General features: G+C 48.7%; 4 protein-coding genes and 1 pseudogene across 28 annotated transcripts in view; 1 reads left to right on the top strand and 4 right to left on the bottom strand.

The window, feature by feature from the left end:
- Window positions 1–92,161: 92,161 nt before the first annotated feature.
- Window positions 92,162–92,599, top strand: LOC144257334 (guided entry of tail-anchored proteins factor 1 pseudogene; annotated as a pseudogene).
- Window positions 92,600–107,121: 14,522 nt separating this feature from the next.
- Obscn (obscurin, cytoskeletal calmodulin and titin-interacting RhoGEF) lies at window positions 107,122–237,962 on the bottom strand. Of its 23 annotated transcripts, none has more exons than XM_077802198.1 (112): window positions 237,806–237,962; window positions 233,843–234,845; window positions 232,939–233,208; window positions 232,382–232,642; window positions 231,771–232,079; window positions 231,150–231,416; window positions 230,514–230,795; window positions 229,890–230,165; window positions 228,487–228,762; window positions 227,029–227,304; window positions 218,826–219,101; window positions 217,325–217,600; window positions 212,363–212,638; window positions 211,027–211,302; window positions 207,856–208,131; window positions 206,339–206,614; window positions 205,016–205,291; window positions 200,929–201,204; window positions 199,594–199,869; window positions 195,645–195,920; window positions 191,343–191,618; window positions 189,464–189,739; window positions 185,216–185,491; window positions 183,759–184,043; window positions 183,374–183,640; window positions 182,954–183,223; window positions 181,932–182,198; window positions 181,422–181,688; window positions 181,129–181,241; window positions 180,883–181,036; window positions 180,537–180,698; window positions 180,344–180,448; window positions 179,441–179,707; window positions 178,891–179,160; window positions 178,088–178,354; window positions 177,735–178,001; window positions 177,383–177,649; window positions 176,136–176,408; window positions 175,259–175,525; window positions 174,822–175,088; window positions 173,275–173,547; window positions 172,564–172,830; window positions 171,753–172,019; window positions 171,393–171,656; window positions 170,835–171,098; window positions 168,735–168,998; window positions 165,597–165,860; window positions 164,882–165,145; window positions 163,096–163,362; window positions 162,209–162,475; window positions 161,810–162,082; window positions 160,991–161,263; window positions 160,298–160,494; window positions 160,038–160,113; window positions 156,488–156,760; window positions 155,272–155,538; window positions 154,425–154,697; window positions 153,313–153,588; window positions 152,485–152,772; window positions 152,070–152,351; window positions 151,336–151,709; window positions 150,071–150,941; window positions 148,993–149,271; window positions 147,021–147,099; window positions 146,653–146,771; window positions 146,188–146,385; window positions 145,527–145,559; window positions 145,204–145,302; window positions 144,774–144,992; window positions 144,302–144,362; window positions 144,004–144,143; window positions 143,355–143,477; window positions 143,047–143,186; window positions 142,300–142,500; window positions 142,070–142,149; window positions 141,511–141,684; window positions 140,499–140,655; window positions 139,996–140,112; window positions 139,741–139,905; window positions 139,447–139,605; window positions 139,082–139,259; window positions 138,507–138,620; window positions 133,691–133,858; window positions 133,326–133,428; window positions 132,900–133,029; window positions 132,014–132,125; window positions 120,880–121,074; window positions 119,630–119,729; window positions 119,173–119,303; window positions 118,608–118,720; window positions 118,198–118,366; window positions 117,920–118,001; window positions 117,635–117,835; window positions 117,025–117,085; window positions 116,629–116,706; window positions 116,172–116,344; window positions 115,942–115,968; window positions 115,034–115,186; window positions 114,893–114,938; window positions 114,448–114,525; window positions 112,284–114,174; window positions 111,521–111,595; window positions 111,192–111,302; window positions 110,944–111,111; window positions 109,921–110,046; window positions 109,592–109,762; window positions 108,987–109,071; window positions 108,549–108,788; window positions 108,123–108,346; window positions 107,846–107,921; window positions 107,480–107,629; window positions 107,122–107,391 (listed from the first exon to the last, which is right to left on the bottom strand). In XM_077802198.1, the coding sequence occupies exons 2-112, from the start codon at window positions 234,822–234,824 to the stop codon at window positions 107,214–107,216; spliced, it is 25,656 nt and encodes an 8,551-aa protein (XP_077658324.1). In that variant the 5' UTR covers window positions 234,825–234,845; window positions 237,806–237,962; the 3' UTR covers window positions 107,122–107,213. The 23 variants fall into 23 exon arrangements, with proteins under 23 accessions (XP_077658324.1, XP_077658329.1, XP_077658330.1 ...); XM_077802203.1 differs by having other exon boundaries at window positions 109,921–110,043; XM_077802204.1 differs by having other exon boundaries at window positions 119,630–119,726.
- Window positions 237,963–260,628: 22,666 nt separating this feature from the next.
- Iba57 (iron-sulfur cluster assembly factor IBA57) lies at window positions 260,629–274,139 on the bottom strand. The gene is made up of 3 exons (XM_026379938.1): window positions 273,771–274,139; window positions 261,910–262,250; window positions 260,629–261,758 (listed from the first exon to the last, which is right to left on the bottom strand). The coding sequence occupies exons 1-3, from the start codon at window positions 274,109–274,111 to the stop codon at window positions 261,367–261,369; spliced, it is 1,074 nt and encodes a 357-aa protein (XP_026235723.1). The 5' UTR covers window positions 274,112–274,139; the 3' UTR covers window positions 260,629–261,366.
- Window positions 274,140–280,799: 6,660 nt separating this feature from the next.
- Gjc2 (gap junction protein gamma 2) lies at window positions 280,800–282,107 on the bottom strand. Its single transcript, XM_026379957.2, has one exon. The coding sequence runs from the start codon at window positions 282,105–282,107 to the stop codon at window positions 280,800–280,802; it is 1,308 nt and encodes a 435-aa protein (XP_026235742.1).
- A 6,081-nt stretch (window positions 282,108–288,188) lies between these two features.
- Window positions 288,189–288,358, bottom strand: part of Guk1 (guanylate kinase 1) — a 9,760-nt gene continuing 9,590 nt past the window's right edge. For all 3 annotated transcript variants that reach the window (XM_026379935.2, XM_026379936.1, XM_026379937.1), the window contains one exon: window positions 288,189–288,358. This exon is cut by the window's right edge and continues 177 nt beyond it. The gene's annotated coding sequence lies outside the window, so the exon portion shown is untranslated.

Below are 288,358 nucleotides of genomic sequence, written 5' to 3'. Positions count from 1 at the left end.
TATTTTCAAGATTTCTAATTGATTCTTTTTCAGAATCTGTATTGAATTGTTTTTTCATGCCCTGCATTGTTTTCCTTAATCTATTCAGTTTTTCTTTGCTTCATCTTTGAAATAATTCACTATTTTAACATTTTTTTTGAATTTTATTCTGGCATTTTTTATATTGCATTATCTTTGGAAATAGTTTCTAGGGTAATTAACTATAAAACAGTCATGCTACTTTGCTTTTTATCTTTCTTATATTTATATATTGAAATTTGTACATCTTCAGGGATATATATCTTTTCCACATTTATTTGAGTGTCTGCTTAGGAAACTGTTTTCCCTGGATGATGTGTCTTATGCTATTGATTAAATGTGTGATGTTGAATTATTTTCCAAATGGTGTCTCTATTGTAGTTTCCTATGTCTTATCTGTGACTCCTGAATGGTGATAGCTTGCACTGTTAAGTAACAACTTTCTTTGTCAGTGTTGTGAGAGTGGAGTCATGTTAGTGAAATAGTGATATAGGCAGTAGAGTATCTGAAATGCATTTTCTGTGGTGGTTCCTCCATACTTGTCAATAATATGGTGTCTGCAAATATATGGGAGATACTTAGGCAGAGAACCTGCATAAATGAAGATCTCAAACTCGCATAATTCTGTAAGAGTTTCTTCATTTATTTCTAGTCTTGCTTTAGTGTGTCCAGACCACTGAATTTTAGCCATCTCTTTCCATTACTAAATGTGTGTGTTAGGTTAAAGCTTTTTATCGCTGTTCTTATTTTTAATTTTTTTTCAGCACCAGGTTTTATTTTGTTTTCTTAGATATGTATGACACTAGAGTGTATTTTTTACATACATGGGCTACATCTGATTCTATTTAGGATCAGAGAGAACTTTTGGCCTTTGTTTTTTTTGGTATTGGCTTATTTCACTAAGTATAATAGTCTCAAGTTCCATCCATTTACCAGCAAGTGCCATAAATTTCATTCTTCTTTATGGATAAGAAATACTCCATTGTGTATATGTACCCCATTTTCTCTAACCTTTCATCTGTTGAAGCTCACCTAGGTTGTTTCCTTAGCTTAACTATTGTGAATTGGGCTGCTGTAGACATTGAGTTGGCTGTGTCACTGTAGTATATTGATTTAAAGTCACTTGGAGATATATATATATATATATATATATATATATATATATATATATATATATATATATGCCCAACTCTCCATCATGTCAACTTAGGAACTGATTTTCTCAACAAGACTTCTAAATTGCAACAAATAAAATCAAGATTCAACTGGGGTGATAACTGGTTGAATGGTTTTTCCATTCCACATTCTCAGAGGAATCTCCATACTGTTTTCCAGAGTACTTGCACCAATTTGCAGTCTCACTAGCAAAGTATGAGTGTCACTTTTTTCTCACATTCTCTCCAGCATTTCTTGTTACTTGTATTCTTGATAATTCCTATTTTGACTGGACCAAGAATGGAATATCAATGTAATGTTAATTTGAATTTTCTAATTTCTAGGGAAATTTAGCATTTTTGTGGTTTTTTCTCCTTTTTATTGATTTTATAATTTTTTAAGTGCACGATAACAGTGGAATGCACTACAATCCTTGTTACACATATAAAGCACAATTTTACCTCTGAATATAAAGTATGTTTATATCAATTTATGCCATTTTACATGTACTTTTTTGCACTACAATTCGTTTTTTATTTTTATTTGTTTCAGTTAGTTACACATGACAGTACAATGACCTTGACATATCATACATTTGAACATGAGATACAATATCTCATTTTTCTGAGTATACAGGTTGTAGATTCACATTGATCATGCATTCACATATATACACCAATAATAACAATGTCTATTCCATTCTACTGTCCTTCCTATCTTTCCAACCTCTCCTCTCCCCTCCCATCACTTCTCTCTTCTTAATCTAAGGTAGCACTATTCCTTTTTTTTCTTACATCTTCATACATGTTGTTTGTATAACAATGAGGCTCTCCTTCCACCATCCGTGCAATTCCCTTTCTCCCTCCCTTTCCCTCCCACCCCTCTTCCCTGTGTATAGGTAATCTTCTTCCCATGCTTTTTCTCTCTTCCCCATTTTGAGTCACCCCCCTTATATCAGAGAAGACATTTGGCATTTGTTTTTGGGGGACTGGCTAAATTCACTTAGCATAATCTGCTCTAATGCCATCCTTTTCCCTGCAAATGCCATGATCTTATTATTTTTTAGTGCTGAGTAATATTCCATTGTGTATATATGCCACATGTTTTTATCCATTCATCCATTGAAGGGCATCTAGGTTGGCTCTACAGTCTAGTTATTGTGAATTGTGCTACTATAATCATTGATGTGGCTGAGTCCCTGTAGTATGCTGTTTTTAGGTCTTTTGGGTATAGTCCTAGAATAGGAATAGCTGGGTCAAATGGTGGTTACATGCCCAGTTTTCCAAGAATCTCCATACTGCTTTCCAAATTGGCTGCACCAATTTACAATCTCACCAGCAGTGCAATTCTGATCAAAATCCCAATGACATTCCTCACAGAAACAGAAAAAGCAATTATGAAATTCATCTGGAAATATAAGAGACCCAGAATAGCAAAAGAAATTCTAAGCAGGAAGAGTGAAACAGATGGTATCACTATACCAGATCTTAAACTATACTACAGAGCAATAGTAACAAAAACAGCATGGTACTGGCACCAAAACAGGCTGGTGGACCAATGGTACAGGATAGAGGACACAGAGACTAACCCACAAAAGTACAACTACCTTATATTAGACAAAGGTACTAAAAGCATGCACTGGAGAAAATGTAGCATCCTCAACAAATGGTGTTGGGAAAACTGGAAATCCATATGCAACAAAATGAAATTGAATCCCTATCTCTCACCATGCACAAAAGTTAACTCAATATGGATCAAGGGTCTAGGAATTAAACAAGAGACTCTGCATCTAATGGAAGAAAAAGTAGGCCCTAATCTTCCTCAGGTGGAGCTAGGCCCCAACTTCCTTAATAAGATGCCTATAGCACAAGAGTTAAACCCAAGAATTAACAAATGGGATGAATTCAAACTAAAAATTTTTATCTCAGCAAGAGAAATAATATGTGAGGTGAATAGGGAGCCTACATCCTGGGAACAAATTTTTACCCCTCACACATCAGATACAGCTCTAATCTCTAGGGTATACAAAGAACTCAAAAAGCTAAACACACACAAACACACACACACATAATCCAATCAACAAATGGGCCAAGGACCGGAACAGACACTTCTCAGAAGAGGATATACAATCATTCAACAAATATATGAAAAAATGCTCACCATCTCTAGCAATCATAGAAAGGCAAATTAAAACTACCCTAAGATACTATCTCACTTCAGTAAGAATGGCAGCCATGATGAAGACAAACAACAACAAATGCTGGTGAGGATGCCGGAAAAGGGTACCTTCATACACTGCTGGTTGGATATTGAGCATTTAAAAAATATATTTGCTCACCAATTGTATTTCTTCTTCTGTGAATAACCAGTTTCAGATCCTTTGCGCATTTATTGACATCCTATGACCACTAGAAGAGAATATTAACTATATTGGGTTGTGTGTGTGTGTGTGTGTGTGTGTGTGTGTGTGTGTGAAGTTTTTTGATTTTTTTTTCATGGGGGCAAGTAGTGGGGATTCAACTCAGGGGCATTCAACCACTGAGCCACATCCCCAGCCCTATGTTTTATTTTATTTTATTTTTATTATTTTTGTTGTAGATGGACACAATTTACTTATTTACTTGTTTATTATTTATTTATTTATTTTTATGTAATGCTGAAAATCAAACACAGGGTCTTACACCTGCAAGGCTAGTTCTCTAACACTGAGCCCCATACCCAGCTCTGTTTTGCATTTTATTTAGACATAGAGTTGCTCAGTGCCTCACCATTGCTGAAGCTGGATTTGAACTCTTGATCCTCCTCTTTCATCCTCCTGTGCTGGTTTGTTTTGAATTCGTTATATATCCAGAAGACTAATGTTCTGAGGTGCAGGTGGTAAAGATTTTCTCCCATTTTGTAGGTTCTCTGTTCATGTTCTTGATAATTTTCTTTCCTGTGAGAAAGCTTTTTACTTTGTTTCCTTCCCATTTATTGATTCTTGATTTTATTTGTTGCAATTTAGAAGTCTTGATGAGGAAGTCAGTTCCTAAGCCAAGATGATGGAAGGTTGGGCCTATATTTTCTTCTAGTGGGTACAGGATGTCTGGTTTAATGCATAGTTCCTTGATGTACTTTGAGTTGAGTTTTGTGCAGGGATAGGGGTAGGGGTTCAATTTGATTCTGCCACATGCATATTTCCAGTTTTTTCAGTACCATTTGTTTAAGAGGCTGTCTTTTCTTTTAATGTATGTTGTTGGTGCGTTTGTCTAGATTAACAAGACAGTATGTATGTGATTTTTGTCTTTGTGATGTCTTTTCTGTTCCATTGGACATTTTGCCTGTTTTGGTGCCAATCCCATGCCATTTTTGTAGCACTATAGTATAATTTGAGATCAGATCTTGTGATGTCTGCTGTCTCCTTCACTTTTTTTCACTAAGGATTATTTTGAATATTCTGGGCTTTTTGTTTTTCCAAGTGAATTTTATGATTGCCTTTTCTATTTCTTTGTGAAATATCATTGACATTTTAATAGGGGTTGCATTAAAACTATAGCATTTTGGTAGTATGTCAATTTTGGTAACATTAATTCTGCCAATCCGTGAACATTTGAAATGTTCCATCTTCTACGGTCTTCTTCAATTTCTTTCTTTAGCGTTTGGTAATTTTCATAATAGAGGTCTTTCACTTCTTAGATTGTTTCCTGATTATTTTATTTTTTAAATTGTTTTGAATCCATTGTGATTCATCAGCTGATGCATAATTTGTGTACAGGATCATAATTGATTTATGAGTGTTAATTCTATATCCTGCTACTATGCTGAGTGTGGTTATGAGTTTTAAAAATTTTGTGGTGTAGTTTTGTCTTCTACATATAAAATATTGTTGTCAGCAAATAGGGATATTTTGAGCTCTTCTTTTCATATTCATATAAGTTTAATCTCTTTTTCCATACTGCTCTGGTTAGAAATTCAATATTCATATGTTGAATAGAAGTGGTGAAAGAGGGCACCCTTGTCTTTTTCTAGTTTTTAGAAAAAATGTTTCATTTTTTTCCATTTGGAATCATGTTAGTCTTGGGTTTTTTGGTATAGAGCTTTTAAAATGTTCAGTTACATTCATATTATCCCTATATTTTATACCATTTTGAACATGAATGGATGCTGTATTCTGTCAAATGCTCATTCTTCAACTATTGAGATAATTATGTTATATTTTTTAAGTCTATTAATGAATCCTGTGTTGATTTCCATAGGTTGAACCATCCAAATTTTTACAAAATGCCATATTAGTAAATGTTGTATTCTGCTACCTTTCCTATTCTCTACTATCCCCCCTCCCCTCCTCTCCCATCTTCTCTCTCTACCCCATCTACTGTAATTCATTTCTCTCCTTCTTTTTTTCCCATTCCCCTCACAACCTCTTATATGTAATTTTGTATAACAATGAGGGTCTGCTTCCATTTCCATGCAATTTCCCCTTTCTCTCCCTTTCCCTCCCACCTCATGTCTCTGTTTAATGTTAATCTTTTCCTCCTGCTCTTCTTCACTGCTCTGTTCTTAGTTGCTCTCATTATATCAAAGAAGACATTTTGGAATTTGTTTCTTAGGGATTCGCTAGCTTCACTTAGCATAATCTGCTCTAGTGCGATCCATTTCCCTGCAAATTCCATGATTTTGTAATTTTTTGTGCTGCATAATACTCCATAGTGTATAAATGCCACATTTTTTTATCCATTCATCTATTGAAGGGCATCTTGGTTGGTTCCACAGTCTAGCTATTGTGAATTGTGCTGCTATGAACATCGATGTGGCAGTATCCCTGTAGTACGCTCTTTTAAGTTCTTCAGGGAATAGTCCAAGAAGGGCAATAGCTGGGTCAAATGGTGGTTCCATTCCCAGCTTTCCCAGGAATCTCCATACTGCTTTCCAAATTGGCCACACCAATTTGCAGTCCCACCAGCAATGTACAAGAGTACCCTTTTCCCCACATCCTCGCCAGCACTTGTTGTTGTTTGACTTCATAATGGCTGCCAATCTTACTGGAGTGAGATGGTATCTTAGGGTGGTTTTGATTTGCATTTCTCTGACTGCTAGAGATGGTGAGCATTTTTTCATGTACTTGTTGATTGATTGTATGTCCTCCTCTGAGAAGTGTCTGTTCAGGTCTTTGGCCCATTTGTTGATTGGGTTATTTGTTTTCGTATTGTTTAATTTTTTGAGTTCTTTGTATACTCTGGATATTAGGGCTCTATCTGAAGTGTGAGGAGTAAAAATTTGTTCCCAGGATGTAGGCTCCCTATTTACCTCTCTTATTGTTTCTCTTGCTGAGAAAAATCTTTTCAGTTTAAGTAAGTCCCATTTGTTGATTCTTGTTATTAACTCTTGTGCTATGGGTGTCCTATTAAGGAATTTGGAACCCGACCCCACAATATGTAGATCGGAGCCAACTTTTTCTTCTATCAGATGCAGAGTCTCTGATTTGGTATCTAGCTCCTTGATCCATTTTGAGCTCACTTTTGTGCATGGTGAGAGGAGGGGATTCAGTTTCATTTTGTTGCAAATGGATTTCCAGTTTTCCCAGCACCATTTGTTGAAGATGCTATCCTTCCTCCGTTGCATGCTTTTAGCCACTTTATCAAATATAAGATAGTTGTAACTTTGTGAATTAGTCTCTGGGTCCTCTATTCTGTACCATTGATCCACCCGCCTGTTTTGGTACCAGTACCATGCTGTTTTTGTTACTATTGCTCTGTAATATAGTTTGAAATCTGGTATCGCTATACCGCCTGATTCACACTTCCTGATTAGAGTTGCTTTTGCTATTCTGGGTCTTTTATTTTTCCATATGAATTTCATGATTGCTTTATCTATTTATACAAGAAATGCCGTTGGGATTTTGATTGGCATTGCATTAAACCTATAGAGAACTTTGGGTAATATCACCATTTTGATGTTAGTTAGTTAGTTAGATGTTAGTTCTGCCTATCCATGAACAGGGTATATTTTTACATCTTCTAAGATCTTCCTTTATTTCTCTCTTTAGGGTTCTGTAGTTTTCATTGTATAAATCTTTCACCTCTTTTGTTAGGTTGATTCCCAAGTATTTTATTTTATTTTTTGGTGATATTGTGAATGGGTGTTTTTCCTCATTTCCGTTTCAGATGTTTTGTCACTGATATACAGAAATGCCTTTGATTTATGCATGTTGATTTTATATCCTGCCACTTTGCTGAATTCATTTATTAGTTCTAGTAGTTTCTTTGTAGACCCTTTTGGGTCTTCTAGGTATAGAATCATGTTGTCTGCAAATATTGATAATTTAAGTTCTCCTTTTCCTATTTTTATGCCTATAATTTCTTTCGTCTGTCTAATTGCTCTGGCCAGTATTTCGAGAACTATATTGAATAGAAGTGGTGATAGAGGGCATCCCTGTCTTGTTCCAGATTTTAGAGGGAATGCCTTCAATTTTTCTCCATTCAGAATGATGCTAGCCTGAGGCTTAGCATAGATAGCTTTTACAATGTTGAGGTAGGTTCCTGTTGTCCCTAGTTTTTCTAATGTTTTGAACATAAAGGGATGCTGTACTTTGTCGAATGCTTTTTCTGCGTCTATCGAGATGATCATATGGTTCTTATCTTTAAGTCTACTGATTTGGTGAATAACATTGATTGATTTCCGTATTTTGAACCATCCTTGCATCCCAGGGATAAATCCTACTTGATCATGGTGCACAATTTTTTTGATGTGTTTTTGTATCTGATTTGCCAGAATTTTATTGAGGATTTTTGCATCTAGGTTCATTAGATATATTGGTCTGTAGTTTTCTTTCTTTGAGGTGTCTTTGTCTGGTTTCAGAATCAGGGTGATGTTGGCCTTATAGAATGAATTTGGAAGAGCTCCCTCTTTTTTTATTTCCTGAAATAACTTGAAAAGTATTGGTATTAATTCCTTTTTAAAGGAATTAATATACCCATCTGGTCCTAGGCTTTTCTTGGTTGGTAGTCTTTTGATTGCTTCTTCTATTTCATCCATTGATATTGGTCTGTTCAAATTGTGTATATCCTCCTGACTCAGTCTGGGCAAATCATATAACTTAAGAAATTTATCGATGTCTTCACTATCTTCTATTTTATTGGAATATAGGTGGTGCCAGTGATTGAACCCATAACATCATGAAATTGAGGCACATTCTCTGTGAGTGGACTACATTTAAAGCTGTTGTCTTCCAGTTTTAGTACTTTTTTACATCAGTATAGGACATGTGGGCATATAGATTGCATGCTGAAGAAGTGTGAAGTCTATAAACATCTTCCACTTATGAGGATTATTGAGAAAATTGACATCATATTGTATAACACAGTACTAAATGGACCACCCTGCTCTCCTGGGACCAGATAAACTCTTCTTTATGGAATTTAAAAGTCTCAATAAATCATAGTTTGGACTGGGGTTGTGGCTCAGTAGTATAGTGCTCACTTAGCACATGATAAACACTGGATTTGATCCTCAGCACCACATAAAAATAAATAAAATAAATTGTGTCCAACCACAAGTACAAAATATTTTTTAAAAAAAGTCATAGTTTATAAAATTGTCATCAAATGGTCTTTTACATCTACCTTGCCATGTGAAATAAGACTAGAATGTGAGTAGCATGCATGAATTTAAATACTCCTCTTCTTTTGAGTGGTGAATGTAAACTCAGTTTATATAGTTTTAACAGTACAAGTCTTTTGTACTCCTCCTCCTCCATATCATCATCATCATCACCACCATCATTGTCAGCATCATCATCATTATTTATTTCACTGTTGGGATTGAAGCCAGAGCTCCTTCATTCTACGCAATACATTACCACTTAGCTCTTTCCTCTGCCCTACCAGTAGATTCTCTCAGAGTAAATGTCTTATTCGTTTGTTGTTGTTGTATTGTTTTATAGTTTTAATGAAGTGGGAAAGAATTTCTTCTATATGTTCCTGATCTGTTTACTGCTTTTCTCTAATTTCTGTAGATGTTTTTTTTCCATACATTTGTTGACCATCTGTATTTTTTTGTGAAGTGCCTGTTGAATTTCTTTGCTCATTTATTAAATGGGTGGAGGTGGGTGATGGTGTTATTATTAGTTTTAAGCTTTTTTGTTATTATTATTATTATTATTATTATTATTATTATTATTATTATCTATCCTGGAAGTTAATGCATTTTCTGAGGTTCAGGTGACAAAGGTATTTTTTTCCTATTGTGTTGGCTCACTTTTCATGTTCTGGGTTTTTGTCTTTGCCGTGAAGAAGCTTCTTAGTTTGAAGGAGCACCATTTATTGAAAATTGATTTTACTTTGTGTTGAGGGGCCTGCCCTTTCAGCATCTATTCTTGGGAGCTTGAGGGCATACAGAAACCCCTCCAAAGACAGTTGCAGATAATTGCTTCTGCTATATTATGCAGCAAAACTAGCTTTCATACTGGCTATGTTCCAATTTACATATAGCAGTCATGATAGGCCAGAGGGGATACACAACTTATAATATTATGGGAGTCTTGCCACCAAGAGTCTAGCAACTGCCTTGTACCAACTGGGGAGTAATTTCTTGTCAAAGGAGCAGGTAAATGGTGCTTGCCAGTGTTCTGACAACACTCTGTTCCAAAACATAGTGTTGTATGTTAGGACATCCCTGCTGCACAATGAGAAAGATGAGCATTCCTCCATGTAGATCCAAGGTCAGGCCCACCAACAACTTCTTTTGCTTTAGAGATTTTATTAGTAAGTCAGTTCCTGAGCTGATATGTTGGAGTTTTGGGCCTACGAATTCTTCTGTCCGGTGCAGGGATTCTGGTCTAATACCTAAGTAATTGATCCACTTTGAGTTGAGTTTTTGTGCATGGTGGGAGGATTAGGGTTCAATTTAATTCTACTACATATGGATTTCAAATTTTCTCAGCACCATTTGTAGAAGAGGCTATCTTTGCACAGTATATGATATTTGTGCCTTTGTCTAGTATGAGGTAATTGTATTTATGTGGGTTTGTCTCTGTCTTCTGTTTCATTGGTGGTCTTACCTGTTTTGTTGCCAATACCATACTAGTTTTGTCTTTATAGCTCTGTAGTGTAATTTGAAGTCTGATATTGTGATACCTCCTGCTTCATTTTTCTTGCTAGGTATTGTTTTGGGTATTCTGGGTCTCTTGTTTATCTAAGTAAATTTCATTATTGCTTTTTCTGTTTCTGTGGGCTCTGGAAGGGAGAGCATTTCTTTGGGCTCTGGAAGGGAGTTGCATTGAAATTTTACAGCACTTTTGGTAGTATGCTAATTTTGACAATATTAATTCTGCCTATCCAAGAACATGGGAAGTCTTTCCATTCCTAGGACCTTCCTCAATTTATTTCTTGAGTGTTCTGTAATTTTCATTGTAGAGGTCTTTTACCTTTTTTGTTAGATTGTTTCCCAAGTGTTTTTTTTAATGCTATTTTGAATAGGATAATTTTCCTAATTTCTCGTTTAGCTCATCTTTTATTGGAGTATAGAAACAAAGTTGATTTATGAATGTTACTTTTGTATCCTGAAATTTGATGAATTCATTTGTGTTCTAGAAGCTTTCTAGTGAGTATTTTTTTGAGGGGATCTTCTTAATGTAGAATCACGTTTTCTTCAAACAGTGCTCGTTTTAGCCCTTCCTTTCCTATTCATATCCCTTTAATTACATTCCTTTGCCAAATTGCTCTGGCAAGAGATTAAAGGACCTGATTTGTTCAGCTCTCTATTTATCATTCAGTCATGAATTTGTTCTTCTGGTGTTTTATTCACTTATTATCTGATAGATTGCAGAGTATTATCTCTACATTTTGTATTTGCTAAGAGTTGCATTGTGTACTAATAGAAGTAGTGAAAGTGGGCATCCCTGTCTCATTGCAGTTTTTAGAAGAAATTCTGTAGTTGTTCTCCCTTCATAATTATGTTGTCCTTGGTTGTGTCATGTATAGCTTTTACAATGTTGAGGTATGATTCCTTCATTCCTATTTTTTCTAGTGTTTAAAGCATGAATAGATGGGGTTTTATGTAAAAAATAGATGCTGCATCTATTTTGATAATCAAGTGTTCTCATCTCTGTATCTATTGGTGTGATGAATTACATTTATTGATTTCCATTTGTTGAATCAGTTTTGCATTCCTGGGAAGAAACGCACTTGGTCATGTGCACTATTTTTTAAAATCTATTTTTGTATGAGATTTAGCAGTATTTTATTGAGGATTTTTGCATCTATGTTCATCAAGGATATTAGTCTGAATTTTTCTTTTCTTGATGTATCTTTGTCTGGACTTAGTATCAGTGTGAGATAGACTTCATTTAATGAATTTGAAGAATTCCCTCTTTTTCAATTTCATGAAATAATTTGAGGAGGATTGGTATTGGTTCTTCTTTAAAGGTTTGGTAGAAATTGGCTGAGCATCCATCTGGTCCTAGGCTTTTCTTTGTTGGTAGAGTCTTGATGACTTTTTTATTCTCATTATTTGAAATTGATCTCTTTAAATTTTCTATATACTTCTGGTTAAATTTGGGTAGCTCATGTCTCCTGGAATTTACTGATGTCTTTTAGATTTTCTAGCTTATTGGAGTATAGATTTTGAAAAAATAGCTTCTATTTATGTTCTGTTTCAGTAGTATCTGTGCTGATATTTCCATTTTCACCATAGGTTTTGGTACTTTTCATTTTTCTCTGATAGCTTGGTTAATATTTATATATTTTGTTCATTTAAAAATTTTTGATTCATTTCTTTTTCAGTTTTTACATCTTGATTTTATCAATTTCATCTTTGATTTTTATTTTTTCCTTTATTTTGCTGATTTTAGTGTTTTTCTCTAGGTCCTTAAGATATAATGTTAGATTATTTTACTCAGTAACTTTCTATTCTTTTAATGTATGGGCTCAATGCTATAAACATTTCTCTTAGAACTACCTTCATAGTGTCCCAAAGGTTTTTATATATTGTATCACTATTCTCATTTACATTTAATTTTTTTATTTAAACTCTGATTTTTTCATCTATCTGTTCATTATTCAATAGTGAATTTAGTCTCCTAGTGTCAGTATTTTTAAAAAATTTTCATCTTGTTGATTTCTAGTTTTATTCCAGTATGGTCTGACAGAGTTCAAGGTATTAGCTCTATTTTTGGTATTTGTGAAATGTTGCTTTATGTACTAAAATATGATCTATTTTGGACAATGTTCCCTGTGCAGCTAAGAAGAAAATGTATTCAGTCATTGACGAGTAAAATATTCTGTGCATTTCTGTTAAGCCTAAATTATTTATTGTAATTTTAATTTCATATTTAACTTTTGTTGGTATGATCTTTCTAATGATGAGAGACACATCTTAAAGTTCCCAATATTATTGTGTTGTGATATGTTTGATTCTCTATATTGAGAAGGAGCTCTTTGATTACTTAGATGCTTCATAGTTTGGAGCATGTATGTTTACCACTATTATTTCTTTCTGTTGTATTACTCTACTAAGCAGTATGAAAATGAAATTTTTTATCTGTTCTGATGAACTTTTGCTCAAAGTCCATTATATCAGATATGAAAATAGATAACCTTGTTTTTAAGATCCATGTGAATGATATGTTTTTCCCATCCTTTCACAGTTGGTCTGTGTATATATTTGTCTAAGAGGTGAGTCTCTCGGAGACAGGCTATTGTTGGGTTCTTTTTTTTCCAAATCAATCTGCCAGTGTATGTGTGTTGATGAGTTGAGTCCATTAACATTCAGTGTTATTATTGAGACATGATTTATGTTTCCTGTTATTTTGGTTCATTTCTAGTTATCAAGTTGAAAGAGATTCTACTTTGATTAACTATTCTTTTAGTTTCTGTATGTTTGCATATTTTATTTTTTCTTAATAAAATATTTATTGAGTGTGTTTTATAATGCCAGCTTTCTAGTTGTGATTTTTTTAACTTTTGTTTATTATGGATGTTATTATCTCATATTAAAATCTGATATAATTTAGTATTCTATGCAGAATCCGTTTTCATTCAGAGCTTAGTATATATTATTTCAAGACCTCCTTGCTTTTAGGGTCTTTGAAAAAATCAGCTGAGATCTGGATCGGTTTGCCTCTGAATATGACCAATCATTTTTCACTATCAGGTTTTAAAATTCTATTATAAGAAAAATTCTATACTTATTCTGTATGTTAGGCATTTTCATTTTATTGTGGCTAGGAGTGTTGTAATTCTATATATTTGGAGTTGTGTATACCTCCTGTGTTTAATTTTTCATTTCATTTTTAAGATTTTGGAAATTTTCAGTTATTTCATTGAAAAGATTGTTCATTTTTTGTTTTGAAATTCAATACCTTCATCTATCACAGTGAATCTTAAATTTGGCCTTTTCTTATTATTTATATATATATATATATATATATATATATATATATATATATATATATATATATTAAATTCTGTTCATGGTCTGGTAACATCTTTTCTCCATGATGAACTTTATTTTCAAGATTATGCACTACTTCTTTATTACCTAAATATTTGTCCTTTAAGTCATCTAGTGTATTGTTGATGCTTTGCATTGCATTTTTAATTTGGTTTATTGATTTCTGAATTTTGAAAATTTCTGATTGATTTTTCTTTAGAACTTCTATTTCCTTATTGATATTTTACTTCTTGTGTCTTCTCTGTTATTTTACTTTTTACATTATCTTTTATCTCATAGATCAGTTGAAGTATAAACTTTCAAAATTCCTTCTCTGATATTTTCTTCACTGTGGTTTTTGTGGAATCTGCTTTTGAGTCATTCTGGTTTGTTTGGGATGCTTTGTTCCCTTGCTTGTTCATATTGTTTGTGTGTCTATTCATGTATCAAAATGGATCTCTAACAACAGAACTTCTATTCTGTGCATTTCTAGTGATCCTGTAGATATCTTGTGGCTCACAGATTAGAGGGTGGGGAGCCATGTAATTGCAACCAACTGTGCATAAAAAAATATAGAACTAAATTGCATACTTAATTTTTATTGTCACACAAAGGTAGTTGGCACAATAAACAGAAATGAATCAACTTATATCAATAACCACAGTAAGTAATCATGAGTTATATCTTTCATAACATAAAAGAATAGGTGTTTTCTATAGCTTCAATTGTATTAGTTGTTGCTTTAGCATTAGTGGTGGTGTGTGGAGTTTTATAAACCAAGAGTTCTGGGAGAAATTAAAAATAGAGTTCATTATGAAGACATAAGCAATGGTGATAGAAAAGGATTAGCAGTTTCAAGATGTGAGTAGGGCAGAAGCAAAGTGATATACGATGTATTGTTTATGAGGAAGAAGGAAAAACAAGTAAAAGAAATAAAGAGTAAAGTGAGAATAATGGAATTTGACTGTTTGTAAGAGAAAAGAAATAGAAACAAAAGAAATAAAAGGTTTGAAACAGAACACAAACTCAATCCAAAATAGGCTAATTGAAAACTTTAACCCTTAACAACAGAGTAAGGAAAAATAACTATGTTTCAGAATAGTACAAATGAGAAAGCATAAACAAATATGTACAAGTGTATGAATGTCCTTCATGTATCCATCAGTACACATACAAAAACTAAAAAGAAAAAAAAAAACAGGATTGTTACTGAGAGTATGTGCTTGCTGTCTCTTCCAAAGTGTCTTTCCATCTCTCAGTTTCCATTCTCCATGGGATGGTATGGGGAGCTGTGAAAAGTGCTGTCAGCTCCACCCCCAGGGTATAGGTCATGCTAGGTTCTACAATATGTTCTCAGGGGAGGCAGTGAGGTCCTTTCTTTGCCCTAGGTGTTTCACTTCATGGGGAGTTACTGGGCATAAATAAATCAGTGCACACCTAGGACTCTACTTTACACTTCTCCCCAGGGCTACATTCATGGGACAGGGATGCCAGTCTTTTACCAGTTCTGTTTTTTTCAGGGTACTGTTCTTTCTTACCTCCTTAGGTCTGCCCTCAAGCACCAAGGTCCATCACTCCTGCTCATTGAGATTTTGAAGCAACTGCCACTGGTCTTGGTCACAGCTGTGTCAAGGGAGGAGAGGAGGACAGGCTCTCTTTGGCCTATCTGACTAGTGTTACCCCCAGGAGAAATACTGTCCATGCCAGAAATTCTCCTGATTTGCTAGGCTCAGTTTATGTCTTGTGGATGGTGTCTGTCAGATTTATATATCGGACTGAGCCCCAACACATGGATCTAAATTCCCAGTCTGAGTTGGTGCCATTGCAGTGCAGATGTTTAAATATGTCTCAAGCTTCAACTCTCTGTATATTCCAGGTAGACTGGTGGTGACTTTCATGCCACAGTTTAATGAGTAGAATAGCTTGACCCTGTGGTCCCACATTCTGCATTCCAAGACTGTCTGCTGCACTTTTCATATATATAATTAGTTTTAGGTAGACACAGTATCTTTATTTTATTTTACATGGATTGAAACCAGTGCCTCATGCATGCTAGGCAAACACTCTACCACTGAGCCACAACCCTAGCCCCTTGTCTGCATCACTTTTCAGTCTTTTTTTGTCCTAATGTACTGATTTCCCCCAATCACATCAGATCCTAAGCTCCAGCTCTGTTTCTCATCTTTGTCTGATATATCCCAAATTCCCCAGTTTTCAAGGTCTCTGTCCAATATTGAGTATCAGTGGCATGCTTTTATCTCCCACCTCACAGAGAAGCAGTTTTAGAAAATCTACTTCCTGCTAATTCACCATCATGTCTCCCCTTGTTTGTCACTTATATACTTATGCTACTTTATTTGACAATGATAAGGTTTTCTTTCATTTTGCAACTTTTAATAAGGATTATGATTATGGGACCAATGATTTACTTTTAAGTATCAAACTTTTATAATTCCTGTTGTTTCTTCCTTGCATTTGATAAGTACAAAGTGGGAAACATAGGAGTTGTTAATGCATTCATTACTTACCTGTCATAAATACAATTAATATTAATTCTAAAACTTTCTCTGAGTATGGGTCTGGAGGAACATTTTATAACAAAACGTCAGAGTCATAAAATTTTATATTTTATATTTCTGTTTTTGATTAATTATATATTTTACTGTTTTATTTAGTAGTGAAAGAAAGTCCTAAAGATGACTCACTAAGAAGGTATGAATTTATAGATTTTAAATAAAAAATGTCTATTAACTAAGTGGAGAGTGAAGGTAGAAGGATTTGTTGAGTATTCTAGTGTGGGACAGACACAACATTCAGTTAACACTTGTTTCCTAAAGTTATCTTATAAGCACTTTGAAAGTATCTGTGCTATTATAATCTGTTAATTATTAATAAAGAGCTGTCATTCATAGAGGTTGACTATTTGTCCCATATTTGTGTAATTAATAAGTTTCAGGCCTGTGTTTAGACTGTAGTCTTACCTGGCTGACAACTCCAGTGTGTTGTTCCACTGTACAGGTTGATACCAAGTGGGACCTATACAGGAAAAATCTATTTTACAATTTATTTCAATGTGTCTGACAAATGTATTCTAAATAACATATATATTCACATTTTAACTTTCATATTGTGTATCATCGATTTAGAAAGTCAAAGGCAGTTGTGTGTTAATTCTGATTTATATTTTACCTGATAAGCCAGGTTGTAGTCCAAGATTTTGTCCTGATATTGACAGTTCCACTAGTAATCAAGATTTTTTCTTAATATATCAAAAGCTTTTACGGAAAATCTCAATGAGCTATGGCCTCATGGTTTCTAATAAACAAGAAGATCAGGCAAGTGCTGTAGAGAAATTATTTTTCTCAAAGTTATGAATAACATTATTTAGACAATGCTGTATTACTTATATTAATCCTTAGAGGACATTCTAATTTCTCTACTTCCTGATTTTCCAGTTAGTTTCTCTTCAATTACTACCCCTAACAATTTTATGAAGACTTTTACTTTTATACTTTTTTTCCTTTTTTATGACTATAACCTTTTATTTAATTTCTATTTGTATTTTCTGTTTTGTTCTCTTTGTGTTTCTGTTTTGTCAATTGAATTTTTTTTCTTTTGACAGATCAAAAGTTTAGAAGTTTCAGAATTTTAAGGAATTTTAGAAACCTTCTAGTCTTTCAGCATGTGTTCTACATGCCAGCCAAATGATAGTTTTGAGGATGTACCTGAAACTTAAATATATTAAAGGGAGTTTTCTGGGTACAATGACAACAATGAGATTTAAACTCCAGTTTCTTAATTCTGAGCTCAGTACATTTTATGGTTATCATTTTTAAGGTGATTTTTTAAATAATAGATTGAAGATTGACTATAGGAACCCAACTAAAGAGGACAAGACTAGAATTTTTAAGTGAACACAGTGGTAGAGGATAAAAATTTAACTAGTGAAGGAAAGGGCTATAAAAGTATTCACCCAGAGTAACAACACTGTATTGGGTAGGAATAAGCATTTTAAAAAAGAGACCAAAATCTTAGGGTTTATGATTAATTTGATGAGCACAAAACAGGAATGAAGGACACAGAATATTAAAAGCTCTCTATAAAGACATATTAATACCAAATTTAGAGGAAGTCTTAATAGCTTGTATTTTGCCTGTTTTCATCTCTGCAATGCAAGAATGGATTAGAGACTAGTGAAACAGACTGTGGAAATTGTTAGAATACATGAATCTGTGGCACAAAACAGGTTTTCATTCACCTTCACTTTCTTTCCAAATTACTGATGTCCTTAAAATGTACATGTAGTGCTGGGCAAAGGAGTGATTGGCAGGGAAAGTTATTACAAAGTTTCAGTTGAGTAGTTGGAAAGGTATTCAGACAGGCCAATAATTGAGACTCCATTTAGTTTAACCTTGTGTCAGGAATCTGAATATTCAAGGATGTAGATTTCAAGTTTAGAGACTGCCACTGAATTTTGCAGATGAGTGACTGGGAAATGGATTCCCAGAGGAAGGAGGGTATTTACATAATAGCTAGGGAAACAGAGGTACAAATACCAAGACTCTGCTTTTCTGGCAGTCTTTCCCCCTGGGTGTCTGAGTGCTTGCTAGTTTATGAGGACCTGAATAAAGTGAGACCTATACAGGAAAAATCAATTTTATAATTTATTTCAATGTTTCTGACAAAGGTATTCTAAATAACATATATATTCACTTTTTAACTTTAAATAATTTTTAAAGTTCCAGAGAACTCTGTGCATTATTTATGGGTAGAGGGAATAAATAGTGTATTATTATTGGTGATTTCCATGCTGAAGGACAACATTGCTTAGTATTTGACTCCTGGATATTCACGAGAGAGAACTGTGCCTCTTGTTATCTTGTCTTGTGTTTCCAGAGGTGTGTTTCAGTTCAAGTGAAAAAAAAATGTCAGCCATTAATTGGGTTTTAAATTCAGCCTTCAAGACAGGCAATTTGCAAGAACAAATTATTATCTGTTTCTGCTCATGTACTGGCTATTGCTCTGAATTGGAACTAAGAGTGCCTTAATATCTATATTGAATATTTTATAGATTCACAGCAGTAGAGTTGAAAGAGGTGAACACAAGCTATTTTTTTAATTGGAGGTCATATTTTAATTAATCAATCAAGAAACACCATTTAATAAGTTATACCTTAAATTAAACAGAGTTTATTTTAAAAAGAAAACTATTCACCATTTTTGTTATACATTTTTGCTTTAAAGATCTATCAAAAAATCACACTCAGATGATTCCTTGTTTGCAATGGTTCGGGACAGCTGTGAAGCTCCTATTAAGGTAAAGTGATTTTTTGTAAAAAACCTCATGTTTTTGCTCTGAATTTTGTGTTTAAAGATGTTAATGCTGAAAATTTAGCTATATTTTTTCTTATATTTTATATGAATATTTGCTAAGAATCCATTTTAAAGAATTATGTTGATTTTTTTAAAAAATGCTTTTTGTATCACTGTTCTCTCAAGTACTTGGGGATCGTGGGGGCTGGAAGTAACAATGGGCTGTGAAATACATAGTGAAAGAAAAATTGCATTAGAAACAGCTTTCTAACTGTAGAGGAAATATAATATTTATTCAAGGATTTTTTTTATCAGTTTTCATTACTGTGGTTTTTAAATCATTCTTACATGACTTACAATACTCATGCCTAAATTAATTTTTATAAAATTGTGAAATTTCGCTGGTGCCTTTAGTTTGGAATATATAATATACATTGCACATAACTTTTCTTTTTTTACTTGGACCCTTGATATTTTGGTATCATAGCATTTGAGGAGACCTATATTCTCTATTTCTTTCCGTGGCTCCATATTTATACTAAAGTAATATTGGGAATTATGGCAACCCAGAAATCTAGAATCTGTATCTTAATACTTGATTAAAATGGCTTGCATATCCATACTTTGAGTCTTTCCACTAAAAGTGACAGTAATTTTTTTAAAAAAAACTCTAAGTAAATAGCAGAAAGATTAGAAGAACAGAAGGAAGTACTAGGTCCTGAGTTAGAACAAATTATATTCTATGCTTTTATAATTATATTCTAGTATATAACTTCTATTTTGAAGTATAACTGAAAAGAACCAATAAAAATTCTAAAGAAATTTGAGGTAATGAAATTTTCTAAAAATTTACTCTTCATCTAATCAAAGAATAAATGGTGTGTGCAAAGTAATAACCAGTTCTGGAAGCAGAAACACTCAATAATTGTATGGTAATACTTTAGTTTCAGAATTGTTGTTTTTCCATTATAGTTTCTTAAAATATATAGATTCTATGTCAAATTTTGAAATTTCAAATTTTAGATGTTTCTGTAGTTACTTACTTTAATGTTTATTGTAAAACACTACTATTTTTATGAACTATTCCAGCTTAGGAAATATATTTGCAAATATCCTGAAGAAGCTAAAATAAGGTTAAATGTAAACGATATCTTTTGTTTTTGAAATTACTTTAATTTTATTTCAGTTATGAAGAGCTAATGGATAAAATTTATTATTCATCTATTTTTATGTTGAACATTTCCACCTCTAGTTTGCCATGTGAGAGAAATATATGATACTTGTTTCCTGAGTCTGGCTTATATTATTTAAAATTATTCTTCCCTGTCTTATTCATTTTCCTAAAATTAACTTAGTTTTGTTGTTCTCTATGCATAGAAATCTTCCTTGTTTATATATACCACATTTTCTTTATCCATTCTTTTATTAACTAGCATCTAGCCTGATTCTATAACTTGCCTATTATTAATAGTGTCATGGCAAGATGGGCATATGTATATCTCTAAAATAAGCTGACTTTAATATTTTCTGGTAAGTACTGAGTAGTATATTTGAATAATAAAGTAGTTCTATGTTCAGTTTTTGAGTAGCCTTCATATGAATTTCCATAGTGATTCAGTAATTTATGTTCCTGCCATTCACATGTAAGAGATTTTTCTCCTCATCTTCCCAGTATTATTTGCCTTCTTGATGATTCCTTTGTTGATGGTGGAAAATGGGAGCTTGATGTTGTTCTGATTTGCATATTCCCAATTGATAAAGATGTTATGGGTTTTTTTTCTTTCCCCTGAAGTGTTGGCCATTTGTATCTCTTATTTTGAGAACTAGCTGTGCATTTGCTCATTTATTGAAAAGGTTTTTGTTTTTCTGGTAGTAAGATATTTGCATTAATATTTTTAGGATATTAATCCTCTGTCAGAAGAATAGCTGGCAAAGCTTTTCTCCATCTCTGGAGGCTACCACTTCTTACTGTTTTGTGTTTCACTTACTATGCAGGAATTTTTCAGTTTGATGCACCCTCTCTTATCCATTGTTGCTCTTATTTTCTGAGCTGTAGGGGGCTCTATTCAGGAAGTTATTGCCTATATACTGAAGTGTTTTCCATATATTTTCTTCTAGTATTTGTAAACCTTCTAGTCTGGTACATATGTCTTTAGTCCTTTCTGAATAAACTCTTGTACAGTGTTAGAAAATAGGCATATAGGTTTCTTCTTTTACATATAGATATCTAGTTTTTCCAACACTATTTCTAAAATGTTGTTTGTCTTTTCTCCAAAATATGTTTTTGGTGTCTTTGCCTAGTATCACATGACTGTACCCCTGGGTTTGCTCTCTGACTTCTTTTCTATCCATTGGTCTATGGGTCTTTCTTTACACCAGGACCATGGTTTTTATTACTATGGCTCTGTTTTATATTTGAAATTGGGCATTGTGGTTTATCCATTGTTTCTCTTATGATCAGTATCACTTTGTCTAAGTATTTTTTTGTTTGTTTGTTTTTCTTCCATACAAATTTAGAAGTAGTTATTTTCCCCCCATTTCTGCAAACAATATCATTTGAATTTGAATGGGAATACATGGAATCTATAATTCATTTATGATACTATGCCCATTTTCACAATATTAATTCTGCTTCTCTATGAACATAGCAGATCTTTTTACTTCCTATTGTTTTCTTATTTTTTTCTTCAATGTGTAATTTTTCTTGAAGAGGTCATTCACTTTTTTGTTTAGGGTTATTCCTAGCTATTTTTAAAGTTATTTGAATGAGCTATTACTCTTGCTTTATTCTCTCTAGGTTTGCTATGGTATATAGACAAACAGTTTATTTTATATGTTTATTTTGTATCCTGTTACTCTGATGAATTCATTCATCAAAGTAGAATTTTCATAATATATTATTTATGTTCTTCTAAGAATAGGACTAAATCATTTGCATATAGAAATAATTTAACATTTTAACTTTCCTATTTTAATCCCTTTTATTTCTTTCTCTTTTTCTAAAATTTTAAGTACTGTGATTAGTGAGATTGGCAGCAATGAACATCCTTGTGTATTTCCTGATTTTAGAGAAAATATTCTTCTTCATTTTACTATTGGCTTTGGATTTGGTATACTTGGTCTTTATTTTAATAAAATTCTCCTATTTCTAATCTCTCAGGGCTTTGTCATGAGGGTCATTGAATTTGTCAAAGGCTTTTCCTGCCACTTCTTAAAAGATCATGTAATTTTGCTCTTGATTCTATATGTAATGTATTAGTTTTATTGATTTGCATGTATTGAATCATCCTGGATCAAAATCAGCTTTTATGGATTTTTTTTTGTATGTGACTAGAGTCTCAAACCAGGAGCATGGTACGAAGGAACCACATCCCCAGCACCTTTTATTATTCACTTTGATAACAGGTCTCACTAAATTTCCCAGGCTGGCTTTGAAATTACAGTGTTCCTCAAACAACCTGATGCTTTCCTGAGAGTATAGACCTACACCACTATGCCTGATATGTATGTTATTTTGTAATGTGTTGTTGAATGTGGTTTGCAAAGATTTTATGAGAATGTTTATACTATGTTCCTCAAGGATATTGATATCTAGTTTTTTCTTTTTCTTTTTTTTATTATTGGTCTTTCAAAACATTACATAGTTCTTAATATATCATATTTCACAGTTTGATTCAAGTGGGTTATGAACTCCCAATTTTACCCCGTGTACAGATTGCTGTATCACATCAGTTACCCTTCCATTGATTTACATATTGCCATTCTAGTGTCTGATGTATAAGTGAAGATTGGACAGAACAAGAAAAAACTAGATCTCGAATGTGCAAAATCATAAGAGATCTAGTTTTTTTCTTGTTCTGTCCAATCTTCACTTTTCCAGTCAGGGTAATACTTTTCAGAATTGCTTTGAAAGCATCTTTCCTTTCCTCTTAAATGTAATGGGGGATTAATATCAGTTCTTCTTTAAATATCTGATAAAATTTAGCCATGTATTCACCTCTGAATCTCTGGTCCATAAGGCTTTTTATTATTGCTTCAACCTAATTGCTTGTTATTGAGCTATGGTTTTCTCTATCTATTTGATTCAACATTTTATGACATATTTCATTAATATCACTTAGATTTATTTAACTTTCAATTTTATTCTTTAAAATAGTCTAAATGTTTCCCATTCATTGAAATATAAGTTTTCTAATAGTCTCTAGAGATCTTCTGGATTTCAGTGGTATCTGTTTTAATATTTCACTTTTTGTTTCTAGCTTTCTTCATCTGTATCTCCTTTTTTCTTTTAGTTCCCTTGGCCAAGGGTTTATCAAGTTTATTTACCATTTTAAAAACAAACTATTTGTTTCATTATTACTATGTTTTTTTAAAAAATTATCTATTTTATAATTTTGGCTCTGACTTTAATGAATTCTTTTCTTGTATTGGTTTTAGAATTCATTTACTGAGGTTTTTCTTAGACCTTGGGATGCATTATGAGGTTTTTAAATTGAAATATCTTAGATTTTCAAATGGAGGTAGCCCTTAGTATAAACTGTCCTCATACAACTGCTTTTGGTGGATTAGTGGAGAGATATCGGAAGGGTTAGAAAATGTACTGGGCAGTAAGATTTGTCTAAATATGTTATATGCATTTTTGTATAAGTTATAATGAACCCCATTATCTCATATATATATATATATATATATATGATCCACAACCCTAGCCCTCGTGTTGATAGTTCTCTATTGTCCTTCTATCCTGGTTTTATAGAGTTAGTAGACAAATGAATATAATATTTGGCTGATTTGCAGAGTATATATAACACTGTGATATAAAATATTTCTATTTTTAATGTGTACTTCTCTAGTTTTTAATCTAATTTATTTCAAATATGGAAAATTAGGTGTCTCCTTAGAATACTGATTAGGCAATCTTCATATAATTCATTAGTTGTTTAATTTTACCAAACGACTATCTCTCAGATTCTTCCTCAGAATAGTGTTGGTCATTCATTTGGTGATGCACATCAAAGAGAAAAAGATGGTATAAATGGACACACAGAAGGTAAGAACCACTCATTATAAAATCATTGGATATAATGCATGTTTACAACATGAGCACTAGTATGATTTAATAGTGGAAGAAATGAAAATAATAAATAGTATGGGAGTTGAAATAGTGTATCTTATCAAGTTGCAACCACAGGGTAAGTTGGAGTGGTCCTAGAGGAGCTGAGTTATTAAGTCCAGACCTGCTGAAATTAGACAAAAGTTGGGACATAAGAGAGGGGAGAGAAGAATTCGGAAATGAATAATGAGAAAAGACTATAGACAACAACAACCAAAAAAAAAAAAAAAGAAAGAAAGAAAAAGAAAAAATAAGCAGATGCACATTGATGATGGCCTGATGAAACATTCCTTGGAGAGATTATGACTTCTAATACATCTACAAATTAGACTACAAAATAGGGAGAATTTTAAATAGGTGAAATAAATGGCCAGGCACATGGTGCATGCCTATATTCCCAGTGGCTCTGGAGGCTGAAGACGGAGAAATAATTTTAATTTTAAAGCCAGCTCAGTAACTGAATGAGGCCCTCAGATATTCAGCAAAACCCTTTCTCTAAATAAAATATAAAAAGGGATGTGGATGTTGCTCAGTAGTTAGACACCCATGGGTTCAATCCCCAGTACCAATAACAAAATAACAAAGCAAAAAGAAACATCAAATAGGCATGTTAAGTTAGAGGAATTGGTAGAAGATTAAGCATGCATAAGAACTCTCAAATTTTATTGAATCATATGTTGGGGACCATGTACAAAATGTATGTTCTGACTCAGCAGGTCTTTGGTTCTACATCCTGAATACATTCAAAGATGCTTCCAGTGCTCCTTGATTCTCAGACTACATTCTGATTTGCAAGAGCAGTTCAATGAATTGCCCTTTAGAAAATCTAAATTAAGAGCCATTGTGTCTTAATTCATGGCATAAGTATATTAAATTAGAGAATAAATCTTGCTTTGTTTTTGATTATGTCTGTTGGCAAAGGGGAAGAACAAATGGATGAAACATAGAAATTGTATTTTTTTAAAATATTTTTTGTAGTTGTACACAATAACTTTATTTATTTATTTATTTATTTTTATGTGGTGCTGAGGATCGAACCCAGAGCCTTGCACATGCAAGGCAAGCACTCTACCGCTGAGCCATAACCCAAGCCCCCAAATTGTATTCTTTTTTTAATTTTATTTTTTTATTGGTTGTTCACAACATTACAAAGCTATTGACATATCATATTTCATACATTAGATTGAAGTGGGTTATGAACTCCCAATTTTACCCCAAATGCAGATTGCAGAATCACGTCAGTTACACATCCACAATTTTACATAATGCCCAATTAGTAATTGTATTCTGCTACCTTTCCTATCCCCTACTATCCCCTCTCCCCTCCCCTCCCATCTTCTCTGTCTACCCCATTTTCTGTAATTCATTTCTCTCCTTGTTTATTTTCCCATTCCCCTCACAACCTCTTATATGTAATTTTGTATAGCAATGAGGGTCTCCCTTCATTTCCATGCAATTTCCCTTTTCTCTCCCTTTCCCTCCCATCTCATGTCTCTGTTAATGTAAATTGTATTCTTTTAAAGATTTTTTGAGTTGTAAATTGACACAATACCTTTATATTATTTATTTTATATACTGCTGAGTATTCAACCCAGTACTTCACATGTGTTAGACAAGCGCCCTAAGACTGAGCCAAAACCCAGCTCCTGGAAATTGTATTTTTAAGATACAGTTACTGCATTGGGAAGAAAGTAGTGGGAATAATCTAAACAACAACAACAAAAAAAGAATCAAGACTACAGGTCTAGAGATAGCTTTTGAAAATCAAAGGGATGGGGTAGTGAGGAGAGAATAAAATTAGCTAGGTAATTTTGAAGGTAATAATAAGGAGACTGAGGTAATGCATTTCAGCTGGTTTCACTATATTTGCCTTCAAACAGAAGTGAGAATTACTAGTCCAGAGATGGTTTTAAGCAGGGGAAACTGTTAGAATTGGGGCAACCAGCCACTTTAATTCCTTTGCTCCATAACTACCAAGTATAGGGATGTATTGATATCAGTATTTGAGATCAGAAACATAGCATTTAAGAAACATGGGGCATTTAAAAAGACAATTAGTTTTTTCTTTAATGAAACCATGGCTTTGGGCATGCTAGGAATGCACTCAATTACTCTGCCAAGTCCTTTTCTCTAAATAGCTAGTATTCTGATATGACAGATATTTTATGAAAATCTTTGAAAGTCTAAGAAGTTATATCAAACAAGGCTCATTTTGTAAACAGCAGACTCTTTAGGTTAATTTGTTGAATACCAAAGCTGTTATTTTTTTGTATATATGCTAATGAATTTGAAATATAAAATGTTTTTCATGTCTGATAATTCTTTTGCATTTCAGTTCACTTTTCCCCTTTGGATTACCATATATTAATATTTTATGCTTATTAAAAATTATTTATTAGATACAGTTCCTATGTCTTCTCAAATGAATGAATCAAGAAACTTTGAGTGGGTCAGACCAGAGGATATATTAAAAGAAGATACACCACTGTCCTCCATGGGTATGGAAAAATGATTATTTTAATAAGTGTATACCAAAGCTGATCATTTCTCAGAACTTTCCTCAATGCAAATGAATTATACTTTCCACTTGACGGTTATCACAACTTTGGACTTACTATATTGTAGGACAAATGGAGGAACAGGATACATACCTGTAATAAAGTTAATGAAATGATTGTGATAGGCTACATTAAACATACCTGCTGTTAAATTATTTTCTTTATTTTATATTTTATACCCCAAAGTTTCTCCTTTGCTCCTCTGATTAGATATCCCCATTCCCTCAATCAATCCGCACCTTTACTTGGCATGTGTGCATTCCCTATTATATTTGTGGTAATTGGAAATGTAATCTCACTTCTGAAAACTTAACTCTATGCTTAATTAAACTAATATTGGATGTTTTTCTTCAATATATTTGAATCATGCTGCTGTACTCAACAAAAACCAGCAAACACAGAAGTCCAAATGTTAAAATACTATTTATCAAAGCTAACCCTTGGAACTTGACTCCCTGTCAATTCAGCAGGAAAGTGTGGGTGATTTTGTCATATTCATGTTTTGTGAATTGTGTATCCCTTTTGCTTTTCAGTATTTCAGAATTTCACACATCCTGTTGTGCAGGTAATTATAAACTTCTATGTTTATCTTGAATTATTAACTGTGTATACTATAAAACGTACAACACGTATTTAATATCTACTTTCCAAACCCATACAGCCTATCTTAGACAGGAGGTATTTTCTTCAAAAGAATACAGTGGGGACAACAGAAGAAAGGATATGCAAATCAGGTAAATATATATATATATATATACATATACATACATACACACATACATACACATTCCAGTGTCTATATTGGCATACAAGTTTAAAATAATATCTTTAAAGTCACAACAAAATGATTTCTAAAAAAATCTTTATCTCAGACATTTTTAAAATTAAATTTCCCGTAATTCTTATACCTGTTAGGTGAATTATGAGGCTCTATTTTCCTCCAAAATTTTATAAAAACTTATTGCATAGCTGCCAATAATTTCCAAATCTTGGGAGATGAACATAAAAATATGTGTCTGAACCCAGAGATTAAGTATAATGTGTGAAACAAGACCCAATCAAAATTTAATTTCAATTCTAATATAATACCCACTTTATTGAATACTTACATTGAACCCTTGTTGTACTTTATGCAGCTGTGGATTCTATGTCCTTCATCAGCTGTGATTATCTCTGTATTAAACCATACAAAGTATTGTGTATTCTTTATATTATTCATTTTCTATAAAACTAATAGAGTATTTTTAGGAAATTACTCTTTTATGATTTTTATTGACCCAGAGTTGTAAATTCAAAACTACTTACACAAACCACTTTATATATTCCCTCTTCATGCTTTTCTTTCTTTTTTTGTTTGCTTTTGTTTTTAGTTTACTTTTCAATGGTGGGGACTGAACACAGATACTTTGGCATGCTAAGCAGTGGCTCTGCCACGAAGCTTTTTCTCTTATTCATTGGAAGGTTGGGTAAATCCAAGATTCAGGAAACTGACCCCCAAGCACTAAAATGAGTCCCTTAACATACAAAAATGAGAAATTCAAATATTACATGCTAAACCCAAAGAACTTATACAGTTGGTGTGTTTTATTCTACATGCCATTTGAAACCTTTTGTAACAGTACAGAGCCTCTTATTCCAGGGACCCAGCTTTGTCCTTTATTACTTAATGGAACTTCATTCTACACTGGTCCCAGAAAAATGATATATCCTCTATTTTTCATGGAACATTTTTTTCCATTCTGGCCTGCTTCCCTCTATTTGGCACTCCTGCCACCTTCTTATTCATTTCTGCTCATGCATATGCTCTCCACACTCATCCTATCTTCAGCATTTGGAGCCATCTAGCTACCATGCAAATGTGACTATGAACCTCTCTAGAAGATAAAAGGCCAGCTTTTAAAATTACCCAGAAATCTTTCATGCATTCAGCCTAACACTTTATCCTTTCCCTTAATTTTACTGTCATCTTGATGGCTCCTCACCAATCCCTATATTTTCAGACAAATACTGACCCATTTAATGCTTCACTCTGTGTCTAGCTACAGCCTTTTAAGCTTTCCCCATTTTCTGCCTCTTACTGGTAACCTCATTCCTTTAGTCTCTGCTGAATCCTAGCTCTAGGAAAGCCATTATTCCTGGCACCTTTTTACTCTATTCTCATAGGGAACATAATAATTCTCAGTTCAAATAAACTGTTGATGCTAAGGTGATATAAAAGAGGTCTTCTCAAGTTCAGGAGCCAAAGGGCTAGACAGGGGAAGGAGTAATTTACAAGTCAGCTGGCATGTATCCAGTTGAACAGTGGCTGAAATGCTGAGACACCTCAAGGGGGGTAAAAAGCAGTTTATGACAAGGAGATTGATAATCATGCAGGACTGAACAGACTAAGTCTTACAGAAGAACACATTTGTTTAGAGTAGTGTAGAAAAATATTGCATATGCAAGATGTTCATTGATAACAGTAGAGTCTAAGTCACTGTGGAAATGACTATTGATGAATAGTTGTTTTTAAAAGTTACTGTTATGGGGAAGAGAATACCAAATTGTGTGTATCCCCACATTTCTATAGTGTTTTTAAAATTTAATTCTGGCAAATTTTCATTCATCTTGAGTGGATATACCTTTGAGATATTCTGGTTTCTTAAACCTGGTGATACATAGTGTCTCCTCAGGTAGACTATTGAAGTTTTATACCACTAAAAACATTCCCTGAAAAAAATTCTCTGCTGGGTACAGTGGATCACCTCTAAACACAGCTATTGGGAGACTGAGACAAGAGAATGGCAGTCTCAGGCCAAAACAAACACTTTAGAGAGACCCAGTTTCCAAAAACAAACAAATATACAACTCTGGCAGAGCTCTTGCCAATGTTGCAATTTTCTAGGTTTAAATCACTGAGTACACACAAGTATATCCCACCAATAAACAGTTAAAGAGCCTAAAATTCAAGCTTATTATTACTTTTTATTTTTGGCAGACTATCATTCTCTCTAAATGTTCTAAGTTGTTTTACGTAAATCTACATACATTTTTCAGCTGAACCACTTTGGTTCTCATCATCTGAAGAAGAGGAGGAAGGTCTTGATGACACCAAAAATAAGCAGCCACAGGTGTGTTCACTCAGATATATTTTTTAAAACTTCTGATTTCTTACTGTATTCCTTGTTTTAAGAAAGCCAATATGGGCAAATTTGATTACCTTTCATAACAGTGGTTTGAAATCTAAAGATGATAATTTAATATTGAAACCTAATAGAATTTAACTGGTTATGAATCTGAAAATAGCATTAAAATTCAGGATAACATATAGATAAATATTATCCTTGTGATTCAGGCAGATTTTTTTTCTGAATATTATTTGGGTTTCTGTTTTTTTAACCCCTTAAAATGATGAAGAAGTTAAAATTAGTGGTTTTGCTAATAATCATTTTAATTAATGAACATATATAGTGATGATGGTCATTGAGTACATTTATGGTAAAAAATGGTCCTTCCCATTGGCTCAGTTTTAGTTACATATAAACATGGAAAATCACACCCATCTCAGGTGCCTGTGGGTATCACAGGCAGAGTGAGTGAAAAGACACACATACATGCAGATCCTAATCAGACAGTAATTTCAGACCAGTTTTTCTCATACACTCAAATGTGCGTAGCTCACACACCCAGCCCATGGATGACTGGTGAAATCCTTGAATTCATTTACTATTCTAAAAGCCAAAATTCTGGGTTTCATTTGGTCTGAGGCTCTCTACGGTGCCTCTCCAGGTTTTCTTTTTTCCATAGCTGCTCTTATTTTTTTATCCAGAATGCACACAGGAGCCAATATGACTCAAGCTCTGAAAAATAGTCAGGAAGTGCTGTACATTTTTGTGCTGTCATTTTTCTTCATTGGTGTACTTTTTAGTTCTCTCTCAGAGGAACATGTTGTTTACTCTACCAAGATCCTGTATGTTGCTTTCTAACAGTACAATAGAAACATTTCTTCACCCTACTTTGTCATTTTATTAAACTGGATTTTCTCTCAGTGAAACACTTACTATAAGCTCTTTAGATCCTGTGAGACTGTGATGACCAAAATGAGGCAAGTCCAATAAAGTCTTATTCCTGCTCAACATCACATAATTCCAAATCTCTTATCACACTGAGTCTCATAAGTCTGTTATTTAAAAACATGTAATGCAACATAATATTAATTATATTTCTCAAGAATGTTTAATTAAGTATTTAATGCATTCTCATCTTGTGGGGTTGTAATATATGGTTGTTTACACTCTTAGAATACATGCATTTATGTTATTAAATTTTCAGGGAATACCTTTTCTATGATATCCATCCTGCTTTTACCAAATCATGAGCCATTGGAAGACAAGAGTTCAGCTTCATCTGAAGTACAAATTCTAGTTTGCCCTGTGGAAAATATGACTGTACTTATCTACATTTTAGTTAGCTGCTTTCAAGACCAAAATTTGGGTGATGTCCAAAAGAGTGATAGTGAAGTTTTCATGTAGCTCATTGGGGTCCTTTATTTTGCAGGTATTTTCTGATGGTGGTCCACAGATGTGCATTTCTCACTCATCTGTAGAGAAACATTATATAGCAAAAGAGAAAGCAGATGGACATGTCAATGGTAAGAACTACATACTCTACACAGTTCTTTGGACAAAATATTGATTTCTAACATGAGTGCTGATTTATTCTAATACTTGGAAAAATGAACCTAGTAAACAGGTAATAATGAAAAAGTGAGAAAGATAATGAGTTGTCTCTCTTAAGACCAAAGTTCAGCAGCAGGTTATAGTGGGAGTGTCCCTCTTAGTTTCTATACAAGACAGGCATAGATCATAGGGGAGTTGGAAATTGTGAAGTAGAGAGGATAAGGGTGGATACACATTGGGAAAGGCAGAGAGAGTGAGTGCAGTGAGTAAATGAAGTGAAATGTTCATAAATCCATGTGTCTGGTCATAAATTTATATAAAACAATATTGTAATTAAAACAAATAAAAAATAAAAATACATATATCATAGACATTCTTGCCACTACCTGGGATGAAGCTCAGATGGCAGACACAGAACTATGGGAAGTGGAAAAATGTGCAAATTGTTATGGACTGATACCTAAATTCATAGGTTTTTAAAATATTCTTTGGACAATTTGGAAAGGAGAAGGGAGAATAGACACTGAGAAAAGCAGAGAGAATACAGTGAGTAAATGAAGGAGAAAGGACTTCTTCTCATCGTTCAAGTTTGGGAACATCATTGGGTGGAAAACTGGCTCTATTATTGTAAGGCATTTGAAGGCAGGGAAATGAGAAGCAGACTAAGTGCAGACCCAGACTCTCAGACTCTAATAGATCATCTGTGGGGATCCCTATTCAAAATGTATACTCTGACTTACCTGGCCTGCACATCTATGTTTTCTTCCATGTAAGGTGATTCCAATGATCACTATCTGCCGGCCCCCATGTAAAGAGGTCAGGAGAGGATTTCCTTTTAGCAAAACTAAATGCAGAGCCACTGGAACATCAAATGTAATAAAGTTATTGCATACATCTAGTTTTTATTCTCATCTTGTCTCTTGGCAAGTGATAAGAACTCAAAGTATAGAATTTATATTTCTTAGGTCTAATCCTTAAATTGGGAATTAAGAAAGAGTCGTGGACGTGGGTTGTAGCTCAGTGGTAGAGTGCTTGCCTTGCATGTCTAAGGCACTGGGTTTATCCTCAGCAACACATATAAATAAATAAATAAATAAATAAATAAATAAATAAATAAATAAATAAATAAATAAAATGAAGACATTGTGTCCATCTACAACTAAAAAAAGAAAAGAAAAGAAAAAGAAAGAGTGGGGATAATTCATAGACAAAATGGAAAATATAAAGAATCAAGACCAGAGATCAAGATGTTGCTTTTGAAAAGTTCCTGGGAAGGAGAAAATTGGAAGAAACAAAATAAGTTAGCTGGGTAATCTTGGAGGGAATGAAGGGGAAACTGAGAGCATGCAATTCAGGGGCTATCAGTATATCTATCTTTCACAATATGTGAGCGACTGAAACTTGTCCATCATTTGAATCATGAGGGGCTTGTAAGTTGGGGAAATATTCCAGCCATGACCATCTTTTCTCCATACCTATCAGACATACTGCTTGCTGTGGTTTAAATTGAGTCATTCTGAGAAGCAAAATTACATTTCAGAATCATTCGTGATTTTTAATGACAGCTCTACTCTTTCTCTTCTTTCCTCCCTTCCTTCCTTCCTTCCTTCCTTCCTTCCTTCCTTCCTTCCTTCCTTCTTTTCTTTCTACTCCCTTACCTCCCTCTCTGTCTTTTGTCCTTACATAATTACTTTCTATATTTCTTTCCTATTTGCCTGAAAATAAAATTTTGTTCATGGGCATTCTAGAAATTTCTTCATTACTGAGCTATATCCTCATCCTTCAAAAGCTAATTATAATTTTTTTGATAGGCCTGGCCTTTTGTGAATACACTTAAAACACTGGCAAGTCACACCAAACCAAACTCATTTACAAACAGAACTCTTTATACAGTTTACTCTTTAAATACCCAAAATCTTTGTCATATATGCGTGTGTTTGTGTGTGTAATAATATATTATTGTTATCAGATAAAGCTGTGCTCTTCCATTTCAACTTTCCCTTTAAATTTTTATGTCTCAAAAGTTTAAACCAACTAACCCTTATTTCTTAGATGTAGAAACTATCTGTTCTCACACAAGGGGATCATGAAAATCTAATCTGTTTAAACCAGAGAATACAGGAATAGAGGATGCACAAGAGGAACCAGCATCCCACCTGAATATAAGAAACAAATAATAGAAGTCATAGCTTTCAGTGTCAAAATATGTATATCAATTGACTCCTTCAGATATCTTTGTTGAGAAATGAACCTAACATTTCCCTGGGATCTGAACACAGCTTTGGCTTTACTAAACAAAAATGAAAGGACAAATGCAGTAAATATATACATACTTAAAATTATAAAGATTAAATCTTTTCAATAGTATTTCAGTAAGATAGGGTCTATGGCTTGTTTTTGTTTTGACTTCACCTTTGCCATTGAATCTCTTAGGGACCTTCTTTGCTTCTCCACTAGAGGATTGTTGGATTCTCCATCAATCTGTATCTTTGCATTGGTATATGTTTCCTTGTCTGTTTTATTTATGGTCATTGGACAAATAATCTCAGGTTTGTGGAATGAATAGCATGTTTCACAAAACCTATTCACAAAATTCCTTTAGTCACATGATTGTTGTCAGCCAAACCAGCCAGCACAGAAACCCAGGAGATAGCATAATTTTTAGCACAGCTAAAAATGGACCTCAGATGTATGTGGAGGCATCTGTAATGTATGAGTTGTTTTGTCCTCTTCAGCTTTGCTTGATTATATACCCCTTTTGTTTTTCAGCCTCTAGGGATTCATCTGATTTCAGAAAGGTAATTAAATTTCTATATTTATTCTAAATTATTAACTTTGTAGTCAATGAAAAATACACTCTTTATGTACTATCTTCTTTCTAAGCGCACCGATCCCATCACAATAAAAGAGGCGCTTCCACGGAAAGGATTAGGCAAGGTGAAAGAAAAAACAGTCAAATTGGGTAAGTTTTACATTATAACACTCCAGGGAACACAATGTTAAAACACTTGAAATGCTACCAGTGTTCTCACATGTAAGGTGGTTTTCCCAAAGAGGTGGGAGGATTTTCCTCACAATGTCATCAGTAGTCACAGAAAATGATCTCTCCTCTGTTTCTGGGAATATCCCTTCAATTCTGAATTGTTTCCCCTACATATCATACTATTACATTCTCCCTATTTCCAGCCTTTGGAGTGAACTAGCTACCATGCAAATGTCACCATAAGCATCTCTTTAGAATGTGAAAGGTCAACCTTCTGAAATTTCTTAGAAATATTTCCTGACATGAGCCAAGCCTCATTCTGTATCTTTATACCTTTCCTCTGCCTCAACTGTCCTCTGGCATTAGGCCTCACCTATCCCTTTATTCTCAGACAAATCCTGACCTATTTCATACTTTTCTCTGTGTGGCCCTACAGAATTTCATGCTCTCACCATCTCCTGCTCTCTGGCTACTCACCTCTCACCTGTCTTTTTGAGGGGGTGAGTAGCCAGAAAAAACACCATCCCTGGGGGCACATTTTCTCTGCCTTCTTAGGTCATTTTCTCTGACACTTCAACTGGTCACATTAGCTTCCAGACACATAGGTTCCCCTTTGCACTTCTCACTGGAGTCACATGGGTATAGTCTAGCCTGCACCAGTTTTTTCTACCTTCCATGAGGCACAACCTAGGTCCCTTGATAGGCACTTCCAGGATCCTCATGTGCGTGTGGTGTGTGTGTGTGTGTGTGTGTGTATGTATGTATGTGTGTGTGTGTGTATGTATGTGTGTGTGTGTGTGTGTTGTTTAGAGGAACTGAATCAAAGAAATACTGTTGCACTTTTTTCGAGGATGGCTATGGCTTCAGCACTCCCATCACTCATTGAGAGAAGGGCATGCTTTTTAAGCACCAGTGCATAGTGCACCTTTTGGTCAGATCAGTTTAAGCAATATTTTTGATCTCAGGTTTCTCCTTAGCAGGGCACATCATGGTACAACTTAGAATGCAACTTCCTCTTCTCTCTCCCCCTTTGTCTGAGGCAGATCTGCATGCAGGTTGTAGGCTTTTTTTGTTTATGGTACACATTTTACTGAATCTCTGGACTTTTTCAGTGTTCAGAAATTTTAGGGATTTGAATAAAATCCCTCTTTCACTCACTTTGCTGAGAAGCTCTTCACCAACTCTTTGGTTTCTCCATGCAATAGTGCAGCTTAGAATGCAGCTTACTCTATACTAACATTTTCCCAGAATCAGCCCTTCTTTCCATGTGTATTTCCAAGCTTGTTTCTGAGCAAATTTCATTGATCTTGAGTAGACAAATATTGGCAATATGGTTTGCACTGAACCTTGTATCCTGTCATGTCTCTATAAGATGTGTGTTGAGGATTTGGATCAAGAAAAAATACTCCCTGAGAACTCAATGTTTGTTGGGTGCATCTTTATTCACAACTACTTGGAAGTCCAAGCCTTGAAGGATGGCTGTATTCAGTCCACTCAGAGGACTCCAGTTGCCAATTAAAGTGGCCATGGGATAGAACTAAATGGTAGAGTATTTGACAAGAATGCATAAGTTTGTGGGTCCACTCCCAAGGTGTATACACAAAGAAAGAAAAAAGAAAAACTGGAAAGTTGAAACCAATAATTATTTACCAAATATTAAACTTAATTGGAAATCACATTTGGGAATATTAAGTTGTTTTGGTGTTACAATTATCCTTTTCTATTTGGATTGATGTTCACGCTTTCTAATGCAGTTCTAAGGAATGTGAGTAAATGTATTCATTTATCAGCAGAGACCCATTTTGACATGACTTCAGAAGAAGAGCACAAAAGTTTTGATGACGCTCAATGTACCCAGTCTCAGGTATGTCAACATATAAAGCATTTCTTCCCCTTTCTTCTTGTTTTTCTTTCTTGAGGAAAGTAAAGGAGGCCAAATGAAAATACCTTTTAAATAGTCTTTTGGAATCCAGGAATTATATATTACTAATTACATCTAAAACCACTCTGAACTGGTTAGAATCTGAAAATAGCATTAGTAGTCCTGTCAACTTATAGCTAAATTTACTATGTAATGGAGGAAAAACAATTCTAAATGTTGCTTGTGCTTCCACTTGCATAAACATTTTGAAAAATAAAAAGTTGAGACTAAATTTGAGACTGACGAATAACCACCTGGGTTATGAATGGTAATAGTCACTGACTGCATTCATGTGAAAGGGTGATGTTGTCAAAGGCTCAAAATCTAGTGAAAATCAGTAGTTATTTGCTACAAGTTGAAATATATGTATATGAATATATATATTATATATATATATTAACTTTATATCCTGGTTAATGTTTCTTTGCTATTTTTTGTTTATTTTTTATTGATTTTTAAAAAAATAAATGACAGCAGAATGCATTATAATTCTTATTACACATATATAGCACAATTTTTTATATCTCTTGTGTATAAAGTATGTTGACGAAATTTCTGTCTTCTTACATGTATTAAACAATTTTTCTGTGGTGACCTTTTCATTTAGTTTCTCATCCTTGCAGAAAATTCAGTCAATATGTTGAATAATTTTATTAAAATGTCTTAGTATATTAAAGAAATGTATTTGTGTGCATTAATGGGGAATGATGAAATTTAGAGATGCTATCTCATCTTTTTTCTCACATTGCCAACATTCCTGGTGTGAGATTTAGCACACATCTAGATTTATTTAATTTGGCTGGCATATGTAGGTCCTTGGGTTTACAGCTTTCCCTTTGGGGTGTATCCTGGGCAGGGGCCATATCTCAGTGTTAAATCCCCAACTGAACACCTAAGTCTCATATTTTAAAACAAAAACTTTGTTAGTTCATTGTTTAAAAAGGAGGGTAAGGGAGAGAAAAGGGAAATTGCATGGAAAAGGAGGGAGACCCTCATTGTTACACAAAATTACATATAAGAGGTTGTAAGGGGAATGGGATAACAAACATGGAGGGAAATGAATTACAGTAGATGGGGTAGAGAGAGAAGATGGGAGGGGAGGGGAGGGGAGGGGAGGGGAGGGGGGATAGTAGAGGATAGGAAAGGCAGCAGAATACAACAGTCACTAATATGGCAGTATGTAAAAATGTGGATGTGTAACCGAGGTAATTCTGCAATCTGTATTTGGGGTAAAAATGGGAGTTCATAACCCACTTGATTCTAATGTATGAATTATGATATGCCAAGAGCTTTGTAATGTTGTGAACAACCAATAATAAAATTATATATATAAAATAAAATAAAGGTTCATCAAATATATATCATCAAAAAAAAAAACATTGGAAAGGGGCTGGAGTTGTAACTCAGTGGCAGAGCGCTTACCTAGCACATGTGAGGCACTGGGTTCGATCTTCGGCACCACATAATGAATAAATAAATGAAATAAAGATAAAAAAGTGTAATCCTATTTAATATGAAACATACTCCTCAAAATTCTTTAAAATAAGACTCGAAAGCCTTCTCACATTTGATGGTGAATTCAAAGTCAGATGAGTTACAATGAATATCATTCCTGCCGTCCTTTGGGGTGTATACACCTTTGTTAGCATGTTGTCAAGGAATGCCTTTTCTATGACATCCACCCTGCTTTTACCAAATCAGGAGCCATTGGAAGATAAGTGTTCAGCTTCATCTGGAGCACAATGCTAAGACACGCTATGGAAAGTATGACTGCTCAGTCTGTAGTTATCTACATGTTAGTTAGCTGCTTCCAAGACCAAAACTTGGGTGATGTCTAAAAGAGTGATAGTGAAGTCTTCATGCAGCTCATTGGGGTCCTTTATTTTGCAGGTATTTTCTGAGGATTCTCCACAGATGTGTGTTTCTCACTCATCTGGAGAGAAACATCATAAAGCAAAAGAGAAAGAAGATGGACATGTCCATGGTAAGAACAACATATTCTACACAGTTCTTTCTTTGGATAGAATATTGATTTATAACATGAGTGCTGATATATTCTAATACAGGGAATAAAGAAAAAGCAAGAATGATAAAGAGTTGTCTCTCTCAAGACCAAAGTCCAGCAGCAGGTTATAGTGGGAGTGACCCTCTTAGTTTCTGTACAAGACAAGTATAGACCACAGGGGAGTTGGAAAACTTGAATTTTTATGTTGGAAAGAATAATGTTCTTCACATTCTACCTGCTTTCTGTTCATTTCTCAGTGTATTTTTATTTTCCTCAGGGAATCTTTTCTAAAGATCAGATTTATGTATTAGATCACAAACCTCTTTTCTAATATCTGTCTAAAATTATAATAATCTTTTTTGTGTCTGTCTTTTCCATTAGATTTTAAGCTAAAGAACAATAGGGGTCTAATCTCATCTGCTATATCTTCAGAGTTCAGCATATTGTGTCACGTGTTTTATGCGCTCATTGTTTTAGTGTATAAATAATGCATGTGAAATATACAGCATTCATATATTTAAATTAGTCACATATTTTATTTCTATCTTCTTTTTTCTGACAGATTCTGTTAGCCTATCAAAAACCCAGAAAGCAGTTCTATCACTTCAAAGAATAATAAAAAGCAAAAAAAGTCACTGCACACAGTGTTCACTACATTTTGAAAAAAATGCACAACTGGAAAATGAGATTCATGAGCTAAAAAAGAGGGTATCAGAGTTTAAGCAAGAAAATATAGAATTGAAACAACAACTCCACAATTTGAGGTATTATATTCTAGGTTGAAAGAAGGAGTGGAATCTTTTCCTTTAATCCAGTAAAATAAGAAGGACAATTTTTTTTTAACTACTGCCTCATCTGTTAGCACTTTGCAAAGGAGAAAACATGAATAAATTATAAAATACTTACAAATATGATAGCATATTATTAAATGTGATTACTTCTAAAAACTAAGTTCATATTTTTCCCCATCACAATTTTAATGTCTCTATGGAACCCCATCTGCTAGTAATCTATTTATTTAACAAGCATAATTTGGGATTGTTATTTGTTTATATTTTTAACTTTTTATTACAATTAATATTTCAAGAAATATCATAAAAAATCATTTCCTACTCAGATACCATGGCATGTGCCTATAATTCCAGCAGCTTGGGAGACAAAGATAGGAGGATCAAAAGTTCAAAATAATCCTCATTAACATAGCAGCAATGTCCTAAGCAAATTAGTGAGACCCTGTCTCTAACAAAAGAAAAAAAAATGAAAAAGACCTTGGGATGTAGCTAAGGGATTTAGCTTCTGGGGGTTCAATGCCTGGTACCAAAGTTGGGGATGAGAAGAAAAGAAAAAAAAATAACTTTCTATATTTCTGTTTACTTTTGAAAAAAATTTCAATATAGAGTTATTTGGTTAAAGTTGGGAAACTTTAAAAAGATGACAGGATTTTTAAATTTCTCTCAAGAAAGTTTGTATTCCACCAGTGAGGCATTTTTCACTGCCCTGAAACATGTTATACATTTATAGTTTTTAGGCTGATTTTGGGGATCAAACTCAGGGTTTTGTGTTACTAGTGTGATGTGCTAGTGCTGAGCTAGATACTAGGCTACACTTCTGACATTAACATTCATTAAAAAATGAAATGAAAACAGATTATTTTTTATTCAAATTCATTCTCATTCATAAATTTGTTCATATTTCTATATTGAAAGGACATATACTTTTTATGTTTTTTAGGTATACATGACAGTAGATTTTATGTTGACATAAATTTATTTTTGTTATGTCTTATATTCCATTGTGTGTGTGCACACACATATTTTTTTTATCCCTTCATCTGTTGAAGAACATTACTCTTCATTAATGGATTAAATATTAGGTCCCATCTTGTTAAAAAAAAATGGATTTTGAGTTTTTTGTAAAATACATAATGATCAAAAAGGTAAGTTGAGAGTGTTACCATAAAAGAAACATAAAAAATATAATAACAGGTATTAGATTATTTATCCCAGTTCGGGGTTATAGTAATATAAAAGATACATATTTTTTATATCTTTATTTTATTTATATGTGGTGCTAAGGATCGAACCCAGCACCTTACTCATGCTAGGCAAACACTCTACCACTGTGCTACAGCCCCAGCCCCAAAAGACACATATTGAAAAAAGAATGTCTGAATATGCTGTTACACTGTAAGCCAATTATAGGTATGCCTCACATATTTTATGAAGATAAATGATATTACTACTGAATTCATAAGTTTGTATATAAACAATGGCTTTAAAACTTATTTGACATGAAATTATCTTTTTAACTGGGGAGGACCTATGATTGTGCAAAAAAATTACCTTAAACTTGTCAATTTACCAAATCATTTCTAATTTACTTTTCTGTGGTATCTAAAAGATTTGCTAGTAACAGAAACTTATTAAATAACAAAACAATCTTTTATTATTGACTTTCAATTATGTATATTTTACACAAGATTAAAGGAGAAATTTAAAATGTTAAACTAGAAAAGCTTCAGAGAACATAAAATTTTTATTAAGATACTAAATCAGCATACAAAGAGCCAGAACATAAAAAGACATTTTTGGTTTTTGGCAAAAATCAATTAAAAGGCATCCATATTAACTTCAGATATACCTTAAAAGAAGATGAGGTGAAGAGAAAAAATGATGATATGTTACATGAAAAAAATAAGAACCCATTAAAAGAAAAAGAAACAGAATTTAACAAAGAGGATCAAGTGAGAAAGCAAGCTGAAATCTCTGTTTGTACAATAGATACAGAATTGGAGACTGCAAGAAATCATTTTAATCAGGTAAATGAACGTTCAGTAAAGTTTCAAATTTTTACTGTATTTCATTTGAATTATTTATAAAATCCCTTTAACTTATTGTATGTGGCCATGTTTCACTTAATGATGGCAATGTGGTCTGAGGAATGTGCTGTTTGGCAATTTCACCAACATGCAGTCATCATGTGTGTGTACTTCCACACACTTCAGACATCTCCCACAATGCCAGGAAACACAGACTTATAGGACCTCCATTTATATGCAGTCTGCTGTTTCCCAAAGCATGGGTATGTGGGGTGTGAAGTACAATTTTGATTTAAAACACAATGTTCATTATTTGGCAATAAAAAAATTTTAAAAAGATCTGACGAACCAGAAAAAAAAAATACCACAATGTTATCTGACTCTAAAATTAAATGATGATATTTATGACAAAACTAGTTACAGCAAAACTTTGCATCTGGTAGTTGTTCAGCATTTGTTTTCTGAATGAAGAAGTTTAGTTTAATCACTGACATAAATACAAATTTAGGTGTTTTATGTTAAAATACAAACTAAATATCTATGCACCTATTTAAATCATTTTTTAAAAAGTGTTTCACAATTACATTTCTGTCTGCATTTAAGAAATTTTTTTTAATTTTTAAATTTTTTTAAAGATAGAGAGAATTTTAATATTTATTTTTTAGTTTTCGGTGGACACAACATCTTTGTTTGTATGTGGTGCTGAGGATCAAACCTGGGCTGCACGCATGCCAGGCGAGCGCGCTACCATTTGAGCCACATCCCCACCCCAAGAAATGTTTTCACTCACCCAAATTTATCTGTCATTTGTGCAAGTGAAATGTAAGACATTTACTCATAAAGAATAAATCTACCTTTTGGAATTATTTTTTAATCTTGAAGGTCCCACTCTTAAATTAATCTTTTAGACTTCTGTCACCTGCTTATATACAGCCAAAACCTTGCTGAAATAAATTTGTAGATTTTAGCAGAACAAAATGAAACCTACAGACAATTTCCATGAGACCATAATGCCAGAATTTACAATATGAAATTTCAGTAACACATTTTTGCAAACAAAAAGAGATAGACATGTGCAGAAAGGAAATGTTTCCTGAATTATTTTCTTCTGTTTTCAAATGATGAGAGAGAGAGAGAGAGAGAGCAATTTGCCTATGTTTTTAGCCTTGTGCTCCTTTTCAGAATTGTGATACATTGTTCATTGATATAGATCATGTGTTTAATGCTGTTCCTACATTTATAATTTATCAATAGATGCAATTCTCATTCACAGCTACAAAATGTTAGAAAACAGAATATGCTAGGAATATTTTTAGGAAAAGACCTTGGAGAACTTTTGTTATGTCTCAGTAGATGTAGAGCTAAGGCTCTTACTATGGTCTGGTTGAATACATGAGGTGTCACATTGCAAACTTATTCTTCTTAAAGTTAAGTGTTCTTTTATTTGCCACTGAAGCCATCCCAACAGATAGGTACATAATAAAATATTTGGAATTTTTAACTGTTTAAGGGGTAGATCATCCGATCCTAAAAGTGGATCAACAAAGAAGTAGTGAATTCTAATTTTTATTTATTGTTTTTAGGTATACATTACAATAGAGTTCTTTTGGTGTGTTACACATACATAGCATATAACTTGTTCTATGTAGAGTTTTTCTGGTCATGTATTCATATGTGAACATAGGAATGTAATGTCAGATTCATTCTACTATATTCCCCTCCCCTCTCAGCCCTCATTCACTTTTGTCTAACCAACAAACTTCTATTCTTTTATCCTCCACCCTTATGTGTGTTACCAACTACATGTTAAGGAGAATATTCAGACTTTGGATTTGGAGGACTGGATTATTTCACTTGGCATGACAGTGTCCAGTTCCATTCATTTGCCAGCAAATGCCATAATTTCATTCTTCATGGCTGAATCCATTGTGTATATATAACACATTGTCTTTATCCTTCCATGTGTTGAAAGGCACCTAGGTTGGTTCCACAGCTTAACTTTTGTGAAGAGCTGCTATAAATATTTATGTGGCTGTGTCACTATAGTATCATTGGAGTATACACTGAGGAGCAGAATAACTGGGTCAAAAGGTCATTCCATTCCAGGTTTTGTGAGAAATCTATATACTGCTTTCCTGAAAAATTGCTTGGTGCAATGTATGAGTCAATCTTTTCCCCACATTCTCACCAACATTTATTGTTACTTGCATTCTTTATATCTCAGTGTAGTTTTAATTTTCATTTTTCTAATCGCTAAAGATGTTGAACATTTTTTTCATATACTTGTTAACTGTACATATTTTTCTTTGAAGTGCTTGCTCAGTTTTTTGTTCATTTATTGATTGGGTTATTTTTTGTTTGTGAGTTATTTTTCGAGTTGTTTATATATTCTGGAGATTAATGCTCTATCTGACATGTCAGTGACAAAGATTTTTCTCCCATTCTATATACTGTCTACTCACATTCTTGATGGTTTCCTTTGCTGTAAAGATACCACCCCATTTATTGATTCTTTATTTTACTTCTTGTGCTTTAAGTGTCTTTTTAAGGAATTCAGTTCCTACACTGACAAGATGGAGTGCTGGGCCTGTATAGTCTTGTAATAGGTCTAGGGTCTTTTATCTATTATCTAGGTCCTTGATCCACTTTGTTTTTGAGAAATAGGGGTTAAATTTCTCCTACGACATATGGGTTTTCAGTTTTCCCAGCACAATTGGTTGAGGAACCTATCCTTTCCCCAATGCATGTTTTATAGTGTGTTTGTCTAGTATTAGATAACTACATGTGTGGGGTTTTCTCTGTTGCTTCTTTTCTGCAAAGTTATTTTTTTTACATTGGCAAACTAACTAATCACTTAATCTATTCTTTCATTCTGGTATAATGCAGATTTTTTCAATCTTTATTTCTTTTTCTTTTTTTTTATAACCAGGAATTGAACCAGGGTGCTCAACCACTGAGATGCATCCCAGGCATTTATTTATTTATTTATTTATTTATTTATGAATGAGTCAGGGTCTCACTGAATTGCTGAAGACTGGCTTTGAACCTGTGATCCTCCTGCCTCAGTATCCTGAGACACTGGTATTACAAGCATGAGCCCCTGAACCTGGCAGTTCTTACATTCTTTAAGTTATAATTTTCTTTTACTCTCATAGATCCATCTTCTTAAATTAACTTTTGAACTCTTGGGAATTTATATTTTTATAAGCTCAGAAGTTTACATCTAATTTTTCTTCTGTGGGTATCTATTTATTGAAACCCTTTCACCATATAAATAAACAGGTTTTTCTTTAATTTCAGTGAAAATTATGAAACATCATTTTATTGAGTGCTAGCTAAATGTATCCTTGGTTTTATTTAGGTTTCTCCTAGTGATGGGACAGAGAACAAGCTATTGCATAAATATCACAAGAAGAAGGATGAGGTCTCTATGAAGAGACTGGGAATGGACACAGTAAAATATCAGAACCAGGAAAAGAAGTGCTTTGAGAATACTGAAATTTTAAGAGAAAAGAATACCAGCCTTCTTCCATGGACACAAAAATTGAATGAGGAAACACTTATGGAAATATTTCAGGACAATGAACAGTTGGGTATTTGGAAAGTTGAGAATACATCGAAAAATTTCACACCTGAGAGTGAAAAACAAAGCACAGAAAGACCAGAAACAGATAGTTCACAGGAAAAAAAGAATATTGATGTATCTAACCTAAATGGTAGTAGTGAGATTCCTTCCCAACAGGTTCCAAAGTCTGAAGTAAAAACAAGTGACCTAGAAAAAGAGCTGCATCAGACAAGAGTAATGCCTTTGGCTACAGATCAAGTAAACAGACACTTGAAACAAAGACAGTGCCAACTGAAGGAGATGGAACACAGGTATCAAAATGAAGAAAGGAAAAGGAATGAACATCTCAGAAAGCAGGAAGCTTCTAAAGAGAAGGTATCTAAACTACAAAGAGAAACTACATTGCATGAAGACCAGTTTCATGACTATCAGAACAAAGGTGAAAATAAAATAGATGGAATTATTAATGTCCAAACCCAATTTTATGATGTTATAAAAAAACTTCAAGCTCGGAATGACAAATATCGTTTCATGCTGGAAAACAAATACTTGGAATTAATCAATGAAACTAATCATTTAAAAGAACAACTGGATCAATATGGAAAGGAGAAAGCAGAAGAAGTAAGTATCAAGCAAGATATCTTTATAAAGAGTCTTCAAAGGAATACTCAAAGTGATATCTGCTTATGGCTAAATGTTGAATCTTGATGAATATAAAAATGTAGATATTATGAATGTGTTTCTGTATCAACACAGAACTACAACCTGTTGTCCAGCCAAAATAACTTAGACCTCATTTGCAGCACAACCAATCTGTGTTTGAAGTGCTGAATATTCCAATTTCCCTGCTCTGATTCTTACACACTGTGTACATATTTTAAAATAACTATAGGTACTCATGTGTCAACTAAACACAAAAGACTTAGTTAAAATGCATTTTAATATTTAAAAAGGAGGAAAGTTTTAAAACTTGGGCCTGACCCTTCAATTTAAGAAATTGTTTCTTATAAAGATTTAAGAGGTTGAGTTAAGATTTTTTGTAGGTTTATATGCTGACATTAGTAATATGGTCTCAATAATGCTGAAACAATATCTAATTTTGGTGCTATTAATTCAACCCAAAGTTTGCACATGCTAAACACATGTTCTACCAATGAGCTACATCCCATTACTGAATAACAATTTTAATGTCTTCTTGTTGCTATACTTGAAGATCACAATGAAACACATAATGGAAATGCTCATACATAGTTTTAAATAAATTAGTTCCTTTTACAGTTCATTCCAGATCTTACAGTTGAACTGAAATGTAGATGCTGTATTTTGTAATAGACTTTCTTCAGTATATTTTTGTATATTTCTAGTTGGTAAATTTATTTTTAGTCATTTAAGTTTATCATAAATCTGAAAATAACTGTCCTGATATTTTTTTTGTTTTCATTCATGTTTTGTCCACCTCTTTAAAAGCATCTATTTGTCATTATCATAAATTGGGACTAATGTGATGAATTGCAGCAAAAACACAGTTGATTTCATCTGTAATTTGATGCATATATTCATGATAACTTGCTAATAGTTTTCTTCATTTCATCGCCTAATTCCTATTACATAATGACAAAGATAATTGTAGCCATCTAAAATTCATTAATTTGGCACTGAACCCCCATGTCCAGACTAATGAGGGTGACAGGTTTATGTAAAGCAGGAGTGGTGTGAAGACCAGTGAGAAATCTAGGAGATGTGGACAGGCAGTGAGGTGGAGACCAGGTTACCTAGCATCTCCTTTATTCTTTGTGAAAGTATATTGGAATTATTTTAGCAAAGCTTTAAAGATGTGAGGATGTGGCGTATTAACTTGAGTCTCTAATAAGAGAGGGATAATAACCTCTGTAGAATTCACCACTACCAATGAGACCTGTGTAACCATTTTTGATTGAGATTTCAGTAGTTTGTTAAAGATTGCAACTTTATCAAGGGCAGTATGTAGAGATACAGGGCTCACCCTGTTGTGTAAGGAATGTGATAGTGACTAAGCAGGAGTACACAATCTTCTATTTTCTTAAGGGAATTCAGAAATAAACAGCAGCTTACTGTTGTATGTAGTGATATTTTTTTCAGAGTAAACATCATTAGATAATAATAATAATAGTAATAATAATAACAATAACAATAATAATAATAATTTTTTTTAAAGAGAGAGCGAGAGAGAAAGAGAGAAAGAGAGAGAGAGAGAATTTTTAGTATTTATTTTTTAGTTTTCGGCGGACACAACATCTTTGTTTGTATGTGGTGCTGAGGATCGAACCTGGGCCGCACGCATGCCAGGCAAGCGTGCTACCACTTGAGCCACATCCCCAGCCCAATAATAAATTTTTAAAGTGAGCTGAGTAACAAAATCATTAACAGAAATATCAGGTAGTTGCGAGACATCTTGAAAAACAGCCAGCTGGTACCCTGAAACTACAATGTGTATCAGAGGCTTCTCTAGAAGATTTAGCACATTTTCACATAAATTTAAAATATAAAGACAGGATTTAATGAAGAAACTAAGACAAATGACAAGTCAAGTATGTAGAAAATTGAACATGTCATCTGTAAATCAACACCTGCTTAAGTAATAAAAGTTATTCTGGGATACTAATTTCAATGAACAGCTTTCTTTATATTTTCATTATAATTGATTTTATTATATTTGGGGATCTTTATACTGCACTTATTTCTTACACTTAAAATTTTCTTTTAGAATTTTTCTCTTACAAAATCAGCATCTTTCATTAAAATATCTAGTCTGAGGAAAGCTGAGACTTTTTTCTATAACCCAGCAGCTTTTCATGCTGTCTCTACTTCCATGGTACAACAAGGAAAACTAAATAGAGGTACTATTTAATAGAATGTTTCAGGAAAATTTGTTATTTTTACTTCATTTTTGTGCATCTATTCAAAATCTGCAAGTAATTACTAAATTGACTTTCAAAATGTGTACAAATTTTTTATGCTTTTCTCAAAATACAGATATGTTTAGGTTTTAGTTTAATTATTGAAAAACTTAGGCTATTTCTTTATTTTCTCATTTATTTAGATACATTATGAAGCATATAAATATTTGTATTATGTCTGGACTGTTATCCAAACTAGACAATGAAAAATGTTAGCTAAGTTTTTTTTCAGTACATCTCTTAAAAGGCATTTTTATGATATATGTAATGCACCTGACATCGAATTCACCCATATAACATGTAAAATACAGTGTCTCTTAGTACATTAACAGAGTTATGTAACCATTTACACAGTCAATTTTAGAACATTTTCATGTTCTTGAAAAGAAACCTGGAACCTCTTAGCTGTCAGTTTTCTAATCCCTACACGTCCAAAGTCCTAGAACACTACCAATATATTATTTTAGTAATTTACAAATGTAAACCATAGTACTTTTTATTTATTTATTTATTTTTTAACTTTAGGCAAGACTCTATTTTATTTTTATGTGATTTTAAAATTTGTTTTAATTAATTAAGCATGACAATACAATGACCTTGACATATCATACATTTGAATCACATGGGATAAAATATCTCATTTTTCTGAGTATACAGGTTGCAGAATCACATTGGTCATGCATTCACATATATACACATGGTAATAATAATGTCCGTTTTATTCTACTATCCTTCCTATCTCCCCAGCCTCCCCCTCCCTTCCCATCACTTCTCTCTACCTCATCTAAGGTAACACTATTATTTTTTTTCTCACATCTTCATACATGTATTTTGTATAACAATGAAGGTCTCCTTCCACCATCCATGCAATTCCCTTTCTCCCTCCTTTTTCCTCCCACCCCTCTTCCCTGTGTAGAGGTAATCTTCTTCCCATGCTCTTCCTCTCTTCCCCATTTTGAGTCACCCCCTTTATATCAGAGAAGACACTCAGCATTTGTTTTTCTTGGGATTGGTTAACTCCACTTAGCATAATCTGCTCTAATGCCATTCATTCCCTGCAAATGCCATGGTCTCATTATTTTTAGTGCTGAGTAATATTCCATTGAGTATATATGCCACGTTTTTATTCATTCATCCATTGAAGGGCATCTAGGTTGGCTCCACAGTCTAGCTATTGTGAATTGTGCTGCGATAAACATTGATGTGGCTATGTCCCTGTAGTACACTGTTTCTTTATTGTTCTTTTTAGATATATATGACAGTAGACTGTATTTGAATATTTACATCATAGATTATAACTTCACATTTTTATATTTGTACATAATGTGGAGTTACACTGGTCATGTATTCACATGTGAATATAGGAAAGTTGTTTCAGATTTATTCTACTGTCTTTTCTGTTTCCATTTTCACTCCCATTCCTTTTGTCTTAATTCAATGAACTTCTATTCTTTTTTCCCACATTCCTTACTGTGTGTTAGCATTCACTTATGAAAGAGAACTTCCAGCCTTTGGATTTGGAGGATTGGCTTATTTCACTTAGGATGATAATCTCCAGTTCCATCCATTTACTGGCAAATGCCGTAATTTCATTCTTTCTCACAACTTATTAATATTCCATCCTGTGTACATGACACATTTTTTAAATCTGTTCATCTATTGAAGGTTTCATAGCTTGAATATTGTGATTTGAGTCACTTTAGACATTGTTGTGGCTGTGTCACTGTAGTATTATGATTTTAAGTATTTTGTGTGTAAATCAAGGAGTGGGATAAATGGGTCAAATGGCGGTTACATTCCAAGATTTCTGAGGACTCTCCATACTGCTTTCCAGAGTGATTGCACCAATTTGCAGTCCCATCAGCAATGTGTAAGTGAACATTTTCCCCACACTGCCACCAACATCTATCATTATTTTATTCTTTTCAGTTGCCATTCTGACCCGAGTGAGATGGAATCTCAGTGTGGCATTTGCATTTCTCTAGTTGAATTTTTTTCATATATTTTCTGACCATTTGCATATGTTCTTCTGGGAAGTGCCTTTTCGGTTCCTTTGCCCATTTATTGATTGGATTATTGGTTGGTGTTCTTTTGGTGTTAAAAAATTTGAATTATTTGTACATCCTGGTGATTAATGTTCTATCTGAGGTGCACATGGCAAAGATTTTTTCACATTTTGAAGGTTCTGTGTTCATAATTCGTGATGGTTTCCTTTGCTGTGAAAAAGTTTTTTAGTTTGATACCAACCCATTTATTGATCTTTTAAAAAAAAAAAAAACAACAGTTGTACATAGACCACAATATCTTCATTTATATGTGATGGTGAGGATCAAACACAATGCCTCACACATGGAAGGCAAGCACTCTACCACTGAGCTACAGCCCCAGCCCCATATTGATGATTTAAAAAATATTTTTATTTGTAGATGGACACATTATCTTTATTTATTCATCTGTGGTGCTGAGGATCAAACCAAGAGCTGCACACATGCTAAGCAAGCACTCTACCTCTGAACTACCAGCCACCATTTGCTGATTCTTGATATTAACTTTTGCTTTTTGGAAATCTTGTTTGGAAGTTGGCTTATAGTTCTAACTCTAAAATTACTCTGTAATGGATATTTCATACAAGTGAATTTATACAACAGTAGGTCTTTTGTTTTTTACCAGTTTCATTGACTTAGAATACTTTTTTCAGGGATCCTCTGTGTTGTAGCAAGCATCACTATTTTATTTCTTTCTGTTGTCTAGTAGAATTTTGTTTTATGACCATGTCACTTAGCTAGTTATCAGTTGCTAAACCATAAAATGCTTCCACCTCTTGACAACTCCAGTACTACACGACTAGGGGCATCTATTTACAAGTTAATATTTGGACATGCTTTTACCCTGCCTCTTTGTGGTCTTCATGAATTGTGCCAATTTTACCATATCTCTGTCTTATTCATTCTGTACTTTCTGACTTGTCTGTTTTTATTCACTTGATCATGTGTATTCAGAGATCACATAAAATGAATTTTTATTTTTCATGCACTTTCTCTGACTTTTCTGTCACCAACAGTGTTTGCATGGTGATTATCTTGTTGAGATATAAGTTCTCCCAAGGTGAGAGTAATATCTGATATCCACACCTATTCTAGAATGAATGGAAAATATTAATGCCTAATAGTTGTTTTAACAAAATTACTATTTGATATCAATCAATATTTTTTGTTAGTAGATTGGCCTGTTAAGACTTTTATTCTAACTATATTTCAGTGACAAAATATAAAATTAAATTCACTTCATCCAATAGTAAATTCAGTATGGGAAAAATCATCTTCTATATAGATTTCCTCAACATTTATTATGTAGCAAGAATTGGGATTTATAGATGTGTAATCCTTACCAACTGAAAAGTTAATATACCTTATTATGGAAACTTAATCTACTCTTCATAATGCTGGTATAGACTGTTTTGTTGCAATTGAGTTTATGTAAAATTTGTTGTTTGAGTTTGTGTCAAATATTTTCAGTATTTTATTTTCATATTGTGTTTTTTCATACTTCTTTTATTCATGCAGATGGATGATCTCACTACAAAGATGAAAAATGCATCTTCAAAGCATTTACATTTGAGAACAAACTATGAATGTTTTATGCAGAACTTGTTTTTTATAAAAAGTATACAAGATACATTTGAAAAAATAGAAAGGAATCAAAAGAAGTTGGAAGAAAATGTAGTAAACTTTCCAAGGCACACACAGAGCACTCGAGTAGAACGAGGCCAAGGAGTACGGTGGGAATGTGACATTGAACATCGAGCAAGATGGGATTTAAAGGAGAAGCAAAAACAAGTATTTCTGATTTTACAGGCTATCTTACTTATCTGCAATTTGCTTTAATTCATTTAATTGTAAACTGGATTTTGGATATATGTATCATAGGTGTATTCTATATCTCTTGAGGAAAGATGTTGTGTAGATTTCTAAGAGAAGGAAGACATTTGATGCCCCTTCAAATACCACAATTTACATCATCCTTTCAGCTAATTTGATCTGAGTAATAATTTTCATCAGATAACTGTTGGATATTTGATAATAGTGGGCATAAGTAAGACTATGAGGAGAAAACAATATGATGCAGAAATATACTTTTGAATTGTTAAGTTAAAATTTTTAACTTTCATATTTTGAATTGATTCTATTATTCTTTAAATTATCGGATGATCTGAGTGCTAATGTGAGAATGATTCATTACTTTGAGCATAGATCAATGGTAGATATCCTAGCTAGTGCAACGCCCTGGGTTCCATTTGCAGTAGAAAGGAGGAGGAGGAGGGCAGGGAATGAGGGGGGAAAGGGGGAGAGGAAGAACTCAATTATTATTGGTTCAGATTTAATGTAATTGATACTGATGACAGAAGTTTACAGTCTAATATTTTTTTCTTCACTTTTAAAATTGCTGTCTGAATTTTTGACTCAGAAGTAAATAAAATAACTACATAATACTTATTTGGGTTCTAATTATTTTTAAAATATATTCTTTTTATGTTCTTTAGACACAAGAAGCAGCTCCGGAAATTACAGAGCAGTTCAGAATGACTAATTTTATTTCAATAAGAAGTCAGATGGAACTCAGAATTAGCCATCTGGAATCTGAACTGAAAATTCTAAGAAATGCAACTGAGAGAATATAGGCACTTCCATATACAACAATCCAGATTCCACAAGTATGTCAAAACCTAGACTGAAAGAGAGCAACTTAGTCTCCTTAATTTGTGTCTACTGCATAACTTTGAGACAGGTTGATGAGATCGGTAGCATGCAAAAGCGAACTAGATCCTATAATTTGTGGAAGTAATGTTAGGAAATGAATGTACTCTTGAAATATTAGTCTAGGAAGTTTATCTTTCACTCACCTTTGCATTTTACATCTGAAGGTAAACTATTAATAGCTTTCTTCCCTTGGTGTTCTCCTATATGTAATCTGGTCTATTAGACTTTTAGTTAAGTATTTTTGAAGTTTTGTGATTCACATAGTTATATTGTGACAAAACTGCTTCTACATGGAAACATGAACAAGTTTCACAATTTTTGAAAGGTTATAACTGAAACCTTATGTATCCAGTGTTGCTATAACTACACTCTGGGCACATTCTGACACCTGACAGATTAACTGATTTTTATTTTAATTTTTAAATATTATCCTTACATGGTATCTAGAGACAAAATGTTCTGTATAGTTTTTCCTCTCTACATTGTCATACTTGTGATGATGGGAAGTATAATCTGCAAAGTAGTTAAAAATATTCTGATGATAAGTGTTGGGGCCTGTGAATGACAGAATGAATGGGCAGTCTCCTGAAGCCCTGGTAACAAATTCATGGGCCAACTTTCTAGGCAGCAGCTTTAATCTATCTTGATCACCCACTCACCTATCTTGTTCTGAACCAGTGGCTGTTGCTCTGAATTGTCTCATTGTCAAATGCTTAATTTATCTAGGTAATAGGTAGAATATACATATGATGGTAATAAATGCTTGACAATATCTTCAAGGAACATTCTTTAAGTCCTTGAACTGGTTCACTAAATATGAATCTTTCTAGCTTTACTAAAATTTTCTAGTTGCATGTGTTTAAGGAAACCATGGTGATTTAATATACTTCAACATAGTAAAATGGCTTTAGTAGTCAAATAAACTAAGGTATACATCATCTGCTATATTTATCTTTAAAATATCCATATTTCTAATGGCATCCTCAAGAATCTTCCAAGGAGAGTCTTTCAAGAAGGCAGCATTGTTACCTGCAAAGTCATACATCGCTGATTTCTGTCTCTCTTCCACCAACATTGCTTTAATTGGAAGTTTGAAGCCCCCTAGAAATATGTACACTTCTTTAGAGAAATTACAAACCCATAATTGCATACACTGTCTCTGTTCTGATTCTTTTAGTGTTGTGCCCACATATGGAGAATTTCTACCTACTCTCTTTTTAAAATATTTTTTTTTAGTTATATATTTTCTTTATTTTATGTGGTGCTGAGGATTGAACCCAGTGCCTCACATGTGTAGGGAAGTACTCTACCACTGAGCAACGATCCCTCTACTTACTCTTATGGAAAATTTAAATTATTCTTTTATTTGATGAAAATTTTGAAAGTGCATTTAGACATAAATAATATTGAGGTTAATTTTGAAATAATTAAACAAGCATGAAATATAATGTGCTCTAATTCAGTGACCAGTACTTCCACTTTATCTCCCCTTCTTCCTCCCTGTGTTCTCTTTCTTCTGCTCTACTGATCTTATACTTATTTGTAGTTTTTAAGTTTCTTTTTGAATTATGCATTATGAATATACATGAAGGTGAAATTCACTGTGATATTTTCATATGGATTCACAAAAAAAATTTGATCAGATTCATTTCACTTTTCCACACTGAGTGCTGTCCCCAACTCCCTGGCTTGGGTTGGGTTAGGGTTAGGGTTAGGTTAGGGTTAGAGTTGCATTGTATAACAGGAGCCCTTCAGTACAACCCGGTGATTTCCTTCATACTAAGACTTCATTTGAGCGAGTCAAATATTAGTCCAAAAATGATGAGCTATATTTTTAAGAGCTAATAAGAAAAACAATTTCCAGCTATTTTGAACCCATTTGAAGATGTTTCTATAATATTTGACAATTTTTTTTATCAGGGGTATTATTACAATAATGAAATATCTGCTTGAAAATGAACAAATAAAAGATACCATCTTGCTTTCATTGCACCTTGGTTTAGAGCTTCCATAGTTTTATTTATTTATTTTTTTGGTTGTTTGTTTCTTTGCACCAGGGATTGTACTCAGGGACACTTGACCACTGAGCCACATCCCCAAACCTATTCATGTTTTATTTAGAGACAGGGTCTCAGTGAGTTGCTTAGGCCTCACGGTTGCTGAAACTAGCTTTGAACTCAAGACTGTCCTGTCTCAGCCTCTTAAGCCACTGTGATTACAGGCATGTGCCATCACACCCTGCTTCAATGGTGTTTTGATGAACTTCTTAACACATAGTAAAGCCATGCATATCTATGTTAAATATGGCCTCAACCTTATTCTTTTATTTGGCATTTTGACCTAAAAAGTCACAGGAGAACAAATTTAAGCTTTATAAAACAATGCTGAAGTTAAATAGTTATGACAGAAAGAAATAATTTTAACATATAAATTACAATTTAATTTAATAGCTGATATATGTTTTTTTTTCAGTTTCTTAACTTACATGAATATCTTTCTGAAAAAAATGAGAGAATCGGGTTTGAAGTGCTTCAGAGTCATGAAATTGGATGACTATTTACAAAAAGAGAATGAAAGTTAGTTGTTATGCAGGATGCAAGTATAAGTTGTTCTTATTAGTTCTCACCAGAAAAAAATGAGATAATTTACCATTTACAAAACAATGATAAATTGTGTATGAATGTAGACACAATGCAAAGGGGATTTGGGAGGCAACTCTTTTTCCAATGTATTTCTGGGAGAAAGTGATGTTTCTTTTTTACTTATGCATAAGCTAGTTTATTTAAAACTTAATGTAATAGTTCTACATTTCCTTGTGGAACATTAGTTTGCCATATCATGCTAGCCTGAATAGAAGAGTGTTTTTTAAACTCTTTCATCACTTTTCAAAGATATGTCTCCATAATCCCTGCAGAATGCCTTCAAAGGTGAAGGGAGAAGGAGAGGAAAAAAGTACTAGAGAGGAAGAGTGATCAAATTATTTTATGTGCATCTGTGAATATGTCATAATCAATTTCTCTATTATATATAGTCAAATGCACCAGTAAAAAATTTTGTTTAAAATAATTTTCTTTAAAAATAGAACATAAAGACAGGAATGGGAATTCTGTCAGTCAAAATCATTTGTTTTCACATCAGATGTGTAAAGGCATTAGACACCACCTTATTGTTATCACTACAACATACTTACTATGTTCAGTAATATATTTTAGACCCTATTTGGGGAATTAGTAAGAGAAGAGTTTTATACAAAGAACACTCTACATGGTGATATTTATATAAGAGTTGAAGTATTTACCATATAACTCATGAAGTGCACATCTATAATGAGCCAAATGTTTAAAAACTGCTGGTCATAACTTCTGAAATCAATTATAATTAAAGAGCTATGTATTTTTTCCAATTCTGAATATCAACAAATTAAAGACCTTAAGTGTGAAACTGCTTTTTTTCTCACTTCTGCCTCTCTATGAAACTGTCAGCCTGTACACTGACATTCTTTTGTGGGAAAAAATGGCATCACCCATTTTCTGTGGTTTATGGCCAAAATCCCAGACTGACTTAGTAACAGTCACACATTAAAAATACCCTGTCATGACTCTGTCATTAGTTTACATTTGCCTCAATAAAAGTATGAAATTTCTTAGCCAAAAATTAAAATATCCAAACAACTGGATTTTTGTCAGGTTACTCAGGCTATGTCATCTCACTTGCTTTATTGGCACTTTGCTCTAGATTCTAGTGACACTGGACCACTGTGATTCCACAAGTGTTCTTTCTCATCTCGGTGTCTGCATGCACCTCTTCCCTTTCTCTCACAATTTCTCCTTTTACTTCAGGTGTTAACCCATGTACCACTTCCATTGAAAGACCTCAAACACTGACACAAATTTGGGACAGAAGTCCCTTCTAAGTGTTCCAGTAGCAACCTGTTTTATCCTTGTCCTAATGCCAATGACTCTGTATGGAAATTGCCTGATTGTCTGCTTTTGAAGCTATTGTATATGACTGTTGAGAGGTGTCCATTATCATCTCCATGTTGTCATCCCAGTTCTTGCCAGAATACCCTAGCATATGGTTGTCAAATTTATGCATAAGGGGTGGAAAACCCAAAGCTCTGATACTCGGTCATAAAGACAACTATGTATGAAAATATGGGTGTACTGCATTCCATAGTGATTTTGTATTGTGGACATATCTTTTTTTCTTCTTATAAACAATGAAAAGTTCTAAACTTCTTCACTGATTTATACTTATAAAATGTTTGAGAAAAAATATAATTCTTTTTCTCTTTCTGCAGGATTTGAATCCTGACCATGGGAGCTTCTGCCTTAAGAATTACTAATAAGACAAGACAAGATTTACTTTTGGAAACATCATAAAGATATACAGAGATTTTAAGAAAAAAAAATGAAAGCTAATATGTGTTTTTCAGACTGTTAATATAATATTTACATTATTTATGAAATGTATGATGTAAATACTTTATTGAAATGGATGTGTGTAACATATATAATGAAATTATCAAAATATGAAAATTGTTTATATCTGCTAGAAAATTTGAAGTGCAAGTGCAAACCAGTTTTTATTAGATGTGTTTTCAGACTATCTAAATGTTAGCATTTAAGCTCAATTCAGCAACCAAGTCAACACTAATTTGGTAGATCTAAATATCACATTAATGATGGATTATTTATATTATATCACTGAATATAGCTCCAGAGAATTAGGCAACATTATTTTTACATGCTGGTTACTATATTCAATAATGGATTAATGTATTGCAATTATTATACTGCCATCTTTAAATTTATATTTCAGGCACTGACTTATTAATTTTTCTAATAAGAATATTTGCTTAGTGTTTTATCTTTATTTTTTTCCTTTTCTTTTTGTTTATACAATCTTGGGAAATAATAGTAAATTTACAGGTTCTAATATAAAGTACTTTTTTCTTCTGAAGCATTTTAAATTGAATTGCTTACATATGCTATCATTTATGATATTTTTAGTATTTTGTACAAGTCAGAACATGCTAGATAACTACAATTCAACATTCATTTATTATGAGTATATTTTTCAAATATTAACAGGTAACAGCATAGTTGTTAATTGTATCAGTTTCATTATGAAGGTTATATTGTTATCTAGCATGTTCTGAGTTGTAGGAAATACTAAACCTATCATGAAAGATGGCATATGTTAACAATTCATTTTAAAATGCTTCAGTGGAAAAAAGTACTTTGCATTAGAATCTGCAACTTCACTAATATTTTCCAAAATTGTATAAAGGAAAAAAGCAAAAAAAAAAAAAAAACACACACACACACACATTAAGCAAATGCTGTTTCTCAAATCAACACTTATACATTCTATCATAATGCCTTGGACTACTTAATCCTCAGATTATTTTCATGTTTTTCTAGTAGCCTAATATTGTTCTTTATAAAAAAATATTTCCTTCAGAGACATGAAATGAACTTAATTGTTTTATTTTATAGATGCCTTCTGAATTAAATATTCCTTAGTCTTTTCTTAACCTTCATGACCTTGAATTTTTCAGAGGGAAAGCTTGTAGAATGTGCTTAAAATGGATTGGAGCTAGATTACATGTTTTTGGCAAGAGTACCACAGAAATCAATTCTATGATTTTCACTTTGAATCACATCTTGTGACCTATAATATCCTCATTACTGCTGATGTTAATATTGGTCATTAATGTGGTATTTGCAGGATTTTACTTTGTAATCATTATTTGTGTGAAGATAGTTTGAGACTATACATATTAATATAAATATAAATGTGTATCATTCACCACTAAATTTGTTCATTTATTATACCTATACAGATTCATGGTTTATTTTATTGTGTTTGCTGTTACTTGTTAATATTTTAAAAAATTTATTTTTCTTTCAGAAATGTTCTATTTTGATAATCTCAGATTTATAGAAGATTTAAGACAGCAGTGAAAGGAATTCATAAGAAACATTCCCTAAATGTTATTCTTCATTTCTAGATAAGTCTACTTACATAACAGTTTTTATCTCTGAAACATTTGCAAGATGCACACAATGTCTTTTTATTTGTAAATTTAAAAAATCTCACATTATCTTAAAATGAGAAATTATCTCTGTAACTATGGTGCAATGATCAAAATAAGTAAACTATATTGTGAATATCTACTCTACAAATCTTATTCAAAATTTGACAGTTATTTTAACAATTGTCTTTGAACCAAAATAAATCCAATTTTGGGAAATTTTAATATCAATTATTCACTGTGTCCAGTGGTTTTGTTTCTTCTGTTTTTTTTTTTTTTTTAATCTGGGATGGTTCCTTTAGCATTTCTGGGCTATTCATGATATCTTTGATTTTGATTTTTGAATGGTGTATTTCAAGTAGTAGTTCTATAGATTTTTCTTCAGTTTATAATTAGATTTTAATTTTCATAACCAGTGGATAAATGCTCAAATATTTGACTCTCAAGTTAACCTGAATGCTGCTGGTAGATTGCACATAGGGATCCCTGTTCCATCAGTATGTCAATATATTTGGTGATATTAAAATTAATACCAATGGAATTTGCAAATATTTCTTTAGAGGAGCACATCATGAAGACTTTAGGCTTTGTGGACCAGAAGTTCTCTGTGGTCATAGCCTAAAATCTGCAAATATAATAATTGAATGCCTGATGGCATTCCAATAAAACTATATTTTCAGCGTAAGGGGGTGAGGCTCAGTGGTAGAGTACATGTATAGCACATATGAAGCCTGAGGACAAATCTCAGTGTGGCAAAAGGAAACAACAACAGAAACACTTTATTTGCCAAAACAAGCTACATTCTGGATTTAGTCTTGATTTGTTGATCCAATGTTCCTCTAATGCTGTGAAACCTGAGTGGTGACCTGCATGTGTGTTTTTTCTTTTGTATGCTCAACACACTTCATATGCACCACATCATTCTTCTACAGACTTTCTGTACAATTCAGTTTATGAAATAAGAATATTTTCTGAATTTGCCCTCAGGTTTTGTTATTGAGTTCACCATTTCAATATTAATAAGCACTTTGCATATCTGCCCTTGAAACTTATTCTGTTATCTTTTTAAAAATATTAATTGTTGATAGACCTTTATTTTATTTATTTATTTATTTGTGGTGCTGAGTATCAAAAACAATGCCTCATCCATGCTAGAAAAATTCTCTTACACTGAAAAACAACCCCAGCCCTGTGTTATCATTAAGAATGAGAAAATTAATACTCAGTTTATAAATCAGGAAGAAATTTTCATGGTGACTGTAGATTAAATTTTTATGAATTTATTTTTTAGCATTTTTGGTGTTACATATGTAATTTTTAAAATGTTCAAAGTTTTACAGATGATCCTTATGTAAAGATTGAAAAATACAGTTAAAGAAGAACAAAGATTATTCTCCATTATTCCACTTAGATACAATGTCTTTCAAAAGGAGGGTCTGCAAACACTAAATTAAAATCAGTTTTTATTTTTTTTATTTTATTGATTGATTGATTGATGATATTCCAATCTAATCCAGAAAATGCTCTACCCTAAGCCATATCCCAAGTCTTCCATTCATTTGTGAATCTCACTCTTGTGTTTTTCTCTTCCTGCGTAACTCCAAGAATTACTTTTTCCAAAGTTACCATTGAATTTTACTTTTAACACATCTACACTTAATTTCATGCACTTAATTTTACAATTACTCATTCATCAATGGAACATTTCCACTTCTAATAACAAGAACTCCCAAGTGGATGAAGGGAGTTTAGACTCCACCAAAACAGCTATACAAATGATTTCTCTTTCCCACAACCACACATAAATGTATATAAACAGCCTCAATACCCAGCCAAATAGTTGTAGTAAAACTAACAAGAACTGGAGATAGAGGGCAAAACTAAGAATAGCCTCACTAAATGGTAAAGGAAAACTTTTGCCTTTCTCACAGATCAGCTTTTCCCCCAAGTTGACACACCAGTATGATCAGGAGAAACTGCCCAATTCTCAGTTTTCTCCTTTTGGTGTCAGAGAAAGGAGAACATAGCTCCAATATTCTGGATTTTTAGGGAACTGTTTTCTGTCTACTGTGACACAGAACTGGTGGCATATTTTGATAATTAGTCACATTGAGAAAGAGGAAAAACCATTGAACATCAAAGAACCTACAGTGCAGAAACCAGGTGGAAAAAAAGTTTATGTACTTTTGATAGAATTCCACAGCTTTCTTCCTAGAAAGCTAAGTGTCTGGAGAGAGTGTATCCACAGCAAGGGTGACAAAGCCCTGAAATACTTACCTGGGCTTGCTGGTGAAGATCTTCCCCTGTGTGCAGCCACCAGGAGAGAGAAGTTTGAAACTAAAATTCTCAACCAAAGGCAAACTAGTTCAAGGAGCACCTCAAGAAAAGCCATAACACAGAGCCATGCTATCCTGTAAAATCTGTGGGGCCTAGAAAATGAGGTTTCTTAGGGTTTCTGTTAAGAAACAAGAATGTCAAAAACTACAGTTTTAAAAGTATTAAGAAATACTAAACAATAAAAAATAAATGACAGTAAATTAAATATTAGGAAAAAACCTATCAAATATATAATTGAAAATACAAATGATCATTAAATTTGTGGTTCTCAATCTCCCTGACCCCCAGTACTGGGGATGGAACCCAGGGGTACTCCACCACTGAGCTGTACACACCATCCTTTTTAAATGACCACTTTTAATTTTGAGACACTAAGTGCCCAGGCTGGCTTCCAATTTAGGATGCTCTGCTTCCTTCCACCTCTACCATGCTGGGATTAAGGGCATGAGGCACTGTGCCAAGCTTCTCAACCTTAAATAAAGGGAAAAAATAAGGCAAGCGAAACTTTAATACTAGTATTGAGAAAGAATAATAACCACAGTCCAGTAAAGAGAATTTAACAAACAAAAAGTTCTGGAGATTGATGTGTACATTTTTCCAAATGATTTTACTTGGGAGGCTGGATCAGAGCACAAATTCAGGGCCAGTTGCAACAATTTAGCAAGGCCCTAAGCAACAATGAGACTCTGTGTCAGATTAGTATATGGAAAAGTTTGGAATGGAGCTTGGTGAAAGACTACCACTGAGTTCAATCTCCTATACCAATGAATAAATTAATCAAAATCACAAAAGAATATGTCAGGTAATTAACAGCAATTCACTTGAGAATCAAGAAGGAGGACTATTTTTAAAATAAATTTCAAACAAATAAAAATAACTCAGTAAGTAACAAATATGAATGGATAAATTATATCAGAAAGCAGACTATAAACTACCATTAGGTGGGCATGCAGACAGTATAGGTTAATAACTGAGTTCTAGGTAAATTTAAGGATCAGATCATTAGATTCTAAGGTGCTTCAATATGTTCTGGACTGCAGAATTTTATCATGGAAGTCTTGGTGTTTTATTTTATTAATATCAAAAAATATGAATATAAACTCAATGGCATAAAAGTTGTACAAATGAATGGAAGTGGAAAAATCTAATTAGAACATCTGTAAAGAGAATCTATAAAACAAGAAAAATACATTCTAGATATAGTAATCCATAAGTTAAAGAGATTATTCTCATGTCTAATCAACACTTTAATGAGGAGTACAGATAAAGGTGCATCTTGGTGAGTACTTCTAATTAAAACAGCACTGAAAGTGAAAAAGAAATGAGCACCACTTCTGCAAATCAGGAGATAGCGCCATTTTTAGATGGCAAAACACTTAATTTTTTCAATTAAAATCTTGAACCTGAGGCATGCCAGCTAATGCTGTTTATATACTTAAATAGAAAATAGAAACATTTAAGCAAAGAAAGGAGATAAATGACATATACACAAGAAAGATTAAAAGTTCTTTATTATTAATCTTATAATTTTTCACTTAGAAAACCTGATATATTGTAAAAAATATCCTCAATATCTTAAAATCACAATGAGATATGAATAAGAGATAAATTTGGAAAATAATAATTTTATTTATGTTAGGAATTGGGACGCAATAAATTTCTGTTGCTATTGTCTGAAATCTGTAATAAATGAATGGGAGTGGACTCATTCCAAATCTGTTTATTACTAGAATAGTGGCAGGGTGATTGCCTACTATGAGTGTGCATGAAAGTTCCTGAGGTTGATGCCTAGCAGCTATAAAATAAAACAAAAGAGTCAAAAAGGTGCCTTTATTTACACATATGAACATGCTGTGGATTGGTCTACAGGCATTAATTTGATGGTCTTCATGCAATATCCAATTTTCTGCTAATGTAGCAAATCACTTTAAAGGTACTTTATGTACCTCTCTTGCTCCTTTGTAAGCATATCTCAACTTGTGTCACACAATATTTTTCAAGTGACTATGTAAAATTTTCAAAAATTCAGATTTCTAAATGACATTACTTAAAAATTTTCTCCACTTTTATTTGTTTTTGAATTCAATTAATCCATATGACCAATTTGTATATTTGAGTATCCTGTAATAAGCTAATTTGTGTTTACAAAGAAATATTGTCTTTGAAATATTTATTCTTCATGGAGCTTTTATGTGCACATATGAACAAAATTTTAAAATTAGCTTTTATAATATATTACTAAGAAATATTCAAGGGCTGGGGATGTGGCTCAAGCAGTAGTCTGCTCGCCTGGCATGCATGCGGCCCGGGTTCGATCCTCAGCACCACATACAAATAAAGATGTTGTGTCCACCAAAAATTAAAAAATAAATATTAAAATTCTCTCTCTCTCTCTCTCTCTCTCTCTCTCTCTTTAAAATTAAAAATATTTCTCTCTCTCCCTCTCTCTCTCACTCTCTCTTTAAAAAAAGAAATATTCAAGGGGTCTTTTAGTTAATTTATATATTTTTGAATTTATTATTAACTATCTTGGTCTAATGGGGTTTCTGGGCCACATGCATGTAATGTTTAAAAAAAAATAGTGACTGGCTATAATGGTGCAGGCCTGAAATCCTAGTAATGGGAAAATAAATGAGGAGGATCACAAAATCAAAGCCAGCCTCAACAACTCATTAAGAATACCAGAAACTTAGACCCTGTTTCAAAATAAGAATAAATAAATAGGCTGCGGGGTACAGCTCAGAAGTAATGCAATCTTGGGTTCAGTCCCTGGTAGCACCCAGAAAAAAATGCTATATATACACTGCACTATCATCCTGTTATAATTGAAACTTACAATCAAACAAGAACAAAATGAGAACTGTCCCCATTATGACATTTTGCTATGCATTTGAAAGAAAGCCTTGTTGTCAATCTTTAGCAGTGAAAACACATATGACTCATCAATATTTTATATATATATAAAGTAAATTATATATATATATAAAATATTGATGAGCCATAGTTTGTGTGTGTATATATTTTCAATGCTAAATATATATATTATATATATATATATATATATATATATATATATATATATTATATATATATATAATTCATTGCAAATAATGTAGAGGTAAGTATGGCCAAAACAATGCTGAAGAGACTATAAAAATGGGTACATTATCTTTAATGGATACTAAAATAATGTATATTTTATGAGCTAGTTAATATAGGGGTGTCTTAAGCAAGCAGGACATCACTCAATAAAAGAGAGAAAAAAAACCAAAAAGGAATATTTCTGAGTATTACCTGAGTATTAAAACATAAAAGAATAAATGTGACATGGTATTATTTTATTTATATATTTATCTACTTATTTATTTCTTACATACATGACAATAGTGGAATTCATTACATTCATATTTATCCATTCACAGAACAATTTTTCATAACTCTGTATATAAAGTATGTTCATGCCAAATTATGCCATTATACATGAGCTCTTTTTTTGCATTACAACTTTTAATACATCTTTATAACACAAATTGTCATATCTCTGTTTATATATAGATAGGTTGACACCAAATTCACATCTTCATACATGTATTTTGTATAATGATGTCTGTCTCCTTCCACCATCCGTGTTATTCCCCTTCTTGGCAGCTGGAATAAGAACCTTAATACTAATATTTGAGAATACAGAGGTTTCTTAGACCTGGAAAGGAAAAGAAGGCAAGGTGAGGCTTCCTTCTGACAGCCCAGTGAAGTGAAAGCAAAGCAGCATGGGGCAAGGGGAGCTCAGCTTCCCCTCTACAGTCAAGTCTTTTTTTTTTTTTTTATTGTTGGTAGTTCAAAACATTACATAGTTCTTAATACATCATATTTCACAGTTTGATTCAAGTGGGTTATGAACTCCCAATTTTACCCTGTATACAGATTGCTGTATCACATCAGTTACCCTTCCATTGATTGACAAATTGCCTTTCTAGTGTCTGATGCATTCTGCTGTCTGTCCTATTCTCACAGTTAAGTCTTTAAAAGACAAAACAGCAAGGAAAGTAAAGGCTTGGCTTCCTCTTCATAGCAAAGCTAAGGGCAAGGACAGGAACAATGAGACAAATTTAGCTTCCCAATGACAGCCATCTCAAGGCAGTGCATGGCAAAATGCAGAAAGGCCAGGCTTGTTTCCCCCTCAGTAGCCAAGCCATAGCAATGCAAGAGAAGAAAGGTAAGGTGAGGAAGAAAAGCAAACAAGGGTTGGCTTTCCTGATACAGAAGGCAAGGTCAGGCCAGGCAAAGCCTGGCTTCCCTCATGACCAAGCCATGAAAGTTTGGGCCAGACCAGGGAAGATTTGGCTTTTCTTAGATAGCTCAATCACAGCAAGGGATATCAAAGGAAAAAGAAATAATAATGCAAGGAAAGACTGGTTTTCCCCTTCATAGCTAAACCATAGTCGGTCAATGAAGCGAGCCACCAATTCAAGTTAGGGCAAGCTTTGGCTTCCCCTGATGCACAAGCCATGACAAGGCTGGAAGGACAAGTCAAGGTCATGCTAGGCAAGGCCAAGCAAGTCTTAACTTCTCAGCAGCCATGCCACGAAGAGGCAAGGCAAGGCCAGATAAGGCAAGACCAGGCAAGAGTTAGTTTTCCTCCAATAATCAAATCTTGGCAAGAAAGTCAAGGGAAGACCAGACAATACAAGTATCAATTAGAAAAAAAACACAAAAAACATCAGACTGTGTCTCACAACTGATTCCTCAGCTGGGTCTGTCAGTGAGATCACCTAATATGGCTCATCAATATGGTCTCAGCTACCTTCAGCATGTGGTATTTGGGTAGCCAGACTTTTTTATGATGGCTTGGGGTATCTCAGGATATAAGGCAGAGGTGTGTCTATTGTGTCATTTGATTTATTCTTGGAAGTCACAAAGCTTCTTTAACACTGATGCAATTGGTCATGGTCCTGCCCATATTCAATACAGAAAACACACTACCTAATTCTTAGTGGGCAGGTAAGAAGTGGTCAAACAGACTGCTCACTCTGCCTAAAGTTGTTAAAACATCAAAAAGCCCTGTGACTCCAATCTTCATTACATTTTGATGTCTGAAACTATCACTATAATGTGTAAGTCCCTATGTATTCTAAAAGAACCAAGTTATGCATAATCCACTAATGGTCTTAAAGTATCTTGGAATAAGATGCAAAATTTGAACTTTATGTGTCTGCCAGAATACTTAGTTGCAGGACTTAAACATTTATTGAAGGGCATTAGGTAGCTTACAGATTTTTTAAAGGGGTCTGAGAATCTGGGTTGGAAACTATATGGTTGGGAGAAACCATAAAGTTATACTGCATATTGCTTAGGGAAGTTCCTGATGCCACTGATACTGAGCAGACATTGCCTCTCACCCAGCACAATGTTCCAGAACCTCTGGCTATTGCCATCTCTGAAATCTCATGTTCCATGCCTTTATTCTAGCCAAGGTGGATCTGTGCAGAACCTACTTCTAAATGTTATTTGCGTCCCAAGAGGTGTCTTGTGCATATGTACTCAAATGGCTGATGTTAGCCCTTTTTCTTTGTGTGAGATGCAGCCATGGGAAGAGAAACTGTGTCCCATGGTCCCAGGTGTGGAACACGTATGAAAACCTAAATACAGTATATGACATATAATTATGTGATATGTAATGGTTATAAGACTGTAAGCACATTAAAATAAATATAATGTTGATTAACAGCAACATGATAATATATAAGCTCTCAATGATAAGTTCAAACCTATTTTAATGCACCTGTATCAATTTCATTGAAATAGTCATAGAATTGAGTTCCTGGGAATTTAATGGGTTAAGTCTGAAAATCTACTCCAGGTCTGGAAGGGATGCATAAGGTTTTACTAGACAGAACAGAGCGGTAGGGCATTCATTTAAAAGTCATTACAGAGAAGTAGAAGGCCAAGAGAGGTCAAGAGCAAGTATTCCAACATATAGTAAAGGACTTTGCACTGAAATTATGCAGAATATGTGTATAGTGATGTTCAAGATAGGAGGTTAGTATAGTTTTTTTCATTCACTAATGTACTTTTCACCCTTTACAAATCATATTTTCCATTTAACTATTTGAAGGTAGTGTGTGCCATGACCAATATACATGCATTACTGATTTTGTTACAAGAAACAATTCCAGGTACTCAAGAGACACTAGCATAAAGGTTCAGATAAACAGGCCTTAGTTCTAAGTAAGACTTTATAGATTTTTAGTTTCAGTTTTTGTTGCAGGACCTGACCTTGGAACTACATGGAGGAATGCTTATCTTGCTCATTGTTCAGCAGGGAAATTCTAACATAGAATATTATGTTTGGGGACAAATTTCTGTCAGAACACTGTCAAGTGCAACTTCCTTGTTCCTTTGACAAGGAGTTATTGCCCTGTTGGTGCAATGTCAGCCTACATGTCAGTTTCTAGACTCTCGATGTCTGGACATCCATAAGATGGTCTGTTGTGAATCACCTCTGGCATATCATGACTGTTATATGTAAATTGGCAAATACTCACTCTTAAAGCTATTTTTGCTGTGAAATAAAGCATATTTTGTTCTCTGAAACATTCTCTGGAGGGGTTTCTCCATGCCCTCAAGCTCCCACAGTAGATATCGGAAGGGCAGGCCCTTCAACATTCTGGTGCTCAAACATTGGATAATCAGGTGATTTTGCTTGAGGGATCCCTGGCCATAAGGAATCGCAAAGCTCAAAACATAAGCGGTCAGGGCAATGGGTAATTTACCTGGTTAACATAAACATGCTCATCTACTAATTACACAACAGCTTTTAAATGCCCAGGGTATAAAAGTAAACTATTAGGAATTAGAAACTTTTTGGCAAGAATTTTTAGCTACAAATCCATGGTTTCCTTTGGAAGGAATATTCAATACCGATGTCTGGCGACCAACTGGCTCTGAAAAATGCTCCTCAGCAGCAGTAGCAAACACATAAACAAGCCTCAAACTACTTTTATGTTATTTTGCTAGCTGTTAGTGGCTCACTCCGGGTGGAGAAGAGATTGCAGCAGTGGCCCACTGTTGTTTGGGAGAGACAGCTATTGAAAGAGAAGATCAGAAAGAAAATGGGGAAAGCTAACAAGAACAAAAGATAGTGAGCAAGAGGAGGGTAACACACATGTAGAAGAAAAGGGGGTATCTGATATGAGATGTTGAGATTTAAGTAGAAATGGAGAAAGAACAGGAGAAAGAATGTAGAAAGAGTAAGGAGTCTCCTCTTTTTTTCTTTTTCACAGATGTTGCAACAGTGCCATATAGAGGAGTTGACTCTTTCTGCATATATTAAATCAAGCTGTACCATGTCAGAGATGACGATGTTAGGCTTAACATAAGGCATGAAAACCAGTCAATATTATATATTCCAGGCTTTGGTGCCTTTCTTCAAGGTACCAGACCTCATGATTATACATTATATGGATGGCATTATTTTAGCCCACCCCTCTGCACAAGACCTAGACTCCATCTTCCAACAAGTCCAATTAACACTTAAAGAAATTGAATTAAATAGAGCTCCAGGAAATGTTCAAAAATTAGCCCATTTTCACTTTTTGTGAATCATTTATTAACTCTTGCAGAGATTTTAGTACAGGCTCTCAACATTTACATAAAATCTCTTTAAATGATTTACAAAAGGTTTTAGGAAACAGAAATTGGCTTACATTTCAACAGGTTCTTTGAAGGGCTCTACCTCCTCTGTTCCAATGTTTGGAGAATGATCTATATTCTTTGTCTTTAAGAAGATTAACTCCTGAAGCTTACAAAGCCTTATAAGAGGTTAATAATCAGCTTGCTGATTTGCATCTTAGCTAATGGGATCCTGACAAGGACATTATTACTATAGTTTATACACCTCACCTATTCCCACTGGTCTTCTTTTCCAGGAATAAAGTAGCCATTTAGAATCAGTGCATCTTTATGCTGCTTTTTCTTTCAAAATTACCCCCAAATTAGTATGTTTTGTCTAATGGTATTACAACTACACACTAGGACTCTTCAATTATTTGGTCTAAAACCTGATAAATTTGTCTTGCCATTAATTAAACAGGAAGTAAACCTCCATTTGAAAAATAATATCCTGTTTCAACATTCAGTTATGACTTTTTCATTGGTTAATCATTTACTCCTTGCAAACCTATTCAAGATTTATTTGATAAAATAGTTTATTTTTTAAAGATAATTTGTGATAAACAAATTCCTGGAGCTGACCTTATCAGTACTGATGCCAGTTATTCTGGTAGCCTATTAATTCTTATTTATAATCTTACCAGGGATGAATACAAAACCTGAACTTACAAGGAGCTACCTGCCTCACCCCAATTATTAGAGTTACAGGCAACCACTTGGGTCATTGAAGCTAAGTCACTATATATACATCTTTACTGATGGTGTTTATTGTGCCTAACTTATAGCCAGGTTTCCTTGTTTCTTTATTAAAGGGAAAGCAAAATCAGCTTTGGATATACTCCTTCTTTCTCCTCAAAGAGTGCTCCAAAAATATACTAACTCACTGTTCATCACTCATATCAGAGCTCTTATGTTGAACCCAGAATGCAAAGCAAAGCCCACTGACGCTAATTCTAAACCAAATTAAAACAAGCTTATATTGAGTTCACAAGAGAGCTGATCAGTGAATTGCCTCACCCAAGAGTAGGGCCAGAGGACAGTGCCTGGGCTAAGCGCAGGGAAGTTTTTATAACATAAAAAGTTACAAAGATAGATGTCTAGGCAGCTTACAGCTGACAGGGTCCTGGGAAGCATAATGCAAAGGCAGATAGCAGGTTAATAATCCACATGTCTTAACATCTCAAGGTAGGGAGTAAACTCAGATGCCACCATCAGAATTAATGAGGAGCAGCTGAGATTTTTAGGAAGGGTTGTTATCTGGTGAGGGAGAGCCAGGCATAAGTTAGTTCAAAGCTTGGGCAGGAGTTCCAAGCAAGTTTAAAACACCAAAGTGTGATCAGGCCAAATAGAAATATTAGTATTTTACATTAAAACAGAAATGAACTTTTCATGACCTTGTGACAGATGGCTCCCAGTCTTAAGATGGAATTAGGCTGGATTCATCACATACTGTTTTACCTGGATTTATCTCAAAGTTTAATAATTTAACAGATCAAGCCATGTGAAGTGAATATGGCACTGATTGGGAATCTGCAAGAGTTACATGCTTAATTCCATCATTCAGTCCACTCCCTTAAACAGTTTTTTTCTACACTCAGTATCCTACAAACTAAACAGATAGTGAAAACTTGTAAAAGTTATGCTTCTTTTTTGGGGGGGTGGGGTGTCTTACAACCTCAAGGAGTCATTTCATGGGGTTTAAAGGCATTGTCTTTATGGAAGATTGCTGTCATACACATACCCTTGCTTGGTAAATTAAACTATTTATATGTCACAATTGACACATCTTCTGGACTACTTACAGCTACTCCCATGGTTGGGGAAAAAACTAATCATGTCATTCAACATATGCTCAAAAGCATTGTGACAAAATGTTTTTCACATAATGTAACAGCACACAATGGTTCAGCTTATACTTTCAAAATGTTTGCTGTATTCTGTGAGCAATAGAACATTAAATATTTTCCAAGAATTCCTTTTAACCCCCAAGCACAAGCCATTTTTGAGACAGCCCATCAAAATTTTATGGCTCAAAACACAAAAATTAGAGATAGAATCCCTTGCTAACTGATGCAATTCCTCATATGTTAACCAATATGGCTTTATTTAACTAATGTTTTTTGAAATTTGATGATGTTAACCATAACCCAATACAGAAATATTAGGAGCCATTAACAAGTCCCTCAAGTTACCATAAGTAGTCTGGAAATATCCTCAAAAACAACAATGGCAACCACGAGCCCCTTTATTAACCCTAGTGAAAGCTTTTGCTTGTGTTTTTCCAGAATATGTAGACCAATGTTGATCCCAGCAAGACTTGTGCAACACTTGATGGCTGATTCCCCAGATTCAGAAACTGACTCTCAAGATGAGAAAGCATCATCAATGACAATAAACCACAATATCCAAAAACCTGTGGTGATGTCAAAGTGTTGGTCAAACAATCTGAACAGATGGGATAAACTCACATCAAAATGTCTCCCAGCCTTCTATATTCTTAATTTATTCTTTAACTACTTTAATCATCAATAGTACACAGACTATTTCTTTGTGGATCTTCATGGCTAACTCTTGGATGTTTTTCTCGTGATTTTTTACCAGCCTTTCTGAGTTGGCTAGGCTCTTTTCAAGATGATATATTTTGTCTTCATTATCTGACGTTCTGGCTTCTACTTGTTCTACTCTGTTAGTGATACTCTCAATTGAGTTTTTAATTTGGTTTATCATTTCCTTCATTTCTAGAATTATTGTTTGAATTTTTTCTATAATCTCTATCTCCTGATAAAGATGCTTAACTTCTTCTTTTATCTGTTTATGTAATTCATTTTCAATGTGTTCTTTCACTGTTTGAATTTGCTGTCTCATATCCTCTTTAAGGTTCCATTCCATCTGTCTAAGGTGTTCCTTGAGTTCTTTATATGACCATTTTTCTGATGACTCTAGGTCCTCCTGAATATTTAGGCTGTCCTGCATTGTTTGTACTCCTTTTCTTCCTTGCTTTTTGATGCTGCTCATGTTATTTCTTGTTCTGTTTGACTGCTGAGTTACTGTTTACTCCTATAAATTTATTTGATGCTTGGGAGGAAAGGTATTAGAAGGGAAGGGAAGAAGTCACTAAAGAGAATGAGAGTAAGCAGGTAGAATTCAAGGAAGGGGGAATAAGAAAATTGAAAAGAAATGAAAAGACAAAAGAAGAAAAAAAATAGGAAATAAAAAAAGAAAAAAAATTTTTTTAAATAATAATAATAAAACATTAAAATTAAAATTAGAAGAAAAAATTTTAAAAAAATTTAAAAATTAAAAAACAACAAGAAAGAAAAATGAAATTGAAAAAAATACCCAAATCAAAAAAAAAAAAAAAAACTAATAAATGCAGTCTTAGAGTTTGATTAACTTCTCTTCCAGTAGGTGGAGCTGTGCCCACCAGGCCAAGCTTCTCCTGTCAATACTTGGGAAACAAACACTGTGCAGCAGTTCCTCCTCCCAGACTGGGCCAGTCTCCAATCCTGAGTGCCTAGGGCCTCCTCTTGTGTCTAGTCACTTCCCCACTTCTCCTCTAGCCAGGCCCCTCTCACCAGTGATGCTCACCACAATACTGGTTACATGCCAGGTCTGCTGCTCCCGGGAGCCCTGTTTTCATGAACGACTGGGCACACTGTCCCTGTTTGCCATTCCCTCAGACCCTAAGTTTGTAGAGCTTGGGGCTGAGAATCCTCAGCAAATTTTACTTGCCCTCTGGTAGCCATGCCCCCGGTAGCTGGTGCAAGAGACCACAGTTGTCAGCACTGGTGGGAGCGGTAGCTGGGAGTTCCGTGCCGCGGATCCCATGCCACTTCTGATTCCCTCCGTCTGGCTATCGCACTCACTGGAGAGCTGGGAGGGGCCCTTAAGGATTCCCCGTTGTGTGGAGAGGGAAGGCTAGGGAATTACACACCTGTCGCCGCTGGTTTCAATGAGGTTATCTCCTCCGCCGCAGTCTGGTGACGTCAGTTCTCTGCCATGGTGGTATCTCTTGCAAATGGCGACAGTTCGTTTCCGTTTGCTGGGTGACCAATGCAACGGGTGGGTCCTTACTGTCTCTCCCAAGCCCCGTTTCAAACCTGTGGCCACTACCTATGAAGACTCGGTTGGCATTTACCTCCGTAGGATCAGAAGGGCTGACCAGTTGTTTCAGCCGGATGGATTAGTGCTGAGTCACAGCTGTTTGTCTGCGGGCTCAGTGTGTGTTCTGAGAGGCCCAGACTGTTCGCCCCAGATCCACGTCAGCTCAGCATTGCCTAGTGATCCTGAGCAAACAGAATTTAGACTGATTACGACTCCTATGCCCACACAGATGAAGAGGTCAGAGACTTGATCTCTCCGCGCCTGCAGGAATGTTGGATATCTTCCCAAGAGAACTGCAAGTTTGAGGTCAATCTCAGCAAACTAGCAAGGCACTAATCAATTTAGGGAGACCCCATCTCAAAAAAAAAAAAAAAGGTGGGGGATTTGCTCAATGGTAAAGTGCCCTGGGGTTTAATCCTCAGTAAAGAAAAATTAATTAATTAATTAATTAATTAATTAAATTTCTCAGAGGATAGCACAGACATGAGAATACCTCTTAATGACTTGGTAATAACAGATTTCAAATACAAGTTTTAAGTGTCTTACTTGTGTACACATACACACAAACACACACACACACACAAATAGTTCCCAAATCCTCAGAAAACAAAGAAATATTAGCTTATCTATCTTACCTAATAAGATTAATAACATTTATTCTCCATTATTTCTTTTTTTATAGTTGTAGATGGACAGAATGCCTTTATTTTATTTTTTTATTATTTTGTGGTTCTGAGGATCAAACCCACTGCCTCATGCATGCTAGGCAAGCACTTTGCTGCTGAGCTACAGCCCCAGTCCTATTCTCCATTATTTCTACTTCCACAATTTGTACTATCAGAATGGGAGCCCTAAGGAATTATCAAATGTAATTTTTCTAGTCTCTGTGAACCTTTGAAGCCACAAGCCATTTAAATATAATCGTGACATTTGAAGAACCATCAATAGCCATCTCTTCCCTATGGAGATTGACCTTATTATCTAAAATGTTCATGGCAATGTCAATTTATTTTTTTAACATTAATTTGAGTACTAAATACAACAAATTAAAAAAGAGGTGATACATGAAAAAGCTAGCACTGAAATTTACAGAGTCATCCAGAGAGCCACAGAAAGCTGAGCGTAGAAACACATTCACTGCAGGCAAGTGTACTGCCCCTGCCCACAGAGCACCCGCACATGTGACTCTTTAGCAAGAATGCTCAGTGTCAGAGGGGGCACCCCCTTGGGTTCCAGGGGATGCAATACCAATGGAAAACAAAGAATAAAACTGGGGCTGGGGATGTGGCTCAAGCGGTAGTGCGCTCGCCTGGCATGCGTGCGGCCCGGGTTCGATCCTCAGCACCACATACAAAAAAAAAAACAACGATGTTGTGTCCGCCAATAACTAAAATAAATAAATATCTCTCTCTCTTTAAAAAAAAAAAACAAAGAATAAAACTGTTAACAACATCAATATTATGCAATTAAAACTAAGGAAACAGGAAAGGCAGAAAGCCGTCTGCTCCTCTCATGGCAAAGTTTTCAGAAGCCACATTTCCTCCAGATAAGAATGACATCCAGTGACCTACTTTTTAATTGTACTTCAGTGACTGTGTGTGGAATTATCTGGTAATTCATTTCTATAAGCAAATTAATTAGTCTAGTTATTTTTAAATCTCTTAGCAAAATAACAATGTTTTCTTGCAGAACTTAATGATTAGGTTTTATGTAAATGTTCCATTTTAATTAATTTGTGGAGGTGGTTACACAAAGCTAAGTTAAAACTGTGTCTGAAATGCAGGTCAGTATTTGCATGTTCATCTGTTTCAGGGACTCACATACACTGTGGTCTTAAATGAGTGAAATGAAATCAGTAAGCCATTTGGCACAGAGCGATGAATGATGGAAGAGTAACTTTGCAATGCCTTTCCCTTCAGGTTAAACTTTCCCATGATGACAAAACTTAACCTGAATACATGGCAGCAAAGTGACTTTCTTGAAAATCACATTAATTTGTCCTCCTGCCCACAATGTGCTTTTTTTTTTTTTGAGTGGGGGATGGTACTAGGGATTGAATTTAGGGATACTCAACCATTGGGCCATATCCCCAGCCCTATTTTGTATTTTATTTAGAGACAGTATCTCACTGAGTTGCTAAGTGCTTCACTGTTGCTAAGGCTGGCTTTGAATTCATGATCCTCCTGACTCAGCCTCCTGAGCCCCTAGGATTACAGGAGTGCACCACCAGGCCCAGCCACAACTAATTAAAAAAACTTAATGAGGAATGGAGAGAGTGAAAGACATGAGGAATATTTTAAAAATTCCCGAAGAAAAGAAAAGGCCTGTGATCCAGATTTTTAAACCATTTTTTTTAAATTGTCAGATTAAAATGCCTTGAGGTCTGCTGGAAGCATTTGGCTACCATATCATAGGGTTAATGCAGAGCAGAGCAATCAACATGACTACCCTGAACCCACAAAAATCAGAAATAGAACAAATCACAAAATACAAGCATTTGAACATTTAAAACAACCTGAATGACAAACCATTTTCAACTAAGCAAAAGCCCTCTAGGGAGAGGAGCTGGAAGTCTCCCAGAAAAATGCCCCAAAATCCAGATTTATTCTTGTACCTGATTCTGTGCCTGCCAGTGCAGTGCCAGAGTTCTCTGGTCCACTCTACTCTGCAGAGTAGCAACTGCAAGGATCTACACTATGCGGGACAGAGCCAGTTCAACCTCTATTACTTTTTCTTACATAGTTCCTATGAAACACATTTGTAATGAAATGGCATAAGTTGCAAGTTCCTATTATGTGCACTCACCTCATCTCACCTGTCAATATTCTAGCGCTAATCTGAGGTTTCACTAGAACTTGCACTTACTCAAAGAATATACAAAACAGCAGCCTACATTTAGATTCACAAAAGTCAAAACATGCTTCTTATACTTTAGATGCAACAAGAGGAAAAACAATTTTAGTGGTGGGAAATGGAGATACTTTTAAAGCTGCATTTTCAGAAACAGACCACTGATTACATTTGTCAATATTTATTAACAATAACAACACAACTTGTAAGTTTTCAATGTAAGTTTAAAATATCTGCTGTACTTACAAGTACCCCCCACCACTACTGTGCTGCAGGTCTGCAATTTCAAAAGAGTGAGCATCCTGAGCAACGTTCCAGGAACAGGGTTCACGTCCACATTATCTGAGGTTCCTCCATCCCATATCCAATATCTCACTCGATGCAGAGGTCTCTTGGTGCACATCCTCCCCGCCTTTTCTCTCCTCTCTGATGTGGGGCGAAGGTGGAACTTGCAGACACATCCACTCATCTGCCATTTTGCACTCCTTGCCCCACACACCTGCAGAGCCCCACGTCCAGGCTGCTCTGGTGGTAATACAGGGAAGTGCAGGCAAGGACAGTAAATCTTAAACCTGGCTGGCTACTAGCAATGCTAGGGAGGGAGAGGTACACACCCACTTTTCTGGCTAGTTTATCCTATGTTTCCCACTCTCAAGAGAATAACATTTCCATATATTTCAGTCTAAAGAGGCCAAGTATGATGAGTGATGCTTGCTCATTAACTGGAAATAACTGACATTTATAGAATACTTCATCCAACAATAGCACAACTGACATTCTTCTCAAGCTCACATAGAACTCCAACCAAGATGGATCGCATGCTAGGATATAAAACACAACTGAACAAATTAAAAGAATAATGATCACACAAAACACATCCTTGGACAACAACAGAGTAAAGTAGAAAACTATATCAGAATAATACACCAAAATTCCCAAAATATTGAAGATCAAACCATAGACTTCAAAATAACACATAAGCCAAAGTCTCAAGAGAAATTAGAAAGCATTTTGAAAATTAAAACTTTTGGTCAAAATTTGAGGGATGTAGAGAAAACAGTACTTAGAAGTAAGAGTTTAGCACTGGAAAAAATATAACACTAATAATTTAAGCATCCACCTTAAGAAAATAGAGAAAGAGCCTAAATAAAGCAGAAAAAAAGAAACAAAAATTAAAACAAGAATCAGTGAAAATTTTAAAGGGAAAGCAATATCAAAAGGTCAACAAAATTAAAAGTTCATTTTTTGAAAAGACCAATAAAATTGATAAAACCCAAGCCAAGGTAACTGAAAGAGAAGGGAAAACAGCAAAGAGAAAGAAAAAAAAAAAGGTAGAGGAGAAGGAAAGATGAGAGGAAACAGACAAAAATATTTTAAAACTACTAATGTCAGAAATAAAAGAAGTTCATCACCACTGATGTCATGGACATTTAAAAGTTATCAAAAATATTATGAAAATTATGTATGCTTATGAATTTTAAAATGCACTGATTCCTTGAAAGACACAAAATACCAAAACACAGTGTCTTCATATATTCATGAAGCTATGTGACAGAAAAACACAAACCGGGTGGATTGATGTTATTTTGAATTGACCAGAAACTTATTTCTTATCTTACTGGAGGATGAGTGGGTTCAAAATCAATGCAAGCCATCAGCAGTTTCAGTGTCTGATGAGGATCCACTTCCTGCAATATGGATGAATGTGTTCTCACATGGCAGAAGGGGTGAGGATCCCTGTGGCTTCTCTTATCAATGCACTAATCCCACTCATGAGGTTCCACCCTCAGAAATTAACTGCCTTTCAAAGTCCCTACCTCCTAATATCATCACATAAGAGACAATGTTTCAACTAATATATCTTAAAGGGATACTAACTCAGTCTACAGCATTCACAAAAGCAGAAATAGATAATGTTAAGTAGGTTTGGTTTATATCTAAAAAAAGGGTGAATAATCAACAGCCTTCCAATGAAAAAAACACCAGGTGCAGATAACTTCACTGTTAAATTATACCAAAAATTTGAGGAAGGAATGATGACAATGACTTATAATCTCTTCCAGAAAATGGAAGAACATAGAACATTTCCCAAATTATTCCATGGGGCTAAATACCAAAACAAGATAAAGGCAAAATTAGAAAAAAAATACATGCTGACCAATATCTTTCAGGAACATAAGATTTTTTTTTAAATCCTCAAAAAAAGTATTGGCAAACAGATTCTAGCAATACATAATAACAATTCTACACCAAAAAATAACAATTTTTTTAACAAAATAAAAAATAATAATAATAATAACAATTCTACACCAAAAAAAGTGATATTTACTCCAGGTGTGCAAGACTAGGTTAACATTCAAAATATAGTTAAAGTAATTAACTCATCAATCAGACTAAAGAAGAAAAATCATTTGATCACATAAAAAGGTCCAGAAAATGCATCTGACAGACTTCAATGCTCATTCATGACTAAACTTTCAGGAAACTAGGAATACAATGGAAATTCCTCAATTCGATTTAAAAATCTATCAAAAAAAAAATAAGAAACCCAACAGCAATGTAATACATAATGTGAACAACTGAATGATTGCTCCTAAGATCAGGAGGATGGCATGAATACCTCATTTTACTGTTCCTGGATTCTTAGCTAATGCAGTAAAACAACAAAAATAAAAAAATAAAATGTATACAAATTTGGAATAAAGAAATTAAATGCTTTTATTCACAGATGACTTGATTTTTATGTAGAAAATCTCAAAGATTCAACCAGAAAAACTTCTACAATTAAGACATGGTGGGCTGGGGATGTTGGTCAAGCAGTAGCGTGCTCGCCTGGCATGTGTGCGGCCCGGGTTCGATCCTCGGCACCACAAACCAACAAAGATGTTGTGTTCACTGAAAACTAAAATATAAATATTAAAAATTCTCTCTCTCTCCTCTCTCACTCTCTCTTTAAAAAAAAAAAGAAATGGTTATACAATGTTCCATGATATAAAGTTACTATACAAAGTCAACTACTTTCCTATATATCTTCAAAGAATGATGGGAATTTGAAATTAAAAACACAATACTATTTGCATTAGTATCAAGAAAATTAATACTTTGATATAGTCTGGTAAAATATGGTCAGAGTCTATATGAGGAAAATTTAAAAATTCAATTGAAAAAAATCAAAGAAGATTTAAACAAATGAAAAGATGTTTCATGCTCATAGATGAGAAAAACCAATGTTGTCAAGAGGCCATTTCTCTTCAAAATGATCTATTACATTCAATACAATTCAGTGAAGACACCAAAAAATTTATTTTGTGGAAGTTAACAAACTTATTCTAAAGTTCTTATAGAAAGGCTTAAGACCCATATAGTCAACAATATTGGAGAAGAAGAAAAAACTTACATGACTTGCAAATTGATCCATGGAACAAGACAGAGAATCCAGAAATGAAAGCACATAAACACAGTTAACTGTTCTTTTACAAAAAAGCAAAAGCAATTCAATACAGGAAAGATAATTTCTCCACACCAAGTAAAATCTTTGTATATTTATATGTTGAAAATGGAGGAAGAGGAAAAGGAGAGACAAAAAAGCAGCAGCAACGAAAAAAAAAAAAAAGAAAAAGAAAAAATTAATCTAGATATGATCTGTGCTATTCAGTTTTTCATTGCTGATACTAAAGTACCTGACACAAATTGGAAGAGGAAAGATTAATTTTGGCTCACAGTTTCAGAGGTTGAAGTCCTTGGCTGGATTGTTCCATTTCTGGGGCCTGAGGTGATGCAGAATATTATGGTGGGCCCGGCAGAGAAGCTGAATGTGTAATCAGCAGTGGATTGTAAGTACCTGAGACAAAGAAAGCTCAGTACACCCCACCTTTTTTTTTTTTTTGAATATTTTCTTTTTTTTATTTTTTATTTTTTATTTTATTTTTTTTTAATTTTATTTTTTTTATTGTTGGTCGTTCAAAACATTACAAAGTTCTTAATACATCATATTTCACAGTTTGATTCAAGTGGGTTATGAACTCCCAATTTTACCCCGTATACAGATTGCTGCATCACATCAGTTACCCTTCCATTGATTGACAAATTGCCTTTCTAGTGTCTGATGCATTCTGCTGTCTGTCCTATTCTCTACTATCCCCCCTCCCCTCCCCTCCCCTCCCCTTTTCTCTCTCTACCCCTTCTACTGTAAATCATTTCTTCGATTTGTATTATCTTGTCTTACCCCTCCTTTCCTCTTATATGTCATTTTGTATAACCCTGAGGATCGCCTTCCATTTCCATTCGATTTCCCTTCTCACTCCCTTTCCCTCCCACCTCTCATCCCTGTTTAATGTAAATCTTCTTCTCAAGCTCTTCGTCCCTACCCTGTCCTTGTTTACTCCCCTTATATCAAAGGGGTTATTTGGTATTTGTTTTTTAAAGATTGACTAGGTTCACTTAGCATAATCTGCTCTAATGCCATCCATTTCCCTCCAAATTCTATGATTTTGTCATTTTTTAATGCAGAGTAATACTCCATTGTGTATAAATGCCACATTTTTTTTATCCATTCATCTATTGAAGGGCATCTAGGCTGATTCCACAATCTTTGCTTAATTGTTTTTCCTTTTTGGTTTTTATTTCCTATTTCCTATTTTGTTTTCCTTCAGGTGTTGGATATCTAACCTGGTGCCAAAAGTCAAGTGCTTTTACCACTGAGCTACATCCCCAGCCCTGTTTTTCCTTGAAGATAAATTCCATCTCTTGTCTTTTCCTGCTTCCTTCCAAATTCCTTTTTGCTTGTTGCTCATTGGAGGCTTTCTGAGAGTATATGGGGCCTCCAGATGCTGAGTCAGTGGGTCCTTGCGTCAAATTGAATATTTTCTATACAGGGAGAGTTAGTGGATTGGGATTGTTGGCTGGGCTGTGGTTTTGGGGCCGAAAATCCACTCCGCGGGAGCCGCCATTTGCTTTCTGCATGCTGTCTTGATGGCTCTGTCTAAATGGTCCAGCTGCCACATCTAGAGACTGGAACTGGGCTGCGTGCAGAGCCCTGTCCTCCGAAGGCAGGACCACGGCCTCGAGTGCCGCGGTCGCCTGTTCCCCGCTGCACCTTTGGGCAGAGCCTGCTCTGGGGTCGCTCGGCATCCCCCTGCGAGGGGACCCGTGCTCCGGAGGAAGGGGCCGGAGAGCCGCGGACAAGCGAGGCGCCCGTGACCGCGGCCCAGAGGTGGAGGCAACGGCAGCAGGGTTTCAGTTCTAGAAAACTGGACTGGAAACAGGAAGCAGCAGTTTGTATAATCCCAAGATCTTGCTTATGCCAGGAAACTATAAGGGTAACATGAATATCATTGAGGAGGTCTAACATGGCGGCAGGCACGGAGAGATCAAGTCTCTGACCTCTTCAACTGCACGGGCATAGGGAGCTGTAAATTATCTAAAGCTTGTTTGCTCAGGATCACTAGGCAATGCTGAGCTGACGTGGAACTAGGGCGTACAGTCTGGGCCCCTCAGAAAACACACACTGAGCACGAATCAGCTGCATTCAAGCTCTGGTTCGCCTGCTTCTCATGACTCAGCACTAACAATCCCGCTGAAATAACTAGTCGGCCCACCTGAACTCACAGAGGTAAAAGCCAACTGAGCACGGTAGCTAGACCCAGGGAATCAGGAGTGACGTGGGACCAGCGGTGCAGAAATCCCGGCTATCGCTTCCACCAGTGCTGACAACAGAGGTCCCTTGTACCAGCTACCAGGGGAGTTGCTACCTGAGGGCAAACAAATTCACTGGGGGTCCTCAGCCCCAAGCCATACAAACTTAGGGTCTGAGGGAGGCAAACAGAAAGGGTGTGCCCAGGCATCCATGAAAACAGGGCTCCCAGGAGCAGCAGACCCAGCATGTAGCCAGTATTTTGATGAGCGTCACACGTGAGCGGGGCCTGGATTGAGGAACCACAAGAGAAGGCCATAGGCACTCAGGATTGGAGACCTGCACAGTCTGGGAAGAAGAGCTGAGGCACAGTGATTGGTTCCCACCTATCAAGAAGAGAAGCCTGGCCCAGTGGGCATAGCTCCACCTACTGGAAGAGAAGTTAATCGAGCTCTATGACTGCATTTATTATTATTATTATTTTTTAATGATTATTATTAGTATTATTTTATTTTATTTTCACTTTTTGTTGTTGATGTAGTTGTTGTTCTTTAACTTTCTTATTAATGGTTTCAATTTTTTTAATTCTTTTTATTCTATTATTATTACTATTATTTTTTAAACTTTAATTTCCATTTTTTATTATCATTATAATTTTTGGGGGTTTTAGATTTTTATTTTTTCGTTTTTTCTTTCTTTCTTTTCACTTTTTTCTTTTGTCTTTTCATTTCTTTTCAATTTTCTTACTTCCCCTTTCTTGAATTCTACCTGCCTACACTCATTCTCTTTAGTGACTTCTTCCCTTCCCTTCTAATACCTTTCCTCCCAAGCATCAAATAAATTTATAGGAGTAAACAGTAACTCAGCAGTCAAACAGAACAAGAAATAACATGAGCAGCATCAAAAAGCAAGGAAGAAAAGGAGTACAAACAATGCAGGACAGCCTAAATATTCAGGAGGACCTAGAGTCATCAGAAAAATGGTCATATAAAGAACTCAAGGAACACCTTAGACAGATGGAAAGGAACCTTAAAGATCACATTGAAAATGAATTACACAAACAGATAAAAGAAGAAGTTAAGCATCTTTATCAGGAGATAGAGATTATAAAAAAATCAAACAATAATTCTAGAAATGAAGGAAACGATAAACCAAATTAAAAACTCAATCGAGAGTATCACCAACAGAGTGGAGCAAGTAGAAGCCAGAACATCAGATAATGAAGACAAAATATATCATCTTGAAAAGAGTCTAGCGAACTCAGATAGGCTGGTAAAAAATCACGAGAAAAACATCCAAGAGATTTGGGATAACATAAAAAAAACAAACTTACGAGTCATCGGGATAGAAGAAGGCACAGAGATTCATACCAAGGGAATGAGTAACCTGCTGAATGAAATAATTACAGAAAACTTTCCAGAAATAAAAAAGGAAACAGATATACAAATTGTAGATGCATACAGGACACTGAGCACACAAAATCACAGTACACCAATGCCAAGACACATTGTTATGAAGATATCCAATATACAGAACAAAGAGAAAATATTAAAAGCTACAAGAGAAAAGAGGCAGATTACATTTAGGGGTAAACCAATAAGGTTAACAACGGATTTTTCATCACAGACGCTGAAAGCGAGAAGATCCTGGAACAACGTATTTCAAACACTGAAAGACAATGGATGCCAACCAAGAATTCTGTATCCAGCAAAATTAAGCTTCAGGTACAACAACGAAATAAAAATCTTTCATGATAAACAAAAGCTAAAAGAATTTGTAGCCACAAAACCAGCATTGCAAAGTGTCTTGAGCAAAACATTACATGAGGAAGAAATGAAAAACAATAACCAAAACCATCAGTGGGAAGTGCCTCTATAAAGTCAGAGGGCTGGGGGGAAAGCTAATCTTGGAGAAACAAACTAAAAGAAGATAAATAATCAAACATGGCTGGAAGCACAAACCATACATCAATAGTAACTATAAATGTTAATGGCTTAAACTCTCCAATAAAGCGACAGAGGCTGGTAACATGGAAAAAAAACCCAAATCTAACAATATGTTGCCTCCAGGAGACACATCTGATTGGAAAAGACATACACAGGCTGAAGGTGAAAGGTTGGGAAAAAATATACCACGCACACGGTCCTCATAAGCAGGCAGGAGTGGCCATCCTCATATCGAATAAAATCGACTTCAAGACTAAATTAATCAAAAGGGATAAGGAAGGTCATTATATACTGTTAAAATGAACCATTCACCAACAAGACATAACAATTATCAATATTTATGCACCAAATAATGGTGCTGCGACGTTCATAAAAGAAATTCTCCTCAAGTTCAACAATCAAATAGACCACAACACAATAATTATGGGTGACTTCAACACACCTCTCTCACCATTGGACAGATCTTCCAAACAAAAGTTGAATAAAGAAACTATAGAACTCAATATCACAATCAACAACCTAGACTTAACTGACATATATAGAATATATCATCCAACATCAAGTGGCTATACTTTTTTCTCAACAGCACATGGATCCTTCTCAAAAATAGACCATATATTATGCCATAGGGCAACCCTCAGTAAATATACAGGGGTGGAGATAATACCATGCATTTTATCTGATCATAATGGAATGAAAATGGAAATCAATGATAAAAGAAGGAAGGAATAATCCTACATCACATGGAAAATGAACAATATGTTACTGAATGATCAATGGGTTACAGAAGACATAAAGGAGGAAATCAAAAAATTCTTAGAGATAAATGAAAATACAGACACAACATATCGGAATCTATGGGACACAATGAAAGCAGTTTTAAGAAGGAAATTCATCGCCTGGAGGTCATACCTCAAAAAAAGGAAAAACCAACAAATAAATGAGCTCACACTTCATCTCAAAGACCTAGAAAAGGAAGAGCAAAACAACAGCAAATGTAGCAGAAGGCAGGAAATAATTAAAATCAGAGCCAAAATCAACGAAATTGAAACAAAAGAAACTATTGAAAAAATTAACAAAACTAAAAGTTGGTTCTTTGAAAAACTAAATAAGATCGACAGACCCCTAGCCATGCTAACGAAGAGAATAAGAGAGAGAACTGAAATTACTAACATACGGGATGAAAAAGGCAATATTACAACAGACGCTACAGAAATACAGAAGACAATTAGAAATTATTTTGAAAACCTATATTCCAATAAAATAGAAGATAGTGAAGACATCAATAAATTCCTTAAGTCATATGATTTGCCCAGACTGAGTCAGGAGGATAGCCACAACTTAAATAGACCAATATCAATAGATGAAATAGAAGAAGCAATCAAAAGACTTCCAACCAAGAAAAGCCCAGGACCAGATGGGTATACAGCGGAGTTTTACAGAACCATTAAAGAAGAATTAATACCAATACTTTTCAAGTTATTTCAGGAAATAGAAAAAGAGAGAGCTCTGCCAAATTCATTCTATGAGGCCAACATCACATTGATTCCGAAACCAGACAAAGACACCTCAAAGAAAGAAAACTACAGACCAATATCTCTGATGAACCTAGGTGCAAAAATCCTCAATAAAATTCTGGCGAATCGGATACAAAGGCACATCAAAAAAATTGTACACCATGATCAAGTAGGATTCATCCCTGGGATGCAAGGATGGTTCAATATACGGAAATCAATAAATGTTATTCACCACATCAATAGACTTAAAGATAAGAACCATATGATCATCTCAATAGACGCAGAAAAAGCATTCGACAAAGTACAGCATCCCTTTATGTTCAAAATACTAGAAAAACTAGGGATAACAGGAACTTACCTCGACATTGTAAAAGCTATTTATGCCAAGCCGTAGGCTAGCATCATTCTCAATGGAGAAAAATTGAACGCATTCCCTCTAAAATCTGGAACAAGACAGGGATGCCCTCTATCACCACTTCTATTCAATATAGTTCTCGAAACACTGGCCAGAGCAATTAGATAAAAGAAATTAAAGTCATAAAAATAGGAAAAGAGGAACTTAAATTATCAATATTTGCAGACAACATGATTCTATACCTAGAAGACCCAAAAGGGTCTACAAAAAAACTACTAGAACTAATAAATGAATTCAGCAAAGTGGCAGGATATAAAATCAACACGCATAAATCAAAGGCATTTCTGTATATCAGCGACAAAACTTCTGAAATGGAAATGAGGAAAAACACTCCATTCACAATATCCTCAAAAAAAATTAAAATACTTGGGAATCAACCTAACAAAAGAGGTGAAAGATTTATACAATGAAAACTACAGAACCCTAAAGAGAGAAGTAGAAGAAGATCTTAGAAGATGGAAAAATATACCCTGTTCATGGATAGGCAGAACTAACATCATCAAAATGGCGATATTACCAAAAGTTCTCTATAGGTTTAATGCAATGCCAATCAAAATCCCAATGGCATTTCTTGTATAAATAGATAAAGCAATCATGAAATTCATATGGAAAAATAAAAGACCCAGAATAGCAAAAGCAATTCTAAGCAGGAAGCGTGAATCCGGTGGTATAGCGATACCAGATTTCAAACTATATTACAGAGCAATAGTAACAAAGACAGCATGGTACTGGTACCAAAACAAGTGGGTGGACCAATGGTACAGAATAGAGGACACAGAGACTAATCCACAAAGCTACAATTATCTTATATTTGATAAAGGAGCTAAAAGCATGCAATGGAGGAAGGATAGCATCTTCAACAAATGGTGCTGGGAAAACTGGAAATCCATTTGCAACAAAATGAAACTGAATCCCCTCCTCTCACCATGCACAAAAGTGAGCTCAAAATGGATCAAGGAGCTAGATACCAAATCAGAGACTCTGCATCTGATAGAAGAAAAAGTTGGCTCCGATCTACATATTGTGGGGTCGGGTTCCAAATTCCTTAATAGGACACCCATAGCACAAGAGTTAATAACAAGAATCAACAAATGGGACTTACTCAAACTGAAAAGATTTTTCTCAGCAAGAGAAACAATAAGAGAGGTAAATAGGGAGCCTACATCCTGGGAACAAATTTTTACTCCTCACACTTCAGATAGAGCCCTAATATCCAGAGTATACAAAGAACTCAAAAAATTAAACAATAAGAAAACAAATAACCCAATCAACAAATGGGCCAAAGACCTGAACAGACACTTCTCAGAGGAGGACATACAATCAATCAACAAGTACATGAAAAAATGCTCACCATCTCTAGCAGTCAGAGAAATGCAAATCAAAACCACCCTAAGATACCATCTCACTCCAGTAAGATTGGCAGCCATTATGAAGTCAAACAACAAGTGCTGGCCAGGATGTGGGGAAAAGTGTACACTTGTACATTGCTGGTGGGACTGCAAACTGGTGCGGCCAATTTGGAAAGCAGTATGGAGATTCCTGGGAAAGCTGGGAATGGAACCACCATTTGACCCAGCTATTGCCCTTCTCGGACTATTCCCTGAAGACCTTAAAAGAGCTTACTACAGGGATACTGCCACATCGATGTTCATAGCAGCACCATTCACAGTTGCTAGACTGTGGAACCCACCCAGAAGCCCTTCAATAGATGAATGGATAAAAAAAAAATGTGGCATTTATACACCATGGAATATTACGCAGCACTAAAAAATGACAAAATCATGGAATTTGCAGGGAAATGGATGGCCCTAGAGCAGATTATGCTTAGCGAAGCTAGCCAATCCCTAAAAAACAAATACCAAATGTCTTCTTTGATATAATGAGAACAACTAGGAACAGAGCAGGGAGGAAGAGCAGGAAGAAAAGATCAACATTAAACAGATACACTAGGTGGGAGGGAAAGGGAGAGAAAAGGGAAATTGCATGGTGATGGAGGGAGACCCTCATTGTTATACAAAATTACACATAAGAGGTTGTGAGGGGAATGGGAAAATAAACAAGGAGAGAAATAAAATACAGTAGATGGGGTAGAGAGAGAAGATGGGAGGGGAGGGGAGGGGGGATAGTAGAGGATAGGAAAGGTAGCAGAATACAACAGTTACTAATAGGGCATTATGTAAAAATGTGGATGTGTAACAGATGTGATTCTGCAATCTGTATTTGGGGTAAAAATGGGAGTTCATAACCAACTTGAATCTAATGTATGAAACATGATATGTCAAGAGCTTTGTAATGTTTTGAACAACCAATAAAAAAAAAAGAATATTATGGTGGAAGCATTTAGTGGAAAAAAGAAGCTTTTCAGTTCAGGGCAGCCAGGGAGCAGAGAAAGAGAGGCAAAGAAACAGGCAATGGAGAAGATAATCTCCAGGTTAGTTCACAAGTGACCTACTAGCTCCAACTAGTTCCTGCCTCCCAGAAGTCTATTCAGCTATCAATAAATTAATCCTTTGATGAGGTTAGAGAACTTAGGATCCAATCATTTCCTAAAATCCCCATCTGTGCAACTTGATGCACTGGGGACCATGCTTTCAGCACATGAGCCCTTTGAGATCCAAAATCATAACACTAGATCCAAACCATAACACTAAAATAATCCTTACTCCTTTCAATAAATATTTATTCAACCTGCATCTTAGATATAATTTTTATTAACATTATTAACATTATTTTAAATTGGGAACTCATAATTATAAATATTTATGGGGTAACATGATTTTTTATGTATGTATACAATATGGAATTATTAAGAGGTCAAGCTTATTAACATATCTATCTAGTCATTCAATGATCTGATATTTTTCTGGTAAAACATGTTAAACTTACTTTTAGTTATTTTGAAATATATAATAAGGTTCTCATTAAATTTTTCTGCATATGTTATCCAGTTTTCTCAAAACCACTTGTTAAAAGGCTGTCTTTTCTCCAATGTATGTTTCTGATATCTTGTCAAGCATCAGATGACTGTACATGTAGGGATTTATCTCTGAGTCTTCTATGGTATTCCACTGAGGACATGTCTGTTTTGATGCCAGTGTCTTGTAACAATCATTTCACTCTCTACTTCTATGAGTTAAACTTCAAAACCCAAATTTTAATATAAGACATTTATAAAATAACATCACAAAGTGTCTAGGTGAACTTGATTTTGACAGTGGATATTAAAATTCAATAGCAAAATATAATTCATGAAAAAAATACTAGTAAATTATAAGTTTGATAAAATGAAAACCTCTAAGAACCTGGAAGGCTGAAGTGGTAGGAATATATGAGTCCAGTAGTTTAAGACAAGCCTGGGCAATATAGTGAGATACCATCACAAATAATGCATGAACCAGTCAATCAATCAATCAATAACTAATACTCTGGAAAAAAATGTTGAAAGAATAAAGAAACAAATCATAGCCTGGGAAAATATATTTACACAACAAATATCTTCTTAAAACCTGCATCCAAAGTATAAAAGTAACTCCAAAAATACAATAATAAGGAAAAAACACAATTAGTAAATAGATTTTTAAAAACCTGAAAGCCCATTTTACCAAAGGAAATTTACACATGGAACAAAAGCTTATTGAAAACTACATAATACCATGTGTCATTACAGATTTTCAACATGACACTACTATGCCACAATTGAAATGGCTATTTTTTTAAAAAATGACAATATCAAATACAAGTGAGAATATGAAGTAAAAGGAACTTTCATGGGTGTTGGTCAGAATGAAAAGTGGTACATTCACTTTGGAAGACCACTCTGAAGTTTCTTGCAAAGACATAGTTTTACTTTACAATCCAGCAATTTCATGCCTAAGTATTTGTCTTAATGAGTCAAAAATTTATGTTCAACAAAAGCCTGCACATGAATATTTATGGAAGATTTGTTGATAATCACAAAATGGGAAGCAACCCAGATGTCTTTGTCCTGGTTAATAGGTGAACACACAGTACTTCATGCATACAACAGAATATTACTCAGCAATAAAAATAAATGAGGTATGAATCCATAAAAAGACATGGAAGTATTATAAATGTTTACTAGTAAATGAAAGATGGTAGTCTTAAAATGCTATATACTAGAAAGTTTAAGCTATACAACATTTTGGAAAAGGTAAATTTATACAGAGAGTTAGAAAACTCAATAGTTACCAGGAAGTTAGGAGGAAAGAGGGGAAGGATAAATAGGTGAATCGCAGGGGATTTTAGGGTGGGGAATGCATTCTATCATTATGCTTTCTATCAGAAGCCGCAAAACTGTGTAACTCAGAGTGAAACAATATAAGTTATGGAATACAGCTAATAATGTAGTGCCAATTTGGGGTCATTAATTGCAGCAAATGTGTCCCACTAATGCAAGATGAAAATCACAGGGGAAAGTATGTGATGTAATAGAGAGGTAGGTATGGTGTGGATACATGTTATTGCATGTATTATCTGTCCAATTAGTTTGTATTGATAAAATTTCCACCTTAAGAGCAGAAAATAAAAACAAACAAGAAATTAATGAAGTCAGAGAAAAAAAACTATCAGCACAGAAATCAATTAAGTAAAACACTTCTAAAATCAATAAAAACAAAAGCTGTCTCTAGAACAAATAAAATAACCTTGATAAATCTTTAGAAGAATGACAAGTAAATTTAATAATAGACACAAATTACCAATATTAGGAATGTGAGACATTATATCACTAAATATTCTATGGATATTAAATGAAAAGTCAACTTGTCCTGTTGGCACATTCTTGTAATCCCCATGGCTCAGGAGATTGAGACAGAAGAATTGCAAGTTTGAGGCCAGCCTCAACAACTTAATAAAACCCTAAGCAACTTAGTGAGACCCTGTTTCAAAATAAAAAAAAAAATGAAAAGAGATAGGGTTGTGGGTTCACTGGTTAAGCACTTCTGGGTTCAATACCAAGTGTAAAGGAACACCTGTGGAGGGATACCTGTAAGGAGTTGCACAAAGAACAGACACAGACACACAAGTACAAGAAACAGGAGGAGTGGAGAGGAGCAAAATGAAGTGATGATGGAGAAGTACAGAAGTGAAATGACCACTCTTCCCTGCCTGGGAGTTTATAACTCAAAGAATATATACTTCCTGTTACTATGACTATATTCTAATTAGTATTTCTTTAACCCAAGTGCTAGCTAACTGAGGTAAGATCCCCTTAATACAAACACAGAGTAATTTCTCTCCAAGGACATTGTTAAGGAGACCAGATAGTGACTGCTTAGTTGTCTAATTACCTCACAGGGAGGAGGCTGGGTATGCCAATTGTGGGAATCAGGGCACCAGTTAACACCCCTGGGAATTTGCTCACCAGGGGAAATGCTTCCATGTCTATTTCCATGGACAGAATATCTACAAACAAGCACTCAACCATATTCTCCTCAAAAAAAGAATCAGAAAATATTATGAATTACTTTATGCCAATAAATTTGACAACTATTATAAAATGAATAAATTCTTACAGTTCAAAATAAACCAAAATTTACTCAAGAAGAAATAGATTTGGTCAATTGTCTTGTATCTATAAAAGAAATAGAAATTTTAGTTAAAAACCTTTGTACCAATACAAATCCAATCTCAAGTGGCAACAATATTGAATTCCAATTACAAAAGGAAGAAGTAATAAAATTTTACACAAAACTATAAAGAAAGATGAAGTGCTTTTCAACTCACTTAATGGGTCCAGTATTATTTTCATGAAAAAAAAAACCAGGAATGAGCACTGCAAGAGAATATTATTACAAACTAAGATCACTAATTCCCTAATGATTCCCCCCAACACTCCCACCCCAACCCCCCACACAATGATCTTGGATGCAAAAATTCTAACCAAAACGTGGCAAAGAAAATTCAACAATATAGGAAATAGGTTAATATATCATACCAAAGTTTTTCATAGAGATGCAAAGTTGATTTAAGATTCCAAAATTGATCAATGCAATTCCATATCAATGATATAAAATGACATATATATGTAATATGCATATACATATACACATATATATTCGTAAAATCAATAAGTGTAGAAAAGTATTTCCTAATAACCCAATATCAACTTCTGTTTAAAATTTTAGCAAACTAGGAATAGAAAGTAAGTGCCTCAATCTGACACAGGGAATCTATTAAAAACTTATCGGAAACACAATACTTAATGACAATAGACTGAATACTTAACCAAATCCTCAGAAACAAAAGGGGTTTTGTACATATAATTTCTTTCTGTTTGCTACTAAAGAATCTGTTGATGTACTCAGTTAAGGGGGGGAAAACACTAAAAATCATACTAATGAAAAATTAAAAAATAAATTAACTTTATTTGCAGAAAACATGAACATTTATAGTAAAAATCACTGAATCTTTTAAAAATGTCTGGAAGTAATAGTAAAATTGCAGGATTCAAGATCAACATACAAATAAAAATCAATTGTATACATGGTAGAAGTGAATGCTCATAAATAGAGATTTTTAAAAAAAGATACCATTTTGTTGTGGGTCTATAGCTCGGAAAACACTCTCAACAGAATTTTTTCCAAATTGGAGAGTCTTTATTTAGCTACCTGGCGATTGCTCCCTGATGGACCCAAACTGCTTCTGCCAGGAACAGTACGGGGTGCAAGTTCTATGGGGTTTATAAGGGGAAAAACAACATCCTCGAAAATGTAGATGCAAGCAAGCAAGGAGGACACAGAAGCTAAAGTTAACAATCAGCCACCCAATGCATATAACCACATCCTTGTTCCAAACACATGCAGTACAAAAATAAACAACTTTTACAAAAAATAAGTTATATAACTAGGGATACATTTTGGAACTTCCAAATGGAGTCACTTAGGCAAGGTTTTGTTTTGTTTTGTTTTTAAGTTGTCAATGGACTTTATTTATATGGGGTGCTGAGAATTGAACCCAGTGTCTTACAAATGCTAGGTAAGCGCTGTACCACTTAGCCACAACTCCAGCCAAAGGCTAAATTCTTTTAAGTATAGTCAGGATAACTTAACGTTATTTATCCTATTATCTAATCTTGTCTTATCTATTAATATCCTCCATTTTATAGGGTGCTTATTGGGCTGATCCATAATCTAAGTTGGGCTATAACAATTAAAGAAAGCATCAAAAATGTAATGTGTGTAGGAATAAATTTTACAAACCTCATTCAAGGAAGCAGGGCTAGTGGGACTCACTGCGCAGTTGCGGGTGCGCCTACTGATGAGGTCCCCTTGGAGCTTCTGATAGAGGTGCCTGGGCTGCAGGGAGTATCTGGGAAGAATGGAAGAACTTGACCAAGTCCCGCAGCTGGATGTGGCTGCTGGTCCTCTGCTTCCTGTTTGGATGCAATGTCCTTCTGATCCTCCTTCTGACCTTGTCCTCCTTCATGTCCAGAGTGCTGCAGAATGATGCAGAGCCAGAGCCGCAGATGAGGGCAGAGATCCAGGATATGAAGCAAGAGTTCTCCATGGTCAACAAGATGGATGAGTTTGCCAGATATGCCAGGCTGGAATGGAAGATCAACAAGATGGTGGACCAGCTCAAGACTTATGTGAAAGCACGGACTGCTCAACTAGCCAAGATAAAATGATTTTTAAGTGTTGCTTTCTGTACATTGCAAGCTACCTTGATGATGTCACTCATTTGGAAGTAGTATTCTGCCCCTGTAACTGTTGTGCTGAGGAAATGGATAACACCACTAGACCTCCTGGTAGCCTTCCCTGCTAGAACAGCAGGTGGTGTTGGAATTATTAGTTGGATTTTAGTCTGTAACAAGTTGTGGTGACCCCTTGTACTTTACCCTTTCAGTCGAAAAGAAAGATGAATACCACTGTGGGATTTTGTTGTTGTTGTTAAACTGGGGGTTGAACTCAATGGTTCTTTACCACCTAACCCCAGCCACATTCCTTTTTATTTTTAATTTTGAGACAGGTTCTTGGTAAGTTGCCCAGCCTGACCTCAAGCTTACCATCTTCATACCTCTTCCTCTTGAGTTTTTGAGTTACACTTGTGCCCCACCGCACCTATCCCAGCTATTATGACTTCTAAAATGATTCTCTTATTAGGTTAAAAGTCTGATTGCTGCTTAAAAAGACAAAACAAAAAACCCAAAATACATAGTGTAGTTTTGTATTGAATATGTTCTTGGGCTTTATGTGAGATTCTTGTAAGAATCCCAGTATTCTACAGTATTCTACAGTAACACCAGATTTGAAACAGGATGGGGGCCTACATGCCTTACTCCTGATTTGCTCTATTGGCACATTGTGATCCTGTTGCCAACTGGAAAGTCAAAATTTTCTAAAAACTTGAATGCTTTTAAAAATATTTATATATTTTTTAGTTGTAGATGGTGCTGAGGATAGAACCCAGTGCCTCACTCATGCTAGGCAAGTGCTCTACCATTGAGATTCAACTGCAGCCCAAACTTAAGTACTTTTATATCTATTTTTAGAAAGTTTTATTACAACTACTAGAACTTGAACATTTGGTTTATTGTCTCATGTAGTAAAATTGAAAGAATAACACTAATTGACATTGTGTGTTCTTTGTGTCTAAAGTCATTAGTTGGATGAACATTTCTATAGTGTATATCATCTACTTATTTGCTACTGTTAGTTTTATAAATGTACTGATGAGACCATAATGCATTGTTTTGTGATTGAATTGTTTTGTATTGAAAGCATTTCAAATTAAGTATGTTTTATAAACATTTAATATTTCTGCTGAATAGATTGGAATGAATTTGAAAAACAAAATAGGGAATCTGATTAAGTTAATTTGAATTGATACTCATTTGACTTCTAACATGTAATCACATGACTCAACATTTTACTCTTCATTGTGTCAGAACACGTGTCTATGTTTTCATTCATATTTTCACTTTTACAATCTTATGAATACTTATATTTCCTGATATACATATTCAGTCTTTACCCCTAATCCTAACACAAACAAGGATTATATTAACCCTTATCTTACCTCTATATCTAAACCAAATTTTACTTAAATCCATATACCAAAATATGATTTTTTTTAAACCAGAATTGAACTCACTCGCACTTGAGGACAGAGCCACATCTCCAGACCTATTTTGTATTTTATTTAGAGACAGGATTCTTTAGCACCTTGCTGCTGCTGAGGCTGTCTTGAAACTCATAATCCTCCCATTTCAGCCTTCAGAGTGGCTGGAATTACAGGTGTTCACCACTGTGACTGAAAAGAATATGAATTTTAAAGTGTATTCTGACTTCTATTTTCAATTATCAATGTTAAATTTGCATTTGTATTATGCTACATCCTTTATGGGATATGTATCCTTGCATTCCCATCATTACAAAATGTGTAATTACATGGCTCACTTTTTAATTCTTCCTTGTATTACTACATGTATGTTTTGTACATAATTTCATAGGTGTATTGTTAGAAATATTCATATTTCGTATTTTCAAATATTCATATTTCCACAAACACTTGCTAATTATAACCCTAACTCAAACCAAAATTTTATGTAAACACTTAACTTATCTCAATTACTAAACCAAATTTTATTAAAAGCATGTAAACTATGATAAAATTTTATGTGTATTTTAACTTATATGTTCAATTATCAATATTAAATTTGCATATATACTGGTATATATTGTTTATAGGATATATTCTTCATCCCCATGTTTACCAAATTTGTAATCACATGACTTACATTTTACTCATGCCTGTGTCACAACATGTATGTTTATATATGTTATGAAACATAATTTCATAGTATATTCTTATGAATATTGATATTTCCCAATTCAAATATTCATTCTTTCACTAAAACCTTAGCACAATCCAAATTTTATATTGATCCTTATATTACTTCTATAAGAAAGGAAAATTTTACTTCAACCTTTATACACCAATAAGAATTTTAGAGTGTACTTTGACTTCTATTTTCAATTTTCAATAATAAATTTACATACATATCACTATATCATTTATAGGGTATCTATTTCTAACTCCATATTTACAAAATGTCTCATCACATTATTTACAAAACACTCTCCCTTGTGTCAGGACATGTATCTTTTATGGTTTTTTTTACATATTTTTACATGTCAGTCATGTGAATACAGATATTTTCCAGCATATGTGTCCATTCTATACCCTAATCCTAACTCAAACCAAAATTTATATTGCCTTTACATTATCTCTATATCTAAGTCAGATTTGACTTGAATCAAAATACACCAATATAAATTTTAAATTGTATTTTGACTTCCATTTTTAATTATCAAATTTAAATCTGCATATATATTAATATATATCATTTATAGTATATATCCTCCAATCAACCTAGATACAGGAAGTGTAGTTATATGACTGATATTTTACACTTCTCTGTGTCACAACATGTATATTTATATATGTTTTGTACATATTTTCATGTACATTCTTAGGACTATTTTTATTTCCACATATGCATGCTAATTTTTTTAATCCTAACATTAACTCAAAACCAAAATTTCATACTAAACCTAATCTTACCTCTACATATTAACCAATTTTTATATAAATCCATGTACACCTATATCAATATTAAAGGGTATTTTTACTTCTAACTCAATTTTCAATATCTAATATACATATTTTATAACAATAAGTCCTTTATAATATATATCATTTCATTTCCCATATTTATAAAATATGTAAACACATGACTCATATTTTATTATTCCCTTTGACAGAACATGTATGTATCTGTTTTCATACAGAATTTCACATGTACTTTCTAATGAATATTCATATATCCTCATATATATGTTAATTCTTTAACCCTAACTTAAACAAACATTTTACATAAAAACTTACCTTGCCTCAGTACTTAAACCAAATTTTATTTAAAATCTTGTATACCAATATGAAATTTTATGTGTATTTCACATATGTAATCATAATATGTATCAATATTAAATTTGCATTTATATTACTACCCATATTTTATGAGATAGATTCTTGCATTGCCATATTTACAGAACTTTTAATCACTTGACTAACATTTGACTCTTCCTGTGTCACAACCTGCATGCTTATATATGTTATCATACATATCACAACACATACATTTTTATGAATATTGATATTTCCTGATACACATTATCATTTCTTAACCTTAACCCTAACCCAAAACAAATTTAAATATTAAGCCCTACCTTACCTCAATACCTAAACCATGTTTTATTTAAAAATATGTAAATCAATATGAATATTTATGAGTCTCTTGATTTACATAAACATTACAATGTACCATTTATGGGGTATATGCTTGTGTCCCCATATGTAAATAATATTTAATCATCTGACTCAAATTATACTTTTTCCTGTCTTAAAACATGTATGTTTATACACACTTTAATGCATATTTCCACACATATATATGCTTAAAATATTGAGATTTCCCAATTATTGTTCTTTAACCCTAAGCCAATTCCAAAGAAAATTAAATATTGAGCTTACCTTTATATCTAAGGAGAATTTTACATGAATTCATGTACCCCAATTATAAATTTAAAGTTTATGTTTGAATTTTATTTCAATTTTTAATGTAAGATATATATATATACACACACACACACACACACACACACACATCCCCATATGTACAAAATATATGATCACATGACTCAAAATGTACTCTCCTTTGTGTTAGAAGAGATGTAATATTTTCACATATATTATTTTGAATATTTATATTTCCCAAGGTACATGTTCATTCTTTAATGCAAGCAGAATCCTAAGTAGAATGAAATATTAATCCTTACCTTACCTTTATAACTAAACCAAATTTCTCTTAAATCCATGTACAATGATATAAATTTTAAAGCTTATTTTAGTTTGTATTTTCAATTATCAATGTTAAATTTGCCTATACATTACATTAAACCATTTATAGAATATATGTTTGTTAGAGTCTGTAAACAAGTCAGGATGGCACCTGGCATTTTGCCAGAGGGAGTGGTTAATGTTAAGGTCTGTAAACAAGTCTGGATGGCACCTGGCAAAATGCCAGAGGGAGTGGTTTGTGAAGTAACGCCATTGAGCCATTAAGTGTGGAGATTCCTTATTGGTTGACTGCTGTATCTAGTTTATGCTAATTATGATAAGCTGTGTGGGACATATAAGTACCCCTCCTGTCCTACAATAAACGGCTCCCTCTCCTGCTGTATCAATGTATGCAAGTTGTTCGTCACCCCCCCCCGGGTTATTTTGCAGATGGTGGCCAGTTATGGGGAGCCCCCAGACACTCGGGGGTAAGTGACGAAAAAAAGCTGCCCGTCCATAGATAGGCTCGTCCTTAGGCAGATAGGGCGAGAGGAAAAATGGCCATTTTGAGAAAATGGAGAAGATTGATACAGTATGTTTGTGTCTTGTTTTGTCTCAGTGTATTGTATTGTCTTTGTGATGAAAATATGGAAGGGGTGTTAAGTAAATTGATAAGGGAAAGAGGCACCCCAGTGGAACCAAGAGCAGTTAGGGCATGTGTTGATAAGAGCCCAGGAACTCTAATCAGAAAGAAAAAGAAAGTTCAGAAGAAGAAGGATTATCAGGAAAAAAGTTGCAGCAAAAGGATATTACTGAATACTTTTCGATACCGGAGGGTGCATCAGTCGGCACGGCGGCGGCTGCCAGGTGTGCAAGCCGGTCATGGCACAAGGACTTTCCAAGTGCTGGCAGCGGGAGGACGCCACTGCAAGAGCCCAAATCCAAACCTGTGCCCGGAAGCAGTTTGAGTCCGGGACACTCCCCAGGGCCATCCAGGGCTGCCACTACAGCCGGCAGAAGATGCCCCATCCCTAAAGTTTGATCATTTCCAAGGCCAGTAACTACAATGGTTCTCCCACACCTGGAAGCTAATGAGGAACGAGCGCCATTAAGGCCTATTTCAAATGTAAAAAAACCTTGAGATAATGTACTAAATTGTTCAGAAGGTTGTTTTCTTAGTGCCTGCTGGAATGCTACAGGATTTTCTTTAGCCAGCATTTCGGAGTTCCTGCCTTCATCCCAGAGCTGGTGAAAACGAAGGTGAAAGAATTTCCAGTGTTTCTGAGAACCTGATGAGACTTCGGCTGAGAACCAGACGAGACTTCGGATCAAGCTAGCTGCCTGCAGAACTTACCTGGACTGTGAGTTAATCTATTGAGACACTGCTTTACCTGGACTGAGACAACAAACTGTAATCTACAACAAATTGTAACTCTGTATCTTTGCTAACGGTGTCATTGCTGGTATAATTTTTCCAAGGGCTTCTTGCATGGAGCCATCAATTGGCTTGGTATTGTAGCATTTTGTATCCTCCCTTTCTGTTTGTAGCAGGTTATTTATGGTGTTTCTGTAAAAACCACTATGGTCGTTATTTAAATTAAACAAAAGGAGGAAATATTAGAGTCTGTAAACAAGTCAAAATAACACCTGGCATTTTGCCAGGGGAATGTTAGAGTTCTTAAACAAGTCTGGATGGTGCCTGGCAAAAATGCCAGAGGGAGTGGTTTAAGAAGTAACAAAAGCAAGCCATTAAGTGTGGAAATTCCTTATTGGTTGACTGCTGTATCTAGTTTATGTTAATTAGATAAGCTGTGTGGAAAGTATAAATACCACTCCTGTCCTACAATAAATGGCTTCCACTCCTGCTGTATCAACATACACAAGTAATTCGTCACCCCCCCCCCAGGGTTATTTTGCTGCAGCCAGACTGCGGCAGGAAATTAAAAATAAAATAATGTATAATGAACATAGACATATTTTAGAGACACTTCAGAGTAGTAGGCTTTTAAGTAATAGACTTTCACTATTTTAAGTGTGTTTTATTGGGACTTTAGAAGTAAGAAAGTTTATCAGTAATCATAGGTATGCTTTAAAGTTAAAGGTTAATGAAATAATTATGGGTATGCTTTAAAGTTAGAAGTGAATAATAGGTCTGGAGATATGCAGTCTAGTTGCATAACCTAGCACCTAGTGATCGAGGTAAAAACATAAAAGCCTAATCATGATTGGCTAAGGTTACAGAAAAATACTTTAAACAATGTACTCAATATCTTAGGTAATCAATATATGTCAGAAAAGATTGTAACTCTTGAAAAGGCTTTGAGGCTATCCATTAATGACCCGAAAAAACACCTGTAAAAAAGGTATAAAAATAAAGGCCCCTCCGGGGGCAGCAGATCTTTCTGGAGGCTGCTAGTAGCTTGCAACCCGTTGTCCTATCTCTTCTTCTTTCGCTGACGCCACTCCTCCTTCAGGACTTCCGGATTTCTGCTAGGCTGTATCCTGGCAGGCGTGTGTTAGGAGTGGGAGTGCCTCCGGATTCCTTGCCAGGGAGTTCACTGTGGCTGTACGTACAGTGGCTCCTGACTTTCTGATGTTGGGTTAGCACTCTGCTGCCTGGCTGGATTTGCTCATCTGCTCCTAGAGTCTCTGCGTAGTCTTCAGGTTCTTCTGTCTAGCATCATATCATCTGCAAACAGGGATAGTGTGACTCTTCCTTTCCTCTTTGCATGTCTTTCATTTATCTCTCTTGCCTGATTGCTCTGAGTGCAACCTCTAGTAATGTACTCGTGTAAAAGTGGTGCGAGTGGACACCCTTGTCTTGCTCCTGATCTTGGGGGAAGTTCTTCAGTTCTTCTCTCTTTGTGTGATGTTGGATGTGGGGCTGTCTCTTGCCTGTTGTTCAGGGACTTTGTCATGGAGGGGAGTTAGATTCCTGGGTCTCTTGAGATGACCACATAAACCTCACCTTGGTTCCATTTATGTGCTTTATTAAATGTGTTGGTTTGCAGATGTTCAACCGTCCTTGTGTACTTAAAATGAAACCAAATTGATCATGTTGTTTGACCTTTTTAATGTGCCATTAAATTTGATTTGCAAGTATTTGCTAAGGATTGTTGCCTCTGTGTTCATTGAGTTTATTGGTCTGTAGTTTTCTTTTCCTTCTTTTGTGTGTGTGTGTGTGTGTGTGTGTGTGTGTGTGTGTGTGTAGCAGAGTACAGTGAGGCTTGGTAGGGTGAGCTTGGAAGGCTTCTTTCCTCCCTTTCTATTTATGGAAAGATCTGAGAAGCAACTGTTCGTACTTCTTTGGACATTTGGTAAAATCGGCGGTGGAGCCATCTATCCTGGCTCCTGTGGGAGACGTCATTGCTGACTCAATCTCACGCCTTGTTCTTGGTCCTCTAAGTTCCTGTGCCCTCTTGATTCAGTTTTGATAGGTCCTGGGTGTCCAGAAATTTGTCCCTTTCTTTTAGGTTTTCCAATTTATTAGCATGTACTTTTTCAAAATGTTCTTTAATGATCCTTTGAACTTCTGTGGTATCAGTTATCTCTGTTTTCATGTCTAATGTTGTTTATTTGGGTCCTCTCTCTTTTTTGGTTAATGCAATTAAGTATTTGTCAATTTTGTTTATTTTTAAAAGGACGGCGGCTCTTTATTTCATTGCTCCTTTATGTGGTTTTCTTGGTCTCTATTTCACTGATTTCTGCTCTGATCTTTGATATTTCCTTCTTTCTCCTAACCTTAGGTTGGGCTGAATGGGTCCCGTCATTCTGCTCCTGAGTTGCACTCTTGGGTTGTTCATCGGAAGTCCTTGTGCTTTGTGATGTGGCTCCTCTGCTCGGAACTTGCTCTTGAGACCGACAGTGCTACACTCCACGATCCTGAGTGTGTGGTGCTTCTATCTTCACTTGCTTCCAGCAAACTCTAATTTCTTTTCTGATTTCTGCCCTATTTGTTGTTCAAGAGTATGTTGTTTCCATGTTCCTGTATGATCTAACAATTTTTCTTGTTAGTTTCTAATTTTATTATATTGCAGTCTGAGAAAATAATGATTTTTTTTTTATTTTTCTGGATTTACTGAGGCCTGTTTTATGGCCCAAGATGTAGGCTGGCCTTGAGAAAGCACCACAGTCTGATGAGCCTGAATGTCTACAGCTGTTAGAGTGTTCTAGAGTGTCTGTGAGGTCCATGTGGGGAGCGGTGTGCCGCGGAAAGCATTGATATTATTCCAAAGGCAGCTTGAAGACAAAGAATCCTTACAACCACTGAGCAAAGAACCCTCCAGGACTTACAAGGTACTCCTCTGCTCAGGCCTCTTAGCAAGAGTCTAGCACAAACACAGGCAGCCTGTGATGGAGCTTTCTCCACAGGGTCACCAAGATGAGAAAGGTGCGGAGTTCCCGCTCTCGGCAAACCGGGCTCTGGAGACTCTGGTCATGACCACAGCTTCTGTTGGGGTTCTTGTGAAGGGGGCAAAAGCTTGTCCTAGCCAGGAACACCATAAGGCCCCCCATGAAAGGGACTAAACACTCTCAAGTTCTGAGAGTACCCTGGTTTGAACATTCGTCGCGGGAAAACATGTGCAGCAGAGAGGTGGGTGTTGAGAACATAGGGTCCGCGCCATCCTGAGAGGGTGAGTTCATCCCCTCTCCTGTTTGCCCTGCCTCCTTCTGCCATGTGGTGATGCAGCAAGCGAGCCTGGCCGATGCTGGAGCTCGATTGGAGCCTTCTCCTCCCTCCACGTCACCCACTCCCAGGTGTGCTCTTAGCAACACAAAACAGACCAGATAGGGAGACCGTTAGGAGGCGAATGGTCAGGGGCTCACTTCTTCTTCTGGCAGACAATATCACCTTCTGAGAAAATCTTTAACAGAGCTGAATTCTCTCTCCCAAATGGCTGCTTGGAAGTAAGCCAACCAGGAAAGATCACAAAATACTAGCCTTGCTCCATTTGGACTGTTGGCTTGAGATAGCCGGTTTCCCTGGGAGAAAAGGATATAAAAGAAGTATGTGCTATATAGCTAAGTTGTGATTCATTAAAAACATTTTGACAAAATCATGTGAGGTTGGAGCTGAGGGCAGAGGTGAGGGTGGGGCTGGTGGCTCACCATGTGGGTGAACTGAGCACGCTTTACTCCTCCATCCTCCTGCCAGGTTTGCACACTGTTTCATCTTCTCCACTGAGACCAGTGTACCATGTGGCCACCATGCCATTCTTGACTGCGAGGGCAGGCACAAGCCTGCCGCCAGCACCCTCTGTCTGCCCGCCCATGCCCTACCTCCTACCCCACAGCCTGCCCGTCTGCCGCCTACCCTGGTCCACACCCCAGGGCTTCTCACCACGACTCTGTTAGCAACACTGCGTGGGACGCCCTGTGGGATCCCCATATGTACCCTCTGCCAGCGAACATGATCCAGCCCACCACCATTGGCCCAGCTCCTCCTGCTTGGCCCTGTTCAAAGCCCCTTCCCATGAGTCACACCGTCCACTGCCTGCTGTTCACAGGTCCCTGAATGTCCCCTCAGTGGTAGCGTGGCTGTTCAGTGTCTCCCTCCAGCACTTCAGGCTGAGCTCCTTCTTCCTCCCTAAATACTGCTCACTTCCTCCCAGGAGCCACGTCCTTGGGGACTTGTTTTGTAACATTAGTGTTGAGGACGTTCTGTTGGCTGCTGTCCAGCTCTTCCTTGGCACTGTCCAGGCTTCGAGGCCACCTCTGCACCTCCATGGCACCTGCCTCTCCCCAAGAACCCCCGGCCACGAACCTTGGTACCTTGTCCCTTCACTGTCCTGTTGTGCAGAGACCTGTGGCCAGCACTATGCCACTCAGCCATCTGTGTTGACCTGAGCCCACACAAGGGCAGCCGAGCTTCTGCAAGGACCATCACTTTCCTGCACATGGGTGTTCGTCTTGAGCAGACTCTCCCAGCACCACAGATATCATTTGTGTGGCTCCAAAAATCCATCAGCTGTGATTCTGCAGTCTGCAGGTTGATGGGCTCTGGGGCACCTTGTTGGGCAGCTTCATTGCCTCAACACAGGTGCTGGCTGTCACTGGGCGGGAGAGGCCCTGCACCTGCAGCCCGTTGGCCAGGATGCTGCTCTGCAGCCAGTGGCTGGGCGAGGACAGGGCAGCCCTTGCTTTTCAGATGCCCTGCTCTGGCTTCTGCTATCATCCTTGGTTCTGCTCCTGAGAACCCCCTGTCCCTGGGAACTCCATGGTAACGGTGAGCACATGAAAACTGCTGAAAACCGCTTGGTTTCTAAATTAGAGAGTGTGTGTGAGTGTGAGTGTCTGTCTGTCTTCCATACCATCCACTATCTGTCAGTCTAGATATCAATCCATCCATCCATGTCTATATCCACCTGCTCTGTCTTCCACAGCCACCGACCCATGTGAAGCCCTCAGTCTCTGGCTGAATCTAGGCCTGCACCTGTCTCTGATCTCGGTCTCCAGTATCTGCATCTGTTCACTTTATCACTCCTGTCATCCTGCCATCTCTCTGTATGCATCTCTGTTTCCCTCTACAGTACTCCCCTCTCATCCACAGGTTCACTCTCTGTGGTTTCAGTTACCTGTGGTCAACTGTGGGTTAAAAATAGTAGGTGAAAAATTCCTAAGTTTTTAACTGCACACCAGCCTATGTAGTGTGATGAGCTCCCATGGCATGCCCCTGTGCCCTCCTAGGAGATGAAGCATCCTATGGAACATCTGTGCATCTAGGTATTGTCTTCATCCAGCTGCCATCTGCCTATCATCGGTCATCCACCCATCTAGGTCTTGTCCCCATCCAGCTGCCAACTGCCTATCATCTGTAATCTGCTTATCATCTGTCATCCACCCATTTAGGTATCATCCCCATCCAGCTGTCATCTGCTTATCATCTGTATCCACCCATCTAGGTATCGTCTTCATTCACCCATCTATTATCTGTCTAACTCTGCCATCTTTTTGTCTGTCAATCTACCTACCTACCTGTCATCCAACTATTACCACTCTCAGCCCAGTTGCCCCATGTTATGGTTTAGATGTGGTATCCCCCAGAAGCTCAAGTGTCAGACAATGCAAGAAGTATTGGAAGAGAAATGTTTGGGTTATAGCCTTAGCCTAATCCGTGAAATGATCTCTAATGGGATTAACTGACATGGTAGGGTGTGGCTGGAAGAGGTGGGAATTGGGGTGTGGCTTTGGGGAATCTATTTGTATCTGGCAAGTGGAGACCTCTCTCTGCTTTCTGATCATTGTGAGGTGAGCTGCTTCTCTCTGCCACACTCCTCCCCCATGATGTCCTGCCTCACCTGCAGCTCAGAGGAATGGAGCTGGCCTTCCAAGGACTGTGAGCCCAGCCCTCAAATAAACTCTTCCTCCCCTATGGATGTGTTGGTCAGGTCTTTAAGTCACAGCAGTGAAAAAGCTGACGGAGGTTCCAGCATCTATATGTGCATGGGACGTGAGGTATCTGTGTTGATGTCACACTGACAGAACACAGGGTCTCAGGAGAAGCTGAGGGTCTGTGTTCTCAGTGCTCTTTGTATCTAAGGTCCATGTGGTAAAAATGTTCTGCATGGTGACATTTCAAACCTTGAGTTGTCTTTGATGCTCTATGCTTTGTGCTAATCTCATTACTAGTTCAGTGCAGAAAACTGCATATGCCTAGAATCTGAGGTTCTCCTGACACTGACCCAAGAACTCCTAGAGCTGGGAGAGAACTTGGCTGCCAGACTCCTGCTTCCTCCGTGAGATACTCTTTAAAGTGGATTTTTAGTTTGTTTTTCCATTCGACACAGGTATCATTTAGATTGTTCTTTAGAACTTCCAAACGGCTAGCCCTGCTTGCTGGTCATTCTTTCACTGATAGTCACTGACATCATTCCACAGTGGCCAGAACATGTGGCCTGCACTGCCTCAGCGAGGGAGGATTGTGACCCCTCTGGGGTTCTGCATGTAGCACAAACCTCTTCTGGTCTCACAGTCTTACCTATCTGTCTATCACACAAATATTTCCAATAATTTTTTGCAATACTTGTACAAATCCATTTATTTTTTTATCTACCTGAACAATGTGGTAAAATTCCCTAATATGGTTGTGGATGCTTCAATTTCACCTTTTATTTTCACCCTCTTTCCTAGACACTAAGTAGGGAGGCATTGCTATTGGGCACCTGCTCCTGCCTGATGGGGGGACACAGGCAGAATGCAGGTGCTGACAGCACTTCCCAGGCCACTGTCTGCACGCACGGGTGTGAGGTCACAGGGTGCAGATACATTGCACACCCAGACATGAGTCTTGTCCCCAGGACATCTGGTCACCTCATACTTCCCTCTCAGAGCCAGCCAAATCTGATACCTGGACCATGTGTCACTGGGGGGATGCTGTGGGAGGGCTTCTGGCCACATGCTATTTGCTCTGGGTCAACCTAAGCCACGAGTGCTGTGTAGGGTAGGTGCTGATTTCAGTGGCTAATCCCTATCGCCATTTTCGTGCATGGGTCCCAGGCTGTGTTGTATTTGTCCTTACTGGAGAGTTCCATGGGAGGGACATGCAGACCTGACCTGCCTCTGAGACTCCAACCTCGTGTATTTCATACAGTGACTTGGTGGACACACAGGCATTCCCACTGCCCGCATTCTCCCTGCCCGGGGCTGCTCTAGTTCCGGCAGGTTCTTTCTTTCCTTCTAATCTGCTTTGTGCTTTTGACTCAGAATAGAATTTCTGAATGTAATTTACAATACCCAAATGTGCACTCAGGGATGGCTAAGATGAAAACTAATGATAATAACAACAGCGGCCAGGACAGCAGATTGTGTTTTTACCAAAATCAAAACTACCACCACAAGTACCTGGTTCACTTTCCCTTAGAGCTTCCCCTGTGCATCGTCTGGCCTTGGTGATTCAATAGAGGTCATCTCAAAGTCTTCTTTAGTCAACACTGTTTACTGTGACCTGATGTGGCCAGGGACCCCAAGCCTAGGCGAGTCCATGGGGTCACATCCAGTATGATCTGATGTGGCCAGGGACCCCGAGCATAGGCAAGTCCCTGATTTGGTGCAGGGACTCCAAGGTCACTCATGAAGGATGATGAGAAACCTCTTTTCCTTACATATTTCCCAGCCTTGGGTACAGTGATGGAAGACAGACTCACTGTCCATGCATTGACGCTGGCAGAAATGCAAAGCAGGAGGGAAGTAGGACAGGAGTGGGGACCCATCAGCTTGGTTTTTGAGATGTTCAGGTTTTAGGTCAAGTGTCCTGGCTTCAGTAAGATTGGATGGGTCGCAGTATTCCAGCACAGTAACCTGGAGATAGGGAGGTGGAGGCAGGTTGGACTCATGGCACTGGGCAGTCACTGGGTCCCTGGGATTGTCTGAGACCAAGAGGCTGTCCATGCCTTCCAGCCCAGTGCCCCCAGGAACACAGCTGCGGGTTATCCTTGGTTGCAGTGAAGATTGCCCTTCTCCACCCCAGCAACCACAGCATGCTCAGGAAGCAGGCGTGGAAAGAACCAAGGGACTAGGGCTCATCTGGGTCATCCCAAAGAGCAATTGAGGAGGCAGGTATGTGTTTGCTTGGCTACTGTCAGAGGGCGGGCAGTTGCGATGGTGCCTCCCCACACCCCACCCAGGGGTGGCCACACAGCCGATCAGCAGTGGCTGTTTTGGGCTGGTGTGCTTCAGCTGTGCTGAGACAGAAGTGGGAGGTGGCCTGGTTCTCAGAGGGACCTCGAGGCTGGCATGAGAGAGGGGGTTACATGGGAGAGAAGGACCCCAGGCCAGTTCTGGGATGTCTCCACCGTGCTCCTGCTGGAGCAGGGTGTTGGACATGCCAGAGAGTCGAGTATATTGGAGGCTTGGTTCTAGGTGCTGCTCTTGGGAAGCGATGGAGACTTTGGGCTGGTGGGAGGGCATTAGGTCATTGGAGTGTGCCCTCCGGGGGGATAGTAGGACCTCTGCTCCTTCCTCTTCTTCTTTGCTTCCTGGCTGATGACCTCAATGGTTTTTCTCTACTGTGATGTGCTGCTTCACCACTGGCCAATCCATCATGGCCTGGATTCTCTAACACGTGAGCCAAATACATTTTATCTCTGTATAAAGTTAATTATCTCAGGTATTTTGTTGTAGTAACTGTCCATCTTTTGGAATGTCAATCTACTTTTCACTATGGCTGAGAGCCAGCAATCGTCACAAGAGGGGTGAAAACCCCACAGACTGCTGTGGCGAGCAACTCCCCTCTGCCTCTCTGCGGTTTTGTTCAAGAACTGCCATTGATGCACTGTCCAATGGGCGGAGCTGCATGCATGGGGGAAGGCGATTGGCCAGGGTGTGGGGTCCTGTGATGAAGCAGAACTAAGGCGTCCTAATATAAACGCACACAAGTGAGGGCTGTGCACACAACCTCAACAGGGTTGAGAGTGCCCGGCTTCCCAGGGAACTGTTCCCAAGCCCGCCTTCCATGGGGGTGCCCAGCCACCCCGGGGGGCGGGGGGGGGGGGGCGGAATACCCTGAGCCGCGGAATACCCTGAGTGAGGCAGAAGACACTTCAGTCGGATTCGCACTTTTATTGGTATGTCTGTGTGTCTGTGCGTTGCGTGGCCCAGCGAGCGACTCCACACACGCGCTTCTGCAGGGCTGGCACTCAGCGCACCTGGGCCAGGTTGTGCCTCTTGTACAGCAGCGCACGCCGCTTCTCGCGCTCGCGCACGAAGGCGCGCAGCCGTGTGGTGGGGAAGGTCACTGGCGCTGGCTGGGAGGCGGCGGGTCCCTCCTCGGTCAACCAGGGACACTGCAGGCAGCTGGAGGCGCATGGCCGGCCCCTGGGGAGGAGGGAGGGTCCATGAGCGGGCCAGAGAGCAGCCTGAGAGCAGGACGGGGCATAGCGTGGCGAGGCAGGGCGCTCTGTACCAGGGTTGGGCGCACAGTGCACTGCGCAAGAAGGCCACAGCGCCACCTGACAGCCCCGCGTAGCAGCGGCTCAGCCGGATGAGTCCTTTGCGCAGGCCCTTCTGCAGGTCGCGTGTCCCCTCGCTGCTCACGGGGTATTCTGCGCTCAGCCTGAGAACAGGAAGCACAGGGAGCTCTCCATTACCCTTGATGATTTGGTGCAGGGACTCCAAGGTCACCCGTTAAGGATGATGGGGTGCAGGGACTCTGAGGTCATATTTGGATGGCTCCGTGGAGATTCATGGGGGCTCTGAGGGCACTCTCAGACAGATGGAGCCCTGCCCTACCCATCTAGCACCTCTCTCCCCAGACACATGAAGGGCTCACATGATGAAGGCTGTCACACCAATGGCCCAGATGTCTGTCTGAGGAACAGCCCCGTGGCCTTCCAGGAGCTCCGGAGCTGCAGAGGGGCATGGGTGGGTGGGCACAGAGGGAGGGGCACAGGTGAGAGTTCAGAAGGTGGGCCCAGGTGTGAGGCTGGAGGGTTGCAGTGGAGTTGAAGGGAGGGGAGAGTAGAGCCGGTAGGGAGAGGGCTTCCTCCTGCCCCCCCCCAACAGGTCAGGCGCCCATGCCTGCCCTCTCACAGTGGCCACACACGCACCCATGGTCTCCAGGTAGTCCTTAAAGTTGTCAGAGGGCAGCACCTTCTCCTGTGTGTGGCTCTGGGCATTGCCCAGGTCCACAATCTTGAGCAGGTTGTACTCGGTGACCATCATGTTTTCAGACCTTAGGTCCAGGTGCAGGATATGCTGGGCGTGCAGGTACTGGGTGGCACTTAGCATCTGCCAGAGGTAGTCCTTCACCTCGGATTCTGAGTAGGAGGTCCTGGGGGCAGAGGTGGCTCAGGACAGGCCCCGAGGGGGCATGTGCACAGGGAAGGAGCAGTGGACTGGGAAAGGCACCCTGTTCTGACACAGCTCGGGGTCAGGCATGTGGAGGAGGGTGGCAGGCCCGCCCGGCGTTCCCTCCCAGAACCCTGCATCATCTGCCTGTCCAGCCATCCCTCCACCCAGCCCTCTGCCCCCACCTCTCCGCCAGGCATGGCAGCAGCTCGGGCCCTGAGCACAGCTCCAGGATGAGCACCAGGTGCCGGGGACTGAGGTAGGCAGCATGCAGCTGGGCCAGGTGTGGGTGGCGCAGCCTCTTGAGCGCCTCATATTCCCGAAGCACGGCTGCCCTGTCCTCAGGCCTGTAGGGAACGATCTTGGCGGCCAGGGCCCGCCCGCTGGCCTTCTCCCTGCACTGCCGGACCACGCTGAAGCGGCCCCTGGGAGAGAGACACAGCAGGACCTGAGTGGCCCCCATGCACTCAGAGCAGCAGAGACCAAGCTCAGCAGGGGCAGCAGCCAGACACAGGGAAGAGGCTCTGAGCTGAGCATGGGAATGTGGGGGTGGGAGCACAAAGAGCCAGCAGGGCAGCTTGAGTAACCATCCCACTACCCACTGTCCCCAGAGGCCCCTGCACCTCCGGATCTGCATCTGGAAGGAGAAGTTCCTGGTGCTGGGGAGAGGCGGGGCTGGCCGCCCCTGGCCACTCTCCTCCTCAGAGGCTGTTAGGGAGGGGCAGGTGACAGGTTCAGGAGGATCCCAACGCAGGCTCTCCCCTCCTCGTCCCTCACTCCTCCTCAGATACCAGACAGTGGCCCTGCCTGAGTGCCCGCTCTGGCCTCTGCTCCCTCAGGTCATTTTGCAGGGGAGAAGGGAACTTGGATTCAGGACACAACAAAGCCCTCATCATAAGTGTGTTTGGGGATACGCATCCTGAGCAGCAGGGCGCTTTCCAGGATGGACCAGGGACCACCTTTCCCAGGCCCACAACAGACACTATTGATCCATCAAACCACTCTTCCACCCAACCCAGACCCAGCACCCAGGAAGTCACTGCCAATTCTTGGGGTGGCACCAGTGGGTGTGGGTGAGTGAAGGGAGCTGAAGGGTGAGGGCCCCAGAATGTGCAGGCTTTGAATGCTGGCTGAGTGCAGGAGTGGCCACCACAGGGTCCACAGGCAGGAGGGTGCCTGTTCTGATCTGCCAGCCACCCCATCCACTGGCTGCCCAGGAGTGGCTCACCCAGGTGGCGGGGCCCTCCCAGGAGGACCTGCTCCGAGGGGCTGCTGTAGGGGCCCATTCCTGCCTTGCTGATGCATGCTGTCCGGAAGGTATACAAGCCGCCCCTGGACAGCTTGTTGGTGAGGTAGCAGCAGTCGAAGATGTCAGAGGCCAGGGTGGTCCAGGTACCACCTGGTCACAGATGGAGTAAGAGGCAGTTGGGGAGGAAGGAGGAAAGACCTTCCCCAGGACACAGAGCAGGCTGTGGGCAAGGGCCCTCCATGCTGACCCTGGGGGCATGTTGAGCCTCAGGGGCCCCAGAGAAAGAGGGCAAAGGGCCCACACAGTACCTTCTATGCAGCACTGTACGATGTATGTCACAGGGCCATAGGACTCCACGGGCTTCCAGACCAGCAGCACCCTGTCTGTGTAAACCTCCCCGATGTCCGGGCGTGGGGAAGATGAGGGGCGCTCTGCTAGAGGCCACCCATGGTCTGGGTCAGCATCTGACCCCCAGGGCTGATTTCTAGCTGGCCCTGCCTCACCCTCCCTTACTTTCGGCAAACATTAGGCTCCTAAGCCCACCCTTTCCCAGTGCCATTTGTTTGGGGTGGGTGAGGTCCTAGAAAGCAATGGGAGGAGGGGCATGCCTCCTTCCCTAGTGGGCAGTCAGATGTCTGCCCAGCCCTCCCCACCAGGATCCCTCCTGGCCAGCCTTTCGCCAGGGTATGTTCAGGCCTCGGTGGAGTGGCCCAGGCTCTGGTCGGGGGGCCTTGCCCTGGTTTCTAAGCTTGGCTGAACGCCCCAGTACAGGGCCTGAGGTCAGTCTGCAAGTTCCAGACTGGGCCAGCAGCCATCTCAGCTGCCCACACACCCCAGGCACTGCATACTCAGATCCTGACTCTACTCTGATGAAGACACAAACAAGATGGGGCTCCTCCCTCCTGCACCACTGGAGGGCAGGGTGGCACCCTCCACAGGGAGCTCCGCCTCCTGGCCAGCAGAGGCCTTGGGCCAGCTCCTGGCAGCAGGGTGCACAGCAGGCTGGAACACTGCCACACCGCTCTCCTCCTTCTTGGGCACGCTGCTCCCCCACCCCTGCCTTCCATCTGTCTCCTGTCAGTCTCCTGCCTCCTGCCAACCCCTGAAGACCCTGGACAGTCCAGAAGGCACCCACAGCAGCCATATGCAATGCCCGGCCCATCAGGACTGGACTGCTCGGTAACTCGGACGCACCTGTGGTCACCTCCTGAACCCCAAATCCCACAGCCCCACAGCTGAGGGAGTGGCCCAGTCCAGCTCACGAAACGAGGCTCAGCACCCCCAGCCCAGCCTCCCTGGCCTGGCAGGGACCTCTAGCAGAGCGCACCCACCTGCCTTCTGGAGTACGCCCGTGGTGGTTGCTGTGCCCAGAGGGTTGCTCACACTGCAGGTATACATGCCCAGGTCCTCAGCAGTCACCACCAGGATGGTCAGCAGCTGGAAGTTCTTCAGGGTGGAGGAGATGAGGAGGTGGCCGTTGCTCTCCAGGAGGGCCCCATCTGTGACAGCACAGAGCTGGTCTGAGTTTCCCCTAGACAGTGAGGGCCCCTGCTGCCCTGCTTGTATCCCAACCCCTTACCTTTACTCCAAGTGGCCTGGGCAGCTGGCTGGGCTAACACCTGGCAAGCCAGTGTCACTGACTGACCCAGGACCACGGTCTCATCTGAGAGCTCCCTCAGGAAGGTTGGTGCTGAGGAGGAGGCAGGAAGAGCCTTCAGAGGGAAGTCCAGGCCAGAAAGTGTGGGCAGGACGCAGCACTGCCTCCTCCTGGAAGCCCTCCAAGATTGCTCAGCCCCCATGCCCAGCCTGCCTCTGGGCTTAAGCCCCATAGGTGGGTGGGGGCTTGCCCCTCTGGTGTAGGCACCATGGCGGTTGGGAAAGGACCCTGAGACAGTGGGGCCTGCTCACCTTGGTCCCTGCCCTTCAGACCTGACAGCTGTAAGGAAGCCAGGCCTGCCTTCTTCCTGGGGGGCTCCTCCAGGCCTGCAGGAGGAGGGGGAAGGGTCTCAGTAGGGAGGTCTGTCCTCGGGCAGCACCAGCTTCCTCACACTGCCTGTTCTCCTGGCAGGCCCAGGTCTCAGGGACTGGGGTGGTGAAGACAAGCTGGACCTGCTTCCCACCTCCCTCAGCAGTGGGCTGTTGGGGGCTCTAAGGCCTGCAGTGCAGGAGGGGGTTGCTTGGGGCCGGGGTCAGGCTGGGGTCAGGAGGGTGGGGGTCACAGAGGCTGCTCTGGAGTTGGGACTTCCAGGCAGCTCAGGGGTCAGGGAAGCTGGGGTCAGCTGTGCCTAGGGTCGAGTTGTTCTGGGATCAAGAGAGACCTGGAGTCAGGAGGATCTGGGGCCACCGGACTGGGCTCAGAAGGTCTGAGGTCACTGAGGGTGGGGCCATAAGACTCCTGGGTCAGAGGGTCTACAGTGGGGGAGGCCTGGGATCCTGGCTGCCCTCTCCCCAGGTGCCCTCCCTGCAGCTGTCTCCAGGATGGCCTCACATGCCCAGTAAGGCAGGTTCAGGTCAGCAGAGGTGCCCCCAGGACTCAGGTAGAGCCGTGGGTGCAGTTGGGAGGTAGGGGCAACAGCACCAGAGGGGGGGTCCAGCAGGACCCTGAGCACGAAAGGGTGAGTGATCCTAAGGGGCAGGGATGTGCCAGGGGATAGGACGAGGAGGAAGTCACCTTCCGGCCTGCCCTTCAGGATCCGGGAGATGTGAGCCATGGAAGCCTTCACCCTCTGGCGCAGCCCAAGTTCCAGGGGTTCCTCCAGCGGCAGACACTTCCCAGGGAACTGGAATAGGCCACGGGAGGGGGACCACTTGCGCTTTCTGCTGGCCGCAGCCTCCCCCAGCAGTGCCTCCAGGTCCTCCGGCTCCTCTGTGATCTCCAGGCCAGCTCGAAGGCCCAGCGCCCCTGGCCAGGGCCACGCAGCCTCAGGGAACTCTGCCAGCTCCTCCCCAGCCTCAGCCTCAGGAGAGGGCGGCTCTGGCTGCTCCCAGGGCTTGGGGACCCTCCTGAAGATCATGAACTCGAATGGGAGATACTTGATGTCATACAGGTCAGAGAGGTTGAGGTAGGCGGGATCCACCTCTGAAATGTCTAAGGACACAGTGTCGGCAGCCTCTGTATCCCCTGACAGGTCCCGGATCTGCACCAGGGACACCTGCCCATCTTGCTCCCACGAGGTCAGCTCTGGGGAAGCCCTCAGGGTAGCCCCTCTGGTCTCAGGCACTGGCCCCAGGTCGGCCTGGGGTTGAGGGCTTCCCACTGCAGCCTCGTCCTGTTCCTCGGAGGACTGGGATACTGCCCAGGCCATCCTGGCCCACAAGGGACCCTGTCCTAGCATGCCCCCTGCATCCCCACCAAAGGCAAAGGTACCGTAGCCCGCCACCCCTGCATAGCCCCCACGGTACCCCAGGGAGAACTTCCTGGTGGTGGCCTGCTCCTGAGGCCTTGGTAAGGGGGGTGTTGGGTCAGGCCTCTGCTCAGCCTCCTGAGACAGGCTGCCAGTGTCCAGGGAAGGGCTGGACTCCATGCCTGTGGGGCAGGTTGGTTCCAGGGAGCTGGAGGAGCTGGTCCAAGGTCCCCCAGGTGGAGAGATGCTGCCAGGCTCCTTCTCAGAGCCTGGCAGGGGGCTTGTTTGGGCTGGGCAGGGGGGTTCCAGAAGTATCTCCTTGACAGACCCTGGAGGCAAACAGCCATGAGTTTGTGGTGACAGTGGGCCACAGCCCTTTTGGGGGGCAGAACCCTGCTCAGGGTGACAAGAAGGAGCCTCCTGCCCCAGCCTGGACGACCCCGCTTGCTGAGCAGGCCCTGAGTCTCCAGCAGGTAATGGAGACAGACTGGGCCCTTTCGGGGGCTTCTGGTCTCTCCCACCAGCCTCCCCTGTGGAGGCTGTGGGAGGGCACTGTCCTTCACTGCAGGCCTCACTCAAGGGGCTGATGGCACTTGGAGGCTCTTGGTCCAGGGAGTGGCTACGGCCAGGGGCCTCATTGACACTGGCGCTGGGCAGGCGCAGGGCCGTCTCAAAGGAGGGTGTCTTGGTTATCAGCGTGGTCTGCTCCTCCCTGGCGGCCTCCTCCTCCAGCACGCGATGCTCCATCAGAGGCTCACGCAGACCAGGCAGGGCCCTGGCGAAGTACCCGCCCTTGAGCAGGTGCCGCCTCCGGGCCGCGTGTCGGCGGCCTCCAGGGACTAGGGCGCCTCGCTCAGGGCCCTCGCCTGCCTGCTGGTAGAACAGGCTGCTGATGACACTGTGCCGGGGGACGCAGCCGGGGGCTGCCAGGGGCCCTGCGCCTTGCTGTGAGGCCTCCGCCTCCTCTGGCAGGCTGGCTGAGGGCCGCAGGAAGCCCCGTGGGTGCAGCAGCGGGGAATGGGTCACCGGCGAGGATGGCAGCGACTTGGCCCTGGCAAATGGGGCGAGCTCATTGTCTGAGGAGGAGGAGCTGGAGGAGCAGCTGGCTTCTGCGCGCAGGTGCCTGGCCACTCCCAGGGAGGGGCTATCGGGTGGGCCCCGCAGCAGCTCTGGGATGGAGCGCATCACCAGGATGGACTTGTAGCTCATCAGGGAGCGCTGGGGGCGGCACAGAGCAGTCGCTGGGTGGGGCCGCGGCACCCAGCAGGCCTTCTCCCTCCACGTTCCCAGTGGGCCAAAGTGGTGGGGACCCAGAGCAGTGGGAACCTCTGCACCAGGGCTCTTGGCTTCTGCCTGGCCACTGGGTATCCCTCTGCGGCTGGCACACTCATGGCTGAGATCCGATGAGGTGTCAGGCCTGGGAGTGTGCTAGGCGGGCTTGGGCTTGTGTTTCTGACCCTGCCCTCACCCCCTTTTCAGGGGACAGCTCACCTGCCAGCGGCTCCTGGCCAGGAGGAACTTGAGCTGCTTGGTGTTTATGAAGTGGGCCTCCTCCGCAGGCATGGATTTCTGGGGTGTGAGGGAGCAGCCACATTGAGGAGAGACCCCAGCGCCCTGATGGGGGCCCCTCCTGGGATGGAGGCCCAGCTGGGCAGGGGCAGGTGGACTTGCCCTCAGACCTGGGGTCTCATGGGCTCATCCTCTTACTTTGCCCAGACAGGGCAAGGCAAAGGCCAGAGGTCGTCGGGGAGGCCCTAACCCCCTGTGAGGGTCTCAGGATCCCAAGCCTGTCTGAAGGGACAAGTGTCCTCTGAACTGGGGCACAGGGGCCTGGATGCCACCACCATATGTGCTGATGCAGGCAGGCCCTCGTCCCCCTTGGGTTGGATGTCCCTCCCTGCAGGCCTGGGGTTTGAGCCAGGCTGGGCCTACTCACCAGGAACCAGGGGTGGGTGAGGCACTGGGAGGCACTGGGCCGGGCCCTGGAGGGAGAGCAGAGCCCAGGTCAGCCAGGCAGTCAGCTGGCCCTGGGCAGGGCTGGCCGCACCCTGGGCAGGCAAGAGAGGCATGCACTCACCCTGGGGCCCTCTGCAGCGTGGCCTTGAGGAAGTCCTTGGCATCCTCACTGAGGTGGGCAGCCATGGGGCTGCTCCAGGACACCCGCCCCTCCAGCACATTCAGCAGGGTGGCACGGTCACTCTCTCCCGCAAACGGGGAGGAGCAGGTCAGGCTGAAAACAGGCAGAGCCTGCCCTCAAACAAAGCCCCTGGGGACGAACTCTGGCACCACTCCCACCCAGCAGTATCTGAGGTTCCCCAGATACTGCCTCAGCTTGGAACACCAATCCAGGCAAAGCCAAAGAGGGTGTCTGGGCTCAGACCAGGGTTGGGGTCCCCACTCAGGCTGGGACAGGGATCAAGGAAACGTCAGCCTGCATGGGGGCCCTGCTTTAACCTGAGGCTCTCATGGCCAGAGGTGGGTACAGGGCTGAACTTACAAAGGAGACCCAGGCTAGCTTGAAGCAGGGATGTATGCCAAGGCTGGGTGCTGGTTCAACCTGGGGTGGGTACTTGGCCTCAGCCTGAGCTAGGGATCCAGGCTCAGCTGGGACAGGAGTCCAGGGAGCCTAGATAGGCACCAGTCTATGTTTGAAGTGGGGACAGGTCTTAGTCTGCAGACGTCAAGGATCAGTCTGTATCACTAGCATCTTCAGGGCAGTAGTGACCACTACGAGTGGACTCTGGACAAAAATCCCACAGACCCTACAGGGTCAGCTCAGCTCTGCCTAGTGATGACAGGGTGTTTGTGAGGAGCAGTGGGCAGGAGCCTCTTATCAGGGTTGGCTGACCGCCTGTTCCCAAGATAGCTGCCCCTGGGCTCTTGGGTCTCTGGTCTGGGGGTGTGGCCAGCAGCACACGTGGCCCTCAGGATACTGCAGAAGGGTTGGCTTTCAAGAAGCAGCTGCCAAGAACAGGCTGTGCTCACCTGAGGTAAGAGATGACCCCCATGGCCCTGCAGAAAGAAAACCACCCACTATGAGTCACCCCAGGCCTGGCCACAGGCAAGGGGTATGTGGGAGGAGGCATGGGGGATCCCAGGGGTGCAGTAGGAGGCAGAGGTTCAGAGAGGACCCTTTGGCTGGCTGCTGGGCTGCCAGATGACTCCCCAGCATGGTCCCAGGAGGGTCACAGTCCTGACTCAGCCTGACCACTCACCAGATGTCAGAAGCCTCGCTTACGGGGGTCTGCTCAATGATCTCGGGGGACACGAACTCTGGAGAGCCGTACTTGCTGTACTGTGGCTCTGAAGGGGTGATTTTTTGGGCAAAGCCAAAGTCGCAGATTTTAATGTCTTCACGAGCAGGATGCACCATCAGGATATTGGGGGGCTGTCAGAAAGTATTGGGGAGTCTATGGGGGTTGGGCCACCTGGGGTTTCCAGGCCTCAGGGAGTCATTCAGGGTCCATGAGGCCAACGTGGGGCATAGGGAGCACCAGTCAGACTGTCAGAGCAGAGCCCACGGATGAGCTGCCAATTAGCAGTGCATCCAGTCCCTGCAGGACAGCAAGCCCTGTCAAGGAAACTGGACACGGTAGGCCTGCCCCTTCCTATCCTGCAGGCCCAGGGCTCCCCTCTCCCACCCAGGTTCTGGAGGAGCCCGAGGGACAGTACCTTTATGTCCAGGTGGAGGACCCCGTGGCTGTGCAGATAGTGCAGTCCCTCCACCAGCTGCTGGAGGTAGACCTTGACCTGTGGCAAATGCTGTGCTCAGGGAGGGGCCCCGGCCCTCCACCTTGACTCATCCTGCTTGAGTGCCCCAGTCTAGCACCTGGGACAAGCCCACAGGGTAGGTGGCACCCTGAGCCCTAAGTGCCAAAGCCAGAGAAATCCCCAGGAACAAGCAAGGTGTGCAGGAAGCCAGGCAGTGCAGCTGGCCACAGAGCCTGGGTAGCCATGGGGCCTGGGATCCAGAGAGGCGGGGCCTGGGCCACATTTGGGGCAGCTGTGTCTGGGTGGGGCTGGGACCCGCATGCAGCTCAGGCCAGTGGCAGGCAGGTGCAGGGTCACCTCGGCTTCTGTCACCACGCTCTTCTTGAAGAGGCGATCCAGCAGCTCCTCTGATGAGCACCTGGGGCCTGGTCAAGGAAAGCAGCTGAGGCTGGAACCCACCTGGGGACTGAGGCCACAGGGCAGTGGTAGGGTGGGGGCACCTGGCCTGTCTGCACAAATCCCTCCTCAGAGGAGAGACAAGAACACAGGAGCAGATCCAGCCACAAGGCCCTCCACACTGAGACCCCAGTCAGGGACCTATGGGCAGTGGGCAAAGACCTGGAGTAACCTGTGTAGGACACACCTCTCCTTACATCTGAGAGGTCACCCATGGGAGGAGAACCCTGGCCATCTCCACCAAGGACATCTGGACCCTCAGGAGCAGCTCAGCCACTGACCCTGCCTGGTGACCTCCATGGACAACCCTCAGAGAGAAAGAACCCCCTGACCAACACCATCACGAGCGGCAGGAACAGGGCTGCTTGTCACACAGCATTGGCCACAGGAAGGTGGGCTGAGGCCATCACAACCTGCCAGGCCCAGGGAGCATATGCTCCTCCAATCCCCAGCCTGGTGGCCACTGCACCCCTCTCCTCAAACCCCAAGGGGCCGGGAGAAGAAAGGATACAGTTCCAAAATGAGGATGAGGGTCTTCCGGGTCTCAAACTGGTCCAGCAGCCCAGTGACCAGCGGGTGGCTGAGCGTGGCCAGGATATCTCGCTCCTGGTACGCCTGGGCCCGAGTTCTGCTCCGCAGGGGGATGAACTTGGCAGCACAGAATACCTTATTTCCTTTGTGCTGTACCCTTTTCACAAAGCCAAACACGCCTCTGGGGAGGAGGGAGGGGGATCAGGATGGTGGCGCTGTGCCACGGGTCCTGGGCATCCCCGGGGCCAGAAGGGCTGGAGTGTACCTGCCAATCTCCTCCTTGACCTCGTAGAAGGAGTGCAGCTTCCTCCGATGGCTCTGCTCTTCTGAATCTGGCTCACTGTCTCCTGTGGTCAGCACAGAAGGTAGTTAGGACTGCAAAGGCACTGCCCTGGCCCTCGTCCCCATTACTGTGGAGCTGGCAGGCTGTTCCCTGGGCCTGGGCCTGTGGCCCATGGGAACCTTGAGCTGGGGTCCCTGTGGAGACTGGGGATGCCATGTGGAGACCGAGCGGCCCTGGGCCTGGGAGGCTCTGCGGCTTACCCCCATGGACCAGCAGCTCCGCCTTGCAGAGCACCTGGCCAGCAGCATTGTGTGCGAGACAGGTGTAGACGCCTGCATCTTGCTGGGCCACATCCTTCAGTAGCAGGCAGTGAGTGGTGCCATCCTTCTGCTGGCTCAGCCGGGCACTGTCCTCCAGTTGGACACCATCCTGAAACACCAGCAGGCCAGGACGCCATCAGCCCATCCCAGCATCAGGCCCACCTGCCCTTCCCTGGCACCTGCTGTGTGTCGGCCCCAGGTCCAGCCCCATGCCCAGCCATGATGGGCTTGGGGATTGCAGGAGGGGCCGCACAGCTAGGATCGTGTGGTGCGGTTTTCGTACACACATGCACACACAGGTGCCTCCGGCCTCTGAGGGCCCCACCCTGCCTCCCTGGGCCAGCTCTTACCTTGTACCATGTCACAGTGGGCTGTGGGTGCCCCTCAATGACAGCCTCAAACTGTGCCGTACCACCCGCCTGGACCTGCACATCCTCAATGGTCACCTGCATGGTTGGGGGCCCTGGGAAGAGGTGGAAAGGGGGACATGAGGAGGGATTCCCAGGCTGCACAGCCCATAAATGTGGTCAGTGAGGCTCTGAGTACACCCCAGGGCAACAGGCAACAGGGCCCCCTGGTAACTGGGAAGTTCTTCCTTCCATCCAACCACTGTCTCCCTGCTTTGCCCTCAGCTGGCCCAGCAGTCACGAGAACAGTCAAGCCAAGGCAGGCAGAACATGCTAGGGGGTGGTGGCTCTCTCCAGGACTGGGTCCAGCAGACACCGGATCTGTAGTGCCTGCCTCTCCTGAAGGAGAGCTCCAGCCCCCACCCATTGTGGCACAAGAGAAGGGGTGGGGAACCTGGGCTGAAGCAGGCGGGGACCTAGCGGGCCCCTCCACCCTCCAAGCAACTGCCCCCAGCCCAGGCACTGCAGGGCCACCCTCACAGCACGCCCTGACCCCTGACCCCCATACTTGAACTTGTAGCACTGGTGTCGATGGGCTGGTACACATAGGTCCTTTGTGTGGTCTCTGTGATTACATGGCTGTGGACATCCAAGAGCACCTGCCCGGCACCTGCCCCTGGCCAGGCAGCACCCTCCACCCTGGAATCACAGAGCTAGGTGAGCTTCTGCTGGCTAGAGGTGACAAGATGGGGTCCTAGGCTTTCCCCACATGTGGGGGGATGAGGTGTGCAGATGGAAGACCCTGGTCCTTGCTGTGGGGGCTTCCTGCACCTCCTTCCCTAAGGTTGGCCTTCTTCCCTGCCTACTGGCTTGGCCTGGGGCAGTCAAGGAGTGCACAGGAGGCCACAGGACCACCCCATTACCTCTGCGTACCACATGGCCAGAGGGGATGGACCTGCCCACCCATGAGCTGTCCTTGGCAGGACTGCCCCCATCTCATGACTCAGTTAACTGGGGGAGGTTACCGGATGGGGACGGTCCGTCCCTGGGCCCCAGAACCAGTCACCGTCTCCTGCTCCAGGACTTCCCGGATGAGAGGCTGTGGCACCTCTGGGGTCTCAGCTGCTGGTAGATGAGGAGCCTCGTGAGACACAGCTGGGCTGGGGCTCAAGGGACCCTCCTCGGCCCTGCACTGCCCAACTGTCCCCCACATCACCAGGCCAGGGGGTGTGTATGCTTAGCAAGACCACTGCTTGCAGGGACCTGGGGGCCATGGGTGAGACTGTCCCCAAAGCCCAGGTTCAGCCCATGGCTCAGCATGTGCATGCTGGCTGGGGTCCATTCTGCAGGCACCTGCCCCAAGAGGGACACCCACTTCAGTGTCCCTGCCCAGCAGCTAGGCTACCATCCAGGGAACATCCTGACAGCATAGGTCGGTGACCCAGGAAAGTGGCTATATCCCATGCCATGGGTGCCATAGGCTCTGGCAGCTTCCTACGGGCAGGAGAGACTGCAGGTGACGTCACCCAGCACTACAAGTTGTATTGTGGCCATAGCACACAGACAAGGCCCACTCTATCAGTGGCCAGGGACAAAACAGAGGATAGCCTAGCAGACTGGCTAGAAAAGTAGGGATTAGGGTGACCAGGTGGTCACTTAGAGCAGGCGGTGGTGCCCTTGGGGAGGTTCTCCAGGGCCCTGAGGCTGGCTGCAGGTGAACTGAGGCATCTCAGCCTGGAGCCAGCACTGGGGTGGGCAGGGAGGGGCAATGTGCTGGGCCTCCTAGGACAGGGCTGGATGGAGGCTGAACTTAGGGGAACCCCTCCATCTTCAGGCAGGACACAGGGAATGAGTGGAGGGAAAGGGAGCCCAGGATGGGAAGGGGCTCGGCTTGCTCCCCCAAAGCAGCAGCAGGGAAAGTGAACACCAGTGCCGAGGCAGGCCAAGCAACACCAGGGGTTTGCTCCATCTCCGCGTTCCTGGACACCAGAACTCTGCGGCCACTCTGATCCAGCAGCCTCCCACACAGATGCCATCCCTAGCCTTTGCCTTTCCATCCCTTGTGGGCACCAATCTGTCACAGCTGGTGGTGGTGGCAGACAAGACGAAGCTGCCTTACTCTTGGTCCTGAGAGGGACACTGGGCCAGACCTGCACCTAACTGCCACCATGCTGAGAACCCTGGGGTGGCCATGTGCAAATTCAGAGCCCAAGGACATTCCTTGACAGGGTCAGCACAGGATGTGTCCTTGCAGCCAGTTCCCTGCAGGGCTTACCAGGTGTGCCCGAGGCTTCTGGGGCCTGGGGGCCAGCCTCCTGAAATGCCAGTGGTTCCCTGGGGCCAGGGGTGGGGCTGGCAAAGTCCCCTGCAGAAGGGCCTGGAGCCTCAGGGCCCAGCAGTCTCTGCAGCACAGATGGGACTTCCTGGTCGGCTCCAAGGGAGGGCTGGGCGGAGCCGTCCTGGGTAACACCTATGAAGAGGTGGGTCAGCAGCAGATGGTAAGGCCCAGGGTCTGGTGTGGCCTGACCCCAGGTAGGGGCCTCCAGAGACCAGTCCCTGTCAGAGACAGTCCAGTGGGCTGACCCCCAGCTGGCCCCTCCCACCTGCTTCACTCACCCACCCGCTCAGGAGGCTGTGAGGAATGGAGGCTTGGCACAGAGAGAGAAGCCCCAGAACCCACACTGGGGACAGCTACTTCCTCCCCTGGAGCTCAGGCCTGTCCTCACCCAGGTGCCCCATGGAGAACTCCTCCTCCTCCTGGGCCAGGGGACCGGGAACCCACCCTTCACCCTTCATGTGCCCCAAATCCCAGCACACACTTCATCCCAAGGCTGGCTGTCCTACAAGGCTGACTCTGAACCCCAGCTCTAAACCTGGGGGCAGCCTGATACCATGTCAAGGTCCAAGGGATCATGGGGCTGGTGTCCAGGTGGCCAGAGCCATTGGCCCCCCCTCCTGGGGACAGACCCACTGCCCTACCCTTACCCAACTCCATCTGCATAGTAACCGTCCACCCTCCACTTACAGCTAGTCCAGGCCATGCTATCCTTCCCTGGCCCCTTCCCCCTATCCCTGAAGGACTCCCCAGGCACCTGCCTGACATGGCCCCTGCCCTTCCCACCTGCCAACCATCTGCAGCCTGAGGATGCTGACCACTCTCATCCCCAGAAGGTCCCTTCCCAGAGCCTTCCCCAGCCCTCCTGAGCCCCTGCCCAGGAGGGGCACCCAAAATGGAGAGGCAGCTCCAGGATGCCCTCTATGGGGTCAGGGAACCCACCCTCCTCTTCCCCATCCAAGAGGTCAGTGGATCCCTGGGAAGCCTCACGGTTGGAGCTCAGCACAGAGTGGTTCCCACCCCTCTGACAGATGCTAGGTTGTCCTGGGTCACCTCAGCTGGGGACAAAGGGGTAAACCTCTAGATGCCAAGAACTTGGGACCACCATATCACACCCCCACATCACATCTGTCCTGACACTAGCCTCAGCTGCCAGGTAGAGGAAAGCCTGCACTGCTCCTGGTGGGCCAGAGGGACAATTATGGGTGATTCTGGTCATATCATGTGTCCACAGGACCAGCCCCACAGCCACTGCCTGGGAACAAGACAGGCCCATGTGCTGCCACAGCCCGACTGGGCACACAGGAGCCAATACAGGGCACCCATGTGGCTCCCAGCTTGACCTTGGAGTGAAGGAACAAGGGCACTTGGTCTAGGCCCAACCAGGGCTATGGGTGGAGGGGATCCCGGGGTACTGAGTGCGAGAGCGAGAGGAGCAGAGAGGAGGCGCAGACTGGTTTATTGCTCTATCAGCCAGAATACAGGTGCACTTCCCAACACAGACCCTGTGTCCACCCTGCAGAGCCGCTGGTGGCCACTAGGCCCTGGGTGTGGCTTTGGGGGTCTGGGTCCCATCCCTAGCCTGGGGACAGGCAAGGCTGTGCCCAGTGGGAGCAGGACACAGGCCCAAGTCCACATCTGTGTCCAGAGCCTAGAGGCTCCTGCAGGCCAAAAGGGACAACCCAGAGCTTGGTCTCTGAGCTGCCCCTGGCCAGGGCTCTCTTGAAGGACTTCAGTGCATCCAGCATTGTAGGCACTGTGGTCCTCTTTGTTGAGGACCAAAGTCCAGTGAGGTAGGAAGGGCCCAGGACAGAGGGCATGGCAGGCTGAACCCCGAGCTCAGAAGAGCAGCGCATTGAGCACAGGTGACTGAGGTGAGCTAGGGTTCCTGAGCAGGTGCTGCTGCCCAGCAGGGTGCAGGCCCCATGCTGCAAGGACGGCACAGTAAGAGTGCCCTGGCCTCCCTGTCTTGCCAGGGTATTTGGCCTCAGCCCTGGGAGGGGCCAGGGGCCTCATCTCCATCTGGGCGAATATGCAGAGTGACAGTCTCTCCCACAGTCCCCAAGCTGACCATCTGGGTGGAAACCTCCGTCTTGAAGCTGCTCTGCCTGCCGTCTGTAGAGTGCTGGACCCGGGTGCAGGAGGAGGTCCAAGGAGCACTGCCCACAGGCCCAGCTCGGGCCCCTCGCACGTGGAAGGACAGGTCCTCAGGGCTGTGGACCTGGGATCCCGACCTGAAGAAGCCAGATGGACCCACATGTCTGGGTGGGCGCCCCACGTTGAGCAGGATGGGCTGCCCCACGGTGGGCTCACTAATCTCTCTCTGGAGCACGGAGACCTCACAGGGCATGTCGTCGGAGGTACTGCTTGCTGGGCCATGGCAGCCAAAGGTCTCCCCTGCCTGGGGCACGTAATCTTCCAGGTCAGCCAGGGTCAGCACACGACCATTGTGTGTGAGGATCTTGGGGTCACGGCTGCAAAGGCCATCCGTGTCCTGGGGCTCCTCCACCACGAAAGGGCTCTCCCCATCACCCTCTCCTCCTGCCCACTCCGTGCTGCTGTCCCTGAGGGCAGCCCCAGTCTCCTCTGGCTCAGGGCTGACTGCTCCAGAAGCAGCCCAGTCCACACTGCCCCCAGCATCCACATGGAAGACGAGGGGCTCCCCAATGCGGACCACAGCTGGACCCTGGGCATGGGGCTCCTGGTCCAGCTGCTTGTTGTTGGAGTTGTTGGCGTTGGGGTCCCCACCTGGCGTCCCACCAGGCAGTGTGAAGAGCAGTGCCCCCATGCCTCTGGGCACCTCCCTGGCGGGAGACACAGCCTGAGGACCCGACTTCTTCACTCGGACTTCAACAGTCTCCTCAACCTCCACCCACTTGGGCTGGGGCCCTGTGCCCCCTGGCAGGGCTCCGGAGGGGGCCTCAGCCTCCGTCACGTACAGTGTGGGCACAGTGGGCTTCCAGCCTGGCTCTGTCTCAGGCCTGTGAGGTTGCCTGGACCCCGGCAGGAACAGCAGGTCAGGGGCCAACAGAACTGGCCTCTGTGGGCTGGTGGAGCGGCGGGAAGGCGAGCGGGAGGGGGACTTGCTGGGGGACCGTCGTGGGCCACGGGGACTCTTCACCACGGTGGTGATGGTCTCCTCTCTGGTAGGGGAGAGGGCCCAAGAAGAGATGGGCACAGAGATCTGCAGCCTCACCCAGCTCCAAGCCATCAGCACATGCCAGAGACCAAGTTAAGGTACAAACAGGTGAGGAGGGTGAGTGTGCAAACTCCTACACATGCTCTTCAGCCCCACCTGCAGAGCCCCTGGCAGGAAGCCAAGGAAACCAAGCACAGTGTTTCACATGGCTAAGCTCAAGTTCTGCTCTGCTTAAGACACGTGGAGGCACCTAGAAGGCCCATGCTACATCACCCAAGCTGAAGCCTCTGGACACCAGGACTGCACTGTCTCCCCGTCCCCCTCTTCAGCAGGCTTTCTGCTCTGTACCTCAGGCAGGGTGCCCAGCCTGCTACCAGGAAGTGCCCACATGCCATGAAGTCCTTGGCAAGTGACAGGCTGCTGGCCTGTGGCCTGTGCTCCTTGCCTCTGGATCTAAGGCCAGTGAGGCCCCATCAGGCCAAGGGGAAGACTGGATGAACTCTGAGCTCCACATGGCCATGTCCCCTGCCTGGCTGGCATCTCCCAAGGTGGGAGGGGCAGAGCTCAAGGCCAACATCTCAGGAGTGCATGCTGGGAGGGCCAGCGACTCTGCAGCCCTGGCCTGTCTCAGCAAGGGCCCTCAGTGGTTCTGATCCCCTTTACAGGCATGGACAGGGGGAAAGGCTCAAAAATGCCCAGATCCAAGGGTCAGCAATGCACTGGTTAGCCCAGGTCCTCCTCTGCTGCCAGTGATCCTGGCTCTAGCAGGAGCTGAGGTAAAGTGGGCCATGAGCAGGGAGCAGGCTCCAGCTGAGGGAAGCAAGTCCACGGGGCTCAGCTGAGGATCTACCCATGGTCAGGACTTGGTGCTTTGACCACGGCACTGCCTATCTCTCTCTCTCTCTCAGCACTTATTTTTATTTCTTGCTCTAACTTCGGGGCTCCAGGAAGAGTTGCTCCCAGGGACGGGCCCAGAGACACATGGGCACCCTCAAGGTGCACAGCAGTGATGAACCCTAATTCCCTATCCCTTGTCCAGGAGGAAGGGAATCTCCTACTCCACTGACTGGTGGGGAGGTTGAGGCTCCTGGTGGCCTATTGAGGGCCAAAGCTGAGGGGGCACAGCCTTCTCTGCAGGACGAAGGTGGGTACTTCCCAGAATGTTTCTGATCCCCAGTCCCCTTCAGGTCGCCTCTGAAGCTTCCCAAATGGGATCTGGCTCCATCTCTACAATGCTCCCCCTGTGGAGGGAAGGGAGCAATAACCTGTCTGAGGCCCTAGAACACCTGCTTGTACCCAGGATGGCACTCTACCACCCAACTGTTCCCATCTGTTGGGTGGCACAGTAGGAAAAGCCTACTTCTGGGGAGAAGGGAGGTCAGGGAAGAGCTAACCCAGGGCCTCATCAATTCTGATGACAGAATTCTTCTGTAGCACAGTTACCTTCAGGCCCTTCTGGCGGCTGCTCAGCCCCTGGGGAATGGAGGTTTCTATCCTGGAGCACCAGCCTGTAACCTATAAAATCCTCAGCCAGTCCTGCCTACAGCTCCCCACACCTCCACCTGCATACCTCCTCTGCAAGTCTCCAGGACTGTCCAGGTCATAAGCAAGCCTATGTTCTGTGAGTTCACCCAGCTCTGATCCCCCAAGTCAGCTCACCAACATGCCCAGATTTTCTACAGCATGAAGGTACTGAAGGACAAAGAGCCCACGGGCATGGCTCTGGGGAAATGGGCTCTCAGCTGACTTCTGGGAGCCACCCTAAGCCTCCTCACTTCCCTGAACCTTGGTTAGGCTTGGGTTTGGAGACTGCTAAAATTCCTTCATTTAAAAAAAAATTTTTTTAGTTGTAAATGGATCTTTTTATTTTATTTATATATTTATGTGCAGTGCTGTAGATCAAACCCAGAGCCTCACACATGCCAGGCAACTGCGCTACCACTGAGCCATAATTCTAGCCCCTAAAATTCATTTCTAAAGCTGCACTAGACACTTCAAGTACTCAACAGACACATGTGGCTAGTGGCTGCCACACTGGGCAGTGTAGAGAGAATACTCTCACCACTGCAGCAAGTTCTGTTGGATGATACCGTCCCAGACCTGGGGTACCAAGGGATAAGAGTCTGTCTCTAGTCTTCTGAGGGAAGTGGCTCAGTCCCAGCCCCACCCTAGTGGTGCCACTCTGGTGAGCCATTGTGTTGTGTGCAGAGCAAGAGAGCCGTGACGTGTGGAGGGACCTGAGGCCACGGCTGTGGTGAGAAATCTGCAAGGCACTGGTGGCCAGAAGTGAGCCAGGCTGTTAGTGCAGTCACTGCAAGTGGCCAGGACACACAGCAAGGTCCGGGAAGGTTAGTGGCATGCAGGGCACTGCAGTCCGAGGACATGTTAGGAACACGCCTGCACTTACATGATGACGGTTTTCTTGGGGACTTTAGTCGCCTGCTCAGTGACTACAAAGAAAACAGTCAGAATAGCAAGGGTTACAGAGAAGCCAGTGCCTGGGGCTGACTCCCTGATGGCACTGCAGTGCAGCCACCTGCTGGGCTTAGGAGCACTGGCCATGTGTCCCTGGGCAGCCTGTCTCAGCTAGGAGGTACAGTTTCCTCAGCTACAGACGGGTGAGAGCATCTGCCCCGAGGGGCTGGGGTGTGACAGCAGGCACCCCAAGGATAGCCCACTCTCCCTCCTGAGCGCCACAGGAGCTGTGGGGAGGAGAACGAGCTGGCATCTGTTGCCTACTCAAAAGGGCCCAGGCTTTTCCTCATGCTGACATAAGCCTGTGAATTCCTCAAACATGTAGCCCAACATAGCCCTGAGGCCTAGGGAAAGGGAAGAGTAGCCTGTGGCCATGCAGTGGGCCACCAGCCACAATGGGGCCAGGATGGTTGATGCCTTTGCCACAAAAAGAGTTCAAGTCCAAAAGGTGTCTCCAGGGGAGAGGGACACAAGAGTCCTGAATGTGGACATCTGAACTCCATGCATGTGGTGAGTGTCTCCAGGGGAGGGGGCACCAGAGTGCTGCACGTGGCACATCTGAGCCCCATGCATGTGGTGGGTGCCTGAGGTCTGAGTGTGAAGGGCAGCTGTCCCAACTGCGTGGCCTTTCCTGGTTGTCCCAGCTGTTGCCCTTACCAAAGCCAGGCCATGGGGCCTATGTTTCCATCTTGCTGCTGGGGACTGGAGTTCCAGAGAGGATGAAACTCATCTGGAACCAGGCAGCACCTACTCCCAACCACCTTGAGGCCTCTTCCCTTGACCTCTGGGTAGGCCTGGGCTTGACTACTGCAGGCCATCTCCAGGCTCAGCAGCCCGCTCACTGCTCAATGGGAAGGTGGAGGAGGTGGCCAGCAAAGCCAAGTGGCCTGTACTGGGCCATGGTCCCACATCTCCTGGACCAAGGGACTTTCTGCTTCACTGCACTGCAACACTGAGACAGGCTTTCCCTAGGCAACTTATGGCATTTCAAGCTTGTCTCAGATGATGAGCACAAGAATTAGACACTGTCTGTGTGTGTGTGCATTGGAGGTCACACTGGCTACATTTGTGTGCCTGCACATGGATGTACCTTGCATACAAATGTGCACACAGGTGTACTTGTCTGCACTCATATGCATGCTCAGACACGCTGCACACACATTCACACACACAAGTGTGTATACATGTATGTGCACATCAGCACATGTACATGTGTTTGCTCAGGCATGTGTGTTTATATGTGTGCATTGCTTTCACAGGCTATGCTCAGGCATGTGTGTGTTTATAAGTGTGCATTGCTTGCATAGGCTGTGTTCAGGAGTGTGTGTGTGCATTTATATGTGTGCACTGTTTGCACAGGCTGTGCTCAGGCTTGTGTGTGTTTATATGTGTGCATTTCTTGCACAGGCTGTGCTCAGGCAAGTGTGTTTATATGTGTGCATTGTTTGCACAGGCTGTGCTCAGACAGTGTGTGCTTATATATGTGCATTGATTGCACAGGCTGTGCTCAGGCAGTGTGTGTGTGTGCTTATATGTGTGCACTGCTTGCACAGGCTGTGCTCAGGCAGTGTGTGTGTATTTATATGTGTACATTGCTTGCATAAGCTGTGCTCAGGAGTGTGTGTTTATATGTGTGCATTATTTACACAGGCTGTGTTCAGGCATGTGTATGTTTATATGTGTGCATTGCTTGCACAAGCTGTGCTCACATGTGTGTATGCATTTATAAGTGTGCATTGCTTGCACAAGCTGTGCTCAGGTGTGTGTGTGTGTGTGCATTTATATGTGTGCATTGTTTGCATAGGTTGTGCTCAGGTGTGTGTGTGTTTATATGTGTGCATTGCTTGCACAGGCTGTGCTCAGGGAAGTGTGTTTATATGTGTGCATTGCTTGCACAGGCTGTGCTCAGGCTTGTGTGTGTTTATATGTGTGCATTGCTTGCACAGGCTATGCTCAGGCAAGTGTGTTTATATGTGTGCATTGCTTGCACAGGCTGTGCTCAGGCAGTGTGTGTGTGTTTATATGTGTGCATTATTTGCACCGGCTGGGCTCAGGCATGTGTGTGTTTATATGTGTGCGTTGCTTGCACAAGCTGTGCTCACATGTGCGTATGCATTTATAAGTGTGCATTGCTTGCACAGGCTTGCTGAGGCATGTGTGCATTTATATGTGTGCATTGCTTGCACAGGCTGTGTTCAGGTGTGTGTGTGCATTTATATGTGTGCACTGTTTGCACAGGCTGTGCTCAGGCTTGTGTGTGTTTATATGTGTGCATTGCTTGCACAGGCTATGCTCAGGCAATTGTGTTTATATGTGTGCATTGCTTGCACAGGCTGTGCTCAGGCAGTGTGTGTGTTTATATATGTGCATTGTTTGCACAGGCATGTGTGCTTATATGTGTGCATTGCTTGCACAGGCTGTGCTCACGTGTGTGTGTGTGTGTTTATATGTGTACACTGCTTGCATAAGCTGTGCTCAGGAGTGTGTGTTTATATGTGTGCATTATTTGCACAGGCTGTGCTCATGCATGTGTGTGTTTATATGTGTGTATTGTTTGCACAGGCTGTGCTCAGGCATGTGTGCATTTACATGTGTGCATTGCTTGCACAGGCTGTGCTCAGGCAGTGTGTGTGTGTTTATATGTGTGCATTGTTTGCAAAGGTGTGTGTGCTTATATGTGTGCATTGCTTGCACAGGCTGTGCTCAGGCAAGTGTGTGCTTATATGTGAGCATTGTTTGCACAGACTGTGCTCAGGCATGTGTGTTTATATGTGTGCACTGCTTGCACAGGCTGTGCTCAGGTGTGTGTGTGTTTATATGTGTGTATTGTTTGCACAGGCTGTGCTCAGGCATGTGTGTTTATATGTGTGCACTGCTTGCACAGGCTGTGCTCAGGCATGTGTGTTTATATGTGTGCACTGCTTACACAGGCTGTGCTCAGGCGTGTGTGTGTTTATATGTGTTCATTGTTTGCGCAGGCGTGTGTGCTTATATGTGTGCATTGCTTGCACAGGCTGTGCTCAGGCGTGTGTGTGTTTATATGTGTGCTTTGCTTGCACAGGCTGTGCTGAGGCATGTGTACTTATATGTATGCATTGCTTGCACAGGCTGTGCTGAGGCATGTGTGCGTTTATATGTGTAAATTGTTTGCACAGGCTTTTCTACAGGGAAGTGGCTGATGGCTGGAATAGGAATCCAGTCAAGAAGCTGTATGTATTTAGACTAAGTTGGGCACAAAGAGGGACAACCTGTGTGTCATCTGCAGGCAAGCTCCTGTGCACAGAAGGACAGGAAAGCCCAGGGCCTCCACCTGGGTCCTCCCTGGCAGGGACCCGGCTTACTGCTCCATCTTGCTGCTCCAGGACACCTTGGGTTGCTAAGCTGGCACTTTATTCATGGTCCCCAACTGCCCCAGACCAGCTGTAGGCCCCAATGAGTCTGCCGTTACAGGAGGGCTGCAGCCGTGCAAAGCAGCATCCTGGCCTGGTGCAGACACTCAAGCCAGGTCAGTGCCACCGACAGGAGACAGCCAGGGCCCCTCTGGCTGAGGAGCCACCGGTTAAGACAAAGCAGCAGGACAGGATTAGGAAGCAGGAGGCACAGGGCTCTGATTGCATGGCCTTCGAGAACCAGCGCTCAGTGATGTGCCTGGCCCCAGTGGGCTCTGGAGGCCTGCTCTTCATGCTGACACCCGCCTTCTTCCAGAAAGGGACCCACCGTGACCAACAAGAGAACAGCTGCAGAGGACACTCCTGCCCCAGTGAGAAGGGCACGTCCCCAACCATGAGACACGCAATGCAGAGGAAGTGGACGAGCCGGTGGCGGCAAAAGCATATATGCATGGTGATGCTGTCCCCGGGTTGTGGGACAGTATTATGTCACGGGTCCCCAGGAACACAGGTCCAATATGGCAGGTGAGGGTCACAAGCCCTCACACAGGGACTTGCCCTTGGAGAAAGAGTCCATGAGGGCCACGGGGGCTTCAAAGTTCCTAGGGTTGGGATCTAGGGCATTGGCTGGCCCGGTCCTCTGAAGTTCCAGAGGGACGGAGACCCTGTGTGTTGGTCCCTGGGATGGACAGACTGCAGTGGGAACACTCCACAGGAGCCTGTGCTCAGGAATTGGACGACACATTTTCCAACCACCCTCTTGTGGAAGCTGTGGCTCCACCAACATGGGTCCAGCCTCTGCTCGATGGCTCTAGGGACAAGGACTCCCCACCTGCCAAGGCAGCCCTTCCAGGGGGGCAACTCCACCTGGGAGCCAAGACATATAACAGTGGCCCTCCTCCCATCCTGGTGGCCTGGGCACTGGCTCACCCAGATGGGGCCTTGTAGGAGTGACTTGTTGTGACCCTGGGAGTGACCTAGGCCAGGGCAGGGACACTAAACCACAAATGCTCTGGCCTCTCCAAGGCCAATTCAGCCTGGTGGGAAAGGGCCAGACCAATATCTGACTCTCCACTCATCAGTTTAGCCCTCAGTGGAAACGCCCTTCCCCAGACGTTCTACTGTCCTGCCTCTGCCCTCAGTGTAGACGCCCCTTCCCCAGACTTCCTACTGTCCTGCCTCTGCCCTCAGTGGAGATGCGCCTTCCCTAGACGTCCTACTGTCCTGCCTCTGCCCTCAGTGGAGATGCCCCTTCCCCAGACGTCCTACTGTCCTGCCTCTGCCCTCAGTGGAGAAGCCCTTCCCCAGACGTCCTACTGTCCTGCCTCTGCCCTCAGTGTAGATGCCCCTTCCCCAGACATCCCACTGTCCTGCCTCTGCCCTCAGTGTAGACGCCCCTTCCCCAGACGTCCTACTGTCCTGCCTCTGCCCTCAGTGTAGACGCCCCTTCCCCAGATGTCCTACTGTCCTGCCTCTGCCCTCAGTGTAGACGCCCTTCCCCAGACGTCCTACGGTCCTGCCCTCTGCCCTCAGTGTAGACGCCCTTCCCCAGACGTCCTACGGTCCTGCCCTCTGCCCTCAGTGTAGATTGTCTTCCCCAGATGTCCTACTGTCCTGCCTCTGCCCTCGGGTGGGGGGAAACCCCCTTCTCTAGAAGTGCAGCCCATCCCAGCTGCTGCCTGCAGGAGGCCTGTGTGACCACTGCCAGGCAGGCTGCCCTGGGTCAGAGGTGACTCCTTGGGTTGTCCTGCAGGCCAGGGGCAGGGCTCACACTTCGCCACCACAGAGCAGCCTCTCCAGCGCTCATTCTGGGTTCCTGGCCACCTCCACCTGCCCCACAGGTGCTGAGACCACGTGGCCTGCAGCCTCTGGGCTCCTCCCCACAGCCTCCTCTTCTAGCCAGGTCATCTGCCCAAGATGCCTGCCCAGCCACCCCCGCAGGAAGTGCACCCGCTCTGAGACATGGTGGGTCTGCTGCCCCCCAGTCCTGGCTGGCTGTGTAGCTGTGACACAAGGCTCAAGCCTGAGGACCCACCTAGGAAGCATGGGCAACAGGCTCGGTGGCACCTACCTTCTATGGCAGCCACAGTCTGCTCCCTGTGGCGCTGCTCCCGGGCCGGCAGCACAGCGCTCTGCATGTATAGCTCCCCACCATCACGAGTTGAGCCAAGCCGGTTCACCAGCTGCAGGATGGACAGAAACCACTCAGGACCCCTATCCTCAAGGGACCTAGCTGTCTCTCGTCCACTCTGGTGGTCTTTAGTTTGAGGTCCCCACTAAGACTGTGTCCCCCAAAGGGGACAGGGCTCCCAGCCAGGGCCTTGCCCAGGCATCATGCACTGTGCAGATGGCTGCTGGCTGTGTGTGGCTCTGAGCCCCTGAAGTGCAGAGCTGGCTGGGTCTCCCTGCCTCCTGGAACTTGCATGTGGGGCCCACATGCAGGAGGCTGGCCTCTAGACAAGAGCCAGAGACTGGAGCCTGGGGCTCTCGGGGGCCCTGCAGCGGGCACACACCTGCTCAGTGTCACTGTGTGCCAGGACAGGCCCTGAAGACCAGAGGCTCAGACTGGGCCTTGCCTTCAGGAGCCCCAGCCTTGGGCCTCTGGACAGTGAACAGGGACAGGGCAGCTCTTCCCTCTGTAGGGTCCCACCTATGTGACACCAGGCAAAGGTGGAAACTAACACTACTTTTTACATAAATGGATGAAAGTTGGGGTCAGCACTGGGTTCCCTAGAAAGGCAAAAACCAAAGGGCTTCTTTGAGAGGGTGGGAACAATGGCAGGTGGCAGGGCTCAGCCTCGTGTGGAAGAGGAGCAAGGCCAGACATGGTGTGGTGGGTTGGGGATGATGGGTGACAGTGGCCTGGTGTCTCCGGGCCTGTGCCAAGGGCCCAGGCCCTTCCCTTGTCAAGCCCCAGTGGACAGCTGGCCATGAGGCTCTTTGCCCACCCATCTTACCTCGCATTCATAGTGTCCCAGGTCATCCTTGCCAGCTGCTCTGACCACAAGCACCAGCAGGCCGCTGCGGGGCTCACTCAGCATCTGGTACTTGTTGCCCACAGTCAGCAGGGCCCCATCTTTGTACCACCTAGAACCCATCCCAAGAGTCCATAAGGCAGGGTGTGACATTCCCTGTGCTGCAGAGCCGCTGCCCTGGCCCAGATGCTACAGTCCTTGGTGAACCCACCCTCTGGATGCCCACATCCAGCTTGGCCATGCTATCTTGTGGCAGAGGCCCCATGCCCAGTGGGTCTCAGCCCCACAATGCCCACTCTTCAGTGATCAGACAGTCACTGTGCCCAGCCCCGAACAGCTACACAACCCTTGTGTTGCAGACAGGAGCCTGAAGCCCCTTCCCTGGTGCCCCACCATGTGCTGGCCCACCTGATCTGAGGGTGTGGGGCGCCTTCGATGGTGCAGGTGAGCTGGGCATCCTCTCCCTCCACAAAGGGCGAGGCCCGGACCTTGTTCACAAACCGTGGCGGGACTGCAGGGTGGAGAGAGACAAAGAGCCACTCTGATGGAGCTGGGGGTGTCCGAGCCCCCACATTCTTCCTGAGCCCTAAGTGAGCCCATGACCACATAGGGCTTCCACCCTCACATGCCTGCCTGCCTGCCCTTCCCTCCCACCCACACCCAGTCCCTCATTACAGCGAGCAGAGGGATGGAGGGACCTTCCACCCATCCACCAGAGCCACATGTTGGGCTTGGTCAGGGTGTCTCCCTGCCCCACGGGCCTCCAGGCTCACCTTGCACCAGGATCTTTCCCAGGGTGCTGGCACTGCCAGCGGCGCTGGTCGCAAAGCACATGTACTGGCCAGAGTCGATCCCAGTCAGGTTGTCCAGGATGAGGGTGCAGGAACCATCTGGGTCTTCGATGAGGATGTGGTGAGGGTCCACTTCCACTGGCTTCCCATCTAGAAAGGAGGAGTGAGGGCTGTTGTCGGGCAGGGACCTTGTAAGCCTGCCCCGGTGGATGAGAGGCTGGGGCTGGCCTGCACCTCTCTGGGTCTGTCTCTATTTCTCTCTCTTTCTCTCTCTACCCTCTCTCCACAGAGGGTGTGGCCCAGACCTCTGTCTCTGTGTCTCTATGTCCACCTTGGACATTAGCTAGAGGCAGGGCCAGGTGAAGAGACCTGAACCTGACAGAAGACATCCACATGGACAGCTAAGTCCATGGTTGCCCCAACGCCCCAGTGTGACTCCCTGCGGACCTCCCATGTGCTGATCATGCCCAGCTCCCTGGCTATGGGCCCATCCTCACTCAATCCCACCAAGCCTACAGCTACATAATCCACTGCCTAACACCCCTTCCCTCCCACCCACACCTGGTCCCTCATCACAGCATGCAGAGGGATGGAGGGCCCTTCTACCCATCCAATCTGCAGGGGGCTTCGAGAAGGAACTCAGATTTCCATGGCTCTGCTGGACACAGGCACCAGGCCACCCAGTTGTGCACAGGGACCTCTGGGTGCCATGGTGATAATGTCTGCATCTGAACTCTGGCCTGAAACTGCATGTGACTCTAAGTTCACACATGGTGGACCTTTAGCACCAGCCTTCTGCTCAGGGGGTGCCAGGCATCCTGCTGGTCTTCCTGAGGCCACTAGTGCAATGTGCCCTTGTTGACCCAGGGGCTGCTGCAAGTGGCATGGCCATTTGGTTTGACAGTTAACCAGCTAAGCTGGGACAGCTCCACGCAAAGACCTGGCAGTAAAGCGTGGATGCCACACCCCAACTTCCCAGCCTTTTCGTGGCTGGCAGAGGAAGTGCCAGGCCTTGCTATAGCACAGAGGCAGCCAAGGTAATGAGAAGATGAATCACAACTTGATGTCCTTGTATCGCCAGCAGAAATGGCCAAAGGGAGCTGGCCACTAGAGTGATCACCACCAGCTCTATCCACTTGCTGCCCCCGTGGCCCCAGGTGGTAGGCACATACATAGGTCGTGCAAGCCCAGCAGCTCCGGATGGGGTGGCTCCGAATGGGGTGCCCTGGGAGCGCTCCCCTCCTGAGAAATAGGGCCCAGCAGAAGTGAATTCAGTCACTGAGGACACTGACTGGAAGGGATGGGTGCTGGTCTCCAGAGGTCAGCAAGCTGCTATAAAAGCAAGCCTGGTCCTGAGCCCCTCTCTTCCTGTCACTGCAACTGCTCCTTCCCCCTGGCAAGACTCCCAAGAAGTCATGAGGCCACCAAGGGGAACCCCACCAGATGGCACCATGCCCTTTGGACTTTCAATCTGAAAACAATCTCTTCACTTTATAAGTAACCCAGACTCAGGTGTCTTGTTGGCACATCAGGAAATGGACCAAGACACGTCGCACGTTCCTGAGACAGACCGTTTCGCAGCTAGAGCCCTTGATGAGTGAAGCGTCCCCTGGGTCTGGGACTTATCCCCTGCCAGACATGGCTGTCAGATACCACTTTTGAAAATCAGCTCTCAGCATGCAGTGGGGCTTTGGAGGAAACCAGATGCCCAACCCAGTGAGGCCTTGTGATCTTCCACTCAGGGATAGGCCAATTGGACTCCCCGAGGAACAAGAGATAAGGGCTGCCCAGCCGCATCCATCAAAAGGAAGAGAGCTTCCTGAATGAGTGGATGTCCCCCAAGGGCAGGGTGGGCTCTGCTCTCCACTCCACTCCCTGATGCAAGGCAGCTGACTCCATGAGAATCTGGATCCAAGGGTCTCCACTCATGGGCTTGGGTTCACATGGTCTAGCTAAACTGAAGCCCACTGACACGGCAGCTCACTAGCCTCATCACCCAGGAAAGGGAAGCTGGACTCATTCATTGTTTTGGGGGCTGGCCAGAGCTCTGGGCACTCCTGGGCCCTCTCTGCCTGGCTGCCCTTCCTCGCTAGCTTCCTGGGGTCCCTCCCATCTCTCTGGCTTGCCGCCCCTTCACTTATGTTCCCCACCTCTCTGACTCTGTGAATCCCAGATCCCAAGCCTTGAAGCCTGAACCTCATCTCTTCACGCTCATTCCACAAACTGACCACAGTCTGTCTCTCTCTCTCTCTCTCTCTCTCTCTCTCTCTCTCTCTCTCTCTCTCTCTCTCTTTCTCTCTGGCACCAGGGATTGAACCCAAGGGCCTGAATCACACCCCCAGCCCTTTCTACATTTTATTTAGAGACAGGGTCTTACTAAGTTGCTTAGGGCCTTGCTAGGTTTCTGAGGCTGCTTTGAACTTGCATCCTCCTGTCTCAGTCTCCTAAGCTGCTGGGATTGTTTTGAGGGCTGTGCACTAGACCTGACCCATAGTTTCAGACACACTGTATGCCAAGGACCTGCCTGCCATCTCTCACCTCCAGCCAGACATCTCTCCTAAGCTCTAGATTTATTCTCAAGCTATCCCCTCCATAACCACCTGGAGCCCAGTGGGCACCTGGATTCTTCAAAACCTCACAAATCTGGGTTTCTTTCCTCCCTGCCCAGCTCAGAATGTACCAGCCTGCCTCCCTGTGGGTCTGCCCCACCTCTGTGAATAGGACCAGTGGCCTCTGCTGTCCACAACCCCTGTGCTGCTCCCTGGATGCCATCTCTCTTCCACACACCCCATGCAACCCATCAGCAAATCTGGCTGGCTCTGCCTTCAAAATGCATCCAGGATGCAACCATAGCCACCACCAACATGATGCCATGTCCCTAAGCAGGCCCTTGGCACTACAGCCAAGGTGACAGATGACAGATCTGAACCATGCCCCCTGCTGCTCACAAGACCATGGGGTTTCCATGTAGTCAACGCTCCATGCTGCCCAAAGGAATCATGTTGATCCCTGGCACCAGCAAGGTGCCTCGGGACCCGAGAACAGTCTGCCAGGGAAGAGCCTCGGATTTTCTGGAACCTTGGGCCACAACAGATGGGCTAGCCTAGGGGTTTGTGGCTCAGGGCCAGACTGGACACTCTATTTTATAATGGCATTCATGCAGGAGGCTCTGGCCCATGCTAGCCTCTACACCAACTAGGAGATTCCTGGTGGGTGACCCGGGCCACGCTGGCATCTATGCCAATGAGGAGATTCTTAGTAGGTGACCTGGGCCACACCAGCATCTATGCCAACAATGAGATTCCTGGGGGGATTCTCAGGCCATTCTGTGTCTATGCCATTGAGGAGATTCCTAGTAGGTGACCCAGGCCATGCTGTGTCTACACCAATGAACAGATTCCTGGAGGATGCTCCAGGCCACGAAGGCTTCTATGCCAATGATGAGATTCCTGGTGTGTGACCCGGGCCATGCTGCTGTCTACACCCATGACAAGATTCCTGGTGGGTGACCAGGGCAATGCTGGCATCTCTACCAATAATGAGATTCCTGATGGATGCTCTAAGCCAAGCCAGCATCTACGCCAACAAGATTCCTAGTAGGTGACCCAGGCCATGCTGGCATCTACGCCAATGACAAAATTCCTGTGGGTAGCCTGGGCCATGCTGGTGTCTATACCTTTGACGAGACTCCCAGTGGATGACTAGGGCCACGCTGGTGTCTATGGCAATAACGAGATTCCTGGGCCACACTGGCATCTACACCAATGAGGAGATTCCTGATGGATGACCCAGGCCACACTGGTGTCTACACTAACAATGAGCTTCCTAGTGGAGCTCCATGCTGTCTTCTTTGCTAACGTGAGATTCATAGTGGGCTTCAGGCCATTAATCTTGACTTCAGGAGGACTAGAGCCTGAGGTCAGCCACATGAGCGGTCAGCCATGCAAGTCTGACAGAGTTCTAGTGACAAATGCTGATGTCAAGTCTCATTAAGCCTCCTGGTTGGCATAGGCCTGTTTGTGTTCTCAGGTGTCACTGGGAGGAGAAGGTGCTCTTCCTCACTGCACTGGGAGCGGGAGGCTGGCAGCTCATAAGTGGTGACACTGGACCGTCCCGAAGTGCTCTTCTTTTTTCTCAGGGGCTGCAGTCTTGTCTTTATGCTGAAATAAACCCTAACCCTGAGCATAATAGCTCTGAACTCCAAGACCTTCTGGTGAATCACTGAACCTGAAGGCAACCTTGGGGACCAGTGAACTGGACGTCAGAAGTGAGAGTGGTCTCGGGACCCCAAACCTATGGTGGTGCAGGAAGTGAGGATGGTCTCGGGACCCCAAGCCTGTGGCAGTGTCAAGTGAGACGGGCCTGGGAGACACCTGACCTCCCTTGACCTTGGCAGCTCCCATCCCTGAGCCACATAAGGCCTGTGCTCCGTGACCCTGAAGGTGCAGTGTGATCAGCACCCTTCCTGGCCCATTAAGCTCACAGGCCTCTCCTGCACCCAGGTGCCTGCCTGTGGCCCCCTCTGTGGTCCTGGTGCTCTCCCGGCTGCCCTCAGGCATGTCTGTCTCGGCCCTGTGCTGACTCTTCACCCTGCTCATTCCCCAGGGTGGCCATGGCACCACCTGACTTACCTGTTCACTGTCCATCCTCAGGATGTTTGCCCTTGAACAGGCCTGGACTGTCTCTTGTTCCCCATGCCCAGCCCACTGACCAGACCCCATGCTGTCCTCAGCCCCCGTGCAGCCCACCTCTGGTGGGGGTTCCTGTGAAGGGTCAGTCTGTAGGCCCTGGCAGGTACCTTTGTACCAGCTGACAGTAGGCTTGGGTGTGCCGGTCACGCGGCAAGCCAGCTTTACAGTTTCCCCCAGCTCAGCCGTGCAGTCAGCCAGTTCCTCTTCAAATTCCGGAGGACCTGAGGACACATGTGGGGGTCTGAGGACTCTGAGGGTGGGATGTCAGGCCTATGTCCCCTGGGTGCACCCTGGAAAATTGCCCCCAACAACAGCAGTGGCCCCACATCCAAGGGCCTGGTTATGACTAAGCTGGGTGTGGCTGCAAGAGGCAGGGACAGACCAGGGTGCAAGACCATCACACCCAAACATGACCTGGTCAGATACCCCAAGTCTGGAGCTATGCCGTGTCCCCACTACATCCCTTTGTGTCCCCCATTTGGGTCAGAGTCAGCTCAATACCTGCTCTGGGGCTTCCTGGGAGGCCAAAGCCACCGGTCCCTCAGCTAGATCTGACCAAGGGGAGAACCAAGCCACCAGTGCAGAAAGCAACCCATGCCCACGTGCCCGGCCTGGGTGCAGCCCGCTGGGCATCTAAGTGATATTCAGGTCCCCACCCCAGCACAGCACCAGGGACACTCACGCCACATAGGCAGGGCCAGGCGCTGCTGGATGCCGCTGATCTCCTTCACCCAGGAGTGCTTAATGATGACTGTGCGTGCCTGCAGCAGGTACTTGCGCACAGAGTCCTCCCGCTCATGCCACACCTCGAAGGCACGGTCGTCCCCTTCCACCTGGTCATTCAGGTCGATGCTGCTTAGCTGTTGAGGGGTGCAACATTAGTGGGAGGACAGAGCTAAGCATCCCCAGACAGACAGGGTCCAGTAGGGCTATGCCCAGGTCACCCCAGAACAATGGCAAGTTCTGCTCCAGTGGCCACCCTGGAGCCCAGGAACAGGGAAACCTCCACTGGCCTGCATGACACCCCCAGCCCCTGGCACCACAGACCTTCATCATATTCCGGAACACATAGCTGAAGGTGTCGGTGCGCGAGTCTCTTCTGGGCTTGCAGATCACCAGGTGGTTCCGAAACAGGAAGACATGGCGATTGTGGCCCTTCCAAGGCATGCGGGCCCCTGGTGCGCCCTCCCACACAATGAAGTGGCCCTGGGGTGTGAGTAGATGTGGTTGGACTGTGGTTGCCTGACCCCACCCCTGGGCACAGACCCCAGGGTCATCTATGAGCCCAGCACCCACAAAAGCCACACCCCACCACATGGCAGCAGACGCAAGTCCCCCCACCTGGCGGATGGGCTCCCCCAGGGCCTCCAGGGTGCCGGGGTAATTCTCCATGAGGGACACGTGCAGCTTGTTCTCAGCACGCTGGGGCAGCGCTGACACGACTGCGTAGGCCTGTTCCAGAAGGGCGCAGTTCTGCCGGTTCCGGGCCTTGTTGCGGATCAGCTCCTGAGGCGGACCAAGGGTCAGGACCCAGACTGCTTCAGCCCCAAGGCCTGGCCTGGACATTCAGGGCTGGGGCAGGACAGGGCTTCCCACCTTGAGCAGAGCCTGGTACTTCTGCACCCGCTCCACCGGCTGCTCCAGGTAGTGCTGCAGTGGGGGTAGGGGTGGCTGTGAGGGGTCCCCAGCGGACAGCATCTCCTCAGCGCATTTCTGTAGGCACCACAGGGCGGATTTCGGGCAAGAAAGCACAGCCCCAGTTAGGGCATCCTGACAGTAGAGGACATCCCAGGGGCACTCTCACACCTGGCCCTGAACCTGGACAATGGCTGTGTTACCATCTAGCCCAAGGCATGCACAGAACTTGGGCAGTGAAGTGGCCAGCCCAGGAGCACAGAGCTACAAGGCTCAAGGGGCCCTGGGGACTGTGGGGGAAGAGATCAGGGAATATGAACTAAGGCCATGAGCACAGACAAGGGCTAAGCCTCAGGGGACTTTCAGGTCAGTGAGTTTTCTGGTGGGAGTCAAGGCCAGCACTAGGCCTGGGAGCAGCCAGGGAGGGGCCCTGTGGCCAACGCCATGGAGCCAGGCACGGGCACCTTGTAGAACTCCTGGACGGGAGTGCTGACAACCACGGACTCTGCCTGCACACGGCCCACCAGGAACTCCAGGTACTTCTCAAAGGCTTCCTGGTTCTTGATGAAGCACATGGCCACATCGTCATCTGTGTCACAGCGCTGCAGGTCCTGCAAGAAGCTGCCACAGAGAGGGACAGGGTCAGGGACAGGGTCAGGCACAGCTCACAGCCCAGTCCTGGGCCCTCTCCTTGAGAGGCTATGGTTCTTGCCCAGGAGTGGGTTCTGGGCATGTGAGATTGAGTATACTAAGATGGGTGTGCAGACACGTGGGCATGTACAGAAGTGCATGGGTATGTACACTTGCCCACGAGTGTGCAGATGTGTAGTATGTGAGCATGTATATGTGGGTACATGCATGTACATGTGCATGTGTGTGGGTACATGTGTGCATGAATGTGACTGTGCATGTATACACAAGTGTGCATGTGACCATGCATGTGTGGCATGTGTGTATAATATGTGTGCATGTGTTTGCCTGAATGTGTCTGTGGATGTGCACATGGCACACACAAGCACTCAAATGCTTGTGTGAGTGTGCAAGAGTGCACGTGCATGGAGATCAGCATGCATGTAAGTGCACATATCTATGTGTATCCAGCATGTATGCACATTTTTGTACAGGATTCACATACGTATGTGTGCACACATGTACACTATGTGCACACGCATATCAAGCACATGTGCATGCACATTTGAAGCTGGGTGCGGGAGCATATGTGGTGTGCACATGGGACTTCCCGTGTGCCCATGTACATTCATGTGCATGCACATGGGCCTGTGTGAGTGCTCATGGGTGGCAGGTATTCTGCAGCCTTCAACCCATATGGCGAGCGTCTATCACTGGGGCATCACACAAGTGGGATGTGCCCATGGGTAAATCGAGTTCCTACCCTAGCTGCTGAGTGTCACCCTCCACGAGGCCTGACCCACAGCTGTGCGTGCACCTTACATGCATGTGTGTGGCCTTGCCTACCTGCTGTGGAAGCGACTGATGTCCTGCACATTGCGAAAAATGACTGCCTTCTGGCTGGCCACGGCTGCTGGTGCTCGGGGAGCACGGTCAAGTTGCTGTATGTAGTGGCTTTGGAGGAACTGAAGCTCACCCACGAAGGTCTGCTCTGAGTTCAGCAGCTCCTGGATGACAGAGCTGGCGGAAGAGTGGCATCAGGGGGTGCCCAGCAGCTGCCCTGCTCCCACTGTCCCTAGTCTCCACATGGGGACTAGGTACACATGGAGAGCTTGCTCCCTTGCACTGCAGTTAAACGGGATTCCTGTGAGTAGGAGCCTGTCACCCAGCTTCAGAAAGTAGGTAGGTGGTGGAGCAAGGGCACCACCTCTTCCCCAGGAAGCCCTCACGCATGAGGCTCTGGGAGGGCACAGCTGCAGAAACCAGGGGCAGGACCGTGACCTAAGGAGGCTCACACAGCTTCAGCAAGCACAGGTCCCCCATGAAGAAGCAGGGCGTTCGCCAGCTGGCCCTTGAGGCCCAGCAGCCAGCTGTGGCTCCAACCTCAACCCTCCCCAACGCATACCTCAGCCTGGTCTTGTACTCATCCTCGGACACGGCCTCGGGGAATTCGGGGGCCTCACTGGGCCCCCACTCAGGAGACAGCTGTTGAGAAACAGGAGTTTGTCCCAGGGCACCAGTTTGTTCCACCTCCTCTGTGGCCACCGGGCTCCTGTCCCTTACTTCCAGGGTTCTCTGGCGAAGGGCCAGGATCCCAGGGCCTTGGCACCCTCCCCCAGCTCCGGACTACCATACCTTGAGCCTCTTGTCCAGGTAGGCTGGTGACACCCAGCCTTGCCTGGAGGGGCTGGACTTGGTGGGCTTGGTACGCACAAGCCAGCTCAGCGGGTGGGCTGAGTCCAAGACCTCCACATACTGGCCTTCCCGCAGTGTGATGGCATCCTGCTCGGCCCCCAGGGGTAGGTAGTCGGCCGTGGCCACGTAGATATCAAAGATCTGATAAAGAGAAATGGGCCTAAGTCCTGGGGCCAGAGGGGTGAGGCCTGCCAAGGCCCCCCATGGCCTCCCACCTCTGAGGAGGGAGAGGTTCTCCAAACCCCCTAAAACCCCCAAGAGCACAGAGGGGAGGGTGCTGAGTCCAGGGGCCGAGGAGGTACCCAGTCCAGGGCCACAGGGCAGGAGCACCCAGGGTCACTCTGCACAGATGGCAGTGAGAGGGCTGGCTCCTGCCCACGTGGATGGGCACCTAGACTGTGGTTGCTCACAGCGCCTTGCTGCCCACTGCCCCCTGCAACCCAAGAGGTGGTGGGCTCTGGAGGCAAAGGTGCACCCTCCACAGATGGCAGTGAGAGTGACATCAGAGGTAGTGCTCTGCAGGAACCCACGTGCAGAGACCCTGCCCTCTTCTCCAACCTCTGGTGTCCCTTGGTGTCTCTGGGGGTGATGCCCCTCCCTTGGTAGCACCAGGCCCTTGCAGCCCCCCATCGTCTCTTCAGCAGGTCAGGCCCCAAGCCCTGTTCCCAAGGGTCCCAGCCCACCCACCTCTCCTCGGGAGTCCCCATCCTCTGACTCCGAGGATGACTCCTGGACGCTGGAGGAGGGCCGCGACCGGCCATGCCGGGGGGAGGCGGACGGAGTCTTGGACTCCTCATCACTGTCACCTCCAGGCACCTGCAGCTTGGCTGGGCGAACACAAGGGTTGTGATGTCCCTGGAAGGCTGTCCCCCTACTGCCTACCACCCAGCCAGTCTCCAGGGCTCCCAGGCACAGAGTCCTAGCTAGGCCCCATGCGAGGACACAGGGTCCCAGCCTCCCCTGGGGACCCTGGATGCCCATCCTGGCCCCCTCACCCTGTGTGATCTTGGCCGACACCATCTCAGTGATCTGGGAGGTGAGTTTCTGTAGGAATTCCTCTGTGCCCACCTCAGCGAGGGACAGGTGGCCGTGGGCCTCCTCATCCACCAGGGCCTCCCCTGGGGGAACAAACACAACACTGTGGGGTCATGCTTCCCCCAAAAGTTCACTACAATTCTCCTAGGGGCTGATGGTGAGCAGGAGACCAGTCCCTGGCAGGGAGACCATGAGGTGGTGCCAGCAGGAAGAGACCAGTGAGGTCAGCAGGATGCAGAGCCTGTGACCAGGGATGAGAATGAAGGGAGCAGGTCTGGACAGAAGAGGCAGCAAGTGGCCAGAGAACAGCAAGCACAGCTAAGGGGCAGCAGGTGGCAGGCAGGGCTGCAGGCAGATGGTGAGGGAGCTGAGGACAGGGCTGGGCAGGGTCCAGCCTGGCATCAGGCTTGAGGCGGGGTTGCGGCTGTGGGGGCCGAGGTGACTTTGTGGCTCTTCTTAACATAGCCCACTAGGCATGGGCCCCATGACCACAGAGGTCAGAAACAGCTCTGACTCCAACCAGAGCTGGGAGCTGGCCATGAGAGGGCAGGGACCTGCCCAGAGCCCAGGTCCAAAGGGCGGCCTCCCCTGCACCCAATCCGGGCATACCTTTCCTCTGCCCAGCAAGGCCGGTGAGACCAGCAGACTCTGACATCTGTGCTGAGATGGCTTGGGTGGTCCTGAGGGGAGGAGGGGTGTCCTGCAAGCCCAGCTTGGACCCCACCACTCTGTTCCCCATAGAGGGGGACCTAGGGGCCAGGACACCACAATCAGGGGCTCCACACTAGAAGGGGCCCATAAAAACTTCATTTTATAGTGTGGAGAACCTGCACAGGGAAGGGGGTGGCCACCCACAGGGCTACACCACCCTAGCCCACTGGGTAAGTCAGTCAGGGCGCCCACTCACCCCTGTAGGAAGGTAGAAATGAGAGCCTCCTTCATCTTCTCCTGCTCCTCCTCCTTGGGCACTGTCCAGAGAGCCAGGGGAGCTGTCAGGACCGGTCCTGTACTCCGACACCTTGAGTCCTGGGCTGGGACCCCTACCCAGGACATCTAGACCACCCTGGGGGCCCTGCCTGCACTATTCCTAAGAAGCCCTGGCAAGGGTCTCCCTGTCCACTCTCAGCGCTTGGTCACCCATGGGGTTGGGGGACAGGCCTGCCCTCCAAGCACCATCTCTCAGAGGGGCTGAACAGAGGGCTCTGGGCAGGGCCTGCAGGCCATCTGTGCACCATGCAGGCAGGGCTGAGGTTCCAGGCCAAACTGGCCTGCACCACTGGGCCCAGACTGCTCTTGGGCTCTGCAGGAGAAGGATCACAGGTGGGTGAAGGCCATACATCCCAAGCTGGTCCCTCACCACACCCAGGCTCCCTACTCACGGCCTGAGACATGCAGGCTGGCAGAGCAGAGGGCCTGGCCAGCGGCGTTGGTGGCAATGCACGTGTAGGTGCCCTGGTGTTGCCGGCCCACATCTAGCAGGACCAGGCTGTGCTGCTGGGCAGAGCTGGCCATAGTGTAGCCTGGGGTGTTGGGGCCAATCCACAGCACGCCTCTCTCGGCCTCCTCCTTGAGCCAGTGTATGGTGGGGGCCGGGCATCCTGTGGGCAGGAGAGGGCTCAGTGGGTACACAGCCCCACTGGCTATGGGCCTCCAGAAGACGGTGCTTGGCCAGAGTGATATGAGGGGTGGAGCAGGAGGCCATGCAGGGTGGCATGGGTGGCCTGTGGGAGGGTGGCATGGGCGACCCATGGGAGGGTGGCATAGGGGTCCTGGGGGGGTGCTCTTTCTCCAGGGAGTGAGGATACCCACCTTCCACCTTCACCGAGAATGTGATGCTGGAGCCCCTCTTCACTTTCTTAGGGGTGAACCTCTCCAGGATGCGGGGTGGCACCAATTGCTCACACACATCTGGGAGAGCAAGGACAGCCATGGGGACACCCGGCACCCCTCCTTCAGCTCCCACGTCCTGATGTCCTTGTTCTGGGAACCCCAGGTAGTTCTCTGTGGCCTGTGCCTGTGGCCCCAGAGAGCCCTCTTCCTGCACCTCCACCACTACCAGGCCCAAGGCTGGTTCACTCTGGCCTCAGGCCCACAATCCACCCAGCCTCTGTCTGCCCACAGGGCCATCTCACCTGATGCTGACTTCTCTTCTGGTTCATCAGGACCTGAAAAGTGCAGAGGGAGTCAGATGTGCAGCAATCACAGATTCCCTTGCTTCCCTACACGTGGGAAGGTCCTGGTCCTACTGCCCAGTGGGGGGACCTGGGCATGGCCCCACCCATGGTCAAAGGTCCATTACCCTGCCTGAAACCTTGGCCCGGAGGCCAAAGAACTCACACTCCAGTGTACATCCGTGTGACATCCCCACCCTCCCTGTGCCCACTGGGAGTCTGGGGCCCCGCCTGGAACCACATGGGCACTGGGAGATGGCAGCTGGGGCTGCACCCTGAGAGGCAGGAGGAGGACCCAGCAACAATCTCTCTGCAGGACCAGTATGGGTCAAACTGGGAGTCAGCTCTCAGTGCTCAGAACGTTTGGGAAAATAAGGACACAGGAGTTTTCTTGTCAGAGCTGCCACTGGGGCTTTGTGCGGGTCTGCTGGGCCCAGTGTTCATCCGCTTCCCCCAAGAGCCTGCTCATCACTCAGGGCGTCCAAGCCCCACTGGGCACCCGCTCCTGTGGGGCAATTCTGCCATCTGTGCCACTGTGCATAGGGGCAATGGGCTGGGCCCCGGCCTGATGGGGCCTGGCATGCAGTACATGTGGCACTGCTCACTCCTTCAGGGCACACACCTCGGACCAGCAGCCGGGCAGATGAGTAGGCAGCACCAACAGCATTGCTGATATAGGCCGCATACTGGCCAGCGTCCTCCCGGGTGACAGAGATGATCTCCAGGGTGTGCAGTGTCTTCTTGTCAGCCATGCGAATGTGGGCAGATGTAGACAGGGGCTGGCCATCTTTGAACCAGTACAATCTGGGGACTGGGTAGCCTACCCCATGGAGGAGAGTGGTCAGCACAGGACCATTCTCAATGGGCACTATACTCTTTCGATGGGAGACAGATAAAGGCCCAGAAAAGAGGTTGCTCAGAGGCCAGCAAGCCTCTGGTGTGGGGGTGGGGTGGCAGCCTCCTGTTGCCCAGCAGCAGGCACACATGACCTCCTGACCTCCACTGGTCAGGCCCTTCCCACGTGTGACCAACGGGAGACAGCTCCTGGCCTCCCTCCAGCTACAGTGCCCACTCCCCAGCACCTCACCTTTCACCTTGAGCTGAAATTTGGCCAGGCGTGTACCAGGGGCCACCTGGAGGTCCCTTAGCTCCTCCACCACCTGGGGCAGCTGCCCCTCATCTGATTCGGTTCCCTCTTGCTCCCGGCTGGCAAAAAAGACAAATAAGGGGGTAGCCATAAAGTGGAGCAGGATGAGGGTCCAGGCGGGAGGGCCCACGGGGTGAAGGTCAGAGGCGGATGGGTTTGAGGTTCCCTGTCTGCTGAGTGGAGGGGCAGAGGGACAGAAACGGCCAGGGTCTGACTGAAAGCTGCAGGCTTGGGAAAGTCAATCTAAGCCACCCAGCCCAGATCACCACTTCCTGGGAGGCCCTGGGCCGCTGTCTGTGTGGCCCCACCTAGACAGGTATCCCTGGGCACTGAAGTAGGATGAGGTCTCCGTGGCGTCTGCGGCAGTGTCGTAGTCTGTGCTGGTCACTGGGGAGGAAAAGTGAGTGGAGGAGGCTCAGGACTTTGGGATTTCAGGGGGACACGCCCTCCTGGGCCTGCCCACCCCTGCTGTTCCCAGCCTCGTTCTTCCACACCCATAACTAACTGCAAGCCTCTTAGGCCCAGCACAAAATGTCATATGACCTGAGTCTCCAGGAACAGCAGACAGGGACAGTGGCAGAACCTTCTGGTTCCATCCCACCTGGGCACGAGAGGTTGGAGACACAAGCCTCAAAACCAAGAGAAAGAGACTTGGATTTCTGGCCAAGAAGGGGCAACAAGCTGGACTTCCACCACTATGGGCCAAGCGAGAGTCCCCAGAGTGCCCATGCTGAGACGCTACCCCAGCAGGATGGTTGGGAGGTGTGGCCCTGGGCCTGGGGCCAGTGGGAGCTGAATGGCAGCTGCGCCTTAGCCAAGGACCGGAGACCCCTGGCCCTTCTTGCCACGTCCTCAGTGACATTCAGGTAAAATTGGGGGACTTTACAAGATTGCTTAGACAATAAAATGGAAGAAAACAGTCTTTAACAAATGGTGTTAAGCAAGAGTGAACTTGGAGCCTTACCTCACACTCACAAATTCCCTCCAAGGGAACCAAAGACCTCAACTTAAGAGCTACCACAAAGTTTCCAGAAGAAAGCACACATGTGGGTCTTTATGACTCACATCAGGCAGCACTTGCATACGTGTGGCAAAGCCCAAGCAGGCAAGAAAGAGCAGAGACCCTAGCCTTCATCAGGCAAGATACGGTGCCCCCAAAACACGGCCAAGAAAGGGAAAGACCGAGGTCATGCCTCTGATGCAGCCCGGAATCAGGAACACGTGAAGAGCTCTTTCAGCTCTGGAAGGAGACCTGCCATCAGCGCCCACCATGCCACAGCTCCAAGCATGCCTGTATGCAGGGGAGCCTCCACCACGACCCCACACACACCAGCAGCAGTTCTGTGGCCAGGGCACCTGCCAGCTGCATGTCCTCTAGCCCAGCTCAGCTCTGGCCCTGTTTGCCTGGGGACAGGTCAGGCCCCAAGACAACCTGCTTCAGAGGCCAGTCAGAAGCCCAGGCTCCTCGCTGGGGTGGACCCAGTGGCTATAAATCAGGACCCATGGTCTCCCTGGGGCAGGAGTAACCTGCCAGGGCAGCTCACAGAAGCCAACCAAGGGTCCTGTTGCCTAGGCTGAAGGTGTCTTAAGGACACCTCAGGAGCAGCCAGATGTGAGATAATGTCGGGCAAGCTGTGGTGGGCATAGCCCCTGCCAGCACCTCTGTTTCCATCAGGCCGAAGTTCCCTGAGGCCCACAGCCTGGGCACCCTACTCCAGCTGTGTCACACGCCATCCCCAGTGGATGGGGTGGGGCCCTTTCCAGGCTTCCTGTCAAAGCTTGGTCTTCCTGGCCAGCCTGCCCACCAAGGCTACAGGGACCCTGCAAGAGTCACCTCATTAGAACAACAGAAACCCTCAACACCCAGGAAATCCCGGGCCCATGAGCACCATCAGGAATCTAAACAAAGAGCAAGTGTCCTGACACTCAGTGGCAGCAGCCACCCGCATGCCCAAGAGTCTCCTGCAGCAATAGCCAGGGCTCCAGAGCAGCCCCAAGGCAGTGGCTGAGCAGCTGGGCTCCCCTGGTTCCTCTTCCACACCTTCCTGGTCTCCCCAGCCTGGACGCCTTCGGCAGATACAAGAGACCTCCACCTCCACCATTGGGCTCCCGGGGGAACTGTGGCCTTGGGCTTGGCTCAAGGGAAATCTCCACCAGCTTAAGACCTGGAGGACCTAACTCCTATCTGGTCTAAGACCAGAGCCCTGGATCACTCTTCCAGCCCTGCTCAGGAGACTCTCATCCCCACCCTGGTAACACAGACCCCCAGAGTGCACTCACGCTCCACTCGGAGCTCAGCCTTGGTGGAAGAGACGCCCACGCTGTTCTCCGCCAGGCAGCGATAGACGCCCATGTCTGCGGGCACCACAGCAGTGATGATGAGCTGGTGGCCACCCTGCTGGTCCTCATTGATCATGTAGTGGTCATCCTCCTCCAGCAACTTCCCGTCCTTGAACCAGCGAACACTGGGCACAGGTTGGCCCGACACCACGCAGTCGAAGCTCACGGGGTACCCATCCTGCACCTCCTGGTTCTGCAGCTCCGTCAGGAACACGGGGGCTAGAACAGCAGGCAGGGCATGTAGCATGTTAGCCTGGGCATGCCACTCACGCCTGTGGCCACAAACACACCGATCACACCAGCTGGGTGGTCTGACATGTGTAAGCTTCCCGGCAACAGGCCATGTGGGAGCACCTGCAGACCTGACGTGACACAGACCCTGAAGCTTGCCTGCTAGGCTTAGCCCTCTTCCCAGCTCTCTAAAAGTCTCTCCTGCTGCCCAGGCCACCAGGAGGCAAGAGGGATGAAGCGCTAGACAGGGATGGGAAGAGCAGTAACTGCGGAAGGCTGAGGGCTGTTGGGATCTGGAGTGTAGGAGAGCAACTTCTGGGAGTGCCAGGGTAACTGATCCCAGCTACCTCCTGTCCCTGCAGAGATGCAGGCACAGTGGCGTGGCTGATAAGTAACTCAGTAGGTGAAATGGAAGTGAAGTGCCTTGTGGAAGTGGGTGCCTGTTCTATACGGGTTATATCTCCAAGACTCCTTGGGAAAAAATAAATAAAACTCTCCAGAAAGTAAGTATTCACATTCCCATTTTGCCCACATGAAAGCCGAGGCTCCGATAGACTACGTGGCTTCCCTAAGCACACACAGCTAATAAGAGGCAGAGCTGGGATTCAAATTCAGCTCTGTTCAATGAGTCAGGACTTTTTACACCTCGGAGGCTGCACTTGCAGAGTGCTGGAGTCCAGGTAACCCCTGGACCTCTCAGCTGGTGCTGGCCACTGCTGGCCTCACTCCTCCTCTACCCCCTTGGACTCCAGCTCCCGACCCAACTCTGTGGAGCAGTTGGACTCACCGGCATCAGAAGTCAGCTGAGTGGACACTGGCTCCAGAGGTGCTGCAGGGGCAGGGGCCACCTTGCCAATGCGCATCTCCACCCCCCTGGGCCCCTGCTCCACCAGGCTGATCTCCACCCCGATGCCCATGGTGGTGAACATCTCTCGGAAGCAGGTGACTGCCCTGTGAGCTTCGGCTAGGGCCTCGAAACGGATGCAGACAAAATTCTCGTCCTCGCGGTAGGTCTGCCAGTCCGCAGGTTGCTCTGGCTCCCGGGGACCCTCGTCAGCGCTGAGAAACAGCTCCTCGTCCGAAACCTCCGCTGGGCCTTTGGTGCGGAAGAGCCGGTGCAGACGACGGGCAGCGCGGTGGAAGGCGTCGTCCAGCTCGCCCCCGGAGGAGCTCTCGGCCTCACTCTCGGTGCCACTGACCACCACACAGGCGCTATGGCTCACACAGCCAAACTTGTTGCTCACCTGACAGGTGTAGCGACCAGTGTCGGCATGGCCCAGGCCAGTGACCAGCAGGGTGCACGTCCCATCCGCGAGCTGGTCAATGTGGTGGTGCCGCCCGTCAGTGAGCTCTACGCCGTCTTTCAGCCAGCATGCTCGCACATCAGCCTTGCTGGCTACCACACACTCCAGCCTCAGGGCATCCCCCACCTGGGCCTCAGTGTCCCCAAATGTGTGGGAGAATACGGGTCCTTCCTGCTGCTTCATCTCCTTCCGGACCTTGTAGCCCTTAAAGGCAGCCTGAATCTTCACTGCTGCCTTGTCCATGGAGGGGTCGCCCAGATCCTCAGCACTCAGACCTATCGGTGGTGGGTGCACCTGGGCTGGGTGCTCCTGCTGCTTCTGTGGTTCCACAGAGGAGGGTGCTGGGGCCCTGGCCTGTGGGCACAGAGCACAGTATCACAGTGAGACAGGGGCCCCGAGGCCAGACACACAAGACCAGGGCCCAGCACTGATCTCCGCACGGCTATCCATTCTGCCTCTCAGGCCCTGGCAACTGTGCCAGCCTCATGGAATATGAGGTACCTGCTGGCTCTTGTTGCTATCACAAAGCAAGCCCAACTCCCTGAAATCACTCTATACAGTCCCCACTGGGGACTGATGGGTAATGAGGAACACCAGAGAGACTGGCCCCAGCTTTATAGGAAAAGGCTTTAGCAGTAGATGGATGATGGACGGGTGGAGAAATCGGTGGAAGGAGGGACAAGCACATGGGTGGTAGTGGCAAGGGTAAAACACTGGGCCTCCCCTTGCAAGCCAAGTAGAGGCTCACCTTGCTGACCAGGGGTGAGACCCCAGGCCGCCCAGCCTTCTTGAGGTAAGTAACCAGGGAAGGTGTGCCTGCCCGGGACTCGTCGTCAGAGCTGGTGTGCGAGAGGTCAGCCTCTCCAGTGCGTGCCAGCTCATCAGCTGTGGAGTAGCCCTCAGAGAGGTCAGGGGCCACCTCCTCCACCTCCTGCCGTAGGTGATGCACGCGGCCATCCTCCTCTGGAAGCTCACTGATGGAGTCCAGCGTGGGTTCACGGCTCATGCGACGCTTCTTGGCCAGGGCCTCCCACAGCAGGTGCAGGTCACCCTCCTGGGCTGCCTCAGGGGGCAGGCTGGGCTGTGTGGGAGCCTCGTCCCCAGAGCCAGGGGTCAGCACCACTGAGGAGAGCAGGAGGGTATCACCAGAGCTGTGACCCCAAGCCTATCACTGGACCTCTGTTCCCCACTTGGCACCTGGTTTTACCAGGTCTAGAAGCACTGAGCCTCAGTCTTCCCTCCCTATGTCAGTTCACCTCCTGCATAGACAATGTGGTGACCAGAACAGAAAATGGCTCTGCACAGTGAGCCTGGGCCTAGATTCACAGGCCCACACTGCAGGGGTGGGACACTTGCATAGGGAATGCACCTGAATCAGGCTCCAAGGTGGGGCACTGACAACCTCCCGGGAGAAAGTGATGGGGTGGGACAGGCCACCCACTTCCACATTCAAGGTTTCCCAGCCCAAAACCTAGCACTCACCCTGGAAGGTAGCAGCCTCCATTGAGGCCAGGGTGTGGGCAGGGCCACAGCGGTACTCGCCCTGGTCTTCTGCCCTGAAGCCCTTGATCACCAGTGTCTGCTGCCGCCCCCGGGAAAGGACCTCAAAGTGCCCACTGGGTTGGATGCACTCCGTCCCCTTGTGCCAGACGACCTCGCCGGCCTCAGCTGCCACCTCCACCTCCAGACAGACATCCTCTCCAGCCACCACCTGCCGGCTCACAGGGGTAGGGGGCAGGGGAGGTGCAGGCTCCACTGGTTCTGCTGGGGAACAGTGTCCACGGAGGACAGGCCACATCAGGTGTGGGGGCATTCCAGGGTCCAGACCTCACCCTGCCAACTCTTCCCTCCACCTTGGAGAAGCTGGGCATTCTCCAGGACCAAGATGGCTACTCACCCAGCCTGACCATCTGGGGCAGGTGCACAGGCTCCCCAGCACCTGCAGGGCCCACAGCAGCCACTCGGAAACGGTAGGTCTCCCCAGGAGTCAGTCCATCCACCACACACTCAGGCCCAGGCACAAGCTCGTGGCACAAACGCCACTGGCCCTTGGACCCCTCCTTCATCTCTACCCGATAGCCACACAGACCCCCTCCACCATCGCTTGTGGGAGCCACCCAGGACAGCGTCACGGAGTGGCCACTGCAACCCACCACTTCGGCATCTTCTGGGGGATCAGGAAGGCCTGCAGGGAAGAAGAGTAGGTCAGTGTATTCACTGGGACTTGCGGGCCCCCTCCAGCAACCCCTGAGTCTGGTTTGGACACAGTGTAGGCACTGGGCAGATCACCTCCCCTGAGCCCTGGTAGCAAGGGATGATCGTGAGACCATACCCAGAGCCCACTCTGAGTGGGAGGCCAGTGAGAGCCCCCAGCACGTATGGATTGGCAACCTTGCTCCTCCTGCCCACCCCCTCCAGGGCCCAGCTTGGACCTCTCCCAGGTACAAAGCAGGGGAAGGTAGGTGGTGATCTGGGGACCATGGCCTCAGGGGGTACTCAGGGTTGAGCCAGGACACATCTGATCAACAGCAGCCCTGAGACTTTAGTGACCTGGCCCACACACCTGCAGGAGAAGCCACCTAGGAATGGAGGGAGCATCCTAAGACTATGGGGGTGAGACAGATTCATAGCAGGACCCAGCCCAGGATGGTCATCCACCCTGGTGTCAGGAGTGTGACCCAATCTGCAGAGAAGGGACACACCTTCACACACACAAACCACCCACCCAACACCGAAAGTCGAGCTGAAGTCACTGCGTCTCGGGCAGCAAAGGTGACCTCCCCAGCATGGTGTAGCTGTGCATTGCGTAGCAGCAGGGTGTGGTGGCTGCCATCAGCAGTGACGGTCCAGTCGTCGTCGTCAGGCTGTACCGCAGTTCCGTTGATGTACCAGGTGGCTTCGCCCACCAGCAGGGCCTCGCTGAGCACGCAGGTAAATCGAGCCTGTGTGCCAGCTCGCACCACCACATCCTTGGGGGCCTCCAGGACTTCCAGGCGCCAGCCTGCAGTCAGGGGTGGAATAAATGCGGGTGTGTAGGAGGGTCCAGAGAGATCAAGCCCAGCATGGCCCACTGGGTCTCCCACTGAGTGGGAGTGGACAGAGACCCCATCTCCACCAGCTCTCCCTACCTGCAGAGCCCCACACTGGAGGGGCCTGGGAGACACACGCCCTGCACTGGAAGCTGCACTCCTGTCCTGGGAGCGCTGCCCAGCCCCTGGAGGAGTCTTGGAGACCCCCTTCGGGCTCCCCACATCTCACTCCATTCCCTAGCCGCAGGGCTTGTCTCAAAGACTGATGTCCTGCCTCCAACCAACTCTCCAGGCCCCGCCCTCTCCCAGGTGTTCACAGACAGCAGACTCACACCACCCAGCCGGCTCAGTCACAGGCATAGACAAAACCTGTCCTCATGTCCCAACAGCACGCCTGGCCCTGCTGCTGTGCAGGTACACTCCCCCCATGGCCCTGCTGATGGAGGCCTCCCTGGTCCTTGGCCCCTGTCCCCACTCCCTCTCGGGTTCTCTTGGCCATGGTTCCCCCAGAAGCACAAGCTCAGCAGCAGCATGCCCTGATCCGGCAGCCTGCAGGACCCCAGCACTCTCCCAGAGGCCACCAGCCCAGGTGGAGGACTCTCCTGCAAGCTGCTCCTGTCCCAGGCCCCATCCCCTGAGTGAGCAGTCCAGACAACTCTTTTTGGAGGTAGAGTGGGGGTTGCCAAGGAGCAACTTCCCTTCTGGTGGGAGAGTGTTGGAAGCCACCTTGGGCTGCCCAGAAAGTGGCCCAACCTCCTGTGGGAGGGGTCTCACCCACCTCCGCCCCGCCAGCTCTCATTGCCATTACCTCTGACGGTGAGGAAAGCAGAGGTGACCATGTCCCCAGCCAGGAAAGTCACCCGACAACTGTCCTGTGGCCTCAGGTTTTTGAGCAGCAGTAGGTGTCGCAGGCCGTTCTCAAAATATACCACCTCTGCATTCTCCGAGGTGTGCACGGGCTCATCGTCCAACAGCCAGGTGTGGGCAGCCACCTCAGGCCGGGACAGCTGGCACTCAAACAAGGCCTCCCCGCCCTCAGGCACATCCACATTCTCCAGGCCCCGGACCACGGTGTTCTTGGCTGTAGGGAGAGCAAGGCTCAGGGACTGATGACCTCACTGTCCCTTGGGAGAGCCAGCAGCTTCAGGGGGGCGGCACCCAGGCCTGTAGTGTTCCCTCCACACCCTGCCCATCCTTTGGGCCCCTCACATCAACAGTGGTCTCCTGACCACAGGAAACTCACAGGTGTTCACAGACCGCAGACTCACACCACCCAGCCAGCTCAGTCACAGGCATGGACACAACCCTGTCCTCGTGTCCCAATAGCACTCCTGGCCCTGCCACTGCTCAGGTACACTCCCCCATAGCCCTGCTGATGGAGGCCTCCCTGGTCCTCGGCCCCTGTCCCCTCCTCCCTTTCAGGTTCTCTTGGCCATGGTTCCTCCCAAAAGCACAAGCTCAGCAGCAGCATGCCCTGATCCAGCAGCAGTGCAATGCCCAGGGCAGGTTGCCTGCCACCTCCCGGGCCTGTTCCCACTATGTAGGTCCCCTGCAGAGCAGAGCTGGCTGTTGCTGCCTGCCACTCCACCATTGCTGCATGGTCAGAGCCACGCCAAAGCCGTGCTGGACCTGGGCTGCCCGCCAGGTGGCCTCACCTTGCACTTGTAGCAGTGCCACCACGCGAGTGCCTGCGGCCTCACAAGAATAGATGCCACTGTCACAGGGCAGGGCCGGCCTGAAGGTCAGCCTGGCCACAGTCCAGTCCTGCTCTATGATGACACGGTGCCCATCTGCGTGTACCTCCCGCTCGTCCATCTTCCATGTGGCCTGCACCGGCCGTGAGTATTGGCAGAGGAGTTCGGCAGAGCCACCCTCCTCCACTGCCAGGTCCTGCATGGCACTGACCACCTCCACCGTAGGATCTGTCGGCCAACATGCCGGACATGCATCAGCCCTGAGGAACAGCACCACCATGGCCCACCCACCCCACTCAGTGTTAGTGGCTTCAGCAGCTGCAAGCATGGAGTTTCATGGTGACAATTTAGCAGGAGCTGCCTGGCATGTGGCTAGGAAGGGAACCCACACCGCAGCCCAGGGCCCTTCACAGACACACCTCACCCATGAGCATAGTGCCTAGGCTTCACCTCTGTCCAGGCAGAGCTCCTCTGGCCCCACATACCTGCTGGCCCCCAGAAACATATGCCGCTGGAAAGGCTCCTCTGGATGTCCTAGGGCCTGCCCCAGAACCCAGAGCCCCTGCCCTGCTTGCCCCTCTCCAGGGGCCTTGCTTCCCACCCAGGGCCCCCATTCCATCTCCATTTGTTGAAATCTCAACACATTTTACATGACAGTACACAGCAGGCACCAGGAACAGCTGTCGGGAAGAGGCTAGGGAGACCCTAGCAGCTGCTACTCTCCCTGTCTGGCTAGCTCCTCCATAAGGGCATGGATCTTAGCTGAGCTCACAGCAGAGGAGCAGATGTGAGCAGGGACAGGTAGGCCAGGGCCAAGGGCATGGGCCTCCCCTCAGAAGCCCAAAAAGGCCCCCGAAGGGACTGGCCCCCGTGGCTGGGGATGTGCAGCTAACTAGGTGACTGGTGGCCAAGCAGGTGGCAATGCATTGGCCCTACCTGGCAGGTGGCAGTGGACCTAGCCTCCAGCTAGATCTCCCATTCAAAAGTAAGAGCTGCCCACTGTGCCTCCTGGGGGTGCCCAGGGTAGGTGGCACATGTAGAGTGATGCCCAGCCTCTGGCTCTGGGGACAGTCCCCACCCTCAGTGCCCATCCTCCCCCTTTCCCCAGGAGCCTGTAGGAAGCATGTGGCAGCAGGAGCAGAAGCACCAGCATGGGGAAGTCCCCAGTGGTCAATACCTTTGACCAATAACTTGGCTGTGGAGACCAGGGGCCCTGTGCGGAAGGTGACGGTGCCTGAGTCGGCCACCCCCAGGCCCGAGAGTGTGAGGGAGTGAAAGGTCCCATCACGCACAGTGATGGCACTCTGGGGGCTGTCCTGTAGCAAGGTGCCATCCAGCCACCAGCGGGCCTCTGGCCCACCAGCACGAGACACCTCACAGGAGAACGTGGCCACCTCCCCTGCGAAGACGTCCACACTCTGCAGGCCACGGACCAGGCACAGTGCAGCCTCTGCATAAGAGGGCAAGAAGGAGGGCTGGGTCCATCACTTAGAGGCTACCTGGGGCTACTGGTGCAGGTGTGTCCTATGATAGCAGGTTTTGTCTTTATGCCCAGTTCCTGGCCCAGAGCTCCTAACCCAGCAGAATCTCCTGAAAATGCTGCAAGTCCCTTCGTTATATATAACAGGCTCTTTTTTTCTTTTAATCACACCTGAGATTATGTTAATGGGGTGACTCAGGCCCAGCCCTGAGACAGCTTCAGGAAAGGACTGGTCACCAAGAAGATCAAGTGATTACAGGGTTACAAGGCTCAGCCCCATCCTCTGAGAAAGCAGGGTGGTTGGACATCAATCTCCATAAGACAAACTCTTAACAAGACCAGATGAGCTTCCACAATGCTGAACACAGGCTGGGAGGGCAGCTTGGAGAGGACATGGAATCTGTGTCCTTTCCCATTCTTGTCTTTCACCTGGCTGTCCTTGAGCGGGATCCTCTGCAACAAGCTATCCAAGATGAGTGTGTCCCTGACTTCTGTGAGTTGTCCTAGCAAACTGGTCAAGCATGAGGAGAGGACAGTGGGAGCCCTCACTTGAAGCCACTCAGAAGTTTGGGTAGCAACCTGAGATTTGCCATTGACATCTGAAGCCGGGGAAGCCTATGGACTGAGCCCTTAGCTTGCAGGGTCTGTGCTAAATCTGGGTAGATAGTGTCAGAACTGAATCACAAGACACCCAGTGGGTGTCCACTGGAGAACTGCTTATGTCTGTTGTGAGTGTCTGGTCAAATGTTCTAGGTTGAGGAAGTATGACAGGAAGAGAATAGTGACCGTTCTCTAGAACAGATGTCAGAAATGGGATGTGCTGGCCTAGTTCTGAGACTCACTGGTGTGGGGCCACCCTGGGGCCCACTGGCACCATCCAGACCAAAAGGATGACCTGAGCCCTGGGGTCTAGAAATCCACCCTCATCACAGAGGGAGGCACAGAGGTGACCATGGTGAGCCCAGCTCACACCCCATCAGAACACTATAGGTTTCACCCAGAGGAGGCCATGCCATGCATGGTACCCTGATCATCAGGAGAGCAGACAAGCCCCAAGCCCCATGACTGGGGCTCCTTCTAGTGCGGATGCCTCGTCTGACCCAGGTTAGGGCAGGAAGCAGAGGCCCCAGCACCTGCTTCTCCCCAGGGGTGGTGGCTGGCCTCAGAAGGGGACCTCTCTGTCCTTGGGGGCACCTTCAATCCCAAGAGGGCACCTCATCCAGTTTTCCTCTGAAGTCCCTCAGCCCCAGGGTTCAGGGCCCTGATGCTGGATCCAAATATTCCTGTCCCTGTCCGAGCTCAGGGCCTTCCCAGATGAATCATGCCTGCCCTCCTGTGCCCTCCATACAGTCTCCATCCTGTCTACCTCCTGATGGACACTCAGGCTGGTTGGAGGAAGAGGATACCAGCATCCACGTCTAATCCTCCCATCCCCACAAGCCAGCCAGTAGGACCAGAGAGACTTCTTCCACCACCTGCTGCCTAAGGCCAGGCAGGGAGGATGTCACCGCCACCCTATGCTTCTCTGAGCGCTTTCCACAGGCCATCCTGGGGCCTCCTTATGAAGACAGAGACACTGTTCAGCTTGGTAAGGCCTAGATGCCTTTACCCCAGGAGGCGGGCCACAAGGGGCAGGTGGGAGTCACTGGCAGACACCAGAGCCCATCAGGACAGTGATGTGCGGGGCAGCCCCCATGCCCACCCCAGCAAGCCCTCCTTCAGGAGCCTCTCCACACTCCTCCCCTTCGATGCACCCCACCAGCACCTGCCTTCCCCAAGTGTACATCTGCACCTCCTTCTGCTCTGCCAGCTCCTGGGTCTTGCCCCGAGCAACAGTTCCCAGGCCTGCCTATCACACCCCTACCTGGCCATCCATTCACACACCTAGGCCCATGGCCCTCCCCCTGAGATCACTGTCCTGATGCATAATGAGCCATCTTTCCCAAGCAAGGGACACAGAGCCATGTCACCCCCACATAGTCATCGCCCCAGGAACACACAAGGCCCTTCCTGCACTGCTCCCATTCAGGAAACCCATGACACCTCATCTTCACAACCTAAGGCACTAAGTAGCCTTTCCCAGCCCCCAAGCCACAGAGCTGACCATATCTGTCTATTCTTTAGGTTTTTGAGGAGGAGAGCATGAGATTCAAACATACACTGTCTCCATGTCCAGCTCCTCCAAGCAGACGGGGAATCCCTGAGGGCAAAGCTACCTTTGGACCTCAAGGTCCAGGACTTGACCATGGTAGGGGCTTGCTCAATGGTGAGTAGATAAGTGGTTTGATAGTGGCTGGTAGATGGTAGGGTGGATGGATGGATAGTTAATGGGTTAGTGGATGGACAGAAGGATAATGAACTGGTGGTAGATGGATGAATGTGTGATAAATGGATGGACAGAGGATGAGTGGAAAGGTATGTGGATAGCTAGATATGGAAGATAGGTAATAGATGAATGGAAAGTGGAGGGATATATAGATGGATAATGGGTGCGTGAGTGGACAGTGGACAGATGGTGGTAGTAAATGAATGAATGGTAGATGGATGGATGGTTGATAAATAAACGTATGGATAGAGATGGATGGATGGGAGGGTGGATGGAGAAGTGGTTAATGGGTGGATGGATGAATGGATGATTGGTGTGGACTGATGGGACCAGTCTGAGAACCTGGAATAGGGCAGCAATGGAATGCACTCAAGAGTGACCTGTGGAGTCAAGGTACAATCCAAGTTGAAGATTCCTAAAGTCCTGTTTGCATTCTGGGGCCATGTGCACCATGCCTGAGTCCACACAGGTGTCACGCATCAGCTGTTGCATCCACACCTTTGAGCTTGTGTGGTATGCAAGAGCGTTTCAACATGGATGTGTGTGGGCCCACATGGAACATATCAGAAGGACAGGCATTGGAAGATGATGTCCAGAAGACCCTGTCTCTACCTCAGGGTCCAAGGCAGCAAGGCTCTCCTACAGAGAATACCAATCCTGGCCTGTGCTCCCCCCATACACAGCATTCCTCAAGATCTTCACCAGCCTACCCCACTCCATGACTTGAGGGATCAAGGACTGGAAAATTGCTAAGTCTAGGGTTTCTTCCCCACACCAACACACACACATACACACACACACACACACACACACACACACACACTCACACACACACACCAGCTGCCACTAGGCAAGATGCTGTGGTGCCCTGAAAACAGGCATCCACAGGCCAGGGCCTAGGTATGGGAGAGAGCTGCCCACCTGTGACTTTCAGCTGGGCTTCTGAGCTGCATGAACCCACTTGGAAACTGATGGTTCCCGCATCTTCAGGGGTCACCTGAGGACACAGGGAGGAAGATGCTTAGCCCTGGCCAACTCATCCTGACAGGAAGGACTGGTCCATCTAGCCAGCCCCTAATGATGGGGCTCATCACCTCCTTAACCCGACCCCCTAGTGGAGGGTCTTTCTGAATGGAGATGGAACCATCCCTGTCCAAGTGGAACAGGTCCCAGAGCCCCACCTTGTGCAGGGTGAGCAAGTGAAGTGTGCCCTGCTCCACGGTGATGTCATTCATCTCGTTGGCCTGCAGAGGTACCCCTCCCAAAGCCCAGCGGGCTTCCTGGCTTGCAGCTCTGGACAGCCGGCACCGGAAGTGGGCATCCTGGCCTTCATTCAGCTGCATGTCTTGCAGGGGCTCCAGGATGGTCACCTCTGGGACTAGACACAGGGTAGGCATGGGTGTCAGCCTCTGTGTCCAGGATGCTCCCTTCTTTAGCATAGCTTCCATATTCTGGGGGTCCTCCCTGGTGACCCCACCCCAATTCCTGAAGACAGTACATGGGGGTGTGTTATCAGTCCTTCCTCTAGCCAGGGCTCTGACCAAAGGGAAATGCCAAGATGGCTAAAGGCTGGGGCGGCCAGTCTGCAATGACCCCTCATGAAAATCAGGAGAGGGAAACTGGAGCTTTAAAACTGTTAAGCTCTGGGAAGCCCACCACTGCCTGCTCACCAGCATGACTCAGTCTTCAGCCCAGAATCATTCCGTCCTGACTGGGGCTACTAAGAAATGGCCAGTTCATAGTCCCTCTCTCTACCAACACCCAAGGATCCCAAAAGCAGGGACCCTTGCTGTCCACTTCTGTCCCGAACAGAGGCTGGGCCAGGACAGCCTCCCAGGGGCAGTGATAGGGCAGGCCCACCCAGAGCTGGCTACCTCTGACAGTGAGCTGAGCAGAAGATGCATGGCTGCCCACATGGAAGGACACGGTGCCAGCGTCCTCAAGTGTCACACCCTTCAGCTGGAGTGTGTGGATGCAGCCATCCCGAACAGCCACCTCTGTCACCTCGTTGCTCTGCAGTGGCAGGCCCTGGAGGCGCCACTGCACATCTGTGGCCCCAGCCCGTGACACCTCACAGCTGAACTCCACATCCTCGTCAGCCTGCACTTCGGCATCAACCAGGCCCCTCACGATGGTTACCTCAGGCTCTAGTGGGTGGTAAGAAGGGTCCCTTTTCAGGCTGGGCCAGCCCCAGTGCCCCTCTAGAAAGCCTTCCTGGCCACCTAACACTCCTCTGCCTTGTGTGGCATTTGCCAGCTGCTTCACTCAATGAGTCTAGAAATAGCTGGGGCAGCTATCTCCCCAAGGCCAAGGGTACAGCTCTGGTTGCAGGACAGTGGATAGATGCCCTGTTTGGCTCCAACATTGCTGCAGGCCCAATCCTGGCCAGGTCACCAGGAAAGTAAGACCTTCAGGAAGAGCAGGTAGGTGCCAGAAAGGGCCACCAGGCCAGCTCAGGCCAGTCTGCTGCCAGCTGGGGGGCAGGAGGGAGCACAGCCTTCAGTGCTGCAGGCTTCATGCCTACCCCCATAAAGCCCTTCTCTTGGAGGATCAGAATGGGGGTGGAGTAGCAAGAAGAGAGCCTATAACCTGAGGGACCTCCACCACCCTGTGAGCTGCACTTGTCACAGCCAGGTATGTCCCCAGGGAAGCTGTCAGGAAGAGGGTGTGGCCAGAGGTCCTGGTTGGCTCACCTCTGACCCTGAGAGAAGCCAAGGTTTTCTGGCCACCCACCACACAGGCATACTCTCCTGTGTCCTTGGTCTCCAGCCCATGGACCAACAGCTCGCACATGGCCCCTTGGCACCGCATCTCATATTTGGGGCCCACAGCCAGCTCCACGCCCTCCTTTAGCCACTGCACAGGGGCCCCTGGCTCAGCCTCGCTCAGCTGGCAACAGAGGCGAGCCACGCCGCCTGCCTCCTGCTCCATGCTCTGCAGCCGCGTCTTGAACTTGGGCTTGGGGGCTGAGGGACAAGAAAGGAAAGCTTAAGACTGCAGGTTCCCACCTCATGTTCGCCTTGAGCAAGGTGCCTGCCCACCCCTGAGGTATGAGGCTGCTGGGGAAGCACAGGGGCCGGTGGGCAGCTCACAGCGGATGGAAAGAGAGGCTGTGGTCTGCGCCTGACCCGCCTCGCAGGTGTAGTCTCCCGCATCTTCCTGCTCCGCCCCGCGCACCAGCAGCTCGGCGGCGGAGCCCTCCTGTACCATCTGGTACTTGGCGCAGGGGAAGAGCTGCAGGGAGCCCTTGCGCCACTCCACGCTCGCTCCCTCCTGGCTCAGCTCGCAGCGCAGGTGCGCTGTAGCTCCCTCATCCACCTCTAAGGCCTGCAGCTCCCGGAGGAACCGCAAGGGTGCAGCTGCGGGGCAGGAAAGAGAACATGACAGCGAGACCCTGAGCATTTAAGACCCAGAACCGTGTAGGTGGAGAACCACATCCGGGCAAATCCTGAGTCGGACCCACAAGGCATACCCTTGGGAAGAAACAACTGGGGAACTGCATGTGGCAGAGGCAATACCGGCCAGCAAAGCTACCAGAAAGGGAGAGACCCAGGGAAGCGAGGTCCTGGAGCGGATATAGAGAAGCAGAGGAAACGCAAGCGGCTTCGCACAGGGGCAGGACCCCCGCACTACGGGGAGGGGGCGGGATCACAGCCACCAGGAGGAATTGGGGGACTGCACAGGAAGAGGGCCCAACGGGTAAGGAAGAGAGAAAGAGGAAAGGTTAGGTGGTGCTCCCTGTCCTGGGATCTGGGAGGAACAGGGCCTTGTCCACAACCTTGTCCTTTGGTCTTGGGGCGCAGGTCTTGGGCGGGCAGAACCACGAGGTGGGAGGAGCGAGCAAAGTTATCAGGACAGGTCCGCCCCGCCCCACTGAGCCGGGTCCTCTCTGCTGGGACCCCCCCCCCCAGGTTGCAGCCTTGAGGGTCAGCGGGGACTCTGCACCCACGCTAGGCTTCGCCCTGTCTTGTGAGGTCACCTGTGACAGTGAGGGTGGCGCTGGTAGCCTGGGAGCCACAAGCACAACTGTACTCGCCCGCGTCTTCGCGGCGCAGGTCCCGCAGCACCAGCTCGGCGGTGCAGCCTAGCTGCTGCAACTCCCGGCGCCCATCAGCCTGCAGCTCCAGGCCGTTCTTGCTCCAGACCACAGTGGCATTGGGAAGGGACAGCTCGCACTGCAACCTGGCTGTGGAGCCCTCCTCAGCCTGCAGGCACTGCAGGGGCTCCCGGAACACAGCCTGTGGAACTGCAGATGGGGAGGAGGCAGGGTCAAGATCAGGCACACAGCTGGCCAGAGCTGGGGAGCCCAGCTTCTCCCAGCCCCTTGGCCTACCTCCACGGGACCAGTCTATGTAAGGAGGGAGGTGAGGAAGCTGGGGCAGAGCAGAGATCTGCCACAGGCTTTTCTAATGGCAGCCTCCCCCTTAGAACCTCTAGCCTTGCCAGAGGGATGTGTCCCCCTTGGACCACCAGAGCAGGGCCAAGTCCAGTCATATAGTCATTTGGCCAGCACAAGACCTTTCCCACTCCCACCAGACCCCAGGGAAGGGTGATTCTCCCCAAGACCACAGGACAAGGCAATATCCTTCCCAGACTGTGGACAAGGCCCTGTTCCTCCCAGACCCCAGGACAGGGACAGGAGGCTCAGATCACAGGGCAGGGCTTTGTGTCTCCCCAGGCCAGACCCTAGGGCATGGCTGAGTCCACAGGAAAGGCCATAATTCCCCATTGCAGGCCAGGCTGTCCCAGTAATCCCCAGGCAGGATTGTCCCTCATGCCCCTGAGATGCTGAGGGGTAGCAGGTGCTGACTGCCTCAGGTGGACACACTGGCAATCAGGGGCAAGGTGCAGAGCCCAGGCTGGGGAACCTCCTTGGGCATCAGAACCCCCAGGGCCCCCAAAAGAAAATCTTGGGCTATACGTGGCATGCAGAGATTGAGGAGGAATGACAAAAGGTGATTAGGAAAACAAGGTGGGAACTCTGTCCCTCCATGACAGCTGGCCATATGAGGTCCCTGGGGAGACTGGCAAGGCACTAGTACACTGGGCAGTGCTATGTCAGAAATCCAAGCAGGACAGAGAAACAGCATGAGACAGAGGGAAAGGGCACCCTCCCTCTGGACAACAGGGGCAGCATGGCCATGGCTGGACACAGAGCAAAGGCAGAAACCCAAACAAGCCCACAGTCATGGGAGGTCTTTACCCCTGACGGTCAGCACTGCTGAGGTCCTCTCCTGCCCACACACGCATGAGTACTCCCCAGCCTCTGCCATAGTCAGGCCCTGGATCTGCAGCTCACACGTGGCCCCCTCCTGCCTCAGCCTATACCGGGCCCCATCTCTGAGGGTCTCAGACCCCTTCCTCCACTCTACGGGGGCTGCCTTGCTTAGTTCGCACCGCAGAGTGGTCGTGGACCCTTCTGTAGCCTCTTGGCTTCTCAGATCTTCTATGAATCTGACGGGCAGGGCTGAGGAGGGCCAAGCGGTCACTGAGAACATGGGGCCACACACTGCCAGAGGACCATGGTGTGGACAGGTGGGTGGTGGCACAGATGAGGAAGGAAGCAAGTAACCACAGAGGAACAGAGTACGCAGTAGGATGGACATGGACACGAGAAGGAGAGGTGAAAGAAGCCCAGGGGAGGAAAGGACAGGTGGCCACGGGGTTGCCACAGGAGTTGGGCCGTGTGTGGATGCAGGAGGTAGGAGGCGGAGACAGGGTAAAGACACCAGCTGGAGGTTCACATGGCCACACGAGGTCTTTACCCCTGACTGTCAGCGTGGCCGAGGTCCTCTCCTGCCCACATATACACGAGTACTCCCCGACATCTTCCCGGGCCAGGCCCTGGATCTGCAGCTCACACACAGCCCCGTCCTGCCTCAGGCGAAGTCTGTCTCCACTGGTGAGGGTCTTCACACCCTTCCTCCACTCCACAGGGGCCTCTCTGCTCAGCACACACTGCAGCATTGCCGTGGCCCCTTCCACAGCCTCTTCATTCCTCAGACCCTTTGTGAACTTGGCGGGCAGGGCTGGTGGCCAGAAAGACATGGATGCTATCATGCTCTCCAGGCACGTGGAGAGGATGGACGTGGACAACAGAAAGGACATGAAACGCATCTGTACATAAGCCCCCTGTTGGGTGTGCTGAGCACCAGGGCCTTCATCTTTCCCCAATGCAGCCTGAGCACATGTGGCCCTGGCCCACTCTGTGGCCTCTGCAGGCCTCCCTGTGAACCTGACGTGCAAGGCCAGGGAGGGTCTGAAACACATGAAGAACCTCAGGTGTGTTGGGGAACTTCAGGGGACAGAACATGACAATAATGAGGACAAGAGACAGACTGACAGACCAGCTGGCTACAATCCCATGCAGGGGTAAGAGGGTGCCACAGACCCGGAAGAGAAGGTAGACTGAGTGACAGTTGACATGAAGTCAGTATGTGGACACCAGAACACAGATCTATTCTGCCACGTAGTCTTTACCCCTCACGGTCAATGTGGCTGCTGTCTTCTCCTCCCCGCACACGCACGAGTACTCCCCAGCATCAGTTGTGGCCAGGCCGGAGATCTGCAGCTCACACACAGCCCCGTCCTGCCTCAGGCGGAGTCTGTCCCCACTGGTGAGGGTCTTCACACCCTTCCTCCACTCCACAGGAGCCTTTCTGCTGAGTTCACACCTCAGTGTGGCTGTGGTCCCTTCCATGGCCTCCCTGGACTTCAGATTTTCAGTGAATCGTGCAGGCAGGGCTAGGAAGGATCACATGGACAGAGGCCATCAAACCTTCTGCAGGTTCTGAGGTCAAGACCCAAACATCAAGGAAGGAAAATAAAGCAGGACGCCTGGAGGGTCACAGTAGTGGGAGATCCGTGAGGGTCTGAGTGAGGTCCTGCATGCGCCTGCTCCTGATCAGGTGGCTGGGAGCAGGGCTCCGTTCCAGGTCCTCCTTCTTCAAGGGCATCTTGCCCACCCACAACTTCTCATTGCTGGGAAGCACACCAGGTGCCTAGAGCTGTGAGCTCACGTCTGTACCACGCGGTGACCCCTCTCCCTGGACCCTGTGGGAGGCAGCTCCCAGTTGTGAGCCTCCCTGCCTCACAAGTAGGATTCTCACTGCAGGCTCCAGCCACACTGTCAGCAGGTTCCACAAGAACTACAAACGGCTTTGGAGCTGGATGGCGGCCAGAGTCTGGAAGACTTTTGAGGTATATGCTAGAAAAATCCCAGCTAGCCAGAAAGGGCCTGACAGAGGAAATACAGACACTAACAGTGCTTCTGGCCAGGACTAGATGGACACAGGGAAACACTCCTGGGGAGTGGAAGAAAGGTGATCCTAGCTATGAAGTGGCACAGAAGTGGCCAGATTGTGCTCCAGTGTTCTGTGGAGGGCAGCAGTGGGAAACAGCAGGACCAGGTGGATGTCCAGCTGGGAGACAGCTAAGCCAAGTGTGGCAGGCATGGCCTGCTGTCTCCCTATGGCTCACAGGAGAGTGTGAGAAGGCAGAACTGTCCATCAACAAGGAACCAGCCCCAAACACTTAGAAAACACCTGGATCCACAGTGAAGAGAGTGGGAGATGCCCTGAGAGCATCAGGCGTGGCTGAGCACCTGCTAAGGGGACTCATGGGTGGCTGGTGACCAGGCAGCTCCTCCCCCGGAGCCAAGACTGCCAAGGGTAACAGGAAAGCCCTGCGCAGGACACGCGTGCCAGAGGCGTGACACTCGCCAACTGCGAGGCAGAACAGAGGTCCTGAAGATACACACATGGTTGGAGACTGGCGATGGGACCCAGGGTGCTCTACCACCACGCCACATCCCCGGCCCTTTTGAGTTTTTATATGAGACAGGGTCCTGCTAAGTTGCTTAGGGCCTCACTAAGTTGCCGAGACTGGCCTCAAACTTTCCATCCTCCTGCTGCAGGTTCCTGAGTCACTCAGATTACAGGCATGGATCACCACGTCTGGCTGAAAACGTTATAGCAGTAGGAATGCTGGCAGTGTGGACTGCAGGGACAGCAGTCAAGTGAAATGAAGGACGCTGCCACAGGATGAGCACAGCCACTAGCCACACACATGGGCTTCCCCTCAAGCAAAAGACGGCCATGAAGGTGGTCAGAGTGGCGGGAGTACCACTGCCACAGGCCTGGAAGAGCATGAGGCTGTCCCCTGCTCAGTTTCAGAGGACCGGCCAGCTCCACTCAGGCTGGGGCAGACTTCAACCTTGGTAGGTTTGCAGGACAGAGCACCAAGTCAAAGTAGAGCGCTGTCCAGCCTTGAAATCCAGGGAGCTTGGTCCTGCTGTTCCCAACTGTCTGGACTCATGACCCACATCCTTGTTCCTGCTCCTCTCAGGGTCTGTCCCACACTGGGCCCACCACGCTTTGGAAGCACGTGCCTTGCCTAGCTCTAGTCACAGCCAGGGAGGAACTCTGCCCTGGGGTGAGCTGGAACCCAGTCTCAACCTGGGGACATTCAGATGAAACTGGACAAGGTCGGATGCTGGGTGGGGCTAACTCAGTGTACTTTGCATGTGAGAAGGACCTGAACCTGGGGGTCACTGGTGGGTGCCACAGGTTGGAGTCCTAACCTGGCATCTCAGAACATGACTGTTCAAGGAGGAAGAAGGTCATCAGGTGGCCCAAATCCAGGGTGACCAGTACCCATAGAGGAAGAAATGAGGACACAGGGGGAAAGATGGCATCTGCAAGCCCTGGAGTGGCCTCAGGAGGGACCAGCCCTGCTGAGAAGCTGTGATGGACGATGGCCTCCAGAGCTGGGAGAGACATGCCCCTGTCCTTTGAGCCACCCAGTCTGTGGCACCTCCTTAGAGCAGCCTGAGTGGACCAAGGCAGCAGCCCTTCACTACTGCTCCCCAGGTCTCTGCCCTGCACCCCTGGAGTCTACTCTGACTCTGGCCCAGGACATCCCTGGAGCACACCTGGGAGGGACCACCCAGAAGGCTGGCAGGGAATCAGAGGACATCATCAAGAGACACAGGGAAGCCATAGTCCACCTGATAAGGGGACAGGAGACAGGAGGCACGGGGAAGCCACAGTGGCCATTACCCTTCACGGTCAGCGTGGCCGAGGTCCTCTCCTGCCCACACATGCACGAGTAATCCCCAGCCTCTGCCACAGTCAGGCCCTGGATCTGCAGCTCACACATGGCCCCCTCCTGCCTCAGCCTGTACAGGTCCCCATCCCTGAGGGTCTCAGACCCCTTCCTCCACTCCACAGGGGCCACCTTGCTCAGCTTACACCGCAGAGTGACCATGGACCTTTCTGTGGCCTCTTGGCTTCTCAGGTCTCCTATGAATCTGGCAGGCAAGGCTGAGGAGGGCCAAGCGATCACTGAGAACATGGGGCAGTCTGGAGGACTCCAAAGGCACATGTGATCCACAAAGAACCACACACATAGCCACGCGGTGTGGATAGTGAACTAATGTACAGATGTGGAGGGAAGTGGCCAGTGGGAGGACAACACAGCACATGAACAAGAGCAGGAGGACCCCAGGCAGAGGACAGGGCCACAGACCATGCAGGAGCAGTACTACAAATGGAGCAGAAAGTGGCAGTGGACGACACAAAAATGCCAAGCCACAACCCATGAGGACACATTCTTTACCCTTGATGGTCAGCGTGGCCGAGGTCCTCTCCTGCCCACACATGCAGGAGTACTCCCCAGCATCTTCCAGAGCCAGGCCCCGGATCTGCAGCTCACACATGGCTCCCTCCTGTCGCAGGCTGTGTCTGTGGCCTTCCCTGAGGGTCTCTGTTCCTTTCCTCCACACCACTGCTGTTTCTTTGCTCAGCTTACACCGCAGAGTGGCCGTGGCCCCTTCCACGGCCTCCTCATTCCTCAGACCCTCTGTGAACCTGGCAGGCAGGGCTGGGGGCCAGAAAGACATGGATGCAATTATGCTCTTTGAGTGCACAGAAGAGACAGGACACAGACAGTACAGAAAGGACGTGAGCCCAGCTGGACATGTCCGGTGCTGGGCTGCTCAGCACTAGCTGTGGGCTGAGGCTTCCCGTGGTCTTGCCCACATGCTTCCCAGCCAGGGTCTGTTCCAACATCCATGGATCTCATGCCTGGCATGAACGGGACTGGCCTGAGGAGGCCACAAAGAACACCAGGGTCTCTGCAGAACACATGGGGTAAGACATGGCACTCAGCAAGGGAGACAACCTGGAAACAGGAATGGAAGCACCAGACACAGGCGGCCCAGGGGGTTGGACAGCAGACTGGCTGTCCATTCATGTGGAGGCCAGTGAGACGTGGAAGAGGGCCTCAGCATGAGGACAGGCTCACAGAAGGTCATAGGGCCCAGATGGATGGGCAGGAACATGGGTTGGAAGGGCCGTGCCCCTCCACAGTGTCCTCTGTGGCCTGGCCCAGCTCAGATTCTGTACAGCACCAGACTGAAGGGCCTTGCCTGGCCACAACCTCTCTGAAGCTCTCTGTAACAGCTGTTCTCTGATCTTGATAGATGGCTGGGGACATCGACAGCCTGTCTGAAACTCTCCCATAATCACACCCGACTCCATCTCCCAGAGCAAACCAAGAAAAGGAGCACCCTGGCCATGGAGAGAAGCCCCCACTCTCCTCCTAGAACTGTTACCCTGGAACATACAGCCACAGGGCCCATGCCCATTGTTCACAGTGCCAGCAAGCTCGCCTCCACAGCAGAGTTGACGAGATAACCCACAAATGAACAATGGCCCATCCACGGCAGCACATGGGTAGCCCCCACAGAGAAGGGAGGACAGCTTGGCTCCTGGGGCCCTCCAGCCACCAGCCCAGGTCCATCCGCCCCAGGGGCTTCAGGGCAACAGTGCCTCGGAGCATCCTAGAAAGTGAAGCACTCTCTGGAAGGGCCCAGGAGGGCTGTGCACCTCTGGTCCTTCCTGGGCCACGCCCAGTTCTGGAAGCAGCTCTCAGGTGGTCAGCAGGGTCCCACTTCCCAGCCACAGGCAGCGCTCCCTGAGTCGAGGGAGGGAGCATCTTCCCGGTGGCCTCCCTCCAGCATCCTGCAGCAACACGGTGGGCTTTGGTGTGCACATGCTTCTGTCACACGGGGGTCTACCTCTGTGCAGGAACACGTTCCGTCCATGCTCCAACATGTCATGGCACTGGGGCCTCTCCACAGAGGTCACCAACATCCGTGCACATAGTGGGGCCTCCACTACAGGTGGAGGTGAACAGATGGCCATGCCCTGCCCCACAATACACTTTACTGCCCCAGGAGTCCCTCCCTGACTCTTGACATGGGATCAGAGACAGCAGCATCCTGGGTGAGAGGCCCCTCACAGCTGGGGGAGATCCTTCCCGCCACACTGAACAGACACTGGGGCCCTCACCTGCCCATCAGACAGCCCCAATGCAGGCAGCTGCCCTGGCTGCAGGGACACCTGTCAGAGTACCCTCCACTTGCTCCTCCTCTGTCTCCCGCCCACCCCTTCTCCAGGGTGCACTCCTTGAAGGCCTCCTGCACCATCTTAATGCTTTGGCCTCACCCACATTCTCCATCCCAGGCTGTGACCCACGGGGCCGGGAAAAGCCCACTCTCTGCTGCTCTGGGTCTGAGCAGGCCCCACAGTGCAAGTGTGAGAGAAGCCTAAGAGCACACAGCAGTGGAGGATACAGCAGACACAGCACACAGGGAACCTGAGATTGTCTTCAGACACACAGCAGCCAGTGCCTGAGGACACACATGGTCCTTACCCCTGACGGTCAGCGTGGCCGTGGTCCTCTCCTGCCCACACACACACGAGTACTCCCCGCCGTCCTCCTCAACCAGGCCTTGGATCTGCAGCTCACACACAGTCCCCTCCTGCCTCAGGCTCAGTCTGTCCCCGTCTGTGAGGGACTCTGTCCCCTTCCTCCACTCCACGGGGGCCACCTTGCTCAGCTCGCAGCACAGCATGGCCGTGGCCCCTTCCATGGCCTCCCTACTCCTCAGTCTTCCTACGAAGTGGGCGGGCAGAGCTGGGGAGGGTCAGAAGACACAGGGCCTCAGGTTCACTGTGATGTTGGGAGACAGCACGTGACCAGACAAAGGACAAGACGAGCCAGCAGGGTAACAGGGGAGGCCACAGTGACATCAGGGACACTGGCCATGGCCACTGGAGTCTCCTGGTTCATGACAGCCCAGGAAGCAGGAAGGACCCTGTGGTCCACAAGAGGAGGGTGGCACAGACGGGAGGGAAAGGGACAAGCTGATGGAGAGTGGGGTCCATACTTGGTACCAAGACACGCCTGCACAGCCATAGAGGTCCTTACCCCTGACGGTCAGAGTGGCCGAGGTCCTCTCCTGCCCACACACACACGAATACTCCCCAGCATCCTCTTCTGCCAGGCCCTGGATCTGCAGCTCACACACAGCCCCCTCCTGCTTCAGGCTCAGTCTGTCCCCATCTCTGAGGGGCTCTGTCCCCTTCCTCCACTCCACAAGGGCCGCCTTGCTCAGCTCGCAGCGCAGCGTGGCTGTGGCCCCTTCCGTGGCCTCCTTATTTCTCAGTTTTCCTATGAACTGGGCAGACAGGGCTGAGGGGACCAAAGACACAGAGAACATCACTTTGTTCTGCAGTGGCAAGCAGCCAGTCCAGCTATGTGGGCAGGCAGGCAGGCAGAGGTGCTCACCCTTCACAGAGAGTGTTGCTGAGGTCGTCTGGTCCCCGAAGGAGCAGGAATACTTGCCCCCGTCCTGGGGCTGCAGGTCCCGGATGACCAGCTCCAGCACAGCACCCTCCTGGCGCAGGCTGTACTTGCTGCTGGACCTCAGGACATCTTCCCCGTGGCGCCACTCCACGGGCGCCGCCATCGAGGAGAGCACACAGCGCAGCGTGGCGGCACCACCCTCCGGCAGCTCCAAGTCCCTCAGCGCCTCCCGGAACCTAACTGGCCGAGCTGCAGAGAGACATACTCTGCTCACCTCCCTGAGCAGGAACCCCAGCCACGAGGTTCTCAGCCAGGGTGGGGGTGGTCCCAGCCCTGCTGCTGTACTCCTGAAGGGTCACAGGAGGCAGGCCAGCAGGGCAGGCACACGGCAGACCTGCGGCAGACCAGCATGCCCCAAGAAATGGGTGCCGGAGCCTGACCCAGGACCTCCAGACACAGTGTGGAAGGCAGATAATTAGAAGTGGACCCTAATTCCAGACACACATAGAACATGTAGGCGGGAGGCTTCAGAAGGCACCAGCCCTGCAACCTGCAACCTCGAGACCCTAAGCCTCCAGGCTGGGAGGTGAGTTCCTGGTTCCCATCCGCCCAGGCTGGGGCAGCCCAAGCAATCTGAGGCCAGCCAAGGGGCCAGAAAGCCAGGGAGCCAGGAGCAAGGCAGGTCAGCAGCAGGAGGGCAGCCATGCAGTTCAGGCCACCCACCGACATGGACACCCATGCACCCCAGCCCTTGCCTGCCAGGTGGACTGGGAGCCACAGGCACTGAGCTCACCTTGGACCCTGACAATGGAGCTGCTCCAGGCCCCGCCAGCCTCACACTTATATCGCCCACCATCCTGCGGGGTGGCACCTGTGATGACCAGCTGGGCACAGCAGCCCTCGTAGCTCAGCTGGCACCGGGCAGATGGCCGCAGCATCTTCCCATCCTTGGTCCAGTGCACGGGGGTGTCAGGAGCAGTGGTCTCACATGTGAGGGTCAAGTCCTCGCCTTCTGTGACTGTGGCATCTGTGAGCTCCTGGGAAAAGATGCTCAGCTTCTCTGGGGGAAGAGAAAGGAGCCAAAGGTCCCTGGGGCTGTGGTGTTACTGCAAGAGAGGCCCCTGCTACAGATGGTCATCATCTTGTCCATGTCTGCCGCTGCCTCGGGCTGCAGCCACAGACAGGAACGCTGAGGGGACAGGGTGGGCTCTGCGTGGCTCTCGCCCTGGCAGGGAGCAGGCCACCTTGAGACATGCTGACCAGGATTCTGAGCATTACCGAGGGGCGTTCATCCCAAATAGCACCAGTACACACACCTGCCTTCCTAGGATCCCCATGCTGATGACATCTAGTCTCACGTCACAATGAGTCTGCACCCAAGCTCAGACATGACTCAGCTGCCACCTGAGCTGTTTCCCACCCTCCTCAAAGCTGTACCCTGAGCAGCATGAACAGTATGACATCCCCACCCCAAATGGCCCTGGCCTTGAGGTACAAAACCTACCAGTGACCCGCAGGGTGGCCGAGGTCCTCTGATCACCCGCCTCAAAGTAGATAGTACCCGAGTCCTTGAGCGCCAGCTGTCGCAGGGTAAGCACATGGTACCCCCCAGGCTGGACCACAATTTCATTGAGCTCATTGGCATGCAAGGGTGTCTCGTCCAGGAACCAGCGCACAGGCCCGTGGTCAGCAGGGGCAACACGGCAGCAGAATGTGGCTGAGGAGCCCTCGTGCACTTCCATGTCCTGCAGTTCCTCCGTGATGAGCACCCTCTGCCCTGCAGGGCACAGACAGCCATCAGGGCCTGCTGCCCAGGGAAGTCTGGCTCTCTCCAGACCCAAGGAGGGCTCCCAGCAGCAAGCAAGTGACTGGTTAGCCAGTCAGGGTTGACAACATGTTGCACGTGGGAGCTGAACAGTGCAGAACAGTCTGTCTCAGGGTGACTTCTGAGTCCCAGTCCCATCTCCCAGCTCAGGTCTGCAAGGCTCTCGACACCATTCTGCCATTCCCAGAAGACAGACCCAGAAAGAACTTCTAGCAAACTTGGCCCTGGATGCCAGCCCAGGATGCCAGGGCCAGGTGAAGGATGGTCAGGAGGGATGGGACGCACTTGTCCTAATGCTGGTGGTACATCCTGCAACCCCAGGCCACTCCAGACCCTTTTAGTTCCAATTTACCTGTCTGCAAAGCAAGAAAAATGGTGGCTCTCACCCAGTACACCAGATGCAAACAAGCTGTCACAACCACTGTGAAAGGCCATGATCCAGGAGGAACGCTCCTTGAGACCCTGGCAAAACCAGAGCTGGAAGTTTCCCCAGGGAAGGCTCTACCTGCCCATCTCAGATGAGCACATTCTCAACACCTCCCAGTCCTACACCTCACACCCAGCAGCTCACGAGCAGAAGTCGCTCTGTTCTTTCAGACCATAGCACTGCAGACCAGACCTCTGATAGAACACCTGCGCAGCAGTGGCCTCCACCTACACAGAAGCCAGCACCTGCATGGGGTCTCCAAGGCCACCAACTCTGGACCTGACTATTTCCCTTCTGTGCCCTAAAGCCTTCCCCTGGCCTTAGCTTCCCTGGCACACGCTTAGTTTACCATAGCCCTGCAACACTCCACTCTTCCGAGTGACATCATTATTCTTTGGAGAATCTCCCTCCACCTGTTGAGACATCTACTGTCACAGGCACACTAACAGCTCCACCCTGGGAACACCTGGGCTCCCTGCTGTCAGCATCTGGGTCAGGTTGCCCCTCCGGTGGGCGGGAGAGGGAAAAAGGTGTGCAGGCCCAGAGCAGAGTGCACCTGAGCCCAGAAGGAACGTGCAGCAGGCAAGGATAGCTCCAGGGGAAAAAGCCATCGACTCACACACAGAAAGGCACAGGGAGCACCCCAGAGGCCCCCAGCTCATCCCCTCTACCTCAGAGATGGAGAGGCTGGGCAGGCCAAGCACAGCCTCTAGGGTCAGTTTCAATAAGGCCCACCTGAGCCCCCGAGGTGCTGAAAGCCAGGGTACACGTGAGTACTGTGGCTGCACCAGCCACTCACCTTGCACCAGGAGCCGGGCCTGGGACTGGGCCTGCCCAATGTCACAGGTGTAGGTGTCACTGTCTGTCTTCTCCAGGGTGCGGATGGTGAGCCGCAGGGCCAAGCCCTCCTGGCTCAACATGTGCTTCCCGGAGGCCCGCAGCTCCTTGAGGCCCTTGCGCCACGTCACGGTGGATGCCGGGAGCTCCGTCTTGCACTCGAACACAGCCGTGCCCTTCTCCTCCACCTGCAGGTCAACCAGCTCCTCTGTAAACCTGTTGGCCTTTTCTGGGAGAGAAGACAGAAGAGGTGAGTGTAAAGCTTGCATACATCCCAGGCCAGCCTTGTCCCTCCTGCCGGCCATGGAAGCAGAGCCCTGAGAGAGACCTCCCCTGCTCTGAGGCAGGGGTCCTGGGCATGCCAAGGGAGAGCTGCTGTGGGGCCGTGTGGGCACTCACCGTCCACATGGAGTCTGGCTGTGCTCTTGGAAGCGTCCGTCTCACACGTGTATGTGCCAGAGTCCTTGAGAGAGGCTCCATGGACGACCAGCACAGCCCGCATGCCTTCGCGGAGCAGCTTGTACTTCTGACTCTCGCGGATGGCCTTCCCATCCTTCAGCCAGTGCACAGGGGTGCCTGCCCTCGACAGTTCACAAGTGAGCACCACGTCCTCCCCCAACGTGGCCTGCTGGTCTTCTAGGGGCTTCGTGATGTCCACTGGCCTCTCTGAAGGGAACAAAAGTGTCTACCCAGGAAGCACAGACAAGCTCAGCCAGGGGCAGGGGCAGGGGTGGGCATTGGGAGTGTCCATTTCAAGACCGATACCACAGAGCCTGGACCCCAGGCCCCAGGAGCCTCCAACACTGACTTGCCAGGAGCCCTGGCCACCAGGGGAAGGCACCCAGCATAGCAGTGCTCAGGCCACTCCTGAGACCCAACACTGAGCCTGCAGTGTGCACCAGGCATGTACACCAAGAGCACAGGTCCAGACCGCTGGGAACCTCTCAGCCAAGCATAGACCCTGTGGCCCCGGCTCAAGAGTCGCAGGATGGTAGGGTGAGCCATGTGCATTAGGAACCCCAGCCAGGAGAGCAGTCAGATTAAGACCCAAACCCTGGGCCTGGCCCAGGGACACTAGCTCAGAGTGACCCCCTCAGAGGGCCAGAACCTCTCCCAGGTCCAGCAGGTGCCTCTATGCCCCCACATCCTTTAAAGGAAAGCTCACTAACTGCTGGGGTCAGTCCCTCAACCACTCCTGACCACCTGGAGAGGGTCTTAGGCTCAGCAGCCTGGGGGCCTCTGGTGACAAGTCCCCAGCTGGGTTCATCACACTCACCTTTTACGACAAGTGAGGCCTTAGAGGTGAGACCCCGCACAGAGAAGACCACTTCCCCAGCATCGTTGAGTGCAGCTTCTTGGATGGTCAGGGTGTATTTGCGGCCCTGGCGTGCTGCCCGGAAGTGGCCAGAGCTGCCCACTCTCTTCCCACCAACAGTCCACATGGCCAGGTCGCCTGCACTCTCGTGGGACAGGACGCACTCGAAGCTGCAGCTATCCCCCTCCAGCACCTCCACCGTCTTCAGCCTTTTGGTGATGCCCACATGCAGGTCTGCAAGCCACAGAGACTCCTCAGGCCAGAGCCAAACACCAGCAGCACTGCCCATGCAAGACCCCAGGTAGGGCTGGCCCCAGCAGGTGGGCTGGCCCCCTGCCCCCAGGCCCAGGACCTATGCAGGGCACGATCACCAAATCATGATGCACCCTTGGCCTGGGGCTGGCCATGTCCTGGTGCCTGTGTAGCCAGTGGCTATGAGCTCCAAAGAAGGGGAAGCAAGGACCACCCATATTTCCCACCACTCACAAACCCCAAGGGAAAAAGGACAGGAGCCCCAGGAGAAGAGCCTTCAGACAGCATGAGCCCCACTCTGTGACAAACACTCCACCCCCCTCTCCTTTCCTGTCTCATCAGAAACCACCAAGGCCAACCTGGGCCAGCAGCCACAAGGTCAGTAACTAGTGGGCCTGCCAACCACATACCCTGGAAACAGAATATGTTAGGGACTGAGCTCAGGATGACCAGACGCTGAACCTGAATAGGGGGTGCTGGCCCTGCAGTTGGAACCCAACCCTGGCTGAAAAGGATGCACTCAAAAGACCCAAGAGTTCAGGGTCCAGGGTTGGGTCTGGCTCCTTAAGAAGGTAAGTGCATGTCATCTGTGTGCAGCTGCCCTCACTGCATGACCAGGCTTTGCCCTTGGCCAGGGAGCCCTTCCTAGGCAGGCCTTGCCCGGACCCTGAATTCTTGGTTTCTGCTCAGAAACCTGCTCCTGCAGCACAAAGCAATGTCTCTGCTGACCTCAGCCCCCAGGCATATCCAGAGAGTCTCCCATCCCCCTGCCTGTCCACTCTGGGACCTCACAGGACCTCCGCAAGCACCAGCCACTGTGGGAGCTCCCGACTTCTCCCGGCTCTGCAAAGCAGGCCCAGGGTCTTGGAGAGCAGCATGGGCCTCTTGGGATGCAGGAAGACCACCATGTGCCGACCCTTCCCACACCCCACCTCGGCCAGCCCTTGGCCACGCACCATGCACGCTGACCCGGGCCCGGGTCTCCTCACTGCCCACATGGCAGGTGTACAGGCCAGCATCCTCGTGGCTCAGGTCATGCACCACGAGGCCCCGTGTGCCCGCCGTGTGCAGGAAGTCGTACTTGTTGCTGGGACCAAGTTCCACGCCATCTTTGCGCCAAACCACACGGGCCTCGGGGTCTGACACTTCGCATTGCAGGGCCAACGTGCCACACTCCTCCACGGACACATCGTCCAGTGCTTTCAGGAACACCACTGGCTTGGCTGCAGGGAAGATGGGGCTGGTGAGGGAAGCCTGATACCTGTCCGTGAACGGAGGGGACCCGTAGACCCCACAAGCACAGCTCACCTCGGACAACCAGGCAGGCAGTAGTGGACACCTTGGGGGAGCTGGCGCGCACGGTGCCTGCATCAGCCCGCCGCACGCTCTTCAGCACCAGTGTGTGGCGGTGGCCCTCGTGGCTGATCTCGTGGAAGCTGTCGTTGTACAGTGGTGTGCCGTTGAGCGACCACTCCACCTCCTCATCCTCGCGGGACAGTTCGCATGAGAAGCACACCCGCTCCTCCTCAGTGGCCTCAGCATCCTGCAGCGGCTGCATCACTGCCACGTCCCGAGCTAGAAGGCACACACCGGGCCTTAGTGCTGCCCACGGCCACAGCCCACCCCAGGCCCTCCCATGGCCTGCCCACCTCATGTCCTACCTTCCACAGTGACCTCAGCACTGCTCTGAGCATTGCCTGCCTGGCACCGGTAGGTGCCAGCATCAGCAGGGGTGAGCCGGAGAATGCGCAGCTCTGCCATCTGGCCCTCCAGCGTCATCTTGTATTTGTCCGACGGGGCCAGCGGTGTGTCCTCCTTATACCACTGCACAGCCTTAGGGGCCGGCCTGAAGTCACAGGACAGGACCACCGACTGCAGCTCACGCCCAGCCTTGGGCTCCAGAGGCCGGGTTAGCACCACCGGGATGTCTACAGCGGGAATAAGGCAGGGCTGTGGGGCCACAGGACTGGGTGTCCTGGGTCTGAGCTATATTCTTCTATAGTCTTCTACCCACACCACTGAGTCCACGTTCTGCCCTGCACATCATGACCTGCCCCTCCTCTCCTGCCCCACTCTGCTCCACATGCCCCTCCCTGTCCCCAAGATACCCCACACCCCACACACCTACCCATGTATGCCCTGGCCCCACACATCCTGCCCTGCCCTGCCCCAGCGCTTGCACCCTGCTCTGCAGGCCTCTGACCACTGGTTCCCAACCCTGCACCAGCTCCAGCCAAAATCTCCCATGCCCTGATCCTTCCCCCAACAAACCACTGAGCTGTGTCCACCCACCACCCCGGGCCCAGGTACCACAAGCACCATGGTGTACCCAGCCCTTACATACATCCTGCCCACCTTGTCCTGTGTATCCCCACACACCCCCACCTTGTGAGCCCAAGCCATAACTACCCACCATCTGAGCCAGGCCCACTGGAGGCCCTGAGCCATGCCCACCTCAGCTTACCTGAGACAACCAGGCGGGCAGAGGAGCGGGACTTGCCAATGGTGAAGTGCACAGGCCCAGTCATAGTGGAGCAGGTCCTCCGCAGGGTCAGCCGGTGCACCGTTCCCTCCTGCTCCAGGCCCACATTCGCCCCTGCCTGCAGAACAGTCTTGCCCAGAAGCCACTTGGGTGGCTTCACGGAGGGAATGGAAGTCTCACACTCGAACCAGGCAGGAGCAGGCTCCATCACGGTCACATCCTGCAGGCCCCGTATGATGGTGATGGACTGCTCTGTGGGAGAAGAGGCAGTCACGGTGGACCTGGAGGCTGGACCTGTCCACCCCCGCAGGCTCTGAGGTCCTTCCTGAACACAAACCTTCCCCACAGGGCGCTGACATCCCGAGTCTTCACACCCCCCAGGTTGCTCCTCCCTCTGTACCCACATCTTCCTGTGTCCACATCCAGCTGCCTGGATGTCCCCAGTCGGGCCACCTCCAGGACTTCCAGCACAGATCTTGGGAACCACAGCCACCCCCAAGAACCTGAGAGCTGCCGCTGGCCTGGAACACACCTTCTACAAAGAACTGGGCACTGGTCTTGACATCGCCAGCATCGCATGTGTAAGAATCCTCATCCTCTGGCTGCACGTCATTGATGACCAGCTTGCGGTAGAGGCCATCGCTGACCATCTCATACTTGGGTCCAGGCTGCAGCTCCTTGCCACCCTTAAACCACCGCACCTGTGCACTGGCCCTGGACACCTGGCACTCGAGCACTCCGCGGTGCTTCTCCATGGCAATCTTGTCCCTCAGCGGGCGGAGGAGGGTCACTGGCAACTCTGCAGTGTGTGGCCAGTGGGTTCAGGGCCCAACCATGAGCACTTTGGCAACAGGCTCCCCCAGCAGGGCTGCTGAAGGACTGGATGCTGCCCCCAACAGCCTGTGCACTTACACCTGAGGCAGCAGGGGCCAGACTGTCCCCATCCAGGCTGGTCTAGGACCAGCTGTGTGCCACAGACCACTGGCACCATGGTCGTGCCCCCCACCACGCCTCACACATCACAGCTGATGTGTACCCTGAATGTGCATGTCCAGCTCCACACACCACAGTCCCAGTGCCCAAGCCCCATCCCACATGCCCCCATCCTGCACTCACCCCCACCCACAACCTCAGACCCTCCCACCTCTCCTGCCCTGGCAGGCCACATCGCCACCTGCTGGAGTGCACACCCTCCTCTCCAGTGATGGCTGCAACCCAAGGAGGGAGAGTTCACTGAGACCCTGAGTCCTCACACCCCCCCAGGTTGCTCCTCCCTCTGCGACCACATCTTCCTGTGAAAGATGTGACACTCCCGTTCCTCCTCCTGACCACTGCTGTCCCAGTCCCAGCAAGCGGTCTGGTCTGGGATGGCAGGGCTATCACATACCCCATACACCCCCACACCCCAGTCCCCCCCTCTCCACACTCCACTCACCTTTCACTCGGAGGTGGGCTCGCGATTCTGCGTTTTCTGCTACAAATTTGATCTCCCCTGCATCTTCTGCCAGGACCCTCCGGTAGATGAGAGTGTATGTCCTTCCTAGGGAAAAAAGCCCCCAGCCCTGGAATGAAGGGAGCAGCCTGGGGGCGGGTCCACCCCACCTGCAGCCAGCCTGCCCCACACGCACCTTCCTGGCGAATACGCACAGTGTCACTGGGCCGCAGCTTAATCCCCTCTCGGAACCACTGGCCAGGCACCTCGTCATGGGAGACTTCACAGGAGAAACTGGCACCTTCCTTCTCCATCACCTCCACATCCTCCAGGGGCCGCACAATATGGACACTTCGGCCTGAGGAGGGAGCAAGACCCAGCCATGCCTGCAGGTACAGTGGCCATCCTGGTGCTCCCACCCAGGGCTCCAGTTTGCTGAGAGCTAAGGGCACAGGCAGCCAAGCACCTGGCTGCAGGCTGCAGGTGCACAAGGAGGCACTCAAAACCCTAGGCCCTGCCCTTTCTACCTGTCCAAGCCTCACCTTGCACCTTCAGAGAAGCAGAGCTCTGAGCTTCACCAGTGTCACACACATAGATGCCCTGGTCCCCCATCTCACACCGGTAGATGATGAGGCTTCTGCAGGTACCCTGGGCCACTATGCCCATGGTCTTGCCTGACCGTAGCTCCACACCATCCTGTGGAACCAAGAGGCCTGGTCAGGCACTGGTGGAGGGCAGCTGCCACTGGTGAGAGGCAGGGAGGACATAAAGGAGTGGGAGAGAAGCACCTTCAGCCAGCGCACATCAACGTTGGGACGGGACAGCTCACACTCCAGGGTCACCTTCTCTTTCTGGGTAGCCACCATGTCCTGCAGTGGGCGGCTGAAGCTCACAGGCAGCTCTGGGAAGACAGGAGGAAGGTGATCAATGGTCTAGAAGGTGCTTCCCAGGCAGGTGATAGGGAGTTCTGGCTGTCTCAAGTCACACATCCTGGTCCTCAATGTCCCCATTGCCTCCCAGGCCACCTTGGGGAAGGAGGCAGGCCTCTCTGGAGTAGGTCCTGCTACCTCCACCCACTCACCAGTGACCACCAGCCGGGCAGACGTGTGCACGCCCTCTGCCTTGAAGGCCACTAGCCCACTGTCCTGTGGCTGCAGCTCCGAGAGTGTGAGAATGTGCGTGGCCCCGTGCACAGCCACATGGCACCTAGGCCCTGGCTGCAGCCGCAGTCCATCGCGTGTCCAGGTACCCTCCACTTCGGCATGCGACAGCTCCACCTCCATAGTAGCTGTGCCCTGTTCTCTTGCCTCCACTGCCTGCAAGCCCCGAACCAACCGGACCTGGCGCACTGTGGAGATGCAGGAGAGGCGCCAGTGGTCCGCTGTACCCAGAGCCCTGCCCTTCCACCAGCCAGCATTGGGGCCCCAGGGTAGCACAGCCAGCTTCCCCAGGAGGTGCCAGAGGTGAGCAGAGGCCAGCGGCCATCGGCCCACACCCCAGGACCTGCCCCTCGGGAGAAGGTGGCGCCCGCCCCTCCCGATGCCCCGCCCCTCCCGACGCCCTAGGCCCCAGCCAGCACAGCGCCACTCACTTTCCACAGTGAGCTTGGCCTGGGTCTTGTCGTCTGGTGTCTCGCAGCCAAAAAAGCCGCGGTCGGTGAAGCCCACGCTGCGCAGCACCAGGCAATGGTGTGTGCCCTCCGCCTGGATCTCCACATTCTCCCCCGGCACCAAGACTGCGGCGTTCCGGGTCCACTTCACCTCGGGCCACGGACGCGTCAGCTCCACCTCCAGTGTCACAGAGGTCCCCTCCTCCACGGTCTGCGGCTCCAGCTTCTTCTTGAACAGCACAGGCGCCTCTGGGATGGCACAAGAGCCAAGGTCATCCTAGACACCCAGGGCCAGCCCACCCATAACCCAGATGGCCGCACTGCCCCCACCAGGTCCCTACGTTGCCCAGCCTCCCAGCTTGGAACAACCGTGCCATGCCCTAGTGCCTGGAACTACCAAGTGTGGCCCAAGGCCAGCAGTATCTGGTCTCCAGCAAATGGGTGGTGCCCATCAGAGCCACTAGAATCCCTGCACTTTACTACAACCAAGAACATGTGCTTGTGTAAAGGAATGAAAAGCAGACTCCAGAGGGCTTCCCCACCCCAGGCTGCTCTATGAGTGCCTCAGTGCATTTGTCCCCATCACTCCCTCACTTAGGAACCTGCCATGGCTCCCACTTTATTTCAGGTGAAGTTCTGGCTCTCAAAGCTCTCCCCGTCTCCTGCCTCTGCCTCTACCAGCTGCCAGCCTCACTCCCTTCACCTTCCCATCACCAGATCAGCTGGGCCCCAACTCCTCCAGGAAGTCTCCCTTGAGTGCCTCAACCTTGGTTGGCCCTTCCCCACCAGATACCTCTGCAGGATGGTATCTTTCCTTCTAGGGAGAAGGCGCCCAGCTCCTCATGTTACCCAAGTCACCTCCATCTCCTGGTGGACAGGTTCTGTGTCCCCTGAGGTCAGCCAGACTAGCTGGCTGCAGGAACAATACAGCTCCTTGGAACCAGCCTGCAGGGGAGTCTGTGGCGGGGAGCTGCTTGCCCCACAGGTCCCTTTCCCAAGCTCACCTCTGACCCGGAGGGCAGCTGAAGAGGCGGCGCCCTCAGACTCCACTGTGACCTGGCCCGCATCCTCCATTGCCACACTAGAGATGGTCAGGCTGCGGCTGGCACCACTCTGGGATATGAGGAACTTCTCACTGGGCTGCAGCTGGATGCCGTCCCGGTGCCACGTGACCACTGCATCGCTGGGGGACACCACACACTGGAAGATGGCCTCGCAGCCCTCCTCTGCAACCACTGCGCTCAGCCCAGATGTGAACTTGACCACGCGGGGCACTGCAGGGGAAGGTCTGCTTGAGGAGGTAGGAGTGTCTCTGTGAAGATCTCCACCCCTTGCACACCTTCTCAGGGAAGCTGCTGGAAGGTGGCCCACTGCCCCATCCCCTTACCATCCCCAGCTTACACCCCCCACCCCACCTAGCATACCACGGACACTGAGCTGGGCACTGGTGCGGTCATCACGGCTCTCACACACATACTCTCCTGCGTCTTCCTCCCGCAGGCCCGACACCGTGAGCAAGCGGAGGGTGCCCTCGGCGGCCATCTGGAAGCGCTTGCCCGCCCGCAGCTGCGTGCTCCCACAGTACCACACCACCTCCGCCTGTGGTGGGCTCAGCTCACAGGCCAGGGTCACTGTGCCACCCAGATCCCCTGTGATGGACTCCAGAGGCCTAGAGAACTTGGCAACCACCTCTGCAAGCACAAGGGGATGTCCGTCAGCTACCTTGCGTACCCCAAGCTCCACGGGGCTCTGCTATGGGTGGCTGCACCAGGTGGGTGCAGCAGGCCCAGTGGTCCTGGAGGAGCTCACCTTCCACCTGCACTGGGAAGTCCTGACTCTCCGTGCCTACCCGGCAACTGTAGACTGCACTGTCAAGCACCTGGGCTCCTCTGACTGTCAGGGTGTGCCTGTCCCCCAGGCTGGTGGCCTGGTGCCGCTTGCTGCGCCGAATCTCCACACCATCCTTGAGCCAAGTCACTGCCGCCACAGAGGGTGTGGCCAGCGTGGCTGTCAGGACGATGTCCTCATGTTCCTTGATCACCAGAGGCTCCCTGCGGCCAGATCTCTCCAGGGCTTGGGACTCAGGTGCTGGCTCTGGGGGAGGTCAGTTGACATGAAGGTGTAGGACTCTCCACACTAGCCCTAATCACTGCCTCTGTCAGGCCAGCACCTAAGGGCCACCATTTAGGGTCCTCAGGGTCATACAGGATGGCCAGAAGAAGTTGCTACTAGGTTGGGGGCCACCAGCTCTTTACCCGAGGTCCTGCCCTTCAGAGAGAAATCCACCCACAAACAGATACCACAGGGAGAAAGGGCAGCTAGCAGTCCAGATCAGGCCTCCCCCAACTGCAGGGAGGGTGGCATCCTCAAAGGCAGCCCAAGGAAACTGTGTGGGTGTCAAACCCCAAGAGCAGAGACTGACTTTGGGCACTAGAGAGAGCACCAGAGCGGAGAGGGCCAGGGAGGCCAAGAAGGCCCTCTCATCCTGCCCTTGGGGCACTGGGATAGAGCATTGGTTGCAGAGTCGGTGGCTGGTGGGCGAGTGGTCAGGAGCACAGTCAAGGACAGAGACTGCTACAGTGAGAAGCCTAGTGTGGGATGCTCTGCATCAACACTGCTGGAATTCTTTGGGAGGGTGTCAGCCTGGAGGGACACTCCTGCCAGCCTTTCTGACAGAGGTACTGTGTGTTCAATAGATGCCAAGCCCACAGAGTGTGGAGAGGACCACATGGGTGGGTGGGGCTATGGAGGAAAGGGAAGGGGGCTGCGAATGAGACTGAGGTGCAGCGGGCAGGGTGCCATCCCACAGTGCCCACCTCAGAAGAGCTGGACTGTCAGGACCCCCAGGATCAAGACAAGAGCCAGGATCTGCAGAGGACATTGGGGCCAAGACTTCTGACAGCCAGGCTGGAATCCCAGCATGCAGGGGGCCTTAGCCTAGACGGAGACTCCAGCTGGGGAGGAGCTCTTTCCACCAACTCTGGGCCCTAACAGCTTCCTGCACTTCCTGTGCCCCAGCCTCAATCACAGGAATTATGATAGAGTTATGGTGGACAGGTACAGGAACCTGGGCAGGAGACCCAAAAATGTGAGGAAATGGCTAGGTGCTCTGACCCAAGGACTTTCCAGCACCTGGAAGCTCCAGGAAGGGGTCCCTCAAGGGCCCCAACATGCACAAGGCCAGAGAGCCCTGCAGGTAAATATTGATTGCCCCAATTCGTCAGGCAAGCATCCGTCCTGACCAGCCCTGGCAGGATGTCACCCACCTGTGACGTCCAGGCGGAAGGAGACCCTCTGGCCCCCCGCCTCGCAGCTGTACTCCCCAGCGTCCGCCTTGCCAGCCTGCTGCACCACCAGCTGTCGCCTGCAGCCAGAGGCCTCCAGGCGCACCTGGGAGCTCTGGCTCAGCTTCTTCCCATCCTTGTACCATGTCACCTCAGTCTGGGCCTGGGCCACCTCGCAGCTCAGAGTGGCACTAGCCCCCGCCTCAGTCTTCACCTCGCTGCGTGCCAGCTGCTCTTTGGCAAACACCACCTTGGGCTCTGGGTACAGAAGGGAGGGACACAGGTCAGGGACTCTGTCCAGAGCAGGAAGCCACCTGGAGAAAGACATCTGGCTGGACAACTAAGGACAGACCCTCTGCAGGCCACACTAGCTCATGCCCTGGAGAAGCCCTATCACCCTCAGCACAAGGGACCACAGTGTGTGACACAGCCCCCTCCCCTGCTGCATGGGGCTGTTCCAGGTGGGGACTCTCTGACAGGTTCCTGCATAGGCTCCTCCCTGGGGACACGGCACCCCCCTGTCAATGACCAGGAAGAGTCTCCCCACGACCATGCAGGGCATGAGCTCTGGGCAAGGCCCTGGCAGAGCCCAGCTCCTCTTGATCTGAGCATGTTGGCAGCTCCTCTGAAGCCTGAGCCACTCCTGTTAGCCACCAGTGTGTACTCATCCTGGGTGTCAGTCCACAGTTTCCACTCCATGCCTAGTAGCACTGTCCTCTTCCCTTCACTTTCAGCTTCTTTGTATAATGAATGCCTGAGATCTGATCACTGCTATGATGTGAACGTCTTCCCATTTTTCCACAGTGCCTAGAGTCTTCTGATGAGTCAGTGCATTTAGTTCTAATGTGAACAAATATGTTGACCTCGCTCTTGTGGTGAGTGCATTTGGGTTCTATGCAGGAAAGCTTTCCTTCCTCAGGTCCTTACAAAGTACACACCATCATCTCAGATGTTTATGGTTTGACTTTTGCACTGAATTCTCCAACCCATCTTGAACTTACCCTATAAGCTGTGAGTTACTGGTCTAATTCTTTCAAGTGGTTAAATGTTCAAAGCTCCATTTGTCAAAGTAAGGCAGGAGACACATAGGCAAATAGAAATCTGGACCTCATAGAATGGGGTCCCACCACCCCAGATTCAAACCCTAGGCAACAGCTAATGGCTTGGGTTCTATTTTGTTTTGGCTCCTAACTGGAAGACTCTACTTGCGCTTGGAGCCCACATTTCCTGCTGCTCCCCCAGGTTTCTTGATGACCTCAACATTGGTCAATACCAAGGAGCTGCTTTGAACCTAGGCAATTCTTCTGTTTTAAAGAATGAGAACAACACACATTCAAGTTAACAAACACATTACACCATCCCACTGTTGGAATAAGAAGTTAAAATTGCACACTCTGAATTGAGTCATAGGAAGACAACAGTCATGTGAACTCTCCAGTCAAAGGTTAATTCCTCATCAAAGCAGTATAAAGACTCCTGGACAGAAGACTCCTGGACAGAGGGTCCCCACAGTGCCCTTGGGGATCCTTCCATGCTGTGGGAGCTGGCCTTGCTTCTGATAAATCTGCTACCGAGCTCTCACCCAGCATCGTGCGCATACTTCGTTCTCAGGTTGTGAGACAGGAACCCTCCAGTGCTCACACGACCCTGTGTTACAGAAGAGCCATCCTTTCTTCACACGTGTGCAGAGTGGGAAAAGGTAATGCAGACCGGGTACTGGGACTCCACCTCTGCACAAATCTGTGTGTGAGCTCACCTCTGCACCCCATCCCAAAACACACTTGCTTAGATGTTGACTGGGACTGAGCATCCCTGATCCTTCCACATATTTCTGTCCATTTATGTATATCTTTGTCATCTCTCAAAAAAGCACACAGGGTCTCTGATGTCTTTTATCAGGCTTGAAATTACTAACAGCACTTTTGAAGCTCTTTCAGATCTTTCATGGGGTCCTTTTCAAATCACTTATTGCTAGTGTGCTGTGACACACTTACTTTATATTGTTTTTATATATGGCACTTGCAATGTCTCAGATCTTACTGAGCCAGTGGTTTAGCTTTTGGACAAATCATACCATCTGTAACCTTCACTTCTTCCTGATTTCATGCCTCTTGTTTCCTCTCCTCCCTAACCGTGCTATGCACTGTGGCTTCACCTGTGACAGCTGCTGCCTTGGGAGGTTCCTGCTCTCAGAGACACTCTCAGGGTTTCCCTTTGTGAATTTTGTACAAAACTATTTACTAAATTGAGAAAGAACCTTCTACTTACATCTTTTTGCACTGCCTTACAAATCTTAAGACAAAAGAATTTTATAGCATGATTGAGGATACATTTTGTCAAACATTTCTTCTGAATTTACAGTGTCAAATTTTTATCAAATACTTTATTCTGCACTTATATTGATGAACTACATTTTTTTCAATCATATATGATAATGCTTCATGTTGATTTCCTGATATTTGTACTGCTAAGCAGACATGTATCCCTGGATGAAGAATTTCATTAGCATTCTGATTCTCTTAATGTAGTACTGAATTCAGCCTGCTAAATCTTTGTTCAGTTGATACTGACAACAGATTGACCTAAAATATGAATTCCTCCTATTTTTTTGGTTTGGTGTTAGTACCAATGTTACTACTTCTGTAAGTGAGACTTAAAAAGTGCACCCCTTTCTGTTCTCTACAGGAACCTCCCTGGATACAGGAGAGTTCACTTACAGCACATGTGGGGACTTCTCCACTGGAGCCACTTGGCTTCTACTGCCCCTTGAAAAGCCGCTTTCCTCCTGGCTCCACTCTTAACAGCCCTGAGAACTATGTAAGCTCTCTATTTCTTCTTGGGTCAGTTTTTATTTAGTCTTTAAGAAACTGGATAATTTATCAAAACTTTTCAAATCTGGTTGCATAAAATAATGTATATGCTTATTAAAATAATGTATCAAAAATACATATTACAGGGTTTGGTATGTAGGCCAAATATGGGTTGAGAATCCCTTTTCCAAAATGCCTGGGCCAAAAGCGCTTTGGATTACAGATTGAAAAAAAAAAGATTTCAAGATCTTTGCAAACAAATGTTGAGCTTTCTTGGGGATGAGACCCAATGCTAACCACAAAATTCATTTATGTTTCATAAAGACCTTAAACACTGAGCCTGAAGGTGATTATACAGTGTTTTTAATAATTTTGTATATGAAGTGAAGCTGTGCAATGTGGAGCCCATGACTTGTGGTGTCATGTCAGCACAAAGCCTCTGCCTTGGGAGCATCTGGGGTTGCAGGTTGGGGATGCTATGTGGTATCCCTGTGGACCATGCCCACACTGACAGGAAGCTCAACTCTCCTAACAAGCAGGCTCCATGAATCAGCAGGGAACCAGACACAGAGTCCCCAGGAAAAGGGAACAGCCTAGCCAAATAGTAATCCGGCCTCACCAACTGTGCCAAAGCACTATATTGATGAACTACATTTTTTTTAGAACTATGTTCTACCTCTAAGTTGCTAAGTTGAACACCAAGGGGAATTCTGGTCCAGAATATTGGAACTAGGGCTGAGGATGTAGCTCAGAGTAGAGCACTTGTCTATCAGCACCACAAAAAGAGAGAGAGAGAGAGAGAGAGAGAGAGAGAGAGAGAGAAAATAACACAAAACATGAATTGCTTTGAAAACAGGATTCCAACCTCTCCTGTGAGTAGCACAGCACGTGTCCACAAAGGGGCAGACAGCATGTCCGAGTCCTTGGAAAGAAGGGAAGAGTGTTCCAGAACACCTACACAACTGACCCTCCATAGCCCATGTCAGCATTGGTCAAATCATGATCTGGCTGAGTGTCTGGGATTTCCCAGGTTGGTTCAACAAACTCAAAAATCTCTTGGCAGGAAGAGCGTGTGGGGGGCTGGGTGAGTCCTGGAGGAACTGTGGTATACTCCAGAGAGGGACCCTCATTGGCTCAGCCCTGAGCACCAGGGAAGAGCAGAGTCCAGAAAAGACTAACACTGCTGGATCAGGACAGGTTATGGGAATATGAGATGGACATCACAGGTGGACACACCAAGTGCAGCACACAGCCGTGGCCTCCTCACACACTTCCTCTCACACCCAGTGGCCTAGCCACAGGTGTGAGTTCAGGAGACGGACAGACATGGACATGGATAGAAAATACACCAGGTCACTGTGGGCACTGGCAAGGCTTCCCTTCATCTCCAAACAGTGACGGTAGAACCACAAGAACTCACCTGTGACATCCAGATGGAAGGAGACCCTCTGGCCCCCGGCCTCACAGCTGTACTCCCCAGCGTCCGCCTTGCCCGCCTGCTGCACCACCAGCTGCCGCCTGCAGCCAGAGGCCTCCATGCGCACCTGGGAGCTCTGGCTCAGCTTCTTCCCATCCTTGTACCATGTCACCTCTGTCTGGGACTGGGCCACCTCACAGCTCAGAGTGGCGCAGGCCCCCACCTGGACCTTCACCTCGCTGCGTGCAGGCTGCTCCTTGGCAAACACGACCTTGGGCTCTGAGTAGAGAGGGAAAGGACACATAGGTCAGGGACTCCAGAAGAGACCCAGCCCTGTCTCACAGCCCAAGCCCACCCCAGGGATGGCTGAGCAGAGCGTCCATCATGAGCAGAACATTGCATGGCCATGCCTAAGTTCTATCCTACGCATGACCCAAGCTGCAAACTCCAAGGCTGGTGGGTAGATGGCTGGGCAGCCTATCCTCATCAGAGGCCTAATCACTTCCTGATCCACTCTGATCCTGCAGGTAACTGCATTGTCACAGCCCACAAGGCCACCACAGCCAGGCCTACCTCCGGATGCCAACACCCTCCCAGCCATTGGGAATAGACCATGACCCTTCTCTCTCCCTGGGACCCCAGCCCATCAGTGGCTTCCCAGCTCTCCCACCATGCAGGGAGCACAAAAGCAGGGGGAGGCAGACATAGCAGGGAAGTCCACCTGAGCTCCAAACCAGAAACCCACATCTTTGTTGGCAACAGCTACCAAAGGAATGCAGGAGACCAGACTGCCAGTGCTAGCCAATCAGCAGAGATCTCAGAGCCTGTGCAAGCCAATCAGCAGAGAACCAAGTGCCAGCCAATCAGCATAGAGCTCAGTAACAGTGTGGGCCAGTTAGCAGACAGCTCAGTACCAGATGGGGCAAATTAACAGAGAGCTCAGTGCCAGCCAATCAGAAGACAGCCAAGTGCCACTGTGGGCCAATCAGCAGACAGCCAAGTGCCAGTGTGAACCAATCAGCAGACAGCCAACTGCCAGCAAATCAGCAGAGAGCTCAATGCCAGTGTGGAAAAAATCTGTAGGGAGCTATGTGCCACTGTGGGCCAATCAGCAGATAGCTGTCATCCTGGACCTATCAGGAGAGAGCCCAGCACCAGTCTGGCTATCAGGAGCAAGGTTCCCAGCCATAGGTGGCACTTTCCCAGCCTGAGAGACAGGTCACAGTGGGGAGGGGAGGAGATGAGGAATCAAGAAGGGATAGACATGCAGGATTCCAAAGGGCCCAAGCAAGGGCTTCTGGAGCTCTGGGCCCAGCAAGTAGGTACAGGCAGGTAGAGGGAGCCCCTGCCCCTGCAGGACACGCTCCCCAGGTACAAACAACTCCCAGTGCCCAACTCCACCAATCTGCAGACAGCCAGGTGCCAGTGTGGACCAATCATCAGAGAACTGTCATCCTGAACCAATCAGAAAAAAACCAGCACTAGGCAAGTCACTGGGAGAGAATCCAGCACCAGGTGGGCTATCAGGAGAGAGGCTCTGAGCCCCATGTGGCCCCTACCCAGGCTCAGGGACAGGTTACAGTGGGGAGAGGAAGGAGATGGGGGAAGGACAGATGGACATGCAGGATTCCAAAGGGCCCAAGCAAGGGCTTCTGGAGCTCTGGGCCCAGCAAGCAGGCTCGGGCAGGTAGAGGGAGCCCCTGCCCCTGCAGGACATGGTCTCCAGTATCAAGCAATCCCTAGTGCCCAACTCCACCCAGAGCTGGGCCACAGATGCTGAGGCCCAAATCAGGAAGGACACAGGCCTCACAGAGCTTAGGCTGCCATAGGTGCCCTAGAGTTACCGCCCTCCCTCCATTCACCCAACCCCAGCATCACCCACCTGTGATGTCCAGGCGGAAGGAGACCCTCTGACCTCCGGCTTCGCAGCTGTACTCCCCAGCGTCCACCTTGCCTGCCTGCTGCACTACCAGCTGCCGCCTGCAGCCAGAGGCCTCCACGCGCACCCGGGAGCTCTGGCTCAGCTTCTTCCCATCCTTGTACCATGTCACCTCTGTCTGGGCCTGGGCCACCTCGCAGCTCAGAGTGGCACTGGCCCCTGCCTCGGCCTTCACCTCACTGCGTGCCAGCTGCTCTTTAGCAAACACCACCTTGGGCTCTGGGGACAGAGGGGAGGGATACACAGGTCAGGGACTCTGTCTATGGCAGGAAGCCACCTGGGGAAGGACCTCTGGCTGGACAGTTGAAGACAGAACCTTCTGCAGGCCACACTAGCTCGTGCCCTGAAGAAGCAAGGCACCCTCAGCACAAGGGACCACAGTGTGTGACACAGCCTGCCACTGCTGCATGGGGCTGTTGCAGGTGGGAACACTGTGACAGTTCTCTGCACAGGCTCCTCCCTGGGGATTATGCACCTGCCCATGACCAGGAAGAGTCCCCCCAGGACCGTGCAGGGCATGAGCTCTGCTGGATCACCCAGCTCCTGCCTGCTATGAGCCTGACAGCTTCTCTGGTGATGTTCGGCCACTACTGTGCCTTATCCTGAGGCCCATGTGGCTGAGGCTTTTCCTTTTCTAGCCAATGGTGCTTGGTCTCCCTGCTGAAACTCGTACTCAGTAGTCAGTAGCGTGAGCTCTCCTTCATGTTTGTTCTGGGGCTCGTTACATATTTCAATAATAGTCCTTCGTTTCAGGAGACATATGTTGATCTGCCTCTGTGGGCAGCGCCATCATGTCCTGTGTAGGAACCTGTTACCCTGGGGTCATACACGATCCACACCACCTGCTAAGAGCTGGTTCTACTCCAGGTGGGAATCTGACGCACCCAATTGATGACTGTGTGTGGAGAGAGGGAGACGTCACTTCCATTCTCTTCCATGCAGACCTGTGGCTGAGGTCTCCACACCACTCACCTGACAGCCATCCTCTTTCTGTGCCCCACACCCTTGCCATGGTAAAAGGTGCTCTGAGGATGCTCAGGTCTCTGGGCTCCATGTGCTGTTCTCCTGGCCCTGTCTCTATGCCCTTGTGGTGCCTAGCTGTCTTCTGTACTATGGCTGAAGAGTACGTCTGGGTTTAGACAGATTGAATGTTCTCTCTTTGCCCATGGTACGGTGTCTCCACCTGGCCTTTGGACTCAACTTGACAATCTTCACACTCCCTGAAAAAGAACTCTGTGGATCATCAGAAGCAGACGTTTCTCTGTCTTGTACACGTTTCTCAACACTGACTCGTGTCACCTCTGTGTCTCCCTAACATACTTACTAATTTGTCCTCTGAGGCCTTAAATATGCTTCCTCTGCATGCAGTTACAACCATGGTACTGGGGATGCTATGGTAGTTCTGTTACTTTCTGACTCTGCAGCCCATCTACAGACAGAAGTGTTGACCACCGCCTCTGTGGAATCTACGCTCACTTTACCCAAGCTGTGAGTCTCTGTTTGATATTCCTCCTCAATATCTACATGAGGCTGGACACACTGTCATGTGGCCCTGTTGTCCTTAAAAGGGAAGTGCTCAGAGTTATGCTAAAGGGTGGCGATTGCTGCTGTGGTGCCCTCCACAGAGGGCTTAGGAAGCTCCTCTTCTTACCAGAGCAGGGGTTTGCTGCAGTGCTGGGACCTGATAGGCCTCCTACATGCAGGCAAGTGCTCCACCATGGAGCCACACCCCAGCCTAAGAAGGTCTAAACACAAAAGGAAGCTAAACTATGTCTCTCAGGCAAGAAGTCAAACTTCTACTGCAGCAGCAACTCCTTCCTGAGGGGTCTCTCTGTGTAAACAGTTGCAGTCTGCAAGTCTCTGCTTCTGTAATCAGGCTTGCTCAGCAGCTGTGGCAGCTGCCTGGAGATCGAGGAGGGAGCAAGGCCACTTGCATGAGGGAAGTCTTGAAACCCAGGAGTCTGTATTGTATTAAGATGCTGAGAACAAAGGGGAGAGCTCAGCCTTCAGAGAAGACTCTGTCGAGCCTGCACAGGAGCTGAAAGAATCTTGTTGTTTACATCTCCAAGCATAGCTTGTCTCTCTCCAGTGCCACATTTTCTGTAACATTATCGAGCACTCCATTCTCTATTGTGGGAGACCAACCTTGCACTTGACTGAGTCATACTCCACAGCTGGGTGCTGAGGCGCTCAGTCGCAGAAATGTGGCAGAGCTTTCCCCACCCTTCTTGGGTCCCAGGGTCGGTGTCTCGTGCATGGGTGTGTCTTGCTACAGCCCCATGGGTGGAACTATACTCATCTGTTCCTTTGTAATATAACCCCTTGCCCTGTTTAGGATAGAATCTTCCATGGAAGTGCCTTATATGTGTCCCCTTCTCTTACTGTGCCCTTGGCTGTGGCCTATCCAGGTGTCAGTCAACCTGCTGACAGTGGACATCAGGAAGATAGACTCAGACCCCTGAAACCTGATCCCTTGCCTCATTTGAATAGCTTCTCCTTAATAAAAGGGGTCAGAGTGTGCGCTCGCTCTCTCTCTCTCTCTCTCTCTCTCTCTCTCTCTCTCTCTCTTCCTGCAGACCCTTAAGGTCAGAGGAGCCGTCACAGTGACCCCAATGAAAAAGATATTTGTATCTCTTGTGTAGTTATTTTGCACAATCCAGTCATCCCAGTTTCCCTGGAGTGACCCCTGAGCATTTTAGTCATGAACTGAAACCCGGCACTCTATCTTCTGAAGGGGACTCATGCCTTTTCTCTCATGGTCTCTTCAAGCCATAATCATACTGATTTGTTGATGTTCTGATCAATAAACAACTTTGTGTCCTGGATTCCAATCTTCACCCAGTGTGTGCTGTGCTCTCAGTATGGGCCCCATGCAGTTTGCCAGTGTTCTGCACAGGATTTTGGCCCTGGTATCCATCTGAGATGAGCCTGTGATTGCAAAGTTGAATGCACTTTTCACCAGATTTTGATGTCAGTATTATACCATCTATATAAAATGAGTCAGGGGGCACATATCCCCTTTCTATTCTCTAGAAGGATGATCATGAACAGAGTAGTTTATTTCAAAAATATATGGTATAATTTACCCATGATAAATGAATTTAGCTCTTTTGAGAGATTTTTTAAATTAGACTCCATTGCTTTAAAAAGCTATAGGATTGTTTGAGTTCTCTACTTTTTCTTGTGTAAATTCTGATGTAGTTGTCCAGGAATTGGCTAATTTGTCAATTTTTTCAAATTTCCTTGCATTAAATCATAAAATGCCACAAATACCTTGACAAGAACACACACAGTGAGCCTGTGTTTGGTGCCCATGGCAACAAGTGCTCACACAGGGCACAGGACCAAGCCATCACACGGCAGCTCGGGGCACCTGCCCCCCAGGTGCACCCTGACACAGGGCACTACACCAGTTCCCAGAGCTCTCAGGGGTCAGCAGTGAAGCTAGACACAGGAATCACCAGAGAAATGCTCAGAACTCTCTGCCTGGCCAGTCAGGTTGCTGTGGCAGTGACACAGCTCCAACAAAACCCACAGGTGTGCCATAAGCTTCACACTCGTTCCACTTCCACGCTCACAAATTAAACTCCTAAGAGGCGCATTGATGCACAGTGCTCTAATCAAAGAAAGAGAAAAACAAAATTTGCTCTAAAAAGATGACTCTAAACCTCAGAGGTTTGCCTAAGGAGCGTGTTGACCAACTGTGGACCTGCACGATGCCATGGTGGGCACACAGAGAACGTTGAATCCACATGCCAGGAGGGAAGCAGGCCAGACACATAGACGCGATAACCTGTGGGTCAACCCTGAGATAACTCCTAGTATGACCGGAGCTTGGGTTTCCCCTCATCAGGGTCAAAGACACTGAAATCAGAAGCTGGATGTGGGCCTCTGGAGCTGCCAGAACCTCCAGCTCAAGCTCAGTCACAACCCTCACAACCGGGACAGTGACATCGGTTTACCTCAGAACTCAAAGCCTGGTAGAGACGCAGTCCTTGACCCGGAGGGATATCAGGACAGCTCTGAGCAGGTGCCAGGCATGACCAAGCCTCTGAGGCACAGAGGGCCCTCGTCCTTCCTGTCTTCCCTTCCAGTACCCCCGGCTCAGCCTTAGGCTTGACCATGGAGTGGGGAAGATGGGGTAAGCAGTTGGGGGAAGTCAAGTGGAAAGACCACTGGGTCAGCCATGGGTACAGCCAGTCATCACCTCCAAACAAGCCAACTTAGTGTCCCATAGGAATTCACCTGTGACGTCCAGGCGGAAGGAGACTCTCTGGCCCCCGGCCTCGCAGCTGTACTCCCCAGTGTCCGCCTTGCCCGCCTTCTGCACCACCAGCTGCCGCCTGCAGTCAGAGGACTCCACGCGCATCTGGGAGCTCTGGCTCAGCTTCTTCCCATCCTTGTACCACGTCACCTCTGTCTGGGCCTGGGCCACCTCGCAGCTCAGGGTGGCACTGGCCCCCGCCTGGGCCTTCACCTCACTGTGTGCTGGCTGCCCCTTGGCAAACACAGCCTTGGGCTCTGGGGACAGAGGGGAGGGACGCACAGGTCAGAGATTGTCCAGGAAGCCACCTGGGGAAGGGCAACTGGCTGGACAGCTGAGGAGAGACCCTTCTGCAGGCCACACCAGCTCGTGCCCTGGAGAAGTCCAGCATCCTCAGTACAAGGGACCACAGTGTGTGACACAGCCTGTACCTGCTGCTTGGGGCTGTACCAGGTGGGAACACTGTGACAGCTCAGACTCCTCCCTAAGGGACACAGCACCCGCCCCTTAGAGACCAGGAAGAGTCTCCCCAGGACTGTGCAGGGCATGAGCTCTGGGGAGGGTCTGGAAGGGCCAGCCCAATATCCCTCTGGGTCTGTCTACACTGCTCTGGCTCCCACCCACTCTCCTTAGCCCCATGAGGTAGACATTGCCGATGTCTGCTGCATTGCTGTGGGCTGCTCTGGGCTGCTCTGGGCTGCTGTGTCCTGCTCTGGGCTCCCCTGGGCTGCTGTGTCCTGTTGTGGGCTGTTGTGTCCTACTTGGGGCTACTCGGGGCTGCTGTGTCCTGCTCTGGGCTGCTGTGTCCTGCTCTGGGCTGCTGTGGGCTGCTGTGTCCTGCTGTGGGCTGCTGTGGGCTGCTGTGGGCTGCTCTGGGCTGCTGTGTCCTGCTCTTGGGTGCTCTGGGCTGCTGTGTCCTACTCTGCGGTGCTCTGCGCTGCTGTGTTCTGCTGTCGGCTGCTCTGGGCTGCTGTGTCCTGCTCTGGGCTGCTCTGGGCTGATGTGGGCTGCTCTGGGTTGCTCTGGGCTGCTCTGGGCTGCTCTGGGCTGGTGCTGCTAAACTATCCTGCCCACTTTCAGTAGCACTGTGTTTTCCAATTCCTTCTTAGCAGCTCTGCATTTGATTACCTGCTAGGTTGTGGACAGTCATGGGTCCTGAGTAGGCCCCATCTGAGGGGCTTGCCCTTTCCTCCTATAGAGTGTCTTCTGATGGGGCAGTTTCAGTTTCACCACAGGTAAATACATCCGTTTGCTTAATGGCCAATGCCCTACCTTCTCTCTAAGAAAAGTACAATTAACTTGAAGTCATGGAGAAACACAGGACACCTGCTAAGAGCCCACCTCAGCTCCACTGAGGTCCACCTTGAAGACCTGCTTCACCTCTACGCTGAGGTACAGCCTGTATTGGATTCCTTTTGTGTTGAGTTGGATATCTGATTTTCAATTTTTTTTTCTAAGTTTAATGGTCTTAGAACTAGTTTGGAAAATAACATCCCTCTCTATACCTCCTGGTAGCACCAGAACAGAGTCATGAAGGAGGAGAGGGACCTGGTTACACTCAGAGCTGTGTCCCTTTTCTTTCCTTTTTTTTTTGGGTGTGTGTGTGTGTGTGTGTGTGTGTGTGTGTGATGTTAGGCATTGAACCCAGGATCTTGCACATGCTAGGCAAGCACTCTAGCACTGAGCTACATTCCCAACTCGCTTTTTAAAATTATATTTTTTGAGATAGGGTTTTGCTAAGTTACTGATGCTGGCCTCGAACCTGCCTCCCCCTGCTTCAGCCTCCAAGTCCCTGGGGTTACAGGCACAGCCAGCCCACCAGCTACCTAGTTGTTCTGAGCTAACTGCTCAGTTGCCCCTGTCCTCTTGTCTGCTCCTGCCTTCAGCCATGCGGATGTCCTGACTCTGGTCGCCCGTGCCCTCCAGTTGCTCTCCAGAAGTGGCTCTGCCCATTTGGCCTGTCGATATTCCTACTCCTGGAGAGAAGCAGCAGGCAACTGGACTGTGACTGCGAACCTCTGGCTCTCCCACAGACTGACTCCATGCACTTAGACCCCTTCTGCTTCCTCTCTAGTGTCTAGTGATGTGCATCTTCACCACGTCTGTGGGCCTGTGTCTGAGAAGACCTGGAACAGTAACGCCACGCTCTTGGCTCTGCGCTAGTTCTTGGAAACTCCACTTCCATCATCTGCTTGCTTACTTGTGTGGATGAAGAAGAGTCTGTACACCTGAGCATGGACATTGCCCCTGCTCTCCTCCTGGACACAGTCAACGATATTTCCGGCATTCTGTTCTGATAACCCTGTCCTCTGTGAGCCCCAGCACGAGTGTCCGAGCCCCATTCCTTCCCTTTCCAATGCTGACAGCAACCCCTCCCTTGTCCACTCCTGGTCTTGAAGGTGACACTCTGAAGTCTGTACCACTGGTGTCCCTTTGCCTTCACTTTTCCTACAACAACTCTGTTAAGCTAAGGAGGAATCATCTCATCCAGAGTTTGCTAAGAACTGCATATTGAATTGTGTCAAACAATCTTTACAACTTCTGATGTCACACTCATCAAATACTGTCACTGCATGCCCAGGAAGAGTCATACCCTGTCCCTCAAGCCTGTTAGCACTGGGCCCTGGTGACCACCTGATGTTCCTGGGTGAACCAGGCCTGCACTCCTGCACTTCACATCTCCTAGAGCAGACAATCCCTTCACTTTGCTGGACTCATTAGGCTAACATTAGCAGAGGAGCTTGAACTTCACACTGGCGATATAAGCCTCTTGCTGACCTTTTATGCTTTAGCGTCAATCATGTACTACCTACATAAAATGAGCTAGGGAGTGTACTTCCTCCTTCAGCATTCTAGAATGTCTATTTACATGGGATAATATTTGGTATGATTTGTTGCAGAGCCACTGGGCTAAGATAAGGCTCTATAGATTATTGCTATGATTCTACTTCTTTAGAAGATTAGAGGACTGTTCCACTCCCTAGTTTTTCTTGTGTAGGTTTGACATGATCTTATAGTAATTGATTACTAAGAAAAGGTACCTTGTTGCCTTGCATAAAATAATGGCCTATCCTCACACCATGACATGTCCAGTGAACTCAGTGGAATTCCCTGGTGTCCACATACACCCACAAAACATTAATGCAGATGAAATTGCAGAGCACTGTGCCCGTGGTCCTCTCTCTGTGACATTAGACTCCTTCGACAAAGGAAATGAAGCTGCTCCCGGCTTTCCTGTCAACCAGCCAGGGGGAGCAGACACACGGCTTATTAGGGGGATGCTGTGCGTTAACGCTCTACCCCTCAGCAGCTAAGAGTGTAGAAAATAAATTTTAATGAAGCATGCAGATGTGACTTCATTGGTTTATTCCTTTTCATTTCTGAATTTATAAACCAAGCCATGGAGGGAATGTAGACAGTGACTGCTCCAACTTGAGACAAAACGAAAATAGGTCTTGTTAAAAGAGACTTTCTGGCCTCCCAACTTCCCAGCAAATGCACCACCCCGCCCTTCATGTTGCACAGACAGTGCAACAAAATTAGGGTCCGTGTGTTTCCCCCATGAACTTGCTCAGAGAGCTTTCAGGTCCATGAGGACAGAGGGAAGAGTGTCCCAGAGAACTAAAAGGGCAATGATCCCAATGGCCTCAGGTCTCTGGACCACCTCAGCCCGAGCAGCAGGTAAAGCCACAGCCCATAGTGCATAGTTTCCCAGGTGCTGAGAAACGCCCCTCAGCATTAGACCTGGGTGGGCAAGTCTGGTTGCAGAAGCCTAGCTATCCACATGGATTGGCCACAGGTACTCACACTAGGATTGAAGACCACAGGTGAGCACGGGGCATGTGAAGACATGGAGTTTGAGGGCAGGAGCACCCAGGAACATCCGCTATATCAGTCTCATCCTCACACACCAGCAAACTCAAAACTCACCTGTGACGTCCAGGCGGAAGGAGACCCTCTGGCCCCTGGCCTCGCAGCTGTACTCCCCGGCGTCCACCTTGCCCGCCTGCTGCACCACCAGCTGCCGCCTGCAGCCAGAGGACTCCACGCGCATCTGGGAGCTCTGGCTCAGCTTCTTCCCATCCTTGTACCACGTCACCTCTGTCTGGGCCTGGGCCACCTCACAGCTCAGAGTGGCACTCGCCCCCACCTGGGCCTTCACCTCACTGTGTGCTGGCTGCCCCTTGGCAAATACAGCCTTGGGCTCTGGAACAGAGGGGAAGGACACACAAGTCAGGGACTCCAGAACAGACCCAGCCCTGTCTCACAGCCTGAGCCCGCCCCAGGAATGGCTGAGCAGAGTGTCCATCATGAGCAGAACATTGCATGGCCATGCCTAAGTTCTATCCTACACATGACACAAGCTGCAAACTCCAAGGCTAGTGGGTAGATGGCTGGGCAGCCTATCCTCATCAGAGTCCTAAGTACTTCCTGATCCACTCTGATCCTGCAGGTAACTGCATTGTCACAGCCCACAAGGCCACCACAGCCAGACCTACCTCCTGATGCCAACACCCTCCCAGCCATTGGGAATAGACCATGACCCTTCTTCTCCCTGGGACCCCAGCCTATCAGTGACTTCCCAGCTCTCCCACCACGCAGGGGGCACAAAAGCAGGTGGAGGCGGACACAGCAGGGAAGTCCACCTGAGCTCCAAACCAGAAACCCACATCTTTATTGGCAACAGATACCAAAGGAATGTAGGAGACCAGAATGCCAGTGCTGGCCAATCAGCAAAGACCTCAGAGCCTGTGCAAGCCAATCAGCAGAGAGCCAAGTACCAGCCAATCAGCACAGAGCTCAGTACCCCTATGGGCCAGTTAGCAGAGTGCTCAGTGCCAGTGTGGACCAATCAAGAGAGAGCTCAGCACCAGGCAGGGAAGAGAGCCCAGCACCAAAAGAGCCATCAAGAGAGAGGCTCTAAGCCCTGTGTGACCCCTTCCCAGGCTCAGGGGCAGGTCACAGTGGGGAGAGGGAGGAGATGGGGGAAGGACAGATGGACATGCAGGATTCCAAAGGGCCCAAGCAAGGGCTTCTGGAGCTCTGGGCCCAGCAAGTAGGCACAGGCAGGTAGAAGGAGCCCCTGCCCCTGCAGGACATGCTCCCCAGCCACAAACAACCCCAATGCCCAACTCCACCCAGAGCTGGGCCACAGATGCTGAGGCCCAAGGTCAGGAAGGACATAGGCCTCACAGAGCCTAGGCTGCCACAGATGCCCTAGAGTTACCGCCCTCCCTCCATTCACCCAGCCCTAGCAGCACCCACCTGTGACATCCAGGCGGAAGGAGATCCTCTGGCCCCCGGCCTCGCAGCTGTACTCCCCAGCGTCCGCCTTGCCCACCTGCTGCACCACCAGCTGCCGCCTGCAGCCAGAGGCCTCCACGTGCACCTGGGAGCTCTGGCTCAGCTTCTTCCCATCCTTGTACCATGTCACTTCTGTCTGGGCCTGGGCCACCTCGCAGCTCAGAGTAGCGCAGGCCCCCGCATCGGCCTTCACCTCGCTGCGTGCCAGCTGCTCCTTGGCAAATACCACCTTGGGCTCTGGGGACAGAGGGGAGGGACACATGGGTCAGGGACTCTGTCCAGGGCAGGAAGCCACCTGGGGAAGGACATCTGGCTGGGTGGCTGATTACAGACCCTTCTGCAGGCCACACCAGCTTGTGTCCTGGAGAACCCAGCACCCTCAGCACAAGGGACCATGGTATGTGACACAGCCTGCTGCATGGAGCTGTTCCAGGTGGGGACTGTGTGACAGCTCCCTGCACAGGCTCCTCCAGGGAGGGACTGCAGGGCCTGATGCTGCACCTGTCCCTCAGTGACCAAGAAGAGTCTTCCCAGAACTGTGCAGAGCATGAGCTCTGGGCAGGACCTGGGAGGGCCCACCTCCTGCCTGCTCTGAGCATGTTGGCAGCTCCTCTGGGGACATATGGGTCACTTTTGGCTCCTGGGTCCTGTCCTGAGGGTAGAGACCTTCTCGTGTTTTTGGCCGTCAGTGGTGCTCCTCTGTTGTTTCAAGGTTCAAGCCTGATGTGCATTTTTCAGTTGATGGTTTTTCTTTTAATCTAGGTGCTCTCTTTACATAATGCAAGTTTTTCTGTCCCCCGCAGGATGGTTGTAGACTCCCTCTGTGTGTTGCGTGGCTTGGATGTGCTGTCCCCCAACACTCCCGTGCCTTAAGCTGGTTCCTGTGTGCAGTGTGGAGGTCATAGGACTCTTTGGAGGGGACCCAGTGGAAGCTGATGAGCTCAGGGCTTCACCCTCTTGTGTGAATCGAGGTTTGCAGGGAAAGCTGGCTCCTGCAGGTATGGATCAGGTCTCACAAGAGCAGGCTGTCATGAATCTTGGTGTGTCTGGCCCCCTCTGCATGTGGCCAGTCCCCTTCTGCTTCTCTTTGTGGTGCAGCTGGGACCCTCAACAGGAAATGAGCTCCATGCTGTTTGGACCTTCAGCCACCAAAATTGTAAGCCATAGGAACTTCTCAGATATGTTACCCAGCCTGTTGTTGAGATGCAGCAACACCAAGCACACTGAACCAGAAGCCTCCAACGTGTCTGAGTCTTTGTTTTAACATAGTCAGATTGTCACTCTTGCTCCGCCGTGATCATGTCTTGTTCTTTTAGAAATCTTTCCTTGGCACGAAGTCTCTAAGCATCTGTGATGTCATCTAAGACCACTGCAGCTCTACCAGGATCCTGAATCTCTAGTTCTCCTGACTAGCTTTTGTACATGGTGAGAAGTACCAGACAGCTGTGTTTCCATGTGGCTTCACAAACGTTCCCAAGAATGAATAGAGTGTTGCCTGTGTGGGGGCCATGCGGAGTCCCATAGTCCCATAGGCACAGCTGGGTGCAGGGCTCCTTTGTCTCACACGGTGGACCCGCTGTCTGCTACCGTAGCTTTAGTCAATTCTCAGCGATGTTCAAGTAGTTTATTATGGAAAATTGTCACACTAACTTAAAGGAAAGGGTGAGGGAGGTATGTAAATTGTCTGCTAGAAAATTAAATAAAAATCCCAAATGTGTAAAAAAAATTCTCAGTGATGGGGGATGCTCAGCTTGCCTGTCAGAGCCTGAGGCCAGCATGCTCTGCACCCTGCACCCAGGCCTGCTCCACAGCGTGGGGACCCTGCAGGCTGATGGTCTGCCTCTTCCATGCCCTTATGTCCACTTACTTAGACGTTATTTGGTGTCTCTCAAAAATGTCTGATTTATCCTGAAGAGCCTTTCAATGTCTTGCTTTACACTTAGCATCAGAAAGGTGCTTCTTATGTAAACACAAGTGAGCATCCCTGATCCAAAACCAAAATGCTGCAAAATCCAAAACTTTCTGAGTGACTATATGATTGCTCCAGGTGGAAAATCCTACACCAGGAGCCTAGTTTCATGCACAAAATCTTCCTAAAATGTTGTGCAAAATCGCCTTCAAGCTATGTGTGGAATGTTCATGAAACAAGTGAATTTCACATTTACACTCAGGTCTCATCCCAAAGATAGCTCATTATGTGTATGCAAATATCCCCAAATCCAAGAAAATCTAAAACCCAAGCACTTCTGGCTTAACATTCTGGATAAGAAGCCTTCATCCTCTACTCTGAGCTTTCATTTTCCACTGCTCGCTGCTCGCCCCCCGCAGAGTGGACTCAAATCTGCACAGGCTACCTTGGTAAGCCACTAACTCCACCTGATCACATATCCTTGGATTTCCGGAACAGAGCCACAGAATTCCACTCAACTCCAACTGCAGTACCTTCAATTCCATTTTCCTCTTCCCATCTGTGCCTTCCCCTCAAGGTCCTGCTCTCGCTGCACGCCAGCTAGCACTTCCTACTGTCCACGTATTGCTGTCGTGGTCAGGGACCTGGTGGATGGCCTGATGCTGTATCCTTATCGCAGCTGCTCTTTGGGTTCTCCAGTGTTTCACTCTCAGCCAGTGCTGCGTTCCTGGACACTGCCCTGGGGTGGGGGGTGCACCGTCTCCTCCTGGCCACTGCTCCATCACTTTTGCTGGGTGCTGTTGAAGTTGTGGCCTGACATCTCAGGAGATGCATCTCTGTCTTCCACACTTTCCCGGTGGACTGTGCTGTCCACGTCCAACAGGATCAAGAGTGTTTCTTCCTCTTCTGTTCTCTGGAAGACCCTCAAGGAAGGTGGAGTCAGTTCTTTCCAGAACATTTAGCAGGAGAGCTCCTGGACTTACACCCTTCTCTATGAAAAATATTTCTTATTTTTTTAAGTTATAGGACAGTTTGAGTTGTCTATTTTTTCTGTGTGACATCTTCATATTGTTTCCCAAGAATCTGTCAATTTGTCAAGACTTTCCAAATTTATCACCATAAAAATGTCATAAAACAACATCTTGGAGTTCCTAAAATAACATCTTAGAAAGACACACAGGGTGTTGGGGACCCATACATGATCACAAACCCCTTCTGTTGCTATGCCATGCCATTCTGTTGGGCACCTGGAGGTCTGCTGTGCCACAGCCCACCTGATTGATGATAAGACTCCACAGTGAAAGGAAAGTAAACTGGGCTCTTAGACTCCCTGTGAGTCAGTCAGGGAGGCAGACACACACGACTCACTAGGAAGGATCCACTAGCTGTTAGAGCTCTGCTCTAACAGCTAGTGGATCCTGTTACAGAAACTCAACTTTAACGAAAACTGATGTAGCTTCAACTAATGTATTCCTTTGCAGTTCTAAATCTGTAAGTCAAATTCCAAAGTTAAATTCTGATATAGAACAGTGCTAACCAAAGAAAAAAAGAAAACAAACTTTCCCTTGAAGGCCCACCCTGACTCCAGGGGCAGCCCAGACATGGCTGCCAACCCTCTACCCACACACACTGCAGGAAGGCCCAGGCCTAGAGGTTGCCCAGCGGTGCACAGAGATCTCTGCCCTATGAGAAAGGGCATAGGAGCATCCCAGATACCTAAGGTCAGTCTTGAGATAACACCAAGACTGACCCTACCTGGCATCAATTAAAATGTCCCTCACCAGCAACTACCCATGTGGTGCTGGGGACAGCATTAAGGAGCAGCCAGATCATAGGAGGCAGAGGAACATTCAGCGTTCCCTGGGGAGACACCTGATCTATCAGAGGTTGCAGGCCAGAGGGAGCAAAACGCAGACAGCAGAGAACATCAGCAGGGGCAGGGCAGCGTTCAGGGTGCTAGTGCACCCCACGCGAAGTTATACTCCAAAGTGAGGGGGTGGGCAGTCCTCTCCCGCAACTACCAAGCCCAGCTACATATGAACAAGGAGGGAGGGAGGAGGGGCACGGCCGAGCACAGAAGTCTAACGGAGAGCACAGGGCCTGTCACCAAACAAGGCAAGGTGCTGTGCAGGGACTCACCTGTGACGTCCAGGCGGAAGGAGACCCTCTGGCCGCCGGCCTCACAGCTGTACTCCCCAGCGTCCGCCTTGCCCGCCTTCTGCACCACCAGCTGCCGCCTACAGCCAGAGGCCTCCACGCGCACCTGGGAGCTCTGGCTCAGCTTCTTCCCATCCTTGTACCACGTCACCTCTGTCTGGGCCTGGACCACCTCGCAGCTCAGAGTGGCACTCGCCCCCGCCTGGACCTTCACCTCATTGTGTGCCGGCTGTCCCTTGGCAAACACCACCTTGGGCTCTGGGGACAGAGGGAAGGGACACACAGTTCAGAGACACTGTCCAGGACAGGAAGCCACATAGGGAAGGACATCTGGCTGGATGGCTAGGGCAGACCCTTTGCAGGCCACACCAGCTCATACCCTGGGGAAGCCTCACCACCCTCAGCACAGTAGAGGCATCCCCTTCTCTGCTCAGAACACACCCAGGACCCACAACCCAGGACCCACAGAGCCCTGTGTGGTTCTGGGTTTCCCCGTACACACAGCATGATGAAGCTTATCTTAAAATTAGGCACAGTAAAAAATTAAAAACAGTGCCTAATAACAAAAGCAAACAATTATGAGAACACATTGTAGTAAAGCCTGTGGTTTGGGGGCCATTACTTGAACATCAGACTGTGACACTCTGACTACATTGACCATGCCACCTGATGACTGGCCAGTGGGCAGGGGCTCATGCAGCATGTACACACTGGGCAAAGGGCTGGTTCTTATCTGTGGGATGGAACAGGAGGAAAACCTCCCACATTAGGTCAGGGTTTCCCACCAGATTTGAGTCACAGACCATGGCCACACCATTCACAGGAGGGGAGGCTGCTCCAGAACACCAGAACTCCAACGTGCCCATGTGCCTTGAACAATTCCACACACCCTGCGATGGGTGAAATACCCATTACCCCAGTTGGGAAATTCAGACCTCTCTCACTAGTGAGAACTAGCCGGGGTGCAGGTGAGGGGACGTGGAGGGCACCAGAGCATCCGACAGAAAGAAATGCACAGACACGACATCTGGTCCACATCAGACCTCAGGGAGAGCCAGCGTCCTGCACACCAAGTAGAACCTGGAAGGCTCTGGGTAGACTCTGTGGTGTGACTGGTGATTGGAGAGTGGAAACCCCAATAGGGGTTCATAAAAAGCCCTCTCCCTGTGAGCCATTCCCAGCCAGCTACTGTCCCCCAGTTAGGAAGATGGAAGCTGGAGAGATGAGATCTAATAGGAAAACATTTCACAGGAATGTCCATCTGGGCCAGTCTCATCACCTCCAAACAGGTACCACAGGACTCACCTGTGACGTCCAGGTGGAAGGAGACCTTCTGGCTCCCTGCCTCGCAGCTGTACTCCCCAGCGTCCACCTTGCCAGCCTGCTGCACCACCAGCTGCCGCCTGCAGCCAGAGGCCTCCACACACACCTGGGAGCTCTGGCTCAGCTTCTTCCCGTCCTTGTACCACGTCACCTCTGTCTGGGCCTGGGCCACCTCACAGCTCAGAGTGGCGCAGGATCCCGCCTCAGCCTTCACCTCGCTGCGTGCCGGCTGCTCCTTGGCAAATACCACCTTGGGCTCTGGGGACAGAGGGGAAGGACACACAAGTCAGGGACTCCAGAACACACCCAGCCCTGTCTCACAGCCTAAGCCCACCCCAGGGATGGCTGAGCAGAGGGTCCATCATGAGTAGAACATTGCATGGCCATGCCTAAGTTCTATCCTACGCATGACCAAAGCTGCAAACTCCAAGGCTGGTGGGTGGACAGCTGGGCAGCCTGTCCTCATCAGAGCCTAAGCACTTCCTGATCCACTCTGATCCTGCAGGTAACTGCACTGTCACAGCCCACAAGGCCACCACAGCCAGGCCTACCTCCTGATGCCACCACCCTCCCAGCCATTGGGAATAGACCATGACCCTTCTCTCTCCCTGGGACCCCAGCCCATCAGTGGCTTCCCAGCTCTACCACTACTCAGGGGGCACAAAAGCAGGGGGAGGCAGACACAGCAGCCCCCAGCCTCGCAGCTGTACCCTGGCGTCCGCCTTGCCCGCACCAAACCAGAAACCCACAGCTTTGTTGGCCACAGCTACCAAAGGAGTGCAGGAGACCAGACTGCCAGTGCTGGCCAATCAGCAGAGACCTCAGAGCCTGTGCAAGCCAATCAGCAGAGAGTCAAGTGCCAGCCAATCAGCCCAGAGCTCAGTAACAATGTGGGCCAGTCAGCAGACAGCTCAGTACCAGATGGGGCAAATTAGCACAGAGCTCAGTGCCAGCCAATCAGCAGACAGCCAAGTGCCACTGTGGACCAATCAGCAGACAGCCAAGCGCCAGTGTGAACCAATCTGCAGACAGCCAGGTGCCAGTGTGGACCAATCATCAGAGAACTGTCATCCTGAACCAATCAGAAAAAAACCAGCACTAGGCAAGTCACTGGGAGAGAATCTAGCACCAGGTGGGCTATCAGGAGAGAGGCTCTGAGCCCCATGTGGCCCCTACCCAGGCTCAGGGACAGGTTACAGTGGGGAGAGGAAGGAGATGGGGGAAGGACAGATGGACATGCAGGATTCCAAAGGGCCCAAGCAAGGGCTTCTGGAGCTCTGGGCCCAGCAAGCAGGCTCGGGCAGGTAGAGGGAGCCCCTGCCCCTGCAGGACATGGTCTCCAGTATCAAGCAATCCCTAGTGCCCAACTCCACCCAGAGCTGGGCCACAGATGCTGAGGCCCAAATCAGGAAGGACACAGGCCTCACAGAGCTTAGGCTGCCATAGGTGCCCTAGAGTTACCGCCCTCCCTCCATTCACCCAACCCCAGCATCACCCACCTGTGATGTCCAGGCGGAAGGAGACCCTCTGGCCTCTGGCTTCGCAGCTGTACTCCCCAGCGTCCACCTTGCCTGCCTGCTGCACTACCAGCTGCCGCCTGCAGCCAGAGGCCTCCACGCGCACCCGGGAGCTCTGGCTCAGCTTCTTCCCATCCTTGTACCATGTCACCTCTGTCTGGGCCTGGGCCACCTCGCAGCTCAGAGTGGCACTGGCCCCTGCCTCGGCCTTCACCTCACTGCGTGCCAGCTGCTCTTTAGCAAACACCACCTTGGGCTCTGGGGACAGAGGGGAGGGATACACAGGTCAGGGACTCTGTCTATGGCAGGAAGCCACCTGGGGAAGGACCTCTGGCTGGACAGTTGAAGACAGAACCTTCTGCAGGCCACACTAGCTCGTGCCCTGGAGAAGCCCAGCACCCTTAGCACAAGGGACCACAGTGTGTGACACAGCCTGCCTCTGCTGCATGGGGCTGTTCCAGGTGGGAACACTGTGACAGGCCCCAGCACAGAGTCCTCCAGGGAGGAACTACAGAGCCTGATGCTGCACCTGCCCCTCAGTGACAAGGAAGAGTCTCCCCAGGACCATGCTGGGTGTGTGTCTCTTGGCAGGTCCTGGGAGGGCCCAACTGCTGCCTGCTCTGAACTGTGGGCTGCTCCTCAGGGAGCCTAGGCCACCGTGGCTCCTGTACCCACTGAGGCTGCACAAAGCCAAGCACCTGTGACAGTTACTGGTGCTTTAGGTGTCTGCTCAAATCTTCTGCCCACTTATCGTGGGGCCCTTCTGTCTTCATTGGAGGTGCTCATGTGTGGGGGTGGTAGAGAGTTGGCTCTTATTTATTTTGTGATTTCTCATGGCCTCCGTGCCCTGTTCTGTCTCGCAGGTGTCTTCCTAGGAGCCACTGATTCAATTATGTTGCATTCAAATAACTCTCTCTTGCCCCAGGGTTAGGGATGGAGTTGGGTAGGCACCTGCCCCCCACGTCTCCATCAACTGTGTGACACACAAGGTGTCTGTGGCTTCAGCTCATGAAGCCCTGACCCCCTGGAACATGTGGACCACACCCAGTGTCATTCCATCTTTCCACGCATTCAAATGGTCCAGTCACTATGAAAACATCTTTCTCTACCTCTCACACAAACACAAGGCAGAAAGAAACAGGAGAGGGCTGGCGATGGTAGGCCTGGTTCTGAGTGCCAAGCAGTGGCTCTGTCTTGACCCCTGGCCTGTACGGAAGTGTCCTGTCCACCTCACAGCCTCTCAGTGCCTTTCTGGCCCCTCCAGTATGTGGTTGCTGCACTTGTCCTTTGTCTCCCACTGGCCCTGCCCCCAAATGACCCTTGTTTGGATTTTGATTATTAGTAAATGTCTTTGATTTTTTTAATTAATTTTTATTCATTTATTTAGCCCTGTTGACTGTCAAAAAAAAAAAAAAAAAAAAAACAATTATGCCCCCAAACCTTAAGATCCTTATTAGAGGTAGAACTAGGAACGTGACCGGTTTGATGCGTTGTGAATTTTCTGAAGTTTCACTTCTGCTGTCACCTGTGCATGTAGGTAAAGACGTGTTTTCTGCCCGTTGTCGTCTATGTGATGACCATGCCCAGCCGCACCTCCAACCCCGAAGTTCTGTTGGCTCCTCAACTGATGATCATCACCTGTGAACTAATTTCTACACTCTTACACCTATGCTGTCCACTTTTCTTTCCCCTTGCTCCTTGACAAAGGTGCTGGACAAAGGTGGTGACAGTGACAGTGGCCTTCCAGGCGCCCCTGACAGGTGCCCTGGTGTTCTGCACCCATCCTCAGCTGAAGAAAGCTCCATTCAACCAGGCTAAGTGCGTCCGCTGATCTCTAGATTTATAATGTTGGACTTGGTCCAGCACCTTAGCTGGGAAAGCTGTGCTGGAGCTGGTGCTTCCAGGCTGCCCTCCTGCCTGCTGCTGAGGGGCTGGCCAGTGCTCCATGTCTATCCTCCAGAGTCTGATGGCTGGTCTGTGCACTGACCCCCACTTTCCTTGTCAGGTTCTGGCCCTGCTGCTCCGTGCTCAGCTTAAAATGACTCACAGAGGAGTCTTCTTGCTCTACTCATGATGGCAATCTCCACACATGTGGAATAATTATTTCCATTAATATCTCATATATTTTACCAGAAAATTATCAAGCTTAGATCTGGTCACTAATTCCATTTATCTAGACGCCATAGGACGACTGCAGATTTCTGTACTTTCTATGTCCATTTTCACTGTTTACTAGGAATAAGCCAAATGACCAAGCCTGTCAATCTGTCATCAGAGAGCACACTCCTGGAAGCCACAGGAATCAGAGCTGGCGCCACCTACAGGTTAGCTGGCCCTGCAGCCCACCCACCCTGGGACCCTAGAGAGAGGAAGATCACTGAGCTTCTCAGGCTTCTCCACCGAGGCCCGCACACTCCAACCACAGAAGGTGGGCAGCTGCTTGGCCACTAATGCACTGCAGAGCCTGCTACTGTGGCAGAAGCTGCTCGCTCCTTCTTGTTCCTACATTTCTGCAGGGCAGCTCTGACCTAGTATGGCAATGAAAACTGTGGACAGCATCTGGCATAAGCACCATCAGCCTCAGTGCCAATACCTGGTTCCTCTGGAAACAAGCAACAATGAGGTCCCTTGATGTCACTGCACATAGAAAACAAGATAAAACAGCTCCAGGCCCATGGGAGGAAGGGTCCACACCAAGAAATCGACCATGAACAGCTCACTCCTGTAGCACCTTAGAGCATGACCTACAGTGAAACTTCCACCTCATTAAAGTTCCGCGATATTCAAGTCTCCCTCTGACCAGAGCCAGGTGACACACATCCTGAGAGGAAGAGCTCACACACTCAGGTGACAGACACCTTGGAATTCAGGAACCCAAGCACAGGCAGAGCCAGAGTCTCAGATACCAAGGAGCACCAGGAAGGTGCTGGGTGCTAGGAGGCATGGCCAAGGGTCACTCCATGAGACACCGTGTGCACAGCCCTGGGCCCTCTCCCACCTGGCCCACTAGGGCTCCCAGCAAGCACTGGGGACAGGCAACAATGAGAAACTAGACAAAAGAAAGCCACAGACCTAGGCAAAAGATCTGCAGAGGTCACATGCCCTACTCATTGTCACCTTCATGCAGGTTAACTTGGAACTCAGAGGACTCACCTGTGACATCCAGATGGAAGGAGACTCTCTGGCCCCCGGCCTCACAGCTGTACTCCCCAGCATCCACCTTGCCCGCCTGCTGCACCACCAGCTGCTGCCTGCAGCCAGAGGCCTCCACACACACCTGGGAGCTCTGGCTCAGCTTCTTCCCATCCTTGTACCATGTCACCTCTGTCTGGGACTGGGCCACCTCACAGCTCAGAGTGGCACAGGCTCCCGCCTCAGCCTTCACCTCACTGTGTGCCAGCTGCCCCTTGGCAAACACAGCCTTGGGCTCTGGGGATAGAGGGGAAGGACACACAGGTCAGGGACTCCAGAACAGACCCAGCCCTGTCTCACAGCCTGAGCCCACCCCAGGGATGGCTGAGCAGAGTGTCCATCATGAGCAGAACATTGCATGGCCATGCCTAAGTTCTATCCTATGCATGACCCAAGCTGCAAACTCCAAGGCTGGTGGGTAGACAGCTGGGCAGTCTGTCCTCATCAGAGCCCTAAGCATTTCCTGATCTACCCTGATCCTGCAGGTAACTGCACTGTCACAGCCCACAAGGCTATCACAACCAGGCCTACCTCCTGATGCCACCACCCTCCCAGCCATTGGGAATAGTCCATAACCCTTCTCCTCCCTGGGACCCCAGCCCATCAGTGGCTTCCCAGCTCTTCCACCATGCAGGGGGCACAAAAGCAGGGGGAGGCAGACACAGCAGCCCCCGGCCTCGCACCTGTACTCCCCGGTGTCCGCCTTGCCCGCACCAAACCAGAAACCCACATCTTTGTTGGCCACAGCTACCAAAGGAATGCAGGAGACCAGATTGCCAGTTCTGGCCAATCGGGACAGACCTCAGAGCCAGTGAAAGCCAATCAGCATAGAGCTCAGTACCCCTATGGGCCAGTCAGCAGAGAACTCAGTGCCAATGTGGACCAATCAAGAGAGACCCCAGCACCAGGCAGGGGGGAGAGCCCAGCACCAAGTAAGCCATCAAGAGAGAGGCTGTAAGCCCCATGTGGTCCCGTCCCAGGCTCAAGGACAGGTCACAGTGGGGAGAAGGAGGAGATGGGGGAAGGACAGATGGACATGCAGGATTCCAAAGGGCCCAAGCAAGGGCTTCTGGAGCTCTGGGCCCAGCAAGTAGGCACAGGCAGGTAGAGGGAGCCCCTGCCCCTGCAGGACATGCTCCCCAGCACAAACAACCCCAGTGCCCAACTCCACCCAGAGCTGGCCACAGATGCTGAGGTCCAAGGTCAGGAAGGACACAGGCCTCACAGAGCCTAGGCTGCCACAGATGCCCTAGAGTTACCACCCTCCCTCCATTTACTCAACCCCAGCATCACCCACCTATGACATCTAGGCGGAAGGAGACCTTCTGGCCTTCGGCCTCACAGCTGTACTCCCCAGCGACCACCTTGCCCGCCTGCTGCACCACCAGCTGCCGCCTGCAGCCAGAGGCCTCCACGCGCACCTGGGAGCTCTGGCTCAGCTTCTTCCCGTCCTTATACCACGTCACCTCTGTCTGGGCCTGGGCCACCTCGCAGCTCAGAGTGGCACTCGCCCCCGCCTGGGCCTTCACCTCGATGCGTGCTAGCTGCCCCTTGGCAAACACAGCCTTGGGCTCTGGGGATAGAGGGGAGGGACGCACAGATCAGGGACACAGTACTGATATCAACCCATCTGACAGGACTAAAGCTTCAAGCTCCGTGAACTGGGTCCTCAATGAAGAGACATCATGTGTCCACTCCCATCAAGCTTGTGTTCACAGAGCATTTCCTGTCTCAGAGGTCAACTTCTCATGTTGGCCATGTCCTGAGCCAAGCGCGATCTGAAGTTGGAGGGAAGAGGCTGGACCATCAACTCCCGGTCCCTGGTTCACTGTCTGCCTCGGGACAGTGGCTGCATTGGCAGGTCCTGGCTGTTCATTACCACACTCCAGGCTGACACACCTTTTCCTCTACAAACCAATCGTGACTTTCACTTCAGTGTGAGCCCACATCAAGGTATTGGCTCCACAACCTCAGGTGTTCCCATTTCCACCCAACCAGAACACACCAACTAACCTACCCAGGGGCCACACACACACAGCAGAACGGGGGCAGCCGCTGCTCTGACCCCTGTAACATGCTGCCAGGGCCTGGCCTCTGGTTGTTCAAGGACCAAGTCAGTTGTGCACGTGTAGCGGCAACACATGTGATGGTCCTGTGGGACCTTGCGGCACCCCACTGACAGCCTTTCTCAGAGCAGGCCCACAGCTGAGCATGCTGGGGTTGGTCTCCTTCCTCCAGCACAGAGTCTGTGAGAACCGCCACGTGGACGCACAGGCATTGGTCTCTGTGCTGGGACAGAGTTGTGCTGCATAGCGCCTTGAGGGATTCCCTTACTCTTGGGGCTTGTTGGGGCTTTTTCCAGGATGGGGATACAATGAGGAAGGCTGCTGTGGATGTCCATGGCAGCACAGGATGTGCATGGCCTTAGGAGACCTCTCAAACAGGGCACCAAGTGGCACTCTCAGCAGTGCGGGCAGCTCCCGTCTCCAACCTCCGAAACCTCAAGGGTCTTGAACTGTATACGTCCCACTCCAACTGAATCATATGCCCCCTCACAGCACTAGTCTCCATCCCTGTCCATTTCAGCATGTAAATATGCTGAAGAGAGTCCACACGGTGGATGTGATGTTCACTGACTCACTGGTCTCCACGGCTACCATTTGTGGAGAACTCAGCCACAGACAACTACAGACCTCAGCAGATGCTGCCCCAGTCAGACAGAAGGCTGTGCTCCCATAGCACTTTCAGAAGGGGAACACAAAGGCAGATAAAGCATGGACACCAGGACACACTCTCCATGAGATCAGTTAGGACGCCATGCAAGTAAAAAGACAAATATGCTAAGCAAAATTAGCCAATCATGAAGAACCAAAGGCCAAGGAGGAGAGGACTGAGCAGGAGGTCCCACACTCTGTGAGATTGGTCAGGACGCCATGCTGGAGGAGAGGACCGGGCAGGAGGACACACTCTCCGTGAGATCAGTCAGGATGCGATGCTGGAGGAGGGGACCAAGCAGGAGGTCCCACACTCCGTGAAATTGGTCAGGACACCATGCTGGAGGAGGGGACTGAGCAGGAGGACACACTCTCCATGACATCAGTCAGGATGCCATGCTGGAAGAGGAGACTGAGCAGGAGGTCCCACACTCTGTGAGATCAGTGAGTGCCCTAAATTGGAGGAGGAGACTGGTGATGCAGATGCAGAGCCAGGGAACACCATGGTCAGAGTGATATTTGGGGACCCTCAGCCCTGGTGAGTGCCAAGGATCATCCTGCAGCAACAGACATGGCATGAGCACGACGGTGGACATGTGCGCCTAGCAGTGTGCTTCAGAGCAGTCCAAGGAGTCTGGGTGTGAGGAGGCAAAGTCCTGAGGGAGGTATTCTCAGAGGTGTGCTCACACTGGGCCCCTGTTTGTCTTTGCTTCTATGACAGAACAGTGAAAACCCATGCAAAGGGCCAGGTGCAGTGCAGCTCTAAGAAAGAAGGGAGCCAAAGATGCAGGGACTTCTCACACAAATAGAATAAATCTTGAGATTGAGGAGCCAAGCCCCCAAGGAAAAGAGCAGTAGAGAATGAAGCCCACTTTTGAGTCATTTCCAATCCAGACTTTGAGGAGTTTGAAGCTGCGTGGGGGCAGGAGGCTACAGAGCTGTCATGGTTCGTTTTGTATTGCTAAAATATATGGCTGAGGCCAGATGTTAGAAAAGAAAAGATTATGTAGCTAAGACCTGCAGGTCCGAGGCTATGGTGTGGCACTGCTATAGCTCTAAGGAGGCCTCATGGCATCCCAATAGCAAGAGTACGTGAGGTGTCATTGAGGCACCAGGATTCTTAAAACAACCCTTTCTCACAAGAACCAATGCATCCCAAACATCTTGCCCAACACCTGCAGGTAAGTAATGATCTGGTCACAAAACTGAAAGCCATTACCTGACCTCCTCCATGAGACAGCGTTCATCCGTTCATGAGGGTGGAGCCATCTCATAATAGACCCACCACCTCAAAACACCAGTGCACTAGGTACCAAGCCCACACACAGACATCCGAGATACAACACATCGGAACTACAGCAGAAGAGAAGCAGAAAGCCTCTGACAGTTAGTGTGAACATTTCAGCGTCTTGCTTTCCTAAAGAAACAATGGTTACAGCTGCTGGTAACCTAGGAAAGGGCCATAACAGTACCCTAATCTTTGGAGAAATCCATGGAGGACTATGCCCAGGATCAGGCAAACCAGAGCTAAAAGACCCTGATCAAACTGCAACTCAGCCTCGAGTCAGAGGATTCTGGAATGTGTCCAAATGGGTCAGTGATCCTCCACCTGCCTAGAAGAGCAAAGAGGAATCCTCTCTCTGAAGCAAGACAAAGTCATCCATATTCAACATCTTTTCTCATATAATGCCAGTTAATTGAAAATTATTTGAAATGCCAGGAACTGGCATAAATATTATCAAACCTCCCCCCACACACACACACACCCAAATGCCATGCTAGAGGAAAGGTGATCTCAGTTGTTACAGCTATTGGACAGGCATATAACCATGCTTAGTAGTACTGAAAAAATAAAGATAAGAAAATGAATCAAATCTGGCAACTTACTGGAGATAGAGTTCACTGGTAGAATGTGGGCTTAACATGTACAAGACCCAGGAATTATGGGGTGACTTCCACTACAGAATCTCAAACCTTAGAATCCATAAAAAATTGATGAAGTGGAACTTATGAAGCATAAAATGCAATAACTCAAAGTAAACTCACTTTTGGTGAGACTGACAAACAATTAGATATAGCAGGACATGATATTAGTAAATTAAAAAACAGGTCAAAAGAAAATATCCAGGTTAAAGCAAAGAAAGAAGAAAGGATTATGAGGCAAAGAGAGGATATACATGTAAAAAACATGCAAATGTCTAACAGAGCCAAACAGGAGTCCTGAAAGGGGACACACATGGAACAGGACAGCAAAGGCCAAGTACACCCACAGCTGATCAAAGATATAAGCCCACAGATTCAAGATGCTCAGCAACCCCCACTGGGATGAATACAAAGGAAACCATATAAGTTTCATCAAGGTCATGCTGCAGAAAATCAAAATTGAAATGAAAAAGTCAAAAGTAACAGAAGGAAAAAAAATACCTGACTCTCAAAGGAACCATAATACCTAATGTGAAAATATTTCAAAGTACAATATGGAAGCCATGACTTGCCCTCCTCCAGGAGATAGTGTTCATCCATTCATGAGGGTGGAGCCACCTCATAACAGACCCACCACCTCAAAACAATGGAATGGCCTCTTTAAATAGGAAAAAAGTAAATAGTAAGCTCAATTCATAGTAGCTAAACTATGGAATCAACCTAGGTGCCCCTCAACATAAAAATGGATAAAAAACTATGGTATATATACAAAATGGAATAGTACTCAGCCTTAAAGAAGAATGAAATGATGTCATTTGTCAGTAAATGGATGAAAATAGAGACAAATATGCTAAGCAAAATTAGCCAATCACGAAGAACCAAAGGCCAAATGTCTTCCCTGATATGCAGATGCTAGTTCACAATAAGGTTGGGAGGGGTGAGATAATTTGCACTAGACAGAAGGGAATGAAGGGAGAGCAGGCGGTATGCAGGTAGAAATGACAATAGAAAACCCTTTGTTCCTACATGATTACATACAACCAAAAGAATGAGAAGTTTTACTCCATTTATGTATGATGTGTCAAATGCATCCTACTGTCATGTATACCTAATTAGAACAAAATTTAAAAATTTAAAAGTCTTCAAAATAAAAAAATATATATAAGTGTCTCTTAAAAAAAAAAAGTAACTGCTGAACTATAATTTGATACCCAGAAAAAAGATCCCTCAGAAAGAGATCTTGTTTTCATACAAGCAAAAGGCAGGGACTCTATATCACAGCAGTCCTGCTACATAAATAGGGAAGCCGGAGTTCTTCAAGCACACACACACCCCTGATGGTGCAAATCCTTACTAGACAAATCTTAGCCAGGTATAGAGCTTACCTGAGCCTTATCTTAAAATAGGTATAATCATAATCCTTCCACATAGAGTTGTTGTAAAGTGTAAGCAAGTAAAAAGACAAAACAACAGTCAACAAATTCCAGGTCTTCAGGGTGAATTTCCAGTGGCAGGCCATAGTGGTAGGGAAGCCTTGTGAGAATAGGGGCCAGCAGTAGCACACACCCTAACTTCCTGACACTTATCCCCAGCAACACAAGGAAAAGCCTCAAGAAACCCACCTGTGACGTTCAGGCGGAAGGAGACCCTCTGGCCCCCGGCCTCGCAGCTGTACTCCCCAGCGTCCGCCTTGCCCACCTGCTGCACCACCAGCTGCCGCCTGCAGCCAGAGGCCTCCACGCGCACCTGGGAGCTCTGGCTCAGCTTCTTCCCATCCTTGTACCACGTCACCTCTGTCTGGGACTGGGCCACCTCGCAGCTCAGGGTGGCGCTGGCCCCCACCTGGGCCTTCACCTCACTGTGTGCCAGCTGTCCCTTGGCAAATACAGCCTTGGACTCTGGGGACAGAGGGAAAGGACACACAAGTCAGGGACTCCAGAACAGACCCAGCCCTGTCTCACAGCCCAAGCCCACCCCAGGGATGGCTGAGCAGAGTGTCCATCATGAGCAGAACATTGCATGGCCATGCCTAAGTTCTATCCTATGCATGACCCAAGCTGCAAACTCCAAGGCTGGTGGGTGGACAGCTGGGCAGCCTGTCCTCATCAGAGCCCTAAGCACTTCCTGACCCACTCTGATCCTGCAGGTAACTGCACTGTCACAGCCCACAAGGCCACCACAGCCAGGCCTACCTCCTGATGCCAACACCCTCCCAGCCATTGGGAATAGACCATGACCCTTCTCCTCCCTGGGACCCCAGCCCATCAGTGGCTTCCCAGCTCTACCACTACTCAGGGGGCACAAAAGCAGGGGGAGGCAGACACAGCAGCCCCCGGCCTTGCAGCTGTACTCCCCGGCGTCCGCCTTGCCCGCACCAAACCAGAAACCCACATCTTTGTTGGCCACAGCTACCAAAGGAATGCAGGAGACCAAACTGCCAGTGCTGGCCAATCAGCATAGACCTCAGAGGCTGTGCAAGCCAATCAGCAGAGAGTCAAGTGCCAGCCAATCAGCACAGAGCTCAGTAACAGTGTGGGCCAGTAAGCAGACAACTCAGTACCAGATGGGGCAATTTAGCACAGAGCTCAGTGCCAGCCAATCAGCAGATAGCCAAGTGCCACTATGGACCAATCAGCAGACAGCCAAGTGCCAGTGTGAACCAATCATCAGAGATCCATCATCCTGAGCCAATTAGGAAAAAAAAAAAAAAAAAAAACAGCACCAGGCAGATCATTGGGAGAGAGCCCAGCACCAGGTAGGCTATCAGGAGAAAAGCTCTGAGCCCCTTGTGGCCCCTTCACAGGCTCAGGGACAGGTCACAGTGGGGAGAAGGAGGAGATGGGGGAAGGACAGATGGACATGCAGGATTCCAAAGGGCCCAAGCAAGGGCTTTTGGAGCTCTAGGCCCAGCAAGTAGGCACAGGCAGGTAGAGGGAGCCCCTGCCCCTGCAGGACATGCTCCCCAGCCACAAACAACCCCCAGTGCCCAACTCCACCCAAAGCTTGGCCACAGATGCTGAGGTCCAAGGTCAGGAAGGACACAGGCCTCACAGAGCCTAGGCTGCCACAGGTGCCCTAGAGTTAACACCCTCCCTCCATTCACCCAACCCCAGCAGAACCCACCTGTGACATCCAGGTGAAAGGAGACCCTCTGGCCCCCGGCCTCGCAGCTGTACTCCCCAGCGTCTGCCTTGCCCGCCTGCTGCACCACCAGCTGCCGCCTGCAGCCAGAGGCTTCCACGTGCACCTGGGAGCTCTGGCTCAGCTTCTTCCCATCCTTGTACCATGTCACCTCTGTCTGGGCCTGGGCCACCTCGCAGCTCAGAGTGGCACTCACCCCCGCCTCGGCCTTCACCTCGCTTTGTGCCGGCTGCCCCTTGGCAAACACAGCTTTGGGCTCTGGGGACAGAGAATAGGAGAATTCAATTGATATCAATAAATGAGGGCTCACCTTCTTGTCCTCAAATTCTGGTGCCTGTAGGATCCATTCATTAGCCTAAGTTGGATCTTCTTCCTTATACAATGCACACATTGGTGACTCTTTGGCCATCTTGTGGACGGTAAGCTCTCTGAACATGCTTTCTGAAAATTCTTCGTTTACCTCATTTTTTAATGCAGTTGAGCTGGGTTTGGGGCTCACGGCTGACCGGTGACCCTTACAACTTGGAACACAATGTCATCATGTCTCTGCTTCTCGTGCTGCTGGGAATTCCCTCTCAATGAGGAGAAGCTGACGAACACATGTGGAAGGAAGACCCAGCTTCCTAGACCGACAGGCCCACAGAGAATGAACATAACTGTCCCCTCCTCATGTCCACTACCTGGAAACCCCCTATCCTTTCAAGGTCAGGTGCTGACGTCCCCTCCTGTGTAACAGTTCCACCAGCATCTCTTGTTGTTCATGAAAAGAGGGTTTCCACACTACAGAAGTCCATCACACTGGTGGGACCAGACACACAGACTGGCTGATTGTACCCCCGCCACCTCACACTTTGTCATCTAATAGAGACTTTTGCCTTAGGGACACCTCTCTGAGATCTCAACGCAAGTGTGCAGAAACTCTCAATGCCCTGGACTGGATTTTAAAGTCTTTTCTTTTAAGAAATACATCCACATCCACCTTATGTATGATTCTGTTGTTGTGTCTGCTGAGATTTGAGGGTATCCCCAAGGTCACATGTGCCCTGTGGGTTAGCAGATGGAGGGCCCACCAAGAGCTGGCCTGGTGGGAACCCCAGGGATGGACGGAGCCCAGGAAGACCTGGGGGAACCTGGCGGGATTCTTGGCTCTGGAGGAGGGTGTCACAGAGAGGTGAGCCCCACCACACTTCTCTGGCTCCTGTCTGGGGACGTGACCCCTCCTGCTTACAGGCTTCTCTCACATGGTACTACCTCTGGAACCTCCAGAGCCACAAGCCAACAACCTCCTTCACGAAAATGTGCCCTGGCCTCAGGGACCGTTTTGGTGTCAAAGACTGGACCAAAACAATACCCAACCTGTCTTCAGAAAAGGTGCAGGAAAGCCCTGTTTTCCTATCCCTCATCCACCACCCCTGGGGACCTGGTGGCCAGGACAGACAGGACCACAGCAAGAGGGCTGGACACCCCACCATCCTCTTAGACTCAGGACACAGCTATGGATAGGGCTTTTGGGGCAATGGTCAGCCTCCACCCACCCACTGGCTCTTCCCCCTACTCTGTCCCTCATGCTCAGAGCCAGGCCCACAGGAGAGCAGTCAAGACACCTGTCCCCCCACAGCCACTGATCTCTGCCACAGCCCACATACCCACACCCAGGTGGCTCTCCCTTCAGCCTCCATGGCCTGCCCATTTCCTGTGGCATTGCTGCCCTCCTCTCGCCCTTGGTAGAACTCCTTGGCCCCACAACACTCTCTGAATCCTGCCTGTTCATCTTCCTCCATGAGTGAGACCCCCTAGCTCCCCAGGAGCGGCTCACATCACCCTCTTCCCACAATGACATCCCATATTTCCCACCACCCACCATCGCCCACCACCCAGCACCCACAAGGTCCCAGCCAGGCAGCAGCTGCCTCTGTGTGTCCCAGGCAGCCCAGGCTGGCTCATGGACAGTCCCAGTTCTCTGTCATGGCCAAGAAACACAGGAGGCCTCCGTTGCTCTGTGACCTGGCCAGCTGAAGGCTTCCGTGCAGCCTTGAGCCGCAGCAGGGCCTTGGACTTGCAAGGATGGGGGAACTTCGAGGCTCAGCAGGCAGATGGGGCCGGCCCCGGTTCCCGCACTTCATTGGAGCTGTGCACCACAAGCTCACAGTGGACACCAGGGGACCCTCAGCCCTGCTCTCTTCTTGCAGCCCTCTCAGCATTGGTCGCTAACCACGCTGCACTTTGTTTTTCACTTAGAACCTAATGAGGACAAGACAGGATGGTTTGGGCCGTCCCCAGTGAGGACTGGGAACCACACCTCAGGAAAACTCCATATACTGCACCAGCCAGAGAGATCAGCTCTTGGCCTGACCACTGCCAGGTGGAAACTGCACTGTGTCCTTGAGCAGCCTGGACTCCACTGGGGAGAGTGTCTACACCTCGACCTGCCCCTGTCCACAGCCCACCCAGGTGCTCCCTGTCCTACACCCCTCCCAGCCTTCAGTCCACCTCGGGGAGCCCCTCCTCCTCAGACCTGCTCATATCCACAGCCCTCCAAGGTGCACCCTGCCCTGCACCCCACCCTGTCTGCAGTTCACCTTGGGGAGCCCCTCCTTCTCAGACCTGCCCCTATCCACAGCCCTCCCAGGTGCCCCCTGCCCTGCACCCCTCCCAGCCTGCAGTCCACCTCAGGGAGCTTCTCCCCCTGATCTCTGCGTGTGCTGGAGCCCAGTCCACTCTGCCCTACCCCTGAAGCTCTCTGCAGCCTGGGTTCCTCTCCATCTCCTGATAACCGCCTGTCCTCAGACCTGGTCTCTCCAAGTTGAAGCACTGCAGAGCCTCCTGCCTTTCTCCCTGTTAATAGTCTAAGTTGTCACCCTCCTTGCCTACCCCCAGGAATCACAAGGCCACTCCCTTTCTTGGCCTCTCCAGTTGCTCCAGGGTTTCCCCAGAAGAAAGGTCACATGCCTTTCAAATGTACTTCCAGTTCCAAACCTGAGTTGGTGTGTTTTCTGTTCTGTAACAAAATGCCTGAGGCTTCACTGTGTGGAGAAAGGAGCTCTATTTAGCTTATTATCACAGCTTTGGAGGTTGAAGTTCCAAGACTGGGCTACTCCTGGTGAGGGCACCTTGCTATGTCACATTATGGAGGAAGTGTGGAAGTAAGGAAGGCAAAGAGGTTCCGGGGTCAGGCTCGCCCTTCAGGAACAACCCATCTGGAAACAAAATCACCCTGGGAGGCAGTGCTAACCCTCCTGAGGGACACCCTAGTGCCTAGCCACACCCACCACTCCCACACTCAGGAGCCTGGGGACAAACCCCTCCTAAGGATAGCAAAGCTGTCCTCAAAGTCAGGGCATAATGCCCACAGGCGCAGCTGGCTCAGAGCACTGGCCTCTTTGGCCAGCAGGAGGGCGACCCCTGCACATACTGGACCCAGGCCCACTCCCTGCAGTTGTCTTCCTGGCCATTGTGATAGACCCAACCTGATCTTTTCTTAAAATTGGGAGCAATCTCGCCACAAAGCCATGAAAAGATAATTTCAGCTTTACTATAAATTACTGCAAATTCTGAATCTGCTTGGAATGCCTGCCCGAGCCTTGAACTCACCCATGCTTGGCTCTCTGACCAGATAACAGCCTTCTCTGAAACTTTAGTGACACCTCATAAATATTGGCCTTCCCTGGCCTGACAATGACCCTCTCTGAGGCTCTAATGGTCCTCATAAATTCTGATGTTGGGGCCAGCAAAAAATGTAAACTACCATTAGTGTGATGCTTGTCAGAGTTCTGTTATCTGTAACCCCCCTTTGTGTAACTTTCTGGGCCATAAAGCTGGGCTGCAGGAAAGCTGGGGTGCTGTCTTGTTCCCACTGTTTTGGGAGAGAGAGGCAGCCCGGCTGGTTGAAATAATAAGCTTGCTTTAATTTGATTTTAATTGGAGTCAGTAGTCTTTTCTTGCATCCTGGCCTAACAATTGGAGCCCAGGTGGAGACCCAGCTGAGCACCTGCTTGCCTTCCCTCAGGGCATAGCACCTGGCTAGTGTCACCTCTTCCTGTGACTTCGCAACCACCTCCAACAAACACCTCCAGACCCAACACGAGATGCCCTCCTGGACCAGCCTGTCTCAGGCTGGAACTGGCCACGTCCTGCTGGTTGACAGCCAAAACACACACAGCCTCTAGTGTAGGGCTTCCCCAGGTCCTCCCTCACGTTCAAGGTTCACCTTACAGAGAGTCACAGTGGACCTCAAGGGGAACCTGGTCCCTCTGGAACTCCCAACCACTGTGTGTGTGTGTGTGTGTGTGTGTGTGTGTGCGCGCGCGCACGCATGTGTGCATGACTATTCACAAGTGTGTCTTTAAATGTGTGGATGCACGTGTGTCTAAGTGCCTGCATGACCTCATCCATGAGTGTGTGTGTTACTGTGCAGTGTGTGGATGAGGGTGTAGATCTGTGCGTGTATGTTCGAGTGTGTATATGTGTTTAAATGTGTTATGTAAATGTGCACATACTATGTGGGCATATATTCACATGTGCTGTGTACTAGTGTATGGGTGTGGCATGTGTCTGTGTTATGTGCCTAGTGTGAGGATAAGGCACGCGTGTGTTATGTGAGTGTGTGTGCATGCACATATGGGTGTGTCGGTCTATGTGTCAGGGAGCACATGCAAGTGTACATGTAGCTGTGTGTGTGTTGAAGTGTGTGTGTATGCATGTGTGTAAATATGTGCGTGGCCACCGGATTGCACAATCTAAGGAACGTAAGACCGGCTGGACATTCAAACACTCCTCCGCGATATCAGCAAACAGTGACTTCTGAAAACTCTCTCCTCCTCCAAAGCAATGAAAGTACTAGAGGAAAACAACTGGAATTGACCTTTTCAGAACTCTGGGAATTACCCAAAGGACTGCAGAAGTCTGGGGAGTGTGACTCCAGGCAGACAGCTGAGGCCGGGGACAGCCATCCCCTGCCCAGGCTCTGAGGGGCTTGGAGGCGACAGGCCAGGCAGGGCCGGTGGGGGGCACTGCGGAGACCTGTGGCTGTTCTGCTGCCTGAATGCAGAGCCCTGGAAACTCCACTTGCAGGGCTCTCATGGTCAAGGTCCCCCAGGGAAGCAGCCTTGCCCCCAGGGGGGTTCACTGGACTCTAGGTGGCCGAGGCAGTGGGGAACAGGGAGCAGAAGACCGGAGGGGGCCCGGCTGAAAGGTACCTCCACACGCCTGCCACTCACGCCTGGGGAGGGTGGACTGCACCAAGGGCCCCTAAAGACCAAGCACCTGGGCCTCGGGTCACGGCCCAGCCACACGGGAGGGCACATGGCTTCACAGCAAAGCGCGGCCAACACACTCGGGCCACGGACCTCGAGAGTCTCCCCATACCCCGTGGCATTTCAGACCCACAAGACGCGCAAGAAGCAGGGAAAGCAGCCATGCGAGATCACCCCTAGGCGGCCCCCACCCGCCTCGGCAGCTGTGAAGCCCACCTCAGTCCACCTCCGGGAGCCCCTCCTCCTCAGTCCTGCTCCTGTCCACAGGAGGACCTGAAGGAGACCACTCCAGGGGCCCAGCCTGGGCGGCCCCCACCTGCCTCAGCAGCTGCCCTTGAGAGCACTCCAGAGACGTGAAGGCCCAGAGGGACTCACCTAGAGGGCATCCGCACAAAGAAAGTGCTTTTTAAAGGAACTAATAGATTTGAAAAGTACAAAGGATGAAATTATAAAAACACTGCAAGAGGTTCCACATGGCCCATCTGAGCAGGCAGCAGGCGCCAGGGCACAGGCGGCAGCAGGAGCCAGGGCGCAAGCGGGCAGCAGGCCTGGGGGGGCGGGTTTCCACCCTTCACACACAGGACCAGGAACAGCTCCACCCAGCCTAGAGGCTCTTCTGCATTACCCAGCAGTCTGGAAGTAGGTGGGAACCAGCTGAGTCACATGCCCGGGGAGGCCCGTGTAGACCATTTAAAACCCCACAAAGCAACAGTAAAGGCAACAGCCTGGCTTAAAAGCAGGCAGAGAGACCAGGGTGCATCTCAGTGGTAGAGGTTGCCTAGTGAACACAGAGCCCTGGGTTCCATTCCCAGCACCACTTCAAAACAAATTAACAAACAAAAAAACAGGCAAAGAGAGCATTCAAGAAGATTTTTTCTCCAAAGAAAATAGCCAATTAGCAAATGAAAGAAAATGTGGCATATATACATAATGGAATAATACCCAGCCATAAAGAAGAACAACTTGGGCTGGGGTTGTGGCTCAGTGATAGAGCGATCACCAAGCATGTGTGAGGCCCAGGGTTGGATCCTCAGCAACACATAAAGATAAATAAATAAAGGCATTGTGTCCATCTACAACTAAAAAATATTTTAAAAAAATAAAAACTTGACATTCGCCAGTAAATGGATGGATCTAGACAAGTTATGCTAAGTGAAAGAAGCCAGTCCCCAAAACCAAAAGTCAGACCTTTTCTCTGATATGTGGAAGCTAACCCACAATAAGTGAAGAGAGGGAGATTAAGAAACAACAGAATAGAAGCCCAGTGGAGTAGACAAGGGGCGAAGGGGAGGGAGGAGAACTGGGGCAAGGAAAGACAGTGGCCGAACCTGATGAACCTTCCTGTGTGCGTGTGTGGACATACCACGAGAGTCTCACCTTCCTGTCACCCACAAGAAACTGACTTAGAAACAACCATAGGTCAACGGCAGAAAGATCAAGAGCAGAAGTGGGAGGGGAAAGAGAGGAGCTGGGACTCACTGTCGTGTGTGACTAAAAAGGACCCTAAAATAAAATAAAGATGCTCAGTGTCATTAGTCAGTAAGGAAATGCACACCGAAGCACAAGGAACACCACTTCTCACCCAGTGGGGAGGCTGTCCGGCAGACAGACAGGCAGACAGCAAGAAGCCTTGGCGACCCAGGGTCCACTCAGCCAGCAGCCCCTCTCTCTTCCCTGGAGGCTGACCCTGCCTTGGTCTTTCAGGGACCAGCCAGTCAGCAGTGGGCTCAGCAGCGGGCAAGACTCAGCCCCTCAGAGACTCCAGGACCTCAGGAGCAGACACCAGGAACCGGCAGAGACCAAACACGCATCTCACATCACCACAAGCTCTTCCTGGCCAGACGGGAAGGAAGGGACAGGAGCTCAGTTCCGCAGCAGCCAGGCTGACCTCCGGCAAAGAAACAGGGCCATGGACCAGACCACCACCGAAGAAACCAAGTTCCTCCCACAACTTGGAAGAGGAACCAGCAGAATGAGCCAGCCAGAGACACAAAACACAGGACCCAGCCACAACATGCCCAGAACTGACAGAATTGTGCACCACTAAATTCGTGCCATTTTAATCCACTATGTTTGTGACAATTTATTACACAGCACTGGTGTGCACGTGATCACGCACGTGCACGCGCGCGCACACACACACACACACACACACACACACACAAAACTTGATACATACTCATTCCATATTCTTTCTGCTTTTAATGTTAAATGTGATGGCTGGAGCTGTAAAAGCCATCTTGGGACCATAAGACAGCAAGTATCCACCCTCCCCCTGCCCCGAAAAAAAAAAAATTCAGAGTGGTAAAAAATTAACATGTAAGTCCTTGGAATAGACTGTCAAAACGTCTCCAATGGGTCCAGCCTCCCTGAGTCCACAGCCTCTACAATGGGATATGCTTCTCCCATCCCAACAGTCTACTCTGTGTCCTTGGGATTAGGCTGGCATTAAGCTTCTCTGACCAACAGAACTGTACACAGTAACATTCTGACCTGCAGAAGGTAGACATTTATTAGCTTTGTGCCTCTTCCTGAGCCTGGAGTCAGTCCAGCCAAGGCAGAAAGAAACCAGGGCTCTCCACAGAGAACCCCACCCAGGATGAGAGCTGCTGGGCAGCAGTGACCAAAGGGAGACAGGGCTGCAGACACAGAAACGGCCAGCCACGCCACAGGGGGAAAGAAGTCCCTGTGCAGCGAGCCAATCCAACCACAGCCCAACGGGGAGCACCTGTGTTAGGCCAGGGGAACCTGCCACCACAGGCCCAGGTGACTACCGTGGCTTCGCTCCAACTGGTGTTCTGGGCCTCTGAGGTTCAGGGTGACCAGTTACTCGGAAGGAGAGGACAAGTTCATACAGGCCCTGGATGGCCCATGATGAGGACATCCCTCCACGCCCATCCCATGTTGTGACCAAAGTCCTTTCATCAACTCACCTGTGACGTCCAGGTGGAAGGAGACCCTCTGGCCCCCAGCCTCGCAGCTGTACTCCCCGGCGTCCGCCTTGCCCGCCTGCTGCACCACCAGCTGCCGCCTGCAGCCAGAGGCTTCCACATGCACCTGGGAGCTCTGGCTCAGCTTCTTCCCATCCTTGTACCATGTCACCTCTGTCTGGGCCTGGGCCACCTCACAGCTCAGAGTGGCACTCGTCCCCGCCTGGGCCTTCACCTCACTGTGTGCCAGCTGCCCCTTGGCAAACACAACCTTGGGCTCTGGAACAGAGGGAAAGGACACACAGGTCAGGGACTCCAGAACAGACCCAGCCCTGTCTCACAGCCCAAGCCCATCCCCAGGGATGGCTGAGCAGAGTGTCCATCATGAGCAGAACATTGCATGGCCATGCCTAAGTTCTATCCTACAAATGACCCAAGCTGTAAACTCCAAGGCTGGTGGGTGGACAGCTGGGCAGCCTGTCCTCATCAGAGCCCTAAGCACTTCCTGATCCACTCTGATCCTGCAGGAAACTGCACTGTCACAGCCCACAAAGCCACCACAGCCAGGCCTACCTCCTGATGCCAACACCCTCCCAGCCATTGGGAATAGACCATGACCCTTCTCCTCCCTGGGACCCCAGCCCATCAGTGGCTTCCCAGCTCTCCCACCATGCAGGGGGCACAAAAGTGGGTGGAGGTGAACACAGCAGGGAAGTCCACCTGAGCACCAAACCAGAAACCCACATCTTTGTTGGCCACAGCTACCAAAGGAATGCAGGAGACCAAACTGCCGGTGCTGGCCAGTCAGCAGAGACCTCTAGCCTGTGCAAGTCAATCAGCAGAGAGCCAAGTGCCAGCCAATCAGCACAGAGCTCAGTAACAGTGTGGGCCAGTCAGCAGACAGCTCAGTACCAGATGGGGCAAATTAGCACAGAGCTCAGTGCCAGCCAGTCAGCAGACAGCCAAGTGCCACTGTGGACCAATCAGTAGGAAGCCAAGTGCTAGTGTGGACCAATCATCAGAGAACTGTCATCCTGAGCCAATCAGGAAAAATCCAGCACCAGGCAGGTCATTGGGAGAGAGCCCAGCACCAGATGGGCTATCAAGGGAGAGGCTCTGAGCCCCTTGTGGCCCCTTCACAGGCTCAGGGACAGGTCACAGTGGGGAGAAGGAGGAGATGGGGGAAGGACAGATGGACATGCAGGATTCCAAAGGGCCCAAGCAAGGGCTTCTGGAGCTCTGGGCCCAGCAAGCAGGCATGGGCAGGTAGAGGGAGCCCCTGCCCCTGCAGGACATGCTCCCCAGCCACAAACAATCTCTAGTGCCCAACTCCACCCAGAGCTGGGCCACAGATGCTGAGGCCCAAGTCAGGAAGGACATAGGCCTCACAGAGCCTAGGCTGCCACAGGTGCCTTAGAGTTACCACCCTCCCTCCATTCACCCAGCCCTAGCAGCACCCACCTGTGATGTACAGGCGGAAGGAGACCCTCTGGCCCCCGGCCTCACAGCTGTACTCCCCAGCATCCGCCTTGCCCGCCTGCTGCACCACCAGCTGCCGCCTGCAGCCAGAGGCTTCCACGTGCACCTGGGAGCTCTGGCTCAGCTTCTTCCCATCCTTGTACCATGTCACCTCTGTCTGGACCTGGGCCACCTCACAGCTCAGAGTGGCACTCGTCCCCGCCTGGGCCTTCACCTCACTGTGTGCCAGCTGTCCCTTGGCAAACACAGCCTTGGGCTCTGAGGACACACAGGGAGTGATGTTGGTTGTAAGCCCCATCCAAACCTCTGGTTTCTGATTAACAGGCTCTGGACCCCGGGCTAACAGTGCCTGCCATGTGGATCCCTCAGGATACATTTCCCTAAGCAAAGTGGTAGGGGATGCCCCTCCCCATGAGACCCTGGTGTGCACAGGAGAGTCACAGGACAGACCTTGCAAAAATTGCCAAGATGTCCTTTATAAGCCCAGAGAACGTCTCCCTTGTGCCCAAACTCCTGCCCACCTCCATAGCACACTTCCCACAGATTGAGTTTGCTCCAGCAGGGAAACCTGACAGTACCTGCCTTCAGCTCTACATATAGCCAACCAGTCCCTGGCAGTGACACCTGGTTGTGACTTCTAGTGTGAAGCGTCCAATGCTTGCCACTAGAGCTGGTGTGCGACTGGCATTGCAGGGCCTCCCTGTCCCTAGGTCCACAAGCTGCACCCGGCCTGGGGTAGCCCAGGCTGGGAACCAGAGCCCATCATGGCCACACTGGAGCAAGCCCTCCTGGGGTGGGCTGCCCCAACAGCCTCACAGAGGCCTAAGAATCCCTTGTGCATTTGTCCCTGAACTTCCCAGCCTATATCTCTGAGCCCTGGGAGCTTCTAGGAAGGTCATGGCCATGGTCAGACCCACCAGACTTAAATCTCAACCTCAGAGGACACTTCACATATCTGTGGGTCCCCTCAGCCCTCGGTTTAAATGGAAAAGGAGAGCTTCAAAATCCTGTGAGCTTCCCAGCCAGAGCCCAGCCCACAAGCACAGAGTAAGCAAGAGGCTTTCAGGACTGCAGAGTGGCCCCCTGCAGGGCAGGCACAATGGGCAGTGGAGGTTCAGGCAGAGGAAACACTCTCCCAAAGCTGGGATAGAGTTCATCCTTTGTTCCTAAATTTCCTTCCTGGTACTTTCTTTTCCATGTTTGGATCCTTTAACCTTCTAAGCATTGGTTTGGCATTTTATTTTATTTTCCCAAACAGGGAAGAAGCTGCCCCCAACCACTGGCTCAATAAAGAAGGGTCGAGAAGGTCAGTCACATTGTGCTGTGTACAGCAGGATCTGCTCTCCACAAACAGGTATGGGCACAGGTATACATAAAGCACTTACCAGAGACCCGTAGGTGGAAGTCCACAGAGTCCTCACCCACACGGCAGGAGTAGGTGCCCTCATCCTGCCTGCTGACCGAGGCCACTACCAGCCGATGCCAGGTCCCCACGTCCTCCTGAGAGAAGCGCTGGCAGGAGCCACCCAGCGCCTTGCCATCTTTAAACCAGCACACGGGGATGTGGGCATCCGCAGTCTCACACTCAAACCTCGCCGGGCCCCCCACCTCAGCATCCACACAGCCGCCCACTGTGTCTTTGCGTAGGAAGGGCGTGAGGCCTGCAGAGTATGGCAGAGGTGGTCAGGGACCACAGAGCTCCTGACCACGCACCTGGCACAGAGGCTGCAGGCTAGAGGGCCCAGGCTCACAGGACACTGATTCTGACCCAGATAAGAGGCACCCTGGCCAGCTTGCTGAGTCCCAACCATGGTACTCACTGCTCACCCAAGTGGCCACCCACAGTTATCCCTCCTACAGAGTTGGGCCTGCCCTCCCACCCTCCCCATGCTGCCCTGCTGCCCAGCTGCCCAGAACCCCTTGCAGCCTGGGGACAGGGGATGCATGTCCCGCACCACCGAAGGGCCAGGAAGGACGTGGGCCCTGGCTTGTCTTCCCAAGACCCTCACCTTGCACAGACAGTTGGTAGGCAACACGGCTCCCACAGCTGACACACTCGTAGAGGCCAGCGTCATCCTTCCCCACGTCGCGCACCAGCAGTGCCCGCCGCCCAGCTGAAACCTGTTCCTCGTACTTGGGCCCAGGAGGTAACACATGGCCGTCTTTCAGCCATGTCACAGCTGCAGCCTGGTCCGACAGCTCAGCCAGCAGCTGAGCCTCCTCGTGCAGCCGGGCCAGCACCTCTCGAGCAGCTACCGCTGGTGGCTTGTGGGCAGTCAGCCCAGGAGCTGCTGGGGGCCAGGGATGGGTGGACAGATGGGACCAGGGCAATGGAAGGCAGTAAGGGAGGGAGATGGGGGGAAGAAAAACAAGGTCAGAATGAGGAGAGGATGGGGTGGGTGGATGAAGGGGAGGGTGGAAGAAGGAGGCAGGCAGAGAGGCAGGGTCCAGCTGAACCTGCTGTCCACACACACCCTGCCTGGCCACCTGCTGTCCACACACACCCTGCCTGGCCTGCCTGCCTCAGCGCCCCACCCCCTGCCCTGCTTCCTCTTGCTGCTGCAGGCTAACTCCACAGGGGCAGCTCTCCCAGGACCCCATGCTAACACCGCCTCAAGGAAACAGGCTCCTGGACCCAGGCCTACCTCGGACCTCCATCCGAATGCTGCTTTCAATGCCGTCAGCCACAAACTTGAGCTGTGCCCCATGCAGGCTGGCAGGCACCTCTCGGATGGTGAGTGTATGCCAGGTGCGATCACAGCGGATCACATACGTGCGGCTGGCCTTCAGAGCCACCCCGTCCAGGAACCATTCACCAGCAGAGGCCACAGTAAGCTCCACAGAGAAGGTGACTTCTCCACCCTCCACTGCTGCCACTGCCTTCAGGGGTGTCCTCACGGCCAGCTGGGGGGCTGTGGTGCAGTCAAGTTAGGAGGGGACCAGGGCAGGTGAGATCCCTGCCTCCCCTTCCTCTTCCTCCAAAGGACGGGTATTTGGGCTCAAGTCACAACAGACAGGGAGCCATAAGCACAAGTCACATCAGACAGGGAACGAGCCAGAACCACCTGGCAATACCCCAGGATCCCACAAACCTCTGAAGCTGGGCAGCACTGAAGCTGCATCCCCTGGGGCTACTGGAGACAGGGGACCCAATGTCCCCACCCTCACAAAGAGTCGCTTCAAGGCCTTGCTGGAGGCTGTGCTCTGCTCTGGCCGGGGCAGCCCCTGGTGCCAGGGGTCACTCCTTTCTAGGCAGCTTCACTTACCCAGGTGGATGGTCCCCGGGAACTCCAGGTATGGACTCTGGCCAAAGCTGTTGACAGCTGACACCCTGAACTGGAAGTCACCCTCCTCAGTCACACCTGTGACGGTGAGCTCAGGTGTGGCCACCCACTCATTCTTGTGGCACCGGCTCCAGATGTAGGTACCCAGCCGCCGCTTCTCCACCAGGTAGCCATCAATGGTCACAGGGCGGTCCCCGGGGGGTGGTGGATACCAGCCAAGGGTCACAGAACTCTCCGTTCTGTCCTTCACCACAGGGTCCACAGGGGGGTGGAGAGGTGGCCTCCTGGGGGCTAGCAAGAGATGGGCCAAGGTCACTAATGGGGGCCCAGAAAAGGAATCACAGAACCTCAGCCCTCCAAAAGACTGGACCACCTGCCATCAGGGAAGCTGTGGCCTCAGGACCCTACCCCAGACCTGCAGTCTCTGGCTAATACCGAAGAGGCCTCACCTGGATGGAAGAGCGTGACCCACACCTCCCCCCAGCCTCCCCACAGCCCTGATCAAGAATCAGGGGCCGCTGATGGCCATGTGCCCAAGGACTGAGGCAGGGGTCCTAGGGAAGACGTCATTGCAGTATCACTCAGGGCCTTACCAGACACGCAGAACTGGGTGGAAGTGCGGGAGTCTCCAGCCATGAAAACCACCTCACCCATGTCTTCCAAGCTGCACTGAAAGATGGTCAGCATGTGGCACGTGCCTTCTGCTGTGATGGCCACTCGGCCACCAGTCACCACCTCCTCCTGGTTCCTCAGCCAGCGCACAGGGCCCTCAGGCACTGCTAGCTCCACGCAAAAAATGGCAGTGTCCCCCTCGCGCACCGCTGTCTTCCGGGGCAGTTTCCTTGTCAGGTTCCCTGGGATGGAAAGAGCCCAGGCTAGTCAGCCTTGCCCCTAGCTCTACCTGCGGCCAGCATACTGGCTCGAAATCGCATTTCCCCATCCTGCCCCTAACTTGCCCCTGCCCACCCCCGCCAGGCCAATCCTCCCACCCCCTCCCCAACTCCCCAACTTTCCCACCCCTTCACTCCAGTCTGGCTCTGTCCCACCAGGTGGTCCCCCCACTTCCGCTGTATCCCGTGCTGGCCCCATCCTCGCCCCTTTTGTGTGCGCCTGCTGCGCCAATCTGCCCTCCCCGCCCTCCACCGCCTGCCTCGGACAGCGAGCTCCGCCACGGTGCGGCTGCCCTCCGTGGTCTCGCAGATGTACACGGCGTCATCGTCAGCCGAGACATTGTGCACTGTCAGCCTGCGCTCGGTGCCCTCCTCCTCGATGCGGTACTTGGCGCTAGCCCACAGCCGCGTCTCCTCCTTGAACCATGCAGTCTCGGTGGTGGGCTGCGGGACCTCGCACTGGAACGTGGCAGACTCCTTCTCGCGCACCTCCAGGTCCTGCAGCCGCCTCTTGAAGGGCACAGCAGGCTCTGTGGAGACCGGCTGGTGAGAGGGGCCGGAGGATACCAGAGGACAGGAGGCTCCAGAGTGCAGGAGTTGGGATCTGGGAGTTGAGAAGTGGGGGGGGACCCAGAATTCGGAGACAGAAGAAGGTGGAGGAGGTGGGAAGGGGTAAAAAGGGTGTAGGATATAGGGGGCCCCTGGGGATGGGGACCAGAAATGGGGAAGAGGCAATGTCGGATAAAGGTGGGGAAGTGGGGTTTGGCAAGGAAAACGTGATAAGGGAAAGACAGGGGGCTAAGTATTAAGGTTCCGGAAATGGTGAGGTTTGGAGGGGTCTCGGCAGGGTAGGGATAAGTGCGGTGGGAGAGGGGCAGGGACTTGGCGGGTTGCGCTGCTGTGGTGGAAAGCGGGTCCCTACAATCAGCAAAGACGGAGGATCTTAGCCCCTGCATTGTGCAAACCAGAAACAAAACCTGTGAAAGGCAAGAGCCACCCAGACTTCCAACTCTGGTCTATATTCCACGACCGACTTGCGCCATTGGGCTACCTATGGCAGCGGCGGCTAGGGCCAAAGGAGGTGGGCACAGGGACCAGGGAGGACCCTTGCCTGCGCGCAGGCAGCTTCTCGCTGGGACCGCCGCCTGGCACCATGGTCCTCACCTCGCACCACCACCAACACGGAGCTGTAGGTCTGGCCCACGAGGTTGGACGCCGTGCAGGTGTAGAGGCCGCGGTCCGACTGCTTGCAGAACAGAATCTTCAACACGAAGTTCTCTTGCGCGTCCTCATACACCACGTGTCGCCGTCCCTCTGTCACCAGCTGCCCATTCTTCTTCCACACGATCTCAGGCTTGGGCTCACCCGTCACGTAGCAGCTGAGACGCGCGTGTTTGCCCTCTGTTACCGTGCAGGTGCGGGTGCCAGCGCCGGGTGGTGAGGCGGGGACGCCCTCTGCGCGCATGGCTTCACGTCGCTGCTGCAGGTGAGCCAGGAGCGCTGCCGTGGAGGCCCCAGGTGGGCTGGCAGCTTCCGTGTCTGAATCTACCACCAGCGAGGCAGCAGCACTGGCTGCACCCAGCGGGTTCTCTGCCCGCACCTCGTAGGTGCCACCGTCCCGCGGTCGCGCCGCCCGGATGCGCAGCTTGCTCGCCTCGCCTTGTTCCTCCACGCGTACACGGGGGGCGTCTGGTGCACCCAGGCGCCGCCCGTCCTTGGACCAGCTCACAGCCGGTCGTGGCAAGCCGCGCACGCGGCAGCTAAATGTGGCCTCAGCGCCCTCGCGCACGCGGATGGATGTAGGCCGTAGCAGAAAGTGTGGTGCCTGCTCAGCACACGCGGCCTCAGCGTCCACTTGCAGGCCCACGGCCGCAAAGGCTTCGCCAATCGCGTTGCGCGCGCGGCACACATACTGCCCGCTATCGCCAAGCGCTAGGTCCAGGATAGTGAGGCGGTATATGTCGCCGTCCTGGGCCAGACGAAAGCGTGCGCCTGCCTCCACCGGCTGCCGGTCCTTCTCCCAGCTTACGTGTGGCGTGGGGTTGCCCACGATCTGGCAGCTCAGTGTGGCGTCCTTGCCCACAGACACGACGAAAGCCTTGGGCCGGGTCAGGAAGCGCGGTGCACCGCTGAAGGAGTGATCCATAGTGGTGGCAATGTTGGGGACCTGTGAAGGAGTGGAAAGAAGGTCCCAGTGGTGTTGTGATGAGCCCCTCGCCATGCCCCACCTACACCCTTCCCTTCCTCAGAGCCACCTGCAGAACCCAGTTTAAGGCGGGGTGCTTCCTCCCCAGGGGTCTCTTCTTGTCCTGCACATTACCCCACCCACCAAGCCTGGCCAGATGGCACCATGGCCCAGCAGTGCAGAGCTCTTTAACTGTAAAAGCATCTCCTCTTCCTTCCCCTCCAGCTCCAGTCTCCCCAGTTGAGGTTCCTCCAGCAGCAAGGCAGCCCTGCTTCTCCAGCAACTTGGCACTTGGCCTTCTGCCTTCTGATAGCTCTCCCCACAGACCTACTCAGTGCACCTGGGCCACGCTGCCCGTGAGTGCCATCCCCTGCCACACACTGCTGCTACCAGGGTCTAAAACTCCAATTTGGCTATGTTTCCCTGGCAGTAGGAGGGGGAGGCCAGGCAGGCTGGGCCTTAGAGGCCCCCAGTGGGCACCAGTTTTCTGTCTGCTCCCACTGTGGATGCCATTGTGTACCACAGGTGGCAGTTCTCTACACAACCAGCTTTGCTCTGAGCCTCCTCCAGGTGTGCCCACATCCTTTATCCCTCACCTTTTCTGTGGGGTTCCACACATCCCCTTGACCCCATTCTTCAGCAGCAGAAGAAAAGGAAAGGAACCCCCCAGCCGGCCAGGCTCCTCTTAGCCAACAAGCACTCCAAGCCCACTCAGCTGCTCCAGACCCCACACCCTGACTCACAGTGCTCATCTGCTGCCTGCCCTCCTCATACAAGTCTCTGGCCCAAGTAGGAACAGGGAGATTGGGACAGTGACATGGCTGGAAAGGACAGCTGAAGGATCCTGGCCAGCTGGGGCTGGCAAGGTCAGCAATGTCCCCCTGGAACAGCCTGGGGTCTCCAGCTAGTCTGGGGCTGTGAGTGGCCTGGTCACTCCACAGGTCTGTCATAGCTCTGCCAGCTCTGGGCTGGGAAGGGGTCAGAAGCCTCAGCCTGAGGCTGAGCCCCAGCCAGCACCCAGTACAAGAGAGGAGATTTCCTGCCTGCACAGGGTCTTGCCTAAGAATGACAGGAGGAAACACTGACGCTCTCCACCTGGGCAGACACAAGCACCCCACTACACAGAGCCCCCAGTTTCTTGGCTGGGCTGCCCAGGATGGAGTAGTTGGATCCATGTTCCCTGCAACCCTCCAGCTCCCAGTGCTCTGATTCAGGTACCTAATCTCCCCTAATCCCCTTCCAGGAGGCTGAGCCTGGACCAGGGCTGGGCTGCAGTTGCTGTCTGCTGACTCACTGTGCAGTCAGCACCTTTGTTTCTCCACCACCACGGCCAGGCCCCATCTCTCTGGGCCTCGGTAGGATTTGGGTAGGAGTGGGGGTCACCAGGCAGCACAAATCAGGACCCCAGTGTAGAAGCTGCTGAGGCACCTTTATATGAAAGTACTACTTTGGCATCAGCATCCAAAAACCCAAAGCACCCAGGTCTTAACAGTGCTTCCTGAAATTATATGGTCAATCTGTGGGTTCCCAACCCCCCACCACACCCAGAGCCTGAGCTGCCCAGCCAGAGAAGCTTGAACAAGCTTGTGCAGGCAGCCAGTCACTGCACAGGTTTAAGGGGACCTGGCCACAGCCCTCAGCAGGTACATAGGTTGACTCTGGCCTAGCAAGAGTGGTGGACACCCCAAAGTGTTTGTAGGCTTCTGGGGGACAGTGTCTTGCCCTGCAGTCTGCTCAAGACCTACATTCCAGCCACCAGTATGTTTTGAGTGGTGATTTACCCCAGTAATGACCATGGGGCCCAGGGGTTCATCCAAATATATCAGCTTCAGGGGACCTCAGCCACCCTGCAGGTAGACATCCCCACTGGTCATCAGGACTAAGGCCAGAGAGAGGCTGCTGCATGAACATGCTCCAGGAAAGGGCAGCTGCTCACCTTCCCAGGCACCCATTCAACAGAGGAGGAAACTGAGGCCCCAAGAAACCCACCCAGGGACATGTGCAGAAGCACCTTCCTCCTGCCTGGTTTGAACTGGGGTCTTAGGAATGTGCTTCCTCATAAACACAGCAGAAGCTTCTCAGCAGGGAAAACTGAGGTCAGACTTTTTCCTCTCTGATGTCTATGGACCACACTGGGTTCCTCAGCCTGCAGAGGGCTTCTCCAGCCTGCAGGACTCTTGGATCCCTCTCCCACCTGGGCTATCCCCAGGAGCCCCTGAAGCTGGCCCCAGCCCATTCATGCTCCTCATCCCACCCCATCCCAGGGAACCCCTCTGAGAGAACTCGCACAGAACTTTGCTATTCTCTGCTCCTTGCAGGGCTGGGCCTGTATTTCCAGGTGAACCTAGAGTGGGAGGTGGCTCAGGGACCCTGCAGAGTACCTCATCCCATTCCCAGGAACCCTGCTTGCAGGCCCTCTTCCTCCACTGAAACAGATCCAGTGACCTGTGACCTCTGTGTCCTTTCAGAATGTATTTCCAAGGGCAGCTCCTGAGCCTGCGCCTCACCTTAGACCCTGGGCCTACTGACCGCCCCCACTCCAGGGGAAATTCTTTCCCGGAATCAAGTGTCAGTGCCCCTCTGGCTGTCCCCTCCACTGAGCCAACAGGCCCAAAATAGCCCCAGCTGTCAGCAGGCATCTATCTCGGTACAGCTGGGGGCAGGGCCAGCCGGACCCCCAGGCAGCTCTGGGAGGCAGACAGCCCAGAGGGGCAGTGGGTGCACCCTGCCGACCCCAGACCTCCCAGCTCCAGTGGGACAGGCTGCTTCTCCCGCTGTGAGGGCCTGGCACTGAGTTACCAGAGGACTGGGGACTGGAATCCTCTGCTCCCTGCTCAGGAGGGACTTGGCCTAGCTAGACCCCTGGAGTCACAGTTGCACAGAACTGCGACCTCCACTCAGGAGCCAAGGATGGCGGCTTCCCTCACCACAGCTCTCCTCACCTGTCTCTACGGGAGCTCGGGGTGGCGCCAGGCGGAGGGTACAGGTGGTTCGTCAGGGGCTGCCGGGTCTTGCCTCCTTCCTAGGGCCCAGGACCGACGTGGTTCCCACCCAGCAGCCCACACTCCAGCTGGCCCTCAGACTGGACAGGGACGAAAGGACAGGCAAACGCAGTCAGCTGGAGCAGACTGGGCCCGCCCCACCCCGCCCCCACCATGGAGAGGCCAGCCCAGCCCAGCTCCAAAATAGGCCTGGTGTCACTGTTCCCGATTCAGTTTCCACCTCGGCCCCCAGGAGGCAAAGGGCAGGTGGCCAGGGGCACAGCCAGGGGCAGGAAGATGCCTGTGTCCTCCAGCAATGATGTGGACTCAGGGTTGGCACAGCTGGCCTAGTCCCTCCTCAGAGCAGTGTCTAGAGTCCAGGGGGGAAGGAGCTGGGCAGCAGGACAACTCCAGGAGTCAAGTGGTCAACCCTGAATGAAACTTAGCACTGAGCACCAGAGAGACCCATTACCACCTTGATGGGGACCCAGGATACTCCATAGACCTAGTACCACCCCTAGGGGACCAAGACCACCACAAGTAGACCTAGCACCATCCCCAGGGGACACAGGATTACCCCCCGGGGTACATAGGACTGCCACGATGGGACCCAGAAACATCTCAAGGGGCCCAGGACCACCTCAAGTAGATCCAGAACCACCCCAAGTGGACCAGCACTACCCCAAGTGGACCAGGACTACCTCAAGTGGACCCAACACCACCTCAAGTGGACCTAGCACCACCCCAAGGAGCCCAGGACCACTGGGTTGCTCACCACCTGAACTTCTGGGGTCCTGGCAGTGGAACAGGGCAGCCAGGAGCTAGGCACAGGTCCCTGGGTCATATCTACCCTGCCCTGACCACACCTGTGACCCAGCCCACCTTTTATCCTTCCCTACTGTGTTCAACCTGGCTGTCAAGTCGCCTGTTTCAGTGGGAGTGAGGGTGGTATAATAACCCAGTCTGCCCAGGGCTGAGGACCTCTCCCAGAGGCAGGGTGCATGCCAACAGCACCCCCTGCCTCATAGCCCAGGAGAACCCTGCCCACCACCCTCCCCCAAACTCAGGGACAAAGGTATAATGGACACTGTGCAGCCCCCACCCCCACCCCACAGGGAGAGGATGAATTTTACCTGGCAGCAAGGCACCCAACAGGAGCCCGAAGGGTCACCTGGTGGGAGTCCTGGCCCTTCCCCAAGGAGCAGAACCCCCTCGACCTGGTTCTGAAGAAGGTGACTGGGCTCTTCCTGCAGGCTGCACCTGAAGACATGGGGACCTAGGGCAGATGCCAAGGCAGGTCCCATGTGGTCCATACTACACCTTTGCTAAGCTGCTGGAGCGAGAGAAGGGTGGGTGGGCAGGGGTCTAGAGCTGGGCATGGGGGGCTGCTCAGGCTGCTAGAGGAAAACTCCTGAGCAAAGCCTGCAAAGCAGGAGTGGGGGTAGGGAAGAAGGTGGCCACCAAGAGCCAGGGTGCGGCTGCTCCACACCTCCAGGCTTCATCCTCCACCCCCAGCTGGTGCCAAGGTCCCATGTCCTTGCCCTCAAGCTTCTGGTGAGGAGCCTCTTATGTCCTCACAGGGAAAAAGGAAAGAAAGAGCTCCCTAGGGTCCTGTTAGTCCCACTGAAGAGGCTCTTGATCCAAGCACCACCCAAAGCCAGCTCCTAGCACCATCCTCTGGCAGGGAGGCACTCAGCACAGGGATCTGAGGGTGTACCGACTTTCAGGGCACAGCACAATGAAGGAGGAAAGAACTTAAAGCACAGCTGGTGCCTAAGTGTGAGTGCCTGCACATGGCTGCAGGCATGCATGCATATTCTGACGAGCATGCACACGCTTGCTTTAATGTCTGTGTATACTGTGCTGTGTGCATGCCTGTGTACCTGTATGTGTGCACATGCATGCATTAGAGATAGCTTTGTGAATGTGTGTGTTAATGCATACATGAGTAGCTGCCTGTGGATATGCGTGTGTGTGCCTGTGGGTATGTGTGTGGGCATACCTGTGTGTGGAGGCAAGCATGTAAGCATGCCCCACCCTTCCTAGCACAGGGTCACAGGAGGCCAGAGAGGAAGTCCATGCTGAAGGAAAAGAACTGTCTCAGAACCAAAAACTGCCCTCAGCTCCTGACCATCTTCCCAGCTGTCTCACTGGAGCATCGCCAGCCCTGTGGCTCTTTGCCCTGCCCCCCACCACCCTTCCAATGTAGAGGCCCCCTCCTTTTGTTTCATATTTCCTGCCCTGAATTTCCTATTATTTTTGCTTAAACTATTATTTTAACTGATACATAAAAACTGTTATTATATTGGCATCAAAACAGACAAAAAGACCAATAGAATAGAAGACAAGAGAAAAATCAACATACAGCCATCCAATACTTGACAAAGGGGCCCAAAAAATATGTTGAAAAAAAGATAGTCTTTTTAACAAATGATGCTGGGAAAACTGGAACTACATCATGAAATTTGGATTCCCATTTTTCACCTGGCACAAAAGTCAAATCAAAATGGATCAGAGACTTAGGAGTTAGACCAGAAACTGCAACTGCTAGAAGAAAACAGTTGACATTCCATCATACAGGTGCAGGTACCACTTTCTTCACAAGACAGAAATACAGCTCAAGAAATAAAACCAAGAATCAGTAAGTGGTTCACCAGCAAATTAAAAAGACTCTGTACGGCAAAGGATATGATTAAGAGCAATGAAGAGAGAGCCTACAGAATATGAGACCTTTGCCAAAGGTCCTCAAATAGGCAATTAACATCCAGAATATATGAAGAACTCAAAAATTGAATGCTAAAAAAAATCATACAATAAATTAATGGGCAAAGGAACTAAACAGAAATTTTTAAAAAGAAGAAACATAAATGGGCAACAAATACATGAAAAATGTTCAATATCTCTAGCAACTGGGGAAATGCAAATCAAAACTACACTGAGCTGGGGTATACACTGTTATAGGTTATACACCTATAACCCCAGTGGCTGGGGAGGCTGAGGCAGGAAGATCGAGAGTTCAAAGCAGCCTCAGCAACTTAGCGAGGCTCTAAGCAACTTAGAGAGACCCTGTCTCTAAATAAAATATAAAAAGGGCTGGGGATGTGGCTCAGTGGTTAAGTGCCCCTGGGTTCAATCCCTGGTACCACAAAACAGCAACAACAAAAAGACTACACTAAGATTTCATCTCCATTCCAGTCAGAATGGCAATTATCAAGAATATGAATAATAATAAATGCTGTTGAGGATATTGGGGAAAGGGTACACTGATACATTGTTGGTGGAACTGCAAATTAGTGCAACCAGTCTGGAAAGCAGTATGGAGATTGCTCAAAAAGCTAGGAATGGAACCACCATACCCAGCTATCCACTCCATGGTATTTTATCTCAAAGAACCAAAATCAGCTTACTATAGTGACATAGGCACTTTAATGTTTACAGCAGAACAATTCACAATATCCAAGTTATGGAAGCAACCCAGATGTCTGTCAATGGGTGAAGATGATCAAGATATATAGACAACAGGGTTAAACTCAGCCATAAAGAAGAATGAAATAATGGCATTTACCTGTAAATGGGGAAATGGAGAAAATCATGCCAAGTGAAATAAGCCAGAATCAGAAAAATCAAAGGTCAACTCTTTTCTTTCAAGTGTGACAACTGGAGCAAAATAAAGGAAGGGTGGTTGGGAGGGGATTAGATATCATGAAGATGCAGGAAGATCAGTGGAGTAGGAGACAAGAGGGAGGAAGGACGGAAAGGGGAGGAAACGTGGAATGAGTTTAACAAAATCCTGCCATATGCAAATGTAAATGTATAAAAGGGAACCTCACCTTTATGTTTATACAAAAAGTACCAATGAAAATAAATAAAGGAGCGAAACAAAGATCAGTAGAGGAGAGAGTCTAGGGTAAGGGAGGAAGGGAGGAAAGCGGGAGGAATGGGGATTGAAATGAAATTCCTTGCATGTATAATCCTGTCAAAATGAACCCAGCTACTATATAGATCATAATGCTCTAATAAAAACGTTTTTAAAGTCAACAGAAAATGTGAAGAATTTTAGGAAAAAAGTTATTGTAACTGCAGATATTGAAGGATGTCTGCCCCATACTTCTTGGAGGAAGGATATCTGTTCCCCAAGCTCTGGAGCTGTGACTTGCCATGCCACCTGGTATGTGGTTCAGCTCACACTCAGTGCTGGACCCAGGGTCCTGCCACACACTTGTGGGAACCCCTTCACCAGACAACAGCCACATCTGGTAAGCAGGGACAGGTGGGTCTGTCCCTTTACATGCCACTTCTCACCAACATGCACCAGGAAGGGCTTTTGAGCATGGCATGCTAGACACACAGGATGTACTTCAGTGCAGATGGTGCTCCACAAGGCGCTACACCGGACAGAGGAGTCTTTGGGGCCAGGGCTTAGCACTTGCTCCTAATGCCCAGGAGGCAGACCTGGCTCCACAGAGCTGCAGGGGCCACAGAGAGTGACACGAACACCTGACCCATGAGAGAGAAGGCAGAAGGCAGGAGAGAAGGGGCAGGCCAGCCTGGGCTGTGCTGAGAGCTCATCTAGACCATGAGGGTGCAGGATGAATGTGGGTACCTGTCCAACTCTTCCAATGCCCACCTGCTCCTCTATGCTCCCTCATGTGCTAAGTCTCCTGCTCCACAGCCCACCTCCTCCTCTGTGCTGAGTCCTCCTGCTCCATGACCCACCTGCTCCTCTATGCTCCTCCATGTGTGAGCCCTCCTACTCCACAGCCCACCTGCTCCTCTGTGCTCCTCCATGTGTAAGTCTTCCTCCATGACCCACCTCCACCTCTGTGCTTCTCCATGTGTGAGTCCTCCTGCTCCACAACTCACCTGCTCCTCTGTGCTCCTCCATGTATGAGTCCTCCTGCTCCATGACCCACCTCCTCCTCTGTGCTTCTCCATGTGTGAGTCCTCCTGCTCCACAACTCACCTGCTCCTCTATGCTCCTCCATGTGTGAGCCCTCCTGTTCCACCGCCCACCTCCTCCTCTGTGCTCCTCCATGTGTGAGCCCTCCTGCTCCACAGCCCACCTCCTCCTCTGTGCTGAGTCCTCCTGCTCCACAACCCACCTGCTCCTCTGTGCTCCTCTATGTTTAGTCCTCCTGCTCCACAGCCCACCTGCTCCTCTGTGCTCCTCCATGTGTGAGTCCTCCTGCTCCATGACCCACCTCCTCCTCTGTGCTCCTCAGTGTGTGAGTCCTCCTGCTCCATAACTCACCTGCTCCTCTGTGCTCCTCCATGTGTGAGACCTCCTTTGTGCTCCTCCATTTATGAGACCTCCTGCTCTACACCCCCCTCCTCCTCTGTGCTGTGTATGGGTCCTCCTACTCACAGTCCCCATAGTTCCACGACATTCATATGGAGCAGGACAGAAGGCGACCATGGCCAGGAACAGGAGGAAAGCAGAGCCCCACAAACACCCTGGCCACCAGGGGACAGCCACACTGGCCAGGCTGAAAGATCATGAAGAAAGGACAAAATCTGAGTTGCTAGCCCTGCAGAGAACACATCCCTGAGCCCCCAGCCCTTTGCAGGTGGAAACTGGGCCCCGCGGGTTCAGGGAGAGATGTCAGCATAGATACCAACCAGAGCGTGATTCTCCAAAGAATAATGATGTCACTCAGAAGAGCGGAGCGTTGCAGGGCCATGGTAAACTAAGCATGTGCCAGGGAGGCTGAGGACAGGGGAAGGCTTTAGGGCACAGCAGGGAGATAGCCAGGTCCAGAGTTGGGGGCCTTGGAGACCCCAGGCAAGTGTTGGCATCTGCGTAGGTGGAAGCCACTGCTGCACAGGTGTTCTGTCAGAGGTCTGGTCTGCAGTGCTGTGGTCTGAAAGAACAGAGCGACTTCTGCTCGTGAGCTGCTGGGTGTGAGGTACAGGAGCTGGGAGGTGTTGAGAATGTGCTCATCTGAGATGGGCATGTGGAGCCTTCCCTGGGGAAACTTCCGCCTCTGGTTTTGCCAGGGTGTCAAAGAGCATTCCTCCTGGATCATGGCCTTTCACAGGGATGAGGAGGGAGCCCAGGGCACAGATGTCCCGGGGAGACAGACCAAGCTGAGGAAAGGGAGCCAGAGAATATGTGCACACAGTATCTCAGGTTCAGGGGCAGTAGCCAGAGGGTGTTCAGGTGCCACCAGGGCCCAGGTACAGTGTGGGGGGCATTGGGCCAGAGCCCACTGCTATGGAAGGACAGGAGATCTGGGTGCAGCAGGGGCAGCCTGGGCCAAACAGCAGGGAGCCAGGGCACCGCCAGGTGAGCCCATGGTTCACACAAGGGCAGGACATGAGCCAGGACTGAGCTCCAGGAGGGGAGCTGGGCACTTGCAGCTGCTCCAGCCTCTGCTCAGGACCAGCTGGTGCTGCCAGTCCTCAGACTTCTATCACCACAATCTGTCCCCACAGGGACCCTCATCTAAAAGGCAGAAAGCAATAATCCCTGACAACATGGCAGGCCAGCAGCAGGACCCAGGAGATGTGGCCAGACTATGGAAAGTGAGGCCTCCTCCACACCCCTCTGCCTGCCTGCAGGGACTCATTCCAGGATCCTTGGATACCAGGATCTACCAATGCTCCAGGCCCACATGGGAAGCAGGGCACTGTGCTCCTGCACCCCATACTCCCTGGACACACTCCGGGCCCACGTGAAAAGCAGGGTGCTGTGCTCCCGCACCCCCACACTCCCTGGACATGTTCCGGGCCCATGTGGGAAGCAGGGTGCTGTGCTCCTGCACCCACACTCCCTGGACATGCGTAGACTCTCACCTAGGTGACTCCTGAGGCCTGATGCAATGTGAGCAGCTGCCACCGCACTGCTCAGGAAGACAGCCAGAGCCAGTGCTATGGGCTCTGTGCACGTCTGCCACCACGTGCAGACCTACCTCTAAAGGAGGGGAGTTGAGTGTAGAAGAGAACCCCCAACGCCCACGGCGACTGCCGCCTGTTCACAGTGGCCTAGGAGGACAGCACCACAGCCCTGCACTGAGTGTCAGGGGAATGTGGAGCCTGATACAGCCAGAGCATGGTGGGCACGCCCAAGGAGATGAGCGGGCAGGAGGGCAGTAGCTGTCACTTTGGCCATGTTGCCCTCCAGTCCAGACCAGTGGAAAGGCACACAGGAAGCTCTGGTTAGCGTCTCTTTCTCTTCCCCAGCCTGATGTGCAGTGACTGAGGTCAACATTGTCCACACCCTTGCTAGAGAGTGGACTAGTGTGTGTCCACAATGACGAGGAGTATGGGAGCTGACGGTTTTGTGGAGACACTTGGCTGCGTCATTCCAGAACACACCCACTAGACTCCTGAGCAGGGTCGTCATTAGAAGTGGGGTGGGGGGTTGATCTGACAGATCTGTATATTACAAGTTGGGTAATGTTGGAAATACTGGGGACCAGAAGTATTCTAGAGTTTTCCTCATATTGTAGAATCTTTGCATAGCCATAGTGAGCTGTCCTGGAGACGAATGGAGTCTGGACACAAGCCCACTTCTGCTTCACACACACCTTACACACACGTCTGAAGGGGGCTTGGACAGTTCTGAGTGCAGTGTTGGCTGCAGTCCATCTCATGGGCCAGCAAGGCGTGGTCTACTTTGGCATGAAGCTGGCCACAGAGAGGTTCGGCCTGGAGCTGGGTTGGCTCAGGGATGAAGAGCCTGCCTGGACTGCACGCAGCCCAGTTCCATTCCCAACACCGCAAACAAAAAGTTTGGGATTTTGAATTTTTATATTAGGGACGCTTGGTCTGTATTGGAATTTTGAATGGTGAGCACATATCTCTTTTTTTTTTTTTTTTTTTTTTGGTGGAGGAGAGTACCAGGGGTTGAACCCAGGGGCACTTTATCAATGAGCTGAATCCCCAACCCGTTTTTTAATTTTATTTTTTATTTTGAGAACCTAGGTTCTCACTAGGTTGCTAGGCTAGCCTTAACCTTGCAACCCTCAGCCAGGCACAGTGGCACACACCTGTAATCCCAGAGGTTCGGGAGGCTGAGGCAGGAGGACTGCAAGTTCAAAGCCAACCTCAGCAACTTACTGAGGCCTTGTCTCTAAATAAAATAGTTTAAGAATGGTTGGGGATGTGGCTCAGTGGTTGATCACCCCTGGGTTCAAACCTTCATACAGAAAAAAAAAAAAAAACAAAACACTTGTGACCCTCTTACCTCAGCCTTCCAAGTTGCTGGGACCACAGATGTAGCACCACTGATCCCAGCTGAGCACAAAAAATAAAAAGAGAAGGACAAAAATGAGTTTCAGCAAAACAGGAGGTGCTGTAGATAGAGGTCCTCCCTGCCCTCTGTGCATGTGACCCACAGGCACCCCAGAGGTGGAGGGCACAGGGGTGTACCACACAAAGAAGAAGGCCACCGGGGAGAGGGGGAGGGCAGATTCTGAAGAGGCACTCCTTAGAGCCACCGTCAGCTCTTCTGCAAACACAGCCACCAGCCAGGGCACCTCCGTTAGTGGAAGAGCAGAAACAATGGCTGTCCCGGAACCGGGAATCAGTTGGTGGCAGGAGGTCCCCATGACAGCACAGCACAGTGCCACACCCCTGATGCTGGCGTAAAGAGACCCGAAGGGCTGCTGTCTGTAGAGTATAGGTGTTCGCGTGGGCACCGTGCTCCCTGCTCCACTGCCATGCCAGTCAGCCCTCCACCATGGCACAAAGCACCCGATGCAGGCCGACCTCACAAGGAACAAGAGGCTGTTGAGCTCCAGAGGCGCACCATCCCTAAGAGCTGTGGGAAGAAGGGTTTGGTACGGTCTGCTACTCCAGGCCTCACCTGGGGATCTCAGGGCACACCCACACCACTATGGGGTTACTACCCATCTGCAAAGGAGGAAGGAACACTCACTCAAGAAAGCAGACTCACCCTGAGGCTCCCTAGCCCACCCCACATGGTCAGCCGTGGTCAGCCGGCTGCTCCTCTGCTCCTCTGCTCCTGGCTAGGGTGGGTCTGGCCAAGAGGGTGGGCCACTCCCACACCCCTACCAAGAGCCCAAGAGGGCACACATTCCTTGCCCTCCAGCAGGTGGAGGAGGCTGAATTCCTGGCCAGTGCTGAGAGGTCAAGCCGCCCTGCCTCCACGCTGCCACCCTGTCGGCTGTGAGAGCAAGGCGCTGTGGCCTACCCAACTCTACTCAAGATCCACCTGACCAAGGAGATGGCCCAAAGCTCTCCCGGAGGAAGCAGTCCCTTCTGAAGCTATGTGGCAAGGTGCACACCCATTATTGTTCTTGAGAACAGTAGTGGCTGGGACATGGCCCGCGTGTCCCCCAAGGATCGTGGGCATGTTGCAACAAATGCAATGTTCAAGCCCCGCCCTTAGGTGTTCAGAAGATGGAAACTGGATGACAAGGGTATTCAGAGAAGGAGCCTTTGGGAAGCCACAGGTTTAGGTAAAGTCATCAAGGTGGTACTCCAGAAAGAGTCCCGGTGGCCTTGAGAGATGGGAGAGAGAGCAAAGAGGACTGGGAGCCACACGCATGTTCCCTGTCTCCTGGCATTCGAGGCACCACCTCAGGACTCATCAGCAAGAAGGTCCTCAGCAGACGCAGCCCCTCAACCTTGAGCCACAAGTCAAAATAAACATCTTTCCTTTACAAGTTGCATAGCCTCAGCTATTTTATTATAGTAATAAACAAATACAAGCTCCTTTTGTCCAGATCAACAAGCTCAACCACAGGCAGCTGAGTCACAGAGACCATAGAAAGATGGTGAGAAAAGCCTCCTGGGTCAGAATCAACCTCAGGACTGGGTCAAAACATACGACTAAAAGATGCCAGAGCAACTCATTCCCTTGAGCACCAGGGATCAAGGAGAGTCAAAGAGAGTCTTCTGAAAACCACAGTCCTCCCGCACAGGTAGCAAGGAACCCATTCCCTGGGGAAGTCACCCTCTCTCTCACCAGAACAGAATCCTTTAAAATGCTCAGCAGAACACTGAAACAAAGGCAACACACTTAAAATTGTCAATGTCATCCAGATCCATAACCATCACTAAGCCTCATTTAAAATCCTGAGGGATGCTTCAAACAGCCTGCTGTGGGGTTCTGGTGTTCTTGGTGGAAACCCTCCCAATGTGTCCCAGGGTGGATGTCAGCAGCATGGCTGTGAGCCTTCCTCTGCCTGTCATGATTTAAAATTAGACATGATGGGGCCACGGCCACCATGGAATGGAGTGACATCTCCACCCAACAGCTGCCATCTCTCCTTGAAATGCTAAGATTAGGACTGCACAGATTCTCAGAGTAGAAGTAAGGGCCACAATTAACAGGGTGACTTAACTGGCAAACACAGTCCCACCGTGGCTGGAAAGGGGCCCATGTCCCCTTCCACAGCTCTGCCAGAGTGGCTCAAAGCAACCCACATCCCAGGTCTCCCTAGGAACCGACTCGTGCTCTCTCGGCTATCACATTCTGGACATCAGCTCTGCCATCCTCCTGCCCCTGTGTCGTGTCACGGCTGTGCTGGGACATACTCCCAGGACCTCCAGGTGGCCACTGCTGGCTCTCCAGGGACCAGGACCAGGACCGCTCCCTGGGGAGCTGAGAGGACAGGTCCAAGCGAGATCAGTGTGCAGAGAAAGCTGTCCACAAAAGCAACAGCTGCTACTGCCGGCCACCCACAGCTGGCATAACGGTCAGAGAGGAGTCAATGGTGGGACTAGCAGGGTACCACAGGGGACTGCACAAGGCAAACCCTGTGAGTGTGGAGTCTTCCCGAGAAGAGACTGCCTGGGAGTGATATGAGGCCATTGGGTACTGACACCCTGATCCCATAAACCTTGGCTACAGGCTCATCATAAGGGTGGCGTCCACCTGAGCAGGAGCACAGTGGCTGGGCGCCTGTCTTCCAGGAGGCTGTGTGTGCACGGCTGGTGCGGCTGCTGCGTGAGGTGTGGGCCATATTCTCAGGCACTGTGCGTCAGATCCCTCCATCGCCTGGGCTCTCGGCCTTTTTCTTCTGTCAGGGAACACACAGGCCACTGTTCCAACGCTGGCAGCTCACATGGGGCACCTGAACCTGCCAAAAGCTCCGGAGTCTGCGTGCTGAAGCTGGTGCCTCGGGGTTGGCGAATGGGCCGTGGAAGGTGGAGATCGGCTGGAATTGAGACAAGGTGATGGACACATGTAGAGGGGACAAAGTGGGTCAGCAAGAACAGAGGCTCAGAGGGGAAGGTGGGTAGATAAGTGAAAGAAGAATACCACAGGTAAGGAACCACTGCAGGGCAGATGGCAGATACGCTGAGGGACGGGTGATGTGAAGACACATAGAGAGATACAACACCATCCATCCCTAAGGTGCACGGGCAGATGGCACATGATGACAGGTACCTAGCCTCAGCAGATGGCACCCTGAGTCATAGGCAGGTGATATAGTCACAGAGTTGTATAGATGTATGTCTGAATGCAGAGACATGTCCCAAAATGAGCAGACATTGACTGTGGTGACATTTTTGAGGATGGAAATGGGAACAAAGTTTTTCCTTCATGTTCAACTATATAGTTAAATTCTATTCAGTTAAAAAAATAATAATAGGTGCCAGCTACACTAAGAGCAGGAGTGGCCAAAAACACACAATGGGTGCCAGTCTAAACATTTCCTGAAATGAAATCTTGAACAGAGCCCAAACCCACAAGGCAGACAGGAACAGCAGTGCCTGGAACTCTGACTCTCACAGCACCATCACAGCATAGCAGGAGAATCTGGGGACCTGTTAAGAGGCACCAGAGCTCTATGTACCTATCTATCTCCTCCAATGATTCTAGAGTCCTCCACATCCCCTCCATGAGTGTGGTGTCCCCCTGAGGCCACAGGATTCCAGGGCAGAGGGTCCAGTATTTTCATGAAGCAGTTGTTGGAGATCTGCTCATGAGAACCATTGCCACGTTTTCCCCCTACATTTTTTCAGAGAATATTGATTTTTCTATAGAAGTATGCTTTCATCAACCTAAAATGTACTAATTTAAGTTGAATGCATTAGTAAACGATGACAGATTTCTTCAGTTTTGACACTGACACTTTATCCCACAGAAACCACAACTCTGGGGTGCACAACTGTTTAAGGGTTGTAATAATTCCTAGCCTGAGTGTGGTGAAACCTGCTCTTGCCCTCTCCAGGGTTCACAGGCATAAGTCTATACGTGGCTCCCTGACAGGACCAATCAGAGGCGGGACCCAGGAGTGGTTGCCAGGACTCACCTGCGTGAGCCTCAGGCACATAGCCCGCACTGCAGAGCCCCACACCAGCTACAAGAGAGTTACTAGGAGTCCCTGGAAATTCACCAAACTTATTTATAAGCATTGGTATCAAAAAAATCAAGTAAGAAAAAAAATAGATAAGAACCATTTCACAAGTATGCCATTTACCACAGGAACAAAATTATTCTTTCCTTGTGTAGATCACGTTCTATATTCATACAAAGACAACTGTTTCTAATCTAACAAACTGTGCATATTAAAATCAAAAGCTAGTCTAATCTTCTCAGTATCATTCCAATTTTAGTATCTGTGCTACAGAAGTAAGCACCCAAAATTATTATCATTATTATTTTGTTGTTATTATTATCATTATTTAGATACCAGGGATTGAACCCAGGGGCACTTAACCACTGAGCCACATCCCCAGTGCTTTATTTTTTATTTTAAGACAGGCTCTCACTAAGTTGCTCAGGGCCTCTCTAACTTGCTGAGATGGGCCTTCAACTTGCTATCCTCCTACCTCAGCTACCTGGTTGCTGTGATTACAGGCTTACAACATTGCATCCAGCCCAAAATTATTTTAAATGAATAAATTTAATATGTAGCAAGAACTGTAGAAGAACAATATGGATATTTTAAAATTAAAGTAGGCCTAAATAAATGGAGAAACAGGCAATGTTCATGAAATTCAAGAGTCAGTAACACAAACACATCAGCTCTCCCTGGTGTGATCCACCATTTGAGGCAACGCTGGTGGGAACATGACTGCACGTGAGCATGAACTTGGGGGCAGGTTTGGAAAGTCTGGCTCTAAAGGGCACACTGAGAAGCAAGGGCCAAGATACCAAGACACTGTCTGACAGCACTGCACCTTTACTGAGAATCGCGCTCAGGGATCAACAACCCTGTGGGACAGCATCAGAGCCCAGAACCTGCTCCTGAGTGGCTCAATGTCATCCCATGGCTTGACATCACATGATCAAGTAGAATCTCACTTCCTCCATAGAGACTATCCAAAACAATAAAAAATGATCTTACACTGAAAAAAGAAAACTGCCCTTGTCTCACTCTCGTTGAGTGCATCCATGGCTTCTCATGTTCCTGAATTCCCACTGACCACCCATGAATGCTGCTCTTTGGAGAAGCTTCCTCCCTCCCACCATGTTCCCTCCCTCCGCCTCTCCCTCCCTCTGCCTCCCTCCCTCTCCCCTCCCTCCCTCTCTCTCTCCTATCCCCTCTCACCCACCCAAGAGCCTGCAGGAGCAAGCCCCATCTGTGTGGGCTGCAGGAGCTCCACACCTGGAGCTGCCTGCTGGGGGGAGCCCACCTGGGCACCAGCCCTCCCCTCCTCCCACCACTTCTAGATTATTCCTGGGGCTGCAGGAGCAAAACCTGCACAAGTGACCTCACTATACCAGTGTCTCAACACCACCTCCCACCACACTAGAAAGTTTGCACATCGTCTACACTGAATCCCCCCACCAGGAAGACTGCTGGGTGCACCATCTCTACTGCCAGCATGACATAGCACTGTGTAGAGGGTCTTTTCAAATACTCTATCACTGTGTCAGAAGCCCCAATCATCATGATTTCCAGTCATGGCTATAGCAGCACTGTTCACAGTGGCCAAGAGGTGGAACCAACCTGGACACCCATCACCTGACTAAAGTGGGCAAAGGATTTGAGCAGAACTTTCTCAAATATGAGGCTCAAACAGCCCACAGGCAAGTGACCATCGGTAGTGCAGGCCTGACCAGTGAGACAGCTCCTCTTGCCCATCTGCACAGCCACCATCATAAGGCAGAGGATGCCCAGTGCTGGCGAGGACAGGTGTGGACCTTGTGCACAGGCAGGGAGAGAGAAGCAGGTGCCCACCATGGAGACAGGAGGACGGTTCTCCACACTCACACTGAGTTGCCACAGGCCGGTACAGAGAAGGTGGTCTGCATGGTCTGCACCAGCTCACAGCAGCAGTGCTCACAGACGCACAGTGGCACATGCTCCTACACTGATGGCATCACGCTGAACACGCCAGCCATGTGGCTGCAATCACAGGAAGCCCTGGGAGCCTAGCCACTCCCCCAGTGGAATGCAGGGGGTTGGGGCCCAGGTCTGCGCTTCGGGGCAGGGACAGAGCCTCCATCTGAAGGTGAGCTGTGCCAGAGATGGGGGTAGTGACCCTGAAGGGACAACGAGCTGTGCACTTGAAGATGGTCACGGCCATGAGTTTTATGTATACTTCCTCCCAGTTTTACAAGCCAGCATGGTACCAGAAAGGACACACGAACGCATCCAGAGGACAGCATAGAGAACTGGAGAATGCCCCCTCCACGCGCAGGACTGATCTGTGGCACAGCTCCAAGCACTCAGTGGAAGACATTTGCCTCCACCAAACAGGGATGAGCAGCTGGACACCCACGTGGGAAAAGAGAGCCTTGCCTGAAGCCACAGCTGCCACACACTCACACAGAGGGTCAGAGGTGTCAGTGTGGGTCCAGACCCCTGTGTGTCAAGACCTGGGAAACAAAGGAAAGATACTCACGCTGGAGGCTGTGAAGGAAGGAAGGGCCCTTGCTCTGCTGCCAGGCAGTGTCTGGACCAACTTGACAGAGGCCCAGCCTTCTCAACCTCCTTCCATAGGGCGTGGCCTGACCACCCTGTTACGTTTCAAGAATCTATGTGTAGCCAGGCACCCTGGTCACATCTGTAACCCAGTCTCTAGGAGAACGAGGGAAGAGGATCACAAGTTAGAGGCCAGCCTGAGAAACTTAGCAAGACCCTGTCTCAAAATAAAAAGGGCTGGAGGTGTAACTCAGTGGTGGAGCTGCCAGGTTCAATCCCTAATGTGTATACTTCTCCTCTTTCTGCCTCAACCTCCTTTAATTTGCCCAAAGCTAAAGTGCATCTCTGGTCTCAGCATCCACGCGCAGAAGCAGAGAAGAGTGTGAATGGGGATAGCTACCCCAGACAGCAACCGGACCATGTTTTATAAAATAAAACAAGTGAGGGTCAGACCACCAGCAACTGCACTCCCGGCATTTATCCCAGAGTTGGAAATGTATGTTCACACCCAAATCTGCACGTGGATATCTAGCAGTTTTCTGTGGAATAGCCCCAACCTGCAGACAACCCAAATGCTCAAGGGTGTCTCCATTTGCTCTGCTGGCACATCAGAGTACCACAGACCCAGCAGCCTGAACACAGAACTGTGCTCTCTGACCACCCTGGGGGAGGCTGGAAGTCCAAAATCAGGGTGGGAACAGGCTCCCCCAGCCTCCACCTGGGCTTGCAGACACCACCCTCTCAACCCTCTCGCAGCTGCCCTGCGGTCTGCGTCCTGGTCCTCTCACCAGGCACTGGTCCTGTAGGATGAGGACCCACCCCAGTGACCTCACCATACCTTAATACCCTCCTAGGAGGCCCCACCTCCAACACAGCCTCATTCTGAGGTCCTGGGGCTAGGACTTCATCGTGGGAATTTAGGGGCAGAAGTCAGCCCTCATCAAATGGGTGCACTAAACAGACTGTGGTACATGCACTGGAGGAGACGCCACTCCACAGCAAACAGGAAGGAACTGTCCCAGGGGCCTTGCCCGGCTGGATCCCAGGGAATGATGCTGGGCTTGCAAAGGCAGACCTTCTCCAGCCCACAGTTCCTTTCCTACAACGTTTTTGAAGAGGCAACATTTGAGAAAAGGAGGGCAAGTGAGTTGCTGTTGGAGTTGGAGACTGGGGGAGGAGGAAGCTGCAGAAAGCCCCTGGGAGGATTCAGTGGTGATGGACGGTTTGCATTTGGTGGGGACACACCTGCCTCCACTTGTGGCACAGTGCATGAAACTCCACCATTCTCTCCTCCCCTCCAGCTGTCCTGAGGTCCTCTTACCTCATGGGTAACGTGTCACCCCACCAAGCAGCAGTACACCAGAACTCCTTCCTCTGGCTAAGGCACCATCCGCTGGATTGGATCATAAGCACCATACTCACACTGTACTCCAGAACCACGCGCTACAGTCACATATCAATCACAAACAAATCCTTAAGTACTTTTCAAAAATGCACACGGCTGGGGGTCTAGTTCAGCCATATAGCACATGCGTAGCATGCGCAGGCCCTGGGTCTTTAAAAATTAAAACTGGTAATGATAAATTTAAAATTCCATAGAAACAAACACAGGTATATATGGGGGTGTCTGATAAGGAACATGGTTTGCATCAAATCCCACGTCTTGACCAGATGCTGCCAGTGGTTTGCAGAGTCCCCCTTAAGGAAAACTACCTAGGTAAAGCAGCACAAGGGGTCCCTTGTGGTTCCCTACAACTATCATTGCAGTTAAAACTTCAGTTAAATCCAGCACCAGGCGTCCCCCACGGCGGCCCTAGAGGGGGTCCTACTTCAGAGCCTGCTTCTTGGTGCCTTCTCCCAAGTGTCTTCCCCCCCACATCTGAGGGCACCTGAGTGCAAAACCATGGTGCCCACAGCCCAGGGCGACAGCGCACATCTGGCTAGGCACAGGGGCCTGCCTGACACATGCAGGGCCCGCCCCACCATGGGCCCTCCCGCACGAGGCCCTCCCCCTCATAGGGCCTCCCCCTCATAGGGCCCTCCCCCTCATAGGGCCCTCCCACGCACAGGGCCTTACACTCACAGGGCCCTCCCACGCACCAGACCCGCCTCGCCACCTGGCCCTCCCACTAAAAGGGCCCTCCCCCTCACAGGGGCCCCTCTCTCACAGGGCCCTCCCACTCACAGGGGCCCCTCTCTCACAGGGCCCTCCCACTCACAGGCCCCCCTCTCACAGGGTCCTCCCCCTCACAGGGCCCTCCCACGCACAGGGCCCTCCCCACTCACAAGGTCCCCCCTCTCACAGGACCTTCCCACTCACAGGGTCCTCTACCTCATAGGGTCCTCCCACACACAGGGCCCTCCCACTCACAGGGCCTTCCCACTCACAAGCCTCTTCCACTCACCGGGCATGCTCTGCCACGAGGCCCAACCCCTCATAGGGCCCTCCCGGTCACAGGGCCTCCTTCTCACAGGGCCCTCCCACTTACAGGGCCCTCCCCCTCAATGGACCCTCCCCCTCAATGGACCCTCCCCCTCACAGGGCCCCCCCCTCACAGGGCCCCCCCCTCACAGGGCCCCCCCCACAGGACCCTCCCACTCACAGGACCCTCCAACTCACAGGGCCCTCCCCCTCACAGGGCCCTCCCCCTCACAGGGCCCCCTCTCACAGGACCCTCCCACTCACAAGGCCCTCCCACACACAGGGACCTCCCACTTAGAGAGCCCTTCCACTCACGGGGGTGCTCCCCCTTGAGGCCCACCCCCCTCACAGGGCCCTCCCCCTCACAGAGCCCTCCCCCTCACAGGGCCCTCCCACTCACAGGACCCTCCCACTCACAGGGGCCCTCCCACGCACAGGGTCCTCCCACACACAAGGTCTGCCCCCCACAGGGCCCTCCCGCGCATGCGTTCCGACCCCACTTCCGCCGCTTCATTGCACTGCAGTGGACACTGTGTGTTGCAGCCGCTCCTGAGTTGGGTAACAGCCAGGCGGGAGGCACCCAGAGCCCATCAGTCTCCAGGGGTGGTGTTTACTAAGGTTATCGTGCTTGCTGCTACTGGGATTCCTAAGGAAGCTTCCTCTTTTGATTGGCACGTAACAGTGGCACTCAGTCATGGGGGACAGGGCCATCAAGTGCATGCTCAGGGTAGTGACACCAGCACATCCACTGCCCCCCGCTCCTTCAGTTCCCAGCGGCTGTACACTGGGCCTTCACTGTACCCCTCCTGGGTTCTGAAATGCACAAGCTACTCTCGGCCAGGTCTGCTGCTCCTCCTGTCCCCCCCCTCCACGCCTGTCACCTACAGTCCCACCCTTCCTTTTCCTCTGACAGAACACACTCAGTAACCACTAGTTCTCCCCAACACCAAGGGCCAACCTAAGGCTGACAGCACATCAGGGAATTCAGGCAGGGGCTGCAGAGGTGGTAAGGAGCCCAAACCCCTGATGGCCGGCAGCAGGCCAGGGCTCTGCCTCGGGAACACAGCCTGGGCCTCCAGGGCCCCCTGGCCCACCCTTCCACTTCAGCGTTCACCAAGCCAGGCCTTCACCCACCTCGATCAGAACAGAAAAACAGCCCAGAGGGGGTGCACCCACCTCCACCAGAACAGAAAAACAGCCCGGAGGGGGTACACCTCAGTGCAGAGCACTGCCTGGCATGCCCAGCCCTGCAGGGCACTGGCGCACTGCCTGAGGACTTCTCGTCCGGACAGGCAGCACGTGCAGTGCTGGTCCTGCCACGTTAAACAGCAGAGACAGTCCCAGAGCCTCGTGACGAGGCAGCCGTCCTGAGGACAGCAGGTTGCTTCTGCATTTGTGGAGACACTGTGCAAACCAACCAGGGAGCTGGGCTGTGGGAGAGGTGGCCCACGGTTACAGACAGTGGCTCACAGTCACCATGAGTGGTGGGGGTTACTTGTTTGTATGTTCACTATGCCACACTCTAGTCTGTTCAGCTCTGTTTACCAATCCACTTTAATAAGAACTACAAGCTTTCCAACGCTCCATGGGGTTCGCACAGAGGGCAGAAAGTCAGCCAGCGAGGCACAGGGACCAGAGAGAAGACTGGTCCATTCCTCCAAGTGCCTGGAAGATGCGTCTCTGCCAGGTCCACAGCGCTGGCCATCCCCAGTAGTGTTCAGGCCATGAGCAGCGGCTCCCAGCCCCTCTCTTGCGACTGCTCCCAGGCCAAGGCCCTAAGTGACCAGAGAGGTGACCCATTCTCACGAGACGCAGGCCAGGACAGGATGACCTCACAACGCCTCATTGTTTATAAGCCAGGCCAGGCCCGGCCTCCAGGTGAGGAGTGGAGGCTGAATGTCCACAAACAAAGCTGGCCGGTTCCTCCCCTCCCCATCCCCAGGCAGCCGTGCAGTTGGGGTCTGCAGGCTTCCCCCAGTGCTGTGTTCCCAGCCAGCATTTCTTTGGAGATGCTCCTTCCTGTCCCCTGGAATTGCCTTTGAGCCACCAAAGATCACGTGCAGCCACCTCTCTCCTGACCTCTCAGCCCAGCTCTCACTTCTTCCCTGGACCTGTGACTGTCTTCCAGGAGCTTCTCTGTGCTTCACACCCATCCATCCTCAGACACTGCAGTCTCCAATTCTTCCGGAAACACTTGGGACTGGGTTTGGTGGGTTTTGTGACTCTTGTTTTTCTTGGTACAGGTGATTAAACCCTTGGGCGCTCTACCATGGAGCCACATCCCCAGCCCTTTTTATTGTTTAAATGAGATGGGGATGGCTACATTGTTGAGGCTGGCCTCAGATGTGCATCCTCCTGCCTCAGCCTCTGAGTCAACAGGATTACAGGCCATGCCACCATGCCCAGCCTGAGGGGTTTTGGCTTTTAGGACCTTGTAGTTCTAGCTTCCCAGGAAAGTGGTGCTTGTTTCTTGTCAGAAATAGATACCCATCCTCCCCTTGCTGGTTCGAGTGGCCAGATTGCTGGCATTACAAGCAAGTGCCACCATGCCTGGCTGGCATATTCTATTTTTATCACTGGAGATTCTCTTGCTTTTCCAAATCCACATGACCATTTAAACAGCCTCTTGCTTCTTTTCTGTTTAATATTTATTTTTTAGCTATAGCTGGACACAACACCTTTATTTCACTTATTTATTTTTATGTGGGGCTGAGGATCGAGCCCAGGGTCTCATACGTGCACTCTACTGCTGAGCCATACCCCAGCCCGCATCTTGCTTCTTACACCTACTTATTTCCCGTAGGCTGATCATAGTTGTGCCTCCTTAGGGGTAGTGTGATGTTTTGGTACGTCTGTGCCCCCCAATGATCCCTTGGGATAGGCAGGTAACCTGGCTGCCCATTTAACTCACTGACCATGCAGGACCTCTGGCACACTTTATCTGCTCTGGTCACCTCTAGTGCAACAGTATTCCTCCAGGCTGCGACTCCCAGATCTCTCCCTTACTGTCCTGGCCTCTAGTGACCACTATTCTGCTCTGGACTTCAACTTTCTCAAATTTAAATCCCTTATTTTACTTCATTAAATGAATTTAATATACTTATTGTACATGTCTGGCTACACTAACACCCTACTCTTGCAGACTGGTTCCACTGCCTGTTGTTCTGCTGGCTCTTGCTCATGGTATCACTGTGTGTGTGTGTGTGTGTGTGTGTGTGTGTGTGTGTGTGTGTGTAGCTTTCCCCTGCATGTTATATCTTAAAGACCTCTTAAAGACCCCTCTGGCTGGGAGAGCCCCCTTCTCCCCTGACAATTCCTACAGGAAAGGCCCTGGAAGCCTCTACTGTGCACACTAACCACCCCCAGGAGGCAGTATTTCTCCACCTTTCCCCTGCAGTGGGCGACTAGGAATACCCCCAGCTCCAGACAGGGAGCCCTCTACAGTGAGGGTCAGGATATGCCTGCCTTGCCTTCCCAGGGACCTGCAGTCATCACCTGCAGCCTGCCTGTTAACTGCCCTGGTTTTCCCAAGCCCTCCTGTCCCTGGCAGCAGCTCCTGACTGACATCTCAGCAGAGCTCAGTTGGATGAGTAGGACTCCCTAAGGACAACATCTCCTCTCAACAGTCCATCTGTGAGGCCTGGTGTGGAAACGGTTTTCTCCAAAAGGTTTTCACTTGTGTCTGCCTTAAATTATGGCAGTACATTTTTCAGAATTTTGTACTTTTTATAAGACAAACTAAAAAGCAGAGTTGAAAGCCAGCAAAGAGTTTTCCAAGTGTCTGCACCAGCTTTCATACAGATCAGCACTCCTGAGGCTGGTGTGGCCATCATAAAGGTCAGGGGCTGTGTGCAGCTGGAGCAGGCCCAGGGCTCTGCACGGAGCTGGGCTGGCTTGTCAACAGGGAAAGCGTGTTTATCACAAGCACATCCTTTTCTGAATGCTGGGACAAAACATGGCAAACACCCATTTCTTCAATGCAGGCCCAGTATTCTGAGATCACAGCCCTGGAAGGCTCCGAGGACACCAGGGATGAACGGGCAGGAGGGGAGCACCTGTGACCACAGCACATCTGTCTCCTGGCCTCCTCCCCACCAGGAAGCCATCCAGGCCCCTGCCAGGACAGCACAGCCCCTGGGCAGCAAGGAGCCCCGGTGGTTCAAGCTCACTGCATGAAGTCCTATTCCAGGGGTGCAGACGTGGCTCAGCTTGGCGCTGGGCTCAGTCACATGCCTGGCTGCAAGGCTGCAACCCAAAAGGAACCTGGCCTAGAATCTGCTCAGAGGCGTTAACGTCAGTGTAAAGTGCAGCCTGCGGGGCTGGAAGGCAGGGACAAAAGGTCAGTCCCTTGCGGGCATCTGCCCTCTACCAAAATGACCTCCTTCATGCCCCAGTGCTCAACAAAACTGAGATGCATGTTTCTTCAGACAGAAAAGAGGGAGGACTTGGCTATTTTTATGGTCTTGGCCCTGGCTTCCCCTTGGGGCCTTGTGTGCACATGCTGGGGCCTGGACAGCCTTTGTGTGTCCATGAGGAGTCCATTCCATTACCGTCAGGCTGGTAGCCTGGGCACTTGAAAACATGCCTGGGCACTCAGCAGTTAGCAGCCACAAGCAGCACTGTGGCAGGCAGGGTCAGGCTGCCTGTGTCCTTGCCCGAGGAGTCCACCTGTGCTCGCCAGCTGGCTGAGCCCTCATCACCGACTTACCAGTCTGCTGCTGCTGATGACAGCCAGGCCTTCTCCTCCTCTCCCTGTTAGGGTAGGACATGAGGTGTCCCCAAAGCTCATGAAACAACAATACAGGAATGCCCAAAGGTGAAATGGTTAGACTGAGATGATCATCTGCCGGGCTGATCATCTGAACTGACTCCTGCTCTGGGGGTGGTGACCAAGGGCGGGGGCTCTGGCTGGAGGAGGTGGTTCACCAGGGCCTGCCTTGGGGTTGATATTTTGCCCCTGGTGCCTCCTGTTCTCTCTGCTTCCTGGCTGCTGGGAGCTGAGCAGCTTTCCTCCACCTCGTCCTTCCATCCTTCCGTCATGATGCCCCACCTCTCCTTGGGCCCACAGCAAGGAATCAGCTGACTGTGAACTGAGACCTCTGAGACCATGAGCACAGTAAGCTCCCTCCTCTAAGTTCTCCTGAGAGGAGTTCTGGTCACAGTGACACAAGTCAACTAACACACACCCGGCCTCCTCCTGAGCCCCTGTGCTCAGGCCAGAGTTCACTGAGTCCCAGCCCCCACCCAAGGCAACAGTTTCTAGAGGGCCCTCCACTCACCCAGGCCCACCCCCGGGACTTCTCCAGTCTTTGCAGTGCAGCAGCACCCGCGACTCTGTGAATTACAGGTTACTTATCTGCTTTTCAGGCGGTGCTGGGGATCTGACCCAGGTCTGCACATGCTGAGCAGGGGTTCCTCCACTGAGCTACACTACCAGCCAGATTCGGTTCACCTGCTGTGTCTGCTTGTTCTCCAGGGAGAGCTGTTTCCTGTGTCCAGTCCATCAGACCCCCCAAAACAAAGAACAGCCTTCTCCCACCCAGAATGAGATGAGACTCCCAAGGCGCTGCTTCAGGTCACACTTTAATAGTCCCTCCGAGGGCTACCCCAGTGGCCAGTCCACTTGGCAACAGAGGGAAGAAGACAGTGGTTCAAACAGGCCATCACTCGCCAGCAAGTCGCTCACTGACTGAAAGCAAACATATATGTCCCCAAACCTGCAAACAGGTAAGGCGGGAGGAAGCAGCAGCAGCTGGGCCCTGCCCCTCCTGGGGCTTCCGGAGGAGGGGCTGGATTCCCAGTGTGGAGTGAGCAGGGCTCACCTGGCCACCCAAGACCAGAGCTACCTGGCACACACAGGTGCCCGCCTCCTCCAGTGACCCACTCTGGAGGCACACAGGACACATCCCCCGAGTAGGGGACAATGCCAGGGAGCTGCCAGGACTGACAAAGGCTCACGCTCTTGTGCTCACAGACCATGTGTGAGCTCATCTGGGGCCTGGCCCAGGCAAGGACTCAGCACCACGCACGGGTGGACGCGGTCTCTCCATCCTGTCTCCAGCACTGAACTCCCCACAGTCAGTTCATGAGTCTGGGACCCTCCACAGGATGCACCCACCTGAAGCCCGGGGCAACCATGCACACTCAGGAACCTCCCCAGGTAGGTGTGCTCAAGTGGCCACCATGCGGAGCACCCACGTTCACCCTGCTCATACTCAAGAGGGCACAGCAGACAGACTGAATACCAGGAACAGAGGCCCCAAGGCGCCCCGTAACTCTAAGGCTTGCAGAGTGGAGGGTGTCTAGGACTACTTGGTGGCCATGGGCCACCAGCCTGGCACGGATGCAGTTACTGCCACCTGATCACTTTCAGAGATCCTGATGTGGAGAGGACCCTTGATTTTCTCCAAACGCAGCAGGGCCAGCCCCACATTCCCCTGGCCAGCCCTGAATTTGCCTGCCGCCTGTCCCAATGCAGTCAGTACTGCAGTGCCGGGGCCCACACCGCCTGCAGGGAGGGGGCCAGTCAGCCGCACAGGAAGGAGCCGCTTGCGGATGACACCCATGTGGTGGGTGCGGGTGGTCAGCTCCTGGCCGATGTAGCAGCCCTTGGTGAAGCTCACGCCATTCATAAAGGCCAGATTGGACTCCAGAGGCAAAGCCACCCCTGGGGGCAGGTCACGGACCCCCTCAGGGATGCCTGTGGGGATCAGAAACCAGAGATGGGCCTATCAGCAAGCTTGCCTTCCCACGGCCCACCACCTGTGCCAACCACCCCCAGCCCCTGCCCTGCCCTCCAGGAGCCCCCAGCTGTCCTACCCTGCTACCCCACAGCCCTGCCCCACTCATACCTTGCTGGTATCGGTGCGTATGATAATCCTGGAGGTCTCCAAGCTGGGCCTGGGGCAGCAGGGCTGGACCCTCCTCCTGGGTAAGGAGCCGCCACCCCATGCATGCAGTCCGGGGATCCCGGGTGAGGATGGCAGTGGCCTCTGCCCTCTCCTGCAGCGGTGCAGTCTGGTCAGCCTGGGGAGAGTTGGGCAGCACCGCCCACACTCGGAGTTCTGGGCGTAGCTCCATTGTAACTTTCCGCCGTATCTTGTACAGTGCAAGGTGCTTCTGCAGTGCGCCCAGCACAGAGCTGTCACACTCCAAGAAGAAGCCCGATGCCTCCTCTGCATACCCGGGGATCCTGCCAGGAGAGAGGCAGGAGGCTCGAGGGCAGGCAGGAGCACCCGCCCCCAGCCAGCTCACCAAGCACATGGTGAGGAGCAGTGGGCAGAGAATGGTGCCCCAGGCCACAATGGGCTGGGCCTCCAGGGCACACAGCACCCAGCAGACAAGGATGCCCTGCACACCGACATGCTAAGAGCCATGGCCACAGCCACAAAGGACTGCCCCTCCAGACACATGTCCTCACAGCACACAAGTGACCTGCAGAGACCAATGTGCAGAAAGTCGTGATCCTGGCTGAGTAGGGCTGCAGCCTGCAGTCCAAAGAGAGCCCTGGTCTCAACACTCAGGAAGTGACAAGAGAGCCCTGCACATGGCCACCATGGACCATATAGCTCCACAAGAGCACACAGACGTGGTGAGGACCAGCAGGCCAACAGTTGTGACCTGGCCACCCAGGGCTGTACCTGCATAGCACCACCCACATAGGTAGACAGGGGCACTGCAGGAGTAGGCACAGGGAGCCTGGCCCCCATTCTCCCAGGGCTGCTCCTGCACAACAGTACGTGGGAACTGAGAGCTATGCTTCGGTGGGGCCAGACCCCTCACAGGCTGCAGAGTGACAACACCCACGGAAACGCATTGTGCTGAGTAGCTGCTGAGCCAGGATGGGAAAGATGAGACTCGGCCAACTGCCCTGCAGAGAGGCAAGGGGGTGAGCCTCAGGGAAGGGACACAGAGGTATCCTGGCTCCAGGAGGTAGAAGGCCGTGGGCAGCCAGGACCTGCCTTCTGCTGTCCCAGGAAGACACTGAAGAGCTCAAGAGTCCTGAGGTGAGTCATGAGGTGGGTCCTGAGTGAGAGCCAGTGGGGCTCAGCCAGGTACAGTGTTCTGAGAAGCCACACCCTGCCCATACTCACGCCCATTACCCCAAAGTAAGTCCCAGAAACACGCTAACTTTCACACTGCCCACTGCAAGGGATTTGAACCGCACCACTCAAATGACCCTGGCCAGACAGAAATCAAGGCCACTTAAAGACAGGGACTCATACAGACTTGCTGGTGGGGAATGGAGACATCCAGGATTCAGCCTGGGTTGTGGAGATGGACTGAGCCTGGATCCACAGCCCCAGGGAAGACGAGACTCCAGGAGGGGCACAGTAGAGAAGAGCCATAAGCAGGTGCCCTGGCCCCTCCCAGGCCAGAGGGCACTAAGTTCTCTCCAGAGAAAGAGCTGTGGGCAGGAACACACTCCACGGCACCATCTCTGGCCTCACCCCACAGTCCAGACACTGCCTGGGCACCCCTTGACACCTGGTAACAGGCAGGTACTGAACCCTGGCACAGTGAGTCAAAGCAAATACCTCCCAAACAACATCACAGAACTCAAGGTGACATCCATGGGAGATGGAAAAGCACACTGTTCACAGGTGTGCATTTAGAATGCCAGTGTGTGACAAGGTTGGCACCACTGGTCACTAGTGAAACTCACGTTGGATACACCTCGAGATTTATGTCACACCACCAAAATGGCCAAAGCAGAGAGAGGTGGCAACCTGCATGCCCACAAGGATGTGGAGGAGACAATGGTCTCGGCACCTCTGGTCAGAAAGCAAACAGCTGGCAGTTTCTTATGAGACCAAACATGCAGCTGAAGTAAAAGGCGAGGGACAGGAAGAGAAAGGAACCCTGTGGGGTGCCTCCCTAGTCTCCAAGCCAGGTTTCCTCCCCGCTGGCCACTGCTAGACCCCTGATAAATGGGTACACCTTGAAGTCACTGCAGGTTCACCCACGGTCTTGACCACCGTGAACCCACTCATTAAGGAAACTGCCCTGGGCACTTGTGATCCACCCGTGCAAGGTACCGACACGTGTGCTTTTAAAACAGATACAACAAAGGGAAATACCATGTTTTAAGAAACCTATGATGGGGGACTGAGGTTGTGGCTCAGCGGCAGAGTGCTCGCCTAGCATGCGCGAGGCCCTGGGTTCGATCCTCCACACCACATAAAACTAAACAAAATAAAGGTATTGTGTCTAACCAAAAAATAAATACTAAAAAAAAAGAAACCTATGATGGGGCTGGGGTTGTGGCTCAGCGGTTGAGCATGGCCTAGTATACGCAAGGCCCTGGGTTCGATCCTCAGCACCACATAAAAAAAAAAAATAAATAGAAATTATCAAGAATAGAAAAAAGAAAAAGAAGTCTATGATGTAGGGTACACTCCAGATGTCATCTACTGACCAGAGAGAGGAGATTGCCTCCACCTAAAGAGCCTGAGAATGGCCATATCACCATGAACAGTCTTGTGATCCCAGGGTGACACCAATCCCACATGCCTTCCCAGGCCCCTTCCTCACAAAAGCTCCTCTAAAACAGCTAGAGACCCCAAGAGGTACCTCTCACTGTTCAGATGGCCTGAATTCTGCTCTGAGAATGTGCACCTTCACACCTCACTCTCTAATGAAGTTCTCCCTCTTCGCTGAAATCTGACCTGTCCTCTGCCTCTGGGGAGACCTCCAAACCCCCTCACGAGTGACACCACCACACACAGCCCAGCATCTGCCTCCAGGGTACCTTTCCTGCAGAAATGAGGTGCACACTGAGCACCCAAGAGTTCACAGCAGCCAGCTAACTGCTAATTCCCAGAAGGTGAAGGGCAAAGGCCCACGAAACTATGGCCACCTGGCTACAGCAGGCAAGGAAAAGGGACAGTGACCAAGGGGGGAGGCCTGAGAGCCAACGCCAAGGTACTGCAACTGCACATATAGCCCCAGGATGCTCCTGAAATGACAGAGATATGGGAGGCTGGGGCAGGTGCCCGTCCAGAGCAGGAGAGGCCGCCTAGGCATGGAATGTTCTGGATCTGGATCATGGTTGAGCAAATCTACATGGGCGTAAACCCTCAGAGCTGTGATCCCTGACAGATAAGACATCTGGAAAAGCCCAAGGTTGGCCGCCCTCTGCTTCCTGCTTGTGGTCCTAGGCCACAGTTGGAAAACCGGGACCTCTTGCACACAGTGCTTTTGCAGTTCTCTGGGAACCTATAATTATTCCAAACAAAAAGCTAAAAAGGAAAGGAGCGGCCTCGAGGTGGGGGATTCATGCTGAGAGAGAAGGCAGCACAAGGGTACTTTCCGTCATGACCCTTTTCACATTGTTATAGATTTTACCCAAATACATGTTTTCATTTTAAAAATCTACAGTAAAGTCAGCAGAAAGACTAAGTGAAACCCAGGAAGCAGCCATCAGAAGTGGGTATAGAGCCAAGCAAGAAAGGAAGAGCAAGGGCGAGCTGAGGGAAAGTGCAGGGCGGGAGCGTGGCACCAGCAGAGGGAGATGAAGGGCCACAGGTAAGGCCAGTATGGCAAGGTGACCACCCGGCCCACCTCACAGGGCCGGGCGTCCTGGCTGCTGGCTGCCAACTGCCCGAGGAGGGAAAGGCCAGCTGCCGCCTGTGGATGAAGGGTCCAGGTGAGCAGGGGAGACTTCGAGCCCTGCAGGGCAAGAACAAGAGCTGCAGAGGCTGGGGAGGGCCACAGCTGCAGGGTAGGGAGGTGCAAGGGTACAGAAATGGGTCACAGGCTCCTCAGCCAACCAGTGTGTCCTGAGCTCCAAGGCAGGTCCCTTTCCCAGTGGGCTGCAGACACTGGCTTAGCTGCTCTACTTGGCTCAGATACCCACCCAGGCTGAGTTAACCCCTCCACCCGGTATTTGCTGGGCACCCTCAGCCTCACTACTTCTCACGGGGCCTAGGTTCTGGGGGCAGGGCACTTACACCCAGGTGTGCCTGTGAACAACATAAGTTCCTTTGTACAGCCAAGGCTGGGTTGTGGCCCCAAGTCCTCGCCGCAGCACTGGGACCAGAGGGAGGTCTAGCTCCCCAGGGATTGACGGGGACTGATGGTAGCAGTAGCCTCGAGGTACGGGTGAGCAGGATTGGGGCAGCTCTCTCGACTCCAACACTGTGGCACTGTCTGTCAGTGGACATGCCCACTCAGCCCTGAGGACTACCACCACAGACACTGCCCGGTGTCTCCAGGGGGCAGAACCACAGATGAAATACAGGACATCTGAGTTACATCTGAACTGAAGATCAGCAGGGCGTGAGTCTTAGCACTGTCGTCCCTCAGTATCCAAAGGGCCCTTATATCAAATCGTGCAGACTCTACACAGAACTCACACACACCTCCCACCTTCAGGTCACCTCGGGTGGCCTGGAATACCTGACACAGTGCACACCCGTGTGATGGCTGACACTATGCACCACTGAGGGAAAGGAGAGGAGTGGAGTCTACACACGTTCAACACAGGCCAGGTTATCTTTTCAAAGTTTCCACTGAGGTTGGTCAAAACCACATAGCAGAGCCCAGGGAAATGAAAGACCTATTATGTGAGTATACCCCAAATGCTGCGCAAGGATACCAACAGTCACCCCATGCTCTCCTAGTCCTGCAGCCCTGCCAGTGTGCAAAGCCCAGGCAGAGGAGGTGGGCTCTGGGCAGGTCTGGCCCAACAGGAGGGCTGCCCCCATGAAGCAGCACCCAGGCATGTACATGCCTCCACTTCTACATGGCCACAGGTGCATCCTGCAGAGGGAGGGCACTGCCACCAGGGCAGAGAAGCCAACCCCCCAAGCCCTACATAGAGGTCTCCTCCTGATCCCATAGAGCCCCGTCTGGAATACCAACTGCCCCTACAAAGGCTGGTACAGGCCCAGCCTCCACTCACCTTGCAAGGGAGAGCCCCAAACCACAGGATCCTGAGCAAGGACACAGGCTTGGGAGTTCTGGGGACTGGGGTGCAGGACACACAGGTGGACAGGGACCAGGTCCTAGACATCCTAATGAAGGGCAAGCTGCATGCCCCAGGGGAAACCTATCCAAGGGTCAGGTCCAAGAGTTTGCAATCATTCTTCTCCAAACAAGTCTCTCCTGTTCCTTGGTGCTGGTGTTATGGTGACCAGAGCCCAGATACAGTGGAGACCAGAGACTCAGGCAAAGCTTGTGTCCATGTGGGTCATGGAACCCTGGCCACTTGGGAGGGAGGAGAGAGCCAAGACAAGCCCAAGTTGCGGCTCATCATGTGTACCCACAGGGCAAGAGGACATCTCTATGGAAGACAAACAGGCATGGGATGCCTTCTGACTCCTCTGGGTTCCTTCTGAGAGCAACACTGCCCTAGGACTGAGACTTCACAGGAGTCCCACAGAGTTCAGCACACACTGAGGCCACAGTCCAGTCCTGCCCTCCCAGCCTCCAAGAGAAAGACAGGTCAAAACCACTGACAAAAAAAGGCACCAGAGAAAGCTTCAAAACACTGAAGTCTCATCTGGGAGTGGAAAGCATGCTGCGGCCCTCCCCTGACTCAGGCAAAGGCAAGGCCCCACTGAAGTGGATGGCGCAGGGCATCCATCCTCTGGAGGAGGGCAGTATGTTTCTGGGAATGGGCTGGTTTGTTTTTCTATTCCTGTTAATAAGTATAGTTGCGACTTCTCATATGACCATTAAGTAAGAAGGAAAAAACATGACTTTCCAATTGATGCAACTACTTCTAAAGAATAAATCTGTTTGCTCTAAATGCAGTGATTCAGCTGTGGAACGTAAATTGCTAATGTTTAATGAGAAACCCCCTGTAGGAAAAATAGTCAAGGAAATTTTTGAGAAATTAAATTAGAGAAGAAGAATTAATGTTAAGAAGACAGATTAGTGCTTGGTACTGGGCAACTTGTTCTTGTTCCTGTGCACAATGGTTTGTGCTCTTACTCTTTGTTTGATTAAAATTAGTAGCCTCTCTTTTCAAGTTAACCACTTGCCATAACCGCGGCGCCGGTTCTAGTCAGTAAGTCAAGAAAGAATAGTCAAGGTATAGGCCAATAGTCTGGGACATTTCTAACTATTATTAAAAGCTAACTAAGCAGAAATAGCTCAAAGCAAACGTGAACTGAAAATAAAAATGCTTGCTTATGCATAAGCCAAGATACATTCTTCTTATCTAATTGTAGCTACGTAAAATTTTGTTTCTTTGAATAATGATTCCTGTTTTGTAACCACAAAGTACTGTGAGCCTGCCAAAATGAAAAGTATATATGATCAACTTCACAAGATTGGGATTCAGCACCTTCACTTTTGTATTATGTGTTGTTTCTTCACCCCCTTATGCCAACTCCTCACCATCCATTCGTCTCCTGAGACCCCCTGTTGGAGCTAGACTCCAACAGAAACAAAAGACAATGAAGAACTGATATCCAAGGCAGAGACCTTAAAATTCAGCAATCAGCTAACGAAGGCGAAACCCACAGGCACACCACTAGGGAAAGAGGCCTTCTGAAAGGCTGCATCCTGCGTGCCTCCAACTCTGGTCATTCAGAAAAGGCAGAACTACATTGAGATGCCGAGGAAGGAGGAGCAGAGGCTGAGCACAGAGGTGGCAGGCATCGTTCACCCCCACAGAGAGGTCCATCTGTTCGCCCCACAGAGGGTCCAGAACAAGAACCAGCCCTAGTGCACACGGGCCTGGGGTCACCTGTCTCTCCATTCACGCCAGCAGGTGCTCCCTATAATGCAGATGCAGACAGTGGGGCGGGGGTGTTGGCATATGGGAACTCTGCACCCTCTGCTCAACCTCACTGTAAACCTAAAACAGCTCTAAAAAGTCAGTTCTATCAGCCCCCTGCCCCTGCACAAAGAAGCGGGGCATGATGGCTGTGGCCTATAATCTCAGAGACTCAGGAAGCTGAGGCAGAAGGGTCACAAGTTAGAAGTCAGCCTGGGTAACTCAGGGAAAACCTGTCTTAAAATTTAAAAAGGAGGGGGAATATGCTCAGTGGTTAAGCACCCATGGGTCCAATCCCCAGTACCAAAAAAAAAAAAAGCACAAACACTATCGCTGTAACTGAGAGAGGGTGCCGCATCCAGGAAATCAGACAGGGTTCTCTAACAAGGGAAGCCCAAGGTCAGGAAGCTGGAAGCGCAAAAGTAGAGCGCTGACACAGAACCACCGGTGGCCTGACCCCAGCAACTGGGTGGCCTGAGTAGAGGATGAAACTTTAAGGCCAGCCTGAGCAACTCAGTGAGACCCTGTCTCAAAATAGAATAAAAAGGGCTGAGAGCATAGCTCTGGGGTAGAGGCCTTGTCTAGCAAGGTCCTGGGCTGGGGATTGGGAGAGGTCCATGGAGAAGAGGATGAGAAGGTCAGAGACAGAGACAGTGGGGAAAAGAGACAGAAACAAAGAAAGAAAGATGGGGGGATGGGTGGGTGAAATGCAGAGAGAGTGCCCAACTGCACTGCCCAGGACAGCAGGCTCCACAGGCTGAGGCTTTCCAGGGAGAGCTGCCCTGACTCAGTGCTGCTCCTTTGCCCAAAGCAGCAGCCTTGGAGAGAGAAACAAGCAGCCAGCAGCAACTCAGACCCAACCTCAGAAGCCCCAGGCAGGCATGCAGGGAAGGACCAGGCTCAGTCCTAATCTACCCCATGTCATACGCAGAACAGGGGGAGGTGCCCTGTGAACCACACTGCAAACACCCCAAACCTGGCAGAAGCCAGCGAGGGGAGCCTCACGTGGCCTCTCCTTGGACTACTGAGGAGAGGCAAGACCACAAATTTGAGGGGAACCCAAGCTGGAGGGTTGCAAGAAGCATTATTATGATGATCCTGAATTAATGCCCACCCCAGCCTCTCCCAGATCTCCTGCCCAGGTATTCCCTGGCACACACCCTGAGTGTAACCTCAGAAGGAAGGTCAGAGCAGGTGATGCTGTCCTTCTGTGCCTTCAGCATACAGAACAGCAGGAGGCAAGCTGAGTGTGTAGGCCACCAGCCGTGGGGTGGGGGGTGGTGCAGGAGAGTCCCACACACACAGGGTACATAACCAGTCAGCTGGGAAAGAGCTACAGAGGAATGACAGCTGCTGGCACAGCAGTTGGGCAGACACAACCCAGACCAGTGGGAAGGTAGGAAGAGGAGAGAAAGCCCTAAGAAACAAACCAAAGTCCCTCAGTAGAAGACTCACTGAATGGGAATTCAATGGAACAAGACTCAGAGAGGAGGAGAGGGGTTAGAAAATTTGAGGAGGGAGCCTGAGGCCTGAGACAGCAGCTAGAGGAACAGGTTACAGCAGTGATCACAGAAATGGTGTTAAAAGCCCTATGCATTCAACCTGTGCTGCAAATGCCCCATGTGAGGACCCTCTGAACACACCTAACCTGTTGAACATCCCAGCTCAGCGGCAGCACAGCAGTGCTGATTGTGGGCGGCTGTGCACTGCAGCTTGCTGCTGCTGCCTAGCAGAGAAGTTTGGACCAGATATTGCTAGTTCAGGAAAACCTCCAATTAAAACTCAGCACAGTTTCTACTGAATACATACTACTTTTGTACCACATCCAAGGTCAAACAAGTTGGCAACCATCTGTACTACAAATTACTATATAGAAGGCTCAAGATGATCAAAGATCATTAAATTAAATTAAAATTAGAAAATTAATAAGATTAGGAAATTCTACAGTAGAGGGGGTAGAGAGAGAAGAGGGGAGGGGAGGGGAGGGGGGATAGTAGAGGATAGGAAAGGCAGCAGAATACAACAGACACTAGTATGGCAATATGTAAATCAATGGAAGTGTAACTGATGTGATTCTGCAATCTGTATACGGGGTAAAAATGGGAGTTCATAACCCACTTGAATCAAAGTGTGAAATATGATATATCAAGAACACTATGTAATGTTTTGAACAACCAACAATAAAAAAAACCCATGAAACACAATTTAACATATTACAAGTTATATATCACTATTTCTCATGGCTATACTTGTTCTATACCTCATAGCTTTCTTACACTCTCATGCCTTATCAGAAATCCTGGGGAAAATTATATTAGATAGAAAAAGCCATTCAAACCTAAAGAACTGGTTAAACAGCAAAATATTTTTACCCTGTTGATAAGAAAATTGGACAACATATCTGTTTCTGAATCAATTCATACTTTGGGAGTGCTTTCAAATATTTTAAAACAGAATATGTTTAAATTATTATCAGAAAGCCATAAGTTATAGGAAGAGGAATAAATGTTTAAGGAGAAAATTATGTGTTAATATGTTTTGTCTAAAAAGAAGAAATATTTATTTTCTTATTTTAACTAATTGTATTAAACAATTGAATGGAGGAAAAAAAAAGATTAGGAAATTCAGCTGGTTATGGTAGTGTAGACCTGTAATCCCAGCTAACTGGGAGGCTGAGGTAGGAGTATGGCAAACTCGGGGCCAGCTGGGCAACTTGGATAAAAAATGAAAAGGGCTGGGGATATGGTTCAGTAGTAGAGCTGAAATGGGCACCCCCTTTCTCCACAGAAAAGCCCTCTTCACCATGGATGATTTGGGGACTATCAGCAAAAGAGTCTCTGCAAAAGAGTCCAATGTAGATTAACTTCCTATTTTTTGTGTCACCCTGTTTACTTGGCCACTGGCCGAGAAGATACCAGCACTCCAGGTGCTGGACACCCCCTTACTAGTTTTCACAAACATATCAAGTAGTACTTTGAAAAATGTGCAAACAAGGCCTCTGGCTTTAAGCTGGGCTTCACAGAGATGTCTACATTTTTTAAGATAAGTTACAATTGGGCTCCATGGTAACAGCTGGCAGGAAGAGGAAAGAAAGGGGAGAAGAAGCTCTCCCCTTCTCAGGTGTTGTCCTTGAAGAGTTAACGGGCCCAGAACAGTGAAAGAAAAAGCTGCTTTTATGTGAACTTCTGCAGACTGTGAGCTTCTGAGCCCCTCCCCTTACGCTGGGTATAAAAATCTGAAACTCCCTGAACTTAGGGTTCAGAGGATTGATTGATTACAGCAAAGGCTGTACTCTCTGAATCTGGCTACAGCCAAATAAAACTGTTTCCTGCTGTCTTCAGTGCCTTGCCTCATTTGTCCCTACAACAGAGCAGCCCTAGGTTCACTCTCCAGTATTGCAAAAAAAGTTAAAAGGGGGTGGGAGGTAAGGAAATTAAAGCATTAGAGGGAAAGAAAATAAACATATAAGGCAAACAGAGACAATGGCACCAGTGAAGCAGCCTCAAGAGACTCAAGCCTCTAGGGTTTTCTGCAAAAGGCAGATGGTGACTAGCTTAGGCTTAAGGTCTTGTGGTCTCTACCATAACTCTGCCATTGTCTGGAAGAACAGCTCCAGACCAAGGGGAGAGGAACAGCTATGGCAGGGTTCTTCTGGCAGGACTTAACTTACCAAAGCAATGGCAGGGGCCTTGGCTCCACAGCTGTCATTTGTTTAACCCTGTTCTAGATTCAAAGAGCCCACTAAGACATGTGATAGGAAAGACCCCCAGAAGGCCCATCATCATTAAGACTCTGAAGACAATACATACATGTATAGAAATGTCACAGTGAAAATCCATCAACTCATACAATATGAGTTAGTAATGAATGACACTGGAGACAAGAGGAATGGCACGAGGCTTCTCTGCAGACACACAAGCAGTGAGAGCACAAGCCATGCTGCCACACTGTGGGGACCACTTTCCACTTTGAATTTCATCCTTCCAGGAACTCAGGGAAAGCCCCTTGCAGAGACACAATGAGTCCTAACATTCACCTCAATATCTGACAATCACAAGAAGGTGTCCCCCAACTCCAGTGCAGGAGGACAGGGTTCAGGAGGACCTCTTCAGGAGTACACAAGAGCCCAGTGCACCCAAGAGGACTAACCACGTTCCTGGACATAGGAACACATTCAGATTACACTGAGTGTTCAGATTCAAGTCCTGGAAAATTGGGCAAGTGAAAACCTAAAGCTACATATACTACAGGACCCCAGCAAGCCTATTTACAGTCAAGATAATGTCAGCACAGGAGACCAAAAAGATCTATTGGAAAATGGCAGGCCTGTAGAAAGGAACAAGAGAAGCACCGGCACAACCCAACAGGGAACTATGAGGCTGCATATGCAAGAGGCGACCCTGAATCAACAAGAGGCCAGTGACCTTGTTCTTCATGTGGTGAGGAGGAAGTGGCAGGCAGGGCTGAAGGGAGTCCCCACCCAGAGAGTGCCCACCTCCAGATGCAGGGCACAACAGTCCCTGACCTGAGCATTTGGGAGCCCAGGCCCTCAATAGATGCCAGTCATGGCTCGTCCCTGGATGCCCTTCTCTGGGTTCTTCTCCAGAGAATACAGCCCAGCCTCCCTGGGCGATCTCCCCGAGGTGTCTGGTAGAGCCTACCCTGAGCATCCTCTCCGGATGTCCAGTCCACCCTTCCCTGGACGTCCTACCCCGGGTGTCAAGCACAAGCTCCCCCTGGGTTCTTCCCGATGTTTCCAGCTCACCCTTCCCCAAGCATCCTCCCCTGGTTGTCCAGCCCACCCTCCGCTGGGTGCTCTCGCCTGGGAGACCAGCGCACACTCTACAGCCCTGAGCATCCCCTCCAGACAATCCAGTCCATCCTTCCCCCGCTCAACGCCCAGCGCCCCGCCTCTCCCTCGGAGGCCCACCCCTTACGCATCCCCCGCCCCTCCCAAAGTTTACCACCCACGCCCGTGCTCACCCGTACAGGATGACGTCATAAAGCGTGCGCCCCTGAACGTTTAGGAAGTGGGCGTAGGCCGCGCGCACAGGAGGCGTGGCCGCGTGGTCCGCGGGACCCGGAAGCGGCAGCTCATTGGTCAGTAGCCCCAGCAGGAAGGGCGCCGCGTCCGGGCCGCGCACGCGCAGCAGGGAGCGCTCGTCTAGCAGGAAACACGCCCAAGCCGCCCTATCCGTACTGTCCCTGCCAAGACGGCCAGAGCTATGAGCCAGACGGCGCCTCGGGACCGCGTGCAGCCTCCAGCACCAAGCTGGGCGGCCGCGTCCCGGAGCCGCGCCCCGGAGAAGCATCGCGACCGCCATCTTGGGCACTAGTGAGGCGGCGGGAGGGCGGGCGCTACAGCGGCCTCTGGCGGCAGCCGCCGGTAGAAAGGGACAGGCGTGTGCGAGGGAGGGGGTGTCAGGGTGGGGACAGGGGTGTGGCCCCGCGGGCCGAGATAAGGGCGGGGCGTGCTCGAGGGGCGGGGCTGCGTGGGTGGGAAGAACAGCGGTGCCGGCGGGGCGTGTGGGGCGGGGCCTGCGCCTGTCCGTCAGCGCCCTGGCATCGCCCCGAGTATTTCTAGGCTGGCTCCCGGTCCCCGTGTGGGGAGGTTCGTTTCATTGTGGGTCAGAACATAATGCCTAAAATTGGCCTTCTTAACCACTTTTTTAATTGTGGTAACAATGCTTGTCCTGGTAACGGTGTGGGCGTTCAGTTTAGCATGTTCCGCTGCTCTGTAGCCACGCCCATCCCCAGCACTTCTTTCCGGACCGAAGCTGGGTTCCCCCATGTTCCTCTGTCGGAGTGGGAGGGCTCCAAGGGCCTCCTGGGGTGCAGTCACGCTGTGGCTGCCCTTCGTGGCTGCCTAGTTCCACGAGGCACAGTGGTCTCCGGGTTCATCCCACACACACACAGGGCTTACTCTGTTGCCCAGGCCCATCTTGCACCTCTGGGCGAGAGGGTCCCACCCGAGTATCTATGGGTGTCCACCACACCTGGCAGAATGTTCTTCTTTTGGAAGATAAGTCGTATTCAGCTATATGAGTAGATCGCACTTGGTTCACCTGTTCATCCTTCAGTGGGCCCTTAGCTTGCTTTCAGCTTCTGGCCCCTGTGAACATGGTTGCACAGACAGCTCTCTCTTTGAGAACCCACTTTGGATTCTTGGGGGTATGTTCCCAGAGGTGGGATTATTGGGCCATATGATGATGCTAAATTTTTTGAGAAACTGCCAACCTGTTTCCTAGAGAGCCCTCTTCCATTTTGGCTACCATTACAAAGTGCTGCAGCCAGGGTGTGGGGTCTGTCAAACAGTAGTTTTTTGTCTGGACGTTCTTGAGGCCAAATCTCCAGATGTGCCATAGCTCTAGTTTCTGGTGAGGCCTGTCTGTCTTCTCCGTGTCCTCGAATGGTCATTACTCTATGTGTGTCCTAATCTTTTCTTATGAGGACACCAATCCTGTAGGATTAAGGTCCCGGCAGTGACCACATTTAACCTAACCATGTCCTTTAGGGCCCCATTTCGAAGTCACACTGAGATCAAGGACTACAGTGGCCTGAGGCTCCGTGAATGCCTATTCAGCTGCTACAGCTCATGAGTAACTTCCTGCAGGCTGGAAGTCCAAGGTCTAGGCAGGGCAGGTTACAATGAGGGCTGCTGCCTGTGGTATCCTCACCTGGAGGGGCAGGGACCTCCTGGGGTCCTTTTATAAGGACTCATCCCATCAGGAGGCTCCCCTCATGACCTCATCATATCCCAGAGGTCCTACCTCCTGACACCATGGCCTAGGAGAGGATTTCAACCTAGGTGTGGAGAGGTGAGAACGTTCAGTATCCTGTGTTGATACACTCCCAGCTCACGGACACCAAAGGAGTGACAAAAGGAACAGTCATGTGGCTGTCCCCTCTGTTCCTGATGGCCCATTTCTCACTGCCTCTTCCTTCTCCACAGTCTCTCACATTTTGCTCTTTTGTTTGCTGGGCCCTGGGGATGTTGGCTGCAGGCATAGGACTCACCATCTCCATGTGTCTCCCAAGGACAATGACAAGTGCCTATACCTCTGGCCTCTGAGGAGTGACATTGTGGCATGACAGACACCACCTGCCTCTCAGCTACCATCATGCCCCCACTGGTCTCCTTCTAGCCAGTGTCACACATGGTTTGGCTATGATTGTCATGTCTCTCGCCTCATGGGCCCTCCCCAGGACCACCCATGGCTGAACTTGGGACGTCATGGCAGGAATCACCTGCTGAGGAGCCACAGCCACCCCAGGGCACTTCTTGGGGAAGGGTAAGGGGGCCAGTTGTGGCCCAGTGCAGGGCACCTGTGCATCAGATTGCCCTGGGACCTGCATGCCAACTCCTTTCTCCACAGCTGTCCACTCTGGCCCAGCACGTCAGAGCTCCTTTGAAGGTTTTGTGTTTATGGTCCTGAGCTCCAGATGGGAGGGATGTTTTGTGCGGCTACTCACAGTACCTGTTCAGATGACAGCAAGGGAGCCTGTATGGAAGGGCCGTGGTGAAGGCAGAGGAGAGTTGGGGCTCCACGGAGGTGGGTTGGTTGGTAGCTGGAAAAACAACCAGGAGAAGTAGCAAGTGAGGGCTCCGACTGGACCCAGTGGCAGGATTCTGCTGTGGGCAGGCCAGTGACTAAACATCCCTGGGGATGAGAAACCACAGATGGTGAGGGTGGGGCTTCTAGCTAAAAGTGGAGTTTTCCCCCCAGGACTGGGAACTGAAACCCAAGAGCATTCTACCACTGAGCTACATCCATAGCCCTTTTTATTTTGAGACAGAATCTCATTAAGTTGCCCAGGCTAACCTTGAACTTGAGATTCTCCTGCCTCAGACTCCCAAGTAGCTGGGATTACGGCTGTGTGCCGTGAATGCCTATTCTTTACAGGTATGTGCCACCATGTCCAGCTAAAGCTGAATTTTATGAGGTTCTGACTGCAGTTTGGCCAAACAGAGAATCTTTACCGGAACTCGCTGCTGTACCCCAGGTTCCGGGCAGCCCTGGCACATACTGGCACTCAATTAATACTGGAGGAATTAGCAAGTTACCTGCCAAGGCATCTCTACAGAAGACACCTGAGCTTGTGACTCTGGCTGTGATCAGGCCTCAGTCTCTGGACTTTGTCTTCGAGGCCCCTCTGTCTAGCCCAAACCCTATGGGGCTGTGGATCCCTCCCAGTTGGGCCTGACCACTGTTGAGGCAGAGCCTGGACTGGCAGAGGCCCAGGCAGAAACCCCAATAGTTCCCCCACCCTGGGGGCCCTTGGGCCACAGGCTTCCTGATTGATAGCAGGCAGACTGAAATGCACTGCCTGCCCACCGCCCCCTCCTCTTCCCTGGGCTGGAGGGTGACCTGGCACCTTCCTGCCAGCCTCAGTGAGGAGAACGGAAGCCAGGCAGGACAACACTGGCAGGGGGCAGCACCCAGGGCTGCGGTCAAGTTCCGCAGCCCTCACATCAGCCCATCTCTGACTTCCCACCCATGCAGGGCTAGCAGGAAGGGCACACAGGCAGCTTATCTGGCCTCTCAGAGCTGGTCTGGCCTGCAGCGCCCTCCAGGCCCACCCTGACTGCCAGCCAAGACCTACTGGGCTGTTGAGATATAGGCAATCAGAGAAAATAAGATGGACTTTGCCTTTGGGTGGCCAGGTGTGGGAGGGAGGCTCCAGGAGGCAGGGACTCATCCTGTGGGGCTGGCTTCAGTAGGGGTGTAAGAGCTGGGAAATGGCGGACCTGTGTCCCAGCCCAGATTTCCCCAGGTAGCTGTGGTTTCCCGTTTTCCTCTTTCTTGGCTTCCTCCCACCCAGGGGAAGGAGGAAGGAGCTGCCCCATTCTGCCTTTGAACCTGGCCCTGTCCAGCCCTGCCCTCTGCACATTCCCCTCACAGCAGCTGGTTGGCTGAGGCTGTAGAAACAGATGAGGCAAGGCTTTCCAACCTGATCCTGCTCCAGGGCCTGGCCTGTGTCCCAACAACCCCTTGGCAGTGTCCAGGCTTGGCCTGGTGCCCTTGTTGTCATCCCATGCAGTCAGGGAAACTGAGGCACGGGGAGTTTTGTCTTCAGTAGCTCAGTGTCTTGCCTTGTGGTACTGGGGAATCAAACCTGGACCTCACGCATGCTGGACAGATGTTCTGCCACCAAGCTATCCCCCACAGCCTTATTTTACTTTTGAGACAGGGTCTGTCCCAGCTGGCCTTGAACTTGTGATCCTCCTACCTCTGCCTCCAGAGGGGCTAGGATGACAGGTGTACCACAGGCGTGGCACCTAGTGACTGTCAGGCAGCAGGTCTATGTGGGTGGGTTTCTTCCCCAGAATGAGGAGGCCAGTAATCTCTGGGCTGCCTCTTGCACCCTTAGAGGCAGCCCTCCTACTAGGGCTCAGGCTCAGGCTGGAGGTCACCACTCTTCCCAGATGTGGAGGACATGGCTTTGGAGGTGGGACCTGCAGATCCACGGGGGCCAAGGACAGTGGGGGTGCTCCGGATGGGAGGATGGGGCAACAAGACCTAGTGATCCCCATGAAATGCTCACCGAACTGATGGGCTCAGTGGCCCCTAAGTCCCCAGGTCTCTGGGAGTAGAAGTTATCCCTTGGGGCCCCTTTGTCCACCTCCATGCCATGGGGCTTCCAGCTAGACATACGCCATCGTACTTGGGCAGCGTCTGAAGTCCTAGCCCCGGGACCTCAGAACAAGGCTGTGTTTGAGGTGGGCCTCCTGGGAGGGTATTAAGATACAGTGAGGTCATTGGGTGGGTCCTCATCCTACAGGACCCAGGGCTGCTGCGAGAGGGTGGGGAGGGAGGCGGAGGCTGGGGAAGCCTGCCCTGCCCGCACTGTGCCTGGGACCTGGGGATGGAGGAGAAGCAAGTGGTGGCAGCCCAGCAGGCTGAAGCTCCCTTTGCAGCTTCCCTGTCACCTGGGTCCCTCTGAACAGGCTCCAGCCAAGGGGTGTGTACGGGCGGGAGATCTCCAGAGGAGCAAAACCAGCCCGAGATCTGGAGAATTCATCTGCTTGGACTGTGTGACAGTTCCCTCACACACCCTCGGCTGGGCCACAGGGTGCCCAAGCGCCTGGCCAAACATCATTCTGTAGTTGATGACAGTTATTATATATGTCAAAGAACCAGAAGGCAGGATTCAAAGGCTCTGCACACAAAGACGTTTTATACATTGAAGACATCTAACCCATAAACGTGCAATTATTATACGAAAATTAAAAACAAAATTTCAAAAATCATTATTGTGAGTGTATCTGGAGAAGTGTTTCCCCACAAGATTAGCCTTTGGGTAGAGGAAAGCCAATGGTGGGCCTCATCCAATCAGGTGAAGACATGAACAGCACTAACCAGTTGAGAGAGGATGAGAGCCATACCCAATCCCAGGCTTGGCACCATAGTTCCAGCACAGAGACCTTCCTTCGTTAGCAGCAGCTCCTCCAGCAGCACAGCTCCAGATCTGGATGGCCTCTAATGTGGAACTTTCATTAGGAGATGCTGGCAGGTAGCCCCGCTGGAGGAGACACCTGCTCTGGGGTGGTGTTTTCCTACCCTCTTAGAGACCACATCCAGAATCACCATCCATGACTTCGTGGGGCAGTGCTTAGTGTGGAATGAGGATTCACCTGGGGACAGAGGTTCCCTAGAGCCAGGGTCCATCTGGTGCTGAGCCTAAAGTCAGGGCTCCTGGAGGTGAAGGTTAGCTGGGGCCAGGGCTCAATCAACTAGGCCCCAGAAAGGAAAGGGACTTAGCATGTACTTGGCGCCTGGCCAGAGTCAGCCTGCCATTAGACTTGGGACTCCAGAGAGGAGTTTTCAGCCCAGGAAAGTGGGGAGGCAGCTGTGTCACCTGGGGTCTGCACCAAAATGGCCTGAGATGGACTGCCCTGTCCCTGAGTGGCAGAACAACCTTGTGCATGACTGTCCTTTGTTTCCTGACAAGGGTGGCCTCCACCTCCTGGCCCCAGCACACTCCCTGGCACCCAGTGGCACCATCTTGTGTTTGATAATGACCTTCAGGAGCTCCATCTCAGGCCTTGCTCCCTGCTTGTCCCTGGGGAGAGGTCTCCCAGCCAGGCTGGTGCTGAGCTAGGTGCCCCCTGTGGCTGGTAGTGGACACTTGGGCACACATGTGCCTGCTTACATGTATGCAGTCACATACATAGCCACAGTGCATGCAGTTACCAGTGTGCATATTAACACAAACTCACTCTTGCTCAGATTTACACAAGTGCACACACCCTGTTGTAAACAAAAGTTAGTTTTATTTTGCTCCCTTAGTTCCAGAAGCTGGCTCTGAATTAGGAAGGCAGGCAGAGAGGCCATGGGCAGGCTTCCCAAGACCCCTTCCTCTAGCATAACCCAGCCACAGGTCCCCAACTACTGCTTTGTCAGTCTAGGCAGCAAACCTTAGCTGATACTTTTTGCCAGAGGCTCAGAGAAGGGGTGGTCCTGTCCATCCAAGGTCCTCTGCAGAGTGTCACCCCGGGAGAACCACGAACTGGTGCAGGTTGGGGCTGAGCCCAGGACCCTCTGCCTGTCCTGGGATTGCTGGAACCAGGGCTCCAGGCTGAAGGTGTGGCAAAGGAACCACATATTGTGGCAGCGAATGGAAACTGTGCAGTCCCCAAAATGTCTGTTCCAGGGACTCAGGTGGTCAGTGGGTTGCTGCAAGGGAGCTCAGAGGGAAGGAATGGGAGGCAGGCAGTGGTCATCTCTGAGGGCCCAACAGCTCAGCAGGGGCATGGCCAGTCATTCCTGGGCCCCTGCTTAGCCCACCCTTGGGGGCACACAGGCTTCCTCCTCCCCGTCTTTCAGCCTCAGAGGTGCCCAGACCCTGCCTCCTGTTGGCCTTCAGCCCCTTCTCCTCCCTACAACGTCCCTCCCCAGGCAGGAGAAGCAGCCAGAGCTGCCTTGGGTGCCGCTGTCTGAACGAATTGAGATCAACTTTCCTCCAGAGCCCCCCACATCAGCCCTCCCTCAGCAATCCCCGCCAGTATCCTCAGATCCACACAGTGGCCTTTCCGTCCCTGCTGCCAGTACTTCCCTTCTCAGAGCCAGCCCTGGTTTTGGTGCCTGGCCGCTCATGGGCCCCAGGTCGGCCCTGCTCTCCCGCGGTGCCCCCAGACGTGGCGCTGCCGGTTCCAGAAGCCGGTGCGCCGGGTCTGGGTGGCCCCCGGTTGGCCGCGGAGAGCCCGGGGCAGGGCGGGCTATCCCGGTCTCCGCCTGCTGCCGCCCCATCTCGCAGCGCCTGCAAGGCCAGATTAGCCAAATTCTGGTCATGCGCGCGTGCACGCTCAGCAGCACGCACCACCAGGCTGTAGTCGGGCGGGCAGGCCAGGCCGGTGGCCGGGGCCGGGAAGGCACAAGGTGGTGGGCGAGGCCCGGGACCAGGCGCCTGCGCTGGTGGACCCCGGCGGCCACGTACGGCGTCCTGCGCGCTACCCAGGCCCAGGTGAGCCATCTCGCAGAGGTTGAGCAACAAACACAGGCAGCTGACCACGTACATGACCAGCAGGAAGACGGTCTTCTCAGTGGGCCGCGACACGAAGCAATCCACCACGTGTGGGCAGGGCTGGCGGCTGCAGGCGAAGAAGGGCCGCACCTCGAAGCCGTACAGTAGGTACTGGCCCACCAAGAAAGCCACCTCAAAGGCAGCCCTGACCACCAGTTGGGCCACGTACACGCGCATCAGTCCCTCCCGCTGGATGCGTCGCCGTCCATCGTGTTGCCCGGCTGGACCCGGGCCCCCAGCCGCCTTGCCATCTACCCCAGGCCCCTTGGTTGCCATCTCATCTGCGCGCTCCTCCTCCGTGTCCTCTCCCGGCCCCTCGGGCACTCCTGGCTCTTCCTCTTCTTCCTCCTCCAGCCCAAGCATGGGTTCCGCCTCGCCCAGGTCAGTGGGCTCCGGCCATCCAGGCGGTGGCAGGTGCGCCCTGAGAGCGCGTCGGGGACCTGGGCGGCGGCGGAGCGCACGCCTCCGCTCCTGCTCCGAGGCACGGGCCAGGCGGTGGACGGCGTAGCCCAGGTATATGACGGAGGGCGTTGAGATGACCACGATCTGAAAGACCCAGAAGCGCACATGTGACAGGGGTGCGAAGGCGTCATAGCAGACGTTGTCGCAGCCCGGCTGCCGCGTGTTGCAAGTAAACTTAGACTGCTCATCGGAATAGATAGACTCGCCACCCACAGCAGTCAACACGATGCGGAAGACCACCAGCACGGTGAGCCACACCTTGCCCACGAAGGTGGAGTGGTTGTGGATCTCCTCCAGCAGCCGCGTCAGGAAGCTCCAGCTCATGTTGGTCATGGGCGCTGGCAGGCAGGACCTGTGGGCGTGGGCAGCAGTCAACGACGGCCAGATGGGGGCATCTGGAAACCCGGCACTCAGGGTTCAGTCGAGAGGGCTGCAGTCGCTCAGCTTACCTATAGCTGGTGACCCAAGCTCACCATCTTGCCTTCCCTGGGTGGGAAAGGCATTCCCCACCCAGGCCTAAGACCCTGTCCGTGGGACTTAGGGAGAACCTTCCTTGGCAGAGCTGCATCTCTTGCTGAGCACCTGCCCAACCCTCTCTCCCCCCAGAACTCCTCAGGGGAGCTCTGTGGTCAGATCCTGCTGCACCACCTTGCCCCACTCCCTCCTGCTCCCACAGAGTTATGCCCCAGTATCTGAGGGTCTCTCCCAGGACCTAGTCCCCAGCTTGCCCAGCCACCCAAGCCCCCACTACTTCTCCAACTTCCCAGCCTCTGTAGCCCCCAGCCCTAGTAGCCCCATCAACCCCCACAGCCCTGAGTCCCAGCAGCCCTGCCCTTCTCCCTCCACACCCTGCACAGCAGCTCTAGAGATCCTCTGCCTTGATAAAGGACCCCATCCTCTCCAAGCCCCTGCTGGTTCTGCTGCACCTAGCCTGCCAGCTGCCTCTCCCAGCACAGGACCACTGGGGCTCCCCATGCAACCCCAGCTCCTTCCCTCTAGACTGTTCCCAGCTAGGGGAACCAAGGAAGCCAGCATCTATCCAGGTGGGACAATGTCTGGTGAAGCTGAAAACACAATGATGCACAGCCACCTTGGGCAGTGACAGAGACAGCCACATCTATGTGCTCAGAGGGGCTCTGGGGCCTGGTGAGACCCTCATATTTACCCTACCAGGAGTCACCGAAGGGCAGCAGGGGTGGCCTGTTGGGTGGGAATTCCAGGCCACAGGAGGGAGAGGTGAAGCAGCTGAGACCCCACCAGGCAGTAATGCCACGGCCTGGCCATACAGAGGGGAGTCTGGCCAGGCAGAGTTTGCTTATGGACCTAGTGGGGATATGAGGAGAAAGCCCTGGAGGATAAGGACCAGGGACAGGGAGGCCATTTTGGAGGGGAGATTGGCATCTGAGTCTGGAATTGAGGGTGCCTGTTGGTGTCTGGGTAGTTAGGGAGGCAGCTGGACCCACGAGAGTTACCAGGTGACTCCTGGTAGGGTAAATATGAGGGTCTCACCAGGCCCCTGCGCCAGGCAACCTGTCCCCTACCTCTGGCCTGGGTCCTGCTGCCCCTTCTGCTGGCCAGAGCCAACTGCTGCTAGGCCACAGCTGCCTCCTTCCACACAGAGGTACAGTGCATAGTACTGCACACACAGGTGCTCCTACACACCAACATGCCTGTGCACACGCACACACATGCGCCTGCCCTTCCCCATCCCCTCTCCACGCGTCATCTGTCTGTGTAGCAGGTGAATGCTCTGTGGATAATGATGGCAGCCAGACCCATGGAGCTCCTATCCAGTCTGCCAGAGAGGTGGACAGCTTCACAGAGGAAGTTCACAGACAAAATGCAGAAAACCATGGGTTTGTGCACACACTTGTCTTTGCTGTCACCTGAAAGGGCCAGACTGCAAAAACGCCTGAGGATCTGGGGACGCGCCTGGCCCCAGGCTGTGGTCTCTAACTCCAAGCCCCTGAAAGGAAAGAAGCGCTGATGCCAGAGCCAGGACAGGGACACAGGGTGGCTTTGGAGAGGAGGAGCCTAAACACGAGGCGGGTGCACAGAAGCAGGACACACAGTGGGGCCTGTTGGAGGGAAACCAAGTCAGCTGAAAGCGCTCCTGGTACCTAAGGCTGCTTGGACTTAGACTGGGCTTAGACCCCTGAGGGCTTCAGTGGAGCCAAGCTGAGGAGAGCAGACAGATCCTGCCAGGAGATGCACCTGCCACCAGACCCACCTCCCACCACTGGGAGGCAGGACAGAGGAGTCCCACCTTCACAGTGATCACTGCTATCTCTGCCATGACCCAGGACAGTGCCGTGGCCGAGCACTCTGTGGGTACCATTTGTGAGATGGACTCTTCCTCCCCAAACTCACAGCCCTGCAAAGCAGAGAGCTGGAGTCCTCCCCATGAGACGTACTACAGAATGCCTGGGCGAATTCGTCCAGCATCCCAGGGAGGAGGGGGGGCATGGGAACTTTGTGACCTTCACAGAACTTGCATGAACTTCCCAGCTTTCCTGGGAGTCCACACGTGTTTACGGTAAAGGAGGCACCACAGAGGGGCCAGCCAGTGCAGGGCCTTGGAGCAGGGGAACCCTTCCCCAACACTAGGCCTACAGTGGGATCTGGGAGGGGGTCCACTGGAGGGTCTGGGTCCTCCAAGGGGCACCCTGGTGTCAGGCCCCAGGCAGGCAGTGAAGAGCATGGTGGTGCGAGGGAGGGGTGACCCCAGCTGGCCCTGGAGCAGTCAGTCAGAGGCCAGGGAAGAGCAGGAGGTGCAGGCTCTGGAGTTTGGAGGAAGGATGTGGGTTCAGGGCAGGAGCAGGGACTCACAGAAGGCTCACAGAGAAGACAGGGGTCTAACAGTGGGGTTGGGAGCGCAAATCAGGGCTCACAGGGGTGTGGGGGCTGGGGCTCACTACAGGGCTTGCCTGTGCCCAGCAGCCCTGGATGTTTCCTAGCCCTGGGCACTCTGAGGCCATCAGGGGGGAGGCTCCCAGTGATAGGGGAGGCATGGAGCTGGTGGAGGGGGTACAGGCAGTGGGGGCTGCCTCTGTGGGGGTCTCTTTCAGGGCAAGTAGGAAAGGCTGCCTGTCAGCAATCTCCAATGTCAGGGCCTGGTCAGCATGCCCAGTCCTGGCACAGTGGGAGACCAGTAGCCCCAGACCTACCAGCAGTGGGATGGGCTTTCCCCCTGAGCCCTGATCACTGGCTCTGATCTAGGTCCTGGGAAACACCCTCAGGCATCCTCATGCGTCCACCCCTCTCAGAGTCCGGCGGCTAGGACCAGGCTTCCCCTGCTCTGGTGGCTGCTGGAGGGGCACCCTCAAGTGCTCAGCTCTCCAAGCAGGGGCTGGGTAGGAGACTGTCCCTTGTCCACACATCAGCACCCCTCATGCCTGATGCCCCAGTCCTGATTGTCCCCTCCCAGGGTCCTCAGAGGTGGCTGTAACACTCACCCACAGCAGCCTCGGCACCCACCCTATAGGCTGGGCCCTGGCACACCCACCTGAGCTTGGACCATGCATCTCCTGGTGTGTTGGCCCAGAGGGGATGTGCACCCTTAACCACCAGGACCCAATCCTCAGGCCCTGGTGACCTTGGCAGCCCATGGCAGTGAGCCTGCTGCCCCTGTGTGCACAGGCAGGCCACCTTTGGCCTTTCTCTCCTGCCTCCTCGTCCCAGCCTGCTTCCCACTTCTCCAGCCTCCCCTCTTGACCACACAGGTGTGCCGAGGGATGTGCAGCCCGTGCTTAGGTTCACACCCACTTGAATCCTCATGCAACCAAGGGCTCTCAATTCCACACCAGCCAGTACCTCCCTGGGGAAGCCCCCCAGGCCTGGGGGGCAATCCAGCATGTCAGTGGACACTTGAGCTTCTTGGGAGGTAGCCTAGAAATTCAGCCAGACCCCAGCTGCCTGGAGATGCAGGAGTGGGCTGAGGTAACTGCTGCCATCTTGTGGGCCTACTGGCCTGGGACCTGGCACTCCAGGCTGGGGGCTCCTCACCCTGGGTACCCTGTAGTGACCATGTCTGCTACCCCACCTGCTCTCCTGAGTAGGACAGCTTGCAGCCTGTGCCCGAGGGGCCCCACCTCCACCCTTCCCCACCCGCAGTCGAGCCCCCTCCCTGGGTGCTCAGGGAGGCACAGAGACCCCTGGACCAGGACCCAGGAGGTGAGGGGCCACCCCTTCCTCAGAGATGGAGAGACCAGGTGGGATGAGGGAAAATCACTGCCCTGCCATTGAGATAGCTGCTGCTGCAGTACAACCTGGAACTGAATGGCTGGTCCTCCAGAAGTGGGGCTGCTGGCCTGAGTGTGGGTGGGGGAGACAGAAGGATGGGGTGACAGTCTCCTCCAGAGCCACCAGGGAGACCTCCCACAACTACCGCAGGCAGGACTATGAAAAAGGGTGGCAGGACAGAGAAGTTGCACCTTCGCAGTGATCACTGCTGTCTCTGCCATGTCCCAGGGAGGGTGCTGTGCTGCCCACTCCCACAGGGGTCCACATGCACCCCCTGCACATTGTCCCTGGACCCACATCCCTCATGCCCTCCCACAGCAGAGGCCTGGGCTCATGAGGACCTCCTGTGCAGAAGCTTTGGTGGCCCTGGTGCAACAGTAAGCAGGGCTGTTCTGGACAAGTCCTTCTTCCCCCAGGCCTTAGTATTCCTCCTTGGGACCCTAACATCAACCACCCATCCTTGCCCTAATGCCTTCCTAACAGGCCTGCTCCAGCCACCTCCAGAACCCCACGCACCCTACTCAGCACAAGGTTTGCTATCCTTGCATGACCTGTTCCTTGGCCATAGGTCTGTTCTGCTACCCGCTGAGGCCCTGGGCCCAGCAGGTGAGAGGGGCTTGCTCAAAGGATAGCCAGCCTGCCTGGGGTCCTGAGTGATTAGGGGCTGAGTGCCTCCTGGCAGTGGAGCAGACCCTCTGGGTGGGACCCCTTGCCTCTGGCTTTCTCAGTCAAGCCAAGTATTACCCAGGCCCAGCCTCTGAACACACTGCAACTGGCTGGGGGCTCATCAGCTGCAGCCAAGGGGCCCCAGCTGCTGGGGGAGATGCCAAATGCACGCCTTGCTCACCAGGCAGGCCCTGTGCAGCCTGAGGCCCCATCTCCCCCACCTACTACCCAGAAGCCCCTAAGTGGACCCTGCTCACAGCTGGGCAAAGATGAACAGACACCTAGAGGGGCCCCTCAGTGCACAATCCAAGCAGTTGCATGCTCCCCAGGATGGGTCCTTCCGTAACCCCCCTACGTCCCCACAGGTCCTGAAGCTAAGCCAGGAGTGGGGTGCAGCAGGGGAGAAGCCACCCTACCTCAGCTGGCTGAGGGGTTCACCGCTAGTTCCTGCTCTGGATGAGTCTGGGGAGGTGGGTGGGGTTCCCAGGCAGAGCCCTACCTTCTCCAGGCTGGGAAATACACAAGTCTCACTGAGCCCTTCCACCTGCCGGACGATGCTGGTCCTTCCCGAGGGTGTGTGGCTGGGCCAGGGCCACCTCTCGCCACCAAGCACAATGGGGGGTGAAGGGGGGGGGCCTTCAAGGGCTCCATTGTTCCCCCTGCAGGCCTCAGGGTCTGAATCCCTGATTGTCCCTGGGGGTGGGGTAACTGGTTGCTGGAAAGGCCTGCCCAGGCCCACAGCAGTCCCCGACACTGCACCTAAGGTCCAGGCCTGGTTCTGGCCTGCCTTCCTTGAAACACATCTGGCCTTTTGGACAGGGCCCAAGACGCCTGGTCTCCCTAGCTATTTCCGCCTGGGCTTCCTGCCTGCTTCCCTCTTCCAAATCCTCATCCACCCATATGTCTGGGTCTTGCCCTGAGTGGCTTCACCTGGACATTCATAGGCAGGGCTGGGGCTGACCCCCAGCAAATGTGGTGCCCCTCTGCTGGGGCCACTTTCCTGGGCCAACCATACAAGAGAGGCCCAGCACAGCCAGGGTTCCTGAGGCACACCACTGGGGGCCAGGGCAAGATGGACAGCTACCTCTGAGGAGGCATCTCCCTTGGGAGCCCCCAAATCATCCTGGCCTCCACACCTCAGGGATCTGGAACCTCTATGGAGGCTCTGGGCATCTGCTCCCACACCAGCCTGATCCCACAGCCTCAGCTCCCTGTTCCCTACCTGGATTGTCTGATGCCCCCAGTTGGCCCAGGAGCAACTAGGAGAATAGGCAGCAGTGGACTCCCAGAGCTGGGCCTGGGCTCCCCAAGGGGACATGCTTAGGAACAGCCCTGGATGACATCTCCATGACTGGTGGACACTGGGTCAGGTAATGGAGTAGGTGCCAGCAGACACTATCCTTAGGGCTCACTGGGTAGGAGTGGAGGAGACCAGGGGTCCCGTGTGGAGGAGTGTAGCTGTGGCCTTACTCAGGATATCAAGTCCCCACCTCAGGGTGGCAACACTCTAACCCAACAGTCACTTTATTAGGATGTCAGTCCCGCTCCAGCGGGAGGGACATGGGAAGGGACAGAGACAGCTCAGGGAAGGCAGATGGGGGGCACCTCAATCCTCTAGCCACAGTGAGGGAGGGAGGTGGGCAGCAATCCCACCCCCACATGCCAAACACCAGCTG

Source organism: Urocitellus parryii, chromosome 1 (genome assembly GCF_045843805.1).
Source record: "Urocitellus parryii isolate mUroPar1 chromosome 1, mUroPar1.hap1, whole genome shotgun sequence".
Lineage (NCBI taxonomy): Eukaryota > Metazoa > Chordata > Mammalia > Rodentia > Sciuridae > Urocitellus > Urocitellus parryii.
The sequence above is the reverse complement of the archived record's forward strand: the minus strand, read 5'-3'. Positions and strand labels throughout refer to the sequence as shown.

Coding starts and splice junctions, on each gene's coding strand:
- Obscn (XM_077802198.1), bottom strand. CDS start 234,824: ATGGATCACTCCTTCAGCGGTGCACCGCGCTTCCTGACCCGGCCCAAG. Junction 227,305..228,486: donor CTTCCGCCTGTACATCACAG/GTGGGTGCTGCT, acceptor CCTCTGTTCCAG/AGCCCAAGGTTGTGTTTGCC. Junction 191,619..195,644: donor CTTCCGCCTGGACGTCACAG/GTGAATTCCTAT, acceptor CTCTGTCCCCAG/AGCCCAAGGTGGTGTTTGCT.
- Iba57 (XM_026379938.1), bottom strand. CDS start 274,111: ATGGCGGTCGCGATGCTTCTCCGGGGCGCGGCTCCGGGACGCGGCCGC. Junction 262,251..273,770: donor TATGACGTCATCCTGTACGG/GTGAGCACGGGC, acceptor CTCTCCTGGCAG/GATCCCCGGGTATGCAGAGG. Junction 261,759..261,909: donor TACGCACCGATACCAGCAAG/GTATGAGTGGGG, acceptor TGATCCCCACAG/GCATCCCTGAGGGGGTCCGT.
- Gjc2 (XM_026379957.2), bottom strand. CDS start 282,107: ATGACCAACATGAGCTGGAGCTTCCTGACGCGGCTGCTGGAGGAGATC.